The sequence below is a fragment of the Camellia sinensis genome, chromosome 7 (genome assembly GCF_055761805.1).
Source record: "Camellia sinensis isolate YWXY chromosome 7, ASM5576180v1, whole genome shotgun sequence".
Taxonomy (NCBI): domain Eukaryota; kingdom Viridiplantae; phylum Streptophyta; class Magnoliopsida; order Ericales; family Theaceae; genus Camellia; species Camellia sinensis.
Genome location: NC_138967.1, coordinates 199,389,519 through 199,677,876, shown reverse-complemented (window position 1 = coordinate 199,677,876; position 288,358 = coordinate 199,389,519). Strand labels below are relative to the sequence as shown.

The window sequence follows — 288,358 nt, the reverse complement described above, 5'->3', positions numbered from 1 at the left end:
AGGCAGCTGGCAGCATTGGAGACTGAGCAGGGCTGACAGTTGCTTTCGGCTGATTGATTGAACAGTTGAGCAGCTTTAACTAAAGTTGATTGATGAATAGTAAAAGTGAACAGTAACTTTTACTATTCATGCTTTCGGTGGAACATGTGATTAGAGGAATCAATATAAATACAAATTGGCAGCTTTTCTCAAAAGAGTATTGATTGAAGCTAATTTGTATCTATATAGAATCCTATGTTGATTAGGCATATGTATAGCGATCCCGGTTTCCCCTTTCCTTTAACTGTTGTATCCGGACTTAGGTTCCGTGGAGTTGGTTGTCGTGTATATCTTGTTTACATCCTTTACTCCTTGCATTCGAGTCTTGGGTTGTGTTGGGCGAGTTTGATACAGGTTGGTTGAACTTAGAAACCAAGAGTAGTTGCCTAGATTTTGGCCTTCACGCTCGAGCAGGGATTTTGACGCTTGAGTGGGCCCTTCGTTGTTGCCTGTCCGCTCGAGCGGGGTTTTTAACGCTCGAGCGTAGTTTTCCATCTTCCAGTATCTCCACTGCAGAGTTGTACGCTCGAGCAGGAGTTTTGACGCTCGAGCGGGCTGTTGTGTGTGACGCTCAAGCGGGAGGGTTGACGCTCGAGCGGAGACCTGGTTCTGTAAAAGTTCTGGGAGTGTGTATCCGCCGCTCGAGCGGGATTGTTGACGCTCGAGCGGGAGTCTGTGAGTGACGCTCGAGCGGGGGTTTGGACGCTCGAGCGGGGAGACTTTTATATAAACCCGAGATCTGACTTTTGGATCACTTTTTCAAGATCTTTTCTCTCTCTTACTTTTCCAAAAAGCCATTTTCAGAGTTTCTCACTCTAAAACCGGCCCTTCTCTCTTAGATTTGATCTAGTAGGAGTTGTTTGCTCACTCTTGATCTTTACGAAAGTTGTGTTGATCGTCGAGGGCTACATTTTAATCTGAAAATTTCGGAATTTGAAGCATATTGGTTTTGGTCTTCATCTCCATTGGGGCTCAAACTTTGAGGTAGGGATATCCTACTCCTTTCTATGAACTTTGTCTTTAAATTTTGGTATTTTGAGATGTTGGGGTTGGTTTAGTAATTTGTGAAAGTTTGGGGACTTTTGTGTAAATTTACAAGAGTTGGGGTTTTAACTATATAAAACCTAGATGCATGTTTGGCAAGGAAAATGTGAAATTAATTAATGAAAATGGAACCTAAGGGTTGTAATGTTAATTATGGAAAATGCCCTAATTGCATTGGTTAATTAATTTGTGAAATTAATTGTGAGAAACGAGGAGTTGAATTGGAAATGTTGAGATTGGGAATATATGGGATTAAAGGGTGTAGTTGGATTTTATGTCACTCACCTAGTTGGAAATGTTGATTTTATATCCATTTGTTGCATTTATTTTCCGTATAGAAATAACTGCTTTGGGCTATCGGTGGAGGATAGTCGTGATTGTTGTAGACAATGCATGATGATTAGGCAAACGGAAACTAATCACTGGAATGAGTCATTGAGTATGATGATTGAAAGAACACGTTAAATTTATGTGTTGTGTGATGATGTGTATAATTATTGTTTATATGCATTGTGTTGTGTTGGAGGAGATAGGGGATGTACTCCACGGTCTAGGGGAAGATAGGGGATGGACCTCTAAACCGGATGTTGTTGGGAGGAGATAGGGGATGGACTCCGTAGATAGAGCTCATATGCTTATCTAGTGATGTATTGATAGAGCTCATATGCTTGTCATTGGAAGTGTGATAGTGCTTATATGCATATCTGTGGAAGTGATGATATAGCTTGTATGCTTATCTGTTGTTGTGTGATATAGCTAGTATGCTTATCTGTTATGAAATGGGAAGTGTTTGATATGAGTTACTGTCTCATATGAATTGTTGGCCAGGTTCTGAGCCATGGTTGTAAATTGAGAATTGGAAGGAACTGGAAAATGAATTGTAACATGGACTTGTATGTCATGAAACTGTAAAGTGTAATAAGAGAAAGTATCAGTGTTGGCCATCTATCAAATGCTAATCTTTTAGTCATTATTCATATTTGGTTTAGTGTATTTCTACTGGGCTGTGGCTCACCCTATATGGGAATATCATTTTCAGGTACAGGTAGCATGCCACCTCCAAGGACATAGCTTGGGAGGCTAGAGGCGGATACACTTTTGTCGTTTTATTTTTGATGTATTACATGTAAATTCAAGCCAAGGGCTTAATGTGTAAATGAGTTAGTACTCTTTTGTTGTAACCAAGTGTTAACTTGGAAAGCTGTAAGCCTTTAGGGCATTTGCTTTTGTCGTTAACATGTAATACTTTTTGTAATGAAACTCTGATAAATGGAAGAATGTGGAACTTTTATATATCAATGCATGTCTATATTATGGGTTTAATGTTGTTATTTTGAGGGCGTTACAATATGGATCCTGAGCATCTTGCAACTCTGGTCCATATGGGTCTTGATTAGTTGATCCTTGTGAACTGTCTAAACTGTCTTCTGAACTGGTCTTTTGGGCCGGTGTAGGAGGATCATCATCAGACGGATCATCTTTTAATTGAGCTTGGGCCTGATTCATTAGGAGACGGGCCATCTGCAGTAGTTGATCACTGGCTGATCCAGGTTTGACCTTGGGCTTGGATGGAGCAACCTTTGATTTGTCTGATTTGGGCTTTGATTGAGTCTTGGGCTGAGTCGAGATTGCAGGAGCTTTGGACTTAGCCTTGGACTTTGTTTTATCAGATGATGAAGCAAACTTTGACTTGGATGATTTGGGCTTGGAACCACTAGATGAGGGGCTTCCAAGGTTGATTGGAGGAAGATTGGGGCTTCCTTGAGAAATGACAGCAACTGGGTTTTGCTGGGCTTTAATTATTACAGGAGTAAGAGCACATTGATCAATTGGGAATTCAGCTTGAACAATTTCAACAATGCGGTGAGGAGTGAACTTATCGCACCATTTAACAGAATGTTGCCGGATAATTATATCATCAGAAATACCATAATGCCATTTGAATATCCAAGGGATTTTATACTTAGATATAAAAATTAACAATAATGGAAATTTCCTTTGATGAGGAGTGAATGGGAAAATAGTAGCAAAATAGTTAATTTGTTCTATCAGAATATCAGGGAAGATATTTGAAATGGCGCCATAATGAGTCCACCATCTCAGAAACCAAGAAGGTAATTTTGATTTGAACTTTTGATCAAATTGAATGAACCAGGAGTGACTGAAGGTTTCATTTTGGTACAAGAAGACCTTGAACCAAGCATCAATGTAATCATGGTAACTGTATGGAGTAAAGTGACCAGGTAATTCATGAAGCTGATAAGGAGGACCCCATTCAGCTAAGGAAACAATGTTATGAATATAAATAGAATGATACAGAACCTTACTAGCATAGGTTCGATCATGAATAGGTTTAATCAAAATGGATTGATGATTGATCAGGATGTCTTTATAGAAGGTAAGTGATTTATCTGGATGGACAGGAACAAAATGCCATCCTGGACCAAAATAGGATTTAGCAAGATCATGAACAGCTTGACTCTTGGGTGACTAGGTTCTTTGAAGAACAGGTTAGTGGTGGTTGATTTAACATAATCAGATCGAGCAAACCTGATTGGATTAGCAGGAAATGGAGTAATTGAAACTGTTTGGCTGGGAGAAGCAAAAGGATTAGTAGCCAAAGCAGAAGAGTAATTAGGTCTAGGAATGTTACCAAGAACTTGGTAACGGTTAATCATTTCAATTGGATGGTATTGGGTTACTAGTTCCAAAGAAGGAATAAATGGAGGTTTATCAGAAGATGGGACCAAAGCCTTGGAAGGAGGCCTTGGACGAGACATCTGTTAATCAAGAAAAAAAGGTTAGCAGGGATTTAGCAACCACTAAGAAGATCAAGATAATTTTGATGATGATTCAAACAATTGTAATTATAAGCAAGTAAATTGCGTCGAGCTTGAATCTGATGGTAATTGATATAATGAGCACGTTTAGTGGTTTTTCTGGCTAATTTAAGGCGGTGAATACGATAAGTAAGTTGTTTAATCAGGGTTCGGTAATAGGTAATTTGGGATTTATGGTAGGCAATATGTGGAGTAGCACTCATCCCTTACCCCCCTGTAAAAATTCCAGGGTAAGAAAATCAGGAAGGGAATTTTGACAACCAGGTAAATATGCAATATCAAAATAAAAAATACTTAAAATAGATTGCCAACGAGCAAAAATTTGCTTACTAGCAAGATTTTTAATATCTTTTTCTAAAACATATTTAGCAGATTTGCAATCAACACGAAGTAAAAACTTTTGATTTAAAATATCATCTTGAAATTTAGTAATACATAAAGCAATAGATAAAATTTCTTTTTTAATAGTACTTGTACGGGGAGCAAATATTTCGGCAAGCCCGTACTCCTTTCTTCCGAGCTCCGTTTCTGTCCGATCACCTGCGAGCAAATAACGGTGAGCTACCCGGCGATGTGTGGCCGGAAAAACCCTCCAACGATCAAGTTAGCACACACCTTAGGATAGAGAGAGAGAGCGGGGGGTGAGAGTGTAGGAGTTTTCTTACAAAGTGTTCGTCTGTCCGTATGGGGGGCGCAGACATGCTTATATACCCTCTGCGCCCCATATCCATTCCCAGTCATCTCCTGACACGTGGCTCTGCTATCCCATCTGTCAGCATAAACCTTGCTGAACATCACCTAATCTCAACTGCCTGCCTTCTCAGCTGGAGCTCGGCAGCCGAGCTTCTCTATCCACGACCGTGCTGTGCTTCATACCTAAGCACTTCACTGGCTAAGCCCAAGGAGGACCAGGCTAGGCGGCATCTCGGCAAAGCCTAGCCCGGGGCACCTCCTGTGGTCGGCCTTCCTGCCGATCAAACGATTACCTCGGCTGACCACGCCTTTCCGGGCGCCGGTCACTCAGCTTGACTGGCTCCGCCATTGCCTGGCTCCGCCATTGCCTGATCAAGCAGCTCGGTCCAACTGAGCACTGCCTTACCGAGCAGCCTCTTTACGGTCTGGTCGGCACATGCTTGGCCCAACTCTTGCCCGGCCCAATTCCTGGCAGCCCATCAACGGGCGGATCGCCGGTCATCTCGGCCCCATGCACCATTAGGCTCTCAACCTGCTCGGCCGTTACCTCGGCCCAATTCCAGATCATAAATCTCCCTCTCAATTGCCCCTTAATTCCGTCCGTGCGAGCGTGACTGGGATTACCTATACTTCGACCGGGGTAACATTTCTTCGGTCTTCAAAATGCCAAAGGGCGACCGGGCTAGTTAATCATTACTGTCTGCAAACTTGCCCGGTTATACTCCTCGGCTGACGTCCTCTTCTTTGAAAGTATCCCGGTTGGCTCTTCGACTCGTCAACCTGTCTCTTCAGTTCTGACGTCTCCATAAATGGGGACACGTGGCGGGCTGCCATTGGTCCTCGAGCAGCCAACCCGCCGTTTTTTCCAGAATTTGAATTTGGGCAGTCTTTCTTGCCTACATATACAAGACCCCTCTTACTCAATTTCTTCCTACTGCTTCTCTTCTATCCGACGCTTCAGAGCTCAAGCAACTTCCTCTCAGCCTCGTCTGCCATTCTTCGTGCTTGAAGGAACAGTTCCTGCCCTTCACTGGTAAGACCTTCAATCCCTCTTTAGTTGCTATCTTCTTTAATATTACACACATTAGGGCACTAAAACTTAGTTCCTAGGGCATAGGCCATAGAAACCGTCCCAAACCTCCCACTGTTCTTGGTGTTCTTTATTTTCCTGAAGAACACTGAAGAAGTGGGGAGGACCGGGCTCTTGGTCTTCATTTGATCCAAAAAACCAATCTAACCGAGCAAATAACATGTTTGTCTCAATCCCAGCAAAAACCGAGATAACAAAAGGACTTGGCCGCTCAACCGGGCTAACATCTGGTCTGCTTGGGCGACCAAGATCCTTAGTTAGATTAGACAACCGAGGTGGTTTGGCACTCTTAATGACCGAGCTAAAGTCTAGCTCCTTTCGCGCGACCGCGCTCACACTTACACTTGCCATCATTTTCCTGCAGAGTCCAAGGGGACCACTGTCCATTCCTGAGGCTCTCCAGGCCGAGCAACAACCCATTACCACAGTGCCAAAACCCTCAGCCGAGTTATCCTAGGCCGGCCACAAATGGGGAAATTTCGATTTCTCGTAGATACTCCGGCTGCATTGGCTGCATTCAAGGAGGAGTACGGCATCCCGGCCGATGTCCACCTTGAACTTGCAGTAATTGAGACAACGCCTTGGGGCAGGGAGGAATGCCCCTTCATCGTGCTATCCATCGTTGAAGGGGGCCTTCGTTTCCCACTCAATCCACTGATTACCGAGTTCCTGCGCCGAACCGGGCTAGCACCCATCCAAGTGTCCACCAACACTTACTGGATAATAAACGGCGTGCACGAGCTAAACAACCGGTTAGGCATAAGCCTAGGTTTAGCCGAGATCCTGCGCCAATACACCCTAGGCTACACCGGCGACGGCCTCGCCTATTATCTCAAGATTACACCGGGTAGAGAGAAAATCGTGACCGGCACACCAGACAAGGATCTTCACGACGATGATTTCTTCTGGGTGTCAGGCAATTACGAGACAGCCAAGGTACCGGGTTGGATGATAAGCAAAAACTTTGGCAGCACATGTAAGCCGCGCAAATTACCTCGGTTAATACACTTTCTTCATGTTTCTGTACTTAATCATTTTCTTTCTTGTTTCTTTTGCAGCCATCCAAGCCTTGCAAGCCAACTATAATTTCCCCAACGTAGAGGCAATCAGGACTGTGCTCCGCTACCGCGACCGAGATTGCAACCAATTGCTCGGCTACAGTCCCACATACAGATACTCCGCTCCCCGTCGGAGTAAAGTTACAGACTTCCTTCGCGCTCCAACACCTCCACCAGATCCAACTCTGCTAGACGTTCCACTCATTCGCTTGACAGAGGAGCAAGAGATGGCCAAACGAAGCAGAATCAAGAACCTGCTCACCGCCACGTCTGCCGAGATGCCGAGCGTTGTCACCCGCTAGCCAGCCGCCGGTCAATCCAGCGGCGCTGTGGTCGCCCTTGCCTCTCAAGCGGCCAGGCAGTCCAGCCGAGAACCTGCTCCACGTCGTGCCGGTAAAAGAGCTCGCGCAGACCCATCTACCGAGCTTGTCGCCGAGCTGACTACCGAGCATCCATCTGACGCTCCTGTCCCAGTGTCGGCCTGGCGTCCACAGCTGAAGCACCAGGGTCAAGACATCCCGGCCACGGCTTTGATCAAGGGCGATAAAGAGCATTTGCTCGCCTTCGATCTTACCAAAGCTCTTCTTCTACCGAGCGACGTGGTCGGCAGCGACCACGTCCCTGACACTTGGCTGATAAAATCATCAGTGAAGTCGATGGCTAGGGTAAGTGAATGTGCCTCTGAAATTTTCACAAGTGTTTGCTCGGTTTTTTCTCTAATCAACTTTACTTTTTGCAGGCCATCCAGAAACAACACCTAGTAATGGAGCGCATCCATAGACTTCGGCAAAAGGCCAATGACACAGCCAGCCAAGTCCAGAGCCTCCAAGCCGAGCTCGGCCGGGCAAAGTCTTCACTTGAGATGGCTAATGCAGACAACAACAGACTGCTCGGTCAGCTGGATGCGGCCGAGAAAAAACGGGATGAGCTCCAGACCGAGGTAAGCGCGCTCAAAAAGTCGCGAAAGAAGGACTGCCGGGCTGCTAACAACGCCGGCTTCAACGAAGCCGAGCAGAGCTATAAGAAACAAGTCTTTGTAACACAAGATATTTACTTCAAAGCTGGCTGGAAGTTCGCCTGCGAGCATCTCGGCCAGGGCTCTGATACTGACGTATTTTCCAATCCTCCTCCTGCTTCACTACCGGTCTACCTCGTGCCTTATGCAAACGACGTCTTCAGCGTTTTGCAAGCTGAGGCCGAGGAAGGGCTCAAAGAGGGAGACGCCGAGACAGATACAGAGGCAGAGGATGCCGAGGTGCAGGAGCAGCCCGGCCATGACGAGCCCGGTGAACAAGACAAAAGTCCAACCATCAATCTTGATGCCGCCGAGGACGAGTTTACCAATCTCTCCCCCTTAGTTTAGTTCTCTTTTTGTATTTTTGCTTTCAATGCTTATGATGTAACCGGGCTCTGTCCCCACGTTTTGTATTGACTTTCTTATCAATGAAAAACTCAAATTTTGCAAAGTGTTTGCACGGTTGTCATCAATTCCATCTTCAGCAAAACATCTCGTCAACCGGAATTCATAAATCGGTTGAAGTACTTAAGCAGAACAAAACAGCAAATTCATAAACCGAAATAACCATCTCGGTTGGTAATAACAGAGTTGAACAAATCACCAACTCTTCCAACCGGAGTAAATCATCTCGGTTGGGAATAGCAGTTGAATAAGTCACCAACTCTTTCAACCGGAGTAAATCATCTCGGTTGGGAATTCGAAGTTGGACAAAACACCAACTCTTCCAACCGGAGTAAATCATCTCGGTTGGGATTTCAAAGTTGGACAAAACACCAACTCTTCCAACCGGAGTAAATCATCTCGGTTGGGATTCCGAAGTTGGACAAAACACCAACTCTTCCAACCGGAGTAAATCATTTCGGTTGGGATTCCGAAGTTGGACAAAACACCAACTCTTCCAACCGGAGTAAATCATCTCGGTTGGGATTCCGAAGTTGGACAAAACACCAACTCTTCCAACCGGAGTAAATCATCTCAGTTTTTTATATTAAAACAACAGTCCAAGTGCAAAAGCAAAATTACTTCTATATATTGACAAAAAGAATTACATTCTGCAGTGCAAGCCAAAAAAATCCTTTGCACCAGAAAAGAAAGCAAAATCTTAGAAATAATACAGTTTCAGGTTGGCCGCATTCCATGGCCGGGGTATTGCTCTTCCCTCTAGATCCTCCAAGTGGTAAGCCCCCTTGCCCGCCAGACCGGTGATCTTGTAGGGTCTTTCCCAATTTGCCCCTAGTTTGCCTTCACCTAGCACCAGGGTGTTACCCATAACCTTCCTCAAAACCTAATCACGAACTTTGAACGGTCTGGGGTGCACCGTCTTGTTGTATTTCTTTGAGAGCTCTTGTTGGTAGGCGGCCACATGGATGAGGGCCTTCTCCCGACGCTCTTCCACTAGGTCCAGCTCCAAGGCAATAGCCTCGGCGTTCAGTTCAGGCTCAAAACTCTCGCTTCTTAGGGTGGGCATGCCAACTTCCAAAGGTATGACCGCCTCCATGCCATAAGCCAAAGCAAATGGAGTTTCTCCGGTAGATCGCCGCGGGGTTGTTCGGTATGCCCAAAGGACGCTGGGTAACTCCTCAGCCCATTCTCCCTTTGCCTTCTCCAGCCGTTTCTTCAACCCATCCAGAATAGTCTTGTTCGATGCCTCGGCTTGACCATTAGACTGCGGGTAAGCCGGAGTGGAGTTGTAGAATTCAATCTTCAAATCTTCACAAAATCCTCTGAATAGGCGACCGTCAAACTGGGTGCCGTTGTCAGAGATCAAGATCTTGGGGACGCCAAACCGCGTGACCACGTTCTGCCAGACAAATCGCTTCACGTCTTTCTCTTTGATTGTTGCCAAGGGCTCAGCTTCAACCCATTTTGTGAAGTAATCTGTGGCCGCAATGAAGAATTTCTGGTTGCCCGGTGCTGTTGGCAGTGGTCCCACTATATCTAGTCCCCACATGGCGAAGGGCCAAGGACTAGTGAGGGGAAGAAGTTCCCTAGCAGGCTGATGGATCTGATGGGCGAATTTCTGACATTTTTTGCACTTGAGGACATACTTTTGTGCGTTGGCCTGCATGCACGGCCACCAGTACCCCTGTGAAATAGCTCGGTAGGCCAAAGACCTGCCCCCTATGTGGCTGCCACAAATGCCTTCGTGAATTTCGTACAAGAAGGCCTCTACACTACTTGGGTGCACGCACTTTAGATAAGGACCAGTGAAGGACTTTTTATACAACGCACCAGATGGAGAGAGCCAAAACTGCTCTGACTTCACCCGGACTCTGTGCGCTTCTTTCTTGTCAGTTGGTAGAGTCCGATCTCTGAGAAACAAGATTAAAGGGTCCATCCAAGAAGGACCTAGCGCGGCGCAGAGAACATCCGTTTGCCCAGCGTCTTTAATGCTTGGTCGTGGGAGAAAGTCAATTAACAGGGGGTTTGGAGACCTACTATCTACCATCGAAGCGAGGCTGGCCAGCTCATCAGCTCGGCTGTTTTCTTCACGGCCAATCTGTTGGACTCTGATTGCCTGAAACTGCTTGATGTGTTCTCTGACCAGAGCTTGGTACTTCGTCATCCTGTCGTCCTTTGCTTCGTAAATCCCAGAGACTTGGTTAACCACAAGCTGGGAATCACTGTACACCAGTAGCTCGGCAGCCTTCATTTGAATAGCGCTCTTGAGCCCAGCGAGAAGGGCCTCGTACTCAGCCTCGTTGTTAGACGCTGGGAAGCCAAGCGTGATAGAATGTTCAATGGTTAGGCCATCGGGGGAGATAAGAACGATACCTAGGCCGGCACCATGACGGTTAGACGCTCCATCAACAAAAAGCTTCCACATTTCCCCCACAAAAAGCTTCCAACAGTCTGATGGGTCCTGAGAATTGCGAAGGGCAATGAGATCACGGTTTCTTGGCTGTCTGGTTTCAAATTCTGTGTTGGTTGGTTCCACTCCAGCCCTCCTTGGTGATTCGGCACCGGACTCAGCAAGTTGGTCTGCAATGCTTAAGTCTGTAGGCGAATCATCAGGTTGCGGTGCTACGCCGGCCGCAGGTTCTGAGCTGTGTGGTTCCATTTCTTCCCCCCTTAGTGATGCGGGACCGGATAGAGCAGATGTATCGGTGATATTCAACTCCGTCATCGCATCACCGGGTGGTAAAACTGTGCAAACTGGGGTGCTTCAATGGTGCGTGCAAACTCCGCGTCGCTACCTCCACCAACTGGTTGTATCTCAAACGGGCCTGCGTGCATCTCATCATCGGCCACGGTAATATCGACCAGGCACACCGGATGAGTGCCAGGGGAGAACTCGGCGACGAAGTCTGCCAAAGTCTGGGCTTTGATAGCAGTACGCGGCTGGAACTTCACATCAAACTGTCCCAACTCGACCGCCCACTTAAGAATTCGACCTGAAAAGTCTGCCCGTTCGAATAAGGCTTTGAGAGGAAACTCGGTTAGTACGATGATGGTATGGGCGTGAAAATAATGCGCCAACTTCCTTGAAGCCATCATCAATGCCAACGCAAGCTTTTCCAGCGGTAAGTACCTCGTCTCAGCCGGCAGTAAGGTCTTACTGACATAGAAAATTGGGAGGTGCTTGATTCCTTCCGCGCGGACTAGCACCGCACTGACTGCGTGCTGGGAGACGGCAAGGTAAAGGTAGAGTTCCTCACCCAGCTCGGGTGTAACTAACAGTGGCGGAGAAGACAGATATTCCTTGAGCTCGGCCAAAGCTCGGCCACACTCTTCGTCCCACGAGAATTTTGACTTCAATGCTTGAAAGAAAGGGCGGCAGCGATCTGATGACCGGCTTATAAATCGATTAAGCGTGGCGGCCATCCCGGCCAGATGCTGCACGTCCTTAGCCGAGCTGGGCTGCTTCAACTCTTGCACGACTCTGATCTGAGTAGGGTCTGCTTCGATGCCTCGGTTCGTGACTAGGAACCCCAAAAATTTTCCGGATCCCACGCCAAAGGCACACTTTGACGCATTCAAGCGCAGCCCGTGCTTCTTTAGAATGGCAAACATCTCGGCTAAGTCAGACAAATGGTTCGCCTCATGTCGGCTCTTTACCACCATATCATCGATGTAAGCCTCCATTGTCCGGCCAAGCAAAGGAGCAAACATTTTGGTCACCATCCTCTGAAAGGTTGCCCCGGCGTTCTTCAAACCAAAAGGCATGACTCGGTAGCAGAAGAGTCCCCTTGGAGTCGTGAAAGAGGTGATCTCTCGGTCAGGACTATGCATGGCGATCTGATGGTAGCCGCGGTAGGCATCCAAGAAACTGAGCCTATTATGTCCAGCCGTCAAGTCCACAAGCTGGTCAATTCGCGGCAAAGAGAAGCTATCTTTGGGACAAGCTCGGTTGACGGTCTTATAGTCGACACAAACTCGCCACTTTCCATTCTTCTTGGGCACCACTACTGTGTTGGAAATCCACCGAGGGTAGTGCACTTCCTGAATTGCTCGTGCCTCCAGCAGGTTCTTCACCTCCTCTGCAACTACCTCGGCGTGGTGCAGTGCCGATCTCCTTGTTCGCTGGATGACTGGCTTTGCTCCAGGGAAGACATTGAGGTGATGGCAGATAAAACTTGGATCGAGGCCAGGCATGTCATAAGGCGACCACTCGAAAACTTCGATGTTGGCCATCAAAAACTCAACCATCTCGGTCCTTTCTATGGCCGTGAGACTTGAGCCGAGCAAGAAGAACTTGTCCGACTGTTCTGTATGAATTCGCACCTCAACCAATTCCTCAACAGCCTTGTCTTCGGCCTTGGTGCCCACATCATCCAAGACACCCTGGTCCTCCGGTCCCTCAATCATTTGAACGAATCCTTTGGCTGCCCGGCTTCCGTTGACCGCCACGAAGCACTGCTTGGATATGACCTGATCGCCCCAAATCTCTTCGATTGCCCCCATAGCCGAGGGGAATCTCATCACCTGGTGGTAGGTCGACGCGACAGCTTGCATAACGTGAAGCCATCCCCTTCCAAGGATAAGGTTGTACGTCGATGGCACTTGTAGCACCTAAAACTCCACTTGCTTGACCACGGATCCCGCTTTGACCGGCAGGATAATCTTTCCCAAGGGCCACTCCGGCTGCGAGTTGAAACCAACCAGTGGCGAAGTTGCCGGAGCCAAGTCTGTCTCTCGGAGTTTGAGCTACTTGAACGCATCATAATACATGATCTCGACCGAGCTTCCCTGATCTATCAAGATCCGTTTAACATCAAATTCCTTGACGCGTAGTGTTACTACTAGGGCATCGTTGTGCGGCGTCTGGATACGCTCTAGATCCTTTGAGGTGAAACTAATCACGTCTTTTTCTTCAGTCTTCTCCCTTTTGATGGCAGGCTGTACTGACAAAACTTCCCTCATATGTTCTGCCTTTTTATCATGCCCCGGAGTTCACAAACACGCTTCGGTTCCACGATGCCGTGGATGGCATTAATAACTCCCTGTGGTGGTGCATCCCGGTCATCCTGTCCCCTGGGATCGACCGGAGCCTGATTCGGCGTCACGCCGCCATCAATGTAAAGGTCTAGGTGCTCGGCCGCGACCAGCTCTTCTAAATGTTGCCGTAAAGGCAAACAATCCTCAGTCCGGTGGCCTCGCTCCCGATGAAACGTACAACGATACCGCGGATTGTAACCCTTTTGTCCATCGCCCAACTTAGCAGGAAATCGGACATACTCCTCGTCTTGGATTTCACTAAGTATGCGATAGATGGGAATCTTGAAGACCGTGGTTATGCCAGTTCTTGCCTTCAACCCTCTGTTTGCGTCCGCTACGTCATCTCGGGGGTAGTCATCCCAGTCGTTCCGACGTCCTCTACCCCAGTTTTTGCGATTCGAGCCACGGTCCGATTCCTCTGCTCAGTCACTTGAGCGGCTGGACTCTTGCCCAACTGTGTGCACTTTGCCTGCTGTCTTCTTGTCTGTTGCTACCGGAATTGCCTTTACGGTAGAAGCTGACGCGTCATCCTCTACTCGGATGTGCTCATTGATGCGCTGCATGAGCTGGCCCATGGAGGTCGGTTGGTGCATGGTCAGCGAGTCCCGCAATCTATGGCCGACCGGGAGACCGCGCTTATATTGCTTGATTGCGAGGTTGACTGGGCAATCCAAGATCTCGTTGAAAGTTTCCCAGTACCTTGAGTTGTATACCTTCAGTGTGTCGCTCGGTTCCATCTTGACACTAAGTAAATGATCGACTTCTTTCGGTGTTTTTGTGTTGGTTTTGAAGCGCGCCACAAAGGCTTCGGCCAACTGATGCCACTATTGTATGCTCCCTTCCGGCAACTGCTCGAACCACTTCAAGCCCAGCTCACCTAAACTTGAAGGGAAGATTAGGCACATGAGTCCGTCATTTCGCCGATGTCCGGCCATAACCTGTCGGAAGTGGCTCACATGCATGTAAGGATCGGTTTTTCCGTCGTAGAGTGTGAACTTAGGCTGGTGGAAGCCTGCCGGAAGCGGTGTTATTTCTATTTCCAGGGAAAAAGGGGTGGCACTCAGCCTGGCCAAGTCCGTATCTTCAAAGAGTGGCACTGCTTGGCGGGGTGGAGGCATTCCGACCTCCTCGCTGGCGTGGACCCCGTAAGATAGCCGCTGGAAAGCCGGTATTCTCTGAGCTTCGCGCCGGCGAGCCTGCTCCTTTAAGACCGCCCGTAAATCCTCTGAATGAGCGGAGTAAGAGTACCTCGACGTCGTCACCGGACGTGAGGGTTTGTAGGTGCTGTCTTGCGCGCTAGACTTTTCTGCATGCACGTTGGAATCACCAACCTGGTAACTTCTGGTAATAGATATGGACTTAGTACGTCGCTGACTCTGACCGCCTGAACGACGGGATGGGGTGCGCTCACTGTGGTCTCCCACTCCAGCTACACTTTTCCCTTTGACATGCCGCTTCAGATCCTCCATCTCCGCCGCCATTCGCCGGATGACGGCGTCTTGGTCCCTCAACTTATTTTCCAGACGTCTGGCGTGTGAGTCTCTCCTCCGCCGGTGACCGTCTGGACTCCGTGAATGACCATGACTTCTTCCGCGCTTATCCCGTGCGTCTCCTGACTGTCCTCCGGTGGGTGTCCCCAAGTCTGCCATTGGATGGATGGCGGGAGGACCTTCTCTCATTCGGGTGAACTCCGGGGTGGGTCCGTCTACGGCAGACAACGAAAACTCGTGGTTGTTCGCCATGGACGGCGATCAGATGAACCTGGAAGACAAGGTTTTGTCTGTCAAGCTTCCCACAGACGGCGCCAATTGTACGGGGAGCAAATATTCCGGCAAGCTCGTACTCCTTTCTTCCGAGCTCCGTTTCTGTCCGATCACCTGCGAGCAAATAACGGTGAGCTACCCGGCGGTGTGTGGCCGGAAAAACCCTTTGACGATCAAGTTAGCACACACCTTAGGATAGAGAGAGAGAGCGGGGGGTGAGAGTGTAGGAGTTTTCTTACAAAGTGTTCGTCTGTCCGTATGGGGGGCGCAGACATGCTTATATACCCTCTGCGCCCCATATCAACTCCCAGTCATCTCCTGACACGTGGCTCTGCTATCCCATCTGTCAGTATAAACCTTGCTGAACATCACCTAATCTCAACTGCCTGCCATCTCAGCTGGAGCTCGGCAGCCGAGCTTCTCTATCCACGGCCGTGCTGTGCTTCATACCCAAGCACTTCACTGGCTAAGCCCAAGGAGGACCGGGCTAGGCGGCATCTCGGCAAAGCCTAGCCCGGGGCACCTCCTGTGGTCGGCCTTCCTGCCGATCAAACGATTACCTCGACTGACCACGCCTTTCCGGGCGCCGGTCACTCAGCTTGACTGGCTCCGCCATTGCCTGATCAAGCAGCTCGGTCCAACCGAGCACTGCCTTGCCGAGCAGCCTCTTTACGGTCTGGTCGGCACATGCTTGGCCCAACTCTTGCCCGGCCCAATTCCTGGCAGCCCGTCAACGGGCAGATCACCGGTCATCTCTGCCCCATGCACCATTAGGCTCTCAACCTGCTCAGCCGTTACCTCGGCCCAATTCCAGATCATAAATCTCTCTCTTAGTACTATAATTTAATTGTGCTTTATTCCAGACACCAGAGTGATAACGAACAATTTGTTCAGATGATTGAAGAGTGACTTTCTGAAGAAGAATGCCACCATAACCAATATCCGAAGCATCAGTTTGAATGATTTTGAAAGAATACTCAGTAGGAATACCAAGACAAAGAAGAGACTTAACATATTGTTTGACTTGTTTAACAATAGTAGTATGAACAGAAGACCATGGAGGAGGATTATCCTTTAACCTATCAAACAGAGGTTGACAAGTTTTCCTAAGGTCCTTACAAAACTCAGCAATGTAATTGAGGGAACCTAAAAACCGTTGTAATTGGGTTTTATCAAGAATTTCATCAGGAAACTTAGACGCAAACTCAATAGAACGACTAATTGGGAGAATAGTATTATGATGAATATCATAACCTAAAAATCGAACTTTGGTTTGAAACAATTTAATTTTAGGAGCAGATATGACTAAACCATGACTTTTAATTGTATAAAAGAAAGCAGTTAAATGTTTCCAATGTTCACTAATTGATTTAGAGAATATTAATGTGTCATCGATGTAAACAATAGAAAAATGACTAAATAGGTTAAATATATCATTCATTATATTTTGAAATTCACTGGAAGCATTTTTTAATCCAAATGGCATGACATTCCATTCATAATGACCAAATGGTGTTGTGAACGCAGTTTTATATCTATCATTAGGATGAATTTGAATTTGCCAAAAACCACTTTTTAAATCAAATTTACTAAAAATAACAGCTTGACTAAGTCTTTTAATCAAATCTTTTTTATTAGGAATAGGATAACGAATCCATTCTAAAACAGCATTTAATGATTTATAATAGATGACTAGTCGAGGGACACCTCTTTCTAATTCAACATTTTTATTAACATAAAAAGCAGGACAAGGCCATGGTGATTTACTTGGACTAATTATTCTATTTTTTAATAATTCATTGATTTCTTTTTTACACATTTCAAGTAATTCATGATTCATTTGAATAGGTCTAGATTTAGTAGGAATTTGTCGTTCATTAAAATCTTTAATGTATGGCAATGTGACAACATGCTTTTTCCTATGCCAAAATGCAATAGGTAAAGTAGAACAAACATTTGTTTCTAATTTTAATTTAAATTCATTAATTTGAGAAATAATAACAGGATCAGTTAATTGTTGATCAATTCTTTTATAGTTGATTTCTTCCTTAAGAAAACGTAAATGACGAGTTAATCTATTAATAGTATGAGAAATAGAACAATCTTTTAATTAATTTAATTCTAACATTTTAGGTGGAGATAAGAATTTAAATGTAACAGGTTGTCCTAAAACATGAGTAGTTATGCCTTCACTAGATGTAGTAAATGGATATAATAAATATATAAATGGGGTACCTAAAATGATTTTATCAGTCATATTTTTTATTAAAACAAATGATATTTTAAAATAGACATTGTTTTGGCAAACATGGACTTTAGGTAATTTATATTTAATATGCATTTTACTACAATTAGCGGAGGTTAATTTTTCATGACATTTTTCATAATATTTAGTAGGAAGTAATCCTTCTTGTATGCAATTCAGATCAGCACCAGTATCAATTAAAGCAATTAGTTCTAATTCAAAATTATTAATAACAATTTTAATTTTGGAATACCATTTTTGAATATAAATTTTGTTAATTAGATTTAATCTTTTATCTTCAAGATTATTAGATTGTGAACGATTATCAAACAATAGATTTTCAGGATTTGTAGGTTCAGAATCATGTTCAGAATTATGTTCAGATTCATTAGGAGTTTCATTATTATTTTCGTGAAAATTATCTAAACTTTTATTAAATTTTAAAGTAATAATTTCATCTTCTAAAGCTCTATCTTTATTCTGTAAATCTTTAATAGTTTGTTTAATCTGATTAACTTCAAGTTGTAAATCTTGTAATGTAATTTCATTTTGTTTATTTTTAAATCTCTCTAAACTTTTGGATAGACTAATAATTGGTTTATCAAACTTAGGTTTTTGATCACGATTGGTTAATAGAGATTTCAACTTATCAGTATATTTCTTTTTTAATTCTGGATCATCTAGACGACTAATTAATTCAATAAGAGTAGATTCTTTTTGGTTTTGTTTAGTAAGAACAGTGATTTGTTTAACTGGTTTACAACAAACATCATTACATCCTATGGTAATATTATTATCAGAATTATCACTAAGGGGATTGGAGTTAGAATCAGATGAAGTAGGTTGATGATCAGAAGAGGATGTATTAACAGATTGATTTAACTGGAAGATTTCATATAATTGATTTTTGGATATATCGTCAATTTGGAGTTGATTAACCTTATCTTTTAATTTTTGTTTTTCTTTATATTTATTAGAATAATGACTTTTTTGTCCACAGTTATAACAAGTAATATCTTTATTAAATTTAGATTTTGGATGTGATTTAGACTAATAATATTTCTTTTTGGGTTTAGTGTAAAACTTATCATTTGATTTGGAAGGTGGATAATTCTTTTTGTATTTATTAGAATATTTGTAAGATGATTTATGTTTATGTTTAGAATATTTATGTGAGTTCCTATGAGAGGGTGCAACATGAGGTAAACCATATTGTTTACAGGAATTTCCTAATTCATATTTAGCTTTGTGTTTATCTTTAGCAACTTTTTGACTAAGTTTAAGATCAATACACATTTTTAATCATTCCTTTTGAATAGTACTAATTATATTACCATAAGTTAAATTATCATATTCAATAACACCAGTAGGTTGACTAAGAACATCTCTAATTTTATGAGGAAAAAGAGTAAGTAATCCATTAATAAATTTTTCTTTCCAAAAAGATTTAGTGCAGTCTTCTCTTAACATAACTCTAGAGGTAAAAACATCTTTGTACCATCTAAAATCACTTAAGGTTGGACATGTAAGATTACTAAGTTGATCATGTATGCGAGAATATATATTAGTAGGGGCACCTATGAAATGTCGGACTATGGTATAAATTAATGTATTAATTCCATCAGGTTTATAATAGCCAATTGTTTCATCAAAAATAGGTAAATCATTTTCATCTTTTTGATTAGCATATAATATGGATTCACATTGTTCTTCAGTAAGGTATTTTTCCCACCAAGATTTGAGCATACCAGTAAAACCAGAAGTAATTAATAAAACGATTTCAGGTTGAGTATATTCAGGGTAATTACTAAGATAACTATTTGTAACCATAGATAAATGATTTAATTTTTGAAGTATTTGATCTTCACTGAGACCATCAATATTCCATTCGTATAATCGTTTAGCAGAAACAAAGAATTGATTAGAAAGATTAGTTTCTTCATATTGGAGATCAGGAGGAGTAGGTCGAGAATACCAATTTTTGGTATTTTGGGGATTGACTTTAGGATAACGAATTTTATTAAGAGTAGAGGTTTGAAATTGTTGAGCTAATAGATTAATGTCATTATCAGTAGTTTTAGTTTCAGATTGATTGGAAGCAGTATCAATAGGTTGTTGATTTAATACAATAAGACCTTTATTAGTAGATGGTGAGGCTAATTCAATTGTAGATAATTTGGTAAGTATTTGTTCTATAGCTTTAACAGTAGAACTTTCATTGGTAACTAAACTAGTTCTTTTAGATCGATTACTAGGGAGATTAAGTAAAGGTTGATCAAGTGATTGTTTAGTAGAAGTAATATTTTTTGAATCTAATTGAGTTTCAATTTTATCTAATTGCTTACCAATTGTTTTTAAACATTGATTAGTATAATTATTTTGTTCAATTACTTTTTTAATTTCAGGGTTAGTACCAGGCAGCTTAAAAGGAGAGGCTGGGACTTCAGATCCTTGATGATCAATAATTATATTTTCGAGGGGAGGATGACTAGAACTAACCGAAGTATTTGGAGAAGTTTTCCATTTATGTTTTGTGATTGTATTAACTTTTTTGTAATAATTTTGTGATTGTATTAACTTTATCATTTTGTATTTCCACTTCTTCTTCATTAATTACTAATGCCTGATTTGATATTGAGGGCAAAGTAGTTGACCTAGAACTGACTGAAGAGTTACTTCTAAATAATCTATTCATTTTTCTTGTGGATTAAACTGTTTTGCAAGAATCTTAATACATTGTCTAAATTTATCATGTTTTCACATATGCTGTGTTCATACATACCCTATTCGGAAGACCCCTAAAATCCAACCTGCCTAAGCAAAGGACTTACCAAGGATTGGGACGAAAGTGGGTGACTAATAACAACGTGGAAAGACACAGATATAATTTTGACAGATTAAGATGGCTGACAACAGATTAATCAGAAAGAAAAGAGAATTGATTTATCAGAAGTAGCAAAACAGTAAGTAACAGATAGCAACATAACTTGGCTCTGATACCAAAAGGGGAAGCAATGCAGAAAGAAGAAGATCGAATAGAAAATACAAATACACAGTTGGAATAATACAACAAATTAAAACATTTGATTAAAATATTACACAGTTGGAATAATACAACATTATCACCATATGGCTCACATCACTTGACCCTCATGTATGTTCTCACCAGCACTCAACCGTCAAGAACAACACTCAACCCTCATTTGGTTTCTCCCCAACACTCAACCCTCAGGAAATCACTCTCCACTCAAATTTATAATGGTAGCTAGAAGACCAGTAAGCACTTAGTTATTACTACTGCTGCAGAGCAGTTTTTGCTGTTGCTGCCAGTTGCTGCCTCTTTTGGGAGGTAAACCACCTTAGTGATTTAGGCAGTCCACTTTGAGCCCTAGGGCATTTCCTAGCAGTGTTTAAAGCCTGCACCTCTCCTCTTGGATATGTAACATTCAATATAAATGATAGTATTGAATAATGAATGCGTAGATTGTTTAGACCAGGTGGAATTATTATTTTTTTTCTTTTTTTGACTTTGCAATTATTCATAGATCAGATAAAGGTTATGTGGCCCCGTATAAACATTCCTGTTCTATAGTTGTTAAAAATAAGATTCAAATCCCCAAATGCAACCAATTGAGAGTTTCCACTCTCTCTCACATCTTAAATCCAAAAAATTTATCATTTGTCTTTTATTTTTAAGTTTTTCAATTTGTCTTGAAAGCATCCTTAAAATAAGGCTTTGTTCTCACACACCCCTCCCCCTCCCAGCTAAACCACAGAGAACAGACCTTTGCTGGTATCACTTGCATAGTGTATGACATTTGACCATAAAACAGGACCATAATCTGTTTTGATTACATTATAAAAGAATAACTTAATCTCCAAATTAACATCATGGTTAATTCAAATTGCTCATTCATTGTTTCCATGTACTTCAAAATGCATGATACTAGATCCCACTGTAACAACCCTGATCCACAATTAGCCACTAATCCATAATCAAGGATGTTAATTAAGTGGATAAAAATAAATTATGGGTTTATTATGTATTTTGCATGATCTTTGGCTTTCTATCTGTTTCTTGTAGAAACATCTGTCTGGAATTTTGCTTTAATATGAGCATTGAAAGCCTTATCGGCATCCGAAACCGAAATTGATTACATCAATATGTTATTTGGAATTTTTAGAATCATTTGGCAAGTTTTATTAAAAATTGATTCAGAATGATTAATTAAGTTGTGTTTGGATGGACTAATGTTCTAATTAATGTATTATGGCATCATAGCTATATATATGAGCTCTTAAGCTCATTCTTGAGCTCAATTGCTCCTAGTGAGTGGAAAAAATCTAAGATTTCATTCTAGAGAGAGAGTGAGTTCACTTTTAGAGAGAGAAAGTGTAGAAATTGAAGAGAATTGAAGGCTTTGGCTTGAACTCATCAAGATTGTGCTAGAACAAGAGTAATTCAAGACTCTAGGTAAGCTTTTGACTATTAATTCAAGAAGTTATGTGTTGTAAAGATGAATTCATGGAATTGTTGTGATCATTTACATGTATTCCACACGAGTTAGTCTAGGAGATGAAGAATTTGCTCATAATTCTTACATGCATGGAAGTATGAGTGTTACCTCATCATTTTGATCATGAGCTTCATCATTTGTGTTGAATTTGGAACATGAGATACATTTTACCAAGTTTTGAGAGTGAATTCCATGCTCATATAGTCTTAGTAGAAAATTGGGTTAAGGATTTTACATGCATGCATAAACATGAAGAGTTTTGTCATGTTGAGTTAATTTGAGCATCTAAGTTGTTACCATAAGTTATTTGGTGCATGCATGTTAGAATTACCATGTTAATCACTTGAATTCATGTTTTGAGAAGGAATTTCTTACATGCATGGAGCTTATGAGCTCAATTTGCTAGTTTCATGAGTTTTGAAGAAAAGAGTTTGAAAGATTTCACATGCATGTTTTGCTTCTTGAATTTCAAGATAAATTGTGAGCTTTTGGCAAACTCTTGGGCCATGATTTTATGAAATGATCCTTAATTCTTCATATTTTACAAGTTTACTATGTTATCTCAAGTTTTGGGCCCCAAGAGAGGTGTTTTGAAGAGTTGAATTCGAGTTTTGAGCTTCGTGATCAAATCTGAAAATTTCAGAATTTGCATCTACGCTCGAGCGTAGGAGTTCACGCTCGAGCGACCACTCTGAATGCGTGCACTTCCGCTCGAGCGACCAGAAGTCCGCTCGAGCGTGAAATGCAAGCTCCCAGAAGTTTCATATCTTTGCAGATCGCTCGAGCGAAGGAAGTCGCGCTCGAGCGACCACTCATATTTTGTATGTTTGCTCGAGCGAGGAAAGCTACGCTCGAGCGGGGACCCTATTTTCAGAAATTTGACTAAGTGTTTCAATTCACGTTTTGGCATCCTCATTGCATCTTAGGCATTCCTAAGCCTTAATTAAGCCATAGTGATGAGGTTTTGGTACAGAAACACACTAAGAAAGGAATGTACTAAGTTAAGAAATTGCAAGTGTGTGTGTGTTTAAGCATTGTGATAAGAAAGAACGAGAACCAATGTAACGAAAGCTAAGCCGTGATGGCCACATGAATGCGTAATGATAAGATATGTTGGTGTTATGTACTTTTGTGTTTATAGGTCAACGTCTGGAGATTGATTGACTGTTTGCGAGAACCACTGTAAGTAACATCTCTGTAAAGATATGTTGATATGAACTATGTTTCAACTATTATGCGATAAGGTATAATTTCTGAAATGATATTGTTTACATGAACGAATGTCCTATGTTTGGAATCTATTATGGCATCCATAGATAGTCCCAAGTCATGGGGGATGGCATGTAAATGTGAGTCCATGACATACATGTGATTACGAGATCTCGTTAGCCACTTCATTGTGGTGATATGTGTTTAATCGGTATCCGGAACCGATTACTCTAGTCGGAAGATGATATGTGATGTGTTCTATGGGATGTACCATTATTATGTTCAGATACAAGAATGTTTATGCTATGATCTGTTTTACGCTTATGACATGTTCGGATTTCGTTCACTAACCTCTTTACATTGATGTTATTCACTGGGCTTTAGCTCACCGTGTGTATATATATGTATAGGTGGGCATTCTAGAGATCGAGCCTGTAGGCTTTTGTCTAGATCTGTGTTCTGTTGTTAGCCAACCATTGTGCCTCACGTGGAGGTTCCCGAAGTGTCTCATGTGTTAAAGTTCCGGTTGTTTCCGTATATGAAACTTGTTTGTTTTGTCGGCTGTACTTAAGATACTTTAATGTGTGTGGGTATAATGTATGAATGACTATTAAATACATATATAAAGTTTTAAATATTCTGTTTTATATAAGTCAGCACAGCTCATTGGACAACTATATTTATGTAATTGCTTCTGCTAGCCCCTCAATTTTGCTAATCAGTTTTGAGGCCTTCGGTAATCCAAGGATTACTAGCCGGTTACGATGCTAAACCTATAGGGGCGGGTTTGGGTCGTGACACCCATAGTAATCAATACACTACTGCATTTTCAAATGATTGAAAAGTAATATATTTTACCAATAAGGCAAATTGAAAGCATTTCTGAAAGTGTTAAGCAGGCAATCTCATGGAGACACAAACAAGAAAAAATGAAAACTTGATTGTTTCTTCTCTTGCAGCCATATTATCTCCCTGATCATTGAGTTACCTCCAACATTGCTCACGTATATGAATTATACTAGTTTTTGTCCTTTCCTTTTTCTTTTTTTTTTTTGTCACAAAGACGAACTTCGTTACATAGGGGTAGGAATTGAATCTTGGGTAAAGGCCCAATCACCGGGTTATCTAAATGCTCTTGAATTATATATACACTAGTTGAAACTTTTAAATTAATGTAATGGTGCACACACATTCCATATTATGTTCACAGAATATTGTTCATATCTTGTTCCCTTAAAGTACATTCACCATTAAGGAGAAAGTTATAAAAAAAAAGTCCAAATACCATATGGATGTTCCCATCTACTAATACATTTCAGTTTTAGATAAGGATAAATTACACTAAATTCAAACATAAATAGATGGTAATGCACATCAAATAAGGATTTGTTTTGGTTTGTTAATGCCTTTGCTATTGTTGCTGTTGTTGTTGCAGCACTTAGTTGCTGCTGCTATTGCTGGACTTAGTTTTTTTTTTTTTTTTGGGTGAATAAGTCTAGCTAGCAGAGTAGCTGCCTCCATAACCAAGATCAGAAGCACACACAAAAGAACCCAATCAATGTTATGTTTTTCCATAGCAGCCACATACACTAATATACAAGAAACCAAAAGCTTGAGAAAATAAAATAAGACCCCAAGCACAACCCGCAAGGGAAGGTAGAAGCCTTAGAACATGAGCATAAAACCAGTTGGAATTCAACTCCATACTTCCTATCCAATTGTGTAGCACCAACAAAATAAAATAAAAAGACAACTGTCAAGCATACTCTATTCATTGAACTAGCATAGATTGCAACTTGGTTCAAGTTTGCATTCCCCATAACTTTATACTTCCAAGTTTCAGCATGACCTGTTAGGACCACCCACACAGATTCAACCAAATGAAATCAAAGAGTAATAACAATGAGAAAATCATCCAATGCAACAAACAATTTAGGTCTTCCTTCACTTGACCTACAATGAAAAATGTCTATAATAAGAACCAGCCATAAGTACCTGCAGTAAACAGGTAGAAAGTTTTTGAAACTAGTTCACTCAACCCACAACTTACAACACTCACTCAATATATAAGGGCACACTATCTCTCAACCCACCATCCTTATATAGAAACCAAATTGGCAACCTGCACAACAACATGTAAGTTAAAAACATTTAAAATAGTAAACCTCACCATATGGCTCACATCACTTGACCCTCGTGTATGTTCTCACCAGCACTCAACCCTCAAGAACAACACTCAACCCTCATTTGGTTTCTCCCCAACACTCAACCCTTAAGAAATTACCCTCTACTCAAATTTATAATGGTAGCTGGAAGACCAGTAAGCACTTAGTTGTTACTACTGCTGCAGAGTTGTATTGCTGCTGCTTTGCTACTGTTGTAGACTAGTTTTTGCTGCTGCTGCCAATTGTTGCTGCTGCCAGTTACTGCCTCTTTTGGGAGGCAAACCACCTAAGTGAGTTAGGCAGCGCACTTTGAGCCCTGGGGCATTTCCTAGCAGTGTTTAAAGCCTGCACCTCTCCTCTTGGATATGAAACATTCAATATAAATGATAGTATTGAATAATGAATGCCTAGATTGTTTAGACCTTGTGGAATTATTATTATTTTTTTCTTTTTTTGACTTTGCAATTATTCATAGATCAGATAAATTATTTGTTATAAGATCTTGCTTTTTTTTCTTTCCAAGTTTGCTTAAGGCATTTAATGATTTATCAAAGAAATTGTGCCTTCTCAATGACATTCCTTTGAGGTTATCAATTGTGTAGCCTCTAGTTTATTGTTCTATATTCTAATTTATTTGTTGATATAGGTATTCAAAAATACATTTAAAATGGACAAATCTTGGATGTTCAAGGATAGAAGATCAAAAGACTATGAGAATGAAGTTGAACAATTTCTTAATTTTGCTATAATTCATGCAAGTGATCTTCAATCAATACGTTGTCCTTGTAGAGTTTGTGGGAACTTGAGAAGCCAACCTATTCGAGAGATTAGAAATCATCTATTTTTCAATGGTATTGACCAAAGTTATACCACATGGATATGGCATGGAGAAGCAGTCACCAGTGAGGCATCACCATGTTTAAATGAACAAGATTTTTCCCAGCAACAATTTGACACGTCTCCCACAGACAATGTAATTGAAACAATAGAAATGGTTCAAGATGCATACGATCATTGCACGGCTGATCCTGAAGTGTTTAAGAAATTACTTGAAGATGCGGAAAAACCATTGTATCCGGGTTGCACAAAGTTTACCAAGTTATCTGCATTGGTTAAACTGTATAACTTCAAAACTACGAGTAGCCTATCTCACATTGGGTTTTCAGATCTACTGGTGTTGTTGGGTGATATGCTGCCAATGAACAATGAAATACCATCATCCATGTATAAGGTTGGGAAGACGTTTTCTGCATTGGGAATATGATATGAGAAAATACATGCATGTCCATATGATTGCATACTCTATACAAAGGAGTACAAAGATGCAACTTCATGTCCTACATGTGGTACATCAAGATGGAAGTTGAAGAAGAATTCCATTGAAATAAGAAAGGATGTGCCTGCAAAAGTTTTATGGTATTTTCCACCTATCCCAAGGTTTCGAAGGATGTTCCAAGCAGCAAAAATAGTGAAGGATTTGACATGGCATGCTCATGAGAGAGATTTTGATGGTACAATGTGTCACCCTGCAGATTCTCCATCATGGAAGTTCGTAGACCATAAGTGGCCAGATTTCGCTGCAGAGCTAAGAAACCTTCGATTAGCTATTTCTGCAGATGGAATAAATCCACACAGTTCCCTTAGCAGTAGGTATAGTTGTTGGCCAGTTATAATGATTACCTATAATCTTTCATCGTGGTTATGTATGAAAAGGAAATTTATGATGTTATCATTGTTAACATCAGGTCCATAACAACCTGGTAATGACATTGATGTTTACTTGGCACCACTAATTGATGATTTGAAAATGTTGTGGGAGGTAGGTGTTGAAGCTTATGACGCTTATAAAGAAGAACACTTCAGGCTGAAGGCTATATTATTGTGGACAATTAACGACTTTCCAGCATTAGGCAATTTGAGTGGTTGTACTGTAAAGGGATATTATGCATGTCCAATTTGTAGTGAAGGAACATGTTCTCATAGATTAAAATATGGTAAGAAGAACACATATGTTGGCCACATAAAATTTCTTCCACACTACCATCCATATCGGAGGCAAAAAAAAGGCTTTTAATGGTGAGCAAGAGTTTGGATTAGCTCCAATACCATTAACTGGGGAGGAGATATTAAATAAGGTTGAAGGGCTTATAACCATATGGGGAAAGAAAAATAAAAAAGCATTAGATGTTCGTGGTACAAAATGTTGGAAGAAGAAATCATTATTCTTTGATCTTGAATATTGGAAGTACTTATATGTTAGACATAATTTGGATGTTATGCATATTGAGAAGAATGTGTGTGAGACCCTCATTGGTACGTTACTCAATATTCCAGGAAAAACAAATGATGGAATTAATTCTCGCCTTGATCTTGTAGAAATGGGTTTGTGTGAAGAATCGGCACCACAAATTGGGGAAAAGCGAACATACTTGCCTCCAACATGTTACACATTGTCTAAGGAGGAGAAAAAAAGAGTATGTACAACATTGTTGGAATTGAAGGTTCCAGAAGGATACTCTTCAAATCTGGGAAGTCGTGTATCAATGCAAGATTTGAAACTTTATGGTCTAAAATCACAGGAATGTCATGTATTGATGCAACAGTTACTACCTGTGGCAATACGATCTGTGTTACCTAAGCATGTGAGACATGCCATTATCAGGTTATGTTTCTTTTTCAATGCTATTTGTAGCAAAGTGGTGGATGTGGGAAAATTAGATGAGATTCAAAAAGATCTTGTGGTCACATTATGTTTGCTTGAAAAGTACTTCCCATCTTCGTTCTCTGATATCATGGTGCATTTGACAGTGCATCTTGTTAGAGAAGTTTGACTTTGTGGACCAGTTCACTTTAGATGGATGTACCAATTTGATAGGTTCATGAAGATCTTAGAGGGTTATGTTCGTAATCGTAATTGTCCTGAAGGTTGCATTGCTGAAAGTTATATTGTAGAAGAAGTTGTTGAGTTTTGAGCAGAGTACTTATTTGGAGTGGATGCAATCGGGATTCCTTCTAATAGGAACATGACAGTTGACGATGATATAGAAATTAGAAGGCCTTTATCAAGTGGTTATGTTGTTATTGTTGATCGTAATGAATGGGAGCAAGCACATCGTTATGTGTTAGAAAATACAAGTGACATTCAACCATACATTGAGTAAGAATATTTCATGTACATTTTTTTACAATTGTATTCTTACAAGTTAGAGATTTATCTCATAATATATTGCTTTATTCATGATTTGATAGGGAGCATATGGCTTGGTTGAAGCTAAAATATCATCGTCAATCACAAAGTCAAAAATGGCTACAAATTGAGTATAATAAAACATTTATGTATTGGCTTTGTAAAAAGGTATTGGGGTAATTCAACATTTATCTTTTTCTAATACCGAATATTATTAAGAAAAAAATTAGCTAACTATTCAACCATATACAGGTCTCAAAGGAATTAAGTGGCCAAAATAATATCTCAAATAACCTGAAGTGGATAGCACAAGGACCTCGATTGAACGTTTTAAAATTCCCTAGCTATATCATCAATGGTTGTCGTTATCACACGAAAGATCGGGATAACTCACGAGTCAGCCAAAATAGTGGAGTTAGTTTAGTGGCAACAGTAATGCAAGTGACAGGTTATAAGGATAAGAACCCAGTGTTTATGGATATGAGTTACTATGGAGTTATTACTGAGATATGGCAACTTGACTACAATATGTTCAAGATTTCGGTATTTAAGTGTGATTAGGTTGACAACACAAAGGGAATTAAAGTGGATGAGTTGGGTTTCACATTAGTTAAGTTAGGGAGGATAGGCCATAAAGACGATCCCTTCATTTTGGCTTCCCAAGCTAAGCAAGTTTTTTATGCACAAGATCAACTTGATCCGAGATGGTCAGTTGTGCTAGAACCTCCTCAAAAATAATATTCTTGTGAAAAGGATGATGAGTTCAATGATTTTTGTATAGAGCATCATGGCTTTACAAAAGTTTTTCCAGAAGTTGAATCATTAGATATGGTTGATGATTCTTTGTCATCTTACGTGCGAGGAGATTGTGAGGGAACTTGGCTCGATAATCCATGACGGAAAAAAAAAATGTTTTTGTAAGAATGTATGTCTAAGTGTTGTACTTTCATGTTAAAATGTTTGACTTATATTCATTTTCTTCATGTCTTTATATTTAATTGTCTAACTAGTTGATATTTTTTCTTAAATTTCTTTTTATTTTATTCACAGGATGGATACTTCTCATGTCCTGCCTACTAATGGAGAGGATGCATGGTTACTAGCAACAGAACCAAAATCTAATAAAAGAAAAGGCAGAGGTTCGGCAACATTATCAGATGTCATAAAGGATAGGATTTCTGGTGTACGAAAAGCCATTGACTGTAACGAGAATGGTCAATTGATTGGAAACAATTCAATCAAATGTTCAAGCTATCATGGGGTGTTGGCTCGCACAATGGTTTCGATATGCTATAAAGACTGGTTTGAGGTGCTAGGTGAACTGAAAGAAAAATTATGGAATTGTGTGGAGGTAAGTAAGACACTTAAACTTGTATTTAAGTGCAATCAAAATTTGAATTTTATAACATTATATTTTTTCACTACTCAGTTAACATACAAAGTGGATGAAAGAAGTAAGAAAAAAGTGTTATCTTCAATTTGTTCAAAATGGAGGACATTCAAGAAAGAACTTACCAAGTCCATACATGAAAACAAGTCCAATCCTGAGATCATATCAAACCCACAAGCAATTTATGGATTCGTTGAACAAAGACATTGGGACTCATTTCTTGAAGGGCGACTATCAGAAGAGTTTGAGATAAAAAATAATCAAACTTTAGTTATTTAAAATGTCAGCATTAAATGCTAGACCCATCAAACTTTGTATAGTTATGTAATAACAGTGGCATGCCCGTTGTAATCTTGTAAATTTTCTATTTTATTTTATGACTTATTCACCAAAAAAAAAAAAAAAAATTAAATGCTATACATTTGGAGTAACATTGTGTGTTACTTTTTTAAAGATTTTGAGCCAGGTTCAGAAATGGAGACGAAGTCAAAATAAGTATAACCATAGAATTAGTCGAAAGGGCTATGCTCGCTTTCAAGAAGACTATGTAAGTGGTTATAAATTTTATAATTTAATAACAATTTTGATATGATTATTTTGAAAAATTGATATATGTTTGATTGATAGAAACGTATGACCAGATCTACTGAAGATTTGGACAGAAGCATTCTATGGAAAAAAGGCTCGTCAAATTAAAAATGGAGAATATGATGACAAGACAATTATGGAACAAGATGCAAGAATTGTAAGATATTTGTGTGTACTAATTGCATTTATTTTATACTACCTCAAATGTTCATCTTTCTTATATAGTAATGTAATATTGTAGGATGAGTTGACCAAACAAAAAAGTGATAGGAGTTTAAAGGATGCAATGCCATTCTTACTATGGCATTGGGTACTCTTGAATCTTCTGGTCGAGTAAGGGGTGTAGGAAATTCTGTCACACGTAGCACCTACTTTCACTTGCCTAGACGTGGGAATCAGTCACATTGGGAGAAGAAATGTAATGATCTTGAGGCAGTGGTGGTACAATTGCAAGCTAGGTTTAGTGCAGTCGAACAACAAATACCACATACACCAAAATCTGAACATGTTAGTTCAAACGCCTTGAGAAGTGGTTATGAAGGAAATTTTCAACGTGATTTTCTCTCAACAAAAAACAGAGTAAGAACTAAGGATGACATTCCACCCCAAGCTCTTACCCAAAAGATTATAAAGGTGTGTAGCATTTAGAACACCTAAAGTTGTTATATTTTCTAATACTGTTAGTGATTTTATTAGTGTTTTTGTTGTTATATGTGTGTTTGTTATAGGGAAAATGTGCAAACACGTTGAAAAGTGGTGGTAGAGGCAATTTTCAGCATGATTTTATCTTAGCAGAAACTAGAGTGAGAAGTAAGGACGACATTCCACCTCAAGATCCTAAACAAAATAAGAGAAAGGTGTGTAGTTTTTATATATTGATATTATAATTTCTAATATCGTTAGTGATATTTTTAGAAGTTCCATTGTTAACTTTGTGTGTTATAGGGCGAACCGTGTAAACTCACGGTAAGTTCCATTGAAAATATTGTTGCACATGGCACGGTGTATGAGAGAATTGAACCCAATGAAGCCATTCATACGGTGCCATTAGGAGAATCCAATGTACGTGTGTCTATTGAAGTTGTTATTCAAAAAGATGCCCCTCTTCCTATACCTATCCTAGATGAGATGCTTATTGTTGGAGAAGCAGTGGGATTTTTTGTTACTTGGCCCAAAAATCTTGTATTGGTCGGTGATGAGGTAAAATATTCAAACTTAGAAACTTTATTACACTTTCTTAAAATTAAAGTTGACTTATATTTGTTTATTTTGAAAATTTTAAACTTAGGGAGTTTCAATTAATGTTGAATGTGGAAAATATCAAGAGTCCATTCAATCTTTTGTTTCATTAGTCGAGCATATCAAGTATGATGAAGCCATAGACATTCCACTAGAGAAAGACATATTTGGGGTGGACATCAATATCCAACTTCAAAAAGTAGACATGGAGTACATATGTCATGTAAAAGAATTATCTGTTACATGTATCATGTTGTACATAAGGTAAGGAAAATTTGCTACATCAATAGCTATTTCTGCAGATTTTATGAATTACGAATTTAATTAACATTAGTTTCTTTTATTAGTCATCTCTATCAGGTGTTGAAGGTTTCCAATTGAAGGAAACAATTTGTATTTGTTAACCCTTGTATCGTTAGTGGAAAAACTATGGATGGGAAGAAATCAAAATCAGTGTTGCTTGCAAGAAGATTAGAGGAGGCTATGCTAGAGCAATTGATTTTAATTCCTTATAATATTGGGTAATTATCTAAAACTATTTATTTCATGTGTTCAAATGATAATAAACTTATTAAACTCATACTTGTGACTTGTTCAATTGTAGGTACCATTGGATATTGTTAGTCATTGATCTAACATTGATGATTGTGTACTTGCTTGATCTGATTAATTCTAAAATAAACACAAGCCTTGAAATTGTAATAAACACGTAAGTTTGGCTGGTTTGTACATTTTTAAGCAATTTGAGTTAGCCTAAAAATATTTTGACTTTTGGAATTTCTTTCATAAAGTGCTTTGAAAATTTATGAAACTACCCAAAGGAGGAGGAGAACCAATCCAGTTTGGAAAATAGTTCAGGTAATCAATATCATTTTCTCTAATTTTATCTTACTTATATTTATGCTAATGGTTGTTCAGCTTGATCATAACACTTTATATATAGTTTCTAATAATAATGAAAATGCTTTCATGTAGTCCCCGCAACAACCTACAAACGTGGAATGTGGGTTTTATGTAATGAGGTATATGAAAGACCTCATTAGAGATCAAAGCATCCTAAGAAAACAAAATGTGAGATAAATTCTAAACTTTTATTACTATTATATTCATGATACTTGTACATCTTCTTCATGATCTAATTGTTTCTAAATAACCTCTTGTAGTTCAATGGAAAAAAGACTTACACGGAAACTGAACTTGATGAAGTGCAAGTTGAATGGATTAATTTCGTACTAAAGAATATGAGTTGAAATCCAACATGTAAGTATGATATAACTTCCGCTCTTTAAATTGCTAATAAACAATTTTTTTAGTTGGTAAGGAATATATAATCACTTCAAAAACATAACAAATTTCATAAAATGTGTAAATTTTACTTCATACAAAAGCATTTGTACAATGGAAGATAGTAAACTCCAGTACATCTTAGGAAAACTCACAACCTTCACAAAATATCACTCTTACACTCAAGAGTTTGAGATTGCTTCACACTAGATCAGTCTTGTATATCACTCTTGCATTGCATGATACCCAATACAATGAATATAAGGATGAACCCAATTCGAAATATGATAAATAAATATTTTGTAATTTTTTTATTTTGCCTTTGGCATCATTTGATTTTCACTAATAGCAATTAGAAATAGACAAAGTTGGGTAGGTAATAGGTTACAAGCCAAATGTTGACTACCCCAGATACATTGTTCTCAATAAGAGTACAAAGTCAATTTAGAGTTATCTTTAAATATAGCTTCTAATTTGTGATTCTAAAATAGAAATAATTTGAGATGGTAGCTTGAGACTCTCCATGAAAAGTTATTTATTGAGTGATGGTAAGCGTATATTTATTCTTGCATAAGTGAACTATGTACATATTATGGAACAGCTAAAATCAACTTGATTTATTGGGTGCTATGATCATAAATATCCAATTTCTTTGGTTTGGAAGGCTAAGTTAAAAAACAAGCTTCTGAACATCACTATTTTCAGAAATTATATGTTCACCATGTTGGAAAAATGGTTAATATAGGCATATTTTGGGCCGACTTTGAGCCCAAAATTGAGTGGGCCCTTGTAACAGCGCCCGCGTGGGGCCTCGTGCTACAGTTCGGACTCTCGATTTGTGTCACGGTTCTTAATCTGAACCAAAGAGTCCAAATCTGGCAAATCGTTTTGAGAAACAGATTTTTTGAAAAAGTAGTGCCAAACATGGATTGCTTTGCCAGATACAGAGTCGCCACCTAAATATTTTTTTTATGGGAGAATTTAGGAAACCCTGACTCGGTGCCGAAGGCCACATGTCCGTCATCACCGGAGTTGTCTCGGCTCGGGAGCTTGGGTACGATCGGGGAAGGTCAGCTATGAGCACCCCCTTTCGCCCGGTCCGAAGACCGGCCTCTACTAACCGTGATATCCGTTTTTGAAAACTTTACGTGTTCTTATTCCGATTATCAGCCTAGAATTACTATGTTATGCGCACAGCAAACAAGTATAGACTAGATTGCCTAATTTGGAAATAAACATTGCATATCCGTTTGGTTTGAAAATGCTTTGGAATTTGCTACTCGCAAGTAGGCTAAAATGCGGATTTCAACGAGTCTTTCCAACTCAAACAATCCAACCTTCACCCACAGGCATTCAAAACAGTTTAACACATAAGCATCTAGCCACATGTTAAGCATGCTGTTATGGTAACATTCACACTCATGCGATATGCTAAAGCGGAAATACTTACCTAGTACTCCGTGCCAAAACAAAGAACTTGTTAGCAAACATGCATGATCCAAGTCCATGTGAAGTGCCTAATGCATCGCATACAAAATGTCGCTAAGATAGGCTCGGCTAATCCTAGACATGTCATGTGAAAATGCACAATTATCACATATTCAGTTTAGAATTGAAGTATTGATGCAATTAGCGTGATGTACCGAGCCTAATGCATGTAATACAAATGCATGGATGCACACATGCATAGCATAAGGTATGCTAAATTAGACGTGACCTAATACTAACCATCAAAGCAGGTAAGTAAAAGGGAAGAAAGAAGTGAGGATTGGAAGACATTCACACACCCACACACACTTTTACAGATTTGCCCTCGCTCGGAGGGACCAAATAAATATTACAAATTAACTAACTACGCAAGCTAATTAATATTACAAATTAACTAATTTAATTAACAAATTAAATTAAATTAATTAAAGCAGGAAAACGCCTCGGGAAGCGTGCCACCATGCGCAAGCCGCCTCTGTTTTCCTCCCTTTCCTCCTCTGGAGGTTGTCAAAACCTCAGGACTACATCTTTGGACAGAGGGGATCACCACCGGCTAGATGAAACTTCCACCGGCAGCGTAGTATGGCCATCGGCACAAAATAGGGTCTGTCGGCAGAGAAAATTGTGCCGGTCGGCACATTACACTGCCGGTCGGCAGAGTATTCCTGCAGAACCTGCAACTCACAGCAACAGAGGGCAAAACAAGGCATGACAGCACAATTCAAGGCATGTATGCACCAAACATGTCTCTTATCATTGTAATGACTCAAAGGGACATGTGCCTCGGTTCTCGGGCCACCAATCACGTATTTCCATGCATGATGGCCCAAGGAACTAAGTATGCAACTTTGGTTTCAAATGCAATGCACACCAATCAAACAAATTAGGCCCAATTCCTATCACCAATTCAAGGAACAAGGCATGCATGCAAGATGCAATGCAACCTAGGCATACAAGCTAAGGATGCAACATGGCATGGCAAAAACACTTATGCAAGCATACAAGCATGCATAGAGCAATGCAAATGGATGGCAAGATGGACTTATACATGAATTAGGCGGCTCTAAAATAGGCCTAAAACAGTAGCCATTGTGCTAAAAGGTGAGGGCTAAATGGCATGCACACACATATGCACATAAGGACCAACACTTAAGCACAAACCAAACAACATTCAAGCACACTTGAAAGGGGCAAACAAGAGCAATTAGCATGCAACATAAGCATTGAAATCATGCTAATACAACCCTCAATGATCACTTAAATGGCATTCAAATGACTTAAAACAAAAGCATGAATAAGCACCAAAACATGGAGCATTGCTACACAAGCTTATGAGGCATTAAAAAGGCATGCAAGGCAATCAAACAAGCATGGAAATGGGACTGAAATGGCATATAGAATGATCCCAAATCTCCAAAACAATGCGAAGATGGCATGCTACACATGCACATACTCAAGGCCAACAAGCCCAAATGCAAAGGAGCTATATAATGCATACAAAGATCAACCCAAACGACTATGGACAGAGCTAAAGCATGGCAAAATAAGCACATAAACTTCACAAATGCAAGCCTAAAACATGCTCCAACTAAGGCTAACAACCTAGAACATGTTAAGGCACAAATAAGGCATTACATGGCAACTATGCTAAACATGCATAAGGTTCCAAAACCAACTTGAAATCATGTTATATCATGGATATATAAGCATGAAAAACAAACCAAACATGCTCAACACACACTCAAGCATAGGCTTCTTTAAGAGGCCAAAATGTGCCCTTTTCAAGGACAACAAGGAGAGGGGGTGGCCCTCTCCTTCTTGGGACTTCAAAGCATCATCTTCACCACTGAAATCCCTCAAGATTTCAGTGGTGAAGAGACCTCAACACCAAAATCCCGGAGCTAGCACAAAATGGCTCAAAATGAGGCCTTTTGAGGCCTAAGGGTGGTCAACACCTCTCAAACAACAAAACACTCTTAATAAACAACAAAGAGGGCTTAAAAACAGAACTTTTTTATGTTATACAATAATCACAAAAACAGCTCTAAGATAGGTATAAAATCAAAGCAAAAATAGGGGAAAAAGGGACTAGTTTCTTACCCTTGATGCCTTCTTCAACAAAGATGCTTCAATGGCCTCCTTGAGCTTGGATCCAAGACAAAAACTCCAAAACACACTCTTTAGAACCTCAGCTCCTAGAGGAAGGTGAAACACTAGGTGTTTGTGTGCAATAGTAAGGCACAAAACACCTAGTGTGCAAAATGGAAGAGAAAGAGAGATAGATTGTGTATGTCTAACCCTAACCCTAGAAAACCAGAGCTCTCCTCTGTCTTTTTTCTCTCAAAAATGTCTAAGCTCCTTTTTTTTTGCCTTAGAGAGAGCTTCTCTCTATATGTCTCTTGTAAAGCTTACAAGACAAGCTTTGCAAGAGGGAGATCCCTCCATACACGTGTATGGAGGGGAGCAAAAGTTATACAGCTGTCCAAAAATATCTGCAAAAGCAGATGAACAGCAATCGGCCGGCAAAAAATGCCATCTTGGCCAAACAAAGTGCCGACCGGCACAAAAAAGTGCTGACCGGCAACAAATAGTGCCGACCGGCAAACTATATTGCCGGTGGCAGCAAAAACCAGCCGGTGGCATCTAGCCACTGCCGGTGATGGGTGGGGATGGTCTACAAGCCCCAACCTGCCTCTCAAAGGCAAGATGCGAGTGTTTGGTGCAAAACCAGACACTAAACGGTCAAGTTTGGAGATCCTGAGACAAGGCGCGCGAGCCGAGGCCTCCGGGAACTCCAAACGAACACAAACAAGGATGATCACCGGGTGTTCAAACGGTGACGTCCAAGTCTTGAGGACGGTCAAAAATGGGGTGTCTACAGCCCTGAACGTCTTTTGGGGTGGGTCCGAAGAGGTGAAGTGTTCCTTGCCGCATGGCAAGTCACACGGTTAAGACGGTACGTCAAAACTATTTATGAGTGAATGGGAAGTTGACGTTGTTTCGGGTTCGTGGAATTAAACATTTAAGTTTTAAATGTAAGTTTCTTTGTGAGGCTTATCCCGCATTAAAACTTTAAGAGAGTTTTGTTGAGTATTTAAACTCTAGCTTACAACACTTGGGTTGGGCCTAAGGGGCACCTCGAGTTTGTAGAAGAGAGGAGTTATAGACAAAGTGAACTTTAACCCAAACCACTACACATGCGCGCGCCGCCACCGCCCGTCCAGCCGAGCCAAGCCGTGCCGGGGGCGGGTGTGGGTGGTGCTAACATTAATTTTTTGGACAAAATTTATTTGAATTTTTTCAATAAATTCTTGCAGGAAAAATTAATTAAAATTTTTCATTTTTATAATTTGAATTTGAATTCAAATTTTAGTCCAAAATTTGTGCCTCCTACAGTTCAAATTCTATATAGAATTTCGAACAGATTCATTTCAAACTGCTCAAGCAGTTACAGGTTCAAATCTGGACAGTTTTCAAACTATCCAGCAGTTACAGATTGTAGACAGATTCAGTTATCTGTTGCACCTGTTCTTTTGAAATCCATATCTGTTCATTTCAAATGAAGCACCTGTTCAGGTCTATATATACAGATCTATTGCAGCAATCTCAATATCCGAAAATCAGTCTGCAAAACCCATCTTTGCTGTCCAGATTTTATTTTGTGCATTATTCTTCATTTTAGTTTTAGAATAAACATTCAGAGAGTTAGAACACAGGTTTGGTTCGCTGAACAATTTGTTTTGGAGTGCTACTACAAATTGATTAAGATCATTGTATCCCTGGAGATAGACGCCACTCAACCGTAAGCACCGTAGCGGGGCGAATCTGTCTTAAGGACAGAGTGTCACACACTCGACTTGGTCTTTGAATTATTTATTCGGTTCTACAAAATAAATACTGTAAGTTTTATTTTATTTTGTTTGAATTGTTTGAATTTATTTTATTTTCACAGAAGATTGTTCCAACAATCTTAAGACAGATTCGAATTATTCTGTTTACAGAATTTTTCGTTTGTTTCCTTTTCTCTTTCTTCTTTTAAGAAAATTATTTTCTGTGGATTTACAAAATAATATTCTGGTTGGAAAAACAAATAGTGATTATATGCTATTTGACAGATAGTAGTAATATACTGTCTATTTTCTTTGACAACTAGTAGTACGATACTGGTGTCATTAACAATTCAGAATATATTTTTGTGAAATTTTTTCAGAAATTAATTTTGGGTTTTAGAAATTATTTTATGAGTTTTCATTACTTAAAATTCTGTTTTAGTATTTTAATTATTGAAGTGTTACATAAATTAATTTTCTGTGTGGAATTAATTTGGTTAAATAAAATTTTATTTTATTTCTAAATTAATTGAAAAATAAAAGTTATTTTCTTATTTCTTTTATTTTACATAATTTAATTTCCTATATGGAATTAATTTGGTTAAATAAAATTTTGGTTAATTGGAAAATAAAAGTTACACTCTTGTTTCATTTATTTTTTTTTTCCTGTGAATTTGGATTAGTTTTCTGTGGGAAATTAATTTGGTTAAATAAAATTTAATTTTATTTTATTTTATTTCCAAATTAATTGAAAATAAAAGTTACGTTTTGTTTTGTTTCTTTTATTTTAACAAAATTTATTTCTGTAGTTTTGGTTTAATTTGTTTAAATAAAATTTTATTTTATTTTCAAATTAATTGGAAATAAAAGTTACAATTTTTATTTCTTTTATTTTTACAGAATTTAAAATTCTGTGGTTTTTGGTTTTAATTTTCTGTGTAGTGTAAATTTTAATTATAATTTTATTTTATAAATTAGAATTTATGGCTACTGAAACTAATACCCAAACAAGTACTTCTGTGGTGACTGCAATTGCACCAACCCCCTCTCCTGTGGTGACAATACCAATAAATCATTGAGATAAGCCATAGAAGTTCTCAGGAACTGAATTTCAAAGATGGCAACAGAAAATGTTGTTTTATTTTACAACTCTGAATCTGACTCGTTTCCTCCGTGAAGATGCTCTTATCCTGAAAGAGGATGAAACCGACCGGCAAGTGGTTGCTACGGTTGATGCCTGGAAATATGCTGATTTCCTTTGTCGAAACTACATCTTGAACGGACTTGACAACACATTATACAACGTCTACAGTCCTATCAAGACAACAAAGGAACTTTGGGAGTCTTTGGAGAAAAAATACAAAACGGAAGATGCCGGCTCAAAGAAATTTGTGATTGGCAGATTCTTGGATTTTGTAATGGTTGATTCAAAAACTGTGATCAGCCAAGTTCAAGATTTCCAACTCATTCTGCATGACATTCACGCAGAAGGCATGTCTCTCAATGAATCCTTCCAAGTTGCAGCCTTAATTGAAAAATTACCAAAAGGCTAGAAGGAATTCAAGAACTACCTCAAACACAAGCGTAAAGAAATTTCTATGGAAGAGTTAATTGTGCGTTTGAGGATTGAGGAGGACAACCGTAATTCTAAAAAGCGGGCTAGTAAGCATTCTATGGAGTCTAAGGCAAATGTGGTGGAACATGCTTCAAAAACCAAGAAACGAAAGTCTTTTGGAGAAACTTCATCACAAGGCTTTAAAGGGGGGGGGGAAATAAAAAGTACAAGTTTAATGGCAAATGTTACATATGTGACAAAGAGGGACATCGGGCCAAAGATTGCTATAGCAAAGGCAAAGGCAAAAGAAGAACAAGCAAGAAACCTGCTCAAGCCCATATGACCGAAGTGGACAAGATTTCCAATGGTGTAGATGACATCAATCTTTCTGCAGTTGTTTTCGAGGAAAATCTTGTCGGAAATCCTAAAGAATGGTGGGTGGACACTAGTGCTGCTCGCCATATTTGTGCCGACAAAAAGATGTTCACATCTTATTCTATAGTGGACAATGGTGAACAACTTTTTATGGGCAACTTCTCAACTTCCAAAGTTGAAGGACAAGGAAAGATTGTACTCAAGATGATATTTGGAAAGGAACTCACTCTCAACAATGTGCTGCATGTACCGGACATTCGCAAGAATCTTGTTTCCGGATCTTTGTTGAGTAAGAATGGGTTTAGGCTAGTATTTGAGAGTGATAAATTTGTACTTACTAAGAATGGGATGTATGTAGGAAAATGTTACATGTCTGATGGTCTTTTCAAGTTAAATGTAATGACCGTTGTACCCTCAGTTATTAATAATAATACATCTTTTTCTTACTTGCTTGAGTCTTCAAATTTATGGCATGGTAGACTAGGACATGTTAATTATAGATCTTTATGTAGATTAATTAATATGGAATGTTTACCTAAATTTGACATTGATTCAAATCATAAATGTGAAATTTGCGTCGAGGCAAAATTATCTAAAACTCGTTTTAATTCAATTAAAAGAAGTACGGAACCACTTGAATTAATTCATAGTGACATTTGTGATTTTAAATCAATTCAAACTAGAGGTGGGAAAAAGTATTTTATCACTTTTATGGATGACTATACTAGATATAGTTATGTTTATTTAATTCGAACCAATGATGAAGCTTTGGAAACTTTCATTCAATATAAGAATGAAGTTGAAAATCAACTTGGTAAGAAAATCAAGAAAATAAGAAGTGATAGAGGTGGTGAATATGAATCACCTTTTGGTGAGTTTTGTAAAGAACATGGAATAATTCATCAAACTACCGTTCCTTACTCACCTCAGCAAAATGGAATTGCTGAAAGGAAAAATAGGACTTTAAAGAAAATGATGAATGCCATGTTAATAAGTTCTAGATTACCTCAGAACTTGTGGGGGGAAGCAATACTTTCTGCTAATTATATACTTAATAAAGTACCCTGAAAGAAAGTGAATCAAACACCTTATGAATTGTGGCATGGAAGAGTACCATCCTACAAATACTTAAAAGTGTGGAGGTGTTTGGCTAAAGTGGCTATTCCTAGTCCTAAAAAGACTAAGATAGGTCCTAAGACCATTGATTGCATTTTCATTGGTTATGCCAATAATAGTAGTGCATATCGGTTTTTGATTCATAAATCAGAACATTCCGAAATGCATGTAAATACTATTATTGAATCTCGAAATGCATCTTTCTTTGAACATGTATTTCCAAATAAGATTGGACAAGAGACTAGTAATAATAAAAGATCTCATGATGCTATTACTAGTCAGGATCAAGAACATGATAAAAAACAAGAGTTAGATCAAAATGAGGAAAATGAACTTAGGCGCAGTAAACGTGCTAGAACCTCAAAATCTTTTGGTCCAGATTTTCTAACATATTTGGTAGAAAATGAACCTTTAACCTTTAAAAAGGCTATGTCCAGTCCTGAGGCTCCTTTATGGAAATAAGCTGTCAATAGTGAAGTTGAATCTATCTTGTAAAATCACACTTGGGAATTGGTGGATTTGCCACCAAGTTGTAAACCTCTTGGGTATAAGTGGATTTTCAAAAGAAAATTAAAAGCGGATGGATCAATAGACAAATACAAGGCAAGACTTGTGGTCAAAGGTTTTAGACAAAAAGAAGGTCTTGATTACTTTGACACATACTCACCGGTTACAAGAATAACATCCATTAGAATGCTAATTGCCATTGCATCTCTATATAATCTAGAAATTCATCAAATGGATGTGAAAACCGCTTTCTTAAATGGTGAGTTAGAAGAAGAAATTTATATAGAACAACTAGAAGGTTTTTCTGTTCCAGGAAAAGAAAAGAAAGTGTGTAAATTGGTTAAATCATTATCTGGTTTAAAACAGGCGCCAAAGCAATGGCATGAGAAATTTGACAAGGCAATGATGTCAAATTGATTCAAAATTAATGAGTATGACAACTGTGTTTATATTAAAAACACAGACAAAGGTTATGTCATTGTATGCCTTTATGTAGATGATATGCTCATCATAGCTAGTAATAATGATATGATTAAAACTACCAAGAAAATGTTGAATAAACATTTTGATATGAAGGGCACGGGCATTGCTGATATAATTCTTGGTATGAAAATTACCAAAACATCAGAAGGTTATGCTTTGTCACAATCTCATTACATTGAGAAAATACTTGACAAATTTGGCAAAGATGATGATCATCTTGCTAGAACACCTGTAGATGTTAATTTGTATCTTTCTAAGAATGTACAGGAAAGTATTTCTCAATTAGAGTATGCCCAAATTATTAGAAGCTTAATGTACTTGATGAACTGCACTCACCTAGATATAGCTTATGCAGTAAGTAAATTAAGTAGATATACGAGTAATCCGGGAGTAGAACACTGGAAAGCAATTATAAGGGTTCTAAGGTATCTCCGATTTACTCATAATGTTGGGCTAAATTATACTAGATATCCAGCAGTACTTGAAGGATACTGTGATGCAAATTGGATATCGAATACTAGAGACTCGAAGTCCACCAGTGGGTATGTCTTTACTCTTGGTAGGGCGGCTGTATCTTGGAAATCTTCCAAACAGACTTGTATTGCTAGGTTTACTATGGAATCAGAATTCATAGCTTTAGACAAAGCAAGGGAAGAGACAGAATGGCTTCGCCACTTCCTTGAAGATATTCCAATATGGCCTAAACCAGTGCCTGCTATATGCATACATTGCGATAGTCAATCAACAATAGGTAGAGCACAAAGTCATATGTATAACGGTAAGTCACGACACATTCGTCGTCAACATAACACCGTGAGACAACTGCTCTCTAATGGAATTATTTCTATTGAATATGTGAAGTCTAAAGACAACATAGCGGATCCACTAACCAAAGGGTTAACAATAGAGCTAGTTGAGAATTCATCGAGGGGAATGAGACTTAAGCCTATTAAATAAGAGTTACCACAACGGCAACCCAACCTAGTTGACTGGAGATCCCAAGATCTAGGTTCAAAGGGACAACCGAGTTGTGAATGACTCAGAAGGATCACTGGGGAGTCTAACTCCTACCCATTTCTTTGATAAAATAGTGATGCCTGCATCGTTTGAGATTAAGTATAATTTTAATTATTCTTATATCTAGGTAAACCTAGTGGAGTATGGCAGGATACTCTTCATAAGAATCACCTATATGAGTGTAAACTGGGCCGGTTCAATGAGATTTGTGAAGGGCTACAATTCTCTAGAGCACTCATGAAAGACCAGGTTGTTCAGGGCCAAAACGAACACAATAATCAGAACTAAACTTTGTCTGGGAATATACTGTGTGAGTTCTATTGTCTTGGTTTACACAAACGGCTGAACAGTTCAAGACATCATGTTCACTGGTTAGCTAGTAAATCCGATAGTGTCTCACAAGGGAAGGTTCAAAGCCAAAAGCTACTTATCCTTTGCAGAATATTACCAATATCTGTACTCTTTGCATTTAGATCATGTTGTTGCATTTTCTCTCCGTCAAATTCCATTCATGTGGGGGATTGTTGGAAAAATGGTTAAAATATGCATATTTTGGGCCGACTTTGAGCTCAAAATTGAGTGGGCCCTGAACGTCTTTTAGGGTGGGTCCGAAGAGGTGAAGTGTTCCTTGCCGCATGGCAAGTCACACGGTGAAGACGGTACGTCAAAACCATCTATGAGTGAATGGGAAGTTGACGCCGTTTTCGGGTTCGTGGAATTAAACATTTAAGTTTTAAATGTGGGTTTCTTTGTGAGGCTTGTCCCACATTGAAACTTTAAGAGAGTTTTGTTGAGTATTTAAACTCTAGCCTACAACACTTGGGTTGGGCCCCAAGGGGCACCCCAAGTTTGTAGAAGGGAAGAGTTATGGACAAACTGAACCTTAGCCCAAACCACTACACATGCGCGCGCGCGCCGCTGCCGCCGTTAGTCCGGCCGAGCCAAGCCGTGCCGGGCATGGGTGTGGGTGGTGGGTTGGGTCGGGTCTAACATTAATTTTTTGGACAAAATTTATTTGAATTTTTTCAATAAATTCTTGCAGGAAAAATTAATTAAAATTTTTCATTTTTATAATTTGAATTTGAATTCAAATTTTAGTCCAAAATTTGTGCTGCCTACAGTTCAAATTCCATACAGAATTTCGGACATATTCATTTCAAACTGCTCAGGCAGTTACAGGTTCAAATCTGGACAGTTTTCAAACTATCCAGCAGTTACAGATTGTAGACAGATTCAGTTATCTGTTGCACCTGTTCTTTTGAAATCCATATCTGTTCATTTCAAATGAAGCACCTGTTCAGGTCTATATATACAGATCTGTTGCAGCAATCTCAATATCCGAAAATCAGTCTGCAAATCCCATCTTTGCTGTCCAGATTTTATTTTGTGCATTATTCTTCATTTTAGTTTTAGAATAAACATTCAGAGAGTTAGAACACAGGTTTGGTTCGCTGAATAATTTGTTTTGGAGTGCTACTACAAATTGATTAAGATCATTGTATCCTGGGAGATAGACGCCACTCAACCGTAAGCACCGTAGCGGGGCGAATCTGTCTTAAGGACAGAGTGTCACACACTAGACTTGGTCTTTGAATTATTTATTCGGTTCTACAAAATAAATACTGTAAGTTTTATTTTATTTTGTTTGAATTGTTTCAATTTATTTTATTTTCACAGAAGATTGTTCCAACAATATGATGAATAAATAATTTATTTATTTTTAATGATTTTTAAGATATCATATGGTGGTTTTCTATGTTTTTTGAAGATAGCATGTCCTCAAACATTTAATAGAAATTATATCTTCAGTGTTTATTGTTATCTTGCTTGAAAAGTGTGATTAGCATTATGACGGTTATCCATTTTATTTTTTATTTTTTGATTAGCAAAAGAAAATTTTATTGATGAAAAGACCATGAAAAACACAACACATGATACAACAAAAAAAAAGTACATATTGCATCATAGCAAAACCCTTTCATCTTAACTAGGTTAGCATGAAAGGCAAGCCCAATCAGACGTACTTTGCAATGATGCAATATGCACTTCTCGCTTTTCTATGATTGTTATACATGATAGTGTATTCCTGACTTTGCTTTGTGTATGGACAAATTACCATGAGTTAATTCTTGTGAAGTTGAAAACTAAATTTGGGTCATGGTAGTTATATAACTATTCCAGGCTTTCCTTCCTTTAAACTTGTTCTCTTTTGTGCTCTTTTCTTCTTTTCTCTTTCATCATTTCATCTCTTTCTTCTCTTTCTATCCACTCTCTATTTATATATATTTTTTATTTGAAAACAGATACACTAGCACATAATTGTTAAAATCTTGGTGGAATTGCTCAACACTCAAATGCTGGAACTGTGGGGGATTGTTCATTTGTTTAGTCTTTTGGAGTTGACCCATCTTGCCTTGATATATTAATTGCTTTTGTTTCTCTACCTTGATTTGAGCTTTAATTTTTGTTGGGATTTAGTTTAGTTTACTCTCTCTGTTGATGTGTTGCTATAATAATTTTTTGACAAAATCTTTTCAAGGCTATGATTTACTAATATGTGTTTATATATACTGTTCAATCATCTTCATATGTATATGTCATATTTATATATGGTAATACAAACATTTTATACTAGTAATAATCAAATTCGTTATTTATTTCTATTGATGCAGGGGATGAAGAGTCAGTGTGATGGGAAAATATTCGATTTTGTCTTTTGTAAGACAAGAACAGTCTTTACAAAAATAGTAAGTTTTTTCATATGTTTCTTGCGATTTCTGAATTAATTTGTTTTTTTTTATTTTTCAGGTTAGAAATTTCTTGGAGAGATGCAAAATATGGTCAAAGAATTCAAGAATTTAGTTTTTTCCAGTTTTTTATTTTTTATTTTTTAATATATGTAATCACAGTTAAAAACTTTTTATTAATTTCTTTGTATATACTTTTGAACATTTAACTTTAATTTATGAAATCTATGACGTTATTCCATTCAATATATGGTTATGATTCAAAATATAGTATATAGTGTGTATTATATTCTTCAAATGCGCGTACAAAAATAATATCGATTATTCTTCAAATATGTCGAATTCTTTTTTTTTTTATCATAGGTTTTATTAGTTATTAATCACACTTAAAAGATGTGATCTAAATGTTATTAATCACACTATCTAAATGTTTTTAATCACACTTAAAATATGTGATCTAAATATTTTTAATCACACTTAAAAGATGTGATCTAAATTTTATTAATCACACTTAAAAGGTGTGATCTAAATGGTTTTAATCACACTTAAAAGATGTGATCTAAATATTATTAATTACACTTAAAAGATGTGATGAAAGCATTTTTTAATGACACTTAAAAAGTGTGATTAAAAATGACCATTTTTAATCACACTCCCAAAGACCACACTTTAATAAAACTTAAAAGGTGTGATTTAAAAACATACATCACGCAAAAAAAGTGTGATCTTTATCTGTATTTGTAGTAGTGAAAAAATTAAGGTTTTGGAGACTAAAATTTAGGGACAAAATTATTTTTTAGGGACCAAATAATTTTGTTGTCAAAAGTGCCATTATTATATTTTTGGCAACAAAAATTGAACATTAGTGATGAATTATTATCCTTTTGAGACCAAATTTTTTGTCTCAAAAAATAAACCATTTTAAAATCAAATTATTTTGTCCCTGAAAATCTATTTATTGGTGACATTTTTTAAAATTTTGTCGCTAAAAGTCTTGTTTTTGACTTTTTTGGATGACCTTTTAGCGACTGTCCTCGTGACAATGAAATTGGTCCCTGAATGTCTTTTGTAACAAAATTTTCACTTTTAGAAACCAAAATATTTGATTTTTAAAACTCTTATATGTTGTAGTAGCACATGGCAGAGTCAGAAATATTATACTGAGAATATAATGGTATAATATTCACCATGGATAATTACTTGGGCTAAAGAGAGATTTGTTTGATAGTAAAATACAGAGTATATAATACATAAACCATTTTAAATAACAGACATATAATACATAAATCATATAAGCAAATAATCATAATCACGGTACATAACAGAACATAACTGATATATGGACTCAAGAGGCAGCTTGTACGAATTCTAGAGGTGGCTTCCACAATAGTGTAGCACTTAACTCCGTACAACACTTTGCTCCATACCAGAGAACAGAATAGAATAGAACAGATGTATAGATTCAAGAAATCGCTCGTACGAATTCTAGAAGTGGCTCCCATAATAGTGTAGCACTTAGCTCCACATAACACTTTGCTTCACACCAGAAATTAGAGGGTTAGTGGATCCATGACAACAAAGGGTCACTTAAAGTGACAATTCAAATGTCCAATGGTTATTTAAGTCCCTTAAGGCATAGGACCTCCGTGGTAATACTTACAAAATAATTGTTCAAAAACACATTTAATAAATAGTTATATCCATGGGTTTCCTTTTTTAAGCAAATAGGGTTCATTTAACAGATAATATACTTTTAAAAACTAATATGATTGGCGAAACAAATTTTATATAAAACAGTTTATGGTAACTCAAAATATAATACAACTCACCTCAAACTTGATTTTTTACTCTCACTTCTGATTTCGACTCACTCTCTCATATACCCCTCATTTGTTATTCTTGTAGTTTAATTAGTATGCAACTCACTTCTTTATAGGTAAAAAGACCCTTACTATGCAGCACTATTCAACACTATGCAACCATGTGGTGAAACCACAAGGCACACTATGCAATCCACAAGGTTTTTTGAAGCAATTTGCACCAATTCCCCCATATTTCCACTATGGCCTAAAATATGTTATATTTACATTTTTGTTTTCAAAGATTAAGTAAATATATTTTGGGGTGTCACATTTTTTCTTTCTTTTAAAATTTCATCCTCGAAATTAATTTAGAAAATTATCTTTTCGTTTTTGCTGTGCACTATGATACAATTATTTCTATTGATCGATTTCATTGGTTCCGGTATCATTTCTATCATTAGACATAACTACAGAATAAGAGTTTTAGTGAATCCAATCCACAATTCCTATTCGTTCATTACCCTTACTTCCCACAAAACAGATCATTACACTTAATTCACACAAAACAGAATGCACACATTTAGTAAGGAAATGTCCCCTCAGCTTTTCTTTGCTTTTGGCAAAGTAGTGATTGAAGAAGGACAAAATATATCCTCTCAGCTTTTCTTTGCGTCCAACAAAGTAGTGATTGAAAAGGCACAACATGACAATTTTTACCCAACGTGAATCCCTACAAAACATTCCCTACCCTACTTCTTAATTGTGCGTGTGTCCTATGCTCCAATGTTTTTTAAAAAATAAATTCTTTTAAAGAAAACCATTGTTCTGATACCACTTTTGTCACAACCCAAACTCGGTACCCAGAGGTTCGACATCACGATGAGACGGTAACTCTAGGTCATAACAAAATAATAGTGTAGCAGAATAAACTAAAAGGGTACCCAAATCTTAATTTAATTATAACAAAAATATATACATTGGAGTTTCTATTCATTCGCATTGCCAAAGCTAAACTATAACTACCAAGTACCTTGTGCCTATCCCACGCACTGGTCTTGACACGTCACACGTCACTTGAAAGTGGTTAACAACTGTAAGCATATGGTAGAGTGAGAAATATCATACTGAGAGTATAAAGGTATAAAATTCACCATGGATAATTACTTGGACTAAACAGAGATTTGTTTGATAGTAAAATACAGAATATATAATACATAAATCATTTTAAATAACAAATATATAGCACATAACTCATATAAATAGATAATTATAACCACGGTACTGAACAAAACATAATAGATGTATGGACTCAAGAGGTGGCTCATACGAATTCTAGAGGTGGCTTTCACAATAGTGTAGCTCTTAATTCTGTATAACACTTTGCTCCATACCAGAGAACAAAACAGAACATATGTATAGATTCAAGAGGTGACTCGTACGAATTCTAGAGGTGGCTCTCACAATAGTGTAGCATTTAGCTCCGCATAACACACCAGAAATTAGAGGGTCAGTGGATACATGACAACAGAGGGTCACTTAAAGTGACAATTCAGATGACCAATGGTTATTTAAGTCCCTCAAGGCATATGACCTCCGTGGTGATACTTATAAAATAATTGTTCAAAAACATGTTTAATAAACAGTTATATCCATGGGTTTTCCTTTTTAAGCAAATAATGTTCGTTTAACAAATAATATACTTTTGAAAACTAAATATGATTGGCAAAACAAATTTACATAAAACAGTTTGTGATAACTCAAAATATAATACAACTCACCTCAAACTTGATATTTTACTCTCACTTCTAATTTCGGCTCACTCTCTCATATACACCTCGTTTGTTATTTTTGTAATTTCATTACCATGCAACTCACCTATTTATAGGTGAGAAGACCCTTACTATGCAGCACTATGATACACTATTCAACACTGTGCAACCATGTGGTGAAACCACATGGCACACCGTTCAATCGACAAGGTTTCTTGAAACAATTTGCACCAATTCCCCCATATTCCCACTATGGCCCAAAACATGTTATATTTACATTTTTGTTTTCAAAGATTGAGTAAATATATTTTGGGGTGTCACCTGTTCACCATTGTTAACAAAGATTGAGTAAATATATTTTGGGGTGTCACCTGTTCACCATGTCTGCAACAAGTAGACTTACAATTTGAGAAGGTGGGTCTTCAAAACCACCAAAGGGTATTGATGGCCCAGATATAATATGGCATGATGGTTTACACCTAGATATACCAAAGACTTATAATGGATCTAAATATTATTTAAAGTATAACATGATATGAATGTGTCATAATTAATAATACAATAGGTCATAACTATTGACTTAAAAGTCGAAATCAATGATGCATATGACACAGACCCTAGATAAGGTGTGTACTATCGAATTTTCCTTTCAATGAAGATTAAATTTTTTTATATGACAGGATAATATGACATGAATCAAATACGGATGGCAATGACACTATGTAATAACATAAAAAAATGAGTAATGTTACAAATAGTAATTAGTGTATCAACTAACATATCAACTAGATAAAATACTAAAGAGACTCATGTTAAGTGGCGGAACCTACATATATGTTTTTTGTCTTAATTAATTTGTTAGTTGGTTTACTAATTAGTGTTTGTAACATTACTCTGAAAAAAAATAAATGAATGGAGTTAATGTTAAAATAATTTTGAAATAAATATGACCCAAATTAATGTCGACTCCTAATTAGTATATTAATCACAAAATTTTACGGGGTGACTCAAACAGATCATAAGGAGAAACTTGGATTGGAGTAGTTGTAGTTGATATAGTATATATATATGCATGAAGTAAGTGGCATGCGTATGAAGAATAACTAATACTATCACATTTTTAATATAAGAGTGGAAGGTGAGAATTATTATGTCATGAATCTTTCAAACCATACATTAATAGGGATTGATTCAGTGAATACAACTTTTAAATTCCTTACTCAATGTTTGGATTTAAGTTTCTATAGCCTCTTATTGGGATTAAACGTACTCTTTAGCACTTGGAACACACGGGGCCCAAGTTTCGGCCCCGACGTAGGTGTAGTGAGATTTCCCACAGATATGTTAACGAATATATTGGAGTAGGCTATTTACATATCTATTTTTGAAATCCAATTGAAAAAAATATATATTTCAAACCATACATAGAAAAAAGTTAGTTGAAGTGAATGCGTAAGCAATAATTAGACATTTATTTAATTCTTATCTCATTCATTCATGTCACCATAAGATAAAAAAGTAGGCACTACTTAAAGTGGGAATGAATCCAATTAATATCCTATATAGAAAAAATATATACTCGTGCATACAAACATACTAGTCCGGTTGGATTTTTGCTGAAGAATTTTGGTGCTCTTTGTCGCAACTCAGAATAATTAATTAGATCATATGGTGAACACGTATTAGGCAGAAATTACTTTAGTGGTTGTAATGTTAGTTGGCATACTTTAGTGGGTAAAATTAGAGCTTCCTTGTGTAGTTTGATTTTAAAATGTCAAGGAAAAAATTACGTGGAGAGTTCTGTATTTGATTTTTATGTCATTTTAGTCTCCATAATTTTAATTGGTTCGATTTTGATCATGAATTTATAATTTTATCTCAATTTAATCTAATTGCTTTCAATTGTTAGAATTTTTTAATGAAAAATATGCCCATAAGTGACATATGTTATACTTTTTAAGGCAAAATTATAAATTTATTCAACCCAATAAGTTAACTTCAACTAATTTATTGATAATTTTTCATCAAAAATACTAAAGGCGTTATCAATTGGATCAAACTGGCACAATCTAAAATTAAGAGTGAAAATTGAGATAATTAAAAGTATAGGGACTAAAATAACACAAGAAACAAAATGTAGGAACTATCAATAGAATTTATCCAAATATCAATGCTAAAATCAATTTTTAATATGTCACAGTACTAACTAATTTGAGATTTTTGTTATGATACACAATTTTTTCACTGAAACATTCTTGATTCGCAAAATGTATAAAATGTGAAACTTTAATTTTGAATCATTAATTTTTGCAACTCTATAAAAAAATTATTAAATATTTACACAATAATATGTAATAAAATATACAAAAATGATTGAGAGCTTTAATGAGCTCTAATAGTGAGACCCATGTGATGTGATGTTTATGCTTGTTTGTTTTTATTTTTTTTATTTTTTTTTCCTCTCTATACCACATTATTAGAACTCAAATTAAAACTCTTAATCACTACTCTAAAATATATACCGTACATATCTTATGCCAAATGAGTTTCTCTTCTCATAGGAGACATATTGAAAAAGAGTTTTATCAAAATTTTAAAATCGACACATTAATAGGACCACTAACACCAGGAGAACACCAAAAATCTGATAAACACACAAAGCACTAGTTTGGTAAATTGGTTGGGTTGATTTTTTAGTTAAAATAGTTATAAAAAAAATTAAAAAGTTAATAAGATAAAATATTACATTTAAATCATAATTATAAAAAAATTAAAAAAATCTATCACAAATAAAAAATTTTAATCTCAAACTAAAATAATTAAAAATAAAAAAAATTAAAAGGTCAACCCAACGAAACCAAACTTGTCGAGTGGATTGTTGTAGAGATTCTCCAAATGGGCTCTCCAAATCTATTGTCAGTGAGAAGTCACGTATGTCAACTAACAAAAAAATGTTAGCAATTTTGTTTCTGTGTTGACTCATTAACTTGTATGTTAATGTCATGTGTTAAATGGTTTGTTAATTATGTTGGAACAATTCTGTATAAAATAAATAATATGAAATTAAATCAAATAAATAAAAATAAATTACTTATAGAATTTATTTACCGAAATGAAAAATACAAAATTAGATCAAGTCGAGTGTGTGGTACTCTATCCACAGATTCGCCCTGTTTCGGTGCTTATGGATAAATGATGTTTATCTCTCAGGATACAATGATCTTTACACAAACTGTAGTAGCACTCCAAATAATCTGTACGGCGAACAAAACCTGTGTTTTATACTCTCTGAATTTTTTTTCTATAAAACTAGTATGTAGAATAATGCAAGGAGAGCACAAAGGAAAGCAAGAAAAGGATTTTCGGATTGAACAACCTGCTGGAAATGGCTTGGTATATATAGGCAGATAGGTGACCATTAGATCTGTCCGAACAAATCTCATTTTGAAATGAACAGGTGCAACAGATACAATTCAAATTTGAACAGATTTGCCGCAGTTTCAGATTTGAATCTGTCTGGGAAAAACTGTTCGGAACTGCTGGGTAGTTAAATCTGTTAAAAATAGTTTAATTTCGGACTGGAAGGGGCACAAAGTTGGATAGAGAATTTGAATTCAAATTTGGTGAGAATTTTGAATTAAATTCGTTCAAAAAAAATATTTTTCCCGCAAGAATTTTTGAAAAAATTTAAAATAAATTTTGTCAAAAAAATTAATATTAGGACCGACCCTACCCACAACCCATACCCGCGCCCGGCACAACATGACTCTGCTTGGCCGGACGGACGGACGGCGGTGCGAGCGAGCGTGTGGAGGTTTAGGCTAAGGCCCATTTTGTCCATCACTCATTCCTTCTACAAACTTGGGGTGCCACTTGAGGCTTAACTCAAGTGGTCCCATCTAGAGCTTATAAACACATACAAACTCTCTTCAAATTTCAATGTGAGACAACGCAATTCAAAGAAACTCACATTTTACTCTCTAATTGTCCATTCCACGAACCCGAAAACAACGTCAAGTTCCCATTCACTCATAAATGGTTTTGACGAACAGTCTTCACCGTGCGACTTGCCATGCGACAAGGAACACGTCACATCTTTGGACTCATCCCAAAAGACGTGTGAGACCCACTCAATTTTGGGCTCAAAGTTTGCCCAAATTAAGCCTATAGAAATCATAATTCCAATAATCCTCTACATGAATGGAATTTGACGGAGAGAAAATGTAACAACATGATCTCATTACAGAGAGTACAGAAATTAGAAATATTCTACAAATGATAGGTAGCTTTTGGTTTTGAACCTTCCCTTGTGAGACACTATCTGATTTATTAGCTAACCAGTGAACATGATGTCTTGAACTGTTCAGCCATTTGTGTAAACCAAGACAATAGAACTCACATAGTATATCACCAGACACAGTTTAGTTCTTACTATTGTGTTCATTTTGGCCTTGAACAATGTGACAACCCTCACCACTGATTAGTGCTAATCTATGATTAAGCATGTTAACTGACTGATTGACTGAAATTCTAGACTGATTGATTGAGTGTATTAGTTTAAATGCATGTCTATCTGTTTGACTGCTAAATTATCTGTTCGTGTATTATGTTTAAACTGCAAATTGAAGGCCTTATCGGCGGCCGAATCCGAAATTGATTAATGTTTTATGCTAATTGGAATTTATGTGATTTTATGATATATTTAATTGAAATATGATTTTGTATGATTAAATTGGATTAAATAAGCTAAGTTACAATAGTTGGCCTTAATCACCGTTTTGCCACTTAGTGTCCCACATCATAAAACACATTTGAGCTTTATTTCTAGCACTTTGTTCAGCCATTTCTTGAGCCTAAACCGACTAGAGAGAGAGAGAGAGTTGGGAGGAAAGCTTGATTTCATCTTGTTTTGGCTTGGAGATTAAGAGAGTTGAAAGAAATTTGCATAATTGAGCTTCTACATTTGAAATTGGAGACCTAAGGTAGGACATTTACCTTCTTGTTTGTGAATTCAAGTTAGTTCTTGCATGGTTCATGGTAGATAGGAGCCTAAGGTCATAAATTGGTCTTAAATTGTTGAATTGAAGCTTGAATCATGCATGCATGTACATATTCTTGCATTTTGAAGTTGATTTTCATGAAATCTTGCATGCAAGTTTACATTCTTGTTCTAGTCCATGAGTTCATCATGGTTTTGAGTTTAATCTTGCTTTGGATCATGTTTTGAGGCATTAAAATTCACTAGAATTCATGCATGTCATATGTTCTTCATGTTCATGAAAACTTCTTTGAAATTGTGTTTAATTGAACTACCTTTGGGCTTTGATTTCTCAAATTGATCTTTGAAACATGTCATATTATGAGTTTACAAGTGTTTTCCAAAAAATTAGTCCAAAAGGATCGAATTTGATGTTTTAAAGTTGAGTTTTGAGCTTGAGGTTCAAATCTAGAAATTCCATATTTTGGACTCACACTCGAGCGGGGAACTCCACGCTCGAGCGTACACACTGAGTTCATGCATTCCGCTCGAGCGGGGAAAGTGACGCTCGAGCGGGAAACACGTGTATCCAGTACTTTGCATGTGTTTATAGTCCGCTCGAGCGAGGACTTGTGTCTCATGCTTGAGCGGGGATCGAGCGTCCATCGAGCGTGAATTGCATGCATACAGTACTTTTGCATGATTTTACAGTCCGCTCGAGCGGGGGAAACCATGCTCGAGCGGAGCTCCTTTGTCTGCATGTCCGCTCGAGCGTAGAAAGCCACGCTCGAGCGAGACCCCTGTTTTCTGAAAATTTTGAAAAGTGTTTTAAAGTGCATCTTTGCATCCTCATTCCATCCTAGGCATTCCTAGGCCTAGTTTAAGGCATCTTAATGAGGATATTGATGTAGAACCACACCGAGTCAAGATAGGGACTAAGGTATTGTTTCCCAAATGTGTAACTTAGTGTGTGTTCATTCTGTAACTGTGTAGGGTTGGCATTCGGTGACGCGCACTAGCTTATCTGTAGCCCAGAACTCTGTGAGTAACAATGTTGTAAAGATATGTTCAATCATGAATATTTTCTGAATGATCTACTGTACTGCTTTCTGAAATGATATTTCTTACTGAATGAATGTTTGTCCTATTTGTAAATTGAATTCGTGGTATCCATAGCAATCTACTGTTACTGTACTGTTACTGCTACTGTTACAGAGATCTCTGTCGGTTCCTATGTTTGGAACCACTATTGTTTACTGTTATGATGGCCATCAATTGACTATTCGGTCTGTTAAGACCTACTGTACTGTTTTGCTATTGGATGTACCACATATGACTATTATTGTAATAACCTGACCCTCGTATCTGTTTCTGGAATATTTTCAATCCCTTATTCTAAGCATTTAAATGCTTACGGTGAAATTTTATGTGAAATTGAATTTAATTCAGTGAATCTTATGTTTATGGATGCATATCTGTTTAATATGAGAAAAATCTGTCACAATTATAATGTTTGAATCAGAAATTAGAAGCCTTAGAGACTTAATTATCTGAAATTGATTTTACATTTGGGATCGGCATAATTTGTAAGTCATAATATGATTTTCTGTGAAATTTCAATTTGGAATGATTAAACGATTGATTTTTGTCTTATTTACCTATTATATTTATCTATGTCCTCTTTACCATTTGACTTAGAAATTATCCTGGAGAGAGTGAGAGGAGAAGAAATTTGAGAGTGAGAAGAGAGTTTCACAAGGAAGGAATTAGGAAAGAAATTAAGAAGGTTTATAGAGAATTCAACTCAAGGCATGTTTAATCTATTCTAATTGACCACTCTCTTTGATTTGAAAAGGAATTCCTCCATGTTATGTAAGTTAGGGTTTATAATATGGGTCAAGCATGTATTAAGTGATTAATTGGAGTGATGTCTCTTATGTTTGATGGATTTGGAATTATTTTGACCCATTTAGTGAGAATTTACATTTTATTTCTTTAAATAGTCATTTGAGATCATCTATGTAAACAAATGGCTAAGTGTTTGTATATTTATGGAAGGAAGTTGGAAACTCCATGGAATTGGAATGTGAATCATGAATTCAAAGTGATTAAGAATCTAAGTTGATTTATGATTGATTTTTCATGTGATTTTGAGATTTAAACTTGTGTTAAATTGATCTATTTTGAGCCTTGCTATGTATTCTCTAAGTTGGGTTTTGTGTGAGTTTCGGACTGCCAAAACAGGGGCTCGGCCACACGTGCGGGCAAGAGAAAAAAATGAGATTTTGCATTCTGCCTATAGCCGCTCGTGCGGTGAGGAGGGACCGCACGTGCGATACATGTCTGCACGTGCGGTGGGGACGGCCGCACGTGCGGCCCATGTCGGGAAACCTCGTCTGCTCCGTTTTACGTGCTTGACCCTCTGATATGTTTGAAATCAGTATTTGATGCTTTTTGATGTTTGTAAACTTATTCGAAGTAAAACGAGTCAGGAAATAGTTTAAAAATGAAACGAACTAATTCTTGGATGGCATGCATATGTAGGGCACCTACCGGGAGGGATTATCGCTCCATCCACGCACTGTGAGTAATAGTATGAAAAATGTACATTTTACTTACCGTTAATGACTATGGTTACTAACGCTCTGTTCTGTGTAAATGATTACATTAACATTTATATCGGTTGAGAATCAGTGTGAACTTGTATAAATGCTGGAAGATTTGCATACATCGGTATGACTTTGGAACCTTTCTGCTCTGTCGCTTTGTTATCGATAAGCAAACTACGTCATTCTTAAGAAATACATGGAACTTATGTTCATCCAAAAAGAATGGTACTTGTGTGAATCAAAGATTATTCGGTTGTATTATACATGAATCTAAGGTTATTCAGGACCTATAATATGAACACAAAGGTCTACCACCGTTATATGACCCACGTTCTGATATGAATTATTCTGTCTCTATTGACCATACTGTCATGATACATGCGTCTTCTGTTACTAAATGTTATGGATACTTTATTATCTGCAAGCTAGCTATATTGATTCACAACTAATAAATGGAATGTATGTAAATTATTTATGGGACCTATGGTATCTCCGTATCTCTGGAATGCGTTATCTTTTGCTAACAATTATTAGTAACGTTCTGTTAAACCTATATTACCGATGGTAATTCATGAGAATAATGGAAAGAATATATGTAATTTCTGTATGATGCTGGAGTTAATCTGTTCTGATGATTTCTGATATGGAGCAAAATGCTGTACGGAACTAAGTGCTACACTTTGGTGGGAGTCACCTCTAGAATCCGTACGAGCCACCTCTTGAGTCCATACATATGTAAACTGGGCTTAAAGCCGATGTGAAAGTTATGAGGCCTATGGCCGTTCTGTGAAAGTTATGAGGCCTATGGCCGTTCTGTTTATGGGGCCTATGGCCATTCTGTCTGATTTGTTAGTATGGAACAAAGTGTTGTACGGAGCTAAGTGCTACACTTTGGTGGGAACCACCTCTAGAATCCGTACGAGCCACCTCTTGAGTTCATACGTACATGAAAAGGGCTATATGCCATACTGGGCTTAATGCCGTTCTGTTTAAGGGCCAATTTGTGAAATTATGAATATTTGTGAAGTTATGAACCTATGAGGCCGAGGACCAATTTGTGATGTTAAGAATTTGTTAGGCCGAGGGCCAATGTGTGAATGTGTGAACCATTGGGCCGAGGGCCAATCTATGAAATTGTGAACCGACAAGACCATTTTGGACTTAAGACAGAATCAATTAATCATATGCTCTCTTTATTTATATAAGCATTGATACGTATCATAATTCAAGTTAAGCATTGAATTGTTTAAGTACTATTATTCACTGAGATTGTCTCACTCTGTATCTTATTTGTTTCTGTAGGTAGCAAGTCTGGAGGTCAGCCTTAACCCTCGATGCTTGCCTACCTTTCACCAATCTTTGTGTATCCAGGCATTCGGGTGAAGCCTGATCATTTCTTTGGAATTTTGCTAAGTTTTAGCTTACACTCTGATTGTCTATTATATGTTAAGTTTTCAATGTTTTTGTTATACGCCCAACAAGGGGCGGGGTTTGTATGTGTGTATGTAAACATTTATCATTTGATGCACTGTTGGTGATCCTGGCATGATAGTGGTCGCTCAATGGATATAGTTCTTTTTATTTCATGTTATCTTATTATACTTAATGCTTCCGTTCAGGCCCCGTATGTAATGTATACCAGGTTAAGTGTCCGTTTTTGAGTGGGTCTTGCCCAAACTTTTAGGGGCAAGTTTGGGGCGTGACAATTATAGTTTCTGAATAACTGTTTTGGCATGAAATATGAGCCACACACTGAATGACTGATATACTGATAAATGACTGTTTTCAATACTGAAAGGACATTCATTCTTAACCTCTTTACACATATGTTATTCACTGGGCTTTAGCTCACTGCTCATATATATATGTAGGTGTTCAGGTACCGGACCGTTGCTAGAAGCATCAGGCTAAGCCCTTGTTTTGTCAAGTTAACCTTTGTGCCTCACTTTGAGGTTCCAGATCTGTTCAAGCTAAGGCTGCTTTTGGGGTGTCTCAGATTCACCCTATCAGTCTCTGTTATGTATAGACTGAATGATATTTGTACTGTACTGTTATGGTGAGGATTTGGTCCCTAACCTGAATGCCTGTAAATGATGTATGTATATACTGTGTTTGTTCTGAATGTGAACATGTTATGAAAAGTCTTTTTGCATACAAACTGTCACAGCTCATTGGACATCTTTTAATTACTGTTTTGGCTTCCGCCAGCCCCTGTACTTTGTATTACTGTTTTACTATTAAGCAGGCCTGCGGTAATCTCAGATTACTGGCCGGTTACGGTGCTAAACCCATAGGGGCGGGTTTGGGTCGTGACAGAGTGGTATCAGAGCGATATTAAACCATGAGTTATACCGCACACACGTGTCCAAATGAGCTATAGGATGTCCTAGAAAAGTAATTAGGACATTACATGAGCATGAAAAGCGTGTGTGGCCATGACATGAATATACGTGTTAATGTGTTTAAGTATGCAACTGCCTATGTTTATTATTGTCATAATTGCCTATAGTGAAATGGATAACGCAAGAACTGCCGATGAAACTGAATCATCTGATGCCAGAATGGCAAGATTAGAAAGAACAGTGAAACTGTTGACTGAAGCCTTAAGGCAATAGCAACAACAAAACCAACAGCCCCCATCTCCTCCGGTACAGCCGGAACAGAATGTGAATGATGACATCATTACTCTAACACAGAAGTTCAGTAAAATGAAACCGCCATCATTTCAGGGAGGCCTTGAACCATTGAAGGCCGAAACGTGGGTGCTAGAAACTGAAAAATTATTTGAAGTGTTTCCGTGTTCTGAAGCACACAAAGTGCTACTGGCTACCTTCACCTTACAAGAAGATGCCAGAAGGTGGTGGATGTTGGTCCGCGACACCAATACTGCCATGAATTGGGCTCAATTTAAAGGAGCCTTCTTTGAGAAATATTTCCCACAGTGTGTCAGAGACCGCAAGGTAACCGAGTTTGAATAGTTGAGACAAGGTACTATGTTCGTGGCTGAGTATGAGTCAAAGTTTACTGAACTCGCCAGATATGCACCGCACATGGTTGACACTGATTACAAAAAAGCCAGGAAGTTTGAAGGCATCCTTAATATGGAAATTCTTGACAGAATTAACGTTTTGAAATTGCTGAAATACGTGGATGTTATTGATCGAGCAATAATGGCTGAGTCAAACATCAAAGCGTTGAAACAGACCGAAACACCAGCGTCTGAATGGCATGGTAAGAGACGGGTTTTTAAATTTAAGAAAGGCCGGAATAGTTCGTTGAACAAAAAGCAGAACACAGGGTCAACAAACAGTTCCAGTCAGGGGAGTGGTTCCATACCGCCCTGTTCTGAATGTGGTAAGAATCATAAAGGGGGTTTGCAATAAAATTTCAAGTGCTTGTTACATGTGTGGCAAGATGGGCCACATGGTCAAAGATTGCCCTTCTGCTTCTCAGGGCAATAGTAAAGCTGCACCAAGCGCAGCAGCATCAACTGCTCCACTGAAACCCAACCCCAAAGCTACTGGAAAAGAGCCTATGAGGCAAGGCCGAGTGTTTGCACTCATATCGGGAGATGTACAGAACACCGAGACCGTTGTGTCAGGTATACTCTCAATTTGTGCTCAAAATGCTTATGTTCTGATTGATTCGGGGTCTACACATTCATATGTATCGCATGCTTTTTCGTGAAAATTGAATAGACCATCAGAACCCATGAACTATCTGTTAGTTGTATCTTCACCTGTTGAGGAATCCATGACTTGTGCTTATATGTACCCTGCATGTGAAATTATTGTTGGGGATATTCATCTGTATATTGATTTACTGCCATTGAATATAGATCATTTTGATGTGATATTGGGAATGGACTGGTTAACGAAATATCATGCTATCATAGGCTATGTAACAAAACAAGTTGTTTTCCGTCCACCCGGACTGCCTGAATTTGTGTTTAACGGAATTGGAGTAGTACCTCCCCCATACTTGATTTCATCCATGAAAACTTTTAAATTGATTAGAAAGGGGTGTAAAGGGTATCTATGTTCTGTATTGACTGTACCTACTGATGATAAAACTAATGTGGACAGTATTCCTATAGTCAGAGAATTCCCAGATGTTTTCCCAGATGATCTGCCAGGGGATTTGATTAATAGGGAGATTGAGTTCACTATTGATGTGATTCCGGATACACAGCTTATATCTAAAGCTCCGTACAGAATGGCACCTACCAAATTGAAAGAGTTGAAAGTTCAGCTGCAAGAACTGTTAGATAAGAAGTTCATCAAGCCCAGTACTTCACCGTGGGACGTGCCAGTCTTATTTGTGAAAAAGAAAGACGGCTCACTGAGACTCTGCATTGACTACCGCGAACTGAACAAGGTAACAGTGAAAAATAAGTATCCATTGCCTCGCATTGATGATTTATTTGACCAGTTACAGGGTGCCCAAGTGTTCTCCAAAATTGATCTTAGATCTGGATATCACCAGTTGAAAGTCAAGACAGGGGACATTGAAAAGACTGCCTTTCGAATGAGGTACGGACATTAAGAATTTCTTGTTATGCCTTTCGGAGTTACCAATGCACCTGCTGCATTTATGGACCTTATGAACAGAATTTTCAAACCATACCTTGATGAATATATAGTTGTTTTCATAGATGACATTTTGATATATTCCAAAGCACGGACGAACATGAGCGTCATTTGAACATTGCCCTACAGACCCTAAGAGAACATAAACTTTATGCAAAACTAACTAAATGTGAATTTTGGCTAGACAGTGTGATGTTTTTGGGACATGTGATCAGTAAGGATGGTATTACAGTTGACCCACAGAAAATTGAAGGAGTAGTGAACTGGCCTAGACTGACAAATGTTACCGAAGGCCGAATTTTTCTAGGCTTAGCCGGGTATTACAGAAGGTTTGCTAAAGATTTCTCCAAAATTGCCCTACCACTGACACAGCTGACTCAGAAGGGGATATCATTTGACTGGACCGATCAGAGGGAATCAGCTTTTCAAGAGTTGAAAACTCGACTAGTGATTGCACCAATTCTCACCTTACCCTCATGTACGGATGGTTATACTGTATATAGTGATGCTTCTTATAAGGGTTTGGGATGTGTTTTAATGCAGAATGGTAAAGTTATTGCATATGCTTCCCGACAACTGAGACCGCATGAGAAGAACTACCCGACCTATGATTTAGAACTTGCTGCAGTAGTGTTTGCACTGAAAATTTGGCGTCACTACCTTTATGGGGCGACATGTGAGGTGTATACAGACCACAAGAGTTTGAAGTACTTTTTCACACATAAAGAACTGAACATGAGACAACGGAGATGGTTAGAACTGATAAAAGATTATGATTTGCAAATTTTGAACCATCCGGGGAAAGCTAACACCGTTGCCGATGCATTGAGTCGGAAATCGATTGGAAATTTGGCCTGTTTACTCACCGGGCAGAAAGAATTGCTATGTGACCTTGAAAGACTTGAAATTGAGATTGTTTTGCGTGAACAAGGTGGAACAATAGCCGTCATTTCTGTTCAACCGGCACTGATTGAAGAGATTAAAGAGAAACAACAACATGATGACTTCTTGAGGAAGATCATCGATGAACAAGAATCTAAACCGAGGCCGGATTTCAAATTTGAGAATAATGTGTTGAAATTTCAGGGAAGATTGTGTGTACCGGGTGATTCTGAACTGAAAAGAAGAATTCTGCAAGAAGGCCACAATTCAAAACTGTCTATCCATCCAGGAAATACAAAAACGTACCAAGACTTGAAACTGAATTTCTGGTGACAGGGAATGAAGAAAGAGATTACTGATTTTGTGTCAAAATGTCTTCATTGCCAACAAGTTAAAGCCGAACATCAACGACCCGTAGGTTTATTGCAGCCCTTACCGATATCGGAGTGGAAATGTGAACATATCACTATGGATTTCATTGTTGGCTTACCTCGCTCCAGTAAAGGCATGGATTCAATTTGGGTTATTATTGATAAACTGACTAAATCTGCTCATTTCTTACCTGTTAAAGCAATTTATAATGCGGACAAATTGGCTGTAATCTATATTGATGAGATTGTTAGATTGCATGGAGTGCCTGTGTCCATTGTTTCTGATAGGGACTCGAAGTTTACATCGAGATTTTTGCAAAGTTTGCAGACAGCATTGGGTACTGAACTGAGACTGAGTAGTGCATACCATCCTCAGACAGATGGCCAGTCAGAAAGAACCATCCAGACTCTAGAGGATTTACTGAGAATGTGTTTTCTTGATTTCCAAGGAAATTGGGAAAGCCATTTACCGTTGGCTGAATTCACCTACAACAACAGTTTTCACTCGAGCATTGGTATGGCGCCTTTCGAGGCTTTGTATGGCAAAAAATGTCGATCTCCGATTTGCTGGGCAGAAGTTGGAGATGGGCCTTTGCTTCGACCCGAAATTGTACATGAAACTATCGAAAAAGTGAAACTGATTCAACAGAGATTGAAAATCGCACAGAGCCGACAGAAAAGTTATGTGGATGTCCGGAGGCAAGACTGAGAGTATGAAATAGGTGATCATGTTTTTTGTTAAAGTGACACTGATGAAAGGCCAGACTTGTTTTGGAGTCAAGGGTAAGCTAGCGTCGAGATGTGTCGGACCGTATGAGATTATTGAAAAGATTAATCCAGTGGCGTATCAAATAGCGCTTCCTCCTGAAATGTAGCATATGCATAACGTGTTCCACATTTCAATGTTGAGGGATTACCTTTGGGATCCCTTCTATGTGATTGAGCCTACCCGTGTAGTGCTAAGTAATGACTACACTTACGAAGAACGGCCTATTCAGATTGTGAACAGACGGATCAAGAAGTTAAGGAATAAAGAGATTCCGTTAGTGAAAGTTGACTGGCAAAACCATGGTGGTGTGTATGCCACTTGGGAAAGGGAAGACGATATGATCAAGAGATATCCTGAACTATTCCCACTGAATCTTGTTTTCTTCCAGAATGAAGGTAACTCGAGTTTGGAGGACCAAACTTTTTATAAGGAGGGGAGACTGTGACAACCCTCACCACTGATTAGTGCTAATCTATGATTAAGCATGTTAACTGACTGATTGACTAAAATTCAGGATTGATTGATTGAGTGTATTAGTTTAAACGCATGTCTATCTGTTTGACTGCTAAATTATCTGTTCGTGTATTATGTTTAAATTGCAAATTGAAGGCCTTATCGGCGGCCGAATCCGAAATTGATTAATGTTTTATGGTAATTGGAATTTACGTGATTTTATGGTATATTTAATTGAAATGTGATTTGGTATGATTAAATTGGATTAAATAAGCTAAGTTACAATAGTTGGCCTTAATCACCATTTTGCCACTTAGTGTCCCACTTCATAAAACACATTTGAGCTTTATTTCTAGCACTTTGTTCAGCCATTTCTTGAGCCTAAACCGACTAGAGAGAGAGAGAGAGTTGGGAGGAAAGCTTGATTTCATCTTGTTTTGGCTTGGAGATTAAGAGAGTTGAAGGAAATTTGCATAATTGAGCTTCTACATTTGAAATTAGAGACCTAAGGTAGGACATTTACCTTCTTGTTTGTGAATTCAAGTTAGTTCTTGCATGGTCATGGTAGGTAGGAGCCTAAGGTCATAAATTGGTCTTAAATTGTTGAATTGAAGCTTGAATCATGCATGCATGTACATATTCTTGCATTTTGAGGTTGATTTTCATGAAATCTTGCATGCAAGTTTACATTCTTGTTCTAGTCCATGAGTTCATCATGGTTTTGAGTTTAATCTTGCTTTGGATCATGTTTTGAGGCATTAAAATTCACTAGAATTCATGCATGTCATATGTTCTTCATGTTCATGAAAACTTCTTTGAAATTGTGTTTAATTGAACTACCTTTGGGCTTTGATTTCTCAAATTGATCTTTGAAACATGTCATATTATGAGTTTACAAGTGTTTTTCAGAAAATTAGTTCAAAAGGATCGAATTTGATGGTTTAAAGTTGAGTTTTGAGCTTGAGGTTCAAATCTTGAAATTCCAGATTTTGGATTTACGCTCGAGCGGGGAACTCCATGCTCGAGCGTACACACTGAGTTCATGCAGTCCGCTCGAGCGGGGAAAGTGACGCTCGAGCGGGAAACGCGTGTATCTAGTACTTTGCATGTGTTTACAGTCCGCTCGAGTGAGGACTTGTGTCTCACGCTCGAGCGGGGATCGAGCGTCCGTCGAGCGTGAATTGCATGCATCCAGTACTTTTGCATGATTTTACAGTCCGCTTGAGCGGGGGAAACCACACTCGAGCGGAGCTCCTTTGTCTGCATGTCCGCTCGAGCGTAGAAAACCACGCTCGAGCGAGACCCCTGTTCTCTGAAAATTTTGAAAAGTGTTTTAAAGTGCATCTTTGCATCCTCATTCCATCCTAGGCATTCCTAGGCCTAGTTTAAGGCATCTTAATGAGGATATTGATGTAGAACCACACCGAGTCAGGATAGGGACTAAGACATTATTTTCCAAATGTGTAACTTAGTGTGTGTTCATTCTGTAACTGTGTAGGGTTGGCATTCGGTGACGTGCACTAGCTTATCTGTAGCCTAGAACTCTGTGAGTAACAATGTTGTAAAGACATGTTCAATCATGAATATTTTCTGAATGATCTACTGTACTGCTTTCTGAAATGATATTTCTTACTGAATGAATGTTTGCCCTATTTGTAAACTGAATTCGTGGCGTCCATAGCAATCTACTGTTACTGTACTGTTACTGCTACTGTTATTGAGATCTCTGTCAGTTCCCATGTTTGGAACCACTACTGTTTACTGTTATGATGGCCATCAACTGACTGTTTGGTCTGTTAAGACCTACTGTACTGTTTTGCTATTGGATGTACCACATATGACTATTATAGTTTTTGAATGACTGTTATGGCATGAAATATGAGCCACACATTGAATGACTGATATACTAATAAATGATTGTTTTCAATACTGAAAGGACATTCATTCTTAACTTCATTACGCATATGTTATTCACTGGGCTTTAGCTCACTGCTCATATATATATGTAGGTGTTCAGGCACCGGACCGTTGCTAGAAGCGTCAGGCTAAGCCCCTGTTTTGTCAAGCCAACCTTTGTGCCTCACTTTAAGGTTCCAGATCTGTTCAAGCTAAGGCTGCTTTTGGGGTGTCTCAGATTCACCCTATCAGTCTCTGTTATATATAGACTGAATGATATTTGTACTGTACTGTTATGGTGGGGATTTGGTCTCTAACCTGAATGCCTGTGAATGATGTATGTATATACTGTGTTTGTTCTGAATGTGAACATGTTATAAAAAGTCTTTTTGCATGCAGACTATCACAGCTCATTGGACATCTTTTAATTACTGTTTTGGCTTCCGCCAGCCCCTGTACTCTGTATTACTGTTTTACTGTTAAGCCGGCCTTCGGTAATCTCGGATTACTGGCCAGTTATGGTGTTAAACCCATAGGGGCGGGTTTGGGTCGTGACAAACAACCTGGTCTTTCATGAGCGCTCTAGAGAATTGTAGCCCTTCACAAATCTCATAGAACCGGCTCAGTTCATATTTATATAGGTGATTCTTATGAAAAGTATCCTGCCATACTCCATCAGGTATTCATAGATATAAGAATCATTAAAAGTATTTACTTAATCTAAAACACTGCAGACATCACTATTTCATCATAGAAATGGGTTGGAGTTTGACTCTCCAGTGATCCTTATGAGTCATATACAACTCGGTTGTCCCTTTGAACCTAGATCTTGGGATCTCCAATGAACTAGGTTGGGTTGCCATTGTGGTAGCTCTTATTTAATAGGCTGAAGTCCCATTTCTCTCGATGAATTCTCAACTAACTCTTTCTATGTTGTTTTTAGATTTTACATATTCAATGGAAATAATTCCATTAGAGAGTAGTTGTCTCACGGTGTTATGTCGACGACGAATGTGTCATGACTTACCGTTGTGCACATGACTCTATGCTCTACCTATTGTTGATTTACTATCGCAATGTATGCATATAGCAGGCATTGGTTTTGGCTACATTAGAATATTTTGAAGGAAGTGGCGAAGCCATTCCGCCTCTTCCCCAGGTTTATCTAAAGTTATAAATTCTGATTCCATAGTAGACCTAGCAATGCAAGTCTGTTTTAAAGATTTCCACGATACAGCCGCCTCACCAAGTGTAAAGACATACCCACTGGTGAATTTTGAGTCTTTAATATCCGATATCTAGTTTGCATCACAGCATCCTTTAACTATTGCTGGACATCTAGCATAATTTAGCCCAATGTTACACGGAGATATCTTAGAACACTTATAATTATTTTCCAGTGTTTTACTTCTGGATTACTCGTATATCTACTTAATTTACTTACTACATAAGCTATATCCGGACGAGTGCAATTCATCAAGTACATTAAACTTCCAATAATTTGGGCATACTCTAATTGAGAAATACTTTCCTGTACATACTTAGAAAGAAACAAATTAACATCCACATGTGTTCTAGCAAGATGATCATCATCATTGCTAAATTTGTCAAGTATTTTCTCAATATAATGAGATTGTGACGAAGCATATCTTTCTAATGTTTTGGTGATTTTCATACCACGTATTACATCAGCAATCCCCATGTCCTTCATGTCAAAATATTTATTCAACATTTTCTTAGTAGTTTTAATCATGTCATTATTACTATCTATGATGAGCATATCATCCACATAAAGACATGCTATAACATAACTTATGTTTGTGTTTTTAATATAAACACATATGTCATATTCATTAATGTTAAATCCATTTAACATCATTGCCTTGTCAAACTTTCCATGCCATTGCTTTGATGTTTGTTTTAAACCATATAAAGATTTAACCAATTTACACACTTTATTTTCTTTCCTTAGAACAAAAAATCTTTCTAGTTGCACCATGTAAATTTCTTCATCTAATTCACTATTTAAGAAAACGATTTTCACATTCATTTGATGAATTTCTAGATTGTACAAAGATGCAATGACAATTAGCATTCAAATGGATATTATTCTAGTAACTAGTGAGTATGTATCAAAGTAATCAAGACCTTCTTTTTGTCTATATCCTTTGACCACAAGTCTTGCCATGTATTTGTCAATTGATCCATCTCTTTCATTTTTCTTTTGAAAATCCACTTGTACCCAAGAGGTTTATAACTTGGTGGCAAATCCACAAATTCCCAAGTGTGATTTTGCAAGATGGATTCAACTTCACTATTGACAGCTTCTTTCCATAAAAGAGCCTCAGACTGAACATAGTTTCTTTAAAAGTTAAAGGCTTATCTTCTAACAAAAATGTTAGAAAATTTGGACCTAAAGATTTTGAGGTTTTAGTACGTTTACTTCCTCTTCATCATTTTGATCTATCTCTTGCTCTTGTTCTTGATACTGTTTTTGATCTCGACTAGTAATAGCATCATAAAATCTTTTGTTAGTATTAGTCTTTTGTCCAATTTTATTTAGAAACACATGTTCAAAGAATGATGCATTCCGAGATTCAGTAATAGTATTTACATGCATTTCGGAATGTTCTGACTTATGAATAAAAAATCAATATGCACTACTATTCATGGCATAACCAATAAAAATGCAATAAACAGTTTTAGGACCTATTTTAGTCTTTTTAGGACTAGGAATAGCTACTTTAGCCAAATATCCCTACACTTTTAAGTATTTGTAGGATGGTACTCTCCCATGCCACATTTCATAAGTTGTTTAATTCACTTTCTTTCGGGGTACTTTATTAAGCATATAATTAGCAGACAGTATTGCTTCCTCCCAAAAGTTCTGAGGTAATCCAGAACTGATTAACATGACATTCATCATCTCTTTTAAAGTCCTATTTTTTTTCCCCAGCAATTCTATTTTGCTAAAGTGAGTAAGGAGCGGTGGTTTGATGAATTATTCCATGTTCTTTACAAAACTCATCAAAAAGTGATTCATATTCACCATCTCTATCACTTTTTAATTTTTTGATTTTCTTACCAAGTTGATTTTCAATTTCATTCTTATATTGAATAAAAGTTTCCAAAACTTCATCCTTGGTTCGAATTAAATAAACATATCTATATCTAACATAGTCACCTATGAAAGTGATAAAATATTTTTTCCCACCTCTAGTTTGAATGGATTTAAAATCACAAATATTACTATGAATTAATTCAAGTGGCTTCGTACTTCGTACTTGAATGAAAAGGAGTTTTAGTTAATTTTGTCTGAACACAAATTTCACATTCATAATTTAAATCAATGTCAAATTTAGGTAAACATTCCATATTAATTAATCTACGTAATGATCCATAATTAACATGTCCTAGTCTACCATGCCACAAATTTGAAGACTCAAGCAAGTAAGAAGAAGATGTATTATTATTAATAATAGAGGGGACAACAGTCATTATATTTAGTTTGAAAAGACCATCAGACATGTAACATTTTTCTATATACATTCCGTTTTTGGTAAGTACAAACTTGTCACTTTAAAAAATAAGCTTAAACCCATTTTTACTCAACAGAGATCCGGAGACTAGATTCTTGCGAATGTTCGGTATATGTAGCACATTGTTGTGAGTGAGTTCCTTTCCAGATGTCATCTTCAAAATAATCTTTCCTTGTCCTTCAAGTTTAGAAGTCGAGGAGTTGTTCATAAAAAGTTGTTCACCATTGTCTACCACAGCATAGGATGTGAACATCATTTTGTCAACACAAATATGGTGAGTAACACTAGTGTCCACCTACCATTCTTTAGGATTTCCGATAAGGTTTGCCTCAGAAACAACTGCAGAAAGATTTATGTTATTAACACCATTGAAAATATTGTCCACTTCGGTCATATTGGCTTGAGTAGGCTTCTTGCTTGATCTTCCTTTGCCTTTGTGTTTGCTACGGCAATCTTTGGACCGATGTCCCTCTTTGTTACAAATGTAACATTTGCCATTAAATTTGTACTTCTTATTTTCCCCTCTTTTAGAGCCTTGTGCAGAACTTTCCCTATAATATTTTCGTTTCTTTTCCTTTGGAGCATGTTCCACCACATTTGCCTTAGACTCCATTGGATGTTTACCAGCTCGCAAAATTACGGTTGTCCTTCTCAATCCTCAAACGCACAATCAATTCTTTCAAAGTCATTTGTTTGTGCTTGCATTTGAGGTAGTTCTTGAATTTCTTCCAGCCATGTGGTAATTCTTTAATTAAGGCGGCAATTTGGAAGGATTCACTAAGAGACATGCATTTTGCATAGATGTCATGTAGAATAAGTTGGAGATCTTGAACTTGACTAATCACAATCTTAGAATCAATCATCACAAAGTCTAGGAATTTGCCAACCACGAATTTCTTCGAGCCAACATCTTCTGTTTTATGTTTTTTCTCCAAAAACTCCCACAGTTCCTTTGCCGTCTTGATAGGACTATAGACATTGTACAATGCGTTATCAAGTCCGTTCAAGATATAGTTTTGGAAAAGGAAATCAACATGTATCCAGGCATCGACCGCAATAACCACTTGCCGGTCAGTTTCATCATCTTTCAGAGTAGGAGCATTCTCACGGAGGAGCGCGCCAGGTTTAAAGTAGTAAGATAAAATATTATTTTCTGCTGCCATCTTTTAAAATTAGTTCCTAAGAACTTCTCTGGCTTTTCACCGTGATTAACTGGCACAGTCATGACAAGATGAGGGATTGGTGCAATTGCAGTCATCATACCAGTACTTGTTTGAGTAGCCATGAATTCTAAATTATAAAACAAAATTATAATTAGAATTTTATACTACATAGAAAATTAATCCAAAAGCACATAATTAAATTCTATAAAAAAAAAGAAAAAAAAGAAACAAGAATTGTAACTTTTATTTCCAATTAATTTGAAAATAAAATAAAATTTTATTTAAACAAATTAATTCCACATAGAAAATTAAATTTCTATAGCACTTCATTTAATAAAATACTGAAACAAAATTTTAATTAATGAAAACTCATAAAAAATTTCTGAAAACCAAAATTAATTTTTAACCAACTTTACAAATAAATATTCTAAATTGTTAATGACTACCAGTATATTACTAGTTGTCAAAGAAAATAAACAGTATATTACTACTATTTTTCAAACAATATATTACTACTATTTATTTTTTCAACCAGAATATTATTTTGTAAAACCACAGAAAATTAATTTCTGTAAGAAGAAGAAAAGGAAACAAACGAAAAAAATCTGTATAAACAAAATAATTCGAATCTGTCTTAAAATTGTTGAAACAATCTTCTATGTAAAATAAATAATATGAAACTAAATCAAACAAATAAAAATAAATTACTTACATAATTTATTTACCGAAATGAAAAATACAAAATTAGATCAAATCGAGTGTGTGACACTCTGTCCTTAAGACAGATTCGCCCCGCTTCGGTGCTTACGGATAAATGGCGTTTATCTCCCAAGATACAATGATTTTTACACAAATTGTAGTAATACTTCAAACAATCTGTACGGTGAACAAAACTTGTGTTCTATACTCTCTGAATTTTTTCCTATAAAACTAGTATGTAGAATAATGCAAGGAGAGCACAAAGGAAAACAAGAAAAAGATTTTCGGATTGAACAGATTGGCCTGGTATATATAGGCAGATAGGTGACCATTAGATTTGTCCAAACAGATCTCATTTTGAAATGAATAGGTGCAACAAATACAATTCAAATTTGAACAGATCTGCAGCAGTTTTAGATTTGAATCTGTCTAAGAAAAACTGTCCGGAACTGCTGGGCAATTAAATCTGTTAAAAACACTTTAATTTTGGCTAGAAGAGGCACAAAGTTGGATATAGAATTTGAATTCAAATTTGGTGAAAATTTTGAATTAAATTCGTTCAGAAAAATAATTTTTTTGCAAGAATTTTTGAAAAAAATTAAAATAAATTTTATCTAAAAAATTAATATTACGATCGACCCGACCCACACCCGTGGCACAGCGGCAGCGTGTGTGTGGTGGTTTAGGCTAAGGCCCACTTTGCCCATAACTTCTCCCTTCTACAAACTTCGGGTGCCCCTTGGGACCCAACATAAGTGTTCTTATCTAAAGCTTATAAACGCATACAAGTTCTCTTCAAGTTTTAACGTGGGATAACCCAATTCAAGGAAACCTACATTTTACTCTTTAATTGTCCATTCCACGAACCCAAAAACGACTTCAAGTTTCCATTCACTCATAAATAGTTTTGACGAATCGTCTTCTCCGTGTGACTTATTATATGGTAAGGAACACATCACCTCTTTGGACCTACCTCAAAACATGTGTGGGACCCACTTAATTTTGACCTCAAAGTTTGCCCAAAATAAGCCTATAAAAACCATAATTCCAACAAATTATAGAAAGAAAAATGCTTTGAAACTTTAATTATTGAGTTTTAAAGCTAGTTCTAATGAGCTGGCAGTGGGTCCCACCCATTGTGATGTGATGTTTTGTTTTGGTTTGTTTTGTTTTGTTTTATTTTGTTTTTTCCTCCTTGCCATGTCATTAGTGCTCCATTATAGGATTAAAATTAGTACTCTAAATCATTGCTATTACAAAAAACCTCTCAACAAAGAGACGCAAGAATGGATAAGGGTGGAAGATGTAGACATATGTAATATTTTAGTATTATGGAAAGAAAAATGATGTATAAACTCACTTTTTTAGACCCATTATATAGATCTAATGATATATATAAGTGCTATGATTGGTTAATAATTAAAGATTGGGAGTGACCATTGGTTCAATGGTAAAACTTTGGCCTAATAATCTTGGAGTTATGGGTTCAAGTTATGGGGCAACCACTTTGTGCACTATGCTAAAGGTTAAGTGTGTATCCAATCTTTCCCCTCCTAAACACACATTAATGTACACTAATTGGGTGTTGTTTTTTTATGAGTGTGTTACCCCTAATATCTTAATTGACTGTCACATCATTAGGCTTAAAAATTAGATCTAATTTTTTTGTGTTAGGATTGAAAATTGAGTGTAATCTTTTTATCTTAAATTGAAATGCTCTTACAAAAAATAAAATAAAATAAAATAAATGAAATGAGTTTGATTTGAACTGGACCTAAATGGGCGAATTAGTTTGGTGTGTGCAAATCCTTTTTTCCTTGGTTTTAGGCAGAGATTATTTGAGATCTGTATTGATCAAAGGCGGCCAGCCCATCTGCTTTATAATTTGATTTGGAGTCACGTTATATTAACTTTACATACATAGGGCCAATTTCAGAACATAGTTAAAAATTAAATTTTAACTTTTAATCTATTTTATATCATATCATTTTTTTACTACTTTATACATTTTTTTTTATAAAAAAAAATAAAAAAATAATTTTTAACCCCCCCAAAACAATCCATAACCCCCCCCCCCCCAAAAAAAATTCCATAATTTCACTTTCTCCTGGTCCTTTTTCTGCATATCTACCTCCCTCCCTCCCCAACTCTTTAAACCCTCTGATTTCGTGTGTAGGTTCCGTTTATTTCTTAGTAAAATATTTGTTTCAAGAATAATTTTTTTTTAACAGTAATGATAGTTATAATATTTAAGTTTTAAAGAGAGCTCTATACATATGGCAAGAAAAAAAAATAAACACAGACATACACATCTTATTACAGGTGAGTCCCATTCATGTAGAATTCTTCTAGAGCTCTCTTTCTTGAGCTTTCAATCATTTTTTTAATAAGTAAAATATTTTTTGATGATAAAATGCAAAATGATTTACTCCTAAAATCTTCTTCTTCTTTTTTTTATTTTATTTTTTTTTAATTTTTTTAATCACAGTCGATACTACGTTATTATTATAATTTTTGTATACCGAATGTCCAACCAAACTTACGTGCATTACGGCTAATCTTGGAATTCTGGAATTAACAACGAGACAAATCTCTCCAATGACCCATTAAAATGACTCGAACTCAATACCTCAAATGTTATCAAACCTTATTGACTTTATACACACTCAACATCTTTTGGCTCTGTTTGGTAAGCCTCTCAAATTATAATTTCACCCATTGATTTGAGTGTGGTGTTTGTTTTGAGCATTTAAATCATAATTCTACACCGATTTCTTAAAACTCAATTCAAAACATAATCATTACTTTTCAAAAATCATAACCAAACACATAATTCAAAACTCTTTTCAAAACTTAATTCAAATAAATATTTTAATTTTTTAAATACTTTAAAAATATTTTAATTTTGTTAAGATTTTAAATATTTTAATATTTAAATATGTTACGAATTTTTAATTTTTTTAATACTTTGAAATATTTTAATTTTTAAATATTACGATTTTAATTTTTTAAATTTTAAAATATTTTATAAAAATAAATTTAAACTCTATTTTATAAAAATATTTTTAAATATTTTAATTTTTTTGTTATGTATTTGGTTACGATTTGAATGTAGAGTTGTGAAAGTAGTATGAAGTTTCGAATTATGTGTTTGTTTATGAGTTTTAAAAATAATTTCTTAAGTGAGTTTTGTTTATGTATTTGGTTACAATTTGAGTGTAGAGTTGTTTTTAAATTTAAAATATTAAAATATTAAAATTATTTAATTTTTTTGAATATTTAAATTATTTAAATTTTCACGATTTAAATTTTTTGAATATTTATTTTAATTTTTTACTTATTAAAGTTTTTAGATTATTTAAATTATTTAAATATTTATGATACAAATATTTTGAATATTTATTTTGGAAAAAAATTATTTCCTTTGTAATATTTTCAATTAAAAAATTGATTAATGTTATTTTCTGTTAGTAATAAAATTTTTTAATTGAATTTTAAAAAGAGTTTGGTTATAAGTGTTGATCAGAATTTTCAATAGTGTGAAAGTAGTGTGTTTTGTTATGAGTTATAATAATTTGAATTAAGTTTTGAAAACTCTTTCCAAAACTCATAACCAAACAAATTTTCTTACTTCACATGTTAAATCAAACTTTTAAAACTCAATTCAAAACTCAATTTAAAACTCAATTCAACACTCTATTTAAAAATCATAACCAAACAAATTTTCTACACTCAAATAATAATTTCAAAACACACTAACTCAAAATACAACTCATATTCTTAAATCATAATTAAAAAGTCATACCAAACGGAGCCTTTGTTTTTCTTTCACTCTCTCTCTATTTACAAATATTTTGGCAATTAGGTTAAAAGTCAGTGTTATGGCTTTTCTAAGTCACATCACTTCTCTATTTTTTTGTACGCTTTTTTTATAAAAAAAAAAAATCAGAAAAAGCCAAAAAATCGATTTTGTGGTTTTGGATGTTCTGAATAAGTACACTTTTTGACTTTTTATATAAAAAAAATGTATAGAAAAATAGAGAAAGTGGTTAAAAACGTAAAGATAAGATGTTGATTGAAATGATCCAAATAAGTGTATGTATGTAAAAAAAATGCAATTTTTTAGTTCTTTCCAAATAAGTGTCGTTTGGGAAGTGGGTTGGCTTTTTGTCTTTTTTTTGACTATTTTAGCCTAAGGCTAAAAAGCCTGGTTTGGGAAGAGCTTTTGGTTTTTTTTTGACTTTTTTGTGAAAGAAAGAATGTAATGATTATGAGTTGAATGTGATATTTTGTCTTATTGGGCTAAAAATCTTATTTTATTTTTTATGGCTATTTTAACCAAAAAAAATCCTCAAACCCAACTTCCTAAACAGGCTTAGGTGTCGTTTGAGAAGTGGATTGGCTTTTTGACTTTTTGACTTTTTTTGCTATTTTAACCTGGGCTAAAAAGCTTGGTTTGAGAAGGGCTTTTTGGCTTTTTAGCTTTTTTTAGCTTTCTGACTTTTTTGACTTTTTAACTTTTTTGATGTGATATTTTATTTTTTGTGACTAAAATAGCATATTTTGTCTTTTGTGACTAAAATAGCCAAAAAAATTTGGTTTAGCTCTTCCCAAACGATCCCTAAGAGATACAAATATTTTAATATCCTTCCCAAAATATTATGGTTGACTTGAGCAGTTGATAGGTATTAAGTTTTGAATTATTATTTTTGTATAATATTTTATTTTGGAGTAATGATATACAAATAAATTTTGTATGCAAAAAAAAATTATATAATGATTTTGCATTTATTTCCATTAAGTGAGTCAAAATTTTCATTACTATAGTTTATAATTGTGAGAGTGTCATTGTTACATCATTTGTGTTCAATTTTATATGAAAATTATGTAGGAATATTATTTTTCTTTTAAAATTAACTCTACAATTAGTTTTTATTTATTTATTAAATGTAGAAAATATTTTAAGTGCTAACCAACAGCATAAAACAAAAATAATAATTTATTTTTGCGTAAATTCATTTTATATAAAAATATTTTACAATGTAGAGTATTTAACATCAAAATAAACGGAGCCATAATTCAAATGTTTATGTTATCAAAAATGCTTCCTACCCCCACTGGGGGTCGACCCCCAGTGAGGTGTCACTCCGGGATTGGCCCAAAAAAAATAGTTTTTTTTTTTTTTTTTTTTTTTTTTTTTTTGTGTTTTCAGCGAATAGGGGGTCGCCACCTCACTGGGGGTCGACCCCCACTGGGTGTATGAATCAGCGTTGTTATGTTATTCACCAAATTTTGATGGCCAACATAGAGATTTAGGATTCGTTTGGGAAGTAACTTATTAATTTTTTGGCCAAATATGAGGTGATTTTTTTTGTTGAATTTTTTGTATAGCTTTTTCTTGTTCACTTTTTTAAAAAATATATATATATATATATATTTGTGGAGAAGTGATTTTGGGGATACTCTTTAGATCCTGGGAGACGCTTTTGATCCTCTTCTAGTCACCTGAAAAAGAATAAACACTCCGGTCGGGGGTGCCGGAATTAGCATTCCGACGGGCAAGTCAGTCTCACACTCAAGATTGCTTGCATTCTAAGTTAAGCACAATAATTTTCATATACCTTTCTCAGACTGTTATTCCTTTATTTATACTCGTTCCCTGGGCCTCGGGCAAGACCCACTTTTCACTCATTATCCTTCTATTCCCTCGGCTCCATAGTTCAATAACTATTCGGCCTATCTATCTGTTTTATTCGACATCTTGAACATGCCGGATAGAGCCGAATAGTATCTGACTAGAATATGCTTCTAATTCTTTTTATTATTCGGCTCCCATAATTGCCCCCCAAACACCCCACTAGCATCATCTAGTCGGCGTGGTTGGCTTCTAATCTAGGGAGACTAAAATTCGGCGGTTAATCCTCTTCCCGATGCGTGTCGGGACGCGTATACGCTTTTTGGTCATTATAACGCTTTCCCGCCTCATTCGTGCTTCTTTCGCATTTATTATGATTTGAAGCTTAAGTCCCGTCGAATACATGCTTTTTCAAATATTTCGAACCTTCCGGACTGCCAATCGGTATTTCTTCTCTGGCGTTTTCTACAACTCCTATCCGTCTTCTCCTTGTTTCCTTTGCCTTTCGTAAGTCTTCTTCTCTTTTCTTTGCAATCCTACTTTTCGTATTTATTTTTTGATTTAGAATATCCTTGAGTCCTCACTAGAATGGCTAAGCATTTGAAAGACCTCCTCTCTGAGGATCGAATTTCTGGGTTCCGGCGACATTTCTTCATTCCTGATAATGTCCATCTATCTCTAGTAACGGACAATTCCCTTGATATGGAGAGGGACGACCGAAATATAATCGTCTTTCCTCTCCTATCCATTGCGGAGGCCGGAGTTCGCTTTCCCCTACATCCATTTCTTAGGGCCGTCCTCTGATATTGGGGTCTGATTCCCTTGCAACCCAATGTGAATTTCTTTCGAATCGTGATGGGAATTGTAGAGTTGAACCGGCGCCTCAGGATCAACCTTGGAATTCCAGCGATTCGGCACTGCTACGCTTTAGCCAAATCCTCCGGTCAGCTCGGTCGTTACTTTCTCAAGGCTAAGGACACTGACCATCATCTGGTAATGATGCTTGCCAGCTCTGGAAAACGAGTTGACGATGTAATGGTCAATGTCCGAGGCAACTGGGAATTCGGCGAAGGCGACGATCGCCTAGACCCTATTCTCAGATGGAGGGGTGAACCAGGTTGCCGTGTAACTCCTTGTTTGTTGACCTTTCTTTTATTCGACTCCTTTTCCAAATCTAATCCTCTGTTTTTGCAGGCAATAAGTTGAAGAAGGTTTTGACCTCGGTTGACGACGCAGTCCTTGCGGAAATTAAGACTACACTAAAGTACTTTGACCGTCCAAACGTACAGAAACAAGGTAGAGCCGCCCACATTCTTCTGCGGTATGAGCTTACCTATACTACGTTCTCGGCCGTAGACAACATTCCGATCCCAACCGGCGAACAACACCATACGACTCTTGTCTTCCCTAACTTCAAGTCTCTTAGGAAAATTGGTCTCGAAACTTTTGATTCGGGGCAAAACTTAGAGCCGGTGATCGAGGTAGTCGTCGAATCAATCAGGGAGTTCGCTGCCAAGGCTGAAGAGGTTGATGAAGCCCAGAAGTCAGTGTTTGAGGCTGTCGGTCGTAACCAGCCTGACTCACCGTCCACTTCGGGTCGGGTAGAGTTTTCCTTCGGAGATATTTTTACAGACTTGGGGGATCTACCCGGGGATTTTTCTGAAGACATGGCTGGGAAAAATCTCACGCAGATGGCAAGAAAGAGAAATGCCGAGCGAATGGCCGCCCGAAAAAAAATGGAGGCAGGTCGTTCTGAGCCTGCCCCGGTTGAGTCTTTACAACCCATTACTGAAGGAAAAACGGCTCAAGTTGTTGTGGATGAGACGGAGAAGGAGGCCGAACAGCAGATTACGGAACTAGTTCCAAAAGAGCGTAGCGAAAAACGTAACACCGAGGGAGACGTTGGCTCGGAGGATAGCCCTGCTGGCAAATAGCCTCGTTTAGAGGAGTCCGACGTCGTGTTTCCTTTTGTTGTTCAACCAAAGATCAAAAACACGCCAATCTCTGCTGACGCATCTGCCATGAAGGATCCAACCGTAGCGTTGAGCTTGGCCGCCTCAGTTTCACTACCGGCTGACAAGGCCACCTTTCAAGAGGAGCCGGATTTGGCGGCTATAGCGTTCGCTGCCCAGTCGGCCCTTTTGGTATGTACGATTTTCACTTTTTTACTCGTTTGGTTTGGTTTGCATATGATATTGCTTGGTGTGATGATCCCAACCTGTTTTGAAGACGGTTGGAAGGATAGCCGAACTAGGCCGCCGTCAGCATGATGCCATTGAAAGAATTGGCCGCTTAAAGTCTGAAGCTGAAGGTGAAAGGAGCAGGGCCGAATTCGAGGCGATGAGAGCCGCAATGGAAAACGCTCGAGCCGAAAAAGAAAATGATAGGGCTCAGACTGCTGATCAGCTCAGATCCAAAGCCGAGGATAGGGCGAATGCGAGCGAAGAATCACTCGAGTTAGCCAATGAGGCATTTGCCAAGGCAGAGGCTGAGTTAAAGGAGTTGAATGCGGCCAAGGAAAAAGCCAAATCTGAAGTTTCTACGGCGCTTGAGGCTGGAAGGAGCGCGGCCTTCAAGGAATACGTAGACGAAGTCCCCAAATTCGAGAATCGGGGATTTAAACATGGGTGGCTCAAAGCCCTTGCTGCCGTTGGAGTTACGTTGGCCGTGCCAATTCCATACGAGCAAGTGGACGTTGAGCTGCTTGAGTCTGATCCTGAGGATTGATCTGGGAGACATTCTACTTTTATTAAGTATATTCAATTTCAATTTCAATGTACGTTTTTTTAGTTTTCATATGTAAAATGTCCGTTGCCAGCGCCCAGTTTATGAATGAAAATTTTATATGCTCTCAAATTATTTCTCGTATTGTTTGCTGTATGAGTGTATAGTTAGGAGAATCAGCAGCTCGAACCAAATGTTAAGCTTGCGTGAGACGGCAGACTTAACAGTCGATTAAAAGTAGGGATCTGATCTAATCATAAATAGAATAAATTCATGACTACTGTTCAAACAAATTGATTCGTGGAATGGTTGGGGCACTCGAGCCGTATTGATTGATTAATCTGCCCTTGCCCCAGCTAGTTCATGAACGTAGGATGCTGGGATCTGACTTAATCATAAATAGAATAAATTCATGACTACTGTTCAGACAAATCGATTCGTGGAATGGCAGGGGCATTCGAGCCGTATTGATTGATTAATCTTCCCTTGCCCCAGCTGGTTCATGAACGCAGAACGCCGAGAACTGACTTAATCATAAATACAATAAATTCATGACTTGAGCTATATAGATTGATTAATTTGCCCTTGGCGCTTCAATATTAATGAGACAGGCTCGGAGATGCTGCCCTTGTAGGGAATAAATAGGCGTGCACTTCGTGAACGAGGGTCCTATTTATGCGCTCAGTGAGCATCTCAGTCCCGCTCTTTGAGGAAGATTAAACGAGTGCGAATGTTAAATAAGCTTTTCTTCAACAGCAGAGGTGAAAGGAAGACGCTAGCTGAGCTGGGAGGTGCCATGAATCGAAGTGGTGAACCCTTATGCATGGGCGATAAGACTTCGAGGGAGCGGGAGAGACACCCATCTCCTCGTCGTCGAAGTAGATCGCCTAGGAGGGACAATCAGCCACAGCGTAAGTCTCCTCAATCCCGTCCTGGAAGGGAATCTAACGCGACTCCTCGTCCATTGAGTTTCACGGTCTTTGTGGGTAATAGACCAATGACGGAGGCAGATTCAATCATTCGAGATCCATATGTGGCAGTCGAGTTTACTTGACAGATTTTTCCACCCGAAGTTCAGCAGTCGATGGTAGGTCGGCCGGACTTCGAAGTGTTTCATGAAGGCGTTCATGGGGCGGTGAGGGGACTGTATACGGCTTATGAGATCGGCATGCGTCTCCGCGCCGCTCGCCGCGACATAGAATAGAGAGATGAACGAATTCGGAAGTTAGAAGCTCGCGCTGAGAAGGCCGAGCATGAGCTAAGGAAAATCAAGCCTGCCGAGGCCCAATCAACTGGCCAACCCAACCCGGTTGTCGAAGAAAGGGTCACTCAAAGGCTGATTAGTGATGCGATCGCCGATCGTAATACGGCTAGCATGTTCGCGATTGAGACTGCGAGAGGCGTGGCCTATGAAAAAGGCTTCTATGACGGCCTACTGGTTAGAATTCAGAAGACCGAAGAGAAACTCGCTGAGGAGGTTCGCCGATGTGAAAATCGTGGCTTTAAGCACGGTTGGATCAAGGCATCTCAAGCCACGGAAGCTCTCCGAACGTCGGGAATTGATTCGGCGCTGCCACTCTACCAACGTAATCATTTTCCCTTTTCCGCGTTTGAAGTCAAGAAGAGTGAGGATGAGGGCGACGTCGAATAAAAATACTATGTAATTATTGTAATCTAGGGAATTGAATAAATCGTCATATTTTAAATGTTTCATTGCAATCTGCATTCGGCACACTCGCGTTTGCATACATTTTCATTGTATAAACATTGTCCGGCCCAAGTTAAGTAGGCATTTAAGTTTTAACGGTTATATGCCGGCTTGTCATGAGCATTCTTGGTTAAATGTCATTCGTTTCACGCACGATCAATCCACCGATTAGGCTCTGAATTCGAAGGCTTAATCGGCCCAAAGGTGTCACGCTCCAAGGGCCCCGAATTCGGAAACTGTCAGCCCATTTATAATTGCCATAATTAGTCCATTTTAACTCCAAAAAGCCAAAAATTAGTGTATGGAGTGGCTATGGCCAATATCTACCGACGTCTGTCTTTTGGAGTTCAGTATTAATGAAATCGCCTCGGGGTCACCGCAAGGGTTGGAAATAAATTGCCTCGGACTTTGCACCCCAGTAATTTCACTTATTGTGTTCAGACTCGCTTTAAAACAACTTTGTTGCGTGGGGCCAGACAAATGTGAATGTCAAGGGAAATTTTCTTCATCAGCAGAAGAGAGGCTTGAACTTTGGCTGAGCTTGATATTGCAATGAATCGCAGCAGAGAACCCACCCATGCAAGAGGTGGGGCGTTCAAAGAATGGGAAAAATGTCAACCTCCAAGTCGTCGAAGCAAATCACCCCGAAGGAAGGATGAGGCCGACGTAGCGTCGCGACCGTTGAATTTTACTGTTTTCGTGGGGAATTACTTTCTTGTCCAGGATCTTGGCCTTGACATTGTCAATGGTGTCAAGGCTCTCTACCTTGAGGGTGATTGTCTTGCCGGTGTGAACATTATGGATTCAAGCGCGATCAAATCGAAGCATTTCAAGCTACAGACGCTCTCCGAACAGCGGTCATTGATTCGGCGCTGCCATTGTACCAACACGACCACTTCCCCTCTTTCGCCTTCGAAGCTTGAGAAGGGTGAGGATGAAGGCGACGCCGTATGAAAATGGATATTGTGATGCTCGAACGCGGATTGCGTTTTTGTAATTACTGTTTTAATCGAATAAAATATTTTATTTTATAAGTCTGTATCTCATTGTGAATTTTTGTTAAGCATCTTATTTCGAGTGTTGGCACGTTTTGTTCTGTATCTGGTTTGGAGGCTTTATCGGCCCAACGACGTCATGCGCCGAGAGGGCTCTGAATGTGGAGACCAATCGTGATATCCACGAGGGACGCTCCGAATCCGGAGGCTTAATCCGCCTAGCGACGTCACTTGCCGAGGGGGCTCCGAGTCCGGAGACTTGGCCAATCGTGATATCCACGAAGGGCGCTCCGAATCCGGAGGCTTTATCGGCCCACCAACGTCATGCGCCGAGGGGGCTCCGAATCTGGAGACTTTTTGGCCAGTCGAGATATCCCCGAAGGGCGCTCCGAATCCGGAGGCTTTATCGGCCCAACGACGTCATTCGCCAAGGGGGCTCTGAGTCCGGAGACTTGGCCAATCGTGATATCCACAAAGGGTGCTCCGAATCCGGAAGCTTTATTGGCCCACAGACATCATGCGCCGAGGGGGCTCAGAATCTGGAGACTTTTTGGCCAGTCGAGATATCCCCGAAGGACGCTCCGAATCCGGAGGCTTTATTGGCCCAACGACGTCATGCGCCGAGGGGGCTCCGAATCCGGAGACTTTTTGGCCAGTCGTGATATCCACGAAGGGCACTCCGAATCCGGAGGCTTTATCGGCCCAACGACGTCATTCGCCGAGGGGGCTCCGAGTCCGGAGACTTGGCCAATCGTGATATCCATGAAGGGCGCTTCGAATCCGGAGGCTTTATCAGCCCAACGACGTCATACGCCGTGGGGGCTCCGAATCTGGAGACTTTTTGGCCAGTCGAGATATCCCGAAGGGCGCTCCGAATCCGGAGGCTTTATCGGCCCAACGACGTCATGCGCCGAGGGGGCTCTGAATCCGGAGACTTTTTGGCCAGTCGTGATATCCACGAAGGGTGCTTCGAATCCGGAGGCTTTATCGGCCCAACGACATCATTTGCCGAGGGGGCTCCGAGTCTGGAGACTTGGCCAATCATGATATCCACGAAGGGCGCTCTGAATCCGGAGGCTTTATCGGCCCAACGACGTTATGCGCCGAGAGGGCTCTGAACTCGGAGACTTTTTGGCCAGTCGTGATATCCACGAAGGGCGCTCCGAATCCGGAGGCTTTATAGGCCCAACGACGTCATGCGCCGAGGGGGCTCCGAATCCGGAGACTTTTTGACGGCGCACCTTTTGGCTAGATTTCGCAGTGGGTGGGACTACAACTGTTCAACAAGAATCCTTGCATTACAAAGGTGGAATGTGTACATGGCGAATCATTTAGAACTAGGATTATTCCCCACAAGTCGAGTTTAATGATAGAATTTTCGAGTTCCAGGACCGCGACGTAGTTCTGAGCCGATAAGGAATCCTTCCGATAATGATTGTCTCAGTTATGACCTTATTGAGGATCAACTCTCCCGGTGTGTAGCGGCACAGCTGAGCGCGTTGATTATATGACTTGGCAAGTTGTTGCTGGTGTCGCCTAGGACTATTGTGGCTTTTCGCTACGGAGTTGTCCGGCATCGTTGAGGATGTTTCGATTCGGCACTTCGGAGGAGTTGGCCTACAACTTCGTAGGCGTCTTTCCAGAAAGGAGATAACATGTTTGTGCGGATTGCCGGGAACCACAGATTTGCTCAATGCCGTGTTCGGTCAGGAAGCGCAGCAGCTGATGGTAGGTGCTTGACACGACTTGAATAGCATGCAACCAAGTTCGCCCCATGATGAGATTATATGTAGATGGGAGCTTGATGACCAAGAACTCTACATCCATTGTTTGGGAGCCTGCTCGAACGGGTAGTGAGATTTTCCCCAACGGGTACTCAGGATTTGCGTTGAAGTCGATCAAAGGATGAGGAGCTGGAGACAGGTCTGATTCGTTGAAGCCGAGTTTGATGAAGGTTTCGTAATACATAACCTCTGAAGTACTCCCTTAGTCTATAAGGACGCGCTCAATGATAAATCGACTCACGTGTAGCTCAATGACCAATGGGTCACTATGGAGGGGTGTTACGCCGATAAGATTGGAATCGTCGAAGACAATACTCGGAGTTTCGTAGGGCTGCAACGGTGTGCGTTGCTTCTGGGGGGCTGACTGAATTGCGTGTACGGCAAGTGGCGTTGGAAGGCCGTATATCATATGAATGATGCCGAGCGGGGGTGAATCCTGCTGAAGGGCAACTGTTTTGATTGCATTTTTTTTGGACATGTTGCTGGAGTTGACCATCTTGCACCAATTCCTCAAGGTGGTCTTTCAGAGCATACCAGTTGTCCGTATCATGACCGTGATCTTTGTGATATTCACACCGCTTGTCCCGTCTTCTCGTGTCAGGAGGTGCCACCATTTTGGACGGCCATTTGAAGAACGGAAGATGTTGGAATTGGGACATAACCGAGCTGATTGGCTCTAACAGCTTCGTATATTTCTTGTCGGCGCGTTTTGTGCGCCTATTATTAACTTGTAATTGCTCATTTGTTCGGTGTGAGCATTGTTCGCTTGATTGGCGAGAATCCCGTTTCTTGTCTCGTTTAGCCCGCTGTCGTGGTTCAGGGCTCTGAGGAGGTACGAAACTTAATGGCTGAGCAATTTCAGGGGGGGCCGTTTTTATGGCAATGTGTCCAGTTTTAACCCACAAGGTGTCATCTTCCACTTTGTAGTATTCCTCTACTTTCTTCATCAACCCCCAGACTGTTTTGGGGGGTCTTCTGGTCAAGGAACTGCGGAGGGCGCTATCCGGGTGTAATCCCATTTTGAAGGCAGTGATGGCCATGGAATCGTTGCAAGCATCATCAACAAGATTAAAGCACTCCTAATATCGTACCGAATATGCTCTTAGTGTCTCTCCTGGTAGGATTTGCATTACCCAGAGAGAGTCGGCTTGTTTCGGCTGAACCTCGTTGGTGATGAATCTGGCCCTGAAGGACTTTTGTAGTTGGTGGAAGGTTTTGATCGAAGCCGGTTCTAGTTTATAATACCACCTGATAGCCAATGGTCCTAAACTGCTGGGAAATATTCGGCACATGAGGGCCTCGTCGTCTGCATGCAATGTCATGGCTTGCTTGTAGTGGCGGATGTGATTAGTGGGGTCTGACTTTCCATCATAGAGAGTGAATGATGGGGCTTTAAACGTTTTGGGAAGGATTGCCCTTACGATTCGTCGCACAAAGGGATCATGCTGGTCCTCGTCATCTGAGCCGTTTCTTTTGCGCTTATGCCTTATACGTGGGCCCTCTTCAGAGGAGCTGGAAGTTGCAGGTCGTCCTTTCTTTTTAGGCTCCGGAGATAGTGAGTCGGAGTCGCTATCAGTGTCTTGTTACCGGGCTCGAGATCGTCGACCACCTGCTTTCAGAGGTTGTTCCAGATCTTGGCACACGGCTTGTTTGGACTTTGCCACCTTCAGGGCCAAATCCTGACGGAGACGCTTGTTCTCAGCGATCATGTTCTCCAACCGCTGTTCGTTTTGCTTTGCTTGTTCCATGATCGCTTGCATTACCTCATGCTCTGGGGTCGAAGGTGAGGCGAAGTTCAAAGCGCGTCTTGTCGGGATATTCTCCGGTCCATGCATGTTTGTTGGAGTAAAATCGTCTAACTGCGTGGTTTCATCAGTGGCTATTGGAGGGTCCTCCGTCACGCCCGCCATGGATGTGCTTGAGTATTTCCCACAGACGGCGCCAGTTGTGGAGAAGTGGTTTTGGAGATACTCTTCAGATCCTGGGGGATGCTTTTGATCCTCTTCTAGTCACCTGAAAAAGAATAACACTCCGGTCAGGGGTGCCGGAATTAGCACTCCGACGGGCAAGTCAGTCTCACACGCAAGATTTCTTGCATTCTAAGTTAAGCACAATAATTTTCATATACCTTTCTCAGACTGCTATTTCTTTATTTATACTCGTTCCCTAGGCCTCGGGGCAAGGCCCACTTTTCACTCATTATCCTTCTATTCCCTCGGCTCCATAGTTCAATAACTATTCGGCCTATCTATCTATCTTATTCGGCATCCTGAACGTGTCGGATAGAGCCGAATAGTATCTGACTGGAATATGCTTCTAATTCTTTTTATTATTCGGCTCCCACAATATTATTTTACCTAATTGCCAAATCATCCTTGAATTGATTCAAGTTATTACAAAAAGTACATCTATTTATATTATAAAATCTTTAAAACAAGTTTCTTGAAAACTTTTTGAATGTCAATTGACAAGTTTTCATGCTATTCACAACACGTAAATCATAAAGAAGATAAATGAAAAATTAGAAGAAGAAAAAACACTAGAAGATGTGAATGTCTCTGTCTTGACTAAACTTAATGATTTTGATCAAATCATGGGTTCAAGATTTGCTTCATGGCCCATGGTGAGTTTGGGTCCAACACAAACAATCTACGTCGCTTAGAGTATTGGAATTGTTTATATTTTATTTTGTTTTAAATTTTTGTGTTATAATATTTGATGTATTTTTTCTAATAATCTATTAGATAAAAATTTAAATAAGTTAAATAAATTGATTATTTAAAATTGAGAAGAAGTTTTTTATGCATTCCAAATAAGGAATGGCTAAACTAACAACATCGATTCTTAATGCTATAACAAAAATTGTGCATAACGAGTATTTATTCGGTTTTCGAAAATTTCACATTGGTGATGTGTCCAACCAATACTAGAGACTAAGAATTACATGGCGCTAAAATAATAATAATAATAATAATAATAATAATAATAATAGAGAAAAAACTTGATCTCATTAGATATGTACATGGTCACGTATTATCCATAGAATAATTTATGGTCCTTAACACTCAAATGAAAATCCTTACAATACTCAATACAATACCTACAATTACTCATGTCTATGGGAAATTTTATTTCCACACACCTACTTATCTCAGTACACACGCTTAATGAAATTTTATTTTAATGACAATTACACCCTAAAATAAAATGACTATAATAGACATTAAAATACACCTTTAATATTATATTTCAATTTTATTTATACACATCTTTTTAAAACAAAAAAAACATCTCAATGCACATTTTTTTTAGTAAAAAAAAATCCTAATTTAAAATGTAAAAGACGACTAGTTTTGTTGTTGTGTCAAGAATAAAAAATTATATAGTAGCTAAAACCTAGATTGTTGTTTTCTCTCTATCACATCAAAAATCTCTTTCAAATCTCTTTCTTGTTCTTCTTCACCTACTCTGTGTGGTGGTTACAACTAGTAATCTTTGATTTCATAAAGAGAAAAACAAAGATATATCTCAATATATACATATATGTTCACATAGAAATTCTGAACAATGTAATGGGACAAAGACTATCTAAACAATGCAATGGGACAAATACATATTCACAACTAGTAATCTTGTTATTCTTTGATTACTATTAGAAATTCTATGAATGACCGTCATGGTGTTCTGAACAATTGGGACTATAGCGATTCCGGTTTTTACCCGACCTTTCTTGCATCTTGGACTCGGGTTTCTTGGTTCTATGTTGTTGTATATGTATTACTTCCCTTGTATCTCCTTAAATTTGGCTATTGGGTTGTTGCGGTTGCGTTTGGGACATGTTGGTTGCTTAGTTTCCAAACTTTTGTTGCACAGATTTTTGATCTTCTGCTCGAGTGGGCTTTACAAACTCTCACTACTTTTGCAGGTCTGCAAAACTACTAGGAGAGTGTATTCTATGCTCGAGCGGCCATTCTTGCACTCGAGCGATGTTCTTCGGTCTGCAAAACTACTGGATGTGTGTATTATGCGCTCGAGCGGAACAACTTATTGTGTCTGATACTCGAGCGTCAACTCTTGCGCTTGAGCAGATTGTGCGTATATCAGTTCGTGAAAATGACTTTTTACACACTTTTTCAGATCTATTTATCTCAAAACCCTCTCTATCTAAAACTTACCTTCTCTCTACTTTTTCACTTAGATCTAGTGAGTTCTCCACCCTTGTGCCTTTGTTAAAAAGGTAGAGCACGTCATGGGCCCTCTTTTCATTCTTACGAAAGTGGGTTTCGATGTCTTTGAAGTTCCCCCCTTTGCTTTGCTCGTCTTCTAACCTTGAGGTAGGGATTTCTACACTCTGTTATGAGTCTTAACTTGGTTATTTTTAAATGGGTAAGAAATGTTGAGACTTGTTGTGATTTTGAATAAACCTAAGGTTTTGGGTTAAAATCAAAAGAGGAATTTTCGAACTAACGTATTGGAAATGGTTATGGGAGTAGATATGAGCTTATGTTGTGTTAAAATGGTTGATTTTGGTGTTTAAAATGAGATTGGAAAAAATGGGGTTTTGCCCTAAGATGTCTTGAATAATTATTTTGTATAAATAATGAAATTGATATTAGAAATATGAAATTGGATGGATGTTTATATAAATGGTAGAATTAGATATGTATTATCTCGCACCTATGGAAATTTGAACAATTTATCTGTGATAAAGATTGTATATCTGTTTAGAAATATCTATTTTGTGTTATTGGTGGAGGATAGCCTGGATTGTAGAAATTGTATGTAGATTAGGCAAATTGAAACAAATCTCTTAGCCATTATCATTGAATATGATTATGATTTATATACATTATACATGTATGATGTTTGAGAAGAGAAAGGAGAGGTACTCCATGTTTGGGAGGAGAAAGGGGATAGACTCCATTAAACTAAGTTGGCCTGTGTGTCTAGGGTGAAAGTCCCGAAAATTGCGCGTATACATGTATGCCGATTCTCGCGGACGAAATTTTCGTAAAATGGCAAGTAAATGTATTTTGTATGATAATTATGTTGGTTGGAGGCCTATGGGGTGTATCCTCTGTTTGGTTAACCAAAGGAAGTAGGTATCTGTCACGACCCAAACCCGCCCTTATAGGTTTAGCGTCATGACCTGTTAGTAATCCGAGATTACCAAAGGCTTGCTTATTAGTAATACAATAATAGGGGCTGACGGAAGCTTGTAAATAATAAAATATAACGTCCAATGAGCTGTGAGGATTTAAAAATATAACAAAACAACTTTCATATATGTATATACACATCAGTCCAAGCATCAAGCTTATGTACAAAAACACAACATAATTAGGGATTAAATCCCATTAACAAAACAAGTCTTAACTTCAGATATGAAAACATTTAGAACTAGTCTCAGTAACGTTCAAAACAAAAGGGTGAACTGTAAACCACCCATGAAACCTTGAAGCTTGTCTCAGTAGGAACCTCAAAGTAAGGCACATAAGTTGACTTGACAAAACAGATTAGGTTGACGCCACTAAGTTCACTCTTGCACTTGATCACCTACATATAAATATAAAATAATGAGCTACAACCCAGTGAATAACAACTGTGTAAAGAGGTTAAGAATGATATCCTTACAGTATTTGAAACAATTGATTATCAATAGAACATTTTCAATCAATATCTGTTTGTCAATCAATTGTTCAATCGTTCAATTCAATCAATCATATTCATATAGGTCATACGTGGTACATCCAATAGCAATAATACAATAGGTCTTAAAGACCGAACAATCAATTGATGGCAATCAAACAATAGACAATAGTTCCAAGAATTGAAACTAACAGAGATCTCTGTAACAATAGCGATAACAATATAAATATTAATAACAATAACAATATGCTAAGGATGCCACGAATACAGTTTAGAAAATAGGATCATCATTCAATCGATAAAAAGTATCATTTCAGAAAACTATATAATTTATCAATCAGAAAATAAATACGATTGAACATATATTTACAATAGTGTTACTTACAGTTGGCTCCTTGAAACACGTGATCACAGTGTGGCGTCTAACCTACACAAACACATTCAAGCACCATATCTTAAAACATGTTCAATTCATGTAGTCGGTTCTTAAACCTATTCAGTTTATTCGGTATTTGTTCGTTCGGTTATTTCTATTCGTTCTTTAATTTCCAAATCTTAATGCAAAAACGTCTTTAATTTGTCAAGATTAAAGCTATAACTTCATGAATATAATGATTCAAAACTTTTCTTCCTTTATGAAATTAAAGCTATAAGGCTCTTAGAAAAATATCTACATATATGAAATTCAAATTAAGATCAAACTAATTCTTGATTGTCAAATTCAAATTATAATTTATTCCTTAATTTGTCCGATTTTAGATTTGATTCATTTTCTTTATATCAAACCCAATTTCAAACTCATAAATTCTAAAACATAAATTAAGCTTTTAAAACTCAATTTTATGTTTAAAACTCATGCAAAATTTCAGCAAACACATGAAAATAATTATGAGCCATGATCAATCTTCAATAAATCTTTGTTGCATGTAATTTATGGAGCTTAATTTAACAATAACATTCCAAATTAAACCCAAAATAATTAATTTCTAATTTAACTTCTTGAACATAGCTCCAATTCTTCATTTCATTTTTAATTACATAAAATTGACTTCAAGCTCTTTTCTATTTTCTTTTAAAACATGAAATTAAAGTTATGAACTTCTTAGAAAATCATTTGCATGTATGAAGCATTTATCAAAATCCAACCAATTCTATATAATCAAGCTCAAACCATAATTAAAATCTTGAATTGCTCTAATTTAGATTTTTATTAATTTTCCTCATATCGAATCCAAATTCAAACTCATAAAACATGAATTAAAATCTCAAAACCTTAAAATTCCATAATGCATGTAAGGTTGAGTTTCAAATTTATGACGAGTGACAAAATCAAACTCAAACTAACTACTTTCCAACTTATTTCCTTAATCATAAACTTAACTCAATTTTTAACCTCAATTTAATTCATAATCATAAATGTTCCAAAATATGTTTAATTTGAGTCAAACTCTTAAATTACATTACATGCATGGGTTAATAATCAAAATCAAAACCCAATTTCTTACAAAATTCATGAGAATGATTCCATAACTTTCTTAATTTCAGTTTTTAATTAAATTATCTACAAGAATTAGGATAAATATTTACCTAATGGTGTTGACTTCTTGAGCCTCCTTCTCAATTTTTGACTTTCTCTAACTTCCTTTGTTATTCCTTTAGTTTTTCACTTGAGCTTGCTTCATTATTTCCAGCGCGCACACACACTTCTTCATTCTTGACTTCAACTTTCTTTCTTTCTCGCGGTTTCTTCTGTAAATGAACCCACATCTTCACTTAAAGAAATCAATACAACACACACACACACACTCCACTCTTTACATTGCACATGTGCACTCATCCTTGAATTCCAACACATCACTCACATGCACACACATACACTGATTTGCTTACTACACCCACACCCATTACACCCTTAATTAGGTTATTCAATTTATGATTAAAAATTAACTTCATTAGGCAATACTTGATCTTAATACATCTTGATTGGCATATAAGTTAATTAATCATAAGTCCCACATAATTTAATTAGTCTAATTTAACTTTCATTAATGCCCAATTAATTATATTTAATTTCTCATTCTGAATAAGATTAAATTCAAACTTCCAAAAGACTCCAAATATTAAATTAAACTTATTTCTATCCTCAATCTTGCTTTCTCACATCAATAAGGCTTTCAATTTCAGATCAAACTTAAAATCTTCGTGTAGACACCCCATTTTTGACCGTCCTCAAGACTTGGACGTCACCGTTTGAACACCCGGTGATCATCCATGTTTGTGTTCGTTTGGAGTTCCCAGAGGTCTCGCCTACGCGCCTTGCCTCAAGATCTCCGAACTCGGCTGTTTAGTGTCTGGTTTTGCACCAAACGCTTGTGTTTTGCCTTGGAGGGGCAGGGAATGCCTTTTGAGGCATCCCCACACACCACCGGCCATGGCCAGAGGCCACCGGCTGGTGTTTTGTTGCCATCGGCAATGTATATTGCCGGTCGGCATTCTTTGTCGCCGGTTGGCAGTCGATTTTATCAAAATGGCAATTTTGAGCAGCCGACTACTGTTCATCTGCTTTTGCAGATATTTTAATACAGCTGTCTTGCATTTGGCTCCCCTCCATACACGTGTATGGAGGGATCTTTCTCTTTAGAAGCTTGTCTTGTAAGTTTTACAAGACAAAAAGCTCTATAAGAGGAGCCCTCCTCTCCCTTGTTTAGGGTTAGAGATTTTAGACAGCCATATTAGGGTTTTGAGTTCTAGGGTTAGGGTTGATACACATTCTATCTCTGTACCTCTCTCTCATTTGGCCTTTGTGTGTGTATAAGTGTGTTTGTGTCTTACTATTGCACACAAACACATAGTGTTACACCTTTGCTTGATTCTTGAAGGATCAGAGGTTGTTCTTGGTGTTCTTGGGTGGTTTTGAGCTTGAAGAACCAGCTGGTCCACCATTTTTGAAGAGGGTCTACAAGGGTAAGAAACTAGTCCCTTTATTCCCCATTTTTGCATTGTATTTTTGCCTATCTTAGAACTGTTTTTGTGCTTAGTGTATAACATAAAAAAGTTCTTTTTTTAGGCCCTCTAAATAGTTTGTTTAGAGTGTTTTGTGGTTTGGAGGTATTTGACCCCTCTTAGGCCTTGAGAGGCCCCATTTTGTGCTATTTTGAGTGAGCTCCGGGACCTTGGTTTTTGGGCCTCCTCACCACTGAAATCTTGAGGGATTTCAGAGGTGAGGATGGTGCCTTGAGGTCCTAGGGAGGAGAGGGCCACCCCCTCTCCTTGTTGTCCTTGAAAAGGACCATTTTTGGCCTCTTGAGGGAGCACCTAGCTAAGCTTCATGTTGACCATGCCTTAGTTGTTTTTTGTGCTTATTATGTCATAATATGCCTCTGTTTTTAATTGGTATTGGTACACCATGCATGCTTAGCATACCTACCTTGTAATGCCATGTTTAGGCGTTAACATGCCTTAGGTTGTAAACCATCGTTCAAGCATGTTTTAGGTCTAGCTTTGTGAAGCTTTTGTGCTTATTTTGCCATGCTAGAGGTCTGTCCATAGTTGTTTGGGTCGGCCATGGCATGCATTGTATGGCCCCTTTGCATTTTTGGCTTATTGGCCTTATGTGTGTGAATGTGTAGCATGCATCCTTGCCTTAATTTAGTGATTTAGGACCATTTGCCATGTTATTTCAGTCCCTTTAACATGCTTGTATGCTTGCCTTGGATGCATCTTTGAAGCTTTGGAAGCTTGTGTAGCATGCTTCATGTTTTGGCATTTGTGCATGCCTTTGAATTTAGGACATTTGGACGCCATCTAAGTGGTCTTTTGGGCTTTGTTTTATGTGCTAAAACTCTGTTTTTGGTCAATAAGTTCATGCCATGTTTGGCCTTGCTAAGTGTAGTTCAATACTTCATTAGTTTGCTTTGAATGCTTTGGCCATTTGTTGCATGTTTAGCCTATTTTGCCTGCTTGGTTTGGCACCATGTTCTCGCATGATTTTCAGAGCTTAATGCATGTCATTCGTCCATGTTTGTACCCTCTTGAGTGTGCTTGAGCATTGCTCTTTAATGCTTAAGTGTTAGTCCTTGTGTGCATGCATGTTTGCATGTCATTTAGCCCTCATTTTATAGCACTTTGGCCATTGTTCTAGGCCTAGTTAGGACTGCCAAAATCATGTTTAAGTCCATCCCTTTGTTTGTTGCATGTACTCCTTGTATGTTGTAGCATGTTGGTAAGTTGTTGCATAATTGAACTTGCATGATTGAATGAAGTCACATGTTTGTTTACATGCTTAAACACCCACATTGTGCCTTGCATACTTGTTGGTTGCATTATCTCATGCCTTACATGTCTTGTATGCTTGTTTGCATTACCATGTTGCATGCTTAGTCAACATGCTTAGGTTGCATTGCTTGCATGCTTTGCCTCTTGATCATCCATGATTGAGGTTGGGTTCCTCATTTGTTTGTTGGTTTGCATTGCATTTTGAAATCAACATGCATAAATTGGTCTCTTGGGCCATCACGCATTAAAATGCGCGATTGTTGGTCCGAGAACCAAGAAGCATGTCCCCTTGAGTCACTAACATGATAAGGAACATGATTGGTGCATACATTGCTTGAATTGTATTGCCATGTTCTGCCTTGCCCTCTATTGCTGTCAATTGCAGATTCTGCAGGAGCTCTCTGTCGACCGGTAGTGCTAAGTGCTGACCGGTAATCCTCCCTCTGCCGATAGCTTCACCAATGGTCGGTGACCACATACCACTGCCGGTGGCAATCCTATTCAGCCGGTGATGTCTCCCAATGTCCAGGGAAGCAATCCTGAGACTTTGGAAGTCTCCAGAGGAGTATATCAAGGAAAACAGAGGCAGCCTAGGCATGGCAGTGCACTTCCGAGCAGGACCGAGCACGCATTGCATTAGGCTCTCTTCCCGTGGCGGTTTATCTGTTTTCCCTAGATTAGTTAATTTGCTTAGCTAATTAGATGGCCTGTAATATTTAATTAGCTTGTAGGTTAATTATCTGTAATATTTATTTGGTCCCTCCGAGCGAGGGCGAATCTGTAATAAGTGTGAGTGAGTGTGTGTATGTCTTCCAACCTCACGTCTTTTTCCCTTTTATTTACCTGCTTATGATGGTAGACTAGGGCATATTTAAAATTAGCATACCTTATGCTATGCATGCGTGCATTCATGCATTCGTATCGCATGCACCAGGCTCGGTACATCATGCTAACTGCATTTGTACTTCAATTCCAAATTGAATACGTGCATCAATTGATCGCATTTCACATGCCATGTTTAGGTTAGCCGAGCCTACTCTGATTATATCCTGTATGTGTTGCATTAGTCAATTTGACATGAACTAGGACCATGCATGTTGGCTAACTAGTTTATTGTTTTGGCACGGAGTACGATGTAAGTATTTTTTCTTTAGCATCTCGCATGAGTGTGAATGCTATCATGACAGCATGCTACCATGTGGTTAGATGCTTATGTGATAAACTGTTTGAATGCCTGTAGGTGAAGGTTGGATTGTCTGAGTTGGAAAAACTAGTTGAAATACGTGTTTTAGCCTACTTGCGAGTAGCAAATTCCAAAATGTTTTTCAAGACAAACGGATATGCAATGCTTATTTCCAAATTAGGCGATCTAGTCTATACTTGTGTGCTGTGCGCATAACATAGTAATTCTAGGCTAATAAATGGAATAAGAACACATAACGTTTTCAAAACTGGATATCACGGTTAGTAGAGGCCAGTCTTCAGGCCGGGCGAGAGGGGGTGCTCATAGCTGACCTTCCGCGATCGTACCCAAGTTCCCGAGCCGAGGCAACTTTGGTGATGACGGACACGTGGCCTTTGGCACTGAGTCACGGTTTCCTAAATTCCCCAAAATAAAATATTTAGGTGGCGACTCTGTATCTGGCAAAGCAGTCCATGTTTGGCACTTCTTTTTCTAAAAATCTATTTTCTCAAAACGATTTTCCAGATTTGGACTCTTTAGTTCAGATTAAGAACCGTGACAATTTGAGTCCGAACTGTAGTAGACCCGCAAAACGAACGGAACGGGACCTCACCCTCCTAGGGCGTTCGGGGACGTCTACAGTTTCTGGCGACTCTGCTGGGGATTTAGAGAGCTTGACTCGAACTCATGATATCCTATTTTGATCTCATTTATGTGTCTCTTTGCATTGCATGTGCATTGGTGCGCCTAGGACACCGTGTTTGCCATCTGCCATTCTGAACGGTTTGCCGGAGGCTTGTCTTGTCAAGGCATGACCATAAGGCTGACCGGTTATGGGCTCTGACAGTATGGGAACACAAACCCCGATTTTATCGGGGCACCCCTTTTGACCATTCGACCTAGGGCATATCGAAATCCATAGTGACCATTCCAAGATAGGACAGGTTGCTTACCCGATGTTAGGTTGTTTGAAACTGCTGCGTGCATAGTGGAACCCTAGCTCCTGACAAAATAGGACAGGGAAACCCTACCCCAACATAGGGGTGTTTTGGCTCTCTTTACTTGCTATGGGCTTTTAGAGTGTATCTCTACAGGAACGTACATATCAGTTTGCAAGATTGAGTATTAGACCTGAGGGCATCAGTATCAGTGTTGTCAAGAAATCAGTTATATCAGCGGGTATCAGTTCAGTTTCGGGGACAGTGATTTCTGGGGAACAGTGATCAACAGTAGAGTACAGTTGTTCCGCTACACCCGTGTTTGATCCATTTGGGCTGAAATGCTGCTCGTTGTCTCTTTTAGTTCAGACAGCTGGTACAGAATAGCCAGTTTTCCCCCTTGCTGAGGCAGGACTTATGACGACGCAGAATTCAGAAGAAATCGTGGCTATGACAGCTGTATTAGATCAAGGGATCGCTCTGCGAAGTGAGACCAACATTAATTTGTCACATCCACCCAGGTCGCCTGTTGCGCACCCGGTCTGGGCCCCCCCAACTATATCAGGCTCGCGAGCCTACTACATTTGAACTAATGGGGATGAAAGGTGATCTCCAGAGGTCTGTGGCGGATCTCGCCTACGGAATGTCAGCTTCACCTCCAGCTGCACCATATGTCGGGAGTTTTGTACCCCAGGAGCCCCTGTTGTTGGTGCGAATTGTGATTGAACTTAGCCAACCGGAGATGGCCTCCAGCTATGGTAATGACATACCAACATCGACCCAAACCCTCGATCAGGTTGAGGCTAGAGGAAAAGACAAAGTGAAGGCAGATGCCGATGCTGTTGAACAACTGCTGTGGGCAGTTGAGGCTTTGAAAGCCGGGGGGATGAATAAGCAACAGATATCTGCAGTTGCGGCAAAAACTGTGGAGGATGCTTTCCCTACTCCACCTGAGGGGAGTTCAAGTCAGTTAGAAAATCGGGATAGGCCCCGTCATGCCAGAACAGTTCCCCCTATTCCCAACCCTGCACCCGGGAAAGATCAGAAAGCCAAGGTGGCGCCTGCCGACCCTTTCGCTTGTACGTCTAGTAAGAACGCTCAGACTTCAAAATACCTGCCCCGAGGGCGCATGGTCTTTCATGCTCTCTACATGCCTCTGTCTAAGGCACTTCAGATCCTTGCCGAGAGGGGACACCTTAACCCCTTGGAGCCTCGGCCTCTCCCGAAGAATCTCCCTGCTACGCATGATGCTGCTCAGTATTGCGCGTACCACCAGCAGACAGGCCATGCTACCGACAATTGTTTCCCCCTCCGTCATGAGGTGCAAGATTTGATCGACAACGAGGTTATCCTCCCGCCCGCCTTAGCCAAGTCCTTTACCACCCAGTTATTGGATTTTGAGGACACAGATACTGCAAGTATGTAATCAGAAAGTGAACCACTTGCGGGCGGCATTCGGTATATTTTGGATGTGGCGTCTGGCACGTATTTTTGAGCATCGGTGAACCCGAGTTTTGTAAATTCTGGCTTGGGTATCGAGTCAGTCTTTTGTTTTGAGTCTGTCTCTTTGTCTTGAGTCAGTCTTTTTGCTTAAGGGTCTGTCTTGTTGTATCGAGTCAGTCCCCTTTGTATAGAATACTAGGTGATTCTGGGGTTATTGCATCGAACACCGTTTTGTCTTGTAATTACCCGTTTTCGTTTTTGAGTCTGTTTCTGCCGAGGGGCCAATTATACCAACAGATCTGAATGAAACAGTTGTGGCTATCTCATTTTCATGCTTGCTTCCAGTGTAAGTTAGTTGTGCCAGAGGATTTGAATGGACTGACAGTACATCTCGTCTACTCTCCTGCGTGCCGAACTCATTGCATTAGCCTAAGTTTTCCAAAAACCCCTTTTGAACACTGCGGTGATAAAAACAAAGAGGAAGGAATTCCTCGGGTTTTGCAAAATTTTGATCATTTTGAGAGAAAGATAAGCATGCTAGGCCTTTCAATGAATGAAACCATGCTTGTCAGCGTGAGTACTAAGAAGGACCCTGGCTTGATCCAGATTGGTTCCACACTATCTTCGGCATGAGCGATTCGTCGTTTTCTTAAAAACTTTCAAAAACAAATGTTTTACACGGCCCTGTGAAGACCTGTGTGGAACCACTCTTGAGATTGTGCAGCCTAGGATTGCTCTCAGCCTCAAGATTTGACCTGCTTGTTTTGAACCACGAACTCATCCAGAACATTCAACGGTCAACTGTCGGAGGAGGCTCGCGTGGCCAGCTCTGAAGCAGCCCTCGAGCAAGAGGCACCGAAGTCGAATCAAAAAGAGTAGATCTTACCAGAAGAAGCTCGTGGAGTAGCCATGATGGATTCTTCTACAAATCATTGCAACAGCCGTTCTCCTAGATACAGAGAGGCTTCAACTTCAGAAACCATTTGACATGGACTTGTTACACTTTTACCCTTTGAGAGGCTCGCTGGGCCGAAAACCCGGAAGGGCGACCCAGGCAAAAGTTAGAGCAAGAGAAAAATACAAAAAGCAAAAAGATACAAAAAAAAAGAAAAGAAAAGAAAAGAAAAAAATGCGAAAAAGAAAAGAAAAAGAAATGAACAAAAGAAAATGAAATGAAGCTCGCAAGGTCGAAAACCCGCATCAGGCACCTTGGCAAAAGCTAGAGCCTGAGAAAGTGAAGGTTAAAATACCCGAGAGTACCTTAACCGGAACTACGTAAGGCTTGATTCCCATGTTTGGGATACGTAGGCAACTTCATTCTGAAGTCCAACCCCCAACGCTTTCATAGCGTCTCAGTCCATACAATGGTTTCGATTTCATCCCAAAGTCCAGTCGCCAACATCTTCCAGGGTGATTGTGTCCATATATCTGTTATAACCGTCTTCGTCATCTCTGTGTCCAAGAGTTCGACCATCACCGATGAAGACTGTTTGCGGACTGCTGCGACACCATCTAAACAAGGGGCAACTTTCCGTTGCCACGAGTCGTCGTGAGCCGCCATTCAAACTAGGGGCAACTTTCCGTTGCCGCGCGACATTCTTCAAGCCAGGGGCAATTTTCCATTGCCTCCGATCCGAGGTTGCGCATCTCAAAGAGTAAGTTCCATGCTCGGTGAGCATTGACTGTTTGCAAAAATAGTTTTTGAAAATTTTTACTGAGGTTGACTATTTTCTCGAAAACTATTCCATTTCCCAAAACTGGACCATTTTCTTGGACCCAAAAAGGAAAATTTTCAGTGCTTACAGCCTGACTTGCGTGGTTTTCAAATCAAAAATCGAACGAGTACGTTAATCCGACTCTCATCTTGATCGAAACTGTTTTAGTTGAAAACTAAAACGAAAAAATGGTCAAAATGATGAACTAGGGGCACAGTTAAGTCAGGCGTTCTGTCTTTCCCCGGTCGTCAACGTACTTGCAAGGAGGGCACTCTACCCACCAGAAGAAATAGTTGTGAGCTAACGGCATCGGGCATGAACCCGCAACTTCCTATTCATTCATTAATCACCTTGGGGAGGGACGAAAAAATGAGAGAATAAAGAATAGAGAGGTGTAAGTTGAGAGAAAAAGTGAGCCAAAGGCTTTTGAGAGAAAAACCGAGCTTGTGTGCCAGAGTGATGTGAGAATCACAAATGAGAAAAGGGTGGGAAGCAATACCCAGAGAAACTGGCTCCTCGTGATCTGAGGTCCCCCATCGTCGTTAACGCTTCTGTATGTCGTGTCTTTTGTTTTGTTTACCTCAACCTTTGTTTTAGGTCTCTTCTGAGCGTGTCTCGTTGTGTTTAGGTCGTGTACCCTTTTTGTTTGAGTCCTCCCCGCTGTGTTCAGTTGTAGGCTCGATACCCCGGTTGAAAACCTTATTTAATTTCAAAAATCGTTTATGCTTAGAGTGCTGTGCCATTCTCTACATTTGGGCGAACCAAAAGAAGGAAGGGAAAAGTTGGGGCATCCGAGCATGTTTCAACCCTAGCCAGTTTCACCTTTGAAGGCCGTCCTGTCAGATTGGGCTGTTTTGTTTAAAGTTTGCTGTGTGCAGAATAAACCAAGTGTTGGGTTATGGGCTGTATGCAGATTAATCCTCAGCAGAGTATGGGCCGTGTGTTCAGGTTAAGCAGTGGTTTGTATGGGTTGCTTTGTTGTTACTTGGTTTGGTTATCTTGTTATTACAATGCAAGTGTTCAACATTCAGACCACAGATCAATTCCATTTACATTAAGGTGTAACATGATGTGATGCGATGCAATATATGAGATATGTAAATGTAACACTTTTAAAGATAAAAGTTCGTTTCATTTCATAATCTTTTTCAAGTACAAAGTTTTGAGGAAAACAAAAATCTGCCTGCGGCAGTACAAGGTAATCTAACTACCAGCAAAGAGAAGAAAAAGAAAAAGAGAAGAAAAAGAAAAAAGTACAAAAGAAAGAAAAGCAGTAATCTGGGTCATCATTAGTAGTCTTGAGCCCGGGGGTCTGCCGTCGCCCTCTTGCTGGACGAAGGTCCCGGAGCGTCATCAGCATCGCCGTCTGAGCCTGAGTCTGAGTCGTCTCCAGCCTCCTCAGATGACCCGGCCCCTACCTCTGCCTCGGACTCATCATCGTTATCATCATCATCATCAGGGGTCGGCGCCCGAGAACTACTCCCGATATGAGTACGCCCTCCCCTGGTACGGGGACGTGCAGTGTCTCCACGCCCTCCTCGAGCAGGAATAGAAGGCCCAGCTGAAGCACCGCCCACCGGAGGGATCTGGAAGGGAGGCTGAAAAGCACAAAAGGCAAATACATCAGAATACTATGAGCAGTGTATCAGTGCAGAATGCGGTGTACAGTGTGTGAATACCGTGAGCAGTTTATCAGTGCAGAATACAGTGTATGAGTACAGTGTGTGAATGCCGTGAGCAGTGTATCAGAGCAGAGTACAGTGCAAAATACAGTGTATGCAGTGTATCAGATGCTGTGAGATCAGTGTATCAGGTGTTGTGTCGTGCATCAGATTGCGTGAAACAGTGTATGAATGGTTTGAGATAGTGGTCAGAAGGACATACCGGGATACTGTAGAGGGCCAGGAGGTCAAAGGTCCGCTGTAGCATCCCCATCATGGAGGCCTTCAACTCCACGGACTACCGGGTGTACTCGGAGGACGCCTGCAAAAGTATAAGATACATCAGTGTTCCGCGGAATATCAAATAAACTGAAATGAAATGCAAGTGCAAGATGCAAAATGAAGTAATACATACCGGAGGCAAGTCGGGGATGCCGGCTAACTCATGACCAGCCGGGGGAGGAGCAAAGGGGATCTGGTAGGTCGCCCCATCCTGCCCTCTATATGACAGTACAGTGGGCAGGGCGGGCCAGCCAGTCCCCCGTCCCCCCCGAGCTCCGCTCTTGCCATGCCCTCGAGCCCTTCTCGATGTGCCTGCTCCAGCCCCAGCCCCCGCTCCAGCTGCTGGCGCCGCTGGCCTCTCCCCCTCAGCTCGGCGACCACCGCTCAAGGGTCGCATAATATAGGTCCGGACGTACTCTGGGTAGTCTCCCTCGCCTCTGTGATGCTCCTCACCCCAGCCGGTGGTGTACTCCCTCATCTCCCGGGCGGTGAACCTCTCTGTGTCTCTCATGTGGCCAGGAGGCGGACCCGGCACTATCTACTCTGGTAAACCTAGGGTCTGACGCAAGAAGCGCTCGCCCAGGTACCAAGCCGGACAGACCGGGCCCTCAAATAGGATCCGACACTGGGCAGTCCCTCCTGAGCCCTCATAATGATCCCTCACCACGGCCGGCAACGGAGCCCAGGGCTGCCAGGTGATCTGAAAATGAAATGCAGTTTATTATCTATCTATTATTGAAAACATACGGTGCGAAGCAAAGCCAAAAAATAAACTCTAAAGTTGAACATACCTCCGCGGCGGTGATGGTGTCGAAGTATCGGCGGAAGAAAATAAGAGACTCCCGTGGTCACCGCACGCATTGCACATCGAAGCGATGAGAGAAGGGGACGCCGAGCGGGATCTCCTCATCGGGCACTGGGGCAAGCCTAGAGAAGTAGGCATACACCCACAACTGCAGAACAGATATCAGTTTGACTATCAAATAAGGCAAAATACAAAATAAAGTAGAAATGGTAGAACCGTGTGTTGTGCAGTGTATTGTGCAGAGTGTACAGTGTGTGCAGTGTGCAGTCAGTGTAAAGTAGAGTATATGTGTGCCGGGTGTGCAGTGTACAGTCAGTGTGGGGCAGTGTACAGTATATGTGCAGTGTGCAGAATACAGAAAGCAAGAAGCAGAAATGTAAAAGGGGAAGAAGACGTACCTCCCAGGCTCGCCAGTAGCCACCAAGGAGCTGTCCGCTGAGGCGGGAAGAAGAGCTCATATAACCGTACAAGGTGGCCAGAGCGGTGCCACCCCAGTCATAGCAGATCTGCCTGACGTCCACCAGCGCGCTCAACAGGCATAAGGGCACGGTGTTCGCCCGATCGGCGAAGAGAGTCATCCCAAAGAGGAACATGATAAAGCCCCGCGCATACTGGTCCACCTCCTCTGGAGACATCTGCGCCTCCTCTGCCAAGGCCGGCTGGACCCGAAAGTGGCTCTCTAACCAGGAATACCTGACAAACCCCGCTCGAGCGAAGGGAGGCTGAGCGCCGAGTAGGTACAGCTGGACAGCGTCCCACTCGTCCATATCCGTGTCAAAGGGGATCGGATCACCCCCTACCCCAATGCCAGTAAGCATCGAGAAGTCGTAAGGGGTCATCGTCATGTCCCTTGCGATGGAGAAGTGAAAGGAGTCGGTGGTATCCCACCACCTCTCTGCTAGAACGGCGAGCAAGGGCCTGCAAGTAGTCAGTTGAGAGAGCCCCCTACAGAAGATGCCAAAGCCGGCCACGTCGACGATGTCACGAACCGCATCTAGCAGCTCGAGGTACCAGTCCCGAGCGCCGGTGTTCCCATACCCGCGGATGGTATGAGAATCCCCCTGTAATCAAAAACAACAATTGCAAGGCAATATTCAAAATGCAGTTCTAGGAAGCATATAGGTATACAGCATGTGTGCGTGTTTTCGGATTCAAACAGATACCGGGTGCCGGTGTGCTCGCCAGTGAACTACAGCGTGTGATGTGTCAGCGTGTTTGGGTGGTTCAGGGAAGATGTAGCATGCGTGCAAGTTTTAACAGATTCAAACAAATACTGGGTGCCGGTGTGCTTACAGTGAACTACGACATGTGATGCGTCAGTGTATTCGAGTGGTCCAGGACAAATACGGCATGCGTGCATATTTTCAGACTCAAGCCAATACCGGGTACCAGTGTGTATGCAGTGAAATACAATGTGTGCCGTGTGTTCGGGTGATTTGGGGCCAGTGCAGTGTGTGTGCATGTGTCAGTCTCAAACAGATATCAGTTGCACGCATGTTTACGATCAACTACAGTATACAGTATATCAGAATTAAGCAGTTAAAGAGCATAACTAGCTACGATAGTTTTGCATCTTACATTGCAGAAAGTAAAGCAGAGAAAGAAAGTTACCTCGGAAGCGCCGAAGGACAGGTGTGAGGTAGGCTCACGCAGTAGTAGCTCGGGAGGCACGTGCCTATCAAAGCTCCTGAACTGGCGTAGTCCGTCGTGGAGCATCTCATGAATTGCAGGCCTGTAGGTCTCCGGATCGAACGGCCGGATACGGAGTGGCAAGGGCTCGGCCTCGGGGTCCATCTCATGCTCTGGAGGGATCCCGTCCTGTGGAAGGTCGTCTGCCATCTCGAAGAAAACGTGAAAATGGCCGGAAGATGAAAAATCGGGCAAGAAGGCAAAAAGTCAACAAAAAGTCAAACCCCAAGAGGGTCAGAAAAGGCCAAAAAAGTCAGAGTACGAAAAAGGCACGAGTATCGAGAAAAACTCGAGGGGAACAAGGTCCAAGTGGCGAAAATCAAGAAAGAAACACCGAAACGAAGTTTCGTTCGGTTGAAAATGTCCGGAACGCGAAGGAGATCGCGAATCGAACAATGAAACGGGAGCTAGAATGCAAGAAAAGGAGAGAATCAAGGGAGGAAAACACTCTAGAGAGAGAGAGGCAATTTTCGACCAAGGAGAAGTGAAGAAAATAGGGTTAGAAACCCTATTTTAAAAGACCCGTGCCGAAATGACAAAACTGCCCCGATACAGGGAGTTTTTGCCGGTCGGCCACACTCTTTGCCGGTCGACAAAATATTGTTCCGATGGAATTGTATGATGGCCAGTGGACGGCCGGTGATGTATTTTGATGGCCGGTGTACATCCGGTGGTCTCCTACAGTGATTTTGGAGCCTCCTACACCCCTGTTTGAGTTATGTGTGGGGTCCAGGGCCTTTAGTGCTCAAAACAGTGCAAAACAGTGCATTTTCGATGCTCAACCGGCCTCCGTTTTGACCTCGGGTCGTGTCTTCTATGCGTGGCACTCGAATTCGTGCAAGGTGTATCCTTTTCGTATCCTTTTGGCTTTGACAAAACTCAAAAGTTGCCCCATGCGTATCGCATATCAATCGCACTGTCTTATGCGCTCGCGTTGTCTAAAACGCATCGCGCGGTTTTGCGCATCTCATTGCATTTTGCATGTTTGCATTCAATTTCATTACTTGTGTAGACCGCATGTTCTGTTTGCGTAGACCGCATATTTGCTCAATTTCATTACCTGCGTAGACCGCATGTTTTGATTGCGTCGACCGCATGTTTGTTCAATTCATTACTTGCGTAGACCGCATGTTCTGTTTGCGTAGACCACATATTTGCTCAATTTCATTACCTACGTAGACCGCATGTTTTGCTTGCGTAGACCGCATGATTGTTCAATTTCATAACTTGCGTAGACCACATGTTTTGTTTGCGTAGACCGCATGTTTGTTCAATTTCATTTCTTGTGTAGACCGCATGTTTATTAGAATTTCATTACTTGCGTAAACCGCATGTTTTGATTGCGTAGACCGCATGATTATTCAAATTTCATTACCTGCGTAGACCGCATGTTTGTTCAATTCATTACTTGCGTAGACCGCATGTTTTGATTGCGTAGACCGCATGCCTGTTCAAATTTCATCACTTGCGTAGACCGCATGTTTTGCTTGCGTAGACCGCATGTTTGTAATCATTTCATTACTTGCGTAGACCGCATGTTTCGCTTGCGTAGACCGCATGCTTGTTCAACTTCATTACTTGCGTAGACCGCATGTTTTGCTTGTGTAGACCGCATGTTCGTAATCATTCCATTACTTGCGTAGACCGCATGTTCTGCTTGCGTAGACCGCATGCTTATGTTCGATCTCATTGCTTGCGTAGACCGCGTGCTCCACTTACATGTCTGTGCTTTCACGGCATTGTTATGCTTCCCACTTGCTTTGCGTTGTCACGCATTTTCAAATACATTAATATGCATTGTACCTATTAAGTTTGTTTTCTTTTCAAGCACGATATTGTATGTACGGTTCATTTGAGGCTGGTGCAGCCAGATGAACCGGACAAGTATTACACGGTCTAGGAGACCTTAAATCCTTGGAAGGTGCAAAACCTTTGGCGCATTGATGTGCACAGTTTGTTGGCATTGTCATGCATATCTTAAGCCGCACGTTGTTGCGCATTTCAAGTTCACTTGCATTGTTATGCATTTCTTGTGCAATCTACACGGTCTAGGAGACCTTAAATCCTTGGAAGGTGCAAGACCTTTAGTGCATTGACGTGCACAGTTCGTTTGCATTGTCGTTCATCTCAAAAGTCGCGTGTAGTCGCGCATTCCATGCAACATGCATTTTATACATCATTTGCATTTCAAAAACAAAAACAAAAACAAAAAAAATATAATTGTGTTGTCATGCATCATCGTAAATAGTAGCATTGTTATGCATTGTTATGCATATAGTGTACATTGCATTGTTATTTGCATACATTCATTGTATCACTTCCATCTATGGCTTGCGCCTTTCCATGTTGAGCTTGGTCTGGTATGCGCCCATACTTTTCATGTCGAAACATAGTTCAGTAGACCGTTCTATGTTAGACACGGCTTGTATGTGTACATGCCCCTCCTAGGCAAGATTTGGTTTGGCCCGCAGGCCAAATCCATTGTATCCATTTCCGTTCCATTGCATATTTGTAGATATTGCATTGTAGTTTGCATGCATTCACTGCATCACTTCCATCTATGGCTTGCGCCTTTCCATGTTGAGCTCGGTCTGGTATGTGCCCATACTTTTCACGCCGAAACATAGTTCAGTGGACCGTTCTATGTTAGCCGCGGCTTGTTTGTGTACATGCCTTTCCTAGGCAAGATTTGGTTTGGCCCGCGTGCCATTTCCATTGCATTTTAGATTGCATGCATTCATCGTATCACCTTCCATCTATGGCTTGCGCCTTTCCATGTTGAGCTTGGTCTGGTATGTGCCCATACTTCTCGTGTCGAAGCATAGTTCAGTGGACCGTTCTATGTTAAACATGGCTTGTATGCGTACATACCTTGCCTAGGCAAGATTTGGTTTGGCCCGCGTGCCATATCCGTTGCCATTTCCCCAGCATATCCATATATATTGCATTGTAGTGTACTTTTGCATCCGGCATTAGGATCATAGTCCTTTCTCCAGCGGGTCGTTTCCCCACCTTTGTCATCCCCCCCAATACTTGTTCTTGCGTCTGTCTACATTACTCATAGTTCAGTTGACCGTTCTATGGTAGACAGACTTGTTACCTCCATCAATCTATTTGACATAGGTGTGGTTTCGAACCGCTCGTGATTGGATCATGATTCAATTGCTTTGCATATAGTTTGCATTGTTTCAATTACATTGCACCTTCATTTGCATTGTTTATACATTGTTTTGTATACATTACATATCATTTTGCATCCACTTTTGCATTGTCATGCATGTTGCTAATAACATCATACCTGTTGAGTTGTTTTCTTTGCAGGCACGATATTGTATGTACGGTTCATTTGAGGCTGGTGCAACCAGACGAGCCGCACAGGTATTGTATCCTCCGAGTGAGACGTATCGAGAATTGCATAATTCTCTTACATCCTTTCTGCATTGTAGTGTAGTTTGGTGTATGCTAGCTTAAAATTGTCGCATGTATGCTTCATTACAGCTTTCTTTGCATGATCATAAGTTATGTTCGGCTCTGTGCATTGTCTTGCATTTTGCCCCTGCCTTCGGGTGCATACCTTGTTTGTCTTGCATGCTTATCTAAGTCTTCGGCCTTGTCAAAAATGGGTCGTCTCTGGGCTTTGACATTCACTCCCGTCATTGTTATAACTTTCGAGTTCTATCAAAGAGGGGCAACTGTAGACACCCCATTTTTGACCGTCCTCAAGACTTGGACGTTACCGTTTGAACAACCGGTGATCATCCATGTTTGTGTTCGTTTGGAGTTCCCGAAGGTCTCGGCTACGCGCCTTGCCTCAGGATCTCCGAACTCGGCTGTTTAGTGTCTGGTTTTGCACCAAACACTTGTGTTTTGCCTTGGAGGGGCAGGGAATGCCTTTTGAGGCATCCCCACACACCACCGGCCATGGCCAGAGGCCACCGGCATTCTTTGTTGCCGGTCGGCAGTCAATTTGTCAAAATGGCAATTTTGAGCAGCCGACTACTGTTCATCTGCTTTTGCAGATATTTTAATACAACTGTCTTGCATTTGGCTCCTCTCCATACACGTGTATGGAGGGATCTCTCTCTTTAGAAGCTTGTCTTGTAAGCTTTACAAGACAAAAAGCTCTATAAGAGGAGCCCTCCTCTCCCTTGTTTAGGGTTAGAGATTTTAGATAGCCATATTAGGGTTTTGAGTTTTAGGGTTAGGGTTGATATACATTCTATCTCTATACCTTTCTCTCATTTGGCCTTTGTGTGTGTATAAGTGTGTTTGTGTCTTACTATTGCACACAAACACATAGTGTTACACCTTTGCTTGATTCTTGAAGGATCAGAGGTTGTTCTTGGTGTTCTTGGGTGGTTTTGAGCTTGAAGAACCAGCTGGTCCACCATTTTTGAAGAGGGTCTACAAGGGTAAGAAACTAGTCCCTTTATTCTCTATTTTTGCATTGTATTTTTGCCTATCTTAGAACTATTTTTGTGCTTAGTGTATAACATAAAAAAGTTCTTTTTTTAGGCCCTCTAAATAGTTTGTTTAGAGTGTTTTATGGTTTGGAGGTGTTTGACCCCTCTTAGGCCTTGAGAGGCCCCATTTTGTGCTATTTTGAGTGAGCTCCGAGACCTTGGTGTTTGGGCCTCCTCACCACTGAAATCTTGAGGGATTTCAGAGGTGAGGATGGTGCCTTGAGGTCCTAGGGAGGAGAGGGCCACCCCCTCTCCTTGTTGTCCTTGAAAAGGACCATTTTTGGCCTCTTGAGGGAGCACCTAGCTAAGCTTCATGTTGACCATGCCTTAGTTGTTTTTTGTGCTTATTATGTCATAATATGCCTCTGTTTTTAATTGGTATTGGTACACCATGCATGCTTAGCATACCTACCTTGTAATGCTATGTTTAGGCCTTAACATGCCTTAGGTTGTAAACCATCATTCAAGCATGTTTTAGGTCTAGCTTTGTGAAACTTTTGTGCTTATTTTGCCATGCTAGAGGTCTGTCCATAGTTGTTTGGGTCGGCCATGGCATGCATTGTATGGCCCCTTTGCATTTTTGGTTTGTTGGCCTTAAGTGTGTGAATGTGTAGCATGCATCCTTTCCTTAATTTAGTGATTTGGGACCATTTGCCAAGTTATTTTAGTCCCTTTAACATGCTTGTATGCTTGCCTTGGATGCCTCTTTGAATCTTTGGAAGCTTGTGTAGGATGCTCCATGTTTTGGCATTTGTGCATGCCTTTGAATTTAGGACATTTGGACGCCATCTAAGTGGTCTTTTGGGCTTTGTTTTATGTGCTAAAACTCTGTTTTTGGTCAATAAGTTCATGCCATGTTTGGTCTTGCTAAGTGTAGTTCAATACTTCATTAGTTTGCTTTGAATGCTTGGGCCATTTGTTGCATGTTTAGCCTATCTTGCTTGCTTGGTTTGGCACCATGTTCTCGCATGATTTTCAGAGCTTAATGCATGTCATTCATCCATGTTTGTACCCTCTTGAGTGTGCTTGAGAATTGCTCTTTAATGCTTAAGTGTTAGTCCTTGTGTGCATGCATGTTTGCATGTCATTTAGCCCTCATTTTATAGCACTTTGGCCATTATTCTAGGCCTAGTTAGGACTGCCAAAATCATGTTTAAGTCCATCCCTTTGTTTGTTGCATGTACTCCTTGTATGTTGTAGCATGTTGGTAAGTTGTTGCATAATTGAACTTGCATGATTGAATGAAGTCACATGTTTGTTTACATGCTTAAACACCCACATTGTGCCTTGCATACTTGTTGGTTGCATTATCTCATGCCTTACATGTCCTGTATGCTTGTTTGCATTACCATGTTGCATGCCTAGTCAACATGCTTAGGTTGCATTGCTTGCATGCTTTGCCTCTTGATCATCCATGATTGAGGTTGGATTCCTCATTTGTTTGTTGGTTTGCATTGCATTTTGAAATCAACATGCATAAATTGGTCTCTTGGGCCATCGCGCATTGAAATGTGCGATTGTTGGTCCGAGAACCAAGAAGCATGTCCCCTTGAGTCACTAACATGATAAGGAACATGATTGGTGCATACATTGCTTGAATTGTATTGCCATGTTCTGCCTTGCCCTCTGTTGCTGTCAATTGCAGATTCTCCAGGAGCTCTCTGCCGACCGGTAGTGCTAAGTGCCGACCGGTAATCCTCCCTCTGCCGATAGCTTCACCAATGGTCAGTGACCACATACCACTGTTGGTGGCAATCCTATTCAGCCGGTGATGTCTCCCAATGTCCAGGGAAGCAATCCTGAGACTTTGGAAGTCTCCAGAGGAGTATATCAAGGAAAACAGAGGCAGCCTAGGCATGGCAGTGCACTTCCGAGCAGGACCGAGCACGCATTGCATTAGGCTATCTTCCCGAGGCAGTTTATCTATTTTCCCTAGATTAGTTAATTTGCTTAGCTAATTAGATGGCCTGTAATATTTAATTAGCTTGTAGGTTAATTATCTGTAATATTTATTTGGTCCCTCCGAGCGAGGGCGAATCTGTAATAAGTGTGCGTGAGTGTGTGTATGTCTTCCAACCTCACGTCTTTCTTCCCTTTTATTTACCTGCTTATGATGGTAGACTAGGGCATATTTAAAATTAGCATACCTTATGCTATGCATGCGTGCATTCATGCATTCGTATCGCATGCACCAGGCTCGGTACATCATGCTAACTGCATTTGTACTTCAATTCCAAATTGAATACGTGCATCAATTGATCGCATTTCACATGCCATGTTTAGGTTAGCCGAGCCTACTCTGATTATATCCTGTATGTGTTGCATTAGTCAATTTGACATGAACTAGGATCATGCATGTTGGCTAACTAGTTTATTGTTTTGGCACGGAGTACGATGTAAGTATTTTTTCTTTAGCATCTCGCATGAGTGTGAATGCTATCATGACAGTATGCTTACCATGTGGCTAGATGCTTATGTGATAAACTGTTTGAATGCCTGTGGGTGAAGGTTGGATTGTCTGAGTTGGAAAAACTCGTTGAAATCCGTGTTTTAGCCTACTTGCGAGTAGCAAATTCCAAAATGTTTTTCAAGACAAACGGATATGCAATGCTTATTTCCAAATTAGGCGATCTAGTCTATACTTGTGTGTTGTGCGCATAACATAGTAATTCTAGGCTAATAAATGGAATAAGAACACATAACGTTTTCAAAACTGGATATCACGGTTAGTAGAGACCGGTCTTCAGATCGGGCGAGAGGGGGTGCTCATAGCTGACCTTCCCCGATCGTACCCAAGTTCCCGAGCCGAGGCAACTTTGGTGATGACGGACATGTGGCCTTTGGCACCGAGTCAGGGTTTCCTAAATTTCCCAAAATAAAATATTTAGGTGGCGACTCTGTATCTGGTAAAGCAGTCCATGTTTGGCACTTCTTTTTCAAAAAATCTATTTTTTCAAAACGATTTGCCAGATTTGGACTCTTTGGTTCAGATTAAGAACCGTGATAATTTGAGTCCGAACTGTAGTAGACCCGCAAAACGAACGGAACGGGACCTCACCCTCCTGGGGCGTTCGGGGACGTCTACAGTTTCTGGCGACTCTGCTGGGGATTTAGAGAGCTTGACTCGAACTCATGATATCTTGTTTTGATCTCATTTATGTGTCTCTTTGCATTGCATGTGCATTGGTGCGCCTAGGACACCGTGTTTGCCATCTGCCATTCCTGAACGGTTTGCCGGAGGCTTGTCTTGTCAAGGCATGACCATAAGGCTGATCGGTTATGGGCTCTGACAGTATGGGAACACAAACCCCGGTTTTACCAGGGCACCCCTTTTGACCATTCGACCTAGGGCATATCGAAATCCATAGTGACCATTCCAAGATAGGACATGTTGCTTACCCGATGTTAGGTTGTTTGAAACTGCTGCGTGCATAGTGGAACCCTAGCTCCTGACAAAATAGGACAGGGAAACCCTACCCCAACATAGGGGTGTTTTGGCTCTATTTACTTGCTATGGGCTTTTAGAGTGTATCTCTACAGGAACGTACATATCAGTTTGCAAGATTGAGTATTAGACTTGAGGGCATCAGTATCAGTGTTGTCAAGAAATCAGTTATATCTGCGGGTATCAGTTCAGTTTCGGGGACAGTGATTTCTGGGGAACAGTGATCAACAGTAGAGTACAGTTGTTCCGCTACACCCGTGTTTGATCCATTTGGGCTGAAATGCTGCTTGTTCTCTCTTTCAGTTCGGACAGCTGGTGTAGAATAGCTAGTGTTCCCCCTTGCTGAGGCAGGACTTATGACGACGCAGAATTCAGAAGAGATCGTGGCTATGACAGCTGTATTAGATCAAGGGATCGCTCTGCAAAGTGAGACCAACATTGATATGTCAGATCCACCCAGGTCGCCTGTTGCGCACCCAGTCTGGGCCCCCCAGCTATATCAGGCTCGCGAGCCTACTACATTTGAACTAATGGGGATGATAGGTGATCTCCAGAGGTCTGTGGCGGATCTCGGCTACGGAATGTTAGCTTCACCTCCAGCCGCACCACATGCCGGGAGTTTTGTACCCCAGGAGCCCTTGTTGTTGGGGCAAATTGTGATTGAACTTAGCCAACCGGAGATGGCCTCCGGCTATGGTAATGACATACCAACATCGACCCAAACCCTCGATCAAGTTGAGGCTAGAGGAAAAGACAAAGTGAAGGCAGATGCCGATCCTATTGAACAACTGTTGCGGGCAGTCGAGGCTTTGAAAGCCGGGGGGATGAATAAGCAACAGATATCCGCAGTTGCGGCAAAAACTGTGGAGGATGCTTTCCCTACTCCACCTGAGGGGAGTTCAAGTCAGTCAGAAAATCGGGATAGGCCCCGTCATGCCAGAACAGTTCCCCCTATTCCCAACCCTGCACCCGGGAAAGATCAGAAAGCCAAGGTGGCGCCTGCCGACCCTTTCGCTTGTACGTCTAGTAAGAACGCTCAGACTTCAAAATACCTGCCCCGAGGGCGCATGGTCTTTCATGCTCTCTACATGCCTCTGTCTAAGGCACTTCAGATCCTTGCCGAGAGGGGACACCTTAAACCCTTGGAGCCTCGGCCTCTCCCGAAGAATCTTCCTGCTACGCATGATGCTGCTCAGTACTGCGCGTACCACCAGCAGACAGGCCATGCTACCGACAATTGTTTCCGCCTCCGTCATGAGGTGCAAGATTTGATCGACAACGAGGTTATCCTCCCGCCCGCCTCAGCCAAGTCCGTTACCACCCAGTTATTGGATTTTGAGGACACAGATACTGCAAGTATGTAATCAGAAAGTGAACCACCTGCGGGCGGCATTCGGTATATTTTGGATGTGGCGTCTGGCACGCATTTTTGAGCATCGGTGAACCCGAGTTTTGTAAATTCTGGCTTGGGTATCGAGTCATTCTTTTCTTTTGAGTCTGTCTTTTTGTTTTGAGTTAGTCTTTTTGCTTAAGGGTCTGTCTTGTTGTATCGAGTCAGTCCCCTTTTTATAGAATACCAGGTGATTCCGGGGTTGTTGCCTCGAACACCGTTTTGTCTTGTAATTACCCGTTTTCGTTTTTGAGTCTATTTCTGCCGAGGGGCCAGTTATACCAACAGATCTGAATGAAACAGCTGTGGCTATCTAATTTTCATGCTTGCTTCCAGTGTAAGTTAGTTGTGCCTGAGGATTTGAATGGACTGACAGTACATCTCGCCTACTCTCCTGCGCACTGAACTCATTGCATTAGCCTAAGTTTTCCAAAAACCCCTTTTGAACACTGCGGTGATAAAAACGAAGAGGAAGGAATTCCTCGGGTTTTGCAAAATTTTGATCATTTTGAGAGAAAGATAAGCATGCTAGGCCTTTCAATGAATGAAACCATGCTTGTTAGCGTGAGTATTGAGAAGGACCCTGGCTTGATCCAGATTGGTTCCACACTATCTTCGGCATGAGCGATTCGTCGTTTTCTTAAAAACTTTCAAAAACAAATGTTTTACACGGCCCTGTGAAGACCTATGTGGAACCGCTCTTGAGATTGTGCAGCCTAGGATTGCTCTCAGCCTCAAGATTCGACCTGCTTGTTTTGAACCACGAACTCATCCGGAACATTCAACGGTCAACTGTCGGAGGAGGCCCGCGTGGCCAGCTCTGAAGCAGCCCTCGAGCAAGAGGCCCTGAAGTCGAATCAAAAAGAGTAGATCTCACCAGAAGAAGCTCGTGGAGCAGTCATGATGGATTCTTCTACAAATCATTGCAACAGCCGTTCTCCTAGATACAGAGAGGCTTCAACTTCAGAAACCATTTGACATGGACTTGTTACACTTTTACCCTTTGAGAGGCTCGCTGGGCCGAAAACCCGGAAGGGTGACCCAGGCAAAAGTTAGAGCAAGAGAAAAATACAAAAAGCAAAAAGATACCAAAAAAAAGAAAAGAAAAGAAAAGAAAAAAATGCGGAAAAGAAAAGAAAAAGAAATGAACAAAAGAAAATGAAATGAAGCTCGCAAGGTCAAAAACCCGCATCGGGCACCTTGGCAAAAGTTAGAGCCTGAGAAAGTGAAGGTTAAAATACCCGAGAGTACCTTAACCGAAACTACGTAAGGCTTGATTCCCATGTTTGGGATACGTAAGCAACTTCATTCTGAAGTCCAACCCCCAACGCTTTCATAGCGTCTCAGTCCATACAATGGTTTCGATTTCATCCCAAAGTCCAGCCGCCAACATCTTCCAAGGTGATTGTGTCCATATATCTGTTATAACCGTCTTCGCCATCTCTGTGTCCAAGAGTTTGACCATCACCGATGAAGACTGTTTGCGGACTGCTGCAGCACCATCTAAACAAGGGGCAACTTTCCGTTGCCACGAGTCGTCGTGAGCCGCCATTCAAACCAGGGGCAACTTTCCATTGCCGCACGGCGTTCTTCAAGCCAGGGGCAATTTTCCATTGCCTCCGATCCGAGGTTGCACATCTCAAAGAGTAAGTTCCATGCTCGGTGAGCATTGACTGTTTGCAAAAGTAGTTTTTGAAAATTTTTACTGAGGTTGACTATTTTCTCGAAAACTATTCCATTTTCCAAAACTGGACCATTTTCTTGGACCCAAAAAGGAAAATTTTCAGTGCTTACAGCCTGACTTGCGTGGTTTTCAAATCAAAAATCGAACGAGTACGTTAATCCGACTCTCATCTTGATCGAAACTGTTTTAGTCGAAAACCAAAACGAAAAAATGGTCAAAATGATGAACTAGGGGCACAGTTAAGTCAGGTGTTCTGTCTTTCCCCGGTCGTCAACGTACTTGCTAGGAGGGCACTCTACCCACCAGAAGAAATAGCTGTGAGCTAACGGCATCGGGCATGAACCCGCAACTTCCTATTCATTCATCAATCACCTTGGGGAGGGACGAAAAATGAGAGAATAAAGAATAGAGAGGTGTAAGTTGAGAGAAAAAGCGAGCCAAAGGGTTTTGAGAGAAAAACCGAGCTTGTGTACCAGAGTGATGTGAGAATCACAAATGAGAAAAGGGTGGGAAGCAATACCCAGATAAACTGGCTCCTCGTGATCTGAGGTCCCCCATCGTCGTTAACGCGTCTGTATGTCGTGTCTTTTGTTTTGTTTACCTCAACCTTTGTTTTAGGTCTCTTCCGAGCGTGTCTCGTTGTGTTTAGGTCGTGTACCCTTTTTGTTTGAGTCCTCCCCGCTGTGTTCAGTTGTAGGCTCGATACCCCGATTGAAAACCCTTATTTAATTTCAAAAATCGTTTATGCTTAGAGTGCTGTGCCATTCTCTACATTTGGGCGAACCAAAAGAAGGAAGGGAAAAGTTGGGGCATCCGAGCATGTTTCAACCCTAGCCGGTTTCACCTTTGAAGGCCGTCCTGTCAGATTGGGCTGTTTTGTTTAAAGTTTGCCGTGTGCAGAATAAACCAAGTGTTGGGTTATGGGCTGTATGTAGATTAATCCTCAGCAGAGTATGGGCCGTGTGTTCAGGTTAAGCAGTGGTTTGTATGGGTTGCTTTGCTGTTACTTGGTTTGGTTATGTTGTTATTACAATGCAAGTGTTCAACATTCAGACCACAGATCAATTCCATTTACATTAAGGTGTAACATGATGTGATGCGATGCAATATATGAGATATGTAAATGTAACACTTTTAAAGATAAAAAGTTCGTTTCATTTCATAATCTTTTTCAAGTACAAAGTTTTGAGGAAAACAAAAATCTGCCTGCGGCAGTACAAGGTAATCTAACTACCAGCAAAGAGAAGAAAAAGGAAAAGAGAAGAAAAAGAAAAAAGTACAAAAGAAAGAAAAGCAGCAATCTGGGTCATCATCAGTAGTCTCGAGCCCGGGGGTCTGCTGTCGCCCTCTTCCTGGGCGAAGGTCCAGGAGCGTCATCAGCATCACCGTCTGAGCCTGAGTCTGAGTCGTCTCCAGCCTCCTCAGATGACCCGACCTCTACCTCTGCCTCTGCCCCGGACTCATCATCGTCATCGTCATCATCATCAGGGGTCGGCGCCCGAGAACTACTCCCGATATGAGTACGCCCTCCCCTGGTACGGGGACGTGCAGTGTCTCCACGCCCTCCTCGAGCAGGAATAGAAGGCCCAGCTGAAGCACCACCCACCGGAGGGATCTGGAAGGGAGGCTGAAAAGCACAAAAGGCAAATACATCAGAATACTATAAGCAGTGTATCAGTGCAGAATGCGGTGTACAGTGTGTGAATACCGTGAGCAGTTTATCAGTGCAGAATGCAGTGTATGAGTACAGTGTGTGAATGCCGTGAGCAGTGTATCAGAGCAGAGTACAGTGCAAAATACAGTGTATGCAGTGTATCAGATGCTGTGAGATTAGTGTATCAGGTGTTGTGTCGTGCATCGGATTACGTGAAGCAGTGTATGAATGGTTTGAGATAGTGGTCAGAAGGACATACTGGGATACTGTAGAGGGCCAGGAGGTCAAAGGTCCGCTGTAGCATCCCTATCATGGAGGCATTCAACTCCACGGACTGCCGGGTGTACTCGGAGGACGCCTGCAAGAGTATAAGACACATCAGTGTTCCGGAAAATATCAAATAAACTGAAATGAAATGCAAGTGCAAGATGCAAAATGAAGTAATACATACCGGAGGCAAGTCGGGGATGCCGGCTAACTCATGACCAGCCGGGGGAGGAGCAAAGGGGATCTGGTAGGTCGCCCCATCCTGCCCTCTATATGACAGTACAGTGGGCAGGGCGGGCCAGCCAGTCCCCCGTCCCCCCCGAGCTCCGCTCCTGCCATGCCCTCGAGCCCTTCTCGATATGCCTGCTCCAGCCCTAGCCCCCGGTCCAGCTGCTGGCGCCGCTGGCCTCTCCCCCTCAGCTTGGCAACCACCGCTCAAGGGTCGCATAATATAGGTCCGGACGTACTCTGTGTAGTCGCCCTCGCCTTTGTGATGCTCCTCACCCCAGCCGGTGGTGTACTCCCTCATCTCCCGGGCGGTGAACCTCTCTGTGTCTCTCATGTGGCCAGGAGGCGGACCCGGCACTATCTACTCCGGTAAACCTAGGGTCTGACGCAAGAAGCGCTCGCCCAGGTACCAAGCCCGACAGACCGGGCCCTCCAACAGGATCCGACACCGGGCAGTCTCCCCAGAGCCCTCATAATGATCCCTTACCACGGCCGGCAACGGAGCCCAGGGCTGCCAGGTGATCAGAAAATGAAATGCAGTTTATTATCTATCTGTTATTGAAAACATACGGTGCGAAGCAAAGCCAAAAAATAAACTCTAAAGTTGAACATACCTCCGTGGCGGTGATGGTGTCGAAGTATCGGCGGAAGAAAATAAGAGACTCCCATGGTCTCCGCACGCATCGTACATCGAAGCGATGAGAGAAGGGGACACCGAGCGGGATCTCCTCATCGGGCACTGGGGCAAGCCTAGGGAAGTAGGCATACACCCACAACTGCAGAACAGATATTAGTATGACTATCAGATAAGGCAAAATACAGAATAAAGTAGAAATGGTAGAACCGTGTGTTATGCAGTGTATTGTGCAGAGTGTACAGTGTGTGCAGTGTGCAGTCAGTGTAAAGCAGAGTATATGTGTGCCGGGTGTGCAGTGTACAGTCAGTGTGGGGCAGTGTACAGTATATGTGCAGTGTGCAGAATACAGAAAGCAAGAAGCAGAAATGTAAAAGGGGAAGAAGACGTACCTCCCAGGCTCGCCAGTAGCCACCAAGGAGCTGTCCACTGAGGCGGGAAGAAGAGCTCATATAACCGTACAAGGTGGCCAGAGCGCTGCCACCCCAGTCATAATGGCGGATCTGCCTGACGTCCACCAGCGCGCTCAACAGGCATAAGGGCACGGTGTTCGCCCGATCGGCGAAGAGAGTCGTCCCAAAGAGGAACATGATAAAGCCCCGCGCATACTGGTCCACCTCCTCTGGAGACATTTGCGCCTCCTCTGCCAAGGCCGGCTGGACCCGAAAGTGGCTCTTAAACCAGGAATACCTGACAAACCCCGCTCGAGCGAAGGGAGGCTGAGCGCCGAGTAGGTACAGCTGGGCAGCGTCCCACTCGACCATATCCGTGTCAAAGGGGATCGGATCACCCCCTACCCCAATGCCAGTAAGCATCGAGAAGTCGTAAAGGGTCATCGTCATGTCCCCTGCGATGGAGAAGTGAAAGGAGTCGGTGGTATCCCACCACCTCTCCGCTAGAACGGCAAGCAAGGGCCTGCAAGTAGTTAGTCGAGAGAGCCCCCTGTAGAAGATGCCAAAGCCGGCCTCGTCGACGATGTCACGAAACGCATCTGGCAGCTCGAGGTACCAGTCTCGAGCGCCGGTGTTCCCATACCAGCGGATGGTATGGGAATCCCCCTATAATCAAAAACAACAATTGCAAGGCAATATTCAAAATGCAGATCTAGGAAGCATATAGGTATACAGCATGTGTGCGTGTTTTCGGATTCAAACAGATACCGGGTGCCGGTGTGCTCGCCAGTGAACTACAGCGTGTGATGTGTCAGCGTGTTTGGGTGGTTCAGGGCAGATGTAGCATGCGTGCAAGTTTTAACAGATTCAAACAAATACCAGTTGCCGGTGTGCTTACAGTGAACTACGACGTGTGATGCGTCAGTGTATTCGAGTGGTCCAGGACAAATACGGCATGCGTGCATATTTTCAGACTCAAGCCAATACCGGGTACCAGTGTGTATGCAGTGAAATACAGTGTGTGCCGTGTGTTCGGGTGATTTGGGGCCAGTGCAGTGTGTGTGCATGTGTCAGTCTCAAATAGATATCAGTTGCACGTATGTTTATGATCAACTACAGTATACAGTATATCAGAATTAAGCAGTTAAAGAGCATAACTAGCTACGACAGTTTTGCATCTTACATTGCAGAAAGTAAAGCAGAGAAAGAAAGTTACCTCAGAAGCGCCGAAGGACAGGTAGGAGGTAGGCTCACGCAGTAGTAGCTCGAGAGGCACGTGCCTATCAAAGCTCCTGAACTGGCGTAGTCCGTCGGGGGGCATCTTATGAACTGCAGGCCTGTAGGTCTCCAGATCGAACGGCCGGATACGGAGTGGCAGGGGCTCAGCCTCGGGGTCCATCTCGTGCTCTGGAGGGATCCCGTCCTGTGGAAGGTCGTCCGCCATCTCGAAGAAAATGTGAAAATGGCCGGAAGACGAAAAACCGGGCAAGAAGGCGAAAAGTCAACAAAAAGTCAAACCCCAAGAGGGTCGGAAAAGGCCGAAAAAGCCGGAGTACGAAAAAGGCACGGGTATCGAGGAAAACTCGAGGGAAACAAGCCCCGAGTGGCGAAAATCAAGAAAGAAACACCGAAACGAAGTTTCGTTCGGTTGAAAATGTCCGGAACGCGAAGGAGATCGCGAATCGAACAATGAAATGGGAGCTAGAACGCCAGAAAAGGAGAGAATCAAGGGAGGAAAACACTCTAGAGAGAGAGAGAGAGGCAATTTTCGACCAAGGAGAAGTGAAGAAAATAGGGTTAGAAACCCTATTTTAAAAGACCCGTGCAGAAATGACAAAACTGCCCCGATACAGGGAGTTTTTGCCGGTCGGCCACACTCATTGCCGGTCGGCAAAATATTGTGCCGATGGAATTGTATGATGGCCAGTGGACGGCCGGTGATGCATTTTGATGGCCGGTGTACATCCGGTGGTCTCCTACAGTGATTTTGGAGCCTCCTACACCCTTGTTTCAGTTATGTGTGGGGTCCAGGGCCTTTAGTGCTCAAAACAGTGCAAAACAGTGCATTTCCGACGCTCAACCGGCCTCCGTTTTGACCTCGGGTCGTGTCTTCTGTGTGTGGCACTCGAATTCGTGCAAGGTGTATCCTTTTTGTATCCTTTTGGCTTTGACAAAACTCAAAAGTTGCCCCATGCGTATCGCATATCAATCGCACTGTCTTGTGCGCTCGCGTTGTCTAAAACGCATCGCGTGGTTTTGCGCATCTCATTGCATTTTGCATGTTTGCATTCAATTTCATTACCTGTGTAGACCGCATGTTCTCTTTGCGTAGACCGCATATTTGCTCAATTTCATTACCTGCGTAGACTGCATGTTTTGATTGCGTAGACCACATGTTTGTTCAATTCATTACTTGCGTAGACCGCATGTTCTGTTTGCGTAGACCGCATATTTGCTCAATTTCATTACCTGAGTAGACCGCATGTTTTGCTTGCGTAGAGCGCATGATTGTTCAATTTCATAACTTGCGTAGACCGCATGTTTGTTCAATTTCATAACTTGCGTAGACCGCATGTTTTGCTTGCGTAGACCGCATATTTGCTCAATTTCATTACCTGCGTAGACCGCATGTTTTGCTTGTGTAGACCGCATGTTTGTTCAATTTCATTACTTGCGTAGACTGCATGCTTTGCTTGCGTAGACCGCATGTTTGTTCGATTTCATTACTTGCGTAGACCGCATGTTTTGATTGCGGAGACCGCATGATTATTCAAATTTCATTACCTGCGTAGACCGCATGTTTTGATTGCGTAGACCGCATGTTTTGATTGCGTAGACAGCATGTTTGTTCAATTCTTTACTTGCGTAGACCGCATGTTTTGATTGCGTAGACCGCATGCCTGTTCAAATTTCATCACTTGCATAGACCGCATGTTTTGCTTGCGTAGACCGCATGCTTGTAATCATTTCATTACTTGCGTAGACCACATGTTTCGCTTGCGTAGACCGCATGCTTGTTCAACTTCATTACTTGCGTAGACCGCATGTTTTGCTTGCGTAGACCGCATGTTCATAATCATTCCATTACTTGCGTAGACCGCATGTTCTGCTTGTGTAGACCGCATGCTTATGTTCGATCTCATTGCTTGCGTAGACCGCATGTTTATGATCAATTTTGTTGCCTGCGTAGACCGCGTGCTCCACTTACATGTCTGTGCTTTCACGGCATTGTTATGCTTCCCACTTGCTTCGCGTTGTCACGCATTTTCAAATACATTAATATGCATTGTACCTGTGAAGTTTGTTTTCTTTTCAGGCACGATATTGTATGTACGGTTCATTTGAGGCTGGTGCAGCCAGACGAACCGGACAAGTATTACACGGTCTAGGAGACCTTAAATCCTTCGAAGGTGCAAAACCTTTGGCGCATTGATGTGCACAGTTCGTTGGCATTGTCAAGCATATCTTAAGCAGCACGTTGTTGCGCATTTCAAGTTCACTTGCATTGTTATGCATTTCTTGTGCAATCTACACGGTCTAGGAGACCTTAAATCCTTAGAAGGTGCAAGACCTTTAGTGCATTGATGTGCACAGTTCGTTTGCATTGTCGTGCATCTCAAAAGTCGCGTGTTGTCGCGCATTCCATGCAACATGCATTTTACACATCATTTGCATTTCAAAAACAAAAACAAAAACAAAAACCAAAAAAATATAATTGCATTGTCATGCATCATCGTAAAAAGTTGCATTGTTATGCATATAGTGTACATTGCATTGTTATTTGCATACATTCATTGTATCACTTCCATCTATGGCTTGCGCCTTTCCATGTTGAGCTTGGTCTGGTATGTGCCCATACTTTTCATGTCGAAACATAGTTCAGTAGACCGTTCTATGTAAGACACGGCTTGTATGTGTACATGCCCCTCCTAGGCAAGATTTGGTTTGGCCCGCAGACCATATCCATTGTATCCATTTCCGTTCCATTGCATATTTGTAGATATTGGATTGTAGTTTGCATGCATTCACTGCATCACTTCCATCTATGGCTTGCGCCTTTCCATGTTGAGCTTGGTCTGGTATGTGCCCATACTTTTCACGCCGAAACATAGTTCAGTGGACCGTTCTATGTTAGCCGCGGCTTGTTTGTGTACATGCCTTTCCTAGGCAAGATTTGGTTTGGCCCGCGTGCCATTTTCATTGCATTTTAGATTGCATGCATTCATCGCATCACCTTCTATCTATGGCTTGCGCCTTTCCATGTTGAGCTTAGTCTGGTATGTGCCCATACTTGTCGTGTCAAAGCATAGTTCAGTGGACCGTTCTATGTTAAACATGGCTTGTATGCGTACATACCTTGCCTAGGCAAGATTTGGTTTGGCCCGCGTGCCATATCCATTGCCATTTCCCCAGCATATCCATATATATTGCATTGTAGTGTAATTTTTGCATCCGGCATTAGGATCGTAGTCCTTTCTCCAGCGGGTCGTTTCCCCACCTTTGTCATCCCCCCCAACACTTGTTCTTGCGTCTATCTACATTACTCATAGTTCAGTTGACCGTTCTATGGTAGACAGACTTGTTACCTCCATCAATCTATTTGACATGGGTGTGGTTTCAAACCGCTCGTGATTGGATCATGATTCAATTGCTTTGCATATAGTTTGCATTGTTTCAATTACATTGCACCTTCATTTGCATTGTATACACATTGTTTTGTATACATTGCATATCATTTTACATCCACTTTTGCATTGTCATGCATGTTGCTAATAACATCATACCTGTTGAGTTGTTTTCTTTGCAGGCACGATATTGTATGTACGGTTCATTTGAGGCTGGTGTAACCAGACGAGCCGCACAGGTATTGTATCCTCCGAGTGAGACGTATCGAGAATTGCATAATTCTCTTACATCCTTTCTGCATTGTAGTGTAGTTTGGTGTATGCTAGCTTAAAATTGTCGCATGTATGCTTCATTACAGCTTTCTTTGCATGATCATAAGTTATGTTCGGCTCTGTGCATTATCTTGCATTTTGCCCCTGCATTCGGGCCCATACCTTGTTTGTCTTGCATGTTTGTCTAAGTCTTCGGTCTTGTCAAAAATGGGTCGTCTCTGGGCTTTGACATTCACTCCCGTCATTGTTATGACTTTCGAGTTCTATCAAAGAGGGGCAACCGTAGACACCCCATTTTGACCGTCCTCAAGACTTGGACGTCACCGTTTGAACACCCGGTGATCATCCATGTTTGTGTTCGTTTGGAGTTCCCGGAGGTCTCGGCTACGCGCCTTGCCTCAGGATCTCCGAACTCGGCTGTTTAGTGTCTGGTTTTGCACCAAACACTTGTGTTTTGCCTTGGAGGGGCAGGGAATGCCTTTTGAGGCATCCCCACACACCACCGGTCATGGCCAGAGGCCACCGGCTGGTGTTTTGTTGCCATCGGCAATGTATATTGCCGGTCAGCAGTCAATTTTGTCAAAATGGCAATTTTGAGCAGCCGACTACTGTTCATCTTCTTTTGCAGATATTTTAATACAGCTGTCTTGCATTTGGCTCCCCTCCATACACGTGTATGGAGGGATCTCTCTCTTTAGAAGCTTGTCTTGTAAGCTTTACAAGACAAAAAGCTTTATAAGAGGAGCCCTCCTCTCCCTTGTTTAGGGTTAGAGATTTTAGACAGCCATATTAGGGTTTTGACTTCTAGGGTTAGGGTTGATACACATTCTATCTCTATACCTCTCTCTCATTTGGCCTTTGTGTGTGTATAAGTGTGTTTGTATCTTACTATTGCACACAAACACATAGTGTTACACCTTTGCTTGACTCTTGAAGGATCAGAGGTTGTTCTTGGTGTTCTTGGGTGGTTTTGAGCTTGAAGAACCAGCTGGTCCACCATTTTTGAAGAGGGTCTACAAGGGCAAGAAACTAGTCCCTTTATTCCCCATTTTTGCATTGTATTTTTGCCTATCTTAGAACTATTTTTGTGCTTAGTGTATAACATAAAAAAATTCTGTTTTTAGGCCCTCTAAATAGTTTGTTTAGAGTGTTTTGTGGTTTGGAGGTGTTTGACCCATCTTAGGCCTTGAGAGGTCCCATTTTGTGCTATTTTGAGTGAGCTCCGGGACACTGGTGTTTGGGCCTCCTCACCACTGAAATCTTGGGGGATTTCAGAGGTGAGGATGGTGCCTTGAGGTCCTAGGGAGGAGAGGGCCACCCCCTCTCCTTGTTGTCCTTGAAAAGGACCATTTTTGGCCTCTTGAGGGAGCACCTAGCTAAGCTTCATGTTGACCATGCCTTAGTTGTTTTTTGTGCTTATTATGTCATAATATGCCTCTGTTTTTAATTGGTATTGGTACACCATGCATGCTTAGCATACCTACCTTGTAATGCCATGTTTAGGCCTTAACATGCGTTAGGTTGTAAACCATCGTTCAAGCATGTTTTAGGTCTAGCTTTGTGAAGCTTTTGTGCTTATTTTGCCATGCTAGAGGTCTGTCCATAGTTGTTTGGGTCGGCCATGGCATGCATTGTATGGTCCCTTTGCATTTTTGGCTTGTTGGCCTTAAGTGTGTGAATGTGTAGCATGCATCCTTGCCTTAATTTAGTGATTTGGGACCATTTGCCATGTTATTTCGGTCCCTTTAACATGCTTGTATGCTTGCCTTGGATGCCTCTTTGAAGCTTTGGAAGCTTGTGTAGGATGCTCCATGTTTTGGCATTTGTGCATGCCTTTGAATTTAGGACATTTGGACGCCATCTAAGTGGTCTTTTGGGCTTTGTTTTATGTGCTAAAACTCTGTTTTTGGTCAATAAGTTCATGCCATGTTTGGTCTTGCTAAGTGTAGTTCAATACTTCATTAGTTTGCTTTGAATGCTTGGGCCATTTGTTGCATGTTTAGCCTATCTTGCTTGCTTGGTTTGGCACCATGTTCTCGCATGATTTTCAGAGCTTAATGCATGTCATTCGTCCATGTTTGTACCCTCTTGAGTGTGCTTGAGAATTGCTCTTTAATGCTTAAGTGTTAGTCCTTGTGTGCATGCATGTTTGCATGTCATTTAGCCCACATTTTATAGCACTTTGGCCATTGTTCTAGGCCTAGTTAGGACTGCCAAAATCATGTTTAAGTCCATCCCTTTGTTTGTTGCATGTACTCCTTGTATGTTGTAGCATGTTGGTAAGTTGTTGCATAATTGAACTTGCATGATTGAATGAAGTCACATGTTTGTTTACATGCTTAAACACCCACATTGTGCCTTGCATACTTGTTGGTTGCATTATCTCATGCCTTACATGTCTTGTATGCTTGTTTGCATTACCATGTTGCATGCCTAGTCAACATGCTTAGATTGCATTGCTTGCATGCTTTGCCTCTTGATCATCCATGATTGAGGTTGGGTTCCTCATTTGTTTGTTGGTTTGCATTGCATTTTGAAATCAACATGCATAAATTGGTCTCTTGGGCCATCGCGCATTGAAATGCGCGATTGTTGGTCCGAGAACCAAGAAGCATGTCCCCTTGAGTCACTAACATGATAAGGAACATGATTGGTGCATACATTGCTTGAATTGTATTGCCATGTTCTGCCTTGCCCTCTGTTGCTGTCAATTGCAGATTCTGCAGGAGCTCTCTGCCCACTGGTAGTGCTAAGTGCCGACCGGTAATCCTCCCTCTGCCGATAGCTTCACCAATGGTCGGTGACCACATACCACTACCAGTGGCAATCCTATTCAGCCGGTGATGTCTCCCAATGTCCAGGGAAGCAATCCTGAGACTTTGGAAGTCTCCAGAGGAGTATATCAAGGAAAACAGAGGCAGCCTAGGCATGGCAGTGCACTTCCGAGCAGGACCGAGCACGCATTGCATTAGGCTCTCTTCCCGAGGCGGTTTATCTATTTTCCCTAGATTAGTTAATTTGCTTAGCTAATTAGATGGCCTGTAATATTTAATTAGCTTGTAGGTTAATTATCTGTAATATTTATTTGGTCCCTCCGAGCGAGGGCGAATCTGTAATAAGTGTGCGTGAGTGTGTGTATGTCTTCCAACCTCACGTCTTTCTTCCCTTTTATTTACCTGCTTATGATGGTAGACTAGGGCATATTTAAAATTAGCATACCTTATGCTATGCATGCGTGCATTCATGCATTCGTATCGCATGCACCAGGCTCGGTATATCATGCTAACTGCATTTGTACTTCAATTCCAAATTGAATACGTGCATCAATTGATCGCATTTCACATGCCATGTTTAGGTTAGCCGAGCCTACTCTGATTACATCCTGTATGTGTTGCATTAGTCAATTTGACATGAACTAGGACCATGCATGTTGGCTAACTAGTTTATTGTTTTGGCACGGAGTACGATGTAAGTATTTATGCTTTAGCATCTCGCATGAGTGTGAATGCTATCATGACAACATGCTTACCATGTGGCTAGATGCTTATGTGATAAACTATTTGAATGCCTGTGGGTGAAGGTTGGATTGTCTGAGTTGGAAAAACTCGTTGAAATCCGTGTTTTAGCCTACTTGCGAGTAGCAAATTCCAAAATGTTTTTCAAGACAAACGGATATGCAATGCTTATTTCCAAATTAGGCGATCTAGTCTATACTTGTGTGCTGTGCGCATAACATAGTAATTCTAGGCTAATAAATGGAATAAGAACACATAACGTTTTCAAAACTGGATATCACGGTTAGTAGAGGCCGGTCTTCAGATCGGGCGAGAGGGGGTGCTCATAGCTGACCTTCCCCGATCGTACCCAAGTTCCCGAGCCGAGGCAACTTTGGTGATGACGGACACGTGGCCTTTGGCACCGAGTCAGGGTTTCCTAAATTCCCCAAAATAAAATATTTAGGTGGCGACTCTGTATCTGGTAAAGCAGTCCATGTTTGGCACTTCTTTTTCTAAAAATCTGTTTTCTCAAAACGATTTGCCAGATTTGGACTCTTTGGTTCAGATTAAGAACCGTGACAATTTGAGTCCGAACTGTAGTAGACCCGCAAAACGAACGGAACGGGACCTCACCCTCATGGGGCGTTCGGGGACGTCTACAGTTTCTGGCGACTCTGCTGGGATTTAGAGAGCTTGACTCGAACTCATGATATCCTGTTTTGATCTCATTTATGTGTCTCTTTGCATTGCATGTGCATTGGTGCGCCTAGGACACCGTGTTTGCCATCTGCCATTCCTGAACGGTTTGCCGGAGGCTTGTCTTGTCAAGGCATGACCATAAGGCTGATCGGTTATGGGCTCTGACAGTATGGGAACACAAACCCCGGTTTTACCGGGGCACCCCTTTTGACCATTCGACCTAGGGCATATCGAAATCCATAGTGACCATTCCACGATAGGACAGGTTGCTTACCCGATATTAGGTTGTTTGAAATTGCTACGTGCATAGTGGAACCCTAGCTCCTGACAAAATAGGACAGGGAAACCCTACCCCAACATAGGGGTGTTTTGGCTCTCTTTACTTGCTATGTGCTTTTAGAGTGTATCTCTACAGGAACGTACATATCAGTTTGCAAGATTGAGTATTAGACCTGAGGGCATCAGTATCAGTGTTGCCAAGAAATCAGTTATATCTGTGGGTATCAGTTCAGTTTCGGGGACAGTGATTTCTGGGGAACAGTGATCAACAGTAGAGTACAGTTGTTCCGCTACACCCGTATTTGATCCATTTGGGCTGAAATGCTGGTTGTTGTCTCTTTCAGTTCGGACAGCTGGTGCAGAATAGCTAGTGTTCCCCCTTGCTGAGGCAGGACTTATGACGACGCAGAATTCAGAAGAGATCGTGGCTATGACAGCTGCATTAGATCAAGGGATCGCTCTGCAAAGTGAGACCAACATTGATATGTCACATCCACCTAGGTCGCCTGTTGCGCACCCGGTCTGGGCCCCCCAGCTATATCAGGCTCGCGAGCCTACTACATTTGAACTAATGGGGATGATAGGTGATCTCCCGAGGTCTGTGGCAGATCTCGGCTACGGAATGTTAGCTTCACCTCCAGCTGCACCATATGCCGGGAGTTTTGTACCCCAGGAGACCCCGTTGTTGGGGCGAATTGTGATTGAACTTAGCCAACCGGAGATGGCCTCCAGCTATGGTAATGACATACCAACATCGACCCAAACCCTCGATCAGGTTGAGGCTAGAGGAAAAGACAAAGTGAAGGCAGATGCCGATCCTATTGAACAACTGCTGCGGGCAGTCGAGGCTTTGAAAGCCGGGGGGATGAATAAGCAACAGATATCCGCAGTTGCGGCGAAAACTGTGGAGGATGCTTTCCCTACTCCACCTGAGGGGAGTTCAAGTCAGTCAGAAAATTGGGATAGGCCCCGTCATCCCAGAACAGTTCCCCCTATTCCCAACCCTGCACCCGGGAAAGATCAGAAAGCCAAGGTGGCGCCTGCCGACCCTTTTGCTTGTACGTCTAGTAAGAATGCTCAGATTTCAAAATACCTGCCCCGAGGGTGCATGGTCTTTCATGCTCCCTACATGCCTCTGTCTAAGGCACTTCAGATCCTTGCCGAGAGGGGACACCTTAAACCCTTGGAGCCTCGGCCTCTCCCGAAGAATCTCCCTGCTACGCATGATGCTGCTCAGTACTGCGCGTACCACCAGCAGACAGGCCATGCTACCGACAATTGTTTCCACCTCCGTCATGAGGTGCAAGATTTGATCGACAACGAGGTTATCCTCCCGCCCGCCTCAGCCAAGTCCGTTACCACCCTGTTATTGAATTTTGAGGACACAGATACTGCAAGTATGTAATCAGAAAGTGAACCACCTGCGGGCGGCATTCGGTATATTTTGGATGTGGCGTCTGGCACGCATTTTTGAGCATCGGTGAACCCGAGTTTTGTAAATTCTGGCTTGGGTATCGAGTCAGTCTTTTGTTTTGAGTCTGTCTTTTTGTCTTGAGTTAGTCTTTTTGCTTAAGAGTCTGTCTTGTTGTATCGAGTTAGTCCCCTTTGTATAGAATACCAGGTGATTCCGGGGTTGTTGCCTCGAACACCGTTTTGTCTTGTAATTACCCGTTTTCGTTTTTGAGTCTGTTTCTGCCGAGGGGCCAGTTATACCAACAGATCTGAATGAAACAGCTGTGGCTATCTCATTTTCATGCTTGCTTCCAGTGTAAGTTAGTTTTGCCATAGGATTTGAATGGACTGACAGTACATGTCGCCTACTCTCCTGCACGCCAAACTCATTGCATTAGCCTAAGTTTTCCAAAAACCCCTTTTGAACACTGCGGTGATAAAAACGAAGAAGAAGGAATTCCTCGGGTTTTGCAAAATTTTGATCATTTTGAGAGAAAGATAAGCATGCTAGGCCTTTCAATGAATGAAACCATGCTTGTTAGCTTGTGTACTGAGAAGGAACCTGGCTTGATCCAGATTGGTTCCACACTATCTTCGGCATGAGCGATTCGTCGTTTTCTTAAAAACTTTCAAAAACAAATGTTTTACACGGCCCTGTGAAGACCTGTGTGGAACCGCTCTTGAGATTGTGCAACCTAGGATTGCTCTCAGCCTCAAGATTCGACCTGCTTGTTTTGAACCACGAACTCATCCGGAACATTCAACGGTCAACTGTCGGAGGAGGCCCGCGTGGCCAGCTCTGAAGCAGTCCTCGAGCAAGAGGCACCGAAGTCGAATCAAAAAGAGTAGATCTCACCAGAAGAAGCTCGTGAAGCAGCCATGATGGATTCTTCTACAAATCATTGCAACAGCCGTTCTCCTAGATACAGAGAGGCTTCAACTTCAGAAACCATTTGACATGGACTTGTTACACTTTTACCCTTTGAGAGGCTCGCTGGGCTGAAAACCCGGAAGGGCGACCCAGGCAAAAGTTAGAGCAAGAGAAAAATACAAAAAACAAAAAGATACAAAAAAAAGAAAAGAAAAGAAAAGAAAAAAATGCGGAAAAGAAAAGAAAAAGAAATGAACAAAAGAAAATGAAATGAAGCTCGCAAGGTCGAAAACCCGCATCGGGCACCTTGGCAAAAGTTAGAGCCTGAGAAAGTGAAGGTTAAAATACCCGAGAGTACCTTAACCGGAACTACGTAAGGCTTGATTCCCATGTTTGGGATACGTAGGCAACTTCATTCTGAAGTCCAACCCCCAACGCTTTCATAGCGTCTCAGTCCATACAATGGTTTCGATTTCATCCCAAAGTCCAGTCGCCAACATCTTCCAAGGTGATTGTGTCCATATATCTGTTATAACCGTCTTCGTCATCTCTGTGTCCAAGAGTTCGACCATCACCGATGAAGACTGTTTGCGGACTGCTGCGGCACCATCTAAACAAGGGGCAACTTTCCGTTGCCGCGCGGCATTCTTCAAGCCAGGGGCAATTTTCCATTGCCTCCAATCCGAGGTTGCGCATCTCAAAGAGTAAGTTCCATGCTCGGTGAGCATTGACTGTTTGCAAAAGTAGTTTTTGAAAATTTTTACTGAGGTTGACTATTTTCTCGAAAACTATTCCATTTTCCAAAACTGGACCATTTTCTTGGACCCAAAAAGGAAATTTTTCAGTGCTTACAGCCTGACTTGCGTGGTTTTCAAATCAAAAATCGAACGAGTACGTTAATCCGACTCTCATCTTGATCGAAACTGTTTTAGTTGAAAACCAAAACGAAAAAATGGTCAAAATGATGAACTAGGGGCATAGTTAAGTCAGGCGTTCTGTCTTTCCCCGGTCGTCAACGTACTTGCCAGGAGGGCACTCTACCCACCAGAAGAAATATCTGTGAGCTAACGGCATCGGGCATGAACCCGCAACTTCCTATTCATCCATTAATCACCTTGGGGAGGGACAAAAAATGAGAGAATACAGAATAGAGAGGTGTAAGTTGAGAGAAAAAGCGAGCCAAAGGGTTTTGAGAGAAAAACCGAGCTTGTGTACTAGAGTGATGTGAGAATCACAAATTAGAAAAGGGTGGGAAGCAATACCCAGAGAAACTGGCTCCTCGTGATCTGAGGTCCCCCATCGTCGTTAACGCGTTTGTATGTCGTGTCTTTTTTTTTGTTTACCTTAACCTTTGTTTTAGGTCTCTTCCGAGCGTGTCTCGTTGTGTTTAGGTCGTGTACCCTTTTTGTTTGAGTCCTCCCCGCTGTGTTCAGTTGTAGGCTCGATACCCCGGTTGAAAACCCTTATGTAATTTCAAAAATCGTTTATGCTTAGAGTGCTCTGCCATTCTCTACATTTGGGCGAACCAAAAGAAGGAAGGGAAAAGTTGGGGCATCCGAGCATGTTTCAACCCTAGCCGGTTTCACCTTTGAAGGCCGTCCTGTTAGATTGGGCTGTTTTGTTTAAAGTTTGCCGTGTGCAGAATAAACCAAGTGTTGGGTTATGGGCTGTATGCAGATTAATCCTCAGCAGAGTATAGGCCGTGTGTTCAGGTTAAGCAGTGGTTTGTATGGGTTGCTTTGCTGTTACTTGGTTTGGTTATGTTGTTATTACAATGCAAGTGTTCAACATTCAGACCACAGATCAATTCCATTTACATTAAGGTGTAACATGATGTGATGCGATGCAATATATGAGATATGTAAATGTAACACTTTTAAAGATAAAAAGTTCGTTTCATTTCATAATCTTTTTCAAGTACAAAGTTTTGAGGAAAACAAAAATCTGCCTGCGGCAGTACAAGGTAATCTAACTACCAGCAAAGAGAAGAAAAAGGAAAAGAGAAGAAAAAGAAAAAAGTACAAAAGAAAGAAAAGCAGCAATCTGGGTCATCATCAGTAGTCTCGAGCCCGGGGGTCTGCCGTCGCCCTCTTCCTGGACGAAGGTCCAAGAGCGTCATCAGCATCGCCGTCTGAGCCTGAGTCTGAGTCGTCTCCAGCCTCCTCAGATGACCCGACCTCTGCCTCTGCCTCTGCCCCGGACTCATCATCGTCATCGTCATCATCATCAGGGGTCGGCGCCCGAGAACTACTCCCGATATGAGTACGCCCTCCCCTAGTGCGTGGACGTGCAGTGTCTCCATGCCCTCCTCGAGCAGGAATAGAAGGCCCAGCTGAAGCACCGCCCACCGGAGGGATCTGGAAGGGAGGCTGAAAAGCACAAAAGGCAAATACATCAGAATACTATGAGCAGTGTATCAGTGCAGAATACGGTGTACAGTGTGTGAATACCGTGAGCAGTTTATCAGTGCAGAATGCAGTGTATGAGTACAGTGTGTGGATGCCGTGAGCAGTGTATCAGAGCAGAGTACAGTGCAAAATACAGTGTATGCAGTGTATCAGATGCTGTGAGATCAGTGTATCAGGTGTTGTGTCGTGCATCGGATTACGTAAAGCAGTGTATGAATGGTTTGAGATAGTGGTCAGAAGGACATACCGGGATATTGTAGAGGGCCAGGAGGTCAAAGGTCCGCTGTAGCATCCCCATCATGGAGGCATTCAACTCCACGGACTGCCGGGTGTACTCGGAGGACGCCTGCAAGAGTATAAAATACATCAGTGTTCCGCGGAATATCAAATAAACTGAAATGAAATGCAAGTGCAAGATGCAAACTGAAGTAATACATACCGGAGGCAAGTCGGGGATGCCGACTAACTCATGACCAGCCGGGGGAGGAGCAAAGGGGATCTGGTAGGTCGCCTCATCCTGCCCTCTATATGACAGTACAGTGGGCAGGGCGGGCCAGCCAGTCCCCCGTCCCCCCCGAGCTCCGCTCCTGTCATGCCCTCGAGGCCTTCTCGATGTGCCTGCTCCAGCCCCAGCCCCCGCTCCAGCTGCTGGCGCCGCTGGACTCTCCCCCTCAGCTCAACGACCATCGCTCAAGGGTCGCATAATATAGGTCCGGACGTACTCTGTGTAGTCGCCTTCGCCTCTGTGATGCTCCTCACGCCAGCCGGTGGTGTACTCATTCATCTCCCGGGCGGTGAACCTCTCTGTGTCTCTCATGTGGCCAGGAGGCAGACCCGACACTATCTACTCTGATAAACCTAGGGTCTGACGCAAGAAGCGCTCGCCCAGGTACCAAGCCCGACAGACCGGGCCCTCCAACAGGATCCGACACCGGGCAGTCTCCCCTGAGCCCTCATAATGATCCCTCACCACGGCCGGAAACGGAGCCCAGGGCTGCCAGGTGAGCTGAAAATGAAATGCAGTTTATTATCTATTTGTTATTGAAAACATACGGTGCGAAGCAAAGCCAAAAAGTAAACTCTAAAGTTGTACATACCTCCGCGGCGGTGATGGTGTCGAAGTATCGGCGGAAGAAAATAAGAGACTCCCATGGTCTCCGCACGCATCGCACATCGAAGCGATGAGAGAAGGGGACGCCGAGCGGGATCTCCTCATCGGGCACTGGGGCAAGCCTAGGGAAGTAGGCATACACCCACAACTGCAGAACAGATATCAGTATGACTATCAGATAAGGCAAAATACAGAATAAAGTAGAAATGGTAGAACCGTGTGTTATGCAGTGTATTGTGCAGAGTGTACAGTGTGTGCAGTGTGCAGTCAGTGTAAAGCAGAGTATATGTGTGCCGGTGTGCAGTGTACAGTCAGTGTGGGGCAGTGTACAGTATATGTGCAGTGTGCAGAATACAGAAAGCAAGAAGCAGAAATATAAAAAGGGAAGAAGACGTACCTCCCAGGCTCACCAGTAGCCACCAAGGAGCTGTCCGCTGAGGCGGAAAGAAGAGCTCATATAACCGTACAAGGTGGCCAGAGCGGTGCCACCCCAGTCATAATGGCGGATCTGCCTGAAGTCCACCAGCGCGCTCAACAGGCATAAGGGCACGGTGTTTGCCCGATCGGCGAAGAGAGTCGTCCCAAAGAGGAACATGATAAAGCCCCGCGCATACTGGTCCACCTCCTCTGGAGACATCTGCGCCTCCTCGGCCAAGGCCGGCTGGACCCGAAAGTGGCTCTTAAACCAGGAATACCTGACAAACCCTGCTCGAGCGAAGGGAGGCTGAGCGCCGAGTAGGTACAGCTGGGCAGCGTCCCACTCGTCCATATCCGTGTCAAAGGGGATCGGATCACCCCCTACCCCAATGCCAGTAAGCATCGAGAAGTCGTAAGGGGTCATCGTCATGTCCCCTGCGATGGAGAAGTGAAAGGAGTCGGTGGTATCCCACCACCTCTCCGCTAGAACGGCGAGCAAGGGCCTGCAAGTAGTCAGTCGAGAGAGCCCCCTGCAGAAGATGCCAAAGCCGGCCTCGTCGATGATGTCACGAACCGCATCTGGCAGCTTGAGGTACCAGTCCCGAGCGCCGGTGTTCCCATACCCGTGGATGGTATGGGAATCCCCCTGTAATCAACAACAACAATTGCAAGGCAATATTCAAAATGCAGTTCGAGGAAGCATATAGGTATACAGCATGTGTGCGTGTTTTCGGATTCAAACAGATACCGGGTGCCGGTGTGCTCGCCAGTGAACTACAGCGTGTGATGTGTCAGCGTGTTTGGGTGGTTCAGGGCAGATGTAGCATGCGTGTAAGTTTTAATAGATTCAAACAAATACCGGGTGCCGGTGTGCTTACAGTGAACTACGACGTGTGATGCGTCAGTGTATTCGAGTGGTCCAGGACAAATACGGCATGCGTGCATATTTTTAGACTCAAGCCAATACCGGGTACCAGTGTGTATGCAGTGAAATACAGTGTGCGCCGTGTGTTCGGGTGATTTGGGGCCAGTGCAGTGTGTGTACATGTGTCAGTCTCAAACAGATATCAGTTGCACGTATGTTTACGATCAACTACAGTATACAATATATCAGAATTAAGCAGTTAAAGAGCATAACTAGCTACGACAGTTTTGCATCTTACATTGCAGAAAGTAAAGCAGAGAAAGAAAGTTACCTCGGAAGCGCCGAAGGACAGGTAGGAGGTAGGCTCACGCAGTAGTAGCTCGAGAGGCACGTGCCTATTAAAGCTCCTGAACTGGCGTAGTCCGTTGGGGAGCATCTCATGAACTGCAGGACTGTAGGTCTCCGGATCGAACGGCCGGATACGGAGTGGCAAGGGCTCGGCCTCGGGGTCCATCTCATGCTTTGGAGGGATCCCGCCCTGTGGAAGGTCGTCCGCCATCTCGAAGAAAACGTGAAAATGGCCGGAAGACGAAAAACCAGGCAAGAAGGCGAAAAGTCAACAAAAAGTCAAACCCCAAGAGGGTCGGAAAAGGCCGGAAAAGTCAGAGTACGAAAAAGGCACGGGTATCGAGAAAAACTCGAGGGAAACAAGCCCCGAGTGGAAAAAATTAAGAAAGAAACACCGAAACGAAGTTTCGTTCGGTTGAAAATGTCCGAAACGCGAAGGAGATCGCGAATCGAACAATGAAACGGGAGCTAGAACGCAAGAAAATGAGAGAATCAAGGGAGGAAAACACTCTAGAGAGAGAGAGAGAGGCAATTTTCGACCAAGGAGAAGTGAAGAAAATAGGGTTAGAAACCCTATTTTAAAAGACTCGTGCCGAATTGACAAAATTGCCCCGATATAGGGAGTTTTTGCCGGTCGGCGACACTCTTTGCCAATCGGCAAAATATTGTGCCGATGGAATTGTATGATGGCCAGTGGACGGCCGGTGATACATTTTGATGGCCGGTGTACATCCGGTGGTCTCCTTCGGTGATTTTGGAGCCTCCCACACCCTTGTTTGAGTTATGTGTGGGGTCCAGGGCCTTTAGTGCTTAAAACAGTGCAAAACAGTGCATTTCCGACGCTCAACTGGCCTCCGTTTTGACCTCGGGTCGTGTCTTCTGTGCGTGGCACTCAAATTCGTGCAAGGTGTATCCTTTTCGTATCCTTTTGGCTTTGACAAAACTCAAAAGTTGCCCCATGCGTATCGCATATCAATCGCATTGTCTTGTGCGCTCGCGTTGTCTAAAACGCATCGCGCGGTTTTGCGCATCCCATTGCATTTTGCATGTTTGCATTCAGTTTCATTACTTGTGTAGACCGCACGTTCTGTTTGCGTAGACCGCATATTTGCTCAATTTCATTACCTGCGTAGACCGCATGTTTTGATTGCGTAGACCGCATGTTTGTTCAATTCATTACTTGCGTAGACCGCATGTTCTGTTTGTGTAGACCGCATATTTGCTCAATTTCATTACCTGCGTAGACCGCATGTTTTGCTTGCGTAGACCGCATGATTGTTCAATTTCATAACTTGCGTAGACCGCATGTTTTGCTTGCGTAGACCGCATGTTTGTTCAATTTCATTACTTGCGTAGACCGCATGTTTTGCTTGCGTAGACCGCATGTTTTGCTTGCGTAGAACGCATATTTGCTCAATTTCATTACCTGCGTAGACCACATGTTTGTTCAATTTCATTACTTGCGTAGACCGCATGTTTTGCTTGTGTAGACCGCATGTTTGTTCGATTTCATTACTTGCGTAGACCGCATGTTTTGATTGCGTAGACCGCATGATTATTCAAATTTCATTACCTGCGTAGACCGCATGTTTTGATTGCGTAGACCGCATGATTATTCAAATTTCATTACCTGCGTAGACCGCATGTTTTGATTGCGTAGACCGCATGTTTGTTCAATTCATTACTTGTATAGACCGCATGCCTGTTCAAATTTCATCACTTGCGTAGACCGCATGTTTTGCTTGCGTAGACCGCATGTTCGTAATCATTTCATTACTTGCGTAGACCGCATGTTTTGCTTGCGTAGACTGCATGCTTGTTCAACTTCATTACTTGCGTAGACCGCATGTTTTGCTTGCGTAGACCGCATGCTTGTTCAACTTCATTACTTGCGTAAACCGCATGTTTTGCTTGCGTAGACCGCATGTTCGTAATCATTCCATTACTTGCGTAGACCGCATGTTCTGCTTGCGTAGACCGCATGCTTATGTTCGATCTTATTGCTTGCTTAGACCGCATGTTTATGTTCAATTTTGTTGCTTGCATAGACCGCGTGCTCCACTTACATGTCTGTGCTTTCACGGCATTGTTATGCTTCCCACTTGCTTTGCGTTATCACGCATTTTCAAATACATTAATATGCATTGTACCTGTTAAGTTTGTTTTCTTTTCAGGCACGATATTGTATGTACGGTTCATTTGAGGCTGGTGCAGCCAGACGAACCGGACAGGTATTACACGGTCTAGGAGACCTTAAATCCTTGGAAGGTGCAAAACCTTTGGTGCATTGATGTGCACAGTTCGTTGGCATTGTCATGCATATCTTCAGCCGCACGTTGTCGCGCATTTCAAGTTCACTTGCATTGTTATGCATTTCTTGTGCAATCTACACGGTCTAGGAGACCTTAAATCCTTGGAAGGTGCAAGACCTTTAGTGCATTGATGTGCACAGTTCGTTTGCATTGTCGTGCATCTCAAAAGTCACGTGTTGTCGCACATTCCATGCAACATGCATTTTATACATCATTTGCATTTCAAAAACAAAAATAAAAACAAAAAATATATAATTGCATTGTCATGCATCATCGTAAATAGTTGCATTGTTATGCATTGTTATGCATATAGTGTACATTGCATTGTTATTTGCAAACATTCATTATATCACTTCCATCTATGGCTTGCGCCTTTCCATGTGGAGCTTGGTCTGGTATGTGCCCATACTTTTCATGTCGAAACATAGTTCAGTAGACCGTTCTATGTTAGACACGGCTTGTATGTGTACATGCCCCTCCTAGGCAAGATTTGGTTTGGCCCGCAGGCCATATCCATTGTATCCATTTCTGTTCCATTGCATATTTGTAGATATTGCATTGTAGTTTGCATGCATTCACTGCATCACTTCCATCTATGGCTTTCGCCTTTCCATGTTGAGCTTGGTCTGGTACGTGCCCATACTTTTCACGGCGAAACATAGTTCAGTGGACCGTTCTATGTTAGCCGCGGCTTGTTTGTGTACATGCCTTTCCTAGGCAAGATTTGGTTTGGCCCGTGTGCCATTTCCATTGCATTTTAGATTGCATGCATTCATTGCATCACCTTCTATCTATGGCTTGCGCCTTTCCATGTTGAGCTTAGTCTGGTATGTGCCCATACTTGTCGTGTCAAAGCATAGTTCAGTGGACCGTTCTATGTTAAACATGGCTTGTATGCATACATACCTTGCCTAGGCAAGATTTGGTTTGGCCCGCGTGCCATATCCATTGCCATTTCCCCAGCATATCCATATATATTGCATTGTAGTGTAATTTTTGCATCTGGCATTAGGATCGTAGTCCTTTCTCCAGCGGGTCGTTTCCCCACCTTTGTCATCCCCCCCCAATACTTGTTCTTGCGTCTGTCTACATTACTCATAGTTCAGTTGACCGTTCTATGGTAGACAGACTTGTTACCTCCATCAATCTATTTGACATAGGTGTGGTTTCGAACCGCTCGTGATTGGATCATGATTCAATTGCTTTGCATATAGTTTGCATTGTTTCAATTACATTGCACCTTCATGTGCATTGTTTATACATTGTTTTGTATACATTGCATATCATATTGCATCCACTTTTGCATTGTCATGCATGTTGCTAATAACATCATACCTGTTGAGTTGTTTTCTTTGCAGGCACGATATTGTATGTACGGTTCATTTGAGGCTGGTGTAACCAGACGAGCCGCACAGGTATTGTATCCTCTGAGTGAGACGTATCGAGAATTGCATAATTCTCTTACATCCTTTCTGCATTGTAGTGTAGTTTGGTGTATGCTAGCTTAAAATTGTCGCATGTATGCTTCATTACAGCTTTCTTTGCATGATCATAAGTTATGTTCGGCTCTGTGCATTATCTTGCGTTTTGCCCCTGCCTTCGGGCACATACCTTGTTTGTCTTGCATGTTTGTCTAAGTCTTCGGCCTTGTCAAAAATGGGTCGTCTCTGGGCTTTGACATTCACTCCCGTCATTGTTATGACTTTCGAGTTCTATCAAAGAGGGGCAACTGTAGACACCCCATTTTGACCGTCCTCAAGACTTGGACGTCACCGTTTGAACACCCGGTGATCATCCATGTTTGTGTTCGTTTGGAGTTCCCGGAGGTCTCGGCTACGCGCCTTGCCTCAGGATCTCCGAACTCGGCTGTTTAGTGTCTGGTTTTGTGCCAAACACTTGTGTTTTGCCTTGGAGGGGCAGGGTATGCCTTTTGAGGCATCCCCACACACCACCGGTCATGGCCAGAGGCCACCGGCTGGTGTTTTGTTGCCATCGGCAATGTATATTGCCGGTCGGCATTCTTTGTTGCCAGTCGGCAGTCAATTTTGTCAAAATGGCAATTTTGAGCAGCCGACTACTGTTTATCTGCTTTTGCAGATATTTTAATATAGCTGCCTTGCATTTGGCTCCCCTCCATACATGTGTATGGAGGGATCTCTCTCTTTAGAAGCTTGTCTTGTAAGCTTTACAAGACAAAAAGCTCTATAAGAGGAGCCCTCCTCTCCCTTGTTTAGGGTTAGAGATTTTAGACAGCCATATTAGGGTTTTGAGTTCTAGGGTTAGGGTTGATACACATTCTATCTCTATACCTCTCTCTCATTTGGCCTTTGTGTGTGTATAAGTGTGTTTGTATCTTACTATTGCACACAAACACATAGTGTTACACCTTTGCTTGATTCTTGAAGGATCAGAGGTTGTTCTTGGTGTTCTTGAGTGGTTTTGAGCTTGAAGAACCAGCTGGTCCACCATTTTTGAAGAGGGTCTACAAGGGTAAGAAACTAGTCCCTTTATTCCCCATTTTTGCATTGTATTTTTGCCTATCTTAGAACTGTTTTTGTGCTTAGTGTATAACATAAAAAAGTTCTGTTTTTAGGCCCTGTAAATAGTTTGTTTAGAGTGTTTTGTGGTTTGGAGGTGTTTGACCCCTCTTAGGCCTTGAGAGGCCCCATTTTGTGCTATTTTGAGTGAGCTCCGGGACCTTGGTGTTTGGGCCTCCTCACCACTGAAATCTTGAGGGATTTCAGAGGTGAGGATGGTGCCTTGAGGTCCTAGGGAGGAGAGGGCCACCCCCTATCCTTGTTGTCCTTGAAAAGGACCATTTTTGGCCTCTTGAGAGAGCACCTAGCTAAGCTTCATGTTGACCATGCCTTAGTTGTTTTTTGTGCTTATTATGTCATAATATGCCTCTGTTTTTAATTGGTATTGGTACACCATGCATGCTTAGCATACCTACCTTGTAATGCCATGTTTAGGCCTTAACATGCCTTAGGTTGTAAACCATCATTCAAGCATGTTTTAGGTCTAGCTTTGTGAAGCTTTTGTGCTTATTTTGCCATGCTAGAGGTCTGTCCATAGTTGTTTGGGTCGGCCATGGCATGCATTGTATGGCCCCTTTGCATTTTTGGCTTGTTGGCCTTAAGTGTGTGAATGTGTAGCATGCATCCTTGCCTTAATTTAGTGATTTGGGACCATTTGCCATGTTATTTCAGTCCCTTTAACATGCTTGTATGCTTGCCTTGGATGCCTCTTTGAAGCTTTGGAAGCTTGTGTAGGATGCTCCATGTTTTGGCATTTGTGCATGCCTTTGAATTTAGGACATTTGGACGCCATCTAAGTGGTCTTTTGGGCTTTGTTTTATGTGCTAAAACTCTGTTTTTGGTCAATAAGTTCATGCCATGTTTGGTCTTGCTAAGTGTAGTTCAATACTTCATTAGTTTGCTTTGAATGCTTGGGCCATTTGTTGCATGTTTAGCCTATCTTGCTTGCTTGGTTTGGCACCATGTTCTCGCATGATTTTCAGAGCTTAATGCATGTCATTCGTCCATGTTTGTACCCTTTTGAGTGTGCTTGAGAATTGCTCTTTAATGCTTAAGTGTTAGTCCTTGTGTGCATGCATGTTTGCATGTCATTTAGCCCTCATTTTATAGCACTTTGGCCATTGTTCTAGGCCTAGTTAGGACTGCCAAAATCATGTTTAAGTCCATCCCTTTGTTTGTTGCATGTACTCCTTGTATGTTGTAGCATGTTGGTAAGTTGTTGCATAATTGAACTTCCATGATTGAATGAAGTCACATGTTTGTTTACATGCTTAAACACCCGCATTGTGCCTTGCATACTTGTTGGTTGCATTATCTCATGCCTTACATGTCTTGTATGCTTGTTTGCATCACCATGTTGCATGCCTAGTCAACATGCTTAGGTTGCATTGCTTGCATGCTTTCCCTCTTGATCATCCATGATTGAGGTTGGGTTCCTCATTTGTTTGTTGGTTTGCATTGCATTTTGAAATCAACATGCATAAATTGGTCTCTTGGGCCATCGCGCATTGAAATGCGCGATTGTTGGTCCGAGAACCAAGAAGCATGTCCCCTTGAGTCACTAACATGATAAGGAACATGATTGGTGCATACATTGCTTGAATTGTATTGCCATGTTCTGCCTTGCTCTCTGTTGCTGTCAATTGCAGATTCTGCAGGAGCTCTCTGCCGACCGGTAGTGCTAAGTGCCGACTGGTAATCCTCCCTCTGCCGATAGCTTCACCAATGGTCGGTGACCACATACCACTACCGGTGGCAATCCTATTCAGCCGGTGATGTCTCCCAATGTCCAGGGAAGCAATCCTGAGACTTTGGAAGTCTCCAGAGGAGTATATCAAGGAAAACAGAGGCAGCCTAGGCATGGCAGTGCACTTCCGAGCAGGACCGAGCACGCATTGCATTAGGCTCTCTTCCCGAGGCGGTTTATTTATTTTCCCTAGATTAGTTAATTTGCTTAGCTAATTAGATGGCCTGTAATATTTAATTAGCTTGTAGGTTAATTATTTGTAATATTTATTTGGTCCCTCCGAGCGAGGGCGAATCTATAATAAGTGTGCGTGAGTGTGTGTATGTCTTCCAACCTCACGTCTTTCTTCCCTTTTATTTACCTGCTTATGATGGTAGACTAGGGCATATTTAAAATTAGCATACCTTATGCTATGCATGCGTGCATTCATGCATTCGTATCGCATGCACCAGGCTCGGTACATCATGCTAACTGCATTTGTACTTCAATTCCAAATTGAATACGTGCATCAATTGATCGCATTTCACATGCCAAGTTTAGGTTAGCTGAGCCTACTCTGATTACATCCTGTATGTGTTGCATTAGTCAATTTGACATGAACTAGGACCATGCATGTTGGCTAACTAGTTTATTGTTTTGGTACGAAGTACGATGTAAGTATTTATGCTTTAGCATCTCGCATGAGTGTGAATGCTATCATGATAGCATGCTTACCATGTGGCTAGATGCTTATGTGATAAACTGTTTGAATGCCTATGGGTGAAGGCTGGATTGTCTGAGTTGGAAAAACTCGTTGAAATCCGTGTTTTAGCCTACTTGCGAGTAGCAAATTCCAAAATGTTTTTCAAGACAAACGGATATGCAATGCTTATTTCCAAATTAGGCGATCTTGTCTATACTTGTGTGTTGTGCGCATAACATAGTAATTCTAGGCTAATAAATGGAATAAAAACACATAACGTTTTCAAAACTGGATATCACGGTTAGTAGAGGCCGGTCTTCAGATCGGGCGAGAGGGGGTGCTCATAACTGACCTTCCCTGATCGTACCCAAGATCCCGAGCCGAGGCAACTTTGGTGATGACGGATACGTGCCCTTTGGCACCGAGTCAGGGTTTCCTAAATTCTCCAAAATAAAATATTTAGGTGGCGACTCTGTATCTGGTAAAGCAGTCCATGTTTGGCACTTCTTTTTCTAAAAATCTGTTTTTTCAAAACAATTTGCCAGATTTGGACTCTTTGGTTCAGATTAAGAGCCGTGACAATTTGAGTCCGAACTGTAGTAGACCCGCAAAACGAACGGAACGGGACCTCACCCTCCTGGGGCGTTCGGGGACGTCTACAGTTTCTGGCGACTCTGCTGGGGATTTAGAGAGCTTGACTCGAACTCATGATATCCTGTTTTGATCTCATTTATGTGTCTCTTTGCATTGCATGTGCATTGGTGCGCCTAGGACACCGTGTTTGCCATCTGTCATTCCTGAACGGTTTACCGGAGACTTGTCTTGTCAAGGCATGACCATAAGGCTGATCGGTTATGGGCTCTGACAGTATGGGAACAGAAACCCCGGTTTTATCGGGGCACCCCTTTTGACCATTCGACCTAGGGCATATCGAAATCCATAGTGACCATTCCAAGATAGGACAGGTTGCTTACCCGATGTTAGGTTGTTTGAAACTGCTGTGTACATAGTGGAACCCTAGCTCCTGACAAAATAGGGCAGGGAAACCCTACCCCAACATAGGGGTGTTTTGGCTCTCTTTACTTGCTATGTGCTTTTAGAGTGTATCTCTACAGGAATGTACATATCAGTTTGCAAGATTGAGTATTAGACCTGAGGGCATCAGTATCAGTGTTGTCAAGAAATCAGTTATATCTGCGGGTATCAGTTCAGTTTCGGGGACAGTGATTTCTGGGGAACAGTGATCAACAGTAGAGTACAATTGTTCCGCTACACCCGTGTTTGATCCATTTGGGCTGAAATGCTGCTTGTTGTCTCTTTCAGTTCGGACAGCTGGTGCAGAATAGCTAGTGTTCCCCCTTGCTGAGGCAGGACTTATGACGGCGCAGAATTCAGAAGAGATCGTGGCTATGACAGCTGTATTAGATCAAGGGATCGCTCTCCAAAGTGAGACCAACATTGATATGTCAGATCCACCCAGGTCGCCTGTTGCGCACCCGGTCTGGGCCCCCCAGCTATATCAGGCTCACGAGCCTACTGCATTTGAACTAATGGGGATGATAGGTGATCTGCATAGGTCTGTGGTGGATCTCGGCTACGGAATGTTAGCTTCACCTCCAGCCGCACCATATGCCGGGAGTTTTGTACCCCAGGAGCCCCCGTTGTTGGGGCGAATTGTGATTGAACTTAGCCAACTGGAGATGGCCTCCAGCTATGGTAATGACATACCAACATCGACCCAAACCCTCGATCAGGTTGAGGCTACAGGAAAAGACAAAGTGAAGGCAGATGCCGATCCTATTGAACAACTGCTGCGGGCAGTCGAGGCTTTGAAAGCCGGGGGGATAAATAAGCAACAGATATCCGCAGTTGCGGCAAAAACTGTGGAGGATGCTTTCCGTACTCCACCTGAGGGGAGTTCAAGTCAGTCAGAAAATCGGGATAGGCCCCGTCATGCCAGAACAGTTCCCCCTATTCCCAACCCTGCACCCGGGAAAGATCAGAAAGCCAAGGTGGCGACTCTATATCTGGCAAAGCAGTCCATGTTTGGCACTTCTTTTTCTAAAAATCTTTTTTCTCAAAACGATTTGCCAGATTTGGACTCTTTGGTTCATATTAAGAACCGTGACAATTTGAGTCCGAACTGTAGTAGACCCGCAAAACGAACGAAACGGGAGCTCACCCTCCCGGGGCGTTAGGGAACGTCTACACTTCGTCAATAAATTACATACTCAATTGAATACTTCATAAATAAATTTAATTCATAATAATTTTAATTCCTATTTCGTATAACTTAATTAACTCCAATTCGGACCCAATTAATCAAACCTCAATTTTATAAATTTGAATAGAATATTTAATTAAACTGTCATATAGTCCAATACTCAAGATTAAACCATTTGTACTCTCTTGAGCCATTTAGGCTTTCAATTTCTAATTCCAAAATAAATCCTCAATAGAATTATATACGAATCAGTCTCCATAATTTTCATAAATCCCAGATTAAATTAGAATAATTGGCAATTGAAATTCAAATCTCCTTAATTAATTAAATACTAATCATTATACGCGGTGGGGTCATCACAGCCTTTCCCCCTTAGGAAGTTTGGTCCTCCAAACTTAAGATACTTGTACTGAAATTTAGTTATATCGTTTTGTCTTATTTCATTTCCTTTCTTACATAACTTCCTTTTCATTTGATTCTTTTCACAGAAATTGAACTTATTTCTCAATCACTTAACGGTTAATAACCCAATTTGGTAATTCATTACCGTTTCTATTGTCATTAATCTTATAACTCATATATTTTAATTCATCAATCTATAATTCACATACTCCAAATAGTAGAAGATTCATTTCAAGGGATGTTCATGATTCTCTATACTTTCAGATAAATCAAAGTATTTCGCTATTGACATTTTATATGCGGTTTTCAAATTAAATTTAATATCCAATGCATCACTAATAACAAATACAAGTTCTCAGTCTTTCAAATTTATTGACTATAATAGTCCCGACATTCTTTTTATTTTATTATTATTTTTTTTTTTACGTAAATCGTATTTCATTACTTCCCAAAAGAATGGTCATTTAACTTTCATTGACCATGACATAGGTTCGTAAGTTACTGTAGCTCGACTTTTTCGCACTCCTTTTCGGAAACTCGAAAATAAGCCCTACAGTTCGGACTCCCCGCGGTTCTGAATCTAATCTCATAGGTACAATGTGAAATTGATGAACACCAAAGAGTTCAAATCTGACAAATCTTTTTAGCAAATCAATTTTAGAATAAGAAATGTCAAAATTGGACTGTTTTGCCAAATACAGAGTCGCCACCTAATATTTTATTTTGGAAAAATTTAGGAAACCTATGACTCGTGCCAAAGGCCACGTGTCCGTCATCACCAAAGTTGCCTCGGCTCGGGAACTTAGGTACGAGAGGGGAAGGTCATGAATTGAGCACCCCAAATTACGCGATCAAAGATCGGCCTCTACTAATCATGATATGATTTTTATAAACATTTATGTGCTCTTGTTCCGGTTGTTAAGCTAGCTTTACTATGTGATGCGCACAAGCAACTATAGACTAGTTTGCTCAAATTGAAACAATTCAATTTCATCTTTGTTTGGTGAAAAGGGTTTGAATTTTCCACCTCAAGTGGGTTTAAAGTTTGTGAATTTTCCACTCAACAAAGTGGGCTTAAAAACTGTGAATTTGCCACTAGACATAGTGGGTTTAAAACGTACATTCGTTAAATCGTTCTAATTCAAGCAACAAGCCTTCATCCACAAACATTCAAGCAGTTTATCAAGTAAGCATTTAGCCTTATGGCAAGCATGCTAGTCATGGCAATCACTCATACTTATGCAAGTATGCTAAAGCACTAAAAACTCACCTAGTACTCCAAGCTAAGAAAATATGAGTTAGAAAAATATACATGATTCCTAACTATGTTAAATGTCTAATGCAACACATGTAATAATACAATTAATAGGCTCGGTTACTAATATAGCATATGAATTAATTAAATGACATATGGTCTAAGCACGTATTCAAAGAAGTAATTGAAACAACAATGCAGTTTGAATGATGTGCCGAGCCTCGGTGCATATAAGACAAGATGAATGGATGCAAGCATAAGGTATGCTAATTAAAATGTGATGCTCCTAAACTAACCATCAAAAATAGGTAAATAAAAGGGAGAAAGATGTGGGGTTGGAAGATATACACATTATTACATTATGCTCTCACAAAGGATAGTCCGAATGAATGAAGCAAAACTAACTAGCAACTAAGTAGGGCTAAGCCAAATAAGCTAATTATGACAAACCAAAATGAATAACTAGCTAAACTAATTAACTAATTATTATAACACTTGAATGAACTAACTAATTAAGTTACAACACAAATGTAAGCAAACTAAGTAATTAAAGTCTCTAACTACTCTGCCACTACTCCGCCTCGGGAAATGGAAGATTCACATGCTCGGATATCACCCGAAAAGACCTCCGTTTCGCTCCCGAAAACCTCTGTTTGCAGAGTTGAACACTTTCAGAACCATTTTGCTGCACCTTACCAACATTCTGTTGAGGTTTGCATCAGTGGCCAGTCGGCCACCTGTCGGCCATTAATGGTGCCCTGTCGGCTTCCTGCCAACCATGGATGGTGGCTTGCCTGCCACTAATGCACTGGTTCGTCTTGTTGTAGCAGAGGACAAGCAGAGCAAAAAGAGGGTATTCCCATAGATTGTTTGCACAACTCACCCCTCCTTTTAATGAACAAATCCAAGGAGTTGTGAACTCAAGTCACAAACCACCAACTCAAGCAACTTGATTGCATGATGGCTTGTGACTCAAGAGTTGCAAGTTCAATAAATGCAAAATGAGACACAAACCTCCTCCCTTTCATGAAAGATCAAGGGAAGAAATTGATGAAATGATCCAAGTTCCATGTGTTCAATTAACGTCTGATTGAACACATCAAAAATGCAACCAAATTCTTATCTTGGCTCACTTTTAGTTCCAAGTTTTAATTAGTCATTTTACTTTACCAACCATTCCTTAATCTAATTAAGTCCAAAAGGTGAGTTAAAGTCCTCTAATGGAAAGAAAAGCTCAAGACACAAGTTGCTTTGGGTATGAAAGAAGTATCACACCGTTGGTAATGAATCCCCTAAGGGATTAAACCATTAAGTATGAAACCTTAATTTCACACTTAGGCAAACAAGTAACTTGAAACCACTTTCAAAACAAAATCAAAAGCTAAGAAACGAGGGAGATTGAAGAGGTGATTAGTGCTGAAATTAAGTGTGAAAAGCTCTAAAAACATGCAATCAACTCAAACAAGTGGTGTCTAATGGCCTAAAAAACCAAGCTTGTGAGGATTATTACACTACAACTATGCAAAACAAGACACAAATGCAACAACCAACCCAAAATAGAGTTAAAACAGTCCAAAATAGAGCCTAAAGCATGCTAGAATAAAGCTACCACAAGCTAGAAAAATAAACCAAGGCATAGCACCAACTAGGCTAGCAAACAAGACACAAGGAGGGGAGACTAACCCCTCCAAATTTGGACTTCAAAATTTGATTTTTACCACTGAAAACACTCTGAAAAAAGGCCCAAAAAAAAATATGGTTTGAAAATGGAAAACAAAGATGAAATGGCCTTAACAACAGGGAATAAAGAGGGATGAACCACCCTCTAACCTCAAATGGTCAAAAACACCAATTTCAGCCTATAAAAATAGTTTTTTTTTACAGCTCAAAAACATCCCAAAACAATGAAAAAAGATAGGAATACAAGTATGTAAAGCAAGCTTACAAAGCTAGTATTATACCTCTTGAAGAAAAGAGTGATTCCAAGCAACGATTCCAAGCAAATACCACCTTCTAGAGCTCAAACCAAGCCTAAGAACACCTCAACTCAGAGATTAGGGGATTTGGTTAAGAGTATATAGGCAAGAGTGTAGGAATTGTAGGCAAATGTGTAGAAAATTTGTAGAGAGAGAGGAAAATTTTTTAGTCTAAAATTTTCTAACCCTAAAACATGAGAGAGGGGTCTCTATATATAGAAAACATGAAATCTATACAATGAGATCCAGCTCTGCACGTGTGGACAGATGCAAGCATCTGTGCAAACAACTGACACAGTTGGCATAAAATATTTGCAGAAAACACTAGTGGCCGGCCGACAATCAGTGATAGCCAGCAAGGCACATCAATGGCCGGCAGACAAGAAGTGATGGTCGGCAGCATCCAGGGATGGCTGGCAGGCCACCAGAGACTGCAGGATGGAAAGACCAAGGTATGGCCCAAAAATGAGACAAAATGGGTGCAAGGTTTGAGAGGCTCAAAACTGGGGCATTTCGCTGAGGACTTCGAGCGCTTGGCTAGCAAACAAACTTGTCATCGGATATACTTACAAGAGCATCTAAGTCTTGAAAGGTCATAAAAAATGGGGTTGCCCCTCTTTGACAGAACTCGGAGTCATGAAATGATGTGAGTGAACGTCAAAGTCCAGAGACGACCCATTTTGACTAGGCTGTAAGACTTGGGCAAACAATCAAAATAGAAATAAGTGGTTGCGCCCGCAGGCTGCTTACGTATGCCTTTGCAAGGAATCAAACCAACGTAGTTCTGGGGCAAAATGCAAATGACATGCATGATGCAAGAATATAACTTATGATCAGGCAGTGAGGCTGTACAATGAAACATTTTAAATGCAAATGCTATGCAAAGAAAATGCCACATAACTGAAACAAGGTACAGCAATTCCAATCACGAAAAGAAAACCATGCTATGCATGAGAAACACGAGCCAAACTACATTTCATGCAGAAAGGATGTAAGAAAATTAAGCAAGCTATGCAACGCGCAGGGAAGGTGTAAGGCAACGTAACCATTGGACACACCCGAGGTCTCAACCAAGATCCTAACGCGTTACACACGGAAGGAGGGAAAGGATGGTGTGAACACCGGGACACACCTGAATGTTTTTAATCGATGCAAATAATCCTAACGCGTCTCACGCGAGAGGAAAAGAGGTGGTGTGAACACCGGGATGCACTCGAATGTTTTTAACTGAAAAAGGGGGTGGTGTGAACACCAAGTTGCACCCAAATGTTTTTAACTGGAGGGGGTGGTGTGAACACCAGGACGCACCCGAATGTTCTTAACCGAAGGGGGGTGGTGGTGTGAACACCGGGATGCACCCAAATGTTTTTAACCGAAGGGGGTGGTGTGAACACCGGGATGCACCCAAATGTTTTTAACCGAAGGGGGTAGTGTGAACACCGGGACGCACCCGAATGTTTTTAACCGAAGGGGGTGGTGTGAACACCAGTATGCACACGAATGTTTTTAACCAATGCAATCCTAACGCGTCTCACGCGAGAGGAGGAAGGGGTGGTGTGAACACAGGGACGCACCTGAATGTTCTTAACCAATGCAAACAATCCAAACACATCTTACGTGAGAGGAAAAGAGGTGGTGTGAACTTTGGGATACACCCGAATGTTTTTAACCGATGCAATCCTAACGCGTCTCACGCGAGAGGAGGAAAGGATGTGATCCGAATATGGTATGAAGGATTTTACATGGAACTCTTCTGAATGAACCGTAAATATAATATCATCCCTGTGTAAGAAAGAAACTTAACAAGTGTGATACGGTAGGAATGCATGTTCTATGCAATTCAAACAACCGAGATAGAATGTTAATGGCATGTTCTATGCGAGAAACAAAAGCAGAAGCATGTTCTATGCATGATTCGTAGTGGGAGTATATTCTATGCGTGATTCAAAAACGGATGCACATTCCATGCATGATTCAAGAGCTAATGCAAGACACACATGCAATTCCCGTGAGATGCACACCTCACAACAGCATATATGAAATGCATATTCTATGCCACAAAGTGAAGTACATGTTCCATGCAACAACGAATAATGAAATGTATGTTCTATGCAAGATACCAAAGCATGATTTAACGAAATCAAACTCAGTAGCAACTTCCGATTCACCTCTCGGAAGAGTTACAATATGTTTAAAGGATACACCTCGTTCATGTTGACAAGTGACCAACATCGCGCACTGAAAACACAGTTTTGAGCTTTCATAGAGACAATTTGAACTCAACAGTGGACAATCCTTTCACTTCTTGGAAACCAAGGACACAAAACACCATCAAGAACCCAAGGGAAGCTGCTGGCCACCTGCCGCCCACAAGGGAAGGCCGCCGGCCAGGTGCTGGCCATTGGTGAGCCTTGCTGGCCATCGATGGCAGATTCAGGGCTTTTTGGTCATTTAGCCTTGGGTCTTTAAATATGAGCCACTAGGGCTCATTTCGTCACTTCCTCTTGTCTGAAATCTTCCTCCCTCTCTCTCTAGACACTCATTCTCTCTAGATTTGCACTTTCTATGCGTTTTCCAACACCCTACACAAAATTGATTTGCTAAAATCTCCTTATTTCCCTCACTTTGAACCAATTGAAATTTGATTTCGGTGCTTCCTTTCTTATTTCCACCATTCTAGGTTTATTCCCCTCGAGTTTCTCTCGAGTTTTGTGCACTTCTCTCGGCTTTGACTTTTTCTTCTATTTCTCTCTCCTAGGGATTGACTTTTTCCAAGTTTACCCTTTTTCTTCATTTTTCATCCATCTCGCACCTATTTCCAGATGACAGACGAGATTCCTGACGACGGGGCTCCTCCTGAGATTCCCCAGTAGTTCCACCTATGCCAGAGGTAGAGGAGCTGATAGTTGACCTTGAGGTCGACCTGGAAGTGGAGTTCGAGCCCGAAGCCGAGCCAGAGCCGCTACCACTCACAGACACACATATTGCCCACTTTTGGAGGCATCAGACGCTTCACCGAGTTTACCTGCGGTACAACAAAGGACCTTTTGTTGAGGGAGTCGGATTCTCACTTGTCAGCTATTGCCGTTGAGGTAGGACCTCTATTTTTCATGTTTTTTACCTTTCATTATTTGCAATTCCTGCACTACCTTTATTAGATTCTCCTAACTGCATTTCATACACTGCCTTGTATCTGACTGCATTTCATGCACTGCCTTTATCTGACTGCATTTCATGCACAGCCTTCATCTGATTGCATTTGTCTTCTGTCTTCATCTGATTGCATTATTTTCTGCCACAGGGCGAGTCTCGCGCCCTCAGAGGCTACGGTGCTACGACCGCTCAAGACTGGTATGACAAGCTCCCAGCTGGAGTTCGAGACATCATTGACGAGGCGGGCTTCGGCCTCTTCTGCTCTGGTTTGACTCGGGTCACCACGAGTCATCCCCTCCTAGGAGTGCTGGTAGAGAAGTGGTAGGATACCACAAACTCCTTCCACTTTTCCCCTGTAGGGGAGATGACAATGACTCCTTACGACTTTGCCATGATCACCGGCTTAAACGTAGATGGCTATCCAATCCCTATTGATATAGATATGGAGGAGTGAGAAGCAGCCTGGTTCGAGCTACTGGGGGCATACCCACCTATATACTAGACGAGGATGGTTAGATACACTTGGTTCGCTGAGCAATTCAGAAGGACCGAGCCCGAGATGATAGAAGAGATCGAGCAGTATGCCAGGGGCTTTATGATGTTCGTCTTCAGTATGACCTTCTTTTCGAACAGGTGGAATACCATAGGCCTGCATTTGAAAGTGCCCTGGTGACCCTTCCTCAGGTTTGTTTCTATGACTTGAGCGGAGCTGGCCTCACCACGCAGTACAGATATATGAGCTCTACCTCCCGTCTGCGGGGAGACTTGATTGGAGGCTACTAGCGAGGCTGGGAGGTACACATCTCAGTTCGCTCTTCGCACTTTATATTTTCTTGACAGTTTCTGTTTTACTTCTATTTCAACACATGCTTTATCTTTCGCATTATTGTATCTGCTTAGACACTGTATGCTTTCTGCTTTCCATTTCCTGCATCTGCCCAAAAACTGTTCATATGCTGTGCTTTCTATTTTGCATTTCTGCATCTGCTAAAAAACTATACTGATCACATATGACTGTATTTTCCCTGCAGCTATGGGTATACGCATACTTTCCGACTCTCACCTTGGAGGCTGTAGAGGAACTTCCGTTGACAGTCCCAAATTCGCAGATAGATGATGGTTAGCTTCGATGTAGGACCCGTGAGCCTTTCACATTCTTCAGGCAGTACTTCGACACAATAACTGCCCATGAGGTAATCCGAAACACAGTCATTTTTGTTTTGAAACTGTTCATTTAGTAACTGACAGCAACTGATAATCTGTACAACTTCTGTTTGCAGATCATGTGGCAGCCGTAGGCCTTGATGCCAGGGGGGTCCCGGACCCGTTTGTCGGCACCTGGGCTATCTCCTGCTACCGCATTCTACTTGAGGGCCTGGTTTGCCGGGCTTGGTTCTTGGGTGAGCGCTTTGTGCTCCAGATTGTGGGCTTGCCTGACCCGATCATTCCGATGTCTCTATCAGAGTCCATGCAATCCACATAGAGCCTATCTGTTGAGGAGGTCATCCAGTTCGTGGTGGGGCTAGATGCCGACTTCTTCCGAGCGGAGGGCAACTATGCAGCTTTCATCTAGACACACTTGATGCCTCCCCTGACCAGCGTTCATGGAGCTGAGGAGGCAAGAGCTCTTGCCACAAGAGCGACGCCCAGAGTGACCCGAGCGAGCAGGGCCCGTGGCAGATGGACTTTCCGAGCAGGGCAGAGGGCTAATTGGCCAGAGCTTCCTACCATGCTGACTTGTTGGCGACACACCGGGGATGCCTACCAGGTCCCGATTGAGCCCGCAGCGGTTGGTCATGAGTTTGTTGGGATTCGAGTTTCGACTCCGGTATAAACCACACTTTAGCACTTGCACTCCATGTTTCATTTCAGATATATTCATTTGTAGACACCGATCGAGTACACAAGAGGTGCCCTCAAGCTGATAGCCTCACTGATGGGGATGATACAGAGGAGAGAGGCACTGCTCAGCCTCTATGGTGTTCAGGTAATTTCTTCAGTTTCACATTCCAGGCATCAAATTTCCACTGACACACTGACACTGACATTTGAACTGAAAACTTCCCAAACTGCACTGATATATTGCATCTGACATACTGCACTCGCATACTGTATTTACATACTGTATCTGACTTCTGCATATACTCATTCTGCACACTATGCTTGCATTTGATACGCATACTATAACTGATACATGACAACTATTTTTTCAGATTCCACCCATACCGATGGCACCAGCGGTAGCTGCAACACCTGCACCAGTAGTTCCTCCTCTGGCAGCAGGGATGAGAGAGAAGCAGGTTCCGGCGCGCGGCTGAGGTAGAGCTAGGGGCACCCGAGCTGAGAGTGGACCTTCAGAGCCTATCTGAGTGATGATGATGCTGAGACGAGCAACTCTGAGGAGGCAATGAGTCAGCATTCAGAGTTATCTGAGAGTGAAGGTGACGATGCCAGCTCGGGTTCCGAGAGTAGAGGCGATGCTGAGGCGAGCTCAGAGGCGGAGAGCGATGATGACACCGCCTTGGGTTTCGATCCATGTTCAGATAGCGGCGTTGACAGAGATAGTGCCCCATAGTCCTTACCTCTGAGAAAGATGAGGAAAAGGGCTTCTCGAGCCTGAGGCGACCAACGTTAATTTTTTACATTTTTACTTAGTTTCTTTTTGTTTATAGTTTTAGCACATTCTACAGCTTCAGGCAGGTTTTATTTACTTTAAAAACTTGTACTGCACTTTTGTAAAAGCAACCATGATTGGAATGAAAACCAGTTTTTATGAAAAAGTGTTGTATTTTTGCATTATGAGCACCACTTAGCATAGAAATGAGATTGAATTTGAGACTGAAAACTGAACACTTGTAATGGTACAACGTTCTTAATCGGGTAATAAATCGACCAACAACTAAAATGAAAAGTAATATACAACTCAATAAACAACACAACAACAACTGATAAACAAAATGACGACAACTCGATAAACAGAATAACATACAACTCGATAAGCAAAACAATGAAATAACAAATGACATACAAAAATAAGAAGCCTGCTAAAGCCGAAAGGACTGAAAACAAGACCTTAAAACAGACTAAAAGCAGAACAAAACACATGTTTTCAACATTGTTCAGCACAAAGAGGGACAACTGGTCAAAGTGAGAGACTGCCGGCCACAAACAAAGGTTGTTGGCCACATGCCGGCCATAAGAGGTGGCTTGCCGGCTATCAATGCCTCTTGCCGGCCATCAATGTGTAGGACCTCTAAATTATTGACACCTGGCTTTCACTCACTGCCTTATCTTCTACAAAAAGTTAAACTTCGTAGTTTCCTCATTTCAACTGCAAATTCTTCACAAATGGAGCCATTTTTTGCCCAAAAACTCTTGAATTGGATTGCGAATTTAGATGGCTCAGAAAAAGGTAAATTTCCAGAGTTTCGGCATAAATGCACTTTTCCTGCTGAGTCGTTCTCCGCTTTGTTTTTCGTTCCTTCAGGTTGCGACTAGATGTTGGAACCCGATTACACATGTCTTTAGCTTTGGGGGACAAGAGATGTGCCCGACAATCGAAGAATTAAAGGCACTAATGGAATTCTGGCGCAATGAGAAAATCATACCTCAACCCCGCTTTGGCCACATCCAAGCTTTGGGATAGATGCGTAGGCTTACTCTACACGAGGCTCGATCCCTGGTTCACAACAGAGAGTTTGATATTCCCAGCCTGATTCGTCGATTTTCTAAGATCGGTGACCAACTCACGAATTGGATTACGACTTTAGATGGCTCAGAAAAGGTGAATTTCCAGAGTTTCGACATAAATGCACTTTTCCTGCTGAGTCATTCTCCGCTTTGCTTTCCGTTCCTTCATGTTGCGACTAGATGTTGGAACCTGATAACACATGTCTTTAGCTTTGGGGGACAAGAGATGTGCCCGACAATTGAAGAATTGGAGGCACTAATGGAATTCCGGCTCGATGAGGAAATCATACCTCAACCCTGCTTTGGCCACATCCAAGCTTTGGGATGGATGTGCAGGCTTACTCTACACGAGGCTTGATCCCTGGTTCACAATGGAGAGTTGGATATTCCCAGCCTGATTCGTCGATTTTCTAAGATCGGTGACCAAGGTAATGTTCTTTGGTGGGGTTTTCGGTAACACGCCCTTTGTTTATGTATGCTAGCTCATTTCCTTCTTGCCTCTAGTTTCGGAGGGTCTAGCATTTGGCTAACTGAAGTGGCCCAAGGTTTGAAAGTTGGCAAAAGTTGCATTGGTTTGGTGTTGGCCGAGACTTTGATGGGCTTAGATGCCTTCCATCGACGAGAGACAAACAAATTCGCAAGGAGTCCACTACTTCTTCAGGTAATGTTTCCCACCCTTTCTAATATGCATTTCTCACATCACTCGACATTCATGCTCTGTTTTTCTCTCAAAGCCCTTTTCTTACTTTTTTCTCAACGTACATCTCTCTATTCTTTAATCTCTCTTTTCTTTCATCCTTTCCCAGACATGGCTAATGGACAAGCTGAAGGTGGTGGACTCCTGCCCCGCATACTCAACTCGAGCATACTTTTTTCGCCAACAGCTAGTGGATTTCCCGAATGAAGGATGGTGCTACCACTAGATGTGCAACAGGTCTGCTGCTGACATTGCTTGGCGTTGCCTCTGGCTTAATTTCACCGAAATGAGCTACAACATGACTCGACAACCTAGCATTGGGCTGATTGGCCTTACACACTGTGTATTTTACTTTCTGTTCTGGTTCAAACGTCAGTTTGGACATGATCAGATTTGCCCAGAGGAGGGAGTAGAGTACCCGATTTCATTCCCCGTCCAAGGTTCACATTTGGTTAGGTTCTTCACTACTTGGGGGATGAGAGAACTTCTGGCTCCTGCCCCTAGTTTTAGCTACGCCCTTTCTGGCGAGTGCCTGACTTGGCTCCTAGATGAGGCACAAACAGGGCCTACCCTAGCATCAGAAGCTTCCACGAGCACGAGTGGGGGATGCAGGAGCACCTGAATCATCTATGTCCCTAGTTTATTACTTTGATCTTACTTTTCAAGTTTTATGAATGTAATAAAAGCAACTTTGATTTGTATCGAGAATTTGAGAACTTTGTATTGAAATCAATGAAATTAAAGTTGTGAGCACTGAACAAAAATAAACTTTTATCAAAACTTTTCAAAACCATTTTTTATAAGGATCACCACTTGGCACGTACAGAATCTATCCTCGAGATGTATAACTCTGAATCCAAAGATCACAAATTGCCCCTTGACTGAATAACGCTGCTCAACACTGTAACCAGCTCTTAGAATAAAGATTACAACCGAACTTTCAGATAAAGAACCGACGAAGATGACCTGATCAGACACGTGGACAAAAGAGTTGAGTCAGAGGTGTTTACGTCTGAACTTCAGGATGAAGTTGCCTACGTATCCCGAAGATAGGAATCAGGATTTACGTAGTTCGGTTCGGGTTCACTTGAGTATTAACGCTCTCCTTTTGCACTCTAACTTTTGCCAAGGTCGCCCTTTTAGGGTTTTCAACCTTGCGAGCTTAGTTTTTCTTTATTTTCAATTTTTTGTGATGTAACTTTTGCCTAGGTCACCCTTCCAGGTTTTTGGCCTTGCGAGCCTCTCAGGGATAGTATTTCTTCAACTTGTCCATGTTGGTCGGTTGGGAAAATTCTAGGCCATCCAAGTCCATGAGAATAACAGCTCCACCAGACCAGATAGTTTGATGATGTAAGGACCAATCCAATTGGGTCTGAACTTGCCCCTAGGATCATGGATGGGAGCTCGGTTGTTTTTCAACACCAAATCCCCTTCTTTGAGATTCTTGGACTTAAGCTTCTTTTTAAAAGCCCTGGCAATCATGCGTTGATAACCCTGAACATGGTACAGTGCTTTCAGTCTTCTCTCATCAAATAGCATCAATTCTTCAAACTTCCTCGGTTACCAGTCTGCGTCTGCTATTTGACACTCAGCCATAACCCGCAGCGACGGAACTTCTATTTCAATTGGCAGAACAACTTTCATCCCATAGACAAGAGAATAAGGAGTTGCCCCAGTAGACATCCGGATTGAAGTTCTATAACCCTAGAGTGCAAATGGCAATTTATTGGGCCAGTCCCTGTAGGTCTCAACCATCTTCTGTAGAATATGCTTGATGTTCTTGTTGGCGACCTCAACAGCTCTGTTGGTTTGCGGCTAGTATGTAAATGACTTATGAAAAGCCACATTGTATTTCTCCAACAAGTCGATCACTTCTTTCTTGAAATGGGAGCCATTATTTGAAATGATCTTGTTTGGGACTCCATATCAGCAAATGATGTTGTTTCAGATGAACTTAGCCAGGTGCGCTACTTTCAACACTGCGTAGAATTGAGCTTTCACCCACTTTGTAAAGTAATCAATTGCCACCAAAATGTATTTATGCCCATTTGACCCTTTCAGTGTGACTGCGCTGATGACGTCGATTCCCCAGACTGAGAAAGGCCATGGTGAAGTCATGTTATACAGCTTCGACGGCAGGATATTCATGCAATTAGCATGGATTTGACATTTGTGGCATCTACGGGTGTACACGGGTCGGTTTGGTTCAGACTTACCCTAAGCCCGCTAACCAAACCGAATGTGTCGGGTTAGAGAAATTGTCACCCATTGCCGACCGTGAGCATATTCAAAATCGACCGTGGCCTATCATTCAGAATGACGGTCGGATTCGGTCGGCGAGAAATAGAGAAAAATCAATCTACTTCACACTTTTTCTCAGGTTATAATTTAAACAAAAATCAAATTCAAACATGTATAATAAATGGAGTAAAAGAGATTCAAACAAATATATTAAATATGTAAATAAATTTGAGAAAGAATAGAGAGTGGAATGGTAGAGATAGACTCACCATCGCCTAAATCTGAGCAAGATTCATCACCGTCGGAGTAAATCTGAGCATCATCGCCATCGTCTCATAGATTTGAGCATCATTGTCACCGTTGATTAGCACCATTGCCACTAGAGAGGGAGATTAAGAGCAGAAAAGGGGTTTCCAGTGAGAGGGATTTTGTCACTGTGAAAGGGAGACGAGGGTGAGATGAGAGTATGAAAGACTATTGTCACCTAGAGAGAAAGGAAGAAAGTGGTTTCTAGGAAGGAGACGAGAAGGGTGAGAGATAGACTGTAAGAGAGAAACATGGATGAGAGAGAAGATTGAAGAGGCATAAGAGAAAGGAAGGTGAGAGTGAGAGAGAGAGAGAGAAATTGAAGCGGTGGGAGAGAAATAAGGGTGAGAGACAGTGAGACTAAAGGGGCAGAAGAAAAACGAAGGTGAAAGAGAGAGAGAGAGAGACAAAGGAATTGAACTAGCATGACTACTCAAGAAAAAAAAAAATAGCGTAACAGAGACATATTGAAGAGGCCTTAGAGAAGTCTTTAGTCTTGGAAGTAGATAAGGCAGACTGTATTAAGTATTGGAAAAAGACAAAGGGTCTTGGGAAGATAATTTAAGAAGCCAATCGAAAGTCCACACGTTTTACAAATATATCGGTCGGTTCGGTTTCAGCGGATTATACATTTCTACAACTGATAATCGACTGAATATAGAACAGGTTTGAAAAATTCAACTCACTGCCGACCTAATATAATTCAAAACCGTCCGTAACTATATCGGATCAATTGGATTCGGTCGAATTTATCGGATGATTCGGTTATTTGTACACCTCTAGTGGCATCGTCGAACAAAACCAATACAATCCTCCTCCATGGTAGACAAATAGTAACCTTGCCTGAGAATCTTTCGGGCTAACATTTCCCCGTTCATGTGCGCTCCGCACTCCCCTCTATGGATGGCCTCCATCAGACGCTTTGATTCCTCTGCTTTGACGCACAACTTGTGCATTCCCAGATGACCCCTCTTGTGCAGTTTTCCTCCGCAGATAATAAATTGAACGGCCATCCGCCGTATTGCCCTCTTGTCTTTGGCATTTGCCCTTGGTGGATAAACCTCATTTTCCAAGAAATTCCAGATATCATAGTACCAAGGATTTTGATCTTGCACTTCATTTATTGCGGCAATAGTCACGTAGGCCGGCGTATACCTCTGCTCAATAATGATCGGACGCATCCGGACTCCAAATGAGATGTCTATCAATGACGATAGAGTTGATAAGGCGTCAGCATACTTGTTGTTCTCTCTTAGTAGATGCGTGAACGTCAATTTCTCAAACCTAGGAATTAGAACATCCAAGGTCTGGTGATAGATCTTCATCTTTTCTTCTTTGACCTTCCAGTCTCCTTTTGCTTGAGACATAACTAGGTTCAAGTCCCCGATGACATCCAACCTTTTTGCCCCTAGTTCCAGGGCGACTTCTAAACCAGTGATACACGCCTCGTATTCTGCTTCATAACCGTATTGATTGGACGCTCCGTCAAAGTACATTGTCTAAATCTCTTCCTCGACTTGCAGAATAGCTTCATCTGGGAACAGGTATTCTATCGCTTCATCTCCTTTCACTGGGTGATCTGCCAAGAACTCTGCCACAACACTCCCTTTGACAGACTTGCGAGTGGCATACTTCAGATCAAATTCGGAGAGAAGAAACAGCCAACGAGCTAGCCTACCCTAAGCTCTGGTTTCTCAAAGAGATATTTGATGGATCTAATCTCGAAACCAAAATTACGGAGTGAGCTAACAAGTAGTGCCTCAACTTTCTGGTGGCCTATACCAAGGCTAAGTAAGCTTTCTTCAGCGGGGTGTAACGGGTCTCATAATCTAACATTTTCTTGCTCAAATAATAGATGGCTTTCTCCACCCTATCCTCAGATTCCTGAGCAAGCATGCATCTCATCGTTGTGTCCGTTACTGACACATAGAAAATCAAGGGCTTCTCCGACTCTGGCGACGACAACACAGGTGGATCCTGAAGGTACTTCTTGATCTGCTCAAAAGTGAATTGATATCGATCATCCCATTAAAATTTCTTTCCTTTCTTCAAGAGACCAAATAGTGGTTCACAAATCAAGGTTAATTTAGAAATAAACCGTCTTATAAAATGCACTTTACCCAGAAAGCCTCGCACCTCCTTTTCAAACCTTGGTGGTAGCATTTCTAGGATGGCCTTGATTTTGGAAGGATCTACCTCGATGCCCCTCTGTGTGATCAAGAAACCCAGCATTTTCCATGCTATTACGCTGAAAGTACACTTTTGTGGATTCAACCTCAGTCTTTATTCTCTGATCCGTTGAAAGAATTTCTTTAAGGCGGTGTAGTGGCCCTCTCTTTCCTTGGACTTGACAATCATGTCGTCCACGTACACCTCACCCTCTTTGTGGATCATATTATGCGAAATTGTGGTTGTAGCCCTTTGATAGGTGGCCCTGGCATTCTTCAGCCCAAACAACATCAATTTGTAGCAGTAGGTTCCCCACGGCATAGTGAAAGTGGTTTTCTCCCTATCCTCAGGTGCTATCAGAATCTGGTTATACCTAGAAAATCCATCCATGAAGGAGAGCAATGCATAACCCGAAGTGAAGTCGACTAATTCATCAATATGCGGCAAAGGAAAGTCATCTTTCGGACTAGCTCTGTTCAGATCCTTGAAGTCTATACACACGCGAATTCTGTCGTCTTTCTTTGGCACCAGGATGATGTTGGCCAAACAAGTCGGGTACTCAGATACTAGCAAGAGCCCTACGTCTATTTGCTTGGTGACCTCCTCCTTAATCTTCAGAGCCCAATCCAGGCATATTCTCCGCAACTTCTGTTTGACGGGTCGGGCCTCGGTGTGAAAAGGGATCCGATGCTGTATAATCTCAAAATCGATTCTAGGCATGTCTTCGTAGGACCACATGAAAACATCATTGAAATCTTTTAATAAAGCGACTAAGCACTCGCGCTCCTCCAAAGATAACGTGGACCTTATTTGGACTAGGCGCAGATCCTTCTCAGTGCCCACATTAAAAGTAATGATTTTATCAGCAAGGGGTTTTGCAAACCTCTCCTCCTCTCGAATAATCAAATTCTTCAAAACCAGAGGAATTCTTTCCTCTTCGTTTTCATCAAAATTTTGAAAATCATGATTAATGCAATAAACAAGAGGCACGGAGAAATACTCAAAATCTGCAGTGGCATTCTCATTCACAAAGTCTAGCTCATCCAGATTTTTGGTTACAACAGACTCAAAAGAAAAAGAAAAGGATGACTTTGACAAAACCTCAGCATCCGGGTTATCAACCCCAGGAATACCGAACCCAGACTCAAAAGCATAGGAATCTGATTCCGACTCCACAAACTTTGTGGAATCAGATTCTGGTTCATTACCTGACTCAGAACTGCTAGACAGGTAGCCCTCCTTTAGGTTCCAAATGAGGGATGATGCGTCAGATGCATCCAAGATGCTACTAGAAGGGTTCACACCCGATTGGTCCCCGATCATAGAAACGGTCAGGTTATCCCCCAAGATCTCTGAGTTGATCGGAGGATCCGAAAGGAGACATGCTAGTGCTGCTCCTACTTTAAGCTTGTTGTTATCAAAATCACTTTCTGTGCTCTTCTCACCTTCAGTAGTCGGTTCAGCTATTTTCTCCGTATCACTGTCTTGCAGCTACAAGTCGAAGAAAATTTCAAAACCAGGAACACGCTGCTTCTTAGAATTGAACCAGTGTTCGGGGAAACCGCAGAATGAGAAGTCTTCACCCTCTAGAACAAAATGACCATTCAGGCTTCCCCGAATAGGTTGGTGCACAAGTTCATAACGCTTCTCGATCTGCTTAGCTTTGGCTCTGCCGGTCATATTTTTCCCTTTTCTAACCCAGTCCTCTTTGGTGGGCGTATAGCCAAGACCAAAGGTATGTGGGATATGTGGCACATCGGCCAATGCAGTTACGCCCTTCTGTTCACTTCTTTCCAAACCCATTGCTGGCACATGTTGAAGCTTGTTCATGAAGTAGATTGATTGCGTACTGACATACAAGCCCTCCTTGCCGTGAACAATTTCCAGCACAGGTGTAGTTACCTCTGACAAAGGATGTATAGATGAATTCCCGAACACAATAGCCACCCCCTTCCTATGGGGGTATTTTAGCATTTGGTGGAGGGTAAAGGAAATGGCTTTTACTTGGTGCAGCCATGGCCTTCCTAACAGTAGATTGAAAGTGGCCGACACATCCAAGACATGGAACTCAATGTCCTGTTGAACTGGGCCCACTTGAACTCTGATCTGTATTGTTCCCATCACCTCTTTTCTTGTATTGTCATATGCCCGAATCACCTGGGTTGTAGGCATGAAATCCGCCGACTGCAAACCGATGGCATAGGCTGTACGAGATGGGCAGATGTTGATTGCTGACCCAGTATCAACCAACACCACTGGCACTCACTTTTCTCTACACTCAACTGATATGTACAGAGGTTTGTTATGTGCTGAGCCTTTTGGAGGCAGTTCTTTGTCTGAAAAGGTCAAAGTTGGCGTAGCATCTCCCAAGAAGACTAATCTGACTAACTGTTCAGGAGTAGTTTCAATGGACAATTTGGCTTTATCCATCGCTGATAACACAGCCTGTCGGTACACGCGAGAAGCCATAAGCAGACCCCAGATTGAAATATCGGCCTGGATCTTCTTTAACTATTTCAGCATTACTTCTTCCTCCAACTGCTTTTCCCTCTACTTCTAAACCTCTTTGTCCTTTCCAGAGGCTTCAGCTTGGTCTAAGTGTGAGGGCTTGAAGTACCGCCCACTTCTAGTTATATGGTCCATCTTTTCAAAGTACCAGGTATTGTTTGCCAGGTTTTCACCCCAATCCTTGTCAGTGTGGACAAGATGCAGATCATCATCTTTCTACCATATACCTCTGGTAATCAACAAGCAATTGTCCAGTTCCGGTCTAATTATTCTTTCAGCAAAAACATTCCCCGCAGGGTGTTGAGCTATTCTAGCTTTCTGTTTGTTTTAATCTCTTTCTTTTTCAAACCACTTTAACGTGGCTTCTTGCTCTGTATCATCGGTACTCACGACGCCTAGTTCTTGAGCTAAATTCTTAATACCGGTGCTCTCCGACAGTTTTCCCTTGTCTTCGGCCATTCCGGCCACTGTAGGTGTTCTTACTTCCTTTTCTTCAGGTTTTGACTCAGTTTCTTCCCCTTTGTCGGGTTCATCACTAAGCCACCCGGAGTTGTCAGTCGATCCATTCAGATCAAATCAGTCAATCTGCATATACCCCTGATCTTGTTCATCATAGAACTGCAGATTGTCTAAGTCTTATTCCAGCTCTGCTAAATCATCCAGACCTTGGCTTGGGCCATCCTCTCGAACCACATTAACCCCTGCTACTGTCAATAATACCACTTCGGGTTTGGCTTGATCCACTGGCACAATATAACAACATGGGCCATAAACCCCCTCAAACGCAGAGCTCTCAGGCAATGGACTGGCATTCTCTTCCAAGGCCAACTTCCCTCATTCTGCCATTGTTACCATCAAGGGTTCAAGTTGTAGAGTGGAAGTGTTCATCATGCACAAGTCCGTGCTTTCTAGAATGAACACAACCGATTTGGGTAGGTGAGAAAGGGTTATGTATACGTTGGAGTCATATGGGATGGCCAGTGTATGTATTAGATTTAGGTTTCAAGGTGGGGGAACTTGGTGGTCACATTTGGCTTTTAGGATGGCGCTATCACCTTGTTGTCAATGAGATCTTGAATCTCATGACACAACTTGTAGCATTGGTCGATGTCGTGACCATGCTGCTGGTGAAAAGCACAGTATTTGGCTGGGTTATGTTTAGGTAGGAGGGGATAGGGTAGTGGATGTTGTTCTAACGGCTGAAGATGCCCCCTTTTTGATCAGGACCCTTAGGGCTTTGGATAAAAGCATTGTGGTGAAGTGGTTCGAAAATACTCTTCGGATCTTGGAGAACGCTTATGATCCTCAGCTAGCCACCTAAAAAAGAATGAACACTCCGGTCGGGGGTGCCGAAATTCGCACTCTGACGGATAAGTTAGTCTCTACTCTTTTGGTTGTTTATGTCTTTAGTTGAGCTTACTTGTTCTCACATTTTTCTCTTTGGTTGATGTTCTTTTATTTATATCTCTTTTTTGGGCCTCAGGGTTGGGCCAACTTTTAATCCACCATATAACTATTTACTCGGCTCCCTTTGTTGCAAACTGCTCTTCACTCGGCTCCTCGCTTAACTGGTTATGCGGCCGATTAGGATACTTCTAGATTTGTATAAGACAGGGCCGAGTACAATGTATCTACCTCGACTCTCCAAGTTCATTTATTCAGCCTCTTTGCACCCCTTATACTCGGCCCCCACAATTGCCCCCTAAACACTCCACTAACAACAGTTGGCTGGTGTGTTTGGTTTCAAACTCGAAAAGTGAGCTGAAATTCGGCGGCTAACCTCATTCCAACGCAAATGTCAGAGCTAACACGCCTTTTGGTCATCATTACACTTTCCCGCTCCTTCGTACGCTGCCTCCATTTAATGTAATTTAAAATTTTGTCTCTTCGAGTGTATGTTTTCAATACTCAAAAGTTTATGGTTTGCCTTCTAGTGCAACTCCTTCATTTCGCGGCTTCTGCAACTCCTTGTTTCTCATTTTCCCCTCTGTCTCTTGTAAGTTTTCTTCTCCTTCACTTCCAATCCCGTTTCCTTGTTTGCTTTTAGTTTTTCATAATCCCTAGGCTGGCTAGAATGGCAAAACATTTGAAGGAGCTCCTTTCAGCAGATCAAATCTCTGGCTTCCGACGCCATTTTTTCATCCCCGATGACGTCCATCTGTCACTTTCGGCAGGCAACACCACTGATATAGAGAGAAATGATGAGAGCACAATCTTCTTTCCTCTCCTATCAATTGCTGAGGACGGAGTGTGTTTTTCCCTTCACCCATTTTTAAGGGCCGTTCTTCGACACTGGGGTCTAATCCCTTCCCAGCCTAACTTGAATTTTTTTCGCATCATAATGGCGATCATAGAGCTGAACCGATGTCTTAGGATTAACCTAGGTATACCTGTCATTCGGCATTGTTATGCCCTAGCCAAATCTACTGGCCGGCTAGGACGCTTCTTTCTTAGGGCCAAGGATGTTGATCATCACTTAGTGACTATGCTTGCCAGCTCTGGCAAGCGTGTTGATGACGTGATGGTCGTTGTCCTAGGCAACTGGGAATTCGGCGAGGGTGAAAATCTCCTAGATCTCGTGCCAAGGCAAAAAGACGAACTAGGTGGCCGTTTAGCTCATTTTTGTTTCTTTTATTAGCATATCTATATTCGGCTCTCCATCCATCTACTTATCATTTTGTTTATGCAGGCAACGACTTGAAGAGAGTGTTGGTTTCAGCCGACGAAGCTGTACTTGTAGAAATTAAAATCGCACTACAGTTCATCGGTCGTTCAAACCTTCAAAAACAAGAGAGGGTGGCCCACATTCTCCTGCGGTACAAGCCGACTTGCACGACATTTTCGGTGGCAGACAACATTCCAATTCTGAGAGGCGACGATCATCTTACTGCCCTTATCTTCCCTAGCTTCAAAAACTTGAGACAGATTTGTTTAGAAGCCTCCGATTCGGAACACGTAGAAGAACAAGCAGCCGAACCGATCGCTGAGGACCGAAACTAGTTGGCAGCCGAGGTAGACGAAGCTCTTGACTCAGCCTTTGAGGAAGTCGGACTCAATTCGTCCGACCCTCCATCTGCATCAGGCCGAGGGGACGTCTCCTTCGAAGATACTTTTACAAACTTGGGAGACCTTCCCGGCACTTATCCTGAGGGTATGGCTGGCGAATCGCTCACGCAACTCACCCATAGGAAAAATGCCGAGAGGATGGCTGCCAGGAGGAGAGCCAAGGCCGTCCGATCAGAAACTCCACCCGCCACGGTCGTTGAGTCTTCTCCACCTATTATTTTGGAAGAAATGGCTCAAGCTGAAACCGCCGAGATGGAGTAGGTGGAATAGACGTACGAGGCTGAGCAAAGGTGGGAAAAGCGCCCCGCCGAGCAAGAAGCCGAGCAGGATGAGGACCAAAGCAACAAACATCCACGTATAGAGGAATCGAACTTAGTTGTTCCGTTCGCTGTTCAACCAAGTATAAGGAACATGCCGATTGCCTTTGATGCGTCGGCGTTGAAGGATCCGGCAGTGGCCCTAAGTATGACCTCTTAAATATCCCTGCCGACTGACAGAGCCACCTTTTACACGGAGCCAGATTTAATACTAATTTCTTTGGCCGCTCAATCGGCCTTATCGGCACATTACTTGCCTTATCTGCATCCTCTCATCTTAATACATACATATATATATATATATATATATATATGTATAAAAATATTTCTCTTTATTTGTTTGTTGTAACCCTATTTCCTTGCTTTGTAGACGGTGGGTAGGATAGCTGAGATCGGCTGTCATCAACATGACGCGATAGAGTAGATCGGCTTCTTGAAAGCCTAAATTGATAATGAAAAGAACAAGGTTGTGATAGCCTCTCAAAGAGCCGATTATGAGGCAACGCAGGCGGCAGAGGAGCGAGCGAGAGCCGACTCTGAGGCCGAGCGAGTGAGGAATTCTCAACAATCGAGGCTTGTCGCCGAGGAGAGGGCGAAGGTGAGCGAAGATGTACTCCTATTAGCCAAGGAGGTAATCGCCAAGCTGGAAGTCGACTTGGAAGAATTGAAAAAGGCAAAGGAAATAGCCGACTCTGAGATTTCCAAGGCGTTCCAAGCTGGGAAGGATGCGCCTTGGAAAGCTACATAGAAGAAGTGCCGAAGTTCGAGAATCGGGGTTTCAAACATGGCTGGATCAAAGCCCTCACTGCTGCGAATGTGACATTGGCGTAGCTGATTCCATACGAGCAGGTGGACGTTGAGCCGCTGGCGTCTGACCCTGAAGATTGATTTAAGGCGTATTTTGGTTTTTGGTAGGCATCTTAGATGCACAACTCTCGTAGGTTTTTGTTAGTAGATTTTGATTTCTTTAAATGTAAGCTAATTCTCATGTGTAAAATGACTGCTATTAGCACTCAATTTATTAATGAAAATTTTCTATGCTTTAAATTTTATTGCATATACTGTTTGTCTTTAATTTGTGAATGATAATTCTTTATGCTTTTTCTGTTTATTATATGAGTAAGTAGTATATCTGATAGGTTAACCGAATCAATTAAACATCCTCTGCCTCTTTGCCAACTAACTAAAAGAATCAGCAGTTAACAATTTATAAAGGTGCATGAAAATTCGATAGACTAACAAGTAAAACAACTTAAGGATTCGGCGTTTGGCCGATTATATTATTGAATCAGCCCTTGCCTCAGCGGGTTGGGCACTCAACTTGGTCAGCGTAAGGGCTTGCCTTGTGGCCGATTAGATTGATGAATCTACCCTTGCCCTAGCAGGTGCATGAACTCCACCGCTGAATGATACTGGCCCATGTAACAGCTGGGGCACTCAACTTGGTCGGCGTAAGGGCTTGCCCTATGGCCGATTAGATTGATAAATCTGTCCTTGCCCCAGTAGGTGCATGAACTCTGACGCCGAATGATACTGGCTCGTGGAGTGGCTAGGGCACTCAACTTGGTCGATGTAAGGGCTTGCCTTATAGCCAATTAGATTGATAAATCTGCCATTGCCCTAGCAGGTGCATGAACTCTGACGTTGAATGATACTGGCCCGTGAAGCGGCTGGGGCACTCAACTTGGTCAGCGTAAGGGCTTGCCCTATGGCTGATTAGATTGATAAATCCACCCTTGCCCCAGCAGGTGCATGAATTCTGACGCCGAATGATATTGGCCAGTGGAGCGGCTGGGGCACTCAACTTGGTCGGCATAAGGGCTTGCCCTATGACCGATTAGATTGATAAATCTGCCCTTGCCCCAGCAGGTGCATGAATTCTGACGCTGAATGAAATTGGCCCACGGGGCGATTGGGGCACATGATTTAATCGGCGCCGGGCTTTTGGAGTTTGGCATTAATAAAATCGCCTTGGGGGTGGTGGGCCCATGGGGAATAAATGTGATGAGTGTCATGTGCGTAGGTCCCATTGGTGTGTTCAAACTCGACTCAACCAGCCTGTTGAGGAAGGTTAGATAAGTGTGAATGTCAAAGAAACTATTCTTAACAGCAGAGGAGAGGGAACGACATTGGCTGAGCTTGACGCAGACATGAATTGTAGTGGTGAGCCTATGCGCACAGGTAGTAGGACATCGAGGGAGCGGGGGAGACGCCAGTCCCCACGTCGTTGAAGTAGGTCGCCCAGAAGGGAGAAGCAATAACAGGGAAGATCTCCTCAACCGTGCTCAAGGAGAGAATCCGGTATGACGCCGCACCCGCTGAGTTTTGCGGTTTTTGTAGGGAACTAACCGATGACGTAGGCGGATTCAATTGTGCACGACCCAACTGTGGCAGTCGAGTTTGCTCGACAGATTTTTCCACCAGAAGTCTAGCAGTCGATGGTCAGTCGACGGGATTTTGAAGTGTCTCGGGAAGACATCCATGGAGTGGTGAGAGGGTTGTATATTGCTTATGAAATCAATATGCGTTTGCGTGTCGCGCGGTGGGAGATAGAGCAGAAGGATGAACGCATTTGGAACTTAGAAGCTCGCACAGAGAAGGCTGAGAGTGAACTGAAGGCCAAGACAGCCGAGACACATTTGACCAGCCCAGGTAACCCAATTGTGGATGAAAGGGTGACGCAACGGCTGATAAGTCATGCGATTGCCGATCGAGATACGGCAAGTATGTTTGCAATAGAGAATGCGAAGGCCATGGCTTATGAATGAGGCTTCCACGATGGTCGAAAAGTCGGGATAGACAAGACGAGGGAAAAGCTCGTCGAAGAAGTTTGTCGTTGCGAGAATCGGGGATACAAGCATGGGTAGGTCAAGGTCGTCCATGCCGCGGAGGCTCTTCGAGCTGCAGGCATTGATTCGGCGTCGCTGTTATACCAGAGTAATGATTTTCCTTTTGCGGCTTATGAAGTCGAAAAGAGCGACGATGAAGGTGAATCCGAATAAATTTGATTCTATTGTAGCATTTTTAACACAAGTTTGAATGTAAATTTTGTAATCTTGATCAAATCAATAAAACGTATCATTTAAAATGCTAGAAAGTTGTTTCTGTTTTTTGCCATTTTCCGTCTATTGTGTCTATGCATGTTAATAATAATACGAATGGAAGAAACATCGAGTGCTGAGGTGTCTTGTCTCGACAAATCGTGGTTTCGACTTGTTTTGGCCAATCGCGGTATCGATGAAGGGCGCTCCTAATCTGGAGGCTTAATCAGCCCAAAAGTGTCCTGCACTGATGGGGCTCCGAATTCGGAGACTTATCTTGGCCAATCGTGACATCCACGTAGGGCGCTCTGAATCCGGAGGCTTAATCGGCCTAAAAGTGTCGTGCACTAATGGGGCTCCGAATTCGGAGACTTATCTTGGCCAATCATGACATCCACGAAGGGCGCTCCGAATCCAGAGGCTTAATCGGCCCAAAAGTGTCATGTACTGATGGAGCTCCGAATTCGAAGACTTATCTTGGCCAATCGTGACATCTATGAAGGGCACTCCGAATCCGGAGGCTTAATTGCCCCAAAAGTGTCTTACACTGATGGGGCTCCGAATTCGGAGACTTAAGAGTCTTGTTTTGACGAGTTAAATTTCACAGTGAGGAAATAAGAGACTTTGTATTGCAAAAATGAAATTTGTACATGGTGAACATTCGAAACAAGCATCATGCCCCACATGTCGGGTTAATGATAGAATTTACGCAGATGCGTGGAATTCCAAGGGCGTGGCAGACTCCTCCCAGACATGTCTTTGAGCTGATATGCCCCTGTGCCGGCGATTGACTCAATCTGATAGGGACCGTCCCAGTTGGGACCCAACTTTCCGTCGACAGGGTTCTTAGTAACGGGAAGAACATCCTTCAGGACTAGTTCTCCGGGTACATAACATCGCAGATGCACACGTTGATTGTATGATTTAGCGAGCTGCTGCTGATATCGTGCCATAGACGCGAGGGCTCGGTCTCGTCGTTCTTCAATCAGAGTTAGGTCCAAAGTGAGCATCATGTCGTTACGGCCCAAGTCAAAGACCTTCGTTTTCAGAGTGGGTAGGCCGATCTCTAGGGGGATAATTGCCTGAGTCCCAAAGCACAGGGTGAATAGCGTTTCTCTAGTTGATCGCCTTGGTGTAGTGCGATGAGCCCACAACATGCTCGGAAGCTCTTCAACCCACTTTTCTTTGGCCTTCTCCAACCGTTTCTTAATTCCATCCAAAATGCTTTTGTTGAAGGCTTCAGCTTGACCATTGCTCTGTGGATAGGCCGGGGTGGAGAAGTACGGCCGAATACCATACTTGCTGCAGAATTCTGCAGACTACCTGAACTCTGCTCCGCGCGCGAGGGCACAAATTATAGTTCTAGCTACTACAGTTCGGACTCCTGTCACGGTTCTGAATCCAATCTCACAAAGTGCAATGTAAGATTGATAAATCACCAAAGAGTCTAAATCCGGCAAATCATTTTGGAAAATCGATTTTAATCAAAAAGCGCCAAACATGGACTGCTTTGCCAGATTTCAGAGTTACCACCTAAATATTATTTTTGGGAAATTTAGGAAACCCTGACTCGTGCCTAAGGCCACGTGTCCGTTATCACCAAAGTTACCTCGGCTCGGGAACTTAGGTATGAGAGGGGAAGGTCATGCAATGAGCACCTCCGCTCGCGCCGATCAAAGATCGGCCTTTACTTACATGATATGTTGTTTTTGAAAACACATGCGTTCTTATTCTGATTATTAATCTATCATTACTACGTGATGCGCACAGTATACAAGTATAGACTAGATCGCCTAAATTGGAACAAAACATCTCATGTTTGTGTTTCGAAAATGGTTTGAAGTTGCTACCCTCAAGTAGGCTACGACGCGGATTTTGCCACCCTCAAGTGGGCTTAGAAAAACATGATTTGTCACTCTCAAGTGGGCTTAAAACTTACATTTCGATGAATTGTTCCAATTCAAGCAATGAAGCCTTCATCCACAGGCATTCATGCAGTTAAACACTTAAGCAGTTAGCCTCATGGCAATCATGCTAATCATTGGAATCACTTACACACATGCAAGGATGCTAAAGCGTAAACACTCACAGTGTACTTCGAGCCAAAACAGAAGCTAGTTAGTAATCATGCTTGTTCCTAGCTATGTCAAGAATGCCTAATGCAACACATGCAAAATGCAGCTAAAATAGGCTCGGCTATTCTAAGATGTCATGTGAATGCAACTTGATAACATGTATTCAAATTGGTATTGAAATACAATGCAGTTTGTATGATGCGCCGACCCTGGTGTATGCAAGACAAAATAAATGATACACGCATGTGAGCATAAGGATGCTAATTGGAATATGCCCTAAAACTAACCACGGAAAGCAGATAAGTAAAAGGGAGAAAGAAATGGGGTTGGAAGACATGCATCACACACACGCACACTTATTACAACAGTTGTGCCCTCTCGACGGAGGGTCCGAATAATAAGCTAACTAGCTAATCTAAGCTAATTAAACTAATTATTACAAGTCATAACTAATTAACTAATCCTAGTTAACTAATTAGTTATTACAGCACAAATTGAATAGTTAAGCACATTAACTAATTAAGTACAAAACCAAAGCATTAGCTAGCTAAACAAAGAAGCTAAGTAAAGCAGTAAAAGAGGAGCCTCGGGGCGAGAAGTATATGCAATATCGGTCGCCTCGTTCGGAAATCCATCACTATGCCCCAACTTGCCTCTGTTTGCAATTGTTCTCAGGACACTGCACAAAGCTCCAGATAGCTTCTACTCCATCATGGGAACCTCCAGGAAGGCTACCGACCACTTATTGGTGTTGTAGACCACCTGTAGACCACTTACATTTGCTGCAGACCAAAAAAAGTGGTCGGCCAGCCACTTTTACTGGTCGGCCGACCAGAAAATGCTGCCCAACTCCAGTTTGCTGCAACAGAGAACAAGAAGGGGCACGACAGTGTATTTGAAAGATGTGTGTGCACAACCTCCCTCCCTTTCATTTCTTAAGCTCAAGGGAGTGCGGTTCTTGACTCTCGGGCCACCAACCGAGCATCGCAATGCACGGTGGCCGAGAAGCCAAGATTGCACAATTCAATGTAAATGAATGCACAAATAACACATAAGGGCCTTAACCTTTATCATGCATGATCAAGAGGGTTAGCGACCGAGAAATAAGGCACATTTCATCACTTCAAGTATGAAACGTCCTTCGTTTCTCGTGTTTGGATTAACACTCTATCCAAACACAATGCAATGCAATAATCATTCCAAACAACATGCAAACAACATGAGCATGACAAGTTTAGAAGCTTAAGGCATCAAAGCTAGGAAATAGCATCTCACAAGAGGCATGCAAAACAATGCTCAATGGACTTAAACCGAATATGGACAGACCTAGATCATGCCAAAACAGTAGCCGAAATGTGCTGAAATGTTAGCATTGAAAGCAAGAAAATGCATGCTCATGCAATGGCCCATCAACTAAGCATAAGAGCACAATTCTTAAACATGATCAAGAAGTGACAAACATGGAAGTGTGACAACACTATATGCACTGAAATCATGTGTGAAATGATGCCAAATCATCCAAACAACATAAGCATAGCATGCATGAGGGCCTAAAGCACAAGGCTACCAAAAGGGACTACACAAGAGGATGCAATACATGGCACAAATGATTGAACCAGCCATAGACAGAGCTTAAATAGGTCAAAACAAAGACCAAAACATGCCGAGATGGAAGCTCAAAAGTCTAGGCATGCATGCATATACATTGGCCCACAAACAAGGCAATAATGCATAACCCTCAAAAGCATTCAAAGGGTGAAAGAAGTGAGAATATGGCCATGCTATACACTTTGAAATAACATGTTAAATGATGCCAAATCATGTACATGTCACAAATGAAGCATGCTATGGTGCTCAAAACTCAAGGCTAGCAAGGCCAATTGCACTACAGCTATACAAAACATGAGTCATATGACCAAGGCAGCCCAAAACAGTCCTAGAGCATGTCAAAATGATGCTAAAACATGTATGGACTAGAGCTAACACATGCTAGCATGAAGGGCATGAAGCATGGAGTATGCAAGGCCAATAAGGAGGATTACACTACACCTACCAAAACCAAGCATGAGATTACTTTACCAATAAAAATCAGAGTTATGGCATGTCAAAATAACACTAAAAGTGGGCTAATACCAAGTCAGCACATGCTAGAATAACAAGCTCACTTATTAGGCATGCAAGGCTAGCAAAGAGGACTTACACTACAAGTATAAGAAGCAAATGAGGGATGCTCTAACCGACCAAAAAAAGAGTTGTATCATGGAAAAATAAGACCCAAAACACACTGAAATGGTGGCCCAAAAGCCTAGGCAAGATGGCATACATAAGGGCTCACATTTAAGGCATAAAGCACAACCCCTCCAAAGCATTGAAGGAGTGACACATGTGAGGGCATGATCACACTACATGCACTGAAATCATGGTAGAAATGAGGCCAAAGCATGCAAATAGTCCAAGCAATGCATGCTAGTGACTTGGAAACTCAAAGCTAGTGAGCTAGAATGCACTATGGCTATACAAAGCAAGGCATGCATGACCCAAAACACTTAGATCAGACCTAGAGCATGCTAAAACATGGCCAAAAACTTGCTGAGATAGGACCAAAACATGCTAGAAAGATTGACTATCAACACAAGCATGTAAGGCTAGTTTGCAAGGATTACACTACAAGTGTATATAGCATGCAAGGGTGACCTAAACTAAGCCAAAACAGAGGCATGCCAGGTCCAAAAAGTCACAAAAACAAGCTTAAACAAAGCCACAAAGGAGTGTAAACACATGCTCATTTGATAGGCCCTCTATGCATACAAACAAGACAAGGGGAGAGGGGACCACCCCCTCTCATTTTAGGCCTCAAAACCACATTTTCACCACTGAAAATCCACTGGATTTCAGTGGTTAAAAGGTCAAGAGAAGGCGATCTCAAAGGCTTAAAGAGATGGCTCAAAACAAGGCAAGATAAGGCACAAAAGGGGGTAGACCACCCCGAACACCCAAGGAGCCTCAAACAAACATTTCAAGCACTTAAAATCAGAACTTTTTGCAGTTTAAAGTTAAGCCTAAAACATCATGCAAATAAGGCCAAAAGCTTAATCAAAACAAAGCTTGAAAGAGGTTAAAGACTTACCCTTGTAGAACAGCTTCAAGGAAGCAACTCCAACAGTTTTTTGGAGCTAAAAACCAAATCTTGAGTTCAAACAAGACCCTTAGGTACCTCAGCAACAAGAGTGTGGTGTTTCACTATGTGTTTGTGTGCAAAAGTGTGAAGAAACTACACTTTCAAGCACAAATATGGAGCAAAAGAAGAAATATAGAGATAGATATGTATATATAACTCAATGCAATTTTTCTGAACCTAAAGTAAGAGGGAGGAGGTTCCCTCTTATAGAAGATCAAGCATCAAGCTTGTTGAACAAGCTTTGGGCTCTAAGCAATCCCTCAATACACGTATGGAGGATGCCTTCTGTGCCCAACAACTGGCACAACTGGCAAGAAAATATCTGTACAAACTGCAAGAAATCTGCCGACCAGTTGAAGTGGTCGGCCAGCTACTTGCACTGGTCGGCCGACCAGTGAAAGTGGTTTGCAAGGAGACCAAGTGGTCGGCAAGGGAGGAGAGGTGGTCTGCACCAAGAAAGCAAGGTGGTTGCATGGCTCCCGACCACTTTTGGTGGTCCAAAGACCACCAAGACCAGTTGGCCGACCAGAAAACTGGCTGGCAAGCAGGAAAGTGGTTTTCTTGGAGAGAAACTGGTCTGCAACCCCTATTCCACCCTCCAAGCAAGGAAAACAAGGTTTGTGTTAAAAACAAACCAAAAAGGATGCAAGACAAGAGTCCGGGGGTTAAGGCATGCAGCCGGAAGCCTCGAAAACTAGTCTACAGGAACCAAAAGTGGTCTACGGGACGAAAAAGTGGTCTACGGCCACCAAACGTGGTCTACAAGACCTCTGTGTCCCTCTAGACCAAGGCAACAAGGCATGGTCCAAAAACAAAGCCAAGAGGAGAACGTTAAGCGGTCCCGAGATATGGTGCGCGGTCGAAGACTCCGGAAACCAAAAACTAATATGCAAGAGGGAAAAGTGGTCTACAGACCCCTCTCTCCCTCCAGGCAAGGTCAACAAGGCTTGGTCCATAAACCGAGCCAAAACACAAAGAGTTCAGAGGCCCGGAGGCAGGGCACTCAGCCGAAAACTTCGAAAACTCAAAATGAGTACAAACATGCACAATCATTGAGCACTCAAACGATGATGTCTGAGTCTTAAGGTCGGTCAAAAATGGGGTGTCTACAAATTCCCGGTAGACGCCACAATCAAACTAGTGCCGTTGTCGAAAATAATTGCTCTTGGAATGGCGAATCGTGTTATGATATTTCTCCACACAAAACGCTTTACATCTATATCTCAAATGTGTGTTTGCGCCTCCGCTTTGACCCATTTTGTGAAGTAATCCATCGCGACAATCAGAAATCGCTTGTTGCCCGAGGCGCGAGGTAATGGTCCAATGATGTCAAGTCCCTATTGGGCGAACGGCCAAGGACTGGTTATAGAGCTTAACTCTTCAGCAGGCAAATGGGTCAAGCGGGAAAACTTCTGGCATTGTTCACATTACTTGATGTAAAACTTAGCATCCGCTCGCATTGTCGGCCAATAATATCCTTGTGTCACAGCTCGATGAGCCAAAGAGCGTCTGCCAGAATGGGCTCCGCAACTACCTTCATGTATTTCAGTCAAGAGTTCCTCAACTTTATCTGGATGAACGCATTCTAAGTATGGACCGGAAAGGGATTTCTTGTAGAGCTTTCCTTGCAGATCCAAGTAATATCGCAGGGCTTTGTTTCGCAGCTTATGTGCTTCTTTCTTATCCGTCGGAAGCTATTCGGAAGATAAGAATGTAGCGATAGGATCCATCCAACTCGGCCCTAACTCTATAACGTTGATCTGGACTGACTCCGAAAGGCTGATGCTTGGTTTAGGGATGAACCCCACTTCAATTGTCTGTTTAATCTCTGAGTTGATGGCAGAAGCTAGGCAAGCCAGGGTGTTTTCATGTGTATTCTGATCTCGGGTTATTTGGTTCAGTTCATGGTGGTCGAATTTTTCCTGCAAGGAATTCGCATTTTCATGTAAGCTGCCATATGGTCGTTTTTGGCCGCGTATTCCCCCTTTAACTGATTGATGACCAACTTTGAGCCACAAAAGATAAGCAGACGCTGAGCACCCAAGAGATGCGCATTCCGTAAGCCGGTTAGCAGTGCTTCATATTCGACCTCGTTGTTTGATGGTTCAAAGCCGAGTTTGACTGCTTGCTCGATTATTGCCCTGTCGGGAGCCATAATCACTACACCCGCCCCACTGCCATGTTGGTTGGATGATCCGTCACAATACAACTGCCAAATGTCCCTCACATAAATTCTCCAATTCGGCTTAGGTTGAATTTGATCAGACTTATAATCGGCGAGGCACCCAGTAAATTCGGCCACAAAATCGGCGAACACTTGTCCCTTGATCAAAGTTCTGGGCAGAAACTGAATATCATACTGGCTGAGTTCCAGAGCCCATTTTGAAACGCGCCCTAATGCTTCTGCACTGTAGAGCACTGACCGAAGGGGGTAGTCCGTGAGTACCCTAATGGAATGCCCTTGAAAATAATGCATCAGTTTTCTTGCGGCCATGACGAGAGCCAGGACGAGTTTCTCCAATGGAAGGTAACACATTTCGGCGTCAACCATTGCTTTGATCACATAATAGACTGGCCGCTGCTCCCCAAATTCTTCTTTTATCAGTACGACGCTGACGGCCCTGTCAGAAACTGCCAGATATAAAAAGCGCGGATCCCCTGCCAAAGGAGTTGTCAAAAGTGGAACTGATCGGAGGTAAGTCTTCAAACTGTTCAAGGAAGCTTCGCACTCGGAGGTCCATTTGAAAGCTTTACCCTGCCGAGGGATATGAAAGAATTGTCGGCAGTGATCTGTGGAACGACTAATGAACCTATTGAGTGCGGCGGCCATCCCTATCAGCTTTTGAACCTCTTTGACCGACTGAGGAGAGCCGAGTTCAAGGATTGCTGTGATTTGCCTCGGGTTGGCTTCGATTCCACAGTGGTTAACAATGAAGCCAAGGAATTTACCGGATCCGATCCCGAAGGCACATTTGGAGGCGTTCAACTTCATTTTGTACTTGCGTAGAATGCCGAATGTCTCTTCTAGATCGGCCAGGTGAGTTTGCTCCTCTTTGGATTTGACCACCATATCATCAACGTACACTTCCATAGTTCTACCGAGTTGCTCCTTGAACATGGCAGTGACTAATATTTTGGTAAGTCGTCCCCGCATCCTTCAGCCCAAAAGGCATTACCTTATAGCAATAGGTCCCTCTTGGGGTGAGGAATGCAGTTTTGTCTTGGTCTTCCGGATGCAAGGCAATTTGATGGTAGCCTCTGTAGGCATCGAGGAAGCTCATACGTTGATGACGCGTCGTGGCATCTACGAGTTGGTCTATTATGGGGAGAGGAAAACAATCCTTGGGACAAGCCTTATTTAAGTCCGTGAAATCCACACAAACATGCCAAGTCCCATTTTTCTTCTTAACAACCACAGTGTTCGATAGCCATGTAGGATAGGTAACTTCCCGAATTGCCCCAGCATCAAGCAACCGGTTAACTTCTTCAACAACGGCAGCAGTGTGTACTGCGGCTGACGTCGGCTTTTCTGAATAATCGACTTGCATTTAGGGTCGACGTTTAAACGGTGCTGCGGAATAGACGGATCCACACCCGGCATCTCAAATGGTGTCCACGCAAATACGTCAAGGTTGTTGAGCAAGAAGGAAATTAGCTGCTGGCTATCAACTTCATTTAGGGAGGCGCTGACCATGAAGAACCTGTCTGGAATCCCGTCAATATCAACTCGATCTAGGGCTTCCGTAGCTTTTTCACTTGGGAGCCGCCCAACATCGTCGAGGCCCTCTCGATCCGACACCTCAATTGAATTCACTTCTAACTCTTTTGGTGTCTTTGTGGCAAGGAGATAACATGCTTGTGCCAATTTCTGGGAACCACGGATTTGCTCAATGCCGCGTTCTGTCGGGAAGCGGAGCAGTTGATGATAGGTGCTTGGCACGGCCTGCATGGCATGCAACCAAGTTCACCCCATGATGAGATTATACGGCGAAGGAAGCTTGACAACCAAGAATTCCACATCCACTGATCGGGAGCCCGCATGAACTGGTAGTGTGATTTTGCCCAACGGGTACTCCGAATTAGCGTTGAAGCTGACTAACGGATAATGAGCCGGGGACAGGTCCAACTCAGTGAAGCCAAGTTTGACGAAGGTCTTGTAATACATAACTTCCAAAGTACTCCCCTGGTCTATGAGAACGCGTTCAACGGTGAATCGGTTTACGTGTAGTTCGATGACCAATGGATCGATGTGGGGGAGTGTTACGCCGATCAAATTAAAATCGTCGAAAAGAATACTTGGAGCTTCATGGGGCCGTTTTGCTGGTGTGATTGGCTTTTGGGGGTCAGGATGCGACTGAATTGTATATACTGCAGATGACGTTGGCAGGTTGTATATCATATGGATTACGCCGAGTGGAGATGAATCCTGCCGTAAAGCTACTGTCTTGGTTGAGTTGTCTTTTCAGACGTAATGCTTAAGCCAACCATCTTGTACCAATTTCTCAAGGTGATCCTTCAATGCATAACAACTCTCGGTATCATGGTCGTGGTCTTTGTGATACTTGCACCGTCTATCCCGTCTCCTCGTGTCGGTGGGTCCCATCATTTTAAACGGCCATTTAAAGAACGACAAGTGTTGAACCTTAGCCACAACCATACTGATCAGCTCTGATAACTCCATGTATTTCTTGTCGGCGTGCCTGCTATTCACTTGAAGCTGCTCGTTAGCTCGATGTGGACATTGGTCACTTGATCGGCGCGAATCCCGTCTTCTATCTCGTTTAGCCCGATTCTGTGATTCAGGCCTCCATGGAGGTAGAGCGTTCACCGGCTGCACGATTTCAGTTGGGGCCGACTTGATGTCTTTGTGCCTGACTTTGACTCGTGGGGCATCGTCTTCGACTTTGCAATATTCCTTAACTTTTTTCATCAACGACCAGACCATTTTTGGGGGCCGTCTGGTCAAAGAGCTGCGGAGGGCACTGTCTGGATGTAATCCCATCTTGAAGGCAGAGATGGCCATGGAGTCATTGCAGGCATCATCTAGTAGGTTAAAACATTCCCAATACCACGCTGAATATGCACGAAGGGTTTCTCCTGGTTGAATTTGTATTGCCCACAGAGAATCGGCATGCTTTGACTGGACCTCATTAGTGATAAACCTTGCCCTTAAGGATTTTTGGAGTTGGTGGAAGCTCTTGATCGATGCCGGTTACAATTTATAATACCACTTGACAGCTAGTGGTCCCAAACTGCTCAGAAATATTCGACACATGAGGGCCTCGTCGTCTGCATGAAGCGTCATGGCTTGTTTGTAATGGCGAATGTGATCGGTGGGGTCTGATTTACCATCATACAAGGTGAATGACGGTGCTTTGAACTTTTGGGCAGCACTGCCCTTGCAATCCGTCGTACAAAGGGGTCATGTTGATCCTCTTCATTTGAATCATTTCTTTTTTGCTTTTTCCGTGCGTGCGGACTTCCTCCAAAAGAACTGGAGATGTCGACTTGTCCATTCTTTATAGATTCTGGGGATGATGAATCAGAGCCACCGCTGCTATCATGTCTTCAAATTCGAGGTCGTCGACCATCCTTTCTTAGAGGTCGTCCCAGGTCTTGGCGCGCAGCTTGTTGGGATTTTGCCACCTCTAAGGCCAAATCCTGTCTAACGCACTCGTTCTCAGCCATCATGTTTTCCAACCTCTGTTCGTTGTGCTTTGCTTGCTCCATAATCGCTTGCATTGCCTCATGTGGTGATGTCGAGGGTGAATCGAAGTTCAAGGCCCTTCTTGCGGTAATATTCTCTGGCCTAAGCATGTTGCTTGGAGTGGTTTCATCTTATGGCGTAGGGTCGCCAGCAACTGCCGGAGGATCTTCCGTCACGCCCACCATGGATGTGCTTGAGTATTCCCACAGACGGTGCCAATTGTGGTGAAGTGGTTCCGAAATACTCTTCAGATCCTGGAGAACGCTTGTGATCCTCAGCTAGCCACTTGAAAAAGAATGAACACTCTGGTTGGGGGTGCCAGAATTAGCACTCCGACGGATAAGGCAGTCTCTACTCTCTTGGTTGTTTATGTCTTTAGTTGAGCTTACTTGTTCTCACCTTTTTCTCTTTGGTTGATGTTATTCTATTTATATCTCTTTTTTGGGCCTCAAGGTTGGGCCTACTTTTAATCCACCATATAACTATTTACTCGGCTCCCTTTGTTGCAAACTGCTCTTCACTCAGCTCCTCGCTTAATTGGTTATACGGCCGATTAGGATACTTCTGGATTTGTATAAGACGGGGCCGAATACAATGTATATACCTCGACTCTCCGAGTTAATTTATTTGGCCTCTTTGTACCCCATTATACTCAGCCCCACAAGCATGTAGAGCAGGGTAAAGACCCTTTGAGATCGAGCCTGGCTGGTTGAGGTTTGTGGATTTGTATTGGCGAATGGGTTGGCAGTTTTGGGTGTCGTGGTGACAACATTCACATCAGACGACCATGCAGAGGTGCTTCCACTCGTGGTTGCATTGGAACTACGTATAAAGGGCCTCTTGGGGTATTCTTTCTCATCGGCGATCAGCCCCTATTTCATCGCATCTTCAATCTGAACCCTCTATCGCGTGGAGCTCAGCGAATGTAAACAATGGCAAGACTATCATCTTCTGCAATAATTTCCTTGCAAATTGTGGACCACCATTCTAATTTGATCCTTCTTGGATGGCCTGATGTAACAAGCCCGCGGGGGGGGACCTCGCTACAGTTCGGACTCTCGATTTTGTGTCGCGGTTCTTAATCTTGAACCAAAGAGTCCAAATCTGGCAAATCGTTTTGAGAAACAGATTTTTGAAAAAGTAGTGCCAAACATGGACTGCTTTGCCAGATACAGAGTCGCCACCTAAATATTTTTTTAAATGGGAAATTTAGGAAACCCTGACTCGGTGCCGAAGGCCACATGTCCGTCATCACCGGAGTTGTCTCGGCTCGGGAGCTTGGGTATGATCGGGGAAGGTCCGCTATGAGCACCCCCTTTCGCCCGGTCCGAAGACCGGCCTCTACTAACCGTGACATCCGTTTTTGAAAACTTTATGTGTTCTTAAACCAATTATTAGCCTAGAATTACTACGTTATGCGCGCAGCAAACAAGTATAGACTAGATTGCCTAATTTGGAAAGAAACATTGCATATCCGTTCATTTTGAAAATGCTTTGGAATTTGCTACTCGCAAGTAGGCTAAAATGCGGATTTCAACGAGTCTTTCCAACTCAAACAATCCAGCCTCCACCCACAGGCATTCAAACAGTTTAATACATAAGCATCTAGCCACATGGTAAACATACTGTCATGGTAGCATTCACACACATGCGACGTGCTAAAGCATTAAAATACTTACATAGTACTCCATGCCAAAACAAAGAACTTGTTAGCAAACATGCATGATCCAAGTCCATGTTAAGTGCCTAATGCATCGCATACAAAATGTTGCTAAGATAGGCTCGGCTAACCTAGACATGTCATGTGAAAATGCACAATTATCACATATTCAGTTTGGAATTTGAAATACAAATGCAGTTAGCATGATGTACCGAGCTCAATGCATGTAATACAAATGCATGAATGCACGCATGCATAGCATAAGGTATGCTAATTTAAACGTGCCCTAATCTACCATCGTAAGCAGGTAAATAAAAGGGAAGAAAGACGTGAGGTTGGAAGACATACACACACTCACGCCCACTTATTACAGATTTGCCCTCGCTCGGAGGGATCGAATAAATATTACAGATTAATTAACTACGCAAGCTAATTAATAATTACAAATTAATTAATTTAATAAACAAATTAAATTAAGCTAAAGAAAAAAAAAAGTAAACCGCCTCGGGGCGAGGGCCAGATGCAACACGTGCTCGGGACTGGCTCGGAATCGCACTGCCATGCATAGTTTGCCTCTGTTTTCCCTGCTTTGCTCCTCTGAAAACTGCCAAAGTCTCAGGGACGCCTCTCAGGACACTGGGGGATATCATCGGCTGAGCATAATTTCCACCGGCAGTAGCATTTAGTCACCGGCACAAAATAGATCCACCGGCCATCCATTGACTGCCGGTCGGCACTAAATACTGCCGGCCGGCAATAAATTCCTGCAGAACCTGCAACTCACAGCAGCAGAGGGCAAAATCTTGCATGGCAATGCAATTCAAACAATTTATGCACCTATCACATTCCTTGTCATGTTATTGACTCAAAGGAGGATGTGTCCCGATTCTCGGACCACCAATCACGCATTTCCATGCATGATGGCCCAAAGAACCAAGTATGCAACTTTGATTTCAAATGCATGCAAACCAAATCAAACCAAAGTCCTAATCCCTATCACCAAATCAAGGGACAAGGAATGCATGCAAAATGCAATGCAACCTAAGCATACAAGCTAAGGATGCAACATGGCATGGGGGCAAGCTTATGCAAGCATACAAGCATACATATGGCAATGCAAATAGATGGAAAGATGGACTTATGCATGAATTAGGCAGCTCCAAATAGGCCTAAAACAGTAGCCATTAATGCTAAAATGAGGGGCCAAATATACATGCACACATGCACCTAATTGAAGGCCAACACTTAAGCACAAATTGCACAACCCTCAAGCACACTTGAAAGGAGCAATCATGAACAATTAACATGCAACATGAGCTCTAAAATCATGCTAAAACAAACCTCAAGAATCACTTAAATGGCATTCAAATGACTCAAAACAAAAGCATGAATAAGCACCAAAACATGGAGCATTGCTACACAAGCTTATGAGGCATTAAAGAGACATGCAAGGCAATCAAACAAGCATGGAAATGGGACTGAAATGGCATGTAGGATGATCCCAAATCATCAAAATAATGTAAAGATGTCATGCTACACATGCACATACTCAAGGCCAACAAGCCCAAATACAAAGGAGCTATATCAAGCATGCCAAATTCGACCCAAACAACCTAGGACAGACCTAGAACATGGCAAAACATGCACAAAATCTTCACAAGACCAAGCCTAAAACATGCTCCAACAAAGGCTAACAACCTAAGGCACATTAAGGCATAAACATGGCATTACAAGGCAACTATGCTAAACATGCATGGAATACCAAAACCAACTTAAAATCATGTTATATTATGGATATATAAGCATGAAAAACAGACCAAACATGCTCAACACACACTCAAGCATAATGCTCTCTCAAGAGGCCAAAATATGCCCTTTTCAAGGACAACAAGGAGAGGGGGTGGCCCTCTCCTTCTTGGGACTTCAAGGCATCATCTTCACCACTGAAATCCCTCAAGATTTCAGTGGTGAAGAGACCCCAACACCAAAATCCCGGAGCTAGCACAAAATGGCCTAAAATGAGGCCTTTCAAGGCCTAAGGGTGGTCAACAACCCTCAAACAACAAAACACTCTTAATAAACAACAAAGAGGGTCTAAAAACAGAACTTTTTTATGTTATACAATAAGCACAAAAACAGCTCTAAGATGGGTATAAAATCAATGCAAAAAAGGGGGGAAATGGGACTAGATTCTCACCCTTGAAGCCTCCTTCACAAATGATGCTCCAATGGCCTCCTTTGGCTCCAAACCAGTCAAGAAACTCAAGAACAAGCCCTTAGAACCCTAGTTTCAAGAGGAAGGTGAAACACTAGGTGTTTGTGTACAATAGTAAGACACAAAGCACCTAGTGAACAAAAGAGAAGGAAAGAGAGATAGAAAATGTATCTAACTCAAACCCTAGAACAAGAGCTCAACAATGGCTGTTTTGCTCTCAAAAATATCTCAACTCTCTAACCTAAGTCCTCTCTTCTTGTTTTTAGAGAGAGCCTCTCTCTATATCTCTTGTAAAGCTTACAAGACAAGCTTTACAAGAGGGAGATCCCTCCATACACGTGTATGGAGGAGAGCAAAAGCAAGACAGCTGTCTAAAAATATCTGCAAAAGCAGATGAACAGCAATTGGCCGGCCAAAAATGCCATCTTGGCCAAAAAGAGTGCCGACCGGCACAAAATAGTGCTGACCGGCAATAAATAGTGCCGGCCGGCAAACTACATTGCCGGTGTCACTAAACACCAGCCGGTGGCCTCTAGCCACTGCCGATGGTGGGTGGGGATGGTCTACAAGCCTCACCCTGCCTCTCAAAGGCAAGATGCAAGTGTTTGGTGCAAAACCAGACACTAAACGGTTGAGTTCGGGGATCCTGAGGCAAGGCGCGCGAGCCGAGACCTCCGGGAACTCCAAACGAACACAAACATGGATAATCACCGAGTGTTCAAACGGTGACGTCCAAGTCTTGAGGACGGTCAAAAATGGGGTGTCTACACCTGATAGTCACCATCGAGGCCTTAGCCCTCCATTGTGTCACAAAGTCCAAGAAGCCCTCCTTTGGCTCCTGACAGGTCGCTTCAAGATCATAGGTTGTGACCTCAATCTGGGTATTATAGGAGTACTATGCGATGAAGGCCTCAGCCATTTCCTCCCAGTATCATTTCACAGAGTCTTCCAGTTTTGCATACTAGATAGCCGTTATACCCGATAAGGTCCAACTAAAAAAGTGACAACTTGTGGAGTCTAGTGAGGCCCATTGGTTGTAGGATGTCTGAGAATAACCGCAGATGGACCATGTGATCCCCAAAGCCATGAAAACGGTCTATGTGAGGCATCTTGAATCTGTCTGGCAAAGTTACTGCGGAGTCGGTGTATCCATCTTCGATGTTAGGGATTAAGTTCACACCTTGTGCCTGCTTGAAAAGCTCTTCTAGCTTGTTGACCTTCAGTGCAGTGGGGTCAACCTCGAATTCAAATGGCGCCTCAGTTTGGTATACTGGTGCCTTGGAGGTTTGCGGTGGGATCGGATCTACCGGAATGCCCAGATTCTCTTGGACATTGACAGTGACAGTGACTCCGGGTGCTGGAATACCCACAGGAGGTGCATGGGATGCGGAAGCTCCGACAGCCTATTTATCACTTTCGCTTGATGGGCTGTAACTTCAACTTGGCGGGCAGCATCTAGCATTATGGTTTCAATGGTTTGCTGGAGATGACGGAGCATGTCTTCCATACTGGCTGCAGGGTATTGAGTCATTTGAACAAGCAAATAATCTCTTGCTGGCCTGGATGTAGAAGATTGTCCTTAACTGAACGCAGGTGATTGTTGCACTAGGGAATTATGCCTAACCCTCATCCGTCTAGTAACAGGTGGGAGTGAAGCAAACATTGGCTGTCCCCTAACAAGATCCTCGGATCTGTAAAGTCTCCTTACACGGGTCCAGAGTGCTTGGGGGTAACAAAATAATCCGAAGCAATTGTGATAAACTGCCTTGCAAAAAGAAATAAAGCAAAAGAAAGCAAAAATTAGAAACCGCACAATACCTCAGCTCAGATGTGAACAAGACACAGTTGCAATCACAAGCTGTAGAATTGCACTCAACACTGATTTCTGCCCCCAAAAACTGATACCCAAACTTGCAATTGATATATACATTCTTGTAGAGTTTCACTCTAAAAGCACATACCAGTTAAGTGAGAGCCAAAACACCCCTACGATGGGATAGGGTTACCCTGTCCTAGTTTCGTCAAGAGCTAGGGTTCACTATTCAAGCAAAGTGGTTTCACACAATCCTGTATTTGGGTGAGCAACCTATCTTAGTTTGGAACAGTCTTTATGGCTTTCGATACGCAACTACGTTGATTGGTCAAAAGGGGTATGTAGACCGCCCAAACTCGCTCCGCGCGCCCCCCTTTTGGAGAGGGCGCGAATTGGGTTCATAACTACTACAGTTTGGACTCCTATCACGGTTCTGAATCTAATCTCACAAAGTGAAATATAAGACTGATAAATCACCAAAGAGTCCAAATTCGGGAAATCGTTTTGGAAAATCGATTTTAATCAAAAAGCGCCAAACATGGACTGCTTTGCCAGATTTCAGAGTCGCCACCTAAATATTTTATTTTGGAAAATTTAGGAAACCCTGACTCGTGCCTAAGGCCACGTGTCTGTCATTACCAAAGTTGTCTCGGCTCGGGAACTTGGGTACGAGGGGGGAAGGTCATGAAATGAGCACCCCTGCTCACCAGATCAAAGGATCAGCCTCTACTAACATGATATGTTGTTTTTGAAAACACATGAGTTCTTATTCCGGTTATTAATCTAGAAGTATTATGTGATGCGCACAATATACAAGTATAGACCAAATCGCTTACGTTGGAACAAAACTTCCCATGTTTGTTTTTCGAAAATGGTTTGAAGTTACTACTCGCAAGGAGGCTAAAACGCGGATTTGCCACCCTCAAGTGGGCTTAAAACTCGCAATCAATGAATTGTTCCAATTCAAGTAATGAAGCCTTCATCCACAGGCAGTCACGTAATTAATCATTTAAGCAAATAGCCTCATGGCAAGCATGCTATCATGGCAGTCACTTACACACATGCAAGGATGCTAAGGCATAAACACTCATAGTGTACTCTGAGCCAAAAAAGAAGCTAGTTAGTAATCAATGCAAGATCCTAGCTATGTTAAGAATGCCTAATGCAACACATGCTACATGCAACTAAGATAGGCTCGGCTATTCTAAGATGTCATGTGAATGCAGCTAGATAACATGTATTCAAATTGGTATTGAAATACAATGCAGTTTGTATGATGCGCCGAGCCCGGTGCATGCAAGACAGATAAATGGATGCACGCATGCAAACATAAGTATGCTAATTGAAGCTAATCTAAGCTAAGCCATTTAACTAATCTAAAGCAGTTAAGTAAAAGGGAGAAAGACGTGGGGTTGGAAGACATTCACACATACATACACACTTATTACAACATTTGCCCTCTCGACGGAGGGTCCGAATGATAAGTTAAGCTAATCTAAGCTAAGCCATTTAACTAATCTAATAATCTAATTAGACTAATTATTATACAACATAAATGAAAAGCTAAGTGCATTAACTACTTAAGTACAGAACCAAATAGCTAACTAGCTAAGCAAAACAGTTAAAAGGCCTCTGGACGAGGGATGCATGCTCCGTCGGCTTCGCTCAAAAATCCACTACCGTGCCCCGTGATACCTCTGTTTGCACTCTTTTGGACTTCTGAAAATTGTGCCAACTTCCAAGATGCTTCATGATCCACCTCAGGAACATGCTGAGGGGTGGTCGGCCAAGAGGGATGGCCATCAGCCAGAGCTTATGGATATCGGCCAATTTTGATAGCCCATCGGCAGACTTGGTGGCCGGTCGGCAGCTTTGATGGCTGGTCGGCCACTGCTTCCTGCAATTTCTCCTTTTGCTGCAACAGAGCATAAACAAAGGCATGATAGTGTATTTGCAAGGTATGTGTGCACAACCATCCTCCCTATCATTTCTCAAGCTCAAGGGAGTGCGGTACTCGACTCTCGGGCCACCAATCGAGCATCGCAATGAACGATGGCCGAGAAGCCGAGATTGCACAAGTCAATTTCAATGAATGCACACAAATAACACAAAAGAGCCTCCACCTCTATTATGCATGATCAAGAGGGTCGGCGACCGAGAAATGAGGCATGTTTCATCACTACAAGTATGAAACGCCCCTCGTTTCTTGTGTTTGGATTAACTTCCGATCCAAACACAAATGCAATGCAACAAACATGCAAATACAATGCAACAACACATGCAAACAGCATGAGCATGCAACAATATACAAACAACATGCAATGCAACAACCATGCAAACAACATGAGCATGTCAACTTAGAGTCCTTAAGCTTGAAAGCTAGTGAAGGATACAACACAAGGGCTGTGTAATGCAATGCTCAATGGACCAAACCAACCCCCAAACTAACTTCATGCATGCCAAAACAAAGGCTAAAATGCTCTTAAATGATGGCATGAAAGGCAAGATGATGATGCTCATGCAATGGCTCATCAACTAAGCATAAGAGCACAACTCTCAAACACAATTAAAGAGTAAAAAACATGGAAGTGTGACAACACTATATGCTCTGAAATATCATTCCAAATGATGCCAAAACATGCACATATGACAAATGAGGCATGCTAGGAGGCTCCAAGCTTAAGGCTAGCAAAGGTACTTGCACCATAGCCATATCAAGCAAGCCCCAAAGGGCCAAGAAGACTCAAGACAGTCCCAATGTAGGTCAAAACAATGCCAAAACATGCATGGAATGAAGCCAAAAAAAGCTAGCATGGTAAGCCAAAACACTAAGCATGCGAGGCCAACGAGCATGATTACACTACAAGTGGAAGAAGCAAATGAGGGATGCTCTAACCAACCAAAAACGGAGTTGTATCATGGCAAAATAAGACCCAAAAACACATTGAGATGGCATCCCAAAAGCTTAGGCAAGATGGCATATATATTGGCTCATGTTTAAGGCATAAAGCACAACCCTCCAAAAGCATTGAAATAGTGAAACATGGGAGAGTATGACCACACTACATGCACTGAAATCATGTATCAAATGATGCTAAATCAGGAAAATAGCCCAAGCAATGCATGCTAGTGGTTTGGAAACTCAAAGCTAGTGAGCAAGATTGAACTATGGCTATACAAAGCAAGGCACGCATGACCAAAGCAATTTAAAACAGAGCTTAAGTATGGAAAAACATGAGTAAAAGCTTGCTGGAGTGGAGCCAAAAACATGCTAGAATGATGGTCCAAAACATGATGCATGTTAGGCTAGTGAGTGGAATTGCACTACAAGTGCAAGAAGCATGCAAGAAGTAACCAAACCAACCCAAAACAGTGTTATTCCATGCTAAAATAAGGCCTAAGACATACTAAGATGGAGCCTCAAGGAGGTAGAAAAACATGCTAACTTGGTGAGCCATCAACACAAGCACACAAGAGAAGAGGAGGGGGGACAACCCCCACCTATTTGGGGCCCCAAAACACACTTTCTACCATTGAAAATCCATTGGATTTCAGTGGCTAAAAGGCCAAGAGAAGATGATCTCGAAGGCCTAAAGAGATGGCTCAAAACAAGGCAAAATAAGGCACAAAAGGGGGTAGACCACCCCCAAAACCAAAGAGGCCTCAAACAAAACTTTAAGCACTTGAAAATGAAGGTTTTTACAGTTGAAAGTTAAGCCAAAAGAATCATGCAAATATGGCTAAGTACTTAAGAAAAACAAAGCTTAAAAAAAGATATGGGACTCACCCTTGAAGAATAGCAAAACCAGCAGCTTTTCTAAGCCAAAACCAACCTTAGGATGCTAAAACAAGTCTTATGGAATCTCAGCTCCAAGTTCAAGAGGTTTGGCTAAGGGTTGCAGGCAAAATGTGTACAGAACACTCACTTTCAAGAAATATATATATATATATATAGAGAGAGAGAGAGAGAGAGAGAGAGTTCTTGTGAGAGAGAGATATTTGATCTAATGCCAATTTTTAGAACTTCTGGAAAGGGAGAGGGACCACCCCTCTTATAGAAATCCAAGTCTCAAGCTTGTTGAACAAGCTAGAGGCTTGGTTCAATCCCTCCATACACGTGTATGGAGGATGCAATCTATGCTCACTAGCTGTCACAACTAGCAACAAAATATCTGAAAAAGCAAATAAGGGGCCTCGGCCAAAAGGTATGGCCGACCGGCCATTAAAGGTGCCGACCGGCCATCAGAGGAGCCGACCGGCCACCATTTATGGCCGATGGAAAGAGGGCATGGCCGATGGGCACAGGGCCTGGCCGATGGGTTGTAGGGTTGGCCAACAGGCCACCCCCTTCCCTCAAAAACCAAACCACAAGTTCTTGGTCCACAACCAAGCACATAACAGACAAGTTGAGAGTCTCCAAGGCGAGGCGCACAGTCGAGACCTTCAGAAACTCAAAATGAACATGAGCATGGATGATCATCGAGTGTTCAAACGATGATGTCCAAGTCTTGAGGATGGTCAAAAATGGGGTGTCTACATTTGCCCCTCTTTGACAGAACTCGGAAGTCAAGAAATGACGGGAGTGAATGTCAAAGCCCAGAGACGACCTATTTTTGACCAGGCTGAAGACTTAGACAAACATACAAGATAAGAAAATGGATGCGCCCGCAGGCTGGGGCAAAATGCAAATGATATGCACAATGTAGAACATAACTTATTATTATGCAAAGAGGATTGTAATGAAGCATTTATGCAAAATAGATACAACATTTTAAGCAAGCGAATAAGAAACAACAGTCTCACACATTCCAACAGAAAGGATGTAAGAAAATTATACGATTCTCACTGCGTCTCACGCGAAGAAGACTAAAAGCGACTACCGAGAGCACCCAAAGTCTCAAGCGAAACACCTTCTAGCTTATCAAACGCAAAAGGAGAAGGACTGTGCAAGAAAGCACAATCATCTAAACGTGTGTCAAACGTGAAAGGAGAAAGGTACGTCCAAATGCATGTCAAACGCGAGTGGAGAAGGGTACGTCCAAACGCATGTCAAAAGCGAGTGGAGAAGGGTAGCAGTCAAACTGAACTAGAACTTCTCTTGAATGCGTACATACCATATCGTCTGGTTTCACCTACTTCAAATGAACTGTACATACAATATCGTGCCTGCACAAAAGAGAGATTTTGACAAGTACAATGTAATAGGAACACATGATCAACACTACATCAAGATACAATTTCAACACAAGATAAACGCGTGCACATATGATGTTAATGGAAAAGTGCATAACGCATGGGGGAAGTGCATAACAATGCAAGTGAAGTGGTGCATAACAATGCAGGGGAACAGTGCATAACAATGCAACCGGAACGTGCATACCAATGCAAGTAAAGTGTGCATAACAATGCAAGTAGAACGTGTGTGACAACGCAAGTAAAGTGTGCATAACAATGCAAGTAACGTGCGTGACAATGCAAGTAAAGTGTGCATAACAATGCAAGTAACGTGCGTGACAACGTGAGTAAAGTGTGCATAACAATGCAAGTAACGTGGGTGACAACGCGAGTGAAGTGTGCATAACAATGCAAGTAACGTGCGTGACAACGCGAGTGAAGTGTGCATAACAATGCAAGTAACGTGCGTGACAATGCGAGTGAAGTGTGCATAACAATGCAAGTAACGTATGTGACAACGCGAGTAAAGTGTGCATAACAATGCAAGTAATGTGTGTGACAATGCAAGTAAAGTGTGCATAACAATGCAAGTAACGTGCGTGACAATGCAAGTAAAGTGTGCATAACAATTCAAGTAACGTGTGTGACAACGCGAGTGAAGTGTGCATAACAATGCAAGTGGCGTGCATGACAATGCGAGTGAAGTGTGTATAACAACGCAAGTGACGTGTGCATAACAATGCAAGTAACGTGCGTGACAACGCAAGTAAAGTGCCCATAACAATGCAAGTACGAGAAATGCATGCTCCATGCAACATTAAGACGCGTATTTCATGCCAGGGTGAGAAGTGCACATTCTATGCAAGCAAGGTTAAAACATGTTCCATGCAATGTACACTCTACGCAATGTAAGCACGAATACCTATTTGACACAACGCGCATATGTTATGCAAACGCGATGATGCATGTTCGATGCAAAAGTGAAAGAGGCATATAACAAATGCAAACCTCGTGAATATGACAAGAACACTATAAAGCCACGCATTCAAAGATAATTTTCGAATTTAGCAATATGCAAAAGGATACGAAAAAGGATACATCTTGTGCCTATCAAGTGCCGCACACGGAAGACACGGTTCGACGTCACCACGGAGACTGCTTGAGCTTCAAAAGGTATATTTTCTTGCACTTTCTTGAAATATGAGGGCACAAATCAATAGAACAACCCCAAACAAGGGCATTGGAGGTCCATCGGCCATAAGAAGGAGCCATCGGCCATCAAAAAACTCCATCGGCCAACAATGTGGCCGGCCGGCCAACAATGTGGCCGGCCGGCCAACAATTTGGCCGATCGGCCAAAAGTGGCAGATTCGGGGCAGTTTTGACATTTTGCTTCGGGTCTTTAAGTATAGGGTTCCAAACCCTATTCTTTCACTTCTCCCTTGCCGAAATCCTTCCTCCTCTCTCTCTAGATTTTTTTCCTCCCTTCGATCCGAGCTTTACACACGTTTTCAAACCTCCCAAAACTTTCGATTCGCAAAACCCTCGTTGTTTCAAACACTTTGAACCGATTGAAAAGTGTTTTTGGTGCCACATTCTTGATTTCCATCACTTGGGGTTCGTTTCCCCCGAGTTACCCTTGATCTTCGTGCCGTCTTCCTCACTTTGACCTTTTCTTCCATTTTTCACCCCTCGAGGTTGACTTTTGGCATTCTTGCCCATTTTTCATACCTTCGACCATTTTCTCACTCTTCTCGAGATGGCGGATGATATTCCACAGGGTGGGGCTCCTCCAAGGATGGAGATGGATCCCGAGTTCGAGCCTTTGCCGCTCGGCATTCAGCCTTCCGACCCGACAACATACGATCCTGACGTACACGTGTTGCCTCCCGATAGTATTCGCCAGTTCAAGAGCTTTGCGCGAGGTGCTCCGGAGGACCTCCTGCTACGCGAGCCGGAGTCGCACTTATCCTATGGCGCCGGTGAGGTATACTGTTTCTCATTACTTTCTGCAATGTAGATCATATGCTTCTGATAGCCAATATCACTCTTCATATGATTAATCCAAACACACTTGTACATCACATGCCTAGTTCATTCTAAGCACATTGATATATGATACTTCTGTCAACTCGAACATATGTACACACTGCACTTCTATCAATTCTGAACATATGCATACACTGTATTTCCTGACACTGCTTCGCATCTATTTATCTTGAACACAGGGAGATTCTCATGCCTTTCGGGGTTATGGGAACACCATTGCACGAGACTGGTGTAGACGCGCCCGTGGGCCTCATGCTACAGTTCGGACTCAATTTTGTGTCGCGGTTCTTAATCTTGAACCAAAGAGTCCAAATCTGGCAAATCGTTTTGAGAAACAGATTTTTGAAAAAGTAGTGCCAAACATGGACTGCTTTGCCAGATACAGAGTCGCCACCTAAATATTTTTTATGGGAGAATTTAGGAAACCCTGACTCGGTGCCGAAGGCCACATGTCCGTCATCACCGGAGTTGTCTCGGCTCGGGAGCTAGGGTACGATTGGGGAAGGTCAGCTACGAGCACCCCCTTTCGCCCGGTCCGAAGACCGGCCTCTACTAACCGTGATATTCGTTTTTGAAAACTTTATGCGTTCTTATTCCGGTTATTAGCCTAGAATTGCTATGTTATGCGCGCAGCAAACAAGTATAGACCAAATCGCCCAAATTGGAACAAAACATTTCATGTTTGTTTTGAAAATGGTTTGCTACTCGCAAGTAGGCTAAAATACAGATTTTTCCACCCTCAAGTGGGCTTTTAGAGAAGATGATTTTGCCACTATCTAGTGGGCTTAAAACTCACAGTTTTAATGTATTATTCCAATTTAGGTAATTCAACCTCCATCCACAGGCATTCAAGCAGTTATATCACATAAGCAGCTAGCCTCATGGTAATCATACTGTCATGGCAACACTCACACGCATGCGATATGCTAAAGCATAAAAGCTTACCTAGTACTCCGAGCCAAAACAGAAACTAGTCAGTAATCATATGCATGATCCTAGTTCATGTTAGAAATGGCTAATACAACACATGCAAAGATGCAATCTAAACAGGCTCGGCTAACGCTAAAATGGCATATGAAATGCTGCAACTAACAAGTTCTCAACTTGGAATTGAAATACAAGTGCAGTTAGCATGATGTGCCGAGCTCGGTGCATGTCAACAAATGCATGAATGCACGCATGCATAGCATAAGGTATGCTAAAATAAATGTGCCCTAATCTACCATCATAAGCAGGTAAATAAAAGGGAAGAAAGAAGTGGGGTTGGAAGACATACATCACACGCACGCACACTTATTACAAATATGCCCTCGCTCGGAGGGACCAAATAAATATTACAAATTAATTAACTACGCAAGCTAATTAAATATTACAAATTAATTAATTAATTAACAAATTAACTAATCTAGGAAAACAGGTAAACCGCCTCGGGAAATGCGCCGCCATGCATAGGCTGCCTCTGTTTTCTTTCCTCTGCTCCTCTGAAGGCTACCAAAACCTCAGGACTGCTTCCTTGGACTCTGAGGAGCGCCACCGGCTGAGTAGAATTGCCACCGGCAGTGTGGTGTAGTCACCGGCACAAGATGAATCCATCAGTTGCTTGTTTACTGCCGGTCGGCAATATATACTGCCGGTCGGCAAGGAATGTCTGCAGAACCTGCAATTGACAGCAACAGAGTGCAAAGCAAAGCATGGCAGCACAATTCAAGGCATATATGCACCAATCACATTCCTTATCATGTTAATGACTCAAAGGAGGATGTGCCCCGATTCTCGGACCACCAATCACGCATTTCCATGCATGATGGCCCAAAGAATCAAGTGTGCAACTTCAATTTCAAAATGCATGCAAGCCAAAAAAACACACAAGGAGGCCTAACCTCTATCATACTCATCTCAAGAGGCAAGGTGATGCATGCAAGATGCAATGCAACTTAGGCATACGAGCTAAGGATGCAACATGCCGATACAAGCAAACATGCAAGGTGAGCATGCAAATAAGCAAGGGATGGTCTTAAACATGAATTAGGCGGCTCTAGTTAGGCCCAAAACAGTGGCCAATGGAAGAAAATGAAGTGCCTCGAAATGCGTGCGCACGGGCACGCAAACCGAGGCAATGGCATATGCAATGCAATGGCTAAAATAGCATATAGAATGCAACATGGACTTATACTAACATGAGAGAGCCTCAGCCACACTCACATAAGAGGCCGATGAATGAAAATGGAGTGCCTCGAAATGCGTGCACACGGGCACGCAAACCGAGGCAATGGCATACGCAATGCAATAGCATGAAAATGGCATGCAATCATACTAATGGAATTTCAGCACTGAAATGTGGGGGAAAACAGCCCCGAAATGAGGCGAAAACACAACCGATGCATGGAATAGTCCCGAAACATAGACTTTTGGCACCCGAAATGGCTTACAGCTACACAAAGCATGCACAATATGGACATGGAGCATGAAGACAGAAGCAAAACAGCTTCAAAATAAGTATTTTTCTAGTACAAGTCATGGCCAAACAACAAGCAAAGATAGGGCAACAATGGCATGCAAAAATGGCCCTAAACATGAGGTTATGAAGCAACTCACAGCTGCTAACTCTAAACAGGTTAGGGCCCTTCAACAACATTGAAGAGGGGCCCAAAATAAGACTATTTACCGTTTATGGCAGCCCCAAAAACAGTATACAAATATATTAGAAATGCAATGCAAAAATGAGGCTCAAAAGTGGCTATAACATGAGGTATACAAAAAATTCACCAAACAAGAAAATACCCTTAATAAAACATGTTCAGGAGGTCAAAATAAAGCCACTTTTAGTTCGGACCAAGGTCCAAAAACAGCAACATCAGGGGCTGCCAAGACATACAAAAATGGGACCAAAAAGAGGATATAAAGGGAAGTACAACATGGAAGTCCCAAACAGTGTTGAGCCCTTCTTCAATGTTGAAGAGGGGCTCAAAATAAGCCTATTTTCAGTTTACATCAGGCTCTAAAACAGATCACACGCAAGCCAAAAATTCTATGCAAGATTATGGCATTCAAGGAGGATATTGAAGCAAGTGCAGGCTACTGTCCTCAAACAGCAAGAGGTCCTCAATAAAACATGAAGAGGACCTCAAAATATGATGATTTACAGTTTGGGTCGGAGCCCAAAGATGCAAGAAACTATGGCTTAGATATGATGCAAGAATAGGCTAGAAAAGGGAAGAAGAGGACTCACCTTTGTAGACCAATGAACCAGCACCTCTTGGACCAAGTTTAGGTGCTCCTAAGCTCTAGAGAACAGCCTCAAGCTGCTGGAATGGGCGTTGGATGCCTTGTGCTATGAGTTGATGAAGAAATGGCCCAAGAACAAGGGTGTTTGATGGTTGAATGAGAGAGATATGGAGAGAGATCAAGGGTTGTGTGTATGTATATCAGATATATCTATATATCTCTGGTTTTTTTGCCTCAAACCTCTAACCTAAACAAAGGAGGAGGAATGGTGCTTATATAAGGCAAGGGAAGCATTTAGCTTACAAGCTAAGTAAAGGGAAAGGGTCAAAGGGGTTCAAGGGGGTGCAAGGCTTCTAGAGGAAGCTAAAACAGCTGGCCAAGCTTCTCCAAGAAGCTTGGCCAAAAGGTTCAAGCTTCTAGAAGGTTTGGGGGTTCAAAGGCTCACAAGGTGCAAAACAAACACACATGCACGTGGGGGATCGATTCTGTGCATTCCAGCTGGCACAGCTGGAATCCACTCAATCTGCAGAATGCTCCGGAAGGTCGTCGGCTAGCAAAAATTGCCGGTCAGCAAAATAAAGTGCCGGTCGGCACAATAAATTGCCGGCCGGATAAATATAGTGCCGGTGGATGGCCGGTAAGGTCAAAAAACTGCCGATTGGTGTCCAAATTGAAGCCCCGGAAGTTAGCTTTCCAATGACGCAAACCTTGCATCAAAATTCCTCCTGTACAAAAAGTTATGCCCTTTTCTGTGAAGCCGCGCAGATTCGATCCAACCGGGATGATGCCCGACTTCAACTGATCATATCTCCCCCACCCGGACTTGGCTCTAGGAGATTCTTGAGTGCAAAGTGAAGCCCTGGAAGTAAGATTTCCGACGGTGGTGGCCCCATAGCTAAACTCCAAGTGTACAGATAGATAAGCCCGATTCAGCGAGGGCTGCTCGACTCGCTTCTACCCGGATTCATGCCGAACTTCTCCCAAACTAGTTTTCTCCTCTCCTTTCCTCTTTTCTTCAACTCCAAAACCCTAAACAAAGTGTTTTGAAAGATTTGCCTCTCTTCTAGCCGAAGAAACTGATTCTTTGCCCTGCACATCTCTCAACACCGAGCAAACCATCAGTAGTGCCCAAGTCTTAAGGGCGGTCAAAAATGGGGTGTCTACAGTTGCCCCTCTTTGACAGAACTCGAAAGTCATAACAATGACGGGAGTGAATGTCAAAGCCCAGAGACGACCCATTTTTGACAAGGCCGAAGACTTGGACAAACAAACAAAATACCGATAAATAAATGGTTGTGCCCATAGGCTGCCTACGTATCCCTTTGCAAGGAATCAAACCAGCGTAGTTCAGGGGCAGGATGCAAATGATATGCAGGAAGACTTTGATAATTGGACTTATACGCCACGCGAAGCCAGTTTGCACTCAAAACAATGCAATGTACTAACAAGTACAAGTGAGGTGCGCAAAATAGTGCGAATGTAGCTGTGATAAAGCAATTATGCAAAATAAATGCAACATTTTAAGCGAATGCTATGCCAGCAAGTAGACATGAACCAAACTACATCTCATGCAGAAAGGATGTAAGAGAATTATGCAATTCTCACGAACATGTGCGTTAGATACACAAAAGTGAACGGAGCGTGATAGATACACATAGTGAAGAGAGTGTGATGGACATGCTCACACGAATAAAGTGTGATTGATACACTAAGCAAAGCAAAGTGTGATAGATACACAAAGCGAAACAAGTGTGATGGATACACTGAGCAAATATGTGATAGATACACTAAGCAACCGTGTGTGGTGGATGCACAAAGGGAGCGTGTGATGGATACACAAAGTGAACGTGTGATAGATACACAAAGTGAGCATAGTGTGATAGATACATAAAAGGTGAAGCGAGTGTGATGGATACACTATATGAAGCAAAGTGTGGGCGTGTGATAGATACACAAAGTGAGAGTGTGTGATTGATACACAAAGCGAACGTGTGTGATTGATACACAAAGCGAGCATGTGATAGATACACTATATGAAGCAACATGTGATACATACAGTAGTTGAGCGTGTGATAGATACACTAAGCGAGTATGGCGAGCATAGTGTGATAGATACACAAAGCATGAACACAAAGTGTGATAGATGCACTAAGTGAACAAAGTATGATTGATATACTAAAGGTGAACACGAAGTGTGATAGATGCACTAGGTGAACAAGTATGATAGATATACTAAAAGGGAACACAAAGTGTGATAGATGCACTATGTGAACAGAGTGTGATTGATACACTAAAAGTGAACACAAAGTGTGATAGATGCACTATGTGAACAAGTATGATAGATATACCAAAAGGGAACACAAAGTGTGATAGATGCACTATGTGAATAGAGTGTGATTGATACACTAAAAGCGAACACAAAGTGTGATAGATGCACAGTGTGAACAAAGTATGATTGATATACTGAAGGTGAACACGAAGTGTGATAGATGCACTCAGTGAGCAAGTATGATAGATATACTGAAAATGAACACAAAGTGTGATAGATGCACTATGTGAACAGAGTGTGATTGATACACTAAAAGTGAACACGAAGTGTGATAGATGCACTTAGTGAACAAAGTGTGATAGATATACTGAATCAATGAAGTGTGATACAGAAAACGAGAATGTGTGTGATGGATACACAAAATGAAAGGAGTGTGATTGATACACTGAGTGAGAGTGCAATAGATACACAAAAGCGAATATGTGCGTGATAGATACACAAAATGAGAATGTGTGTGATAGATACACAAAGCGGGTGAAGTGTGATTGAAATTAGAGTGTAATTGATACACTAAGTGAATGAAGTGTGATTGATACACTAAGCGAATGAAGTGTGATTGATACACTAAAGTGAGTGAAGTGTGATTGATACACTAAAGTGAGTGTGTGTGATTGATACACGAAAGTGAATGACCTTAAAACGGAACTTCTTTGAATGAACCGTGCATACAATATCGTGCATGACTGAGGAAGAAACTTGATAGGTATAATGCATTACAATGCAAGTGAAGTGGGTGCATAACAATGTAAGTGGAAGAGTGTATAACCTTGAAGCAGGATTGATCTTGCGCCTGAGGTAGAGGTACACTCATATTTCGGAGCATTGACAAGGCCCTGAAGAGGTACGTCCGGAGTACAATCACGGAATTTTCTGAAGTTGGCACAAACTCAGATACTTTGATTTTCGCTCTTTTGTCTTTGCTTTGCAGTCTGGAACTATCATAGCTTCAGATAGGTCCTGGTTTCACCGTTCACACTTATCGGGGGTGAACCCTGCAGTTTTATGGAAAAAAGAATCTTGTTTTGCACAAACGTGAAGGATGGCACAACACTCTGAGCACAAAACGATTTATTTTTGAAATTGAGAGATGAGTTTTCGACCAGGTATTGAGTCTACGACTGAACACAGCGAGAAAGACTCAACAACGGAAAACAAAAGGTAAACAACCTAAACACGTCGAGACACGCTCGGAATGACTCAAAGCAAGAATCGAGACAAACAAAACAAAAGACACGACACACAGACGTGCACAGGGAGCCTGTTTCACCGGGTATTATTCCCACCCTTTCTTATTTGTGATTCTCACATCACTCGGCTCTCAAGCTCGGGTTTTCTCTCAAAACCCTTTTCTCGCTTTTTCTCTCAGCGCACTTCTCTCTATTCGTTAATCTCTCGTTTTTCATCCCTCCCCTGGGTGGTTGATGGATAAGCTGGAAATTGTGGGCTCTTGCCCCTGGTATTCTACCAGCTTTTGATTCTTGTTCACAACAGTGAATTCCTCCCACAGAGGGGGTTGTGCTACAACTGGGTGTGTAGCAAATCTGCAGCTAACATCGGTCGATGATGCCCTGCTGGGGAGTTTGGACGTGGTTAGATCTGTTCAGATGAGGGAGTGGAACATCTCGCCCCATTCCAGTTCGTGCTTCGTACTTGGCTTGATACCTCGTTGCTTGGAGGATGAGAGAGCTTTCAGCCCTTTGTTGTTGACTTCAGTTGTGCCCTTTTCTGGCAGGTAGAGTGTCCTTCTTGGCAAGTATGTTGAAAATGGGGAAAAGACAGGAAGCCTGACTCAAATGTGCCCCTAGTTCATCATTTTGACCATTTTTTATTTTGTTTTTCTACTAAAACAATTTTGACCAATATGAGAGTTAGATTAACATACTTGTTCGATTTTTTATTTGAAAATCATGCAAGTCAGGCTATGAGCACTGAAAATTTTCCTTTTTTGGGTCCAAGAAATGGTCCAGTTTTTGGAAAAGATGGAACAATTTTTGAGAAAAGTAGTCAGCTTCAGTAAAAATTCTCGAAAACTATTTTTGCAAACGGCCAATGCTTAACAAGCACGGAACCCACTCTTGAGACGCACAACCTCGGATTTGGAGGAAAATTGCCCCCTTGCTCGAAGAGAGCTACATGGCAACGGAAAGTTGCCCCTTGTTTGCACGGCACCGCAGCGCATTGAATGGCAACGGAAAGTTGCCCCTTGTCTGAATGGCCCCGTAGTGTATTGTAATCAGTCCTCAGAGCGATGATTGCAACCGAACTCCCGGATACAGAAAAGACAAAGATGACTAGAACCATCGCATGGACACAGTTGAATTTGAAGTGTTTCAGGGCTGGACTTCAGAATGAAGTTGCCTACGTATCCCAAAGATGGGAATCAAGCCTTACGTAGTTCGGGGTTAAGGTACACTCGGGTATTTAACCTCTCCTTTTTAGGCTCTAACTTTTGCCAAGGCGCCCGATGCGGGTTTTCGACCTTGCGAGCTTTGTTTTTCTTTTCTTTTCAACTCTTTTCATTTCTTTTCTTTTCATTTCTTTTCATTTCGTTTCTTTTTTTTTATTTTATTTTTTTGTTCTTTTCTTTGCATTTTTTTTTTCTTTTTTGTATTTTTCTCTTGCTCTAACTTTTGCCTGGGTCGCCCTTTCGGGTTTTCGGCCCAGCGAGCCTCTCAAAGGGTAAAAGTGTAACAAATCCATGCCAAATGGTTTTAGGGTTTTGAAGCCATCCGTATCCAGGAGAGTGGCTGTTGTATTGATTTACTGAAGGATCCATCTTCGGCTCTTCGAGCATATTTGACATTTTTGCCCCTAGTTTAAGGGGGGGCTTCTGATCTAGCTTTACAAGCTTCCTTTGATCTGATCTTCTTGATCTGACTTTGGTGCCTCTTGTTCGAGGGCTGCTTCAAAATGGCCACATAGGCCTCACGTTGTGGTTGACCGTTGAACGTTCTGAACTCAGGTTCAAGGTTTGAAAGTGAGGGGTCGAATCTCGAGGCTGAGAGCGATCCTAAGCTGCACAATCTCAAGAGTGAACCCACACAAGTCTTCGCAGGACTGCGCAAAATATTTTTTGAAATTTTTTTAAGAAAGCGACAAATCGCTCGCGCCGAAGACAGTGTAGAACCAATCTGGATCAAGCCAGGGTCCTTCTCAGTACTCACATTAACAATCATGATCTCAATCATTAAGGGCTTAGCATGCCTCTCTTTCTCTCAAATGATCAAAATTTTGCAAATCCCAAGGAATTCTTTCCTCTTCGTTTTCACCGCAGTGTTCAAAAAAAACTTTTGAAAAAACTTAGGTCGATACAATGATTTCAAGGCACAGAAAAGGCAGGCGAAGAGCACTGTCATTCCATTCAATACTTCTGGCGCAACTGGCACACGGCAGAAGCAAACACAAGAGTGTGAAAATCACTGCTGTTCATTCAAATCTGTTGGCACAACTGGCTCCTTGGCAGAAACAGACTCAAAAGGAGAAACACAAAGCAAAATAGTGACATCCGAAGTAACACCCCTGGAATCACCCGACTTTAACAAAACAGGACTGACTCGATACAACAAGACAGACCGTTAATCAAAAAATACTGACTCAAAACAGAGAGACAGACTCAAAACAAAACCACAAAACTGACTCAACACCAAAGTCAGAAACTGCAAAAACCAACATTCGCAAATGCTCAAAACAGTGCGTGCCAAACGCCACATCTAGAGTAAACTGAGTGCCGCCCACAGGTGGTTCATCCCCTGATCACATATCCGTACCATCCCCCGAGTTCACTGATCCAGTGGTGATAGACTTTACTGAGTTGGTGTGACGATGACCTCATTGTCAATCAGATCTTGTATTTCGTGGCGAAGACGGAAACAACCATCAGTGACGTGGCCGACTTGCTGATGAAAGGCACAGTACTTGATCGGATCATGGGAGGAAGGAAGTCTATCTGGCAGTGGTCGCGGCTCCAAGGGTTTCAAATTTCCCTCTCTAATCAAGATCCTAAAGGCCGCTGATAGAGACATGTACAGTGGTGCGAACACCCTCTGGCCTCGAGGTGGGTGTTTTGAGGTTTGTGGAGTTTTGCTGGATGCACCAGCAAAGCGATTGGCAGGCGTTGACTGGGTTTGCTGATCGTTTCCGAGCACGGGATTAGGGCTGAAGGGAACATTCCTGGTACACAGGCCCTTCTCCCGGCTTGCCCCTTGATTCAGAGTGCTCTCATTCTGAGTGGCGAAAGTGTCATCCACAGTTTTTGTGACAACCGCAAGGACTTGCTCTTTGTTCAGTCCCTCAGCTTTCAAAGCCTCAATATCCCACTGAAGGTGTTCATGGGGACCAATGCCTGCTCCTACCTTGTTCTTACCAGTCGCTTCCACTTTGTCAAGAGATTGGCCTTCTCCCAATGCAGCCCGTCCTGAGGAGCCTTTTGACATGAACTCCCTGGTATGTGATGCGGTTAATGACGGGGCCGAAACTCCAAAGGCCAGATCTGCCACAGTTCTCTGAAGATCTTCGATCATCCTCATTAGTTCAAATGTAGTAGGCTCGCGAGCCTGGTATAGCTGGGAGGCCCAGACCGGGTGCGCAACAGGCAACCTGGGCGAATGTGGTGCACCACCATCGATCTCGCCCTGCAAACTGATTCCTTGACCTAATGTGGCTGTCATAACCACAGTCTCTTCTGAATTCTGCGCCATCATAAGTCCTGCCTCAGCAAAGGGGGAACACTGGCTATTCTGTATCACCTCTCCGACTCTCTGAACCTTCAAAGGAAAAACAGACAGCATTTCAGCCCAAACTGATCAAACACGGGCGTAGCCAAACAACTGTACCCTACTGCTGATCACTGTTCCCAGATTTCTGTTCCCAAAATACTGAATCTGATACCCGCGGATAACTGATTCCTGATAACTGATTCTCAACAATACTGATTCTAGTGCCCTCGGGCCCGATACTCAAACTCGCGAACTGGTATATGCGTTCCTGTAGAGGTACACTCTAAAAGCACATAGCAAATAAGAGAGAGCCAAAACACCCCTATGTTGGGGTAGGGTTTCCCTGTCCTACTTTGTCAGGAGCTAGGGTTTTACTACGCACGCAGTGGTTTCAAACAACCTATAATCGGGTAAGCAACCTGTCCTAGCTTGGAATGGTCACTATGGATTCCGAATATGCACTAGGTCGAATGGTCAAAAAGGGTGCTCCGGTAAACCGGGGTTTGTGTTCCCATGCTGTCAGAGCCCATAGCCGGTCAGCCTTATGGACATGTCTTGACAAGACAAGCCTCCGGCAAACCGTTCAGGAATGGCAGATAGCAAACACTGTGTTCCTAGGCGCACCAATGCACATGCAATGCAAAGAAACACATAAATGAGATCAAAAACAGGATATCACGAGTTCGAGTCAAGCTCTCTAATTCCCCAGCGGAGTCGCCAGAAACTGTAGACGCGCCCGTGGGCCTCATGCTACAGTTCGGACTCAATTTTGTGTCGCGGTTCTTAATCTTGAACCAAAGAGTCCAAATCTGGCAAATCGTTTTGAGAAACAGATTTTTGAAAAAGTAGTGCCAAACATGGACTGCTTTGCCAGATACAGAGTCGCCACCTAAATATTTTTTATGGGAGAATTTAGGAAACCCTGACTCGGTGCCGAAGGCCACATGTCCGTCATCACCGGAGTTGTCTCGGCTCGGGAGCTAGGGTACGATTGGGGAAGGTCAGCTACGAGCACCCCCTTTCGCCCGGTCCGAAGACCGGCCTCTACTAACCGTGATATTCGTTTTTGAAAACTTTATGCGTTCTTATTCCGGTTATTAGCCTAGAATTGTTATGTTATGCGCGCAGCAAACAAGTATAGACCAAATCGCCCAAATTGGAACAAAACATTTCATGTTTGTTTTGAAAATGGTTTGCTACTCGCAAGTAGGCTAAAATACAGATTTTTCCACCCTCAAGTGGGCTTTTAGAGAAGATGATTTTGCCACTATCTAGTGGGCTTAAAACTCACATTTTTAATGTATTATTCCAATTTAGGTAATTCAACCTCCATCCACAGGCATTCAAGCAGTTATATCACATAAGCAGCTAGCCTCATGGTAATCATACTGTCATGGCAACACTCACACGCATGCGATATGCTAAAGCATAAAAGCTTACCTAGTACTCCGAGCCAAAACAGAAACTAGTCAGTAATCATATGCATGATCCTAGTTCATGTTAGAAATGGCTAATGCAACACATGCAAAGATGCAATCTAAACAGGCTCGGCTAACCCTAAAATGGCATATGAAATGCTGCAACTAACAAGTTCTCAACTTGGAATTGAAATACAAGTGCAGTTAGCATGATGTGCCGAGCCCGGTGCATGTCAACAAATGCATGAATGCACGCATGCATAGCATAAGGTATGCTAAAATAAATGTGCCCTAATCTACCATCATAAGCAGGTAAATAAAAGGGAAGAAAGAAGTGGGGTTGGAAGACATACATCACACGCACGCACACTTATTACAAATATGCCCTCGCTCGGAGGGACCAAATAAATATTACAAATTAATTAACTACGCAAGCTAATTAAATATTACAAATTAATTAATTAATTAACAAATTAACTAATCTAGGATAACAGGTAAACCGCCTCGGGAAATGCGCCGCCATGCATAGGCTGCCTCTGTTTTCTTTCCTCTGCTCCTCTGAAGGCTACCAAAACCTCAGGACTGCTTCCTTGGACTCTGAGGAGTGCCACCGGCTGAGTAGAATTGCCACCGGCAGTGTGGTGTAGTCACCGGCACAAGATGAATCCATCGGCTGCTTGTTTACTGCCGGTCGGCAATATATACTGCCGGTTGGCAAGGAATGTCTGCAGAACCTGCAATTGACAGCAACAGAGTGCAAAGCAAAGCATGGCAGCACAATTCAAGGCATATATGCACCAATCACATTCCTTATCATGTTAATGACTCAAAGGAGGATGTGCCCCGATTCTCGGACCACCAATCACGCATTTCCATGCATGATGGCCCAAAGAATCAAGTGTGCAACTTCAATTTCAAAATGCATGCAAGCCAAAAAAACACACAAGGAGGCCTAACCTCTATCATACTCATCTCAAGAGGCAAGGTGATGCATGCAAGATGCAATGCAACTTAGGCATACGAGCTAAGGATGCAACATGCCGATACAAGCAAACATGCAAGGTGAGCATGCAAATAAGCAAGGGATGGTCTTAAACATGAATTAGGCGGCTCTAGTTAGGCCCAAAACAGTGGCCAATGGAAGAAAATGAAGTGCCTCGAAATGCGTGCGCACGGGCACGCAAACCGAGGCAATGGCATATGCAATGCAATGGCTAAAATAGCATATAGAATGCAACATGGACTTATACTAACATGAGAGAGCCTCAGCCACACTCACATAAGAGGCCGATGAATGAAAATGGAGTGCCTCGAAATGCGTGCACACGGGCACGCAAACCGAGGCAATGGCATACGCAATGCAATAGCATGAAAATGGCATGCAATCATACTAATGGAATTTCAGCACTGAAATGTGGGGAAAACAGCCCCGAAATGAGGCGAAAACACAACCGATGCATGGAATAGTCCCGAAACATGGACTTTTGGCACCCGAAATGGCTTACAGCTATACAAAGCATGCACAATATGGACATGGAGCATGAAGACAGAAGCAAAAAAGCTTCAAAATAAGCATTTTTCTAGTACAAGTCATGGCCAAACAACAAGCAAAGATAGGGCAACAATGGCATGCAAAAATGGCCCTAAACATGAGGTTATGAAGCAACTCACAGCTGCTAACTCCAAACAGGTTAGGGCCCTTCAACAACATTGAAGAGGGGCCCAAAATAAGACTATTTACAGTTTATGGCAGCCCCAAAAACAGTATAAAAATATATTAGAAATGCAATGCAAAAATGAGGCTCAAAAGTGGCTATAACATGAGGTATTCAAAAAATTCACCAAACAAGAAAATACCCTTAATAAAACATGTTCAGGAGGGCAAAATAAAGCCACTTTTAGTTCGGACCAAGGTCCAAAAACAGCAACATCAGGGGCTGCCAAGACATACAAAAATGGGACCAAAAAGAGGATATAAAGGGAAGTACAACATGGAAGTCCCAAACAGTGTTGAGCCTTTCTTCAATGTTGAAGAGGGGCTCAAAATAAGCCTATTTTCAGTTTACATCAGGCTCTAAAACAGATCACACGCAAGCCAAAAATTCTATGCAAGATTATGGCATTCAAGGAGGATATTGAAGCAAGTGCAAGCTACTGTCCTCAAACAGCAAGAGGTCCTCAATAAAACATGAAGAGGACCTCAAAATATGATGATTTACAGTTTGGGTCGGAGCCCAAAGATGCAAGCAACTATGGCTTAGATATGATGCAAGAATAGGCTAGAAAATGGAAGAAGAGGACTCACCTTTGTAGACCAATGAACCAGCACCTCTTGGACCAAGTTTAGGTGCTCCTAAGCTCTAGAGAACAGCCTCAAGCTGCTGGAATGGGCGTTGGATGCCTTGTGCTATGAGTTGATGAAGAAATGGCCCAAGAACAAGGGTGTTTGATGGTTGAATGAGAGAGATATGGAGAGAGATCAAGGGTTGTGTGTATGTATATCAGATATATCTATATATCTCTGGTTTTTTTGCCTCAAATCTCTAACCTAAACAAAGGAGGAGGAATGGTGCTTATATAAGGCAAGGGAAGCATTTAGCTTACAAGCTAAGTAAAGGGAAAGGGTCAAAGGGGTTCAAGGGGGTGCAAGGCTTCTAGAGGAAGCTAAAACAGCTGGCCAAGCTTCTCCAAGAAGCTTGGCCAAAAGGTTCAAGCTTCTAGAAGGTTTGGGGGTTCAAAGGCTCACAAGGTGCAAAACAAACACACATGCACGTGGGGGATCGATTCTGTGCATTCCAGCTGGCACAGCTGGAATCCACTCAATCTGCAGAATGCTCCGGAAGGTCGTCGGCTAGCAAAAATTGCCGGTCAGCAAAATAAAGTGCCGGTCGGCACAATAAATTGCCGGCCGGATAAATATAGTGCCGGTGGATGGCTAGTAAGGTCAAAAAACTTCCGATTGGTGTCCAAATTGAAGCCCCGGAAGTTATCTTTCCAATGGCGCAAACCTTGCATCAAAATTCCTCCTGCGCAAAAAGTTATGCCCTTTTCTGTGAAGCCGCGCAGATTTGATCCAACCGGGATGATGCCCGACTTCAACTAATCATATCTCCCCCACCCGGACTTGGCTCTAGGAGATTCTTGAGTGCAAAGTGAAGCCCCGGAAGTAAGATTTCCGACGGTGGTGGCCCCATAGCTAAACTCCAAGTGTACAGATAGATAAGCCCGATTCAGCGAGGGCTGCTCGACTCGCTTCTACCCGGATTCATGCCGAACTTCTCCCAAACTAGTTTTCTCCTCTCCTTTCCTCTTTTCTTCAACTCCAAAACCCTAAACAAAGTGTTTTGAAAGATTTGCCTCTCTTCTAGCCGAAGAAACTGATTCTTTGCCCTACACATCTCTCAACACCGAGCAAACCATCAGTAGTGCCCAAGTCTTAAGGGCGGTCAAAAATGGGGTGTCTACAACTGGTACATGGAACTACCCGATGATGTTTGCCACATCGTCGACGAGGCCGGTTTTGGCATATTCTGTATGGGACTCTCACGTCTTACTGCGAGTTGGCCTCTTCTAGGCGCTTTAGTGGAGAGGTGGTGGGACACCACCAATTCCTTCCACCTTTCTACAGCAGGGGAGATGACGATGACTCCCTTCGACTTCTCCATGCTCACCGGCATCGGATAGGGGGTGATCTGATCCCTTTCGACACTAATATGGGCGAGTGGGATGCCGCTCAGATTTACTTGCTGGAGACTCGCCCACCCCTCTCCCGACCAGGGATGGTGCGGTATTCATGGTTCGCGGACTACTTCAGAGAGGGGACGTCGACGACCCGCGAGGAGACCGAGTACTAGGCCCAGGGGTTTCTCATGTTCTTGTTGGGCACTACACTCTTCACCGACCGGGCGAACACTGTTGGCCTCTACCTCTTGAGCGCACTGGTAGACGTGACTCGCATCCGGCGCTATGACTAGAGCGGCGCAGGCCTGGCCACACTGTACGGATATATGAGTTCCTCATCTCGCCGGAGTGGGCACCTACTAGGAGGCTACTGGCGAACCTGGGAGGTACATCTTTTCCTTCTACTTTACAGTCCTGCTTTACATTATCTGTACACCATGCACACTGCACACACGCAATCTGCTTTACACTAGTTGTACACTGCACACACTGCACGATACACTGCACATCATTATCTGATTTCTGCTTTATTTGTATTCTGCTTTACTGATAAACATACTAATTATTATCCCTTCACATTCTATAGTTGTGGGTATATGCCTACTTCCCGAGGCTTTCTCTAGAGCCGGAGGTAGAGACACCCCCCGTGGTTTCATATTCACATAGGTACGATGTGAAATGCGAGCGGAGGCCGCGAGAGTCTTTCTCATTTTTCCGCCAATATTTTGACACTGTAACCGCAGCGGAGGTATTTCAAACCTTACAGTTCATCTGAGCTTTGCTTTATATTGCACTTTCAATAGCAGATAACAACCTGTATATCCATCATTTGCAAATCACCTGGCAGCCCTTGGCAGTGCTTCCTGACGCAGTTAGAGACCAGTATATGGGCGCTCGAGAGACTGCCTGATTTTGGGTTTTGCTTGAGGGTCTGGTCTGTCGGGCATGGTACTTGGGAGAGCGCTTCTTGCGACAGAGCCTCGGTTTGCCTAAGCAAATAGTCTCGATGCCGCCTCCTTCGCACATGAGGCATACAGTGACGTACACTCCTCAGGAGATGACCGATTTCATGATAGGTTGGGACGCCAACTACTTCCGGCTCGACGGCAACTACACCGTCTTCATCGAAACATATCTCATGCCGCCTCTGGCCAGCATTCGCCGAGGTGACAGAGAGAGACCTGTAGCCACAGCAAGAGGAGTCGGAGGATCAAGGGCGACCCAGGCCCATGGCAAGAGGGGTTCCCGAAGGGGACAGAGGACGGAGTGGCTAGGCCTGCCCACTACCATGACATGCCAAGGACGGGCTGGAGAGACTTATCAGATTCCCATCGCTCCTCCCCCTGCTGATCATGAGCTCGTCGGAGTTCGAGGCTCGACCCTGGTATATGCTATACTTTATATTCTGTGCATTCATTTCATTTCAGTTGATATCCCATAGATTACTAATTACCTCAACACTTTTGCAGGCTTCCATAGAGTACACTGGGCAGGCTCTGGAGCTGTCGGCTTCGGTGATGGGGATGCTGCAGAGAAGCATGGACCTACTCAATATTTACGGTATTCTGGTAAGTTCTTTCAACTTCCATCCCAAAACCCTCGATAATCTGCTCCATACTGATCTGATGCATCACATCGTCAATATTGCATTTGATACACCACATTCGCATACTACTCACGGCACCGATACACTGCATCTCATATACTGGCCACAGCCCTCATACACTGCAATCGGCCCTCATACACTGCAATCATTCACCGCTTATGGCGTTCATATACTGCTCACAGCAATTATACACTGTAATCATATACTGCATTTGATACCATACTCAGCTTCACATAGCATAACTGATGCATTTGCCAAGTTGTTCTTTTTAGGCCCCATTCCAAATACCAGCCATAGCGGACGCATCGGCGGGACCTTCAGTGCCTCCCCGAGCAGCAAGGGGAGCGGAGCTGGGCGTGCTCATACCGGGAGTAGTTTGTGGGTGCCTGCCCCAGATGATGATGAGTCTGACGAGGAGGCAGTGAGTCCAGAGTCAGAGTCGTCTCAGGATGGAGATGAGGTTGGAGATGGTTTGGGTTCAGACTCAGGTAGCGGAGCTGATGACAGCGATTCTGGGCCTTCATTGAGGAAGATAACGAGAAGGGCTTCCCGCTCTTGAGGCGACTGGCGCCGATTCAGATGTTTTGTTTTTGCTTTATTTCTCTTTTTGCCTGTAGTTTTTGCACATTGTATTGCCTCAGGCAGTTTTATGTTCTTTAAAACATTGTACTTTGCAAAAAGAAACCATGATGGAATGAAAAATAGCTTTTTTGATTAAAAAAGTGTTACATTTTACATTCTAACCATCGTATCGCATCGCATCACACAACATGTAAATGAGATTGAACTTTGTTTGAAAAACTACACACTCGAATTGCATTGCCTTAATAAGGTAGTGAACCAACTGACAACTGAAAGAACAAAACAACTCGATAAGCAAAACTAGGACTTGACATGCTAACCAAATGTGAATACAACTTGATAAGCAAGACAAGAACTTAACAATCAATGCAAAATACAACACGATAAACAAAAATGCAACAACTTGATAAACAAATTGAAGTAACACAGGCACGCCTTCACAAAATCATCACAAAAGGCATTTGAAGTGGAACAAGACATAAGTTCTCAATACTTCCAAGACATGGACAGCTCAGAGAACAAAGGAAGGGGCCATCGGCCAAGGTGGGAGGTCATTGGCCACCATAAAGAGCCATCGGCCACAAGAACTAGTCGATCAGCTAAAAAGATGGTCAGTCGGCTATTAATGCTGAAAGTGCCCAGATTGTTGACACCTATCTTCCACTCAACACCTTATCTTCTACAAAAGCCCCAGCTTTGTAGTTTCTCCATTTCAACTCAGTTTTTGCACCAAATGGAGGCATTTCTTGTCCAAAATCTCACAAATTGGATTGCTAACTTGGATGGCTCAGAAAAGCTGAATTTCCAGGGCTTCGGAATAAATGCACTATTCACGCTAAGCCGCACCCCGCTGAGCCGCACCCCGCTGTGTTTTCCGTTCCTCCATGTCGCGGCAAGGTGTTGGAATTCAATTATGCACGTTTTTAGCTTTGGTGGACAAGAGATATGTCCCACTTTCGAAGACTTCCAAGCTTTGATGGAGTTCGAGCGTGAGGAAGAGATCTTGCCCCAATTCCATTTTGGCCACATCCAAGCCTTAGGACGGATGTGCGGGCTCATTTTGCATGATGCTCGGTCTTTGATTTGCGACGGAGAATTGGACATTCCCAGCTTGATTCATTGATTTTCTGATGCCGGTGACCGCGGTAATCATCACTAGCAGGGTTTCCGGCAACACGCCCTCTACTTGTGTATGTTGTCTCATTTCTTGCTTGCCCCAGGCTCTGGTGGGTCTAGCGTCTGTTTAATTGAGGTTGCTCAAGGTTTAAAAGAGGGCAAGAGCTGTATTGCCATGACACTAGCTGAGACATTGATGGGTTTGGATGCCTTTCAGCGCTGGGAGTCGACTAGGTTCACGGGGAGTCCACTACTGCTGCAGGTAATGTTTCCCTCCCTACTCACATGTGTATTCCTCACATCACTCGGCCCTCAGGCTCTATTTTTCTCTCAAAACCCTTTTCTCAGTTTTCTCTCTATGTACACCTCTCTATTTTTTAATCTCTCATTTTTCATCCCTCCCCAGATATGGTTGATGGATAAGTTGAGAGTTGTGGACTCATGCCCAGCATATTCAGCTCACGGCTATTTCTTCCGGCGACGTCTAGTCAATGCCCCAGATGAGGGATAATGGTACGAATGGATGTGCAGTCTATCCACTGTCAACATTGCCTGGCGTTGTCCCTAGCTCAATCTGTTGGCGATGAGTTACAGCATGTCTCGCCAGCCGGGGATTCAGTTGATCGGCCTGACACACTGTGTCTTTTACTTCCCATTTCAAATCTAGCGCCAATTTGGGCATAATCAGACTTGCCCGGAAGAGGGGATAAAGTACCCTGCTACATTTCCAGTCCGAGGCGCATAGCTAGCTCGGTATGCCACAACATGGAGGACGAGAGAGCTTATGGCCCCTGCTCCCACTTTCAGTTGCACCCTCTCTGATGAGTGCATAGCTTGGCTTGATGAAGAGGCGCAGGTTGAGCCTACTTTGGCATCAGAGGCTTCCACAAGCTCTGGGAAGGGACGCATGAACACTTGACTATGCCCCGAGTTTATTTGCTTTAATCAATACTTTCAAGTTTTCTTTATGAATGTAATAAAAAGTAATTTCAATTTGTATTCAAGAGTAGGAGAACTCTGTACTGAAATCAATGTAATTGAAGGTTGTGGGCACTAAAAATTTTCTATTTGGTCCAAAAATGGTCTAAGTCATAAAAAGATTAATTTGAGCAAAATCAACTTTTATTAAAACTTTTCAAAACCATTTTCGATATGGATCACAACTGGACACGCCCGAGATCTATCACTGAGATGTACAACCCCGGATCCAGCAACTGGAAAGTTGCCCCTAGTTTGAATAGCACTGCACTGGGGATCGTAATCGAGCTCTGGAATGCAGAATAGACATAGATGACCAACATGATCACATGGACAAAGTTGATTTGGAAGTGTTTATGGCTGGACTTCAGAATGAAGTTGCCTACGTATCCCAAAGATGGGAATCAAGCCTTACGTAGTTCGGTTCAGGTTCACTCGCGTATTAACACTCTCCTTTTGCGCTCTAACTTTTGCCAAGGCCACCCTTTTTGGGTTTTCAACCTTGCGAGCTCAGTTTTTATTATTTCAAATTTTTCATGCTCTAACTTTTGCCTAGGTTGCCCTTTCGGGTTTTCGACCTAGCGAGCCACTCAGGGATAGTATTTCTTCAACTTGTCCATGTTGATCGGTTGGGAGAACTCAAGGCCATCTAAATCCATCAGAACAACAACACCACCCGACCAGATAGACTTGATGATGTAAGGGCCAGTCCAATTGGGTCAGAACTTGCCCCTAGGGTCGTGGATGGGAGCTCGGTTGTCCTTGAGCACTAGATCCCCCTCTTTCAAATTCCTGGACTTAACCTTCTTATTGAAAGCCTTGGCAATTCGTCATTGATAACCCTGGACATGATACAGTGCTTTCAGCCTTCTTTCATCAAAGAGCATGAGTTCTTCGAACCTGCTTTGCTACCAATCTGCCTCAGCTATCTGACACTCAGCCAATACTCATAATGACGGAACCTCAACTTCGATAGGCATAACAACCTCCATCCCATAAACCAAGGAATACGGAGTTGCCCCAGTAGAAGTTTGAACTGAACTCCGGTAGCCCCAAAGAGCAAATGGCAGCTTATCTGGCCAGCCCCTGTAGGTTTCCACCATCTTCTGCAGAATGTGCTTGATGTTCTTGTTGGCGGCCTCAACAGCTCCGTTGGTTTGCAGCCGATATGTAGATGACTTATGAAAAGCCACGTTGTACTTCGCCAACAAGTCAATCACCTCCTTCTTGAAGTGGGAACCATTATCCGAAATGATCTCATTCGGGACCCCGTAGCGATAGATGATGTTGTTTCTAATGAACTTAGTAACATGTGATGCCTTCAACACCGCGTAAGATTAGGCCTCAACCCACTTCGTGAAGTAGTCTATCGCTACCAGAATATACTCATGCCCGTTGGACCCCTTCGGAGTGACAGCCCCAATCACATCAATCCCCCAGACTGAAAACGGCCACGATGAAGTCATGTTGTACAGTTTCAACGGCAAAATGTTCATGCGGTTTGCACGGATCTGACATTTGTGGCATCGCCGGACAAAGCCAATGCAATCCTCCTCTATGGTTGACCAGTAATAACCCTGTCTAAGGATCTTCCGGGCTAGCATCACCCCGCTCATGTGCGCTCCGCACTCTCCTCCATGGACGGCCTTCATCAAGCGTTTGGATTCTGCAGCATCAACGCATAGCCTATGCATCCCGAGATGACCCATCTTGTACAGTTTACCCCCGCAGACCATGAACTGAGCAACCATTCTTCGAATTGCCCTCTTATCTTTGGCATTTGCCCCTGGTGGATACGCTTCCTTTTCCAAGAAGTTCCAGACGTCGTAATACCAGGGGTTTTAATCTTGTACCTCATCTATGGCAGCAATTAGCTCGTAGGTCGGCACGAATTTCTGTTCAATGATGATCGGACGCATCCGGACTCCGAAAGGGATGTCTATCATAGAAGATAGAGTTACTAATGAATCAGCGAACCTGTTGTTCTCTCTTAACTGATGGGCAAAATTTAGTTTCTCAAACCGAGGATCAGAACGTCCAAGGTCTGGTGATAGATTCTCATCTTTTCTTCTTTAACTTTCCAATCTCCTTTAGCTTGAGATACAACAAGGTTCGAGTCCCCGATGACATCCAACCGTTTTGCCCTTAGTTCCAGGGCAGCTTCTAGTCCAGCAATACATGCCTCATATTCTGCCTCATTGTTCAACACTTTGAATCGGAGTTTAAATGCTAAGGGTATGCGGGAATTGTCAGGTGCTATCAGCAACACCCCTATCCCATGCCCGTATTGGTTTGACGCTCCATCAAAGTACATCATCCAAGGCGGTGTAGTGGCCCTCTCTTTCCTTGGACTTGACAATCATGTCGTCCATGTACACCTCAACCTCTTTATGGATCATATCGTGCAAAATTGTGGTCGCAACCCATTGATACGTAGCCCCAACGTTCTTTAGCCCAAACGGCATCACCCTATAACAATAGGTTCCCTACGGGGTGGTGAAAGCAGTCTTCTCCCTGTCTTTGGGTGCCATCAAAATCAGCTTGTAGCCTGAAAACCCATCCATGAACGAGAGCAGCGCATGCCCGGCAGTAAAGTCCACTAATTCGTCAATATACGGCAGAGGAAAGTCGTCCTTCAGACTGGCTTTGTTCAAATCCCTGAAGTCCGCACATACCTGAATTCTATCGTCCTTCTTCGGCACCGGAACTATATTGGCCAACCAAGTAGGGTATTCAGATACCAGCAGGAACCCTGCGTCAATCTGCTTGGTGACCTCTTCTTTGATCTTTAGAGCCCAGTCCAGGCAAAGTCTTCGGAGCTTCTGCTTAACAGGTCGAGCCTCTGGGTCAAGAGGGATCCAGTGCTGTATAATCTCAGGATCAATTCCAGGCATGTCTTCGTAGGACCACGCAAAAACATCTTTGAAATCTTTTAATAAAGAAACTAAGCACTCGCGCTCCTCCGAAGACAACATGGACTCGATCTGGACCAGCCGCGGGTCCTTCTCAGTACCAACATTAATTGTGGTCATTTCATCAACCAAGGGTTTTACAAACCTCTCATGCTCTTGATCAATTAAATGTTGTAAAACCGGAAGAATTTCTTCCTTGTTGTTTTCATCAAAATTTTGAAAGTCCTGATTAATGCAATAAATTAAAGGCACAAAAAAGTACTCGAAAGCCACAGTTATACCATTCTCATTAATAACATCCAGTCTGCCTGATTCCTCTGTTACAACAAACTTAAAGGAAAAAAAAAAAGACGACCTGGACAGGATAGTGGCATTCTGGTTATCACCTTCAAGAATACTAAACTCAGACTTAGACGAGCTGGAATCTGATTCCGACCCCACAGACTCAGCGGAATCAGATTCTGGCTCACTACCTGACCCGGAACTGCTCGATAAAAAGCCCTCCTCGTATTGCCAGATGAGGTAGGGTGCGATGGATGCATCCAGAATTTTTGAAGATGGGCCCACAGCCGCTTCATCCCCGATCATGGAAATTGAGAGTTATCCCCCAAGCACTCGGGTACGATCTGAGGATCTGCGTGGAGATAAGCCAGTGCTACCCCCATCTCAATTTATGTGCTCTTGGAATCCTCATCCTTGCACTGCTCAGCCTCAGCTAGTGGGTCTGTCTGCTCTTCGGCAACTTCATCCCCGGATAATTGCAAGTCAAAGAAAATCTTAAATCTTGGCAAGCGCCGCCTCTCTGCATTTAGCCATGGCTCTGGAAAGTCGCAGAATGGGAAGTCCTCCCCCTCCCGGACAAAGCGTCCGTTTAGGGTCCCCTGGATAGGTCGGTGCACCAACTTATAATGCTTCCTGGCCTGCTTTGCCTTGGCTCTTCCGGCCATCTCTCTTCCTTTCCTCGCCCAATCCTCTTTGGTAGGCAGATAACCTAGGCCAAAGGTATATGGGTTGTGTGGCACTTCGGCTGATGCTGCAACGCCTTGTAGACACCCCATTTTTGACCGTCCTCAAGACTTGGACGTCATCGTTTGAACACCCGGTGATCATCCATGTTTGTGTTCGTTTGGAGTTCCCGGAGGTCTCGGCTACGCGTCTTGCCTCAGGATCTCCGAACTCGACTGTTTAGTGTCTGGTTTTGCACCAAACACTTGTGTTTGCCTTGGAGGGGCAGGGAATGCCTTGTGAGGCATCCACACACATCACAGGCCATGGCTAGAGGCCACCGGCTGGTGTTTTGTTGTCATCGGCAATGTGTACTGTCGGTCAGCACTATTTGTTGCCGGTCGGCAGTCCATTTTGTCAAAATGGCATTTTTGAGCAGCCGACTACTGTTCATCTGCTTTTACAGATATTTTAATACAGCTGTATGGCATTTTGTTCCCCTCCATACACGTGTATGAAGGGATGGCTTCCTTGTTAGCTTACCTTGTAAGCTTTACAAGATTGGCTCCTCTATAAGAGGAGCCCTCCCCACTTGGCTTTAGGGTTAGACATTTTAGAGAGAAAAGTTGTGTGAGAGCTCTGGTTTTAGGTTTAGGGTTCCATACATATTCTATCTCTATACCTCTCTCTCATTTGGCCTTTGTGTGTGTTTAAGTGTGTTTGTGTCTTACTATTGCACACAAACACATAGTGTTACACCTTTTCTTGGTTCCTTGAAGAACCAGAGGTTGTTCTTGGTGTTCTTGGGTGGTTTTGAGCTTGAAGAACCAACTGGTCCACCATTTGTGAAGAAGGCCTACAAGGGTAAGAAGTTTGTCCCTTTATTCTCCATTTTTTCATTGTATTTTTTCCTATCTTAGAACTATTTTTGAGCTTAGTGTATAACATAAAAAAGTTCTGTTTTTAGGCCCTCTAAATAGTTTGTTTAGAGTGTTTTGTGGTTTGGAAGTGTTTGACCCCTCTTAGGCCTTGAGAGGCCCCATTTTGTGCTATTTTGAGTGAGCTCCGGGACCTTGGTGTTTGGGCCTCCTCACCACTGAAATCTTGAGGGATTTCAGAGGTGAGGATGGTGCCTTGAGGTCCTAGGAAGGAGAGGGCCACCCCCTCTCCTTGTTGTCCTTGAAAAAGACCATTTTTGGCCTCTTGAGGGAGCACCTAGCTAAGCTTCATGTTGACCATGCCTTAGTTGCTTTTTGTGCTTATTATGTCATAATATCCCTATTTTTTTAATTGGTTTTGGTACACCATGCATGCTTAGCATACCTACCTTGTAATGCCATGTTTAGGCCTTAATATGCCTTAGGTTGTAAACCTTTGTTCAAGCATGTTTTAGGTCTAGCCTTGTGAAGCTTTTGTGCTTACTTTTCCATGCTTAAGGTCTGTCCATAGTTGTTTGGGTCGGTCATGGCATGCATTGTATACCCCCTTTGCATTTTTGGTTTGTTGGCCTTAAGTGTGTGAGTGTGTAGCATGCATCCTTGCCTTAATTTAGTGATTTGGGACCATTTGTCATGTTATTTCAGTCCCTTTGACATGCTTGTATGCTTGCCTTAGATGCCTCTTTGAAGCTTTGAAAGCTTGTCTTGCATGCTCCATGTTTTGGTCATTGTGCGTGCTTTTAAATTTGAGCCACTTAGATGCCATCTAGGTGTCCCTTGGGTGTTGTTTAGGCCTGCCTTAGACCTATTTTTAGTCCTCTTAGCCTTGTCAGGCTTGGTTGATTTAGTCTTGGTTTAAGCCTCTTGGCTTGTCTTGGGTTCTTGGCTTTGTTTGCATGCCTTGTTTGTCTTGTTTAATTGGCTTAGCACCCTTTGTAACATGATTTTCAATGCTTACCTTGCATGCCATTAGTCCATGTTATGCCTCTTTCAAGTGTGCTTGAGAGTTGCCTTTTTGTGCTTGAGTGTTAGCCCTTTAACATGTGCATGTGTGTATGTGTGTTTAGTCCTCATTCCATAGCACTTATGGCCACTGTTTTGGGCCTAATTAGAGCTGCCCAAATCATGTTTAAGTCCATCTCTTTGTTTGTTGCATGTACTCCTTGTATGTTGTAGCATATTGGTGAGTTGTTGCATAATTGAACTTGCATGATTGAATGAAGTCACATGTTTGTTTACATGCTTAAACACCCACATTGTGCCTTGCATACTTATTGGTTGCATTATCTCATGCCTTGCATGCTTGTTTGCTTGTTTGCATAGTTTGTGTACCTAGTGTACATCACTTGCTTGTATGCTCATGTTGCATGCTAGCTCACATGATTAGGATTGCATTGCATTGGCATGCATGCTCTACCTCTTGACCAGGTCATGATGGAGGTCGAGTCCCTTTGGTTTGTTGGTTTGCATTGCATTTGACATCAAAATGTGCACACTTGGTCCCTTGGGCCATCACGCATGGAAATGCGCAATTGATGGTCCGAGAACCAAGGAGCATGTCCCTTTGACTCACTCACATGATAAGAGACATGATTGGTGCATATATGGCTTAAATTGTATTGCCATGCTCTGCCTTGCCCTCTGTTATTGTCAATTGCAGATTCTGCAGGAGTTCTCTGCTGACCGGCAGTGCTAAGTGCCGACCGGTAGTCCTCCCTCTGCCAATAGCTTCACCAATGGCCGGTGACCACATAACACTGCCGATGGCAATCCTATTCAGCTAGTGATGTCTCCCAATGTCCAGGGAAATAATCTTGAGACTTTGGAAGTCTCCAGAGGAGTATATCAAGGAAAACAGAGACAGCCTATGCATGGCGGTGCACTTCCGGGCAGGACCGAGCACGCATTGCATTAGGCTCTCTTCCCGAGGCGGTTTACTGTTTTTCTTAGCTTAGTTAGTTTGTTAACTAATTAGGTAATTTGTAATAATTAATTAGCTAGGATAGTTAATTCATTATTTAATTTGTATTATTCTTTTGGTCCCTCCGAGCGAGGGCGAATCTGTAATAAGTGTGGGTGCGTGTGGGTGCGTGTGTGTGCATGTCTTCCAATCCCCACTTCTTTCTTCCCTTTTACTTACCTGCTTTGATGGTTAGTAATAGGACATGTTTAATTTAGCACACCTTATGCTACGCATGCGTGCATCCATACATTTGTATCGCATGCACCGGGCTCGGTACATCATGCTAACTGCATTTGTACTTCAATTCCAAATTGAATACGTGCATCAATTGATTGTATTTCACATGCCATGTTTAGGTTAGCCGAGCCTACTCTAATTGCATCATGTATGTGTTGCATTAGTCAATTTGACATGAACTAGGACCATGCATGTTGGCTAACTAGTTTATTGTTTTGGCACGGAGTACGATGTAAGTATTTATGTTTTAGCATCTCGCATGAGTGTGAATGCTATCATGACAGCATGCTTACCATGTGGCTAGATGCTTATGTGATAAACTGTTTGAATGCCTGTGGGTGAAGGTTGGATTGTCTGAGTTGGAAAAACTCGTTGAAATCCGTATTTTAGCCTACTTGCGAGTAGCAAACTCCAAAATGTTTTTCAAGACAAACGGATGTGCAATGTTTATTTCCAAATTAGGCGATCTAGTCTATACTTGTGTGTTGTGCGCATAACATAGTAATTCTAGGCTAATAAATGGAATAAGAACACATAACGTTTTCAAAACTGGATATCACGGTTAGTAGAGGCCGGTCTTCAGACCGGGCGAGAGGGGGTGCTCATAGCTGACCTTCCCCGATCGTACCCAAGTTCCCGAGCCGAGGCAACTTTGGTGATGACGGACACGTGGCCTTCGGCACCGAGTCAGGGTTTCCTAAATTCCGCCATTTGAAAATATTTAGGTGGCGACTCCGTATCTGGCAAAGCAGTCTATGTTTGGCACTTCTTTTTTAAAAAATCTGTTTCTCAAAACAATTTGCCGGATTTGGACTCTTTGGTTCAGATTAAGAACCGTGACACAAATCGAGTCCGAACTGTAGCATGAGGCCTACGCGGGCGCGCCTACAGTTTCTGGCGACTCTGTTGGGGACTTAGAGAACTTGACTCGAACTCATGATATCTGTTTTTGACTACACTCATGTGTTTCTTTGCATTGCATGTGCATTGGTGCGCCTAGGACACCGTTTTTGCCATCTGCCATTCCTGAACGGTTTGCCGGAGGCTTGACTTTGTCAAAGCATGCCATAAGGCTGACCGGTTATGGGCTTTGACTGTATGGGAACACAAACCCCGGTTTTTACCGGGGCACCCTTTTTGACCATTCGACCTAGTGCATATTCGGATCCATAGTGACCATTCCAAGCTAGGACAGGTTGCTTACCCGATTATAGGCTGTTTGAAACTGCTGCGTGCATAGTGGAACCCTAGCTCCTGACAAAATAGGACAGGGAAACCCTACCCCAACATAGGGGTGTTTTGGCTCTCTTTACTTGCTATGTGCTTTTAGAGTGTATCTCTACAGGAACGTACATATCAGTTTGCAAGATTGAGTATTAGACCTAAGGGCATCAGTATCAGTGTTGTCAAGAAATCAGTTATATCTGCGGGTATCAGTTCAGTTTTGGGGACAGTGATTTCTGGGGAACAGTGATCAGCAGTAGAGTACAGTTGTTCCGCTACACCCGTGTTTGATCTATTTGGGCTGAAATGCTGCTTGTTGTCTCTTTCAGTTCGGACAGCTGGTACAGAATAGCTAGTGCCCCCCCTTGCTGAGGCAGGACTTATGACGATGCAGAATTCAGAAGAGATCGTGGTTATGACGGCTACATTAGATCAAGGGATCACTCTGCAAAGTGAGACCAACATTGACATGTCACATCCACCCAGGTCGCCTGTCGCGCACCCAGTCTGGGCCCCCCAGTTATACCAGGCTCGTGAGCCTACTACATTTGAACTAATGGGGATGATAGGTGATCTCCAGAGGTCTGTGGCGGATCTCGCCTACGGAATGTCAGCTTCACCTCCGGCCGCACCATATGCCGGGAGTTTTGTACCCCAAGAGCCCCCGTTGTTGGGGCGAATTGTGATTGAACTTAGCCAACCGGAGATGGCCTCCAGCTATGGTAATGACATATCAGCATCAACTCAAACCCTCGATCAGGCTGAGGCCAGAAGAAAAGACAAAGTAAAGGCAGATGCCGATCCTATTGAACAACTGTTGCGGGCAGTCGAGGCTTTGAAAGCCGAGGGCATGAATAAGCAACAGATATCCGCAGTTGTGGCAAAAACTGTGGAGGATGCTTTCCCCACTCCACCTGAGGGGAGTTCAAGTCAGTCAGAAAATCGGGATAGGCCCCGTCATGCCAGAACAATTCCTCCTATTCCCAGCCCTGCACCTGGGAAAGATCAGAAAGCCAAGGCAGTGTCTGCCGACCCTTTCGCCGGTGCGTCTAGCAAGAATGCTCAGACTTCAAAATACCTGCCCCGAGGGCGCAGGGTCTTTCATGCTCTCTACATGCCTCTGTCTAAGGCACTTCAGATCCTTGCCGAGAGGGGGCACCTTAAACCCTTGGAGCCGCGGCCTCTCCCGAAGAATCTCCCTGCCACGCATGATGCTGCCCAGTACTGCGCGTACCACCAGCAGACAGGCCATGCAACTGACAATTGTTTCCGCCTCCGTCATGAGGTGCAAGATTTGATCGACAACGAGGTTATCCTCCCGCCCACCTCAGCCAAGTCCGTTACCACCCAGTTATTGGATTTTGAGGACACAGATACTGCAAGTATATAATCAGAAAGTGAACCACCTGCGGGCGGCATTCGGTATATTTTGGATGTGGCGTCTGGCACGCTTTTTTGAGCATCAGTGAAATCGAGTTTTGTAAATTCTGGCTTGGGTATCGAGTCAGTCTTTTATTTTGAGTCTGTCTCTTTGTCTTGAGTCTGTCTTTTTGCTTAAGGGTCTGTCTTGTTGTATCGAGTCAGTCCCCCTTTGTATAGAATACCAAGTGATTCCGGGGTTGTTGCCTCGAACACCGTTTTGTCTTGTAATTACCCATTTTTGTTTTTGAGTCTGTTTCTGACGAGGGGCCAGTTATACCAACAAATCTGAATGAAACAGCTGTGGCTATCTCATTTTCATGTTTGCTTCCAGTGTAAGTTAGTTGTGTCAGAGGATTCGAATAGACTGACAGTACATCTCGCCCACTCTCCTGCGCGCCGAACTCATTGCATTAGCCTAAGTTTTTCAAAAACCTTTTGAACACTGCAGTGATAAAAACAAAGAGGAAGGAATTCCTCGGATTTTGCAAAATTTTGATCATTATGAGAGAAAGAGAAGCATGCTAAGCCCTTAATGAATGAAACCATCCTTGTCAGCATGAGTACTGGGAAGGACCCTGGCTTGATCCAGATTGGTTCCACACTATCTTCGGCACGAGCGATTTGTCACTTTCTTAAAAACTTTCAAAAACAAATGTTTTACACGGCCCTGTGAAGGTCTGTGTGGAACCGCTCTTGAGATTGTACAGCCTAGGACCGCTCTCAGCCTCAAGATTCAACCTGTTTGTTTTGAACCACGAACTCATCCGGAACATTCAACGGTCAACTGTCGGAGGAGGCCCACGTGGCCAGTCCTGAAGCAGCCCTCGAGCAAGAGGCACCAAAGCCGAATCAGAAGGATTGGATCTCGCCGGAAGAAGCTTGTGGAGCGATCGGGATGGATTCTTCTACAAATCATTGCAACAGCTGTTCTCCTAGATACAAAGAGGCTTCAACTTCATAAACCATTTGACATGGACTTGTTACACTTTTACCCTTTGAGAGGCTCGCTGGGCCGAAAACCCGGAAGGGCGACCCAGGCAAAAGTTAGAGCAAGAGAAAAATACAAAAAAGCAAAAAGATACAAAAAAAAAAGAAAAGAAAAGAAAAGAAAAGAAAATGCAAAAAAGAAAAGAAAAAGAAATGAACAAAAGAAAATGAAAAGAAGCTCGCAAGGTCGAAAACCCGCATCGAGCACCTTGGCAAAAGTTAGAGCTTGAAAAGTGAAGGTTAAAATACCCGAGAGTACCTTAACCGGAACTACGTGAGGCTTGATTCCCATGTTTGGGATACGTAGGCAACTTCATTCTGAGGTCCAGCCCCCAACGCTTTCATAGCGTCTCGGTCCATGCAATGGTTTCGACTTCATCCCAAAGTCTAGTCGCCAACACCTTCCAAGGTGATTGTGTCCATATATCTGTTATAACCGTCTTCGTCATCTCTGTGTCCAAGAGTTCGACCACCACCAATGAAGGCTGTTTGCGGACTGCTGCGACACCATCCAAACAAGGGGCAACTTTCCGTTTCCACAAGTCGTCGTGAGCCGTCATTCAAACCAGGGTCAACTTTCCGTTGCCGTGTGGCGTTCTTCAAGCCAGGGGCAATTTTCCATTGCCTCCGATCCGAGGTTGGGCATCTCAAAGAGTAAGTTCCATGCTCGTTGAGCATCAGCCGTTTGCAAAAATAGTTTTTGAAAATTTTTACTGAGGTTGACTATTTTCTCGAAAACTATTCCATTTTCCAAAACTGGACCATTTTCTTGGACCCAAAAAGGAAAATTTTCAGTACTTGCAGCTTGACTTGCGTGGCTTTCAAATCAAAAATCGAACAAGTACGTTAATCCGACTCTCATCTTGATCAAAACTGTTTTAGTAGAAAATCAAAACGAAAAAAATGGTCAAAATGATGAACTAGGGGCACAGTTGAGTCAGGCGTTCTGTCTTTCCCCCGTCGTCAACGTACTTGCCAGGAGGGCACTCTACCCACTGGAAGAAATAGCTGTGAGCTAACGGCATCGGGCATGAACCCGCAACTTCCTATTCATTCATTAATCACCTTGGGGAGGGACGAAAAATGAGAGAATAAAGAATAGAGAGGTGTAAGTTGAGAGAAAAAGCGAGCCAAAGGGTTTTGAGAGAAAAACCGAGCTTGAATGCCAGAGTGATGTGAGAATCACAAATGAGAAAAGGGTGGGAAACAATACCCAGAGAAACTGGTTCCTCGTGATTTGAGGTCCCCCGTCTTCGTTAACGCGTCTGTATGCCGTGTCTTTTGTTTTGTTTACCTCGACCTTTGTTTTAGGTCTCTTCCGAGCGTGTCTCGTTGTGTTTAGGTCGTGTACCTTTGTTGAGTCCTTTTCCGCTGTATCCAGTTGTAGGCTCGGTACCCCGGTTAAGAAAACCCCTTTTCTGAAAGTTAATCGTTTATGCTCAGAGTGCTGTGCCATTCTCTACATTTGGGCGAACCAAAAGAAGAAAGGGAAAAGTTGGGGCATCTGAGCATGTTTCAACCCTAGCCGTTTTCACCTTTGAAGGCCGTCTTGTCAAATTGGGCTTTTTTGTTTAAAGTTTATCGTGTGCAAAATAAACTAAGTGTTGGGTTATGGGCTGTACGCAGATTAATCCCCAGCAGAGTGTGGACCGTGTGTTCAGGTTAAGCAGTGTTTTATATGGGTTGCTTTGCTGTTACTTGGTTTGGTTATCTTGTTATTACAATGCAAGTGTTCAACATTCAGACCACAGATCAATTCCATTTACACTGAGGTGTAACATGATGAGATGCGATGCAATACATGAGATATGTAAATGTAACACTTTTTAAACAAAAAGTTTGTTCATTTCATAATCTTTTTTAAGTACAAAGTTTTGAGGAAAACAAAAATCTGCCTGCGCAGTACAAGGTAATCTAACTACCAGCAAAGAGAAGAAAAAGAAAAAGAGAAGAAAAAGAAAAAGCACAGAAAAAGAAGAAGAAAAGCAGCAATCAGGGTCATCCTCAGTAGTCTCGAGCCCGGGGGTCTGCCCTCGCCCTCTTCCTGGACGAAGGTCCAGGAGCATCATCAGTATCGCCGTCTGAGCCTGAGTCTGAGTCATCTCCAGCCTCCTCAGATGACCCGGCCTCTGCCTCTGCCTCGGACTCATCATTGTCATCGTCATCATCATCAGGGGTCGGCGCCCGAGAACTACTCCCGACATGAGTACGCCCTCCCCTGGTACGGGGACGTGCAGTGTCTCCACGCCCTTCCCGAGCAAGAATAGAAGGCCCAGCTGGAGCACCGCCCACCGGGGGGATCTGGAAGGGAGGCTGAAAAGCACAAAAGGCAAATACATCAGAATAATGTGAGCAGTTTATCATTGCAGAATGCAGTGTATGAGTGCGGTGTGTGAATGTCGTGAGCAGTTTATCAGTGCAGAATGCCGTGTATGAGTGCAGTGTGTGAATGCCGTGGGCAGTTTGTCAGTGCAGAATGCAATGTATAAATGCAGTGTATGTAATATATCAGATACTGTGAGATCAGTGTGTCAGGCATTGTGTCGTGCATCAGATTATGTGAAGCAGTGTATGAATGGTTTGAGGCCATTGTCAGAAGGACATACCGGGATACTGTAGAGGGCCAGGAGGTCAAAGGTCCGCTGTAGCATCCCCATCATGGAGGCATTCAACTCCACGGACTGTCGGGTGTACCCGGAGGACGCCTGCAAGAGTATAAGATACATCAGTGTTCCGCGGAATATCAAATAAACTGAAATGAAATGCCAGATGCAAGATGCAAAATAAAGTAATATATACCGGAAGCAAGTCGGGGATGCCGGCTAACTCATGACCAGCCGGGGGAGGAGCAAAGGGGATCTGGTAGGTCACCCCATCCTGCCCTCTATATGACAGTACAGTGGGCAGGGAGGGCCAGCCAGTCCCCCGTTCCCCCCGAGCTCCGCTCCTACCATGCCCTCGAGCCCTCCTCGATGTGCCCGCTCCAGCCCCAGCTCCCGCTGGCCTCTGCCCCTCAGCTCGGCGACCACCGCTCAAAGGTCGCATAATATAGGTCCGGACGTACTCTGTGTAGTCGCCCTCGCCTCTGTGATGCTCCTCACCCCAGCCGGTGGTGTACTCCCTCATCTCCCGGGCGGTGAACCTCTCTGTATCTCTCATGTGGCCAGGAGGCAGACCCGGCACTATCTGCTCCGGTAAACCTAGGGTCTGACGCAAGAAACTCTGGCCCAGGTACCAAGCCCGACAGACCGGGCCCTCCAACAGGATCCGACGCCGGGCAGTCTCCCCTGAGCCCTCATAATGATCCCTCACCATGGCCGGCAACGGAGCCCAAGGCTGCCAGGTGATCTGAAAATGAAATGCAGTTTATTATCTACTGTTATTGAAAACATACAGTGCTAAGCAAAGCCAAAAAATAAACTCTAAAGTTGAACATACCTCCGCGACGGTGATGGTGTCGAAGTATCGGCGAAAGAAAATGAGAGACTCCCGTGGTCTCCGTACGCATCGCACATCGAAGCGATGAGAGAAGGGGACGCTGAACGGGATCTCCTCATCGGGCACTGGGGCAAGCCTAGGAAAGTAGACATACACCCACAACTGCAGAATAGATATCAGTATGACTATCAGATAAGGCAGAATACAGAATAAAGCAGAAATGGCAGAACCGTGTGTTGTGCAGTGTATTGTGCAGAGTGTACAGTGTGTGCAGTGTGCAGTCAGTGTAAAGCAGAGTATATGTGTGCCGGGTGTGCAGTGTACAGTCAGTGTGGGGCAGTGTGCAGTATATGTGCAGTGTGCAGAATACAGAAAGCTAGGAGCAGAAATGTAAAATGGGAAGAAGATGTACCTCCCAGGCTCGCCAGTAGCCACCAAGAAGCAGTCCGTTGAGGCGGGAAGAAGAGCTCATATAACCGTACAGAGCGGCGCCACCCTAGTCATAATGGCGGATCTGCCTGACGTCCACCAGCGCGCTCAACAGGCATAAGGGCACGGTGTTCGCCCGATCGGCGAAAAGAGTCGTCCCAAAGAGGAACATGATAAAGCCCTACGCATACTGGTCCACCTCCTCTGGAGACATCTGCGCCTCCTCTGCCAAGGCCGACTGGACCCGAAAGTGGCTCTCAAACCAGGAATACCTGACGAACCCCGCTCGAGCGAGGGGAGGCTGAGTACCGAGTAGGTACAGCTGGGCAGCGTCCCACTCGTCCATATCCGTGTCGAAGGGGATCGGATCACCTCCTACCCCAATGCCAGTAAGCATCGAGAAGTCGTAAGGGGTCATCGTCATATCCCCTGCGACGAAGAAGTGGAAGGAGTCGGTGGTATCCCACCACCTCTTCGCTAGAGCAGCAAGCAAGGGCCTGCAAGTAGTCAGTCGAGAGAGCCCCCTGCAGAAGATGCCAAAGCTGGCCTCGTCGACAATGTCATGAACCGCATCCGGCAGCTCGAGGTACCAGTCCTGAGCGCCAGTGTTCCCATACCCGCGGATGGTATGGGAATCCCCCTGTAATCAAAAACAACAATTGCAAGGCAATATTCAAAATACAGTTCTAAGAAGCATATAGGTATACAGCATGTGTGCATGTTTTCGGATTCAAACAAATACCGGGTGCCGGTGTGCTCGCCAATGAACTACAACGTGTGATGTGTCAGCGTGTTTGAGTGGTTCAGGGCAGATGTAGCATGCGTGCAAGTTTTAACAAGTTCAAACAAATACCGGGTGCCGGTGTGCTTACAGTGAACTACGACGTGTGATGCGTCAGTGTATTCGAGTGGTTCAGGGCAGATGTAGCATGCGTGCATGTTTTCAGACTCAAGCAAATACCGGGTGCCGGTGTGCTTACAGTGAACTACAATGTGTGATGCGCCAGTATGTTCAAATGGTTCAGTGCAAATGTAGCATGCGTGCATGTTTTCAGACTCAAGCAGATACCGAGTACCAATGTGTATGCAGTGAAATACAGTGTGCACCGTGTGTTCGGGTGATTCGGAGCCAGTGTAGTGTGTGTGCATGTGTCAATCTCAAACAGATATCAGTTGCACGTATGTTTACGATCAACTACAGTATACAGTATATCAGAATTAAGCAGTTAAAGAGCATAACTAGCTACAGTAGTTTTGCATCCTACATTGCAGAAAGTAAAGCAGAGAAAGAAAGTTACCTCGGAAGCGCCGAAGGACAGGTGGGAGGTAGGCTCACGCAGTAGTAGCTCGGGTGGCACGTGCCTCTCAAAGCTCCTGAACTGGCATAGTCCGTCGGGGAGCATCGCATGAACTGCGGGCCTGTAGGTCTCCGGATCGAACGGCCGGACGCGGAGTGGCAAGGGCTCGGCCTCAGGGGCCATCTCGTGCTCGGGAGGGGTCCCGCCCTGTGGAAGGTCGTCCGCCATCTCGAAGTGGATGTGAAAATGGCCGGAATACAAAAAACCGGGCAAGAAGGCGAAAAGTCAACGAAACGTCAAACCCCAAGAGGGTCAGAAAAGGCCGAAAAAGTCGGAGTACAGAAAAGGCACGGGTATCGAGAAAAACTCGAGGGAAACAAGCCCCGAGTGGCGGAAATCAAGAAAGGAACACCGAAACGAAGTTTCGTTCGGTTGAAAATGTCCGAAACGCGAAGGGGATCGCGAATCGAACAATGAAACGGGAGTTAGAACGCAAGAAATGGAGAGAATCAAGGGAGGAAAATGCCCTAGAGGGGAGAGGGAAGGATTTTCGACCAAAGAGAAGTGAAGAAAATAGGATTAGAAACCCTATTTTAAAAGACCCATGCCGAAATGACAAAACTACCCCGACATAGGAATTCTTTGCCGGTCGGTAACACTCTTTGCCGGTCGGCAAAATATTGTGCCGATGGAACTGTATGATGGCCGATGGACGGCCGGTGATACATTTTGATGGCCGGTGGACATCCGGTGGTCTCCTACAGTGATTTTGGAGCCTCCTACACCCTTGTTTGAGTTATGTGTGGGGTCCAGGGCCTTTATTGCTCAAAACAGTGCAAAACAGTGCATTTCCGACGCTCAACCGGCCTCCGTTTTGACCTCGGGTCGTGTCTTCTATGCGTGGCACTCGAATTCGTGCAAGGTGTATCCTTTTCGTATCCTTTTGGCTTTTATAAAACTCAAAAGTTGCCCCATGCGTATCGCGTATCAATCGCGCTGCCTTGTGCACTCGCGTTGTCTGAGACACATCGCACGGTTTTGCACATCTCATTGCGTAGACTGCATTCAATTTCATTACCTGCGTAGACTGCATGTTTCATCTCTCTGGAGCCTCGTGCAACTTTCTGAAATCAATTGCAAACAAAGGTGAGCCGGGGCATCGCGATGGATTTCCCGACAAGGCGACTCGAGCATGCATGCATCCTTTATCATTCAAAGCAGAGCTGAGGCAACCCATTTTACATAGTTTGCATGCTAGTTTAGTTAATTTGTTAATTAGCTAGTGTTGTGTAATAATTAGTCAATTTGATTCTGTATTATTTATTCGGACCCTCCGTCGAGAGGGCACAACTGTTGTAAATAAGTGTGCGTGTGTGTGATGCATGTCTTCCAACCCCCATTTCTTTCTCCCTTTTATTTACCAGCTTACGGCGCATCATACTAACTGCATTGTATTTCAATTCCGAGTTGAATACATGTTTTCTGTAGCATCTCATATGCCATCTTAGAAAAGCCGAGCCTATCTTAGTTGCATTTTGCATGTGTTGCATTAGCCATCTTAACATGAACTAGGACCATGCATTGATTACTAACTAGTTTCTATTTTGGCTTGGAGTACTCGGTGAGTGTTTATGCTTCAGCATCCTTGCATGTGTGTGAGTGACTGCCATGATAGCATGCTTTCCATGAGGCTAACTGCTTATGTGATATACCTGCTTGAATGCCTGTGGGTGAAGGTTGGATTATCTAAATTGGAACAATTCATCGATTGCGAGTTTTAAGCCCACTTGAGAGTGGCAAATCACCATGTTTTCTAAGCCCACTTGAGGGTGGCAAAAATCCTCATTTTACCCAACTTGCGAGTAACAAATCGCTTTCAAAAACAAACATGAGATGTTTTGTTCCAACTTAGACGATCCAGTCTATACTTGTATGCTGTGCACATCACATAGTAATTCTAGGTTAATAACCGGAATAAGAGCACAAGTGTTTTCAAAAACTCGATATCATGCTTACTAGTGGCTGATCTTTGATCGGGCGAGCGGGGGTGCTCATGAAATAACCTTCCCCAATCGTACCTAAGTTCCCGAGCCGAGGCAACTTTGGTGATGACGGACATGTGGCCTTAGACACGAGTTAGGGTTTCCTAAATTCTCCCAAAATAAAATATTTAGGTGGCGACTCTGTATCTGGCAAAACAGTCCATGTTTGGCACTTCTTTCTAAAATCAGTTTTTCAAAACGATTTGCCGAATTTGGACTCTTTGGTGATTTATCGATCTTGCATTGCAGTTTGCGAGATTAGATTCAGAACCGTGACACTGAGTCCGAACTATAGTGAGCCCAATGAACAAAACGCGATTTTCCCAGGATGTTCGGGGACGTCTACACCCCCTTCCCGTGGGGGTACTTCAGCATTTGGTGTAAGATGGAAGAGACGGCTTTCACCTGGTACAGCCACGGCTGCCCCAGGAGTAAATTGAAGGTGGCGGGAACATCCAAGACATGAAAATCAATATCCTGTTGCCCCGGACCAACCTGAGTCTTAATCCGTACGGTCCCCATCACCTCTCGGCTGGTATTATCATAGGCCCGTATCACTTGGGCCGTAGGCACAAAATCCGCGGGCTTCAACCCGATAGCATATACCGTCCTCGACGGACATACGTTGATAACAGATCCTGTGTCAACAAGGACCACCAGTATCCATTTCTCTCTACACTCCACAGAGATGTAGAGTGGTTTGTTATGATCTGAGCCCTGAGGCGGCAGTTCCTTATCAGTGAAGGTCAAGGTCGGGGAAACTCCTCCCAAAAAAACCAGCCCTACCAACTGCTCCAGAGTTGTATCGATTGAAAGCTTGGCCTTATCCATGGCTGTAAGGACAGCCTGTCTGTGAACCCTTGAGGCCATAAGCAGTCCCCAGATAGAGATGTCTGCTTGAATTTTCTTAAGCTATTTCAGTACAGCCTCCTCCTCGAGCAGTTTTTCTTTCTGCCTCTCTGCTTCTTTGTCCTTCTCGAACACCTCTGGTTGGTCCAAGTGTGGGGGCTTGAAATACCGCCCACTCCTAGTCATATGGTCAACCTCCTCAACATACCAGTTGTTATCTGGTTGGTTCTGCTCCCAATCTTCGTCAGTGTGGGCAAGACGTAAGTCGTCGTCTTCCAACCACATCCCGTCGGCAACCGACAGACAGCTGTCCGGTTCCGTTACAACTGTTTCTGTGCTCACAGCATGTTCTGTCCCCACAAGGGCTTTGGCCTTCCTAGCCCTCTCAAGATCCATGATCTTTTTCTGCTCAAGCCACTTCAATACAGCCTCCTATTTAGCGTCTACTGTACTCAAACTGTCCGGATCTCGAGCAAAATTCTTAGCACCGGTGCTCTTCGGTGATGTCTCTTGATTCTCGGCCATTCCGGCCACTGCTGATATCCCAGCTTCTGATTGCCCCTATTCTAGCTGAGGCGCCTCAATAACATCTGGCTCGTCGCTGAGCCACCCAGTATTTTCTATCGATTCATCCAGATCAAACCAGTTGACAGTCACGTCCCCCGAATCCTGTTCATTGAAGAATTGCAAATTCGCGATATCCTTCTCTAGCTCTGCTAGGTCATCTAACTCCTGACTCAGTCCATCCTCCCGAACCACACTGATCTCTGCCCCAACCGGCAACTCTACCCTCGACTTAACCTAATCTGTTGATATGATATAACCACTCGGGTTGTACACAAAACTCCCAGACCCTTCGGGCACTGAATCAACATTCCCATCTACCTCCAAAGTCATCCTAGTTCTGTCTTCGACGGTCACCACCACCGGTTCGGGCTGGGTTAGGGAGGTGTTCAATATGCACAAGTATGTGCTGTCTGGGATGAACACCTCAGGCTTGGGTAGGTAGGAGGGTGTGATGTATATGCTCGGGTCATATGAAATAACCGCAGTTTGAATCAGGTTGATGTGTTTGGGTGGTGGAGCTTGGTTATGTGGTGGGAGTGGGTTGGTGGTGACATTCGGCTTCTCTAGAGGCACAATCACCGTATTGTCAATAAGATCCTGGATCTCATGACGCAGTCTATAGCACTAATCGGTGTCATGACCATGCTGTTGGTGAAAGGCACAGTATTTGGCCGGGTTATGGGAAGCAGGAAGTTTGTCTGGTAATGGCCGCAGCTCTAGGGGCTTCAAATGCCCTTTTCTAATTAAAACCCCCAGAGCTTTGGATAGAGGCATGTACAATGAAGTAAAGGTCCTTTAGCCTCGGGGTGGATATCCGGCTGCTTGTGAGCTGGTACCAGACGCACTGGTGAATGGGGTTGCTATTTTTGGTGTGGTGGTGGTGACCATGCCCACATCGAAAGTTCTGCAGCTGCAGCATTACTCGTGTCTGCATTCATGGCTACTCTCTCTTGTGGTCAATGAGACCCTGCTTCATGGCATCCTCAATCTATACCCAATCTCATGTAAATCCGCAAAGGTGGGAAGGTGTAAGACGATCATTTTTTGCATCAGCTTGGGTTGGAGGTTGCGCACAACCATCCGTATCTGATCCTTCTCGACCGGCCTAGTGGTCATCATAGAAGCTTTGGCTCTCCAACGGGTTACAAAGTCGGAGAAGCCCTCTTTTGGCTCCTGTCTAGTTGTCTCGAGATCACGAGTTGTGATCTCGATCTGCGTGTTGTAGGAGTATTGAGCTATAAAGGCCTCAGCCATCTCCTCCCAGCTTCTCTTGACAGTATCTTCCAACTTCGCATACCAGATGGCCGCGACACCCGACAAGGTCCAGCCGAAGAGGGAAAGCTTTTGCAGTCTGGAGAGGCCCAATGGCCTTAAGATATCTGAGAACAACCGCAAGTGTACCATGGGATCCCCAGAACTGTCAAATCGGTCTATATGCGGCATCTTGAACCGATCTGGCAAAGTCACCGCCGAATCGGTGTATCCATTCTCTATATCCGGAATGGAATTAACGCCTTAAGCTTTTTTGAACAGCTTTTCAAGCTTACTCATCTTCAGAGTGGTTGGGTCCATCTTAGATTCAAACGGTGTATCTATTAAGAAGGCCGGTGTCTTTGAAATCTGCGATAGAACTGGTGGCAGGGCTGACCCTGTTGGAGTGTCCGTATCTTCTTGGACGTTTGCAGTATCCCCGAGTGTTGGAACTCTAGATGGGGGTGGGGGGTGGGGGTGGATGCGAAGCAGATGCTCCGGCTTGTTGTGGTTATTGCTGCTGCTGAAGTCTGGCAATCAGCTCTGTTTGTTGAGCCACAATCTCTGCCTGACGTGCGGCAAACTCTACCTGGTGGGCAGCATCCCGCTACATGGCTTGCATGGTCACTTGGAGCTAACGCATCATCTTCCCCATACTTGCCATAAGGTGCTGATCTAAACAGCAGATGTATCTCTCTCTGCGGTAGAAACGGAAACCTCAGCTCAACTGCACATTGGTGGGGTGGATAAGGACCGCTGATCTGATACCCGTTGTACTGATGAACTGCGCCTAACCGACCTCCGTCTAGTAACCGGGGGTAATGAACAGAACACTGCTTGTCCGTCAACTAGATCCTCGAATCGATGAAGTCTTCGACCTCTGATCCAGAGTGCTTGGGGAATATCTGTCTGGTCGGAAGCAATGATGCTAAACTACCTTGCAAAAAGATAAATAAAGCATAATAAGGAAACAATAAGTAGAAAAACAGACAGCACTTCGGCTTAAATTAAGACAACACACAGTTGGCAATCACAAGCTGAAAGAACTGTTCTCAAACACTGATCACTATTCCCAAATCACTGCCTCAAATCTGATACCCTCAAGTAAAACTGATTCCCCAAATACTGATACCCACAGGCCTAATACCCAGACTCTCAAACTGATACATACAACCTGTAGAGACACACTCTAACAGCACATATCAAGCAAGTAAGAGCCAAAACACCCCTATGATGGGATAGGGTTTCCCTGTTCTATCTTGTCAGGAGCTAGGGTTTCACTACGCACGCAGCGGTTTCAAACAACCTACATTCGGGTAAGCAACCTGTCCTAGTTTGGAATGGTCACTATGGATTTTGATATGCACTAGGTCGAATGGTCGGAAAGGGTGCCTCGGTAAAAATCGAGGTTTGTGTTCCCATCGTGGAAGAGCTCGTAACCGGTCAGCCTTATGGCACGCAGCCTCTAACAAACCGTTCAGGAATAGCAGACGGCAAACACGGTGTCCTAGGCACACCTATGCAAATGCAATGCAAAGAAACACATAAGTGTAAACAAAACAACATATCATGAGTTTGAGTCAAGTTCTCTAAATCCCTAGTAGAGTCGCCAGAAATTGTAGACTGCCCGAACTCGCTCCGCGGGCCCCCCTTTTGGAGAGGGCGCAAATTGGGTTCATAACTACTGTAGTTTGGGCTCCTGTCACGGTTCTGAATCTAATCTCACAAAGTGCAATGTAAGACTGATAAATCACCAAAGAGTCCAAATCTGGCAAATCGTTTTGGAAAATCGATTTTAATCAAAAAGCGCCAAACATGGACTGCTTTGCTAGATTTCAGAGTCGCCACCTAAATATTTTATTTTGGACAATTTAAGAAACCTTGACTCGTGCCTAAGGCCACGTGTCCGTCATCACCAAAGTTGCCTCGGCTCGGGAACTTGGGTACGAGGGGGGAAGGTCATGAAATGAGCACCCCCGCTCACCCGATCAAAGGATCGGCCTCTACTAACATGATATGTTGTTTTTGAAAACACATGTGTTCTTATTCCAATTATTAATCTAGAATTACTATGTGATGCGCACAACATACAAGTATAGACCAAATCACTTAAGTTGGAACAAAACATCTCATGTTTGTTTTTCAAAAATGGTTTGAAGTTGCTACTCGCAAGTAGGCTAAAACGCGGATTTGCCACCCTCAAGTGGGCTTAAAACTCGCAATCAATGAATTATTCCAATTCAAGTAATGAAGCCTTCATCCACAGGCATTCATGCAATTAATGATTTAAGCAAATAGTCTCATGGCAAGCATGCTATCATGGCAGTCACTTACACACATGTAAGGATGCTAAAGCGTAAACACTCACAGTTTACTTCGAGCTAAAAAAGAAGCTAGTTAGTAATCAATGCATGATCCTAGCTATGTTAAGAATGCCTAATGCAACATATGCAAAATGCAACTAAGATAGGCTCGACTATTCTAAGATGTCATGTGAATGCAACTGGATAACATGTATTCAAATTGGTATTGAAATACAATGCACTTTGTATGATGCGCCGAGCCCGGTGCATGCAAGACAAATGAATGGATGCACGCATGCAAACATAAATATGCTAATTGAAACATGTCCTAAAACTAACCATTGAAAGCAGTTAAGTAAAAGGGAGAAAGACGTGGGGTTGGAAGATATTCACACACACACGCACACTTATTACAACATTTGCCCTCTCGACGGAGGGTCCGAATGATAAGCTAATTTAATCTCAGCTAAGCCATTTAACTAATCTAATAATCTAATTAGACTAATTATTACACAACATAAATGAATTGCTAAGTGCATTAACTACTTAAGTACATAACCATATAGTTACCTAGCTAAGCAAAACAGCTAAAAGGCCTCGGGACGAGGGATGCATGCTCCGTCGGCTTCGCTCGAAAATCCACTACCGTGCCTCGTGATGCCTCTGTTTGCACTCTTTTAGACTTCTGAAAATTGTGCCAACTTCCAAGATGCTTCATGATCCACCTCAGGAACATGATGAGGGGTGGTCGGCCAAGAGGGATGGCCATCGGCCAGAGCTTATGGATATCGGCCAATTTCGATAGCCCATCGGCAGACTTGGTGGCCGGTCGGCAGCTTTGATGGCCGGTCGGCCACTGCTTCCTGCAATTTCTCATTTTGCTGCAACAGAGCATAAACAAAGGCATGATAGTGTATTTGCAAGGTATGTGTGCACAACCACCCTCCCTATCATTTCTCAAGCTCAAGGGAGTGCGGTACTCGACCCTCGGGCCACCAATCGAGTATCGCAATGCACGATGGCCGAGAAGCCGAGATTGCACAAGTCAATTTCAATGAATGTACACAAATAACACATAAGAGCCTCCACCTCTATCATGCATGATCAAGAGGGTCGGCGACCGAGAAATGAGGCACGTTTCATCACTACAAGTATGAAACGTCCCTCGTTTCTTGTGTTTGGATTAACTTCCGATCCAAACACAAATGCAATGCAACAACACATGCAAATAACATGAGCATGCAACAATATGCAAACAACATGCAATGCAACTACCATGCAAGCAACATGCAAACAACATGAGCATGTCAAGTTAGAGTCCTTAAGCATGAAAGCTAGTGAAGGATACAACACAAGGGCTATGTAATGCAATGCTCAATGGACCAAACCAACCCCCAAACTGACTTCATGCATGCCAAAACAAAGGCCAAAATGCTCTGAAATGATGGCATGAAAGGCAAGATGTTGATGCTCATGCCGCGGCTCATCAACTAAGCATAAGAGCACATCTCTCAAAAACAATCAAAGAGTGGAAAACTTGGAAGTGTGACAACACTATATGCTCTGAAATATCATTCCAAATGATGTCAAAACAGGCACATATGACAAATGAGGCATGCTAGGAGGCTCCAAGCTTAAGGCTAGCAAAGGTACTTGCACCATAGCCATATCAAGCAAACCCCAAAGGGCCAAGATGACTCAAGACAGTCCCAATGCAGGTCAAAACAATGCCAAAACATGCATGGAATGAAGCCAAAACAAGCTAGCATGGTAAGCCAAAACACCAAGCATGCGAGGCTAACGAGCATGATTACACTACAAGTGTAAGAAGCAAATGAGGGATGCTCTAACCAACCAAAAACAGAGTTGTATCATGGCAAAATAAGACCCAAAACACATTGAGATGGCAGCCCAAATGCTTTGGCAACATGGCATACATATTGGCTCATGTTTAAGGCATAAAGCACAACCCTCTAAAAGCATTGAAAGAGTGAAGCATGGAAGAGTATGACCACACTACATGCACTGAAATCATGTATCAAATGATGCTAAATCATACAAATAGCCCAAGCAATGCATGCTAGTGGTTTGGAAACTCAAAGCTAGTGAGCAAGATTGAACTATGGTTATACAAAGCAAGGCATGCATGACCAAAACAACTTAAACTAGAGCTTAAGTATGGAAAAACATGAGTAAAAGCTTGCTGGAGTGGAGCCAAAAACATGCTAGAATGATGGTCCAAAACATGATGCATGTTAGGCTAGTGAGTGGGATTGCACTACAAGTGCAAGAAGCATGAAAGAAGTAACCAAACCAACCCAAAACAGTGTTATGCCATGCTAAAATAAGGCCTAAGACATACTAAGATGGAGCCTCAAGGAGGTAGAAAAACATGCTAACTTGGTGAGCCATCAACACAAGCACACAAGAGAAGAGGGGGGGGGGACAACCCCCACCTATTTGGGGCCCCAAAACACACTTTCTACCACTGAAAATCCATTGGATTTCTGTGGTTAAAAGGCCAAGAGAAGATGATCTCGAAGGCCTAAAGAGATAGCTCAAAACAAGGCAAAATAAGGCACAAAAGGGGGTAGACCACCCCCAACAACAAAGAGGCCTCAAACAAACACTTTAAGCACTTGAAAATGAAGCTTTTTATAGTTGAAAGCTAAGCTAAAAGAATCGTGCAAAAATGGCTAAGTACTTAAGCAAAACAATGCTTAAAAGAAGATATAGGACTCACCCTTGAAAAACAACAAAACCAGCAGCTTTCTAAGCCAAAACCAACCTTAGGATGCTAAAACAAGCCCGATGGAATCTCATCTCCAAGATCAAGAGGTTTGGCTAAGAGTTGTAGGCAAAATGTGTGAAGAACACTCACTTTCAAGCAATATATATATATATAGAGAGAGAGAGAGAGTTCTTGAGAGAGAGAGAGATATTTGATCTAATGCCAATTTTTAGAACTTCTGGAAAGGGAGAGGGACCACCCCTCTTATAGAAATCCAAGTCTCAAGCTTATTGAACAAGCTAGAGGCTTTGTTCAATCCCTCCATACACATGCATGGAGGATGCAATCTATGCTCACCAGCTATCACAGCTAGCTACAAAATATCTCAAAAAGCAAAGAAAAGGGCCTCGGCCAAAAGGTATGGCCAACCGGCCATTAAAGGTGCCGACCGGCCACCACTTATGGCCGATGGAAAGAGGGCATGGCCGATGAGCACAGAGCCTGGCCGATGGGTTGTAGGGCTGGCCAACAGGCCACCCTCTTCCCTCAGAAACAAAACCACAGGCTCTTGGTCCACAACCAAGGACAAAACAGACAAGTTGAGAGGCTCCAAGGCAAGGCGCATAGCCGAGACCTTCAGAAACTCAAAATGAACACGAGCATGGATGATCATCGAGTGTTCAAACGATGACGTCCAAGTCTTGAGGACGGTCAAAAATGGGGTGTCTACAGGATACCTCAACAAGACTACCTAATAAACCTCTCACACCTAATATCGAGAAGTGAAAGGAGGATCAAACGGTACAGCAGTAGTCCAGATCCAAGGATTGTGTTCCCATCGTAGCAGAGCCTGCAACCGGCCAGCCTTTTGGCAAGCTTTTCCAAGCAAGCCTCCAACAAACCATTCAAGAATAGCATATGGCAAACATAGTGACTTAGGCGCACCAATGCAAATGCAAATGCAAAGAAATACATAAGTGTAGATAAAATTTCATATCATGAGTTTGAGTCAAGTTCTCTAAATCCCCAGCAGAGTCGCCAGAAACTGTAACTTGACTTTTTTGCGTCCCCTTTCGGAAACTCGAAAATAAGCCCTACAGTTCGGACTCTCACGGTTCTGAATCAAATCTCACAGGTGCAATGTGAAATTGATGAACACCAAAGAGTCCAAATCCAGCAAATCGTTTTGAAAAATCGATTTTAGAATCAAAAATGCCAAAATTGGACTACTTTGTCAGATAAAAGTCGCCACCTAAATATTTTATTTGGAAAAATTTAGAAAACCCATGACTCGTGCCAAAGGCCATGTGTCCGTCATCACCAAAGTTGCCTCTGCTCGAGAACTTAGGTACGAGAGGGGAAGGTCATGAATTGAGCACCCCCGCTCGCCCGATCAAAGATCGGTCTCTACTAATCATGATATGATTTTTATAAACATATATGTGTTCTTGTTTCGGTTGTTAAGCTAGCTTTACTATGTGATGCGCACAAGCAAGTATAGACTAGTTTGCTCAAATTGGAACAATTCAATTTCATCTTTGTTTGGTGAAAAGGGTTTGAATTTGCCACCTCAAGTGGGCTTAAAGTTTGTGAATTTACCACTCAACAAAGTGGGCTTAAAAACTGTGAATTTGCCACTAGACATAGTGGGCTTATAACGTACATTCGTTGAATCGTTCCAATAAAAGCAACAAGCCTTCATCCACAGGCATTCAAGCAGTTTATCAAGTAAGCATTTAGCCTCATGGTAAGTATGCTAGTCATGGCAATCACTCACACTCATGCAAGTATGCTAAAGCACTAAAAACTCACCTAGTACTCCAAGCTAAAAAGATATGAGTTAGAAAAGTATGCATGATTCCTAACTATGTTAAATGTTTAATACAACGCATGCAATAATGCAATTAATAGGCTCGGCTACTAATATGGAATATGAAGCAATTAAATGACATGTGGTCTAACACATATTGAAAGATGTAATTGAAACAACAATGCAGTTTGAATGATGCGCCGAGCCTCGATGCATAAAGGACAAGATGAATTGATACAAGCATAAGGTATGCTAATTGAAACGTGATGCTCTTAAACTAACCATCAAAAGTAGGTAAATAAAAGGGAGAAAGACGTAGGGTTCGAAGACATACACATTATTACATTACGCTCTCACGAAGGAGAGTCTGAATGAATGAAGCAAAACTAACAAGCGACTAAGTATGGCTAAGCTAATTAAGCTAATTATTACAAACCAAAATGAATAACTAGCTAAACTAATTAACTAATTATTACAACACTTGAATGAACAACTTGAATAAACTAACTAATTAAGTTACAACACAAATGTAAACAAACTAAGTAATTCAAGTCTCTAACTACTTTACCACTACTCCGCCTTGGGAAATGGAAGATGCACATACTCAGATATCACCTGAAAAGTCCTCTGTTTCGCTCCCGAAAGCCTCTATTTGCAGCGTTGAACACTTTCAAAACCATTTTGCTGCACCTTACTAACACTCTGCTGGGGTTTAGATTAGTGGTTAGCCGGCCACTGGTAAAGCTTGCCGGCCATGGAAATGGCCTGTCGGCCACTTGCCAGCCATGGATTGTGGCCTGTCGGCCACTAATGCACTGGTTCATCTTGCTGCAACAGAGGACAAATAAAGCAAAAAAAGGGTATTCCCACAGATTGTTTTCACAACTCACCCTTCATTTTCATGTACAAATCCAAGGAGTTGTGAACTCAAGCCACAAACCACCAACTCAAGAAATTTCATTGCATTATGGCTTGTGACTCAAGAGTTGCAAGTTCAATAAATGCAAAATGAGATACAGACCTCCTCCCTTTCATGAAAGATCAAGGGAAGAAATTGACCTTGGAGACTTGGATCATTTCATCACTAACAAGTATTAAATGGTCCAAGTTCCACGTATTCAATTAACGTTTGATTGAACACATCAAAAATACAACCAAATTCTTATCTTGGTTCACTTTTAGTTCCAAGTTTTAATTACTCATTTTACTTTACCAACCATTCCTTAATCCAATTAAGTCCAAAAGGTGAGTTAAAGTCCTCTAATGGAAAGAAAAGCTCAAGACACAAGTTGCTTTGGGTATGAAAGAAGTATCGTACCATTGGTAATGAACCCCCTAAGGGATTAAACCATCAAGTATGAAACCTCAATTTCACACTTAGGCAAACAAGTGACTTGAAACCACTTTCAAAACAAAATCAAAAGCCAAGAAAGGAGGGAGATTGCAGAGGTGATTAGTGCTGAAATTAAGTGTGAAAAGCTCTAAAAACATGCAATCAACTCAAATAAGTGGTGTCTAATGGCCTAAAACACCAAGCTTGTGAGGACTATTACACTACAACTATGCAAAACAAGACTCAAATGAAACAAAAAACACAAAACATAGTTAAAACAGTCCAAAATAGAGCCTAAAGCATGCTGGAATAAAGCTACCACAAGCTAGAAAAATAAACTAAGGCATAACACCAACTAGGTTAGCAAACAAGACACAAGGAGGAGAGACTAACCCCTCCAAATTTGGACTTCAAAATCTAATTTTTACCACTAAAAACACTCTGAAAAATAGTGTTTAAAGGCCCAAAAAAATACGATTTGAAAATGGGAAACAAATGTGAAATAGCCTTAACAACAAGGAATAAAGAGGGATGAACCACCCCCTAACCTCAAATGGCCAAAAACACCAATTTCATCCCATAAAAATAGGTTTTTTTGCATCTCAAAAACATCCCAAAACAATGAAAAAAGATAGGTATACAAGTATGTAAAGCAAGCTTACAAAGCTAGTATTATACCTCTTGAAGATAAGAGTGATTCCAAGCAACAATTCCAAGCAAATACCACCTTCTAGAGCTTAAACCAAGCCCAAGAGTACCTCAGCTCAGAGATTAGGGGATTTGGTTAAGAGTATATAGGCAAGAGTGTATGAATTTGTGTAGAAAATTTGTAAAGAGAGGAAAATTTTTTAGTCTAAAATTTTCTAACCCCAAAACATGAGAGAGGGGGTCCCTATATATAGAAAACATGAAATCTATAAAATGAGATCCATCCCTACACGTGTGGACAGATGCAAGCATCTGTGCAAACAACTGACACAGTTGGCATAAAATATCTGCAAAAAAACATCGGTGGCCGACCAGCAATCAGTGATAGCAAGCAAGGCACATCAATGGCCGGGAGACAAGAAGTGATGGCCGGCAGCCTCCAGGGATGGCCGGCAGGCCACCAGAGACTGCAGGATGGAAAGACCAAGCCATGGCCCAAAAATGAGATAAAATGGGTACAGGGTTTGAGAGGCTCGAAACCGGGGCATTTCGCTGAGAACTTCGAGCGCTTGGCGAGCAAACAAACTTGTCATCGGATGTACTTGCAAGAACATCTAAGCCTTAAAGGGCTGTCAAAAATGGGGTGTCTACAGTTGCCCCTCTTTGACAGAACTCGGAGTCATTAAATGATGTGAGTGAACATCAAAGCCTAGAGACGACCCATTTTGACAAGGCTGTAAGACTTGAACAAACAATCAAAACAGATATCAATGGTTGCGCCCACAGGCTGCTTACATATCCCTTTGCAAGGCATCAAACCAGCGTAGTTTTGGGGCAAAATGCAAATGGCATGCATGATGCAAGAATATAACTTATAATCATGCAATGGGGCTATACAATGAAACATTTTAAATGCAAATGCTATGCAAAGAAAATGCCACATAACTGAAACAAGGTACATCAATTCCAATCACAAAAACAAAACCACGCTACGCGCGAGAAACATGAGCCAAACTACATTTCATGTAGAAAGGATGTAAGAAAATTAAGCAAGCTACGCAACGCGCAGGGAAGGTGTAAGGCGACGTAACCATCGGGCACACCCGAGGTCTCAACCAAGATGCCAACGCGTTGCACACAGAAGGAAAAAAAGGATGGTGTGAACACCGGGACATTGTAGACACCCCATTTTTGACCATCCTCAAGACTTGGACGTCACTGTTTGAACACTTGGTGATCATCCTTGTTTGTGTTCGTCTTGAGTTCTCGGATGTCTCGGCTACGCGCCTTGCCTCAGGATCTCTCAACTCGACTGTTTTGTGTCTGGTTTTGCACCAAACACTTGTGTTTTTGCTTTGGAGGGCAAGGAATGGCTTATTGGCCATCTCCACACCTCACCGGCCATGGCTTGAGGCTACCGGCCATTGGTTTGTTGCCATCGGCCAAATGTTTGGCCGACTGGCACTCTTTGTGGTCGACCGGCCATCTTTTTTGGTCAAATAGCATTTTTGGCTGGCCGACCACTGTACATCTGCTTTTGTAGATATTTTTATGCCAGCTGTGCTAGCTGGCATACACTTTGCTCCCCTCCATACACGTGTATGGAGGGATTTCACTCTTGCTTAGCTTGTTTTGGAAGCTTTGCAAGAGTGAATCTCTATAAGAGGGAGCCTCTTCTCCCTCCATTAGGGTTACAACATTTTTCTAGAGCGCTCTGATATTAGGGTTAGGGTTTGCATATCCCCCATCTCTATATCTCTCTCTCTTTTGTGTATAAGTGTGTTTTTTGGTCTTATTATTGCACACAAACACCCACCATTACACCTTACCTTGGCTACTGAGGTGCTAGGGAGCTATTCTTGAAGTTCTTGATTGGTTTTGAGCTCAAAGAACCAGTTGGAGCATTGTTTGTGAAGGAGGTCTACAAGGGTAACAATCTTACCCTTTTTCCCCCATTTTTGCATAGCTTTTTAACCCATCTTGCAACTATTTTCAGACTTTGTATATAACTAATAAAAGTCTTATTTTTTAGTGCTTTAAATAGTTGTTTAAGGTCACTTTGTTTTTTGAGGTTGTTTGACCCCTTTTAGGGCTTGTTTGGCCCCATTTTTGTGCTATTTTGGTGAGCTCCGAGACCACCTTGTTTGGGCCTCCTCACCACTAAAATCTTGAGGGATTTCAGTGGTGAGGATGGTGGTTTAAGGTCCTAAGAAGGAGAGGGTCATTCTCTCTCCTTGTTGTCTTTAATATATGCCATTTAAGCCTCATGTGTGAGCACCATTTTTGAACTCATGTTGGCCATGTTTCAGTAGGTATTTGGTAGTATTTTTCCATGTTTTACCTCTGTTTTTACTTGGTTTAGACACACCATGCATGCCTTGCATACATGTCTTGTAATGCCATGTTTTAGCCTTAACATGCTTTGTGCTTTGAGCCTTGTTCTAGCATGTTTTTTACCAAACTTTGTGAAGCTTTTGTGCTTGTTTTGATGTGCTAAAGGTCTGTTTTTGGTCCTTTGGGTAGTCCATGCTTTGCTTTGTATAGCTACCATGCAACCTCTCTTGTATGCCCTAAGCATTGACCCCTCTAGCATGCCATCCTTGCTTTGTTTCAGTGGTTTGGAACCACTTGCCATGCCATTTCAGTCCTTGTGGTGTGTTTGTATGCTTGCATTTGGTGTTCCTTTAAGGCCTTAAAGGGTTGGTGTTTCATGCTCCATGTTTGTGCCTTCATGTATGCCATCATGTTTAGGCCTCTAGGATGCCATGTCATTGTGTTTTTGGCTTTGTTTTAACATGCTAAAACTCTGATTTTAGTTGTTCAATTCATGCCATGTTTGGTTTTGTTAAGGGTAGTTCAATACCTCTTTGGTGAGCCTTAGACCTTGGACTTTGTTTGCATACTTTGATTGCCTTGTTTAGATTGATTTGGCATCATTTTATAACATGATTTCAGAGCTTATAATGTATGTTATATGTCCATGTTATCCTCTTTTAAGTGTGCTTAAAAGTTGTCTCCATATGCTTAAGTGTTTAGGCCTTAACATGTGTATGTGTGTGTTTTGCCTCTCATTCCTTAGCATGTTGGCCACTGTTTTGGGCCTAGTATAGGGCTGCCCAAATTGGTATAAGTCCATTGTTTGCATGTTGTCGCATGCTCACCTTGTGTGTTGTCATATGCTTAGCCTATTGCATGTATTGCATGTATTGCATGCTTCAATCTCTTTGCATTTGGCACGCATTCTCTTGGCTAAGTTGCTTAACATGTTGTCCATGTTGCACCTTGCATGTTTGCATGGTTAAGTTGCACATTGCATGCTTGATTAGCTTGCATAGTTATTCCATGTCTTGCATACTTATTTTCTTAGGTTGTGTGCCTATTGCATGCTTACTTGTTTGCATCTCATGTTGCACACTTAGCTCACATATCTAGGTTGCATATCAGTATGCATCTTTCACCTCTTGATCAAGCCATGATGGAGGTTGAAATCCCCTTGGTATGTTTCTATGCATTGCATTTCATTTGAAATCAAAATGCACGACTTGGTTCCTTGGGCCATCACACATTGAAATGCGCAATTGGTGGTCCGAGAATCAAGGAGCATACGCCTTTGAGTCACAAACATGATAAGGGATATGTTGGTGCACACATTTGCTTGAAATACATTGCCATGCCTTGTTTTGCCCTCTGCTGCTGTCAAAACAAGTTCTGCATGAAGACTTGGCCGGTCGACTACATGGAGTGCCGACTGACCAATTATTGATGGCCAAGAGCTCAACAAATGGTCGATGACCATCCGGACATGATCGATTGGGTTTCCACTTGGTCGGTGGTGATCCACAAGGTCCATAGAAATGTTCCTTGAGAATTGTGCAATTTTTAGAGGAGCAGAGCAGGGAAAATAGAGGCAAACTTGTGCATGGCAGTGGACTTCCGAGCGGACCTGAACGCGCATGCATTGGGCCCTCTTCCCGAGGCATTTTTTACTACTTAATTAGCTTAGTTAATTTGCTTAACTAGTTAATTGTTTGTAACATTTAATTAGCTTGATGGTTAGTTAAATTGTATTATTCTTTTGGTCCCTCCGAGCGAGGGCGAATTTGTAATAAGTATGGGTGCGTGTGTGCATGTCTTCCAACCCCCACTTCTCCCCTCCCCCTCTTTTACTTACCTGCTTTCAATGGTTAGTATTAGGGCATGTTTCAATTAGCATACTTATGCTTGCATGTTTGTATCATTCATCAGTCTTGCATGCACCGGGCTCGGCGCATCACAGTAACTGCATTGTATTTCAAATCAAACTTGAATACATGTTATCTGTCGCATCTCACATGCCATTCATAGATTAGCCGAGCCTATTCTAGTGACATTTTGTATGAGATACATTAGCCACCTTAACATGAATTAGGATCATGCATATGATTACTAACTAGTTCACTGTTTTGGCACAGAGTACGATGTAAGTATTTATGCTTTAGCATCTTGCATGAGTGTGAATGTTAACATGATAGCATGCTTACCATGTGGCTATATGCTTATGTGATATAACTGCATGAATGCCCGTGGGTGAAGGTTGGATTGTTTGAATTGGGATAATTCATCGAAATCCGTATTTTAGTCTACTCGCGAGTAGCAAAATTCAAACCATTTTCCAAACAAACGGAAATGCGATGCTTTGTTCCGACTTAGGCAATTTAGTCAATACTTGTTTTGCTATACGCATCACATAGTAATTCTAGGCTAATAACCAGTATAAGAACATATAATGTTTTCAAAACAAGATATCATGGTTAGTAGAGGCCGATCTTCGGATCGGGCGAGAGGGGGTGCTCATAGCTGACCTTCCCCAATCGTACCAAGTTCTCGAGCCAAGGCAACTTTGGTGATGACGGACACGTGGCCTTAGTCATGAGTCAGGGTTTCCTAAATTCTCCCAGAATAAAATATTTAGGTGGCGACTCTGTATCTGGCAAAGCAGTCCATGTTTGGCACTTCTTTTCTAAAAATTTGTTTTTCTCAAAACGATTTGCCGGATTTGGACTCTTTGGTTCAGATTAAGAACCGTGACAATTTGAGTCCGAACTGTAGTAAGCCCAAAGGAACAAAATGGGGGACATCCTCCCGGGGCGTTCGGGGATGTCTACAAACACACCCTAATGTTTTTAACCGATGCAAACAATCCTAATGCGTCTCACGCAAGAGGAAAAGAGGTGGTGTGAACATCGGGATGCACTCGAATGTTTTTAACAGAAAAGGAGGGTGGTGTGAACACCAGGACGCACCCAAATGTTTTTAACTGAAGGGGGGTGGTGTGAACACCGGGACGCACCCGAGTGTTTTAACCCAAGGGGGTGGTGTGAACACCGGGACGCACCTGAATGTTTTTAACTGAAGGGGGCGGTGTGAACACCAGGATGCACCCGAATTTTTTAACCGATGCAATCCTAACGTATCTCACGCGAGAGGAGGAAGGGGTGGTGTGAACACAGGGACACACCTGAATGTTCTTAACCGATGCAAATAATCCAAACACATCTTACGTGAGAGGAAAAGAGGTGGTGTGAACTCCGGGACACACCCGAATGTTTTTAACCGATGCAATCCTAACGCGTCTCACGTGAGAGGAGAAAAGTGGTGGCGTGAACACCGGGACGCACCCGAATGTTTTTAACCGATGCAATCCTAACGCGTCTCACGCGAGAGAAGGAAAGGATGTGATCCGAATATGGTATGAAGGATTTTACCTAGAACTCCTCTTAATGAACCGTACTTACAATATCATGCCCGTGTAAGAAAGCAACTTAACAATTGTGATACGGTAGGAATGCATGTTCTATGCAATACAAACAACCGAGATAGAATGTTAAGGGCATATTCTATGCGAGAAACAAAAGCAGAAGCATGTTCTATGCATGATTCATAGCGGGAGTATATTCTATGCGTGATTCAAAAGCGGATGCACATTCCATGCATGATTCAAGAGCGAATGCAAGACACGTATGCAATTCCCATGAGATACACACCTCACAACAACATATATGAAATGCATATTCTATGCCACAAAGTGAAATACATGTTCCATGCAACAACGAATAATGAAATGTATGTTCTATGCAATATACCAAAGCATGATTTAACGAAAACAAACTCAGTAGCAACTTCCGATTCACCTCTCGGAAGAGTTACAATATGTTTAAAGGATACACCTCGTTCATGTTGACAAGTGACCAACATCGCGCACTGAAAACACAGTTTTGGAAGCGAAGTTCGAGCCCGAAGCCGAGCCAGAGCCGCTACCACTCACAGACACACATATTGCCCACTTCTGGAGGTATCAGGCGCTTCACCGAGTTTACCCGCGGTGCACCAGAGGACCTTTTGTTGAGGGAGCCGGATTCTCACTTGTCAACTATTGCTGTTGAGGTAGGACCTCTATTTTTCATGTATTTTACCTTTCATTATTTGCAATTCCTGCACTGCCTTTATCAGATTCGCCTAACTGTATTTTATACACTGCCTTGTATCTGACTACATTTCATGCACTGCCTTCATCTGACTGTATTTTATGCACTACCTTCATCTGATTGCATTTCATGCACTGCCTTCATCTAATTGCATTTGTCTTCTACCTTCATCTGATTGCATTTGTCTTCTGCCACATGGCGAGTCTTGCACCTTCAAAGGCTATGGTGCTATGACCGCTCGAGACTGGTATGACGAGTTCCCAGCTGGAGTTCAAGACATCATCAACGAGATGGGCTTCAGCCTTTTATGCTCTGGCTTGACTCGGGTCACTGCGAGCCATCCCCTCCTAGGAGCGCTGGTGAAGAGGTGGTAGGATACCACTAACTCCTTCCACTTTTCCACCGCAGGGGAGATAACGATGACTCCTTACGACTTTGCCATGATCACCAGCTTAGACGTAGAGGGCAATCCAATCCCTATCGATACAGATATGGAGGAGTGGGAGGCAGCCTGGTTCGAGCTACTGGGGGCATACACACCCATATACTGGACGGGAATGGTCAGATATACTTGGTTCGCTGAGCAATTCAGAGGGACCAAGCCCGAGACGATAGAAAAGATCGAGCAATATGCCAGAGGCTTCCTGATGTTCGTCTTCGGTACTACCTTGTTTTTGAACAAGTGGAACACCGTAGGCCTGCATTTGCTGAGTGCCCTGGTGACCTTTCTCTAGGTTTGTTTCTACGACTGGGGCGGAGCTGGCCTCACCACGCTGTACGGATATATGTGCTCTACCTCCTATCTGCGAGGAGACTTGATTGGAGGCTACTGGCGAGCCTGGGAGGTATACATCTCAGTTCTCTCTTCGCACTTTATATTTTCTTGATAGTTTCTGCTTTACTTCTATTTCAACACATGCTTTCTGTTTCGCATTGTTGTATCTGCTTAGACGCTGTATGCTTTCTGCTTTGTATTTCCTGCATCTGCCCAAAACCTATTCATATACTGTGCTTTCTATTTTGCATTTCTATATCTGCTAAAAAACTATACTGATCACATACAACTGCATTTTCCCTGCAGCTATGGGTATACACATACTTTCCGATTCTCGCCCCGAAGCCTGCAGAGGAGCTTCCGTTGACAGTCCCCTATTTGCATATATATTACGGTCAGCTTCGCCGTAGGACCCGTGAGCCTTTCACATTCTTCAGGCAGTACTTCGACACAATAGCTGCCCATGAGGTAATCCGAAACACAGTCATTTTTGTTTTGAAACTGTTCATTTAGCAACTGACAGTAATTGATAATCTGTACAACTTCTGTTTACAGATCATGTGGCAGCCATGGGCCTTTATGCCAAGGAGGTCCGGGACCAGCTCGTCGGCACCTGGGCCATCTCCTATTATCACATTCTGCTTGAGGGCCAGGTCTACTGGGCTTGGTTCTTGGACGAACGCTTCGTGCACCAGATTATGGGTTTGCCTGACCTGATCGTCCCAATGGCTCCACTAGAGTCCATGCGATCCACAAAGAGCCTATCTGTTGAGGAGGTTATCCAGTTCATGGTGGGGCTAGATGCCGACTTCTTCCGAGCGGAAGGCGACTATGCAGCTTTCATCCAGACACACTTGATGCGGCCCCTGGCCGGCGTTCGTGGAGGTGAGGAGGCAAGAGCTCCTGCCGCGAGAGCGAGGCCCAGAGTGACCCAAACGAGCATGGTCCGTGGCAGAAGGGCTTCCCGAGCAGGGCAGAGGGCTGATTGGCCAGAGCTTCCTACTATGCTGACTCGTTGACGACACACCGGGGATGCCTACTAGGTCCAGATTGAGCCCGCAGCAGTTGGTCATGAGCTTGTTGGGATCTGAGGCCCAACTCTGGTATAAACCACACTTTAGCACTTACACTCCACGTTTCATTTCAGATATATTCAAAGAATTTGAGGCACTAATGGAATTCATACCTCAACCCCGCTTTGGCCACATCTAAGCTTTGGGATAGATGTACAGGCTTACTCTGCACGAGGCTCGATCCCTGGTTCAGAATGGAGAGCTAGATATTCCCAGCATGATTCGTCGATTTTCTGAGATCGGTGACCAAGGTAATCTTCTTTGGCGGGGTTTTCGGCAACATGCCCTTTGTTTATGTATGCTAGCTCATTTTCTTCTTGCCTCTAGTTTCGGATGGTCTAGCATTCAGCTAATTGAAGTCGCCCGAGGTTTGAAAGAGGGCAAGAGTTGCATTGGTTTGGTGTTGGCCGAGACTTTGATGGGCTTTGATGCCTTTCATCGGCGAGAGACAAACAAATTCGCAGGGAGTCCACTACTTCTTCAGGTAATGTTTCCCACCCTTTCTAATATGTGTTTCTCACATCACTCGACATTCATGCTCTGTTTTTCTCTCAAAGCCCTTTTCTCACTTTTCTCTCAACATACATCTCTCTATCTTTAATCTCTCTTTTCTTTCATCCCTTCCCAAATATGGCTAATAGACAAGCTGAAGGTGGTGGACTCCTGCCCCGCATACTCAACTCGAGCATAGTTTTTTCGCCAACAGCTAATAGATTTCTCGAATGAAGGATGTGGTGCCACTGGATGTGCAACAAGTCTGCTGCTGACATTGCTTGGCGTTGCCCCTGGCTTAATCTGACCGAAATGAGCTACATCATGACTCGACAACGTGGCATTGAGTTTATTGGCCTTATAGACTGTGTATTCTACTTTCTGTTCTGGTTCAAACGTCATTTTGGACATGATCAGATTAGCCGAGAGGAGGGAGTAGAGTACCCGGTTTCATTCCCCGTCCAAGGTTCGCATTTGGTTAGGTACCTCACTGCTTGAGGGATGAGAGAACTTCTGGCTCCTGCCCCTAGGTTCAGCTACGCCCTTTCTGGCGAGTGCCTAACTTGGCTCAAAGATAAGGCACAAACCGAGCCTACCCTAGCATCAGAAGCTTCCACGAGCACGAGCGGGGGATGCAGGAGCACCTGACTCATCTATGCCCCTAGTTTATTACTTTGATCTTTCTTTTCAAGTTTTATGAATGTAATAAAAGCAACTTTAATTTGTATCGAGAATTTGAGAACTTTGTATTGAAATCAATGAAATTAAAGTTATCAAAACTTTTCAAAACCATTTTCGATAAGGATCACCACTTGACACATACAGAATCTATCCTCGAGATGTACAACTCCAAATCCAAAGATCACAAATTGCCCCTTGACTGAATAACGCTGCTCAGCACTGTAACTAGCTCTTAGAATAAAGATCATAACCGAACTTTCAGATAAAGAACAGACAAAGATGACCTGATCACACACATGGACAGAAGAGTTAAGTTAAAGGTGTTTATGTCTGAACTTCAGGATAAAGTTGCTTACATATCCCGAAGATGGGAATCAGGCTTTACGCAGTTTGGTTCGGGTTCACTCGAGTATCAACGCTCTCCTTTTGTGTTCTAACTTTTGTCAAGGCCACCCTTTTAGGATTTTCAACCTTGCGAGCTCAGTTTTTCTTTATTTTCAATTTTTTGTGCTGTAACTTTTTCCTAGGTCGCCCTTCCGGGTTTTCGACCTTATGAGCCTCTCGAGGATAGTATTTCTTCAACTTGTCCATGTTGATTGGTTGGGAAAATTCTAGGCCATCCAGGTCCATGAGAATAACAGCTCCACCAGACCAGATAGTTTGATGATGTAAGGACCAATCCAATTGGGTCTGAACTTGCCCCTAGGATCATGGATGGGAGCTTGGTTGTCTTTCGGCACCAAATCCCCTTCTTTGAGATTCTTGGACTTAACCTTCTTTTTAAAAGCCCTGGCAATCCTGCGTTGATAACCCTGAATATGGTACAGTGCTTTCAACCTTCTCTCATCAAATAGCATCAGTTCTTCGAACTTGCTCTACTGCCAGTCCGCCTCTGCTATTTGACACTCAGCCATAACCCACAGCGACAGAACTTATATTTCGATTGGCAGAACAACGTTCATCCCATAGACAAAAGAATAAGGAGTTGCCCCAGTAGACATCCGGATTGAAGTTCTATAGCCCCAAAGTGCAAATGCAATTTGTCTGGCCAGTCCCTGTAGGTCTCAACCATCTTCTGTAGAATATGCTTGATGTTCTTGTTGGCGGCCTCAACAGCTCCATTGGTTTGCGGCCGGTATATAGATGACTTATGAAAAGCCACGTTGTATTTCTCCAACAAGTCGATCACTTCTTTCTTGAAATGGGAGCCATTATTTGAAATGATCTCGTTTGGGACTCCATATCGGCAAATGATGCTCTTTCGGATGAACTTAGCCACGTGCGCTGCTTTCAACACTGCGTAGAACTGAGCTTCCACCCACTTTGTAAAGTAATCAATTGCCACCAAAATGTATTCATGCCCATTTGACCCTTTTAGTGTGACTGCGCCGATGACGTCGATTTCCCAGACTAAGAAAGGCCATGGTGAAGTCATGTTATACAGCTTCGACGGCAGTATATTCATGCGATTAGCATGGATTTGACATTTGTGGCATCGTCGAACAAAACCAATACAATCCTCCTCCATGGTAGATGTGAAGCCCCTAAAATTTGTATTCACTTAAAGACCCTAATGTTTGAATTATTTTCTTAAAGCCCCTCGGTTACTTGAGATCTAGTCGGTTAGCATTTTATTTTATTTTCATCAAAACTGGAATTTTCCTAGCCAGATTAGGTTCCCTAACCTAATTTAATTCTACATGAGTAAGGTCCCAATACATGTATTTAACTCCAAGCCCTCACTCTTTATTTAAATTCAAAACTTACCCCAAAAACTAGTACTTGTACCTTTGTACCATGAGTACCATCAATCATGTAAGATATATATATATATATATATACACACCTTGAGGAGTGTGTCCTAGAGCCTAAAATTAATAAAATAATAGCCCCTTCTCCCCTCCCTAGGGCCGGCCATTCTAGGAGGAAGTGAGGATACAATTTTCTAAGTCTATCATTATGAAAATCTAGAAACTCACAAACCTAATACCCTAGACCTAGGATGCTAATTCCAATGCTAGTTACCTTCCAACTAAGAACCAACTAAATGATGCCTAATCCTATGGTTTAACACCTTAATCACTTCTATTCCTTTAAACTTCAAGCAAAATCCTAACCTTTCCATCCATTTTCAACTAGTGGGCTTTTTTGTCCTTTTACACCAAATTGCCTATAAATACCAACCTCCCCTAGCTTGGCAAGCACAAACACTACATCCACACCCACACGTTCGGCTAGAGAGAGGGAGGAGAGCAAGAGACAGAAGTCTAGAGAAGAAGAGGGAGGAAGAAGAGAGCCTTCTTGTGCAAAGTAGCAAGTAAGCCACAACACAACCTTCTCTTTCATTTTCCTTTTTTCAATACATGTTTCTAAGGGTTCTAAACAATGTTTTCAGACTGTTATTAATGAGTTCTTATGTTAAAAATGCTAAAGGTTGAGTATTGATTCCATCTCTCTTGTATTTTCTCCATTTTGGCACAAAACCATCTTTTTCTATACCAATCTCTCAACTTTCCAAGGGCACTCTTTCAAGAAAATTTTCTGAGTTAAATATATGTTATTTAGCATGTTCTCTTCACAAAAGAAATGAAAACTTTCCCTTGGTGGAACCCTTTCCTCATAAAACTTCTTGTTTTGGGCATAGCACCTTGGAATCTGTTTTTGCTGCCCACTTCCAGAAATTCTAAAAAAATGTATAAAATTATTCTGGACCTCTATTTTATGTCAAAACCTTTCTTAAGGTGTTATCTTTCAACTAAAATTGCTTTCATCGGAAAGAATTAGGCGGTTTGCAAGAAAATCAAATTTCCATAATGGTCGGCGGATCTGGACAGAATTTGGACAGCGCTGAAATATTTTCTGAATAACTTAGAATCTGGAAAAGTAATCCCATTTCCAAAAAATGTTCTAGAAACTAGATCAAATTCCCTATGAACCATAGGAAGACCATGTCCGGTGAAGGATCTAAAATAGGCCTTTCATTTTAATCTTTATGCGATACTACATCTGGAAATTTTGTTATGTGTGGATGTTTTATACCCTTGAGTTTTTGAGATTGCTTATTAGCTTATGATCATATCTTGGCATGATGTTATATGTGTTGTGATTATGTTATTTACCTTTCTCATCTTAAGAATGCATGCTTATATGGATATTATTGTCTTATAAGTTGAACTAACCTTGTTTTAAAGCATTTAATTCAACGGGAAACCTAATAGGGAGGGTATTGGGTTTTTGAACACTTGAGTAATGAAAGGATGAGAATATGTGATATTTGGATTGTTGGGATGCGTTCCCTATTTGAAAGTTAAAGTCTTGCGCAAGTGGTTTTCGGAACCCTTGAACGGAGCGGTTGTATTCGAACCCTAGGTGGTTTGGTGTGAGAAGGGATTTGGGCAAGGCCCTATATTACCATCTCTTTTGAGGCCCTGCGGTTGGCGCTACGTGGTATATAATCGTTGGTAGGGATCCGAGATTAGTTCTGCAACAAAGCAGCAAAAGAGGGGGCATACTGAATAATCTGCGTCCGATTCTTGTGGTTGGGAGGACGAAATATCTTTGAGGGATTTCTAGTTTACTGACATCTAACTTAACCCTTTATTTATTTATTTGAGTATCATGCTTTACTACTTTATGTTATATTGGTGTTTGTGTATTGGACTGGGAAAAAGGGACGGAGTGTGTGTGAGTTTACTGGGCATTCAAAGCTTACGGCGTATCATGCCAGGTGACGAAGAGGAACTCATAGCTGGAGACATCGAGCCTGAAACCTTCGAAGACTTTTGGCTATCTTAGGAAAGCTAGAAGTTTCTTTTGATATTTTGTAAGACTCATGTGAAGATTTAAACTCTCTTTTGGGATGTAATGTAATGGAACAAGCTTTTGAGATTAAGGATATTCGTGGTTGTTATGCACTTATACTTTAATATTTACATGTATGAACCTTATCGTTGCTTATGAGACCTTGTGTCAATACCTTTTAAGATCTGTCAAAAGGGTAGCGCGCTACCTAAGAAAGCTAGACTTAGAAGAGAGGCTAATTTGACTCCTCTGGCGATCTGGAATCTTACTGGTTATTGACCATAGGACTCATTAGTGACTCCCCCTTGATTGCAACCAATGGTGTAGAATCGGGGCATCACAGTAGACCAATAGTAACATTGCCTAAGAATCTTTCGAGCTAACATTTCCATGTTCATGTGCGCTCCGCACTCCCCTCTATGGATGGCCTCCATCAGACGCTTTGATTCCTCTGCTTCGACACACAACTTGTACATTCCCAGATGACCCCTCTTGTACAGTTTTCCTCCGCAAATAATAAATTGAACGGCCATCCGCCGTATTACCCTCTTGTCTTTGGCATTTACCCTTGGTGGATAAACCTCATTTTTCAAGAAGTTCCAAATATCATAGTACTAAGGGTTTTGATCTTGCACTTCATCTATTGCAGCAATAGTCACGTAGGCCGGTGTATACCTCTGCTCAATGATAATCGGACGCATCCGAACTCCAAGCGAGATGTCTATCATAGACGATAGAGTTGATAAGGCATCAGCGAACCTGTTGTTCTCTCTTAGTAGATACGTGAACGTCAATTTCTCAAACCTAGGAACTAGAACATCCAAGGTCTGGTGATAGATCTTTATCTTTCCTTCTTTGACCTTCCAGTCTCCTTTTACTTGAGACACAACTAGGTTTAAGTCCCCGATGACATCCAACCTTTTTGCCCCTAGTTCCAGGGCGGCTTCTAAACTAGCAATACACGCCTCGTATTCTGCTTCGTTATTGGATACCTTGAACTAGAGTTTGAAGGCTAAAGGTATATGGGAATTGTCGGGTGCTATCAGCAATACACCTATCCCATATCCGTATTGATTAGACGCTCCATCAAAGTACATTGTCTAAATCTCTTCCTCGACTTGCAGAATAGCTTCATCTGGGAATAGGTATTCTATCGCTTCATCTCCTTTCACTGGGTGTTCTGCCAAGAACTCCGCCACAGCTCTCCCCTTAACAGACTTGCGAGTGGCATACTTCAGATCAAATTCGGAGAGAAGAAGCAGCCGACGAGCTAGCCTACCCTAAGCACTGGTTTCTCAAAGATATATTTGATGGGATCTAATCTCAAAACCAAAATTATGGAGTGAGCTAACAAGTAGTGCCTCAACTTCCTGGCGGCCCATACCAAGGCTAAGTAAGCTTTCTTCAGCAGGGTGTAACGGGTCTCATAATCCAGCATTTTCTTGCTCAAATAATAGATGGCTTTCTCCACCTTATCCTCAGATTCCTGAGCAAGCATGCATCTCATTGTTGTGTCCGTTACTGACAGACACAAAATCAAGGGCTTCCCCGGCTCTAGCGGCGACAACACAGGTGGATTCTGAAGGTACTGCTTGATCTGCTCAAAAGCGAATTGATATCGATCATCCCATTAGAATTTATTTCCTTTCTTCAAGAGACCAAATAGTGGTTCACAAGTCAAGATTAATTTCGAAATAAACTATCTTATGAAATGCACTTTACCCAGAAAGCCTCGCACATCCTTTTCAGTCCTTGGTGGTAGCATTTCTAGGATGGCCTTGATTTTGGAAGGATCTACCTCGATGCCCTTCTATGTGATCAAGAAACCCAGCATTTTCCCTGCTGTTACGTTGAAAGTACACTTCTGTGGATTTAGCCTTAGTCTGTATTCTCTGATCCGTTGAAAGAATTTCTTCAAGGCGGTGTAATGGGCCTCTCTTTCCTCGGACTTGACAATCATGTCGTCCACGTACACCTCGACCTCTTTGTGGATCATGTCATATGGAATTGTGGTTGTAGCCCTTTGATATGTAGCCCTGGCATTCTTCAGCCCAAACGGCATCACTCTGTAGCAGTAGGTTCCCCATGGCGTAGTGAAAGCGGTTTTCTCCCTGTCCTCGAGTGCCATCAGAATCTGGTTATACCAAGAAAATCCGTCCATGAAGGAGAGCAATGCATTACCAGCGGTGAAGTCGACTAATACATCAATATACGACAAGGGAAAGTCGTCTTTCGGACTAGCTCTGTTCAGATCCTTGAAGTCCACACACACCCGAATTCTGTCGTCTTTCTTCGGCACCAGGACGATGTTGGCCAAACAAGTCGGGTACTCAGATACTAGTAAGAACCCTGCGTCTATTTGCTTGGTGACCTCCTCCTTAATCTTCACAGCCCAATCCAGGCGTATTCTCCGCAACTTCTGTTTGACAGGTCGGGCCTCGGGGTCAAAAGGGATCTGATGCTATACAATCTCAAAATCGATTCCAGGCATGTCTTCGTAGGACCATGCGAAAACAAATCTTTTAATAAATGAACTAAACACTCGCGCTCCTCTGAAGACAACGTGGACCCGATTTGGACCAAACGCGGATCCTTTTCAGTGCCCACATTAAAAGCAATGATTTTATCAATGAGGGTTTTGCAAACCTCTCCTTCTCTCGATTAATCAAATTCTTCAAAACCAGAGGAATTCTTTCCTCTTCGTTTTCATCAAAATTTTGAAAATCATGATCAATGCAATAAACAAGAGACACATAGAAATACTCGGAATCTGTAATGGCATTCTCATTCACAAAGTCCAGCTCATCTAGATTTTCAGTTACAACCGACTCAAAAGAAAAAGAAAAGGATGACCTAGACAAAAACTCGGCATCCGGGTTATCAACCCTAGGAATACCGAACCCAGACTCAGAAGCACCGGAATCTGATTATGACTCCACAAACTTTGTGGAATCAGATTTTGGTTCATTACCTGACTCGGAACTACTAAACAGGTGGCCCTCCTCTAGCTGCCAAATGAGGGATGATGCGTCAGATGCATCCAAGATGCTGCTAGAAGGGTTCACACCCGATTGGTCCCTGATCATTGAAACGATCAGGTTATCCCCCAAGCTCTCTGAGTTGATCGACGGATCCGAAAGGAGACATGCTAGTGTTGCTCCTACTTCAAGCTCGTTGCTATCGAAATCACTTTCTGTGCTCTTCTCAGCTTTAGTTGTGGGTTCAGCCATTTCCTCCGTATCACTGTCTTGCAGCTGCAAGTCGAAGAAAATTTCAAAACCAGGAACACACTGCTTCTCAGAATTGAACCAGGGTTCGGGGAAACTGCAGAATGGGAAGTCTTCACCCTTTCGAACAAAATGACCATTCAGGGTTCCTCGAATGGGTCGATGCACAAGTTCATAGCGCTTCCCGATCTGCTTAGCTTTAGCTCTGTCGGCCATCTTTTTCCCTTTCCTAACCCAATCCTCTTTGGTAGGCGTATAGCCAAGACCAAAGGCATGCAGGTGTAGACACCCCATTTTTGACCGTCCTCAAGACTTAGATATCATCGTTTGAACACTTGATGATCATCTATGTTTGTGTTCGTTTTGAGCGCCTAAAGTTCTTGGCAGAGTGCCTTGTTTTCGGACCTCTCAACTTGTCTATTTTGTGCTTGGTTGTGGACCAAGTGCTTGTAGTTTTGCTTCTGGGGTAAAGGGTGGCCTGCCGGCCATCCCTATAACCCATCGGCCAGGGCTTCTACCCATCGGCCATCAGTGGTGGCCGGTCGGCTACACTGATGGCCAATCGGCCTCATTAATGGTCGGTCGGCCACTAACGGTGGCCGGCGGCCATTTTTCTGCTTTTTCAGATATTTTGTGTACCAGTTGTGCCAGCTGTTGAACACTAGAAGCCTCCACCATACATGTGTATGGATGGATTCAAGCAAGCTTTTGCTTGCATTGTCTATATAAGGGGAGGCCTCTCCCCCATTTTTGGGGTTACAAAAATTTCAAAGCTAAAATTTCTCTCTCTCTCTCTCTCTCTATATATATATATATATTATGCTATATTGTGCTTAGAAGTGAGTTCTCTTCACTTATTTGCATACAACCCCTTAACCAAACTAGACTACCTTGTGGCTGAGGTTCTTGGAGGTCTTATTTGAGTTCTTTAAAGTTGGTTTTGGCTCAGAAAGTTGCTGTTTTGCTGCTATGCTTCAAGGGTAAGACTTTGTCCCTTTTAAGCTTTATTTTAGTTAAGTCTTTGGTCATATTTTTTACACTATTTTGAGGCTGGTTTTAACCTTCAAAATACTCTGATTTTAAGGTTCTAAAAGGTTGGTTTGAACCTTGTGTGGTTAGGGGGTGGTTCCCTCCATTTGCTCTTTGGCTTGTAAGCCTTTTGAGCCTTCTTTTAAGAGCTTTTGGGTCCATCTTTTTGGCCTTAAAACCACTGAATTCCTGACAAATTTCAGTGGCAGAAAGTTTGTTTTGAGGTCCAAAATGGAAGGGGATGGCCTTCCCTCCTTGTTTCCCTATGCCATGCCTTGTTAGCACTACAAAGTAGCATCTTTTTATGGCTTATGTTAGCTTAGTTTAAGCATGTTTTTGGCCATATTTTAACATGTTTAAACTCTATTTTTGGCTAGTTTAGTCACTGGGTGCTTGCATCTTGCACTTGTAGTGTAATTTTGCTTATTAGCCTAACATGTTTGATGATTTAGCCTATCATTCTAGCATGTGTTAGCTTGACTCCAGCACTTTTTTTTTTTTTTTGCTACTGATTTCGCATGATTAAGCTCTGTTTTGAGTGGTCTTGGACATGTGTGCTTCGCTTTGTATAGCTATAGTGTAGTTGGCCTTTACTAGCTTTGTGATTCAAGACTTCTAGCATGCTTTGCTTGAGTTGTTTACATGCCATAGCATCATTTAGCATGTGATTTCAGAGCATATATCATTGTCACACTCTCACATATTCCACTCTTTCATTGCTTTTGAGAGTTGTGCTTTGTGCCTTGTTGGTGAGCCAATACATAAACATGTTTTTCTTGCCTTTTGTGTCTAAGTTTCAGCATGTTTAGGCCACTATTTTGGTATGATGTAGCTCTGCTTTAGGCTGGTTTGGTTATTTGAGCATTGTATTGTATGCCTCTAGTGTGGTGTCCTTCACTAGTTCCATTGTTTTTGGCCCTTAGCATGTTATACATGAGGTGTTCACATGTTATAGCATTATTTGTCATGCCATTTCAGCACTAAAAGCATCTGCAACCTCCCTCCTTTCTTCATTTTTCCTTTTGTTTTGAGGGTTCTTTGGCCTTAAGTTTGTGTTTAAGCATGAGGTAGGGTTTGTGCTCAAATGGCTTTAACTCTCTCTTGAGGGTTCCTCCTAGTCAAAGGCATAATCCCTCTCATGTCCAAAGTCACCCTTTTGGTTGACCCCTCTCATTAGAGGACTTTCACATTGGACTAACCAGCTAAAGAATGGCTTGGCAATGTAAAATGTGTAAACAAGAATTGAGCCAAGCAAAACATGACTAAGATAAGCACATTATTTGCATTACATGTGTTTGGATCGAACGTTAATCCAAACATAGGAAATGTGGGACGTTTCATACTCAAAGTGATGAAACGTGTCACATTTCTTGGTCACCGTCGCCTTTGATTGTGCATGATAGGGTGGAGGCCTTTCGAGTCTTATGTGTGCATTCACTAAGCTTGTACAAGCTTGGTTCTTTGGCTACCATGCATTGAAAATGCTTGGTTGGTAGCTTGGGAGCCAAGTGTCACACTCCTTTGAGCTTGTGACATGATAAGGAGGGTGGCAATACATACATTCCCTTGCAAATACACTGTCATGCCTCTGTTTGCTCTCTATTGCAGCAAAAGGAGAAATTCCAGGGAAACAGTGGCCGACTGGCCACCAATACTATCCGACCGGCCATAAAATCTACCGATCGGCCACCAAAGAAGCCGACCGGCCACTAGCACTGGCCGATGATCACCAATCATGGCCGATCGGCCATCAGTGTGTTCTTGAGATCAAACAAAAGCAATCTGGAGGTTGGCACAATTTTCAGAGGCCCAAAGATGTGCAAACAGAGGCATCTTGAGGCAAGGCGGTGGATTATCGAGAGGACACAACCAAGCATGCATGTTTCCCTCGCCCGCGGGGCCATCCTTCTCGCTTTATTAACTAGTTGTAGTTAATTACATGTGCTGTAATTAATTTAGCTTAGTTCATTCTGTAATATTTTAATTAGCTTAGCATAGTTAGTTATTCAATTTGGGTTGTAATTAGTTAAGTAACTTAGCTTAGTGTAGCTAGTTAGCTTATTTATTCGGACCCTCCTTCGCGATGGCGCAATGTTGTAATAAGCGTGCATAAGTGTGTGCATGTCTTCCAACCCCACGTCTTTCTCCCTTTTATTTAACTGCTTTCGCTGGTTAGATTAGGGACATGTTTTGATTAGCATACCTTATGCTTGCATGCGTGCATCATTCATTTGTCTTGCATACACCGGGCTCGGCGCATCATTCAAACTGCATCGTATTTCAATACCTAGAATACGTGTATCAAATCGTTGCATTCATGTGCCATCCCAGATAGCCGAGCCTATTTAGTTGCATTATTGCATGTGTTGCATTAGGCATCTAGCATAGTTAGGATCATGCAGGATTTCTAACTAGCTTTTGTTTTGGCTCGGAGTACACTATAAGTGTTTACGCTTTAGCATCCTTGCATGAGTGAGAGTGTTGCCATGATAGCATGCTTGCCATGAGGCTATTTGCTTAGATTTAGGTTTCAAGGTGAGGGAACTTGGTTGTGGGCTAGAAGAGGGTTGGTGGTCACATTTGGCTTTTGAGGTGGCACTATCACCTTATTGTCAATGAGATCTTGAATCTCATGACGCAGCTTGTAGCATTGGTCGGTGTCGTGACCATGTCGTTGGTGAAAAGCACAGTATTTGGCCGGGTTGTGTTTAGGTGGGAGGGGATAGGGTAGTGGACGTTGTTCAAATGACTTAAGATGCCCCTTTTTGATCAGGACCCCTAGGGCTGTGGATAAAAGCATGTAGAGCGGGGTAAAGACCCTTTGAGATCGAGCCTGGCTGGTTGAGGTTTGTGGATTTGTATTGGCGAATGGGTTGGCAGTTTTGGGTGTCGTGGTGACAACATTCACATCAGATGGCATTGCGGAGGTGCTTCCACTCGTGGTTGCATTGGAACTATGTGTAAAGGGCCTCTTGGGCTATTCCTTCTCATCGACGATCAACCCCTGTTTCATCGCATCTTCAATTTGAACCCCCTATCACGTGGAGCTCAGCGAATGTAAACAATGGCAAGACTATCATCTTCTGTAATAATTTTCCTTGCAAATTGTAGACCACCATTCTGATTTGATCCTTTTTGGATGGCCTGATAGTCATCATCGAGGCCTTAGCCCTCCATCGTGTCACAAAGTCCAAGAAGCCCTCATTTAGCTCCTGACGGGTCGCTTTAAGATCACGGGCTGTGACCTCAATCTGGGTATTATAGGAGTACTATGCGATGAAGGCCTCAGCCATTTTCTCCCAGCTTCGTCTCACAGAGTCTTCCAGTTTTGCATACTAGATAGACACAATAACCGATAAGGTCCAGCCAAAAAGTGACAGCTTTTCGAGTCTAGTGAAGCCCATTGGTCGCAGGATGTCTGAGAATAACCGCAGATGGAGCATGGGATCCCCAAAGCCATCAAAACGGTCTATGTGAGGCATCTTAAATCTGTCTGGCAAAGTTACTGTGGAGTCGGTGTATCCATCTTCGATGTCAGGGATTGAGTTCACACCTTGTGCCCGCTTGAAAAGATTTTCTAGCTTGTTGACCTTCTCTGTAGTGGTGTCAACCTCAAATGTCTTACATGCGCCGAGCCTCGGTGCATGCAAGACAAGATGAATGGATGCAAGCATAAGGTATGCTAATTGAAACGTGATGCTCTTAAACTAACCATCAAAAACAGGTAAATAAATGGGAGAAAGACATGGGGTTATAAGACATACACATTATTACATTATGCTCTCGCGAAGGAGACTCCGAATGAATGAAGCAAAACTAACAAGCAACTAAGTAGGGCTAAGCTAATTATTACAAACCAAAATGAATAACTAGCTAAGCTAATTAACTAACTATTACAACAATTGAATGAACTACTTGAATAAACTAACTAATTAAGTTACAACACAAATGTAAACAAACTAAGTAATTAAAGTCTCTAACTACTCTGCCACTACTTCGCCTCGGGAAATGAAAGATGCACATGCTCGGATATCACCAGAAAAGACCTCCGTTTCGCTCCCGAAAGCCTCTGTTTGTAGAGTTGAACACTTTCATAACGATTTTGCTGCACCTTACCAACATTCTACTGAGGTTTGCATTAGTGGTTAGCTGGCCACTGGTAAAGCTTGCCAACCACCTGTCAGTCACTTGCCGACCATGGATGGTGGCCTGCCGGCCACTGATACACTGGTTCATCTTGCTACAACAGAGGACAAATAAAGCAAAAAGAGGGTATTCCCACAGATTGCCTTCACAACTCACCCCTCATTTTCATAAACAAATCCAAGGAGTAATGAACTCAAGCCACAAACCACCAACTCAAGAAATTTCATTGCATTATGGCTTGTGACTCAAAAGTTGCAAGTTCAATAAATGCAAAATGAGACGCAAACCTCCTCCCTTTCATGAAAGATCAAGGGAAGAAATTGACCTTGGAGACTTGGATCATTTCATCACTAACAAGTATGAAATGGTCCAAGTTCCATGTATTCAATTAACGTTCGATTGAACACATCAAAAATACAACCAAATTCTTATCTTGGCTCACGTTTAGTTCCAAGTTTTAATTACTCATTTTACTTTACCAACCATTCCTTAATCCAATTAAGTCTAAAAGGTGAGTTAAAGTCCTCTAATGGAAAGAAAAGCTCAAGACACAAGTTGCTTTGGGTATAAAAGAAGCATCATACCGTTGGTAATGAACCCCCTAAGGGATTAAACCATTAAGTATGAAACCTTAATTTCACACTCAGGCAAACAAGTGACTTGAAACCGCTTTCAAGACAAAATCAAAAGCCAAGAAAGGAGGGAGATTGCAGAGGTGATTAGTGCTGAAATTAAGTGTGAAAAACTCTAAAAACATGCAATCAACTCAAACAAGTGGTGACTAATGGCCTAAATCACCAAGCTTGTGAGGACTATTACACTACAACTATGCAAAACAAGACTCAAATGTAACAACCAACCCAAAATAGAGTTAAAATAGTCTTAAATAGAGCCTAAAGCATGCTAGAATAAAGCTACCACAAGCTAGAAAAATAAGCTAAGGCATAGCACCAATTAGGCTAGCAAACAAGACACAAGGAGGGGAGATTAACCCCTCCAAATTTGGACTTCAAAACTTGATTTTTACCACTGAAAACACTCTGAAAAACAGTGTTTAAAGGCCCAAAAAATTATGGTTTGAAAATGGGAAACAAAGGTGAAATCAACAAGGAATAAAGAGGGATGAACCACCCCCTAACCTTAAATGGCCAAAAACACCAATTTTAGCCCATAAAAACAGGTTTTTTTATAGCTCAAAAACAACCCAAAACAATGAAAAAAGATAGGAATACATGTAAAGCAAGCTTACAAAACTAATATTATACCTCTTGAAAAGAAGAGTAATTCCAAGCAACAATTCCAAGCAAATACCACCTTCTAGAGCTCAAACCAAGCCCAAGAACACCTCAGCTTAGAGATTAGGGGATTTGGTTAAGAGTATATAGGCAAGAGTGTAGGAATTGTGGGCAAATTTGTAGAAAATTTGTAGAGAGAGAAGAAAATTTTTGAGCCTAAAATTTTCCAACCCCAAAACATGAGAGAGGGGGTCCCTATATATAGAAAACATGAACTCTATACAAGGAGATCCATACAAGGAGATCAAGCCCTCCACGTGTGGACAGATGCATGCATCTGTGCAAACAACTGGCACAGTTGGCATAAAATATCTGCAGAAAACATTGGTGGCCGGCCGGCCAGCACTGATGGCTGGCAAGGCACATCAATGGCCGATAAACAAGAAGTGATTGGCCCAAAAAACAAGGCCAAAGCATAGAGAGTTTGGAGGCTCAAAGACAAGGCACTCAGCTGAGAACTTCGGGCACTCAAAACGAGCACCAACATGCACAATCATCGAGTGCGCAAACGATGACATCTGAGTCTTAAGGTCGGTCAAATTGGGGTGTCTACAGTTGCCCCTCTTTGACAAAACTCAGAAGTCATGAAATAACGGGAATGAATGTCAAAGCCCAGAGACGACCCATTTTTGACAAGGTCGAAGACTTAGACAAACAAGCAAGATGACAATATGGATGTGCCTGCAGGCTGGGGCAAAATGCAAATGATATGCACAATGCAGAACATAACTTATGATCATGCAATGAGAGCTGTAATGAAACATCTAGATGCAAATGTTATGCAAAGAAATGCTACAGCAAACTCGTACATAAGCAAGTAAGCAAACACGCCACGCGTGAGAATTACAAACCGAACTACATTTTATGCAGAAAGGATGTAAGAAAATTATGCAATCTTAACTACGCCTCACACAGAAAAGATAAAGAGCAACAACCATCAAGCGCACCCGGGGCAACAAACAAGATCTCAATACGTAGCATACGCGAAGAGCAAAGTGGTGCAAACCTAAGGACACACCCTAAGGCTCCGAGCCACAGAGAACAATAATAACAAGTGAAACACATCCAAGTATTATGCAATCAAAGTAAAGAGCGATATAAGCATCGGAATTCATCCAGACGCATTTAACCAAAGCATCCTAACGCGCCATGTGCGAGAGGGAAAAGGGAGCAATGCAAACACCGGAGGGCGGTATAAACATCAGAGCACGTTCCAATGTTTCTAACCAAAACAGAGTGGCATAAACATTAGGCACACAACCCAATGCTTCTAACCAGCAAGATGGTATAAGCATTGGACACACGATCCAAACGCTTCTAACCAAAAGGTGGTATAAGCGTCGGACACACGATCCAAACGCTTCTAACTAGAAGGGATGGTATAAACACCAGGCACACAGCCCAATGCTTCTAACCAAAGGGGTGGTATAAGTGTCGGACACACATCTCAAATGCTTCTAACCGAGGGGTGGTATAAACACCGGGCGTACCCAAGTGTTTCTAACAAAGGGAGTGGTATAAACATCGGGCGTACCCGAGTGTTTCTAACCAAAGAAAGGTGGTATAAACATCGGGCGTACCCAAGTGTTTCTAACCAAAGCAAGGTGGTATAAACATTGGGCGTACTCGAGTGTTTCTAACCAAAGTAAGGTGGTATAAACATCGGGCGTACCTGAGTGTTTCTAACCAAAGCAAGGTGTTCAAAGGACAGGCATGATCTTACCCGGAATCCCTCTGAATGAACCGTACATACAATATCGTGTCTGCACAAGACAGAAACTTTGACAAGTACAATACAAAAGGAATGCATGTTCTATGCAATGAGAAATGGAGCATGTTCTATGCAACATCGAATGCATGTTCAATGCAATAGGTATGGACAATTCTATGCGAACGTAAAGGCATGTACAATGCAATACAATGGCACATGCATGTTATATACAAACATGAGAATACATGTAGTGCAATGCAATGCAGCATACCTATTATGTACACAATACATATTCAATGCAAAATCAATAACACGTTCAATGTAACACATCGAATAAAGAAACGCGCGCCTTAACAAGACCAATTCAATTGCAACCTCCGATTTACCTCTCAGAGGAGTTACAATGTATTTCAAAAGGATACACCTTGTTCATGCCGGCTGACGATGAGTCCTGCATCGAAGACATGAATTGAAACTCCCACGGAGACATTTTGAGTTGAAAAATGAACTTTTCTTGCACTTTCTCAAGAGACAAGGCCTCAAAACAACTTGAAAACACACTGGGAGAACCCTGGACACCTGTCGGCCACCTTGGAAGCATGTCGGCCAGTTGAAAAATCTGTCGGCCACCTAAGTGGCCGATCGACTAGTTGAGGCAAATTCGAGACAGTTTTGTCTTTTTGCATATGGATCTTTAAAAACACGACTCCAAAACACTTTTTCTCACACACACAGCGCCGAAACTCCTTCCTTTCTACTCCTAGAGACTTTTCCTCCTTAAATTCGTGCCCCACACGTGTTTTCCAACGCCCCTTGCGAAGTTGATTTGCGAAAACCTTTCGGTTTCCTTTACTTTGAACCGATCAAAACTTGTTTTCGGAGCTTTTTCCTCCACTTTCACCATTTGAGGTTTGTTTTCCACAAGTTTGTCTTGAGTTTGGCGCCTTTTCCCGGGCTTTGACTTTCTTTGACTTTTTCTCTTCTCGCGAGTTGACTTTCGTTGACTTTTGGCATTTTTCGCCCATTTTGCTTATTTTCGCCTATTTTTTCAACTTCTTTTCAGATGGCAGACGACGCTCCGCACGACGAGGGTTCTCTGAGGATGGAAAGGGAGCTTGACGTTATACCATTGCTGCCAAGAGTCCGGCCATTCGACCCAATGACATACCACCCCGAGGCACATGTACTACCACCTGGCACAGTCCGCCACTTTACTGGATTTGCACGGCGCGCACCCGTAGATCTTCTACTATGGGAGCCTGAGTCTCATCTATCTTATGACGCCACTAAGGTACACATGGCACTCTTACAGTTTTCGCGATGCACTTTACATTTCTTGTATAGCTCACACTTTTGCTCTGTATTTCATCTGCTCATTCTAAACATATTCACACACTGTACTTCTGCTCATTCTGAACACATGCATACACTGAATTTTTGCTCATTTTGAACACATGCATACATTGAATTTCTGCTCATTTTGAACACATTTATACACTGTACTTCTGCTCATCCACACAGGTAGACTCCCGTTTCACCCGTGGATACGGGTCGACCACAACGAAGGAGTGGTGTATGGATCTCCCTGACGATGTCCGGCAGATTATTGACAAGGCAGGGTTTGGCCTATTCTGCATGGGACCTTCGCGTCTCATGGCGAGCAGGACTCTGTTAGGAGCACTAGTAGAGAGATGGTGGGACACCACCAACTCCTTCCATTTCTCTACTACCGGGGACATGACCATGACCCCATATGACTTCACCATGCTGAAAGGCCTTGAGGTAGAAGGCCAGCCGATCCCATACGATTCCGATATGGATGAGTGGGAGGCTGCTTGGATTTATCTGCTAGGAGCACACCCGCCCATCTTCCGATCAGGCATGGTCAGATATACCTGGTTCTCAGACCATTTCAGAGGGACTGAGCCCGCGACGATTGAGGCTACAGATCAATATGCTCGAGGTTTCTTGATGTTCCTCTTCGGCACTACATTATTCGCCGACAGAGCGAACACAGTCAGGCTGTACCTTCTGAGTGCTTTAGTGGACCTATCCCAAGTCCGTCATTATGATTGTGGTGGCGCCGGCCTCGCCACTTTATATTGCTATATGAGCTCGACCTCTCGCAGGAGCGGGAACAGAGTAGGTGGCTATTGGAGAGCCTGGGAGGTATGTTTTGCTTTTTAGCTTTACATTTTTCACCATGCTTTCTACTTTGCACTTTTTTCTGTGCTTTCTACTTTGCACTTTCTGTACACTGCACACACCGCACACTACACGCACATAGTCCAATCTCTTCTCTGCACTAGTACTCTCTATATACTATGCCACACTTTGCTTTCTGCATTTTCTGTATTCTATATTCTTTGCATTTTCTGCATTTTCTGCACACATACCCTGCTTTCTACATTATCTGTGTATTCTGTATTCTCACTATCACCCCTTTGCTTTCCAGAGTTGTGGGTGTATGCCTATTTCCCAGCTCTTGCCCCTGAGCCGGAGGTCGAGACGCCGCTCGAGGTACCGTACTCGCATAGATATGACGATCGGTGTCAGCCGAGAGCCCGAGAGACCCTCTGCCAGTACTTCGACATAGTGAGGACAATAGAGGTACTTCAAAACTCACAGTTTTTCTGCTTTCAGCTTTAATTCATTTTGCATATCTAATGGTAATTGATCAAACTATGCACTTTGTTGTCTGCAGGTCACATGGAAGCCTTGGGCGTCGATGCCAGGGTTTGCCCGCTTTCACTTTGCCGGCGCTTGGGGTGCTTCCTGGTATCGGATCCTACTTGAGGGGCCAGTAGGCCGAGCCTGGTTCCTTGGCAAGCGCTTCATGCGACAGAGTCTAGGCCTGCCACTACAGTTAGTCCCCTTACCGCCCCCGCCTTCTATGCAAGCCACCGAGAGTTTCTCCCCTCAAGAGATTACTGATGTCATGCGAGGCGCAGATGCAGATCGGTTTATCGGGGAGGGGGACTACACGACTTACCTCCAAACATACCTGATTCTCTTGCTGACAGGCGCTCGTGCTCCCACAGGGAGGACAGCTGATATTGCTTCATTGAGTAGGGCTCGGGCAGCAGATGCTCCTTCGACAAGTAGGGCTTGGGCAGTAGACGCTCCTTCGATGAGTGGGGCTAGAGGGATGCCTCCTACCAGGCAGTGTGTTGGATGGCCGGATCTTCCGACTGAGCTGATAGGTTGGCGATACTCTGGAGTGCCTTATCAGATTCCGCTTGACCCCCCATTGCCTGATCACCGCTATGTCAAGACATCTGACTCACAACCGGTATGCATTACAGCTTTCATTTATCGCTCAGATATTCATTCATTCACTGATCATTTCAACTTGCATTTGCAGCCCTCTATAGAGTATGTCGAGGGTTTACTTGGGGTGTTGGCCTCCTTCGAGGGCATGATTTTGAGGAGAGAGACTATGCTTAGCTCCCACGGCTTTCAGGTACTTTTTCAGCCTTCTTGCATTTCGGTTATCATATTTCTACTGATATACTGAAACTGGCATCTTAACTGAACATTTCCCTATATTGCATTGTTACACTGCATGTATTGATCACATCTGACACACTGCATTCACAGACTGTATCTGATTTCTGTATGTATTCACTCTGCACACTATACTTGCGTCTGAGACTCATGCTAATATATTCAAACTGTCTTTCAGGTCACACCCTCACAGTCAGGACCCTCAGAGCCTTCTCCAGCAGCAGAGAGAGAGATTTCGACACACAGCTGAAGAAGGCATCGGGAGCCTGTCACGCGTGATGACAATGACGATGACGAGTCCAGTGAGGACAATAAGCCAACGAGTCCGCAGTCAGAGTCATCTGAGGGCAGAGGCGACGGCACTAGCTCAGGTTCTGAGGGTGGAGACGACACTGAGGAGGGCTCCGAGGATGCGAGCGGAGGCAGCTCTGGTTTCGGCTCCAGCTCAAGCCCAGATTCAGACAGTGGTGCTGACGGCGATAGCTCTGAGTCCGCCCAGCCGAGGAAGAGAATGAAGAGAGCCTCTCGATCTTGAGATGGGTGGCACCGAATCAGAAGTTTTTTCTTTATTTTCTTTTTGCTAGTAGCATTAGCACATTGTACAGCCTTAGGCAGTTGTATTTTCTTTAAAACTTGTACCTTTTGTAAAAGAAACCATGATTGAATGAAAATAGCTTTTTGTTCAAAAAGTGTTGCATTTTATATTTTGAGCATCGCATAACATCGTACAACATGAAAATGAGATTAATTTTTGAAAATTGCACGTTCAAATTGCATTGTCTTAATCAAGTAGTGAACCAACTAACAACTGAAAGAATAAAACAACTCGATAAACAGCACAAGGCCTTGATAGGCCAATTGTAGACACCCCATTTTTGACCGACATTAAGACTCAGACGTCATCGATTGAGCGATCAGTGATAGTGCATGTTGTGCTCGTTCGAGGTTTCAGAGTTTTTGGCTGAGTGCCTTGCCTCCGGGCCTCTGAACTCTTTGCGTTTCGGCTCGGTTTGTGGACCAAGCCTTGTTTCCCTTCTCTGGAGGGAGGAAGAGGTCCTGTAGACCACCTTTTTGTGGTCATAGACCACTTTTCGTGGTCGTAGACCACTTTTTGCTCATTTGGAGATCGGTTTCCGGTTTTCAGAGCCTTCGGCCGCGCGTCTTGACTCGGGACCACTTAACGTTCTCCGTTTGGCATGGTTTTTGAACCACACCTTGTTTCCTCTGCCTAGAGGGACACTGTGGTCTTGGAGACCACTTTTGTGATCGTAGACCACTTTTGATGCCCGTAGACTAGTTTTTGAGGCTCCCGGCTGTGCCCCTTGCCTCCCGAACTTTCGTCTTGTATCCCTTTTGGTTTATTTTTTGTACAAACCTTGTTTTCCTTGTTTGGAAGGTAGTACAAGGGTGGGAGACCAGTTCTTCCCCTTGGAGACCACTTTTCTTCCTGTCAGCAAGTTTTTTGGTTGGCCAATTGGTTTTCTTGGTCTTTAGACCACCTTTTCTGGTCGGCCACCACACCATTGCCCTGCTTTCATGCTACAAACCATCTCTCCCCATGGCCGACCACTTTTTGCCCTGGCCGACCACTTCAAGTGGTCCGCAGCTTTCCATCCCCTTTTTGGAGATATTTTCTGGCCAGCTATAACAGCTGGAGGGCACAGAAGTGATCCTCCATACACGTGTATGGAGGGATGGCTTTAGGCCAGAAGCTTGTCCAACAAGCTTAACCTTTGGTTCTCTATAAAAGAGAACCTCCCCCCTCCTTCTCCAGGTTCAGATTTTGTTGCTTGAGATATACATACACCCTTGTCTTTATAATTCTCCATCCTCTTCATTTTTGTGCTTGAAAGTGTCATTTTATCACACTTTAACACACAAACACACTAAAACACCATCCTTTTGTTGCTGAGGCTCTTTGAGGTTGGTTTTGGAGTTTTTGGATTAGTTTGAGCTCAAAAAAGTTGCTGGAGTTGCAACTTCGAAGGTGTTCTTCAAGGGTGTGCTTCTAACCCTTAAAACCCTTGTTTTGGTTTGAGTTTTTGGACCTATTTGCATGCTTATTTTGGCTTGAATTTAAACTACAAAAAGTTCTGATTTTGTATGCTTAACATGTTTGTTTAAGGTTTCTTTTGTGTTAGGGGTGGTCTACCCCCTCTTGTGCCTTGTTAGGCCTTGTTTTGAACCTTCCTTTTAAGCTATTGGGACCGCCTTGTTTTGGCCTTCTCACCACTGAAACTCAGAGGAATTTCAATGGTGGAAATGGTTTTTTAAGGTCCCAAATAGGAAAGGGTCATCCCTTCTCCTTGTGTCTTGAATGCTTGCTTCATTTGCCTCATGTTTGAGCATATTTGTTAAGCTTATGTTGGCTCCATCTTAGCATGTATTTGGGGTTATTTTGGCATGGCATACCATTGTTTTGATTTGGTTTTGTCATCCCTTGCATGCCTTATACACTTGTAGTGTATTTCTCACAAACTAGTCTTGTATGCTTCATGAAGTAGCATGTCTTTCTAGCTTGTTTTGAGTTCATTTCAGCATGTTCTTGGTGTTGTTTTGCCATGATATACCTCTGTTAAGGTTTGGTTGATAGCCCCTTGCATGCTCCATGCACTTGTGGTACAATTCCACAAATTAGCCTAATGTGTACCATGCTTTAGACTATCATTCTAGCATGATTTTGGCTTAACCCCAAGAAGATTTTGTCTATGTTTTAGCATGCTCTAGCTCTGATTTGTGTTGTTTTGGTCATTAATGCATTGTTTTGTATAGCCATGGTTCATTCTAGCTTGTTAGCTTTGTGTACCAAGTCCCCTAGCATGCATTGCTTGGGCTATTTTCATGATTTGGCATCATTTCATATGTGATTTCAGTGCATGTTTCATGGTCATACACTTGCATTTTTCACTCTTTCAATGCTTTGAAGGGTTGGTCCTTTATGCCTTAAACATGAGTAATTGTGTATGCCTTCATGCCTAAGCTTGCGAGCCATCATTTCAATGTGCTTTTGGGTTATTTTGCCATGATATAACTCTGATTTTTGTTAGCAAAGCCATCTTATGCTTGGTCTTGGTTGGTGTAGTGTAACCCTCCCTTTTGGCCTTGTATATTCCATGCTTTATGCCCTCCATGTTAGCTTATTTTGGCTTCCTTCCATACATGTTTTTAGTATCATTTTGACATGTTCTAAGACTATTTTGGGTTGCCTTGGCCATATGCTTCATGTTTTGCATAGTTGTAGTACAAATGCATATGCTAGTTTCAAGCTTTGAGCTTCATAGCATGCTTCGTTTGTATCATGTACACAATTTGGCATCACTTAATATGTTATTTCAGAGCATGTAGCATTTCCATATTTCCATTTATTTCACCCTTTGAGTGCCTCTAAGGGTTGTGCATTATTACCTTGTTTGCGGCTTAGTGTGCATGCATGCATGCCTAGGCATTTGAGCCCCCATTTCAGCATGTTTTGGTCCTTGTTTTGACCTATTTGAGCTCTGTCCATGGTTGGTTCATGCATTTGTGCCATGTGTTGCATGTCCCTTTGTATAGTCCTCTTTGCTAGCTTTAATGCTTAAGGACCCTTGCATGCTTTACTTGTGTTGTTTTAATGATTTGGCATTATTTCATACCTTATTTGAGAGCATGTGGTGTTGTCACACTTCCATGTTTATCACTTCTTCAATGTGTTTGAGGGTTGTGCTCTTAGGTCTAGTTGATGGGCCAATGCATGTGCATGTTTTGTTTTGCATTTCATACCATCATTTTAGCATTATGGCCACTGATTTGGGCATGACTGAGGTCTATCCATTTTTTGGTTTAAGTCCATTGAGCATGTTTGTTTACATGTTGTTAGCATGCCCATGTTTGCATTGAGCATGCCATTAAGTTACATTGCATTGAGTATGCCATGTTGTTCACTGCATTGTGTATGCCATGTTCATTGCATTGTGTATGCCATGTTGTTCATTGCATTGTGTATGCTCAAGCTACATTGCATTGAGCATGCCATTTTGTTACATTGCATTGTGTATGCTATGTTATTATTTGCATTGTGGATGCCATCTTGTTATTTGCATTGTGTTATGCTTGTTGTTGCTTGCATTGTGTTTGGATTAGGTGCTAGCCCAAACACGAGAAACGATGGACGTTTCATACTTGAAGTGATGAAACGTGCCTCAATTTTCAGCCGCCGACACTCTTGATCATACATTATAGAGTTTAAGGCATTTATGTGTTATTTGTGCATTCATTTCATATTGAATTGTGCAATTTGGCTTCTCGGCCATCATGCATCGAGATGCGCGATTGGTGGCCCGAGGGTCGAGAATCGCACTCCCTTGAGATCATGAAATGATAGGGAGGGTGGTTATGCATACATATCTTGCAAATACATTGCCATGCCCTTTCTTGCTCTCTGTTGCAGCAAATTGGAGAAGTACAGCAAAAATTGGTCGGCCAACCAGGAAAACTAGTTGGCCGACCACTTTTTCTGGCCTGCAGCAAAGATATATGGTCGGCAGGTGGTCTCCCCCATCAACAACTGGTCGGCCATGTTCCTACAGGTTCCCATGGTGGATTTGAAGCTTTCTGGAGCTTGGTGCAAAGTTCTGAGAACAATTGCAAACAGAGGCAAGTTGGGGCATCGCGTTGGATTTCCGAACGAGGCGACCGAGCATGCATGCACTCCTCATCTCGAGGACCTCTTTTTACTACTTTCCTTAGCTAGGTTATGCTTTGGATCTGTACCTAAGTAGTTAATGCGTTTAGCTGCTTATTTATGTTGTAATAACCTAGTTAGTTAACTTGTTAGTTAATTAGCTTCTTAATTAGTTAGCTTGTTAGTTAATTAGCTTTGTGATGTAATAATTAGTTTAATTAGCTTAGATTAGCTAGTTAGCTTCTTATTCGGACCCTCCGTCGAGAGGGTCAACTGTTGTAATAAGCGTGCATGTGTGTGATGCATGTCTTCCAACCCCCATTTCTTTCTCCCTTTTACTTAACCGCTTACGATGGTTAGTTCTTGGGCATATTTTGTTTAGAATACCTTATGCTTGCATGCACACATCATTCATCTGTATTGCATGCACTGCACTTGGCGCATCATACTAACTGCATTGTATTTCAATATATTTACTTGAATACGTGTTCAACAGCATGTTATCAAGTTGCATTCACATGACATCTTAGAATAGCCGAGCCTATTTTAGCTGCATTTTTGCGTGTGTTGCATTAGACATCTTAACATGAACTAGGATCATGCCTGATTTCTAACTAATTCTCTATTTTGGCTCGGCGTACACTGTGAGTGTTTACACTTTAGCATACTGCATGTGTGTTAGTGTTGCCATGTTAGCATTCTTGTCATGAGGCTAACTGCTTATTTGATTAACTGCCTGAATGCCTGTGGGTAAAGGTTGAATTGCTTGAATTGGAACAATTCATCAAAATTCACGCCTTAGCCTACTTGCGAGTAGCACCTCTAAACCATTTTCAAACAAATGAACATGCAATGTTTTATTCCAACTTGGGCGATCTAGTCTATACTTGTATGCTGTGCGCATCACATAGTAAGTCTAGGTTAATAACCGGAATAAGAACGCATGTGTTTTCAAAAACAACATATCATGTTAGTAAAGGCCGATCTTTGATCGAGCAAGCGGGCGTGCTCATTGCATGACCTTCCCCTCTCGTACCCAAGTTCCCGAGCCAAGGCAACTTTGGTGATGATGGACACGTGGCCTTAGGCACGAGTCAGGGTTTCCTAAATTCCCCCAAAATAAAACATTTAGGTGGCGACTTTGTATCTGGTAAAGTAGTCCATGTTTGGCACTTCTTTATAAAAATCAATTTTCCAAAACGATTTGCCGGATTTGGACTCTTTGGTGATTTATCGGTCTCACATTGCACTTTGTGAGATTAGATTCAGAATTGTGACACGAGTCTGAACTATAATAGTTAAAGAACAAATGAATTCGCGCCTTCGTGCGCAGAGCTGGGAGTTCTCGGGGCGGCCTACAGTTTCTGGGGACTCAGCTGGGGATTTAGAGAACTTGACTCGAACTCATGATATCTTGTTTTGACTATACTTATGTGTTTCTTTGCATTGCATTTGCATTGGTGCGCCTAAGACACTGTGTTTGCCGTTTGCTATTCCTGAACGGTTTGCCTGAGGATACGTGCCATAAGACAGACCGGTTACGGGCTTTGCCACAATGGGAACACAAACCTCGGTTGTTACCGAGGCACCCTTTTTGACCATTCAACCTAGTGCATATCGGAATCCGTAGTAACCATTCCAAGCTAGGGCAGGTTGCTTATCCAGTTGTAAGTTGTTTCAAACCGCTGCATGCGTAGTAAAAACCTAGCTCCTGACAAAATAGGACAGGGAAACCCTACCCCCTCCATAGGGGTGTTTTGGCTCTTATTTGCTTGCTATGTGCTTTTAGAGTATGCCTCTACAGGAATGCATGTATCAATTTTCAAAGTATGGGTATCAGGCCCGCGGGCATCAGTATTTGAAGGATCAGTTTTACCTGAGGATATCAGTTTACAGGCAGAATTTTGGACAGAATTCAGTGGAGAACACAGTCATTCAGCCATGCTTATATCTGTTCTGGTGAAATCAGGCTGAGATGCTGCATGTTTTCTCTTTTGCTAGGTAGTCATGGAACCATAGCTTCAGAGGGCTCCAATATCTCCCGGGTACATTGGACTTGTGCTGATAGACTTTGTCAGGTCAGGGATTCAGTTCAGAGCAGCCAGTGTTTTCCTTCGCTGAGGTAAGGTAGAGAAAGGCCAATCAAGGCTCACCGGTTCATCTGATCCATTAGTCACCAGTCACATCACCTCTGTTCAATTCAGTAGACTCATGATGACACAGAGTTCGGAAGAGGCTGTGGCCATGGTAACAGCATTAAACCAGGAAATCGCCTTACAGGGTGAAACTGATGCCAAAATGCAATGCCCATCTAGGGCACCTACCACACATCCAGTCTTGGAACCCCAATCATCTCAAATCCATGAGCCCACTACTTTTGAGCTGATGGGAATGATCGATGATCTTCAAAGAACTGTGGCTGATCTAGCCTTTGGACTATTGGCTCCGCCATCGACCACATCACATGCCAAAAATTTCACACCAGAAGACTCCCTACTCCTAGGGCGAATTGTAATTGAAATTGGCCAACCTGAAGCCATCCCAAGTTTTGGCAATGACATGGCGACAACAACAGGGCTCCGCTCTGATGTAGCGACCCAAACCTTCGACCAAGCTAAGGCAAGTGGAAAGAACAAGGTAGGGGCAGACAATGATCCCTATGAACACCTTCTATGGGCTGTTGAGACTTTGAAAGCCGAAGGACTGAACAAACAGCAAGTGCATGCAGTTGTTACAAAAACTATGGATGACATTTTCGCCACTCAGAATGAGAGCAGTTCGAAACAAGGAGAGAACTGGGAGAAGGGCCGTCGTACCAGAAACGATCCTTTCAGCTCTAATCCTACACTCGGAAGAGATCAGCCAACCAAGTCCGCACCTACTAACCCCTTTGCTAGTGCGTCCAGCAAAAATCCACAAACCTCAAAGTACCTACCCCGAGGTCGGAGGGTCTTCCATGCCCTCTATATGCCTTTGTCCAAGGCTCTTCAAATCCTCGTTGAAAAAGGTCATCTCAAACCCCTCGAGCCTCGACCTCTCCCTAGTCGTCTTCCATCCGGTCATGATGCTACCCAGTACTGTGCCTACCATCAACAAACCGGTCATAGCACCGACAATTGCTTCTGACTTCGCCACGAAGTACAAGATTTGTTTGACAACAAGGTCGTCATCCCACCAAGCTCAGCAAAGTCTATCGTCACTGGATCAGTGAATTTGGGGGATAATGTGATATGATCGGGGGATGAACCACCTGCGGACGGCGCTCAGTTTACTCCAGATGTAGCGTTTGGCACGCACTACTTTGAGCATTTGCGAATGCTGTTTATTTTGCTTCCTGACTTGGGTATTCAGTCAATTCTGTTGCGTTGTATAGAGTCAGTCTTTTTGTACTGAGTCAGTTGGGTCTGTCTTGTTGTATCGAGTCAATCTTGTTTTGTTAGAGTCAGGTGATTTCGGGGGCATTACCTTGGACATCACTTGTTTGTTTTGTGTTTGTCTTTTCCCTTTCTTTTGACTCTGTTTCTGCCTTGGAGCCAGTTGTGTCAACAGATTTTGAATGAAACAGCAGCGATTTTCACACTCTTGTGTTTGTTTCTGCCTTGTGCCAGTTGTGCCAAAAGTTTTGAATAAGATGGCAGTATTTGACTAAAAACTGTGTCTTTTCTGTGCCTTTAAGTCATTGCATTGACCTAAGTTTTTCAAAACTTTTTGAACACTGTGGTGAAAACGAAGAGGGAGGAATTCCTCGGGATTTGTAAAAATTTGATCAATTGAGAGAAAGAGAGGCATGCTAAGCCCTTAATGAGTGAGATCATGCTTGTTAATCTGAGTACTGAGAAGGATCCTGGCTTAATCTAGATTGGTTCTATATTGTCTTCAGCGCGAACGACTAGTCGCTTTCTTAAAAGATTTCAAAAAATGTTTTGCGCCGTCCCACAAAGACCTGTGTGGAATTGATTTTGAGATTATGCATCTTAAGATCGCTCTCAGCCTCAAGACTCAACCCCTTTGCTTTCAAACCTTGAACTTGGATCCAAAATGTTCAACGGTCAACCACAATGTGAGGCTTGTATGGCCAGATTAGAAGCAACCCTTGAACTAGGGACAAGAAGATCAAATGTGATCAAAGGAAGCTTGCAAAGCTAGATAAGAAGCAGCTCTTGAACTAGGGGCACAAAAAATGTCAGATGTGCTCGAAAAGTCAAAAATCGGGACATTTCTCAAGCTAACAAAGATCGGCAAGAATGCCAAATCCCAGAAGGGAGGAAAGAAGAAAGTATTGCTGAAGGACAACCAAGTTCCCATCCACAACACTAGGGGCAAATTCTGCCCCTATCGGATGGACTTTTACGTCATCAGGGAACATCAGCCATTCTCCTGGATTCAGATGGCTTCGAGATCTCAAAACCATTCGACATGGACAAAGCTACACATTTACCCTTGAGAGGCTCGCTGGGCCGAAAACCCTGAAGGGTGACCCAGGCAAAAGTTAGAGCAAGAAAAAGAAAAGAAAAAGAACAAAAATGAAAAGATGAAAAAAGAAAAAGAAGAAAAATGAAGAAAATGAAAAGAAAAGATGAAAAAAGAAGAAAAGAAAGGAAAAGAAAGGAAAAGAATTGAAAAGAAAAGAAAAAAAAAAAAAACAAAGCTCGCAAGGTTGAAAACCCGGAAGGGCGGCCTTGGCAAAAGTTAGAGCGCAAAAGAAGAGGTTAATACCCGAGTGTACCTTAACCCCGGAACTACACTAGGCTTGATTCCCATCTTTGGGATACATAGGCAACTTCATTCTGAAGTCTAGCCATAAACACTTCCAAATCGATTGGTTCCGATCATCTTTGTCTTCTCTGTATCCGAGAGTTCGATTGTGATTGTCACTTTGAGGACTGATTACGGTGCGCTATGGTGCCATTCAGACAAGGGGCAACTTTTCGTTGCCATGCAATGCCCTTCAGACAAGGGGCAATTTTCTATTGTTTTGAATCTGAGATTGTGCATCTCAATAGTGAATTCTGTGTTGGTCGAGCAGTGGCCATTTGTAAAAATAGTTTTTGAGAATTGTTAATGAGGTTGACTAATTTTTTCTCGAAAATTATTCCATTTTTTCCAAAACTAGACCATATCTTGGACCCAAAAAGAAAAATTTTCAGTGCTTATAGCCTGACTTGCATGATTTCAAATCAAAAAGTTGAACAAGTATGTTAATCTAACTCTCATATTGGTCAAAATTGTTTTAGTAGAAAGCCAAAACAAAAAAATGGTCAAAATGATGAACTAGGGGCACAGTTGAGTCAGGTGTTCTGTCTTTTCCCCATTGTCAACATACTTGCCAGAAAGGGCACTGTACTCGCCAGAAAGGGCACAACTGAAGTTAACAGCAAACGGCCGAAAGCTCTCTCATCCCCCAAGCAGCGAGGTATCAAGCCAAGTGCGAAGCATGAATTGGAATGGATCGGGATATTCCACTCCCTCATCTGGATAGGTCTGATCACATCCCAACTGGCCAAGGGCATCATCAACCAATGTTAGCTGCGGATCTACTGCACTTCATGTCGCAACCCCTCTGTGGGAAAGTTCACTACTGTGAGCAAAAGAAGAAGAAATCTGGTAGAATACCAGGGGCAAGGGCCCACAACTTCTTGTTTATCCATCAACCACCCAGGGGAGGGATAAAAAATGAGAGATTGAAAAATAGAGAGATGTGCGCTGAGAGAAAAAGTGAGAAAAGGGCTTTTTCAGAAAAACAGAGCCTGAGGGCCGAGTGATGTGAGAGACACAAATAAGAAAGGGTGGGAAATAATACCTGAAGAGACTGGGCTCCCAGTCAACCGAGAGGTCTCTCGCCTTTGGAACATATTCGAGTGTTGTGTTGTGTTTTTGTTTTGATTCTTGTCTTGAGCCGTTTTGAGTGTCAATAGATGTGTTTAGGTTGTTTACCTTTATTTTTCCTTTGTTGAGTCATTTTTGTTGTGGTCAGTCGTAGGCTCAATACCCGGTTAAGAACTCGTTTCTCAATTTCAAATTCAGAAATAAAATCGTTATGTGCTCAGAGTGCTGTGCCATTCTCCACATTTGTGCAAAACAGAATTTGTTCTTTCATAAAACCGCAGGGTTCAACCCAGGTCATGTGAGAACAGTAAAACTAGGACCTATCTGAAGCTATTTAGGTTCTAGGCTGCAAAGCAAAAGAAAAGAAGAAAAATTGAAGCATCTGAGTTTGTTTCAACTTCAGCAAATTCCGAGATTGTATTCCGGATGTACCTCCTCAAGTCTTGTCAATACTCCGAAGTATGAGTGTGCCTCTACCTCAAACTCAAGTTCAAGCCTGCTTCAAAGCCTGTATGGCGATCAAAAGTTCTCTCCTTGAGTATCATTCCCTGCCAAGGGCATCTTGGCTGTGTTCGCAATGAGTTCCTAGGAGACCAACTGCGACGGTGGAAACTAGAGTTCGAATGGTTGATGCCTAGAACGCAAAGGTTCGGGATTTCCGAGACTGAAGTCTGGTTTAAATACCCAGGGTGTATCCCCGACTTGAAATCTGTATGGAAGCCCCATAGGTTGAGATAGCATGTATGCACCTCAATTATGGATACTGAACCAACCTAGTCTGCCACCCCGTTGGAGAATAGGGAAAGTTGTGAATATGATCAGGAAGGAAAGCGGCATCCGTGGCTTCTACATGAAGAATCCACTTTTCAGTTCAAAATATTTCTACGGAAGTTTCAACTCATGTCTTCGACACGTAACTCATCGTCAGTTGGCATGCACAAGGTGTATCCTTTTTGAAATATATTGTAACCCCTCGAAGAGGTAAATCGGAGGTAGCGACTAAATCGGTCTTGTCAAGACGCGCATTTCTCCATTGACCATATTGCATCGAATATGCATTGATTATTGTGCACAGAATATGTATGCACTCTTCAGTTGCATTGTTATGCACCATTCCACCCGCATTGTCATGCACTCTTCACATGCGTTGTCACGCATGTTCCACCCGCATTGTTATGCACCCTTCCACCCACATTGTCATGCACTCTTCACATGCGTTGTCACGCATGTTTCACTCGCATTGTTATGCACACCTATCTTGCATTGTTATGCACACCTATATTGCATTGTTATGCACACTCCTCTTGCATTGTTTTGCACCACTCCAAAACACTGGGACGTGACCCTATGTTTCTCCCTCTTTGGTTAAGAGCATTGGGAACGTGTTCCAATGCTTATACCATTTCGAAACACTGGGACGTGTCCCTATGTTTCTCCCTCTTTGGTTAAGAGCATTGGGAACGTGTTCTAATACTTATACTATTCCGAAACACTAGGACGTGTCCCTATTTTTCTCCCTCTTTGGTTAAGAGCATTGAGAACGTGTTCCAATGCTTATACCATTCTAAAACACTAGGACGTGTCCCTATGTTTCTCTCCTTTTGGTTAAGAGAATTGGGAACGTGTTCCAATGCTTATACCACTCCGAAACATTGCGACGTGTCCCTATGTTTCTCCCTCTTTGGTTAAGAGCATTGGGAACGTGTTCCAATGCTTATACCATTCCGAAACACTGGGACGTGTCCCTATGTTTCTCCCTCTTTGGTTAAGAGCATTGGGAACGTGTTCCAATGCTTATACCATTCCGAAACACTGGGATGTGTCCCTTGTTTCTCCCGCTTTGGTTAAGAGCATTGGGAACGTGTTCCAATGCTTATACCATTCTGAAACACTAGGACGTATCCCTATGTTTCTCCCCTTTTGGTTAAGAGCATTGAGAACGTGTTCCAATGCTTATACCATTCCGAAACACTGGGACGTGTCCCTATGTTTCTCCCATTTTGGTTAAGAGCATTTGGAACGTGTTCCAATGCTTATACCACTCCGAAACACCAGGACGTGTCCCTATATTTCTCTCTCTTTGGTTAAGAGCATTTGGAACGTGTTCCAATGCTTATACCACTCCTTTGCTTGGAAATGCCGGGACGGGTCCCTATGTTTCCCCCTTTTTTGGGTAAGTGCATTTGGAACATGTTCTAATGATTGTACCACTCTTTTTCCTTTCGCGTGCAACGCATCGGAATCTTGTTTGAGACCTTGGATGTCCCCAACGGTCGCTCTTAGTCTTTCCTACGTGGTGCATGGTTAAGATTGTATATTTTCTTACATCATTTCTGCATGAAATGTAGTTTGGTTCGTATTCGCCTGTTAAACTGTTGCATTTATTTTCCATATTTGCTTCATTACAGCTTTATTTGCATGATCATAAGTTATGTTCGGCATTGTGCATGTCATTTGCATCTTGCCCCTGCCTACGGGCACATCTCTTTGTTATCTTGCCTGTTTGTCTAAGTCTTCGGCCTTGTCAAAAATGGGTCGTCTCTAGGTTTTGACATTCACTTACGTCACTTCTTGACTTCCGAGTTCTGTCAAAGAGGGGCAACTGTAGACACCCCATTTTTGACTGATCTTAAGACTCAGACGTCATCGATTGAGTGCTCGGTGATTGTCACGACCCAAACCCGCCCCTGTAGTTTTAGCACCGTAACCGGCCAGTAATCCATGGATTACCAAAGGCCTCTGAACAGATTAGCAATTAATAAGGGGCTGCAGAAGCAATAATACAAAATAGACAAGGTCCACTGAGCTGTGATAACGTACATGGGACAGAACATTTCAAAGCTTATTTATATATACATAAACATGCCAGTCCAGATACACAATATTCACAAGGTATTTACAGAATATGCTTCCCAATACCTGACTTTACAAGACTAGCATGAACACAAAAAAAAAAAACAGCCACGGCTTTAGGCTTCGTTCGGAACCTCCTCGGGAGGCACAACAGTTGGCTAACAAAAACAAAACAGAAGGCCGTCAACTCTGGCCCTGGTCACATGCCGACTCACCTACATACATAATATAAACTGTGAGAAAAACCCAGTGAATAATAATAGAGTAAAGGGTTTCAATGAATGAGTTCGTACAGATTCAGAAATCATAATTCAGATTTGTATCAAATTCATCATTTGTCCAGATCATATACAGACAAAAATCATAAGTCATGATTAAGCTTACGTGATACATCCATTAGCATAAACAAAACAGAACATAACAGAACGTATACACGTGAGGTTACGAATAACCAGTTCCATAAAGGAACCTCCGGATCCGGGTAACAGAACAGAACAGAAGCTGAGCTCCCGTGACAGGGCCTCCGGTACGGGTAATAGAGTGCAGACAGAAATAAGTTCCATAAAGGAACCTCCGATACCGGGTAACAGCTAACAGATATCACATGATGTTAAGGATGTCACGAATACATATCAGAAATTGAACAATCATTCATTGTACAGAACATATCATTTTGGAAAACAGATCTTGTTTTATCACACAGAAAGTAGATACAGTTTGAACATAACTTTACTAAATTATTACTCACAGTTGGCCTTGAAATAGACAGACGGAGCAGATTGATCACACGACACGCGACACGTGACCTACATAACACATAACGGACACACACTTGAAACACACATTCTAATTACACAAAACTTACGTCAATGGTTCTTAGTGTGTTTCTAACCTTAAATCCTCACTATAGAGTCTTAAACATGGCCTAGGAATGCCTAGGATGGAATGAGGATGCAAAGATGTCTTGGAAAATATTTTTCAAAACTTACTGAAAACAGGGGTCTCGCTCGAGCGTGGCTTCCTTTGCTCGAGCGAGCTTGTCAAAACAGAGGGGTCGCTCGAGCGTAGACTCCATCGCTCGAGCGGTCTGTAAAAATGCAAAAGTACTGGTTGTTGAAATTTTACGCTCGATGCCCGCTCGATGCTCGCTCGAGCGTGAGACACAGCTCTTCGCTCGAATGTAGGTCTCGTCGCTCAAGTGTGCATCTGCGTGCACCAAAAACCTGAAAGCTTGCAATTTACGCTCGAGCCATCAATCCTTCGCTCGAGTAGAGCTCTGAACAAAAGATGGTCGCTCGAGCGTGGAATCTTTCGCTCGAGCGAGGAAGCCAAATTCTGGAATTTCCAGATTTGCCTCCCAAGCTCAAACCAAGCATTCAACACCTCAAATCTCAACCCTTTGGGCCCATTTTCTGGAAAACATTTGTAAACTCATAGTATAAGATATTTCAAAGATCAATTTGTAAAATCAAAGCCCAAAGGTGAGTCAATTAAACACAATTTCAAATAAAATTTCAAGAATAGAACTTAAATGTAACATGCATGAATTCTCATGACTTCTAATGCCCTAAAACATGATCCAAAGCAAGATTAAGCTCAAGAATATGATGAATTCATGGACTATAACAAAAATATAGACATGCATGTGAGGATTCTATGAGAACAACCTCACAATTCAAGAATGTAGACATGCATGCATGATTTAAGCCTCAATTCAACATTTTCAATCAATTCATGACTTAGATCACTAATGTCTCATGAACCAAGCAAGAATTAATCTTAAATTCACAATTGAAAGGGGAAACTCCTACCTTAAACCTTGAATTCGAAGTCTAGGAGCTCATATTTGCAAAGCCTCTTCAATTCTCCTAAGTTCCAAGCCAAATCTCTAGATGAATTCTATTTTCTTCTAACTCTCTCTCTCTAGTCAGTTTTGGCCAAGAAAATGGCTGAGGAGATTTGCTTCTAAGTGTAATAAGGTGTGATAAGGTTGGTCTCAAATCAAGCCACTAAGTGGCATAACGGTAGATAAGTCCAACTAATGTAATTTAGCTTATTTAACCTAATTGAATCACACCAAATCAAATTTCAACTAAATTTACCATAAAATCACATTAATTCTAATTAACACAAAACACTAATCAGTTTCGGATTCGGCCGCCGATAAGGCATTCAATTTGCAGTTTAAAACATAAAACATGAACAGATCATTTTATAGCAAATAGGTAAAAACACAAAGACAATGCAATACATATGCAATTTAATTCCGGATTCCTTCTAAATTACTGTTACGCATAAATAATCATGGTTTAGCATTAATCAGAGGTCGGGGTAATTACAGTGATAGTACATGTTGTGCTCGTTTGAGGTTTCGGAGTTTTCGGCTGAGTGCCTTGCCTCCGGGCCTCTGAACTCTTTGCGTTTTAGCTCGGTTTGCGGACCAAGCCTTGTTTCCCTTCCCTAGAGGGAGGGAGAGGTCCTATAGACCACCTTTTTGTGGTCGTAGACCACTTTTCGCTCGTTTGAAGACCGGTTTTCAATTTTCGGAGCCTTCAGTCGCACGCCTTGACTCGGGACCGCTTAACGTTCTCCGTTTGGCGTGGTTTTTGAACCACACCTTGTTTCCTCTACCTAGAGGGACATTGTGGTCTTGGAGACCACTTTTGTGGTCGTAGACTCCTTTTGATGCCCGTAGACTAGTTTTCGAGGCTCTCGGCCGCGCGCCTTGCATCCCGAACTTTCGTCTTGCATCCTTTTTAGTTTGTTTTTGGTACAAACCTTGTTTTCCTTGTTTGGAAGGTGGTACAAGGGTGGGAGACCACTTTCCTTCCTGCCAGCCAGTTTTCTGGTCGGCCAACTGGTTTTCTTGGTCTTTGGACCACCTTTTCTGGTCGACCACCACATTATTGCCTTGCTTTCATGCTGCAGACCATCTCCCCCCATGGCCGACCACTTTTTGCCCTGGCCGACCACTTCCACTGGTCGGCCGACCAGTAGAAGTAGCTGGTTGACCACTTCAAGTGGTCCGCAGCTTTCCATCACCTTTTTGGAGATATTTTCTGGCCAGTTGTAGCAGCTGGAGGGCACAAAAGTGATCCTCCATACACGTGTATGAAGGGATGGCTTTAGGCCAAAAGCTTATCCAACAAGCTTGACCTTTGGTTCTCTATAAAAGAAAACCTCCCCACTCCTTCTCCAGGTTCAGATTTTGTTGCTTGAGCTATACATACACCCTTGTCTCTATAATTCTCCATCCTCTTCATTTTTGTGCTTGAAAGTGTCATTTTATCACACTTTAACACACAAACATACACTAAAACACCATCCTTTTTGTTGCTGAGGCTCTTTGAGGTTGGTTTTGGAGTTTTTGGATTAGTTTGAGCTCAAAGAAGTTCTTGGAGTTGCAGCTTTGAAGGTGTTCTTCAAGGGTGAGCTTCTAACCCTTAAAACCCTTGTTTTGGTTTAATCTTTTAGACCTATTTGCATGCTTATTTTGGCTTGACTTGAAACTACAAAAAGTTCTGATTTTGTATGCTTAACATGTTTGTTTAAGGTCTCTTTTGTGTTGGGGGTGGTCTACCCCCTCTTGTGCCTTGTTAGGCCTTGTTTTGAACCTTCCTTTTAAGCTATTGGGACCACCTTGTTTTGGCCTTCTCACCACTGAAACTCAGAGGAATTTTAGTGGTGGAAATGGTGTTTTAAGGTCCCAAATAGGAGAGGGTCATCCCCTCTCCTTGTGTCTTGAATGCTTGCTTCATTTGCCTCATGTTTGAGCATGTTTGTTAAGCTTATGTTGGCTCCATATTAGCATGTTTTTGGGGTTATTTTGGCATGGCATACCACTGTTTTGATTTGGTTTTGTCATCCCTTGCATGCCTTATACACTTGTAGTGTATTTCTCACAAACTAGTCTTGTATGCTTCATGAAGTAGCATGTCTTTCTAGCTTGTTTTGAGTCCATTTCAGCATGTTCTTGGTGTTGTTTTTCTATGATATTCCTCTGTTAAGGTTTGGTTTGATAGCCCCTTGCATGCTCCATACACTTGTAGTGTAATTCCACAAATTAGCCTAATGTGTACCATGCTTTAGACTATCATTCTGGCATGATTTTGGCTTAACTCCAAGAAGATTTTGTCCATGTTTTAGCATGCTCTAGCTCTAATTTGTGTTGTTTTGGTCATTCATGCATTGTTTTGTATAGCCATGGTTCATTCTAGCTTGTTAGCTTTGTGTACCAAGTCCCCTAGCATGCATTGCTTGGGCTATTTTCATGATTTGGCATCATTTCATATGTGATTTCAGTGCATGTTTCATGGTCATACACTTGCATTTGTCACTCTTTCAATGCTTTGAAGGGTTGGTCCTTTATGCCTTAAACATGAGTCATTGTGTATGCCTTCATGCCTAAGCTTGCGAACTATCATTTCAATGTGCTTTGGGGTTATTTTGCCATGATATAACTCTGATTTTTATTGGCGAAGCCATCTTATGCTTGGTCTTGGTAGGTGTAGTGTAACCTTCCCTTTTGGCTTTACATATTCCATGCTTTATGCCCTCCATGTTAGCTTATTTTCGCTTCCTTCCATACATGTTTTTAGTATCATTTTGACATGTTCTAGGACTGTTTTGGGTTGCCTTGGCCATATGCTTCATGTTTTGCATAGTTGTAGTACAAATGCATATGCTAGTTTCAAGCTTTGAGCTTCATAGCAT

At 42.5% G+C, this 288,358-nt stretch overlaps 1 long non-coding RNA gene and 1 pseudogene across 1 annotated transcript; both read left to right on the top strand.

Annotated features, from left to right (window-relative positions):
- Positions 1 to 25,787: 25,787 nt before the first annotated feature.
- On the top strand, positions 25,788 to 29,204 carry LOC145796447 (uncharacterized; annotated as a pseudogene).
- A 2,366-nt stretch (positions 29,205 to 31,570) lies between these two features.
- On the top strand, positions 31,571 to 32,421 carry LOC114280189 (uncharacterized). Its single transcript, XR_014334865.1, has 3 exons — positions 31,571 to 32,045; positions 32,129 to 32,233; positions 32,316 to 32,421. It is a non-coding gene; the product is annotated as an uncharacterized LOC114280189 (long non-coding RNA).
- Positions 32,422 to 288,358: the final 255,937 nt, after the last annotated feature.